At 42.3% G+C, this 230,379-nt stretch overlaps 6 protein-coding genes and 2 non-coding genes across 14 annotated transcripts; 3 read left to right on the top strand and 5 right to left on the bottom strand.

The window, feature by feature from the left end:
- Nucleotides 1-13,213: 13,213 nt before the first annotated feature.
- On the bottom strand, nucleotides 13,214-40,373 carry NUFIP1 (nuclear FMR1 interacting protein 1). The gene is made up of 10 exons (XM_054837097.1): nucleotides 39,785-40,373; nucleotides 39,436-39,524; nucleotides 38,164-38,268; nucleotides 37,453-37,515; nucleotides 37,035-37,111; nucleotides 29,569-29,661; nucleotides 25,409-25,671; nucleotides 21,252-21,383; nucleotides 19,259-19,491; nucleotides 13,214-15,480 (listed from the first exon to the last, which is right to left on the bottom strand). The coding sequence occupies exons 1-10, from the start codon at nucleotides 40,179-40,181 to the stop codon at nucleotides 15,145-15,147; spliced, it is 1,788 nt and encodes a 595-aa protein (XP_054693072.1). The 5' UTR covers nucleotides 40,182-40,373; the 3' UTR covers nucleotides 13,214-15,144.
- A 44-nt stretch (nucleotides 40,374-40,417) lies between these two features.
- Nucleotides 40,418-59,701, top strand: GPALPP1 (GPALPP motifs containing 1). Of its 2 annotated transcripts, XM_054837108.1 has the most exons (8): nucleotides 40,418-40,549; nucleotides 46,620-46,764; nucleotides 47,776-47,871; nucleotides 51,786-51,894; nucleotides 56,109-56,243; nucleotides 56,477-56,641; nucleotides 57,053-57,151; nucleotides 59,368-59,701. In XM_054837108.1, the coding sequence occupies exons 1-8, from the start codon at nucleotides 40,465-40,467 to the stop codon at nucleotides 59,584-59,586; spliced, it is 1,053 nt and encodes a 350-aa protein (XP_054693083.1). In that variant the 5' UTR covers nucleotides 40,418-40,464; the 3' UTR covers nucleotides 59,587-59,701. The 2 variants fall into 2 exon arrangements, with proteins under 2 accessions (XP_054693083.1, XP_054693092.1); XM_054837117.1 differs by lacking the exons at nucleotides 40,418-40,549; nucleotides 46,620-46,764; nucleotides 47,776-47,871 and adding an exon at nucleotides 48,841-49,943.
- A 22,380-nt stretch (nucleotides 59,702-82,081) lies between these two features.
- Nucleotides 82,082-178,492, top strand: GTF2F2 (general transcription factor IIF subunit 2). 2 transcript variants are annotated; one of them, XM_054837513.1, is made up of 9 exons: nucleotides 82,082-82,274; nucleotides 89,908-89,981; nucleotides 90,431-90,449; nucleotides 91,871-92,015; nucleotides 100,060-100,098; nucleotides 126,496-126,577; nucleotides 161,969-162,068; nucleotides 170,559-170,702; nucleotides 177,604-178,492. In XM_054837513.1, the coding sequence occupies exons 1-9, from the start codon at nucleotides 82,209-82,211 to the stop codon at nucleotides 177,721-177,723; spliced, it is 789 nt and encodes a 262-aa protein (XP_054693488.1). In that variant the 5' UTR covers nucleotides 82,082-82,208; the 3' UTR covers nucleotides 177,724-178,492. The 2 variants fall into 2 exon arrangements, with proteins under 2 accessions (XP_054693488.1, XP_054693479.1); XM_054837504.1 differs by lacking the exon at nucleotides 100,060-100,098 and having other exon boundaries at nucleotides 82,086-82,274.
- On the bottom strand, nucleotides 113,868-116,673 carry KCTD4 (potassium channel tetramerization domain containing 4). Its single transcript, XM_054837490.1, has one exon. The coding sequence runs from the start codon at nucleotides 116,515-116,517 to the stop codon at nucleotides 115,744-115,746; it is 774 nt and encodes a 257-aa protein (XP_054693465.1). The 5' UTR covers nucleotides 116,518-116,673; the 3' UTR covers nucleotides 113,868-115,743.
- An 8,942-nt stretch (nucleotides 178,493-187,434) lies between the features above and the next one.
- Nucleotides 187,435-187,570, bottom strand: LOC129201979 (small nucleolar RNA SNORA31). The gene has a single exon (XR_008575556.1). It is a non-coding gene; the product is annotated as a small nucleolar RNA SNORA31 (small nucleolar RNA).
- A 714-nt stretch (nucleotides 187,571-188,284) lies between these two features.
- TPT1 (tumor protein, translationally-controlled 1) lies at nucleotides 188,285-192,615 on the bottom strand. Its single transcript, XM_054812650.1, has 6 exons — nucleotides 192,458-192,615; nucleotides 192,006-192,079; nucleotides 191,374-191,564; nucleotides 190,542-190,647; nucleotides 189,948-190,064; nucleotides 188,285-188,514 (listed from the first exon to the last, which is right to left on the bottom strand). Exons 1-6 carry the CDS (start codon nucleotides 192,483-192,485, stop codon nucleotides 188,512-188,514), a joined length of 519 nt encoding a protein of 172 aa, XP_054668625.1. The 5' UTR covers nucleotides 192,486-192,615; the 3' UTR covers nucleotides 188,285-188,511.
- On the bottom strand, nucleotides 188,580-188,709 carry LOC129201978 (small nucleolar RNA SNORA31). The gene has a single exon (XR_008575555.1). It is a non-coding gene; the product is annotated as a small nucleolar RNA SNORA31 (small nucleolar RNA).
- Nucleotides 192,616-216,292: 23,677 nt separating the features above from the next.
- On the top strand, nucleotides 216,293-229,219 carry SLC25A30 (solute carrier family 25 member 30). 5 transcript variants are annotated; one of them, XM_054805899.1, is made up of 11 exons: nucleotides 216,320-216,414; nucleotides 216,590-216,762; nucleotides 219,874-219,952; nucleotides 221,386-221,533; nucleotides 222,248-222,342; nucleotides 222,613-222,698; nucleotides 224,044-224,143; nucleotides 224,986-225,106; nucleotides 225,628-225,766; nucleotides 226,776-226,856; nucleotides 227,631-229,219. In XM_054805899.1, exons 3-11 carry the CDS (start codon nucleotides 219,889-219,891, stop codon nucleotides 227,670-227,672), a joined length of 876 nt encoding a protein of 291 aa, XP_054661874.1. In that variant the 5' UTR covers nucleotides 216,320-216,414; nucleotides 216,590-216,762; nucleotides 219,874-219,888; the 3' UTR covers nucleotides 227,673-229,219. The 5 variants fall into 5 exon arrangements, with proteins under 5 accessions (XP_054661866.1, XP_054661884.1, XP_054661874.1 ...); XM_054805919.1 differs by having other exon boundaries at nucleotides 216,393-216,414; nucleotides 216,649-216,762; XM_054805891.1 differs by lacking the exon at nucleotides 216,590-216,762 and having other exon boundaries at nucleotides 216,293-216,414.
- The last annotated feature ends 1,160 nt before the right edge of the window (nucleotides 229,220-230,379 follow it).

The raw sequence follows: 230,379 nt of genomic DNA on the forward strand, positions 1-230,379 counted from the left end.
CGGTAGGGCTCGGCAGGGGATGCGCAAAACTGTCCAGCGTGAAATTTAGGTCAAATCTTGAGTCTCTGCTGTTTCACCTGGTTCGATTTTTAGTTGAAAGACCCTTATTTTAATATATCAGTAAAAGCACATCAGATAACATTCATCATTGTTACTTCTACAGGATTAAAGCATGGGTGCCTTTTGCTATTTCAGATTTTTCCTTACATTAAAATTTGCACAGCTTATCCATTTCTCCTTGGCAATAAGGTCCAAGTAAGATAGAGGCAGGCATTAGCAAGACATGCCAGGAGCAAACTTACTCAGGAGCATTCCTGTGGGCAAAGCTTCACCTAAGCGCCTCCTTTTCTTTTAATAAATGTGTCTTAGAGACATTTTGACGTGTGGAAAAACCCGTCTCTTGCCCTCTTAGGTTCCACTGGTCCCGTTCATTTCTCACATGGAGCCATAATCCTTTCCAGTGGTAACTAGTTGGGATGTCACAAACAAAGGATTATACCTTCAGGTGAGGCAGAGCTTCTTATGAGCTTACTGCTTAGCTATTATAGATCCTGTTCTCATGCAGAAATTACATGCACATACGGACGTTTGCATTATTTAAGATGGAGCAGCAAGACTGCAGATGGGTGGATTTTCTAGCTCAGGAAAGCAGGAATACTGATTATTGTTCCTCCCGTGTAGCCATCCAATGCTGAGGTGGGGAAAATGATGCATGGGGCGTTATTTGATCTTTCAGATATACTTTTAAAACACACTATTCAGCAGGGGAAAAAAGTTGTTATCAAGATGTGTTTCTTATAGTCAAGTGATCAATGCTCTATCTGAGTTGATGTTTTGACAGGCTGCAGTTCTCAACCCCACAGTCAGGTTATTCCATTTGGATATTTCTGACCTTGTGCTAAAGTTTCAAGAAGAAAGTGCACTCACTTACATTTTTAATGCGCATCCTGCTGACACACCACCTTTCCCTGTGGGAGAAGCAGTGCTTGAGAAGGGAAGAGTAAGGAAGATAAGAAATTCCTCTCAGTTGGATAAACTCATTGATTTCATGTGCACAAGATTAAAAAAAAAAAAAATTATCATCGTATGGCATTTATTATTTCAGTGTGGGGCAAAATGTAATTTCTAAAAATAATATCAGCCTACCATGGGAAGCCGCATAATTTTTATTGGGATAATTGATAAATCAGACCTCTATCTAATGTTTCTCTTCATAGAAAATTACAGACTTGGAGAGGAACACATTATTCCAGAGAAAGTCAAAGTGAACGCTGAAGAGCTGATAGCCCTGGCTGGAGACAGAGGTTGCTTTTCACGGATAACTCAATGTTTTAGCAGTGCTAAACTGATTTGGACCATACGGCAATCAAAGTAACAACATTTATGGAGCTTAATCTGCTGTAAGACCCACAGTGGCACAAGACAGACTGCCCTTTCACTGCCCTTATCATTGAAACATGTAATACATTTCAAAAAACAGAAACTTGAAGTAAGTCTCCAACTATCATGTGTTTTCCATTATTTTTCCCCGGAGAAGAAGGATCTGCCACTCTGGCACCAGATGAACCCGTTCCCGGGACCTGTTTTCTAGCATCGCCCGGGCAGAAAGCCGGCTGCAACAGCAAGCGCTTGGAGCGGCCGCTCTGCAACCGCTTCCGATGGCCGCGGTCATGGCTCCCGTCTTCCATTTCCTCTTCTCAAAAAGGGAAGCCAGACAGATGTTTGGGAAGCTTTGAAAAAAATCTTGTCAAGAATTTAAAAGGAGACAGTGTGAGAGTGTGTGTGTGTCTCCAGGTTTTGTCCCGTCCCCAGCTGGCTGACGGTATGGCGCTAGCTTTCGTCTTTGTTTCCAAGCTGCAAAATAACCATAAAAACAGAAACCTAAGTAAAGTATTAATGACTTGCTTAATTTCACTTTTTTCTGTGTATTCTGGTACTCCAGAGATGCTTTGCTGTGCAACTATAAATAAAGGCAGGGGGGAATGGCCCGCCAGGCAGTTTCCAACTGTGGGAAAGGAGAGCGGAGCTGGTGTGAGTTCACCAACAGTGAACTGCCGTTTCACACCTACAGCTTGCAAAAAAATAAAGGAGACGTTTCAGTTCAGGGAGAATTAAGTGCTCTCTGAAATTTTCCCTGAGTGCCTGAGAGCATAATAAAATGCCAAGAAGCATTTCCAGGAACGCCTGAGAAGATGGGTACATGCTGCCATGGATTCCCAAGGAAACTCCTGTTCCTTTGGGGCGCTGGTTGCTGCGCAGTGGCAGAAGAGCTGGATTTGTACTGCTCCTGCTGACCCTGGGATGGTCGCCCTGAAGGCAAGGCCTGCTTTTTAGAAACTCTTAAGAAAACAAGTCCCCAGGAAAGGCAATAGGAAATAGTTTTTGTTTTGCTTCATTGCTTAGCTGAATTGTGGTTAATATTTTTTAAAAAATTCAATCCTGAATCACTCAAAATTAATGTTGTTAGTCAGATCTTCATAAGCCAGCACAAATGTTATGTCTTGCCCTTGACCTGTCACTTTGTAAATTCCCCATAAATTTACAAAACTAGACTAAATTTAATTTAGCTGATGTCTTAGCTCTATGTCCAGCAGTACACATACGAGCACGCACGCACCCTTTCAGTATCTGCATTGCAAAATGCGCACACCATTTTGAGTGACACAAGAAGCCACCAGCATGATTGTGGTAGACACTACAGACAAATATCTTTTAATGATGCTTTTATTTCTTCTGCTTGCAAGTGATCATTTCTCATGGTGCTTTCCCCAAATACTACTCATTTTCTGTCACCGAGCTGCAGGAAATCATCTGTTGTCTTTTAGAAGAGATCAGCAAAGACAGACAACCAGAATGCCAATGCTAGTCCTTCTACGTGTCGGGTTAAGAAAGTGGGCTTTGACGTAGCCTACTGCCCAGCTGTACTTTATACCCCACTTTTATTGGTCGTGAAATATCTATGCAAAGCCTGAGGGCCCTCCTAAACACTGTATTTGCTTTGCTGTGAGTTCTTTATGCTGCAGAAGACCAAATTAAGAGCAATGCTAGATAAACTACCCAGTCTTTCGCAAGACGTACCACTAGCGTGTTCAGCTTCAGAGTCCACAAGAGCAGCATGATGCCCTTGCCTTTTAATTAGCTTAAACCAGGGGGAGAAAAGACCTGAGCCCTCGGGCTGTACCAGAGAGACAGAGTGCTGGAGAGCTGAGGCAGAGCTGCTGCCACCCGCCGTACGCCACCCTCTGCCATCAGTGGGTGAAATCAGAGCCCTCGTGCAATTTCTGTCAACAATTACCTGATCACCCTATTTTTGTGCAGGTCTGATGACTGCAGCACAGCGTCTCTGTCAGGGGACAGGTGAGAGGCTGGATGGGATCAATCTATCGCTTAAAAACAGAATGTGACAGCTAGGAGAAGAAGTGCATGTTTTGCAGAGCTTTTTTATTCACGTACTAAAATTGTTTCGTATTAAACAAGCTAGGCTAAGAGATGTGACAAATTAAATGCTAAGTCAAGCCTGCCTTGGCCCGCTGCTGCAGCTGTTAATCTGATTTTTGAAGCCACCAGCTTTCTGGGCAGTACGAACACCGTTTGCTGGATGCTCTCATGGCTGGTGGTGCAATGTAAGCACAGCACTTGGAATACAATCTACCAGTGTCCCCACGCCAGATCCCATAACCTACTTCCTAGGCCTGCTGCCAGTGTTGTGCTATGAGTCACGAAGAGAAACAAACACAAGGAATGTCAAATTAAATAGGACACAACGCTTTCGCGGCATTTAAAAGCGGAGCAATTGTGCTGCAGCCTACAAACCTCCCTGGACTCCTCTTGGATTGCTTCTCATCTTGGTAATAAGAAACATCCCTTTAATTAGTTCCACCTAATGAAATTCATAAGCCAGGGAGTGGGATTTTGCTCCTGGGTAGAAACTGGAAACTTCACTCAATCTGCCCGTTTTCTGCAGCAGTCATTAGCAAATTTTATCAAATCTCTGCATTAAACAGTAACAACTATTGTTCACCCAGAACACAAGTCCATTTATGAGCTGCAATACGACACATCTTGGAAACCCCAGACTGAAAGCCACTTCTAAAAAAAAAAAAAATAGGACTGGCAAGAAAAAGTAGTTTCAAATTGTCGAGAACAAATGATAGACAAACTTCTACCTGATCTTTCTGGCTGCTGAGATCAGAGAGATTCCTTTACCTTTCTGGGTTTGAGCAAAATAATTTACAAAATTTATTCCATCTTTCCCTACAGTTAAGGGTCATCCATTATTTCTCCAGCTGAATCTCTGGGTGCTTCATGCTCCTTGCATCAGGGACAAGTAAAATAATTCTAGGAAGCCTCAAGATGTGCATTTGCTCCTATGGAAATACTGACCCACGAGGGTCTGTTTAAATCCATTTTGGTTATGTGTATCTCAAGACAAAGCGATATCCATGGCAACAAACAATTTAACTGCAGAAGAGACAGCACATCCAGAAAGAGCATGTAATCACTCTGTTTATCAATGACTAAAAGCCTGAAAGTCTGAACTCTGAGACACAACATCAGTGCTCTGCAGAATACACTTTTGTAAATGTCCGTCATAGAGGACGGAGAGGGAAATGGAAGCCTTGCCCGCTGTTTGCATTTCCAAACTCTTTTGCAAAGAGATGCGGCTCACTGTGTGGTTGCGGTTGCCCTTTGAGAAGGTAACAGAGGAGGGTGAGGAGGAGGGAGCTGATTCTCAGCTACGTTTGGAGACAGCAAGAGCACAAATCACCACTAAGACAAACTGTGAGGCCGATCAGGATTTCAGCATGAACCGTTTTCAGCACCTACCGGGGCCCCTCGGTGTACATGCATGGTTTCCTCAAAGTGGCTGCTGACCAATATGCTCATCCTGTTATTCCACATTGGGTCCCGTAATTACAGAGCCTGATCTACAGGGTTGGTTATAGCTGCTATTACGGGAAGCTACGAGGCTGGACGCAGCTGCAGTGCTGATGGGGGAAGGAGGGAGGAAGATCGCACGTGGCAGCTCTCGCATGAACGCTTGCCGCACTGGGCAGTGTTAACAGAGGGAAAGGAGGAGGAAGCCACAGTCCCCCAAGGGTCTTCCCAAGGCTCCTTCCCGCTTACCAAGCCATCTTTGACTTGGGCTGTGAGGAGCAATTTTCTAATTTAGCACTAGGGTGAGTTTTTCACAGCTTTCAGTAATAGCCCGGGACCTGCTAGAGGAAGGTACTGGCGCAGAGTACGTCTCGCTGTGGTCCCACTGGAGCTGAAGGACTGCATTTTAACCCAAGAGTGCCTTACCTTGCCCTGAATCCCCTTCCCCTCCAAACCTTGCTGCCTGCTAGCATTTGCTCTGCTCTCCAACCTCCGTGCTCTGGTCTCCACTCTGCTGAGATAAAAGGTTCCCCACAGCATTGCTCAAGACCTCCAAGACAATTTCCTGAGCTGTTGGGATCCTTCTACCTGCAAATCAGACCCAACACTCACTTTTAGCCTTGAAGATCTGTGGAGGATGTGTATGGGGTTGCCAGACAGACAGACAGTGCTGTAGAGGGAACACAAGAGAGACCCAATGCTAAATTTTTCAAGCAGTGTTTTGGTGCCATGACCTGTCTAAACGCTACACAGCCATTTGCAAATGATGTGATTGATTACAAATGACATCAACACAACCCCATTGGACCTTCTTGCCTGCAATGGTGCTGACAGAGCACCCGTCAGCTTCATTTCTGAGAATTCATAAATGCAAGAACTATAAGGTCATCACCCTTGCAGACAAAAGAAGGGACCCTTGTTTTGAAAGCCAGAGCACCTCTATTAGGAATTTGAGGTCAAGGTACTCAAAGGGGCATATGCTATCCCCTAAAGATGTACCCAGGATGAGCACACCTCCCACAGAAAACACAAAGTGCAAGATGATTGCTTTGTCAGGGAGAAAGACCAGGGTAATGGTTTCTTTCAGGGGTTTGGCTTCTTATATTGGTGCTTCCTGTCCCAGAGGGGATTCTGGAGGCCAAAGCTTATCCGTTGAGCAGAGCAAATTTTTTGAACATTAATACTGAGTTTAGCATCTCTAGTTGAGATCAGGAGGTGATTTCAGGGATTAGACTCACCTGAGTGAAAAAAACCAGAGACACTGTCTCCCTCACGTATGCGCTTGCAAGGGCCCACACCCCCCCCCCCCCCGTACCTACCTCACCCCACCACCATCCATCTGAGAAACCCCACCTCTGTTACTGCAGGGGTTTCCATTTCAGCTGCAATAGCGGGTGGCCTCTCGCTCTGCAGCGGCGGTGATATATTACCCACCCAGGTACTGACCAGGCTCCGCACATCAGCTTATCTGCCAAGGTCTACTCCCATGACCCTTTGTCCCCGTTAGCCTGCTGAATTTATGCTCCTTCTCTGATATATGCTACATAAAGCTGAAGGCAATGCTGAAGTTTTTCCTGGTGGTGCAGTTAAAACCATTAAGAAAAAAAGAAAACCACAACCCATGAGCAAAACTGTCCCACTTTACCAAGAGATCAGGTGGGATGGAAACTTACTGTCTCGTTTGAAACATAGCAAATATCAGTTGATCAAAATGGCTTTAGGAAGATCATTTTAAATACATATTTGAAAGAGCTGTAAGAAAAAGTCAGTGCAGTCTTGAGGGGGAATGCTGGCCTGAATTTAGAGACCTTCAAGCTCAACTACATGGGTCAGAGTGAAAACCTTTACTTCAGTGATTCTCAGTGAAAAGACACAATGCCAAGCTAGGTTTTTATTATAGTTAACCCTTTTGATCCTTACTGCTGCTGGAGTTACGGATTTAGATGTATATTTAAATACTGTCATTGGCTGCTGGTCAGCATCTTCTTGAATCCAGAAACCAATGGCTGGTTGCCCATCTGTCTCTTGGGTCTTTTCTCCCAAGAAACTGTGGGTATTTATGAGTCAGCACCCTCTCATTTGCTTGCCCTTAATAGGGCAATGCATTCCCAAAGCCATCTATCAGAGCTGGGCTGGCTACGGAGCCTGAACCGTCTCCTACTCTTCCCTCCCCTCCTCTCCCACACCATGCCCCATAATGCCTCCCTTACTGGTGGCCAAGATCCTGCTGAAGCAGACCAAATTTCAGGCTACTCAGCAATCCCAGCTCTCAGGGCAGCACGAGACAGAGGCTGGAGAAGCCTTTTCTATCATTACTTCCTGGAGCCATTAACAGCCAAGAAGTGGTTTTCCCGGATCTCAGCTCTTCTCCGATTACATCCCCACCACTCATGACCCTAAGCAGAAATCCCAGGCTTATAAAATTAAACAGGCCATTCCCACGAGCCACCCTGGGACTCCATGCTTGGACGGGACCAGGGGAAAGAGCAGAGGCACGTCTGCTCCCGGAGTAGTGCAGCATAAGCGGTGTACAAACGCAGGCTCCAAGATCCCTTGGCCCTGGTTTTCTCATAGCTGCAAGTCAAACCGGACACGGATGTAGCACAGTAACCTATTGAACCAGATCTTGTTAGCTAACTACAGAGAAGTCTAGCAGACCATTAAAAATTAAGCTAAATTTAGGCACACATCAGAAAAACAGTATTTCTAAAGCTCTGAGCCTAACTCATCAGGGAGCAGAAAATTGTAACGCATGGGATGTTCTTCAGACGATACAACTGCAGCTCTAGTGAGCCGGAAAGCTTTAACCAGATCTCCCCAGAACCACAGGGAGGAATGCTGTGCCTCTGCTCCACTGCCAAAAAAACCCAGCCTCCTGCACGCCTGGTTATTTTCCACGCTCAGACATGCGCGAGCTCACACCGCAACCCAGGGCTGTGCTACCCTTCCCAGCCTCCTGCGGCTCGCTCCTGCTTTCAAGGCTCACTTGGTAGCCCAGAGGACAGCGCAGGTCGTGTTTCCCTTAGGACCAGGGGTGTTGGTGGCAATCAGTCATGAGTGGGACCTGCAGCCTTAAACAGATTTTAAGCAGCCAATGTTGCTGGGACAACCTCCTGGTCCAACCCTGCAAAGCCACTGCTGTCTCTCTTGCGTTTGGCTCACGCCTTGGGCAGGAAGGACACCCAACTAACAGTGCTGGGTGTCAAGTGCAAAGAAAGCATCTTTTAATTGAGAGACGGGTGTTGCGCAGCGATCTAAGCACAAGGCTTGGCGGCAAGAGCCAAGGAACTCCCTACCTTCAGCCTTCAGGTTTTACCAGGCTCTCATGGAGGCAGAATGAGCGAAGCAGACCGAGAAGAGACCCTACCAGATATAAAACAGGACCTTCACGGTGGTCCCATGAGGTTAAATTAGTTCGTGCGAAGACTTTGGGTTTACAAGTAATCTGGTTCAAACCTCCAATGTTATGTGAAACACCGTCCGTTGATAAGGGCTGAATTACTCTAGGAAACTTCAAAGCCATCGGAGAATTTGTGCTCAGTGACGTTTGCGTGCAGCACTTGAGTGAGTTTTCTCTGCTTTTCCTAGTCACCACACAACAGTCAATTAAAAAGCGCTGCTCTCTTTGTAGCCTTTGCTGCAGTACGAGGTTTATTGTCCTATTTATCACCGTTGAACTGCCTCAGGCTGAATTATTTATAGCGCTGGAGAAGAAGAATTAAGTGGTAAATTCAAAGTGGGTCACAGGGATGTCGCCTTGGCCTTGCGACCCAGACATGTCAGTGGGCTGATGCCTTGGCTTCCCTTTGTGAACAGGATGGAGCATCACCGTCCGCACTCACACCGAAACCTCGAGCCTGCCTGCACCCCGCCAGTGCTCCCCTCCCTTGGGCCAGAGGGGTACCGGCACCCCGTGTTATCCTCCACAGGTGACTTGCCCCCACCTTTTTGTCTGTGCATACTCTGGTATTTCAATTAAGGAGATCATTGCAGCACCCTCAGCAAGAAACCCCACTACAGAGCTGCTGCATTTCTAGCACATGGCACGCCAGTACATCGAACTGCTGGTGAGCCAAAACGCCCCAAAAATTCAGAAAGCGGCCCACCAGCCTGAGATTTTTAGTTTTTAGCATAGGAACAAACCAGCTACTTAAGCACAGGGTTTTTAAAAGGAAATCCTGCGTGCATTTCCATCCCTAAATCCCAACTGAATCTCATAATCCTCCACCGAGAACAGCCTGTGCTCCACACTGTCTCTAACTTCGAGGACGACAATGATTCAGTTGTTTCCAAAAGAGGAGAGTCACTTTTCACATTATTGCTTTTCTTACGCCACGTCTGACTGCGTAGCATAGGCTCCAGCAAGATGCCTACGCAGAGGGTACCCCGAATACTTTCCATGCCAGAAGGTGGAGAGCCCTCCCACAGGTGAAGGGGATGGGGTACCTGCCTGGCACGGCCCCAGAACCACCAATATGAGGATATTAATTTCATAAATATTGGATATTTACCTTATTTTACCAATATCTGTGTTCAAATATAATGCTCAAGCATTTTAAAAATCCACTTTAAAAATAAACACATACATGAAGCGAAACGCTGCTCCCTCCACACCACCTTTGTTCCTTGGAAAGCACCAGAAGCGTTGATTCTGGTCATCTCGGGGTTTTCTCAGAGGGTGTCACAGGAGCTCAGACGCCAGCTATAAGCTGCTGTGGGTGGATGGAGGTCCCAGGCTAACAGATACCAGGTTCTCAGCAAGGGTCATATGAAACTGAGATGGAAAACGTGCTCCTGGCCATGAAACCAAAGGGCAATAAAAAAAAAAATAATTTTTTTTCGTATGATATTGGTATTTTCTCTCCATGGTGCAAGGGCAGACAAATTTCATTCTCTCTTGTGAGAAAATCTGTGTCAACAGTATCACCTAATAGCACAAAAGACAAGACAGGCACCAAAATGCAGAATGAATTGGCTTTAATAGAAAGGTTGGGAAACAGCCTCCACTTTTGGAAAGCTGCAATAATATTTTGTCGCTATATGATGCAATCATCTTCCCTCCAACGTTGCCTGGTACAATACTGACATCTTGCCCTCAAAAGTCAAAAATCTCTTGGCTAAGAGACCAAACAAAAATAAAGAAGAGGGTTTAGATTTAAGTACAGCAGGATGAAGAGTTTTAGCAACAGCGAACTTCCTGAGGAATGTGGTTTAAGTAATCCCACTGCTATTTTCAAATTCAGGTTGAATTTACTTAATAGCTCCAGCGGACGAGAGAGCGTGGACCAGACTCCCCAGCCCGGGCAGAGGAGGAAGCAGACAGCTTTAATTAGCAAGGCGAGTCAGCGAAAGCATTTGCTCAGGAAGGGATTACCCCAAGGATGCGGACCCCTGCGTCTCCCTGCACAGGAACACTCCAAGCATCACATTTCCTCTCTCCAGCATCTTCTGGATTTTGTTTTGTTTTTAATTCCACTTTGCAGAGGTCCAGCCTCCCAGGTGAGAGATGCAGCTTGCTTCTTCCTGCACCAGGAGGGAAGCCGCTTTGGGCCAAGCGGAGTCACAGGGAGGCAAGAGATGGGGCTGTCTGGCCCCGCACACCCCAAGGGCGCCGCTCCGAGTGCCCCTCTCTTGGGAGCCTGGGGATGGGGGTCACCTTCTCCCACGCTGAGGAGGATCTGCTCTGGCTTCCGTGCTTCTATTAAAACAGAAATAAAATGCCTTTGTCCCATGTCAAAATAAAAGTTTCGCCAATCTGCAACTCATGGCTCAAAAATTTTATACTATGGTCAGACATGACAAAGAAGTCTCTGAAATAATTACAAACCGGCATACCTGAGGATTTTTCAGGCCATCTCTTGAACTGAAAAAGAAAAAATAAAATCCCACTTGCCCAGATCCATCCAGAAGTCAATCCAATAGGAAATCTGGTTATTTCGCCCCAACTGTTTGCCGAGGAAGCAGAGTTTAAAAGGCGCCCTGGCCTGAACAAGACACTTGCTGGTCATGAGAGCAGCGGATCAGCACAGGCAAACGTTGATGGTGGCAATTCTCTTCCAGCCCCACCAAAGCCAAGGTTACACTTCCGCTATTCAGGCAGATCCCCCCGTGTTTAGAAAGTAAAGTGGTGCGAGTGGAGCGGGGGAAGCAGGTTTAACAGCTGGGTACCTGGCTTGCTGTGACAAACAGAAAACAAATTTGCTGTTTTCCTCTGACTACATACTGCATTTGTTCCAATTTCTTGCCTCATTTTCCACAAGTACCCAGATCAGTGTCTTCATGATGATGTTAGTTAACCTGAAAGAAAATGTTCAGCTAAAAGCTGTACTGGATTTCCCCTCACCCAAACCAACAACCGCTCCTGTAACCACTTCGGAGTTTCGATGTGTCAGATACTCCTCAATGCAAGCTTTATTTTACGGAGCTGGTATTGCTTTTATACAAGAGGCCATGCCCGTTACAGAGCCTATACAGCTTCCTTTACATATACAATAAAGATGGAAAAATTATATCATGCCAAAAGAGCTGTCTTACCAAACAAGAGCCGCCGCCTGAAGGGTGTATTTAGGAATTAGAGGACAATTTAGGAAGAATCACACAACATAAGCCAGAAGAGTAATGAAAAATAGGGAGAGTGAGAGTCTCTTTCAGGTATTGAGCACTCCCAGACTACATCAGTGAATGCCCAGACCGACACAACTCCTTTTCACCTCACCAAGTAACAGCAAAACCCAACAGTTACGTAGCATTTTTCATTCACCCGTCTCAAATTGCATCACAAGGAGAGTTAAAGCATTTGATTTAGCATCCTTCTCTGTGCGACCTTGAACTTCAGCTCCGCGCATCAGTTTGCAAAGGCAAACACTAGGGATAAACGTAAACCACAGAGTCGTGTCCGTTGTCGTGGACGCTGAGTTTGGACCTTCTCTTCAATCCTGGAAGCAGCCTGCGGGGTTTGCCTGCTCTGTCATTTCAGTAGGGTCTGAGCTTCCAAAGCAGGTGTCTTACACCAAGAAGTAATTTTGAGCAGCGCATCCCCTTCAGCCCGCGGAGTCCCAGCGCTGCTGAGGCTGGTGGGCACCTCTGGAGATCATCCAGTCCAACTCTCGCTCGCAGCAGGGTCATTCACAGCAGGCTGCTCAGGGCTGCGTCCCGTCAGGTTCTGCATATCCCCAAGGATCGAGATGCCACAACCTCTCTGGGCAACCTGTGCCAGTGTTTGACTCCCCATCACTGTAAAAACATTTCTTCATGTATTTACAAGAAATTTCCAGTATTTTGGTTATTGTCCCTAATCATACAGATTAGAAATGCACAACACTTGTTTCCCTCACCCTCCCTCATCTCAGGAATAGCTGTGCCGTAGCGTAAGTGATTTTGTCCACAGTAAAGCCCAGATTGCCTAAGCTACACTACCACAAGTGAGTAAAGTCTGATTTTACTTTTTTTCCCCTTCTCTCAACTGTTCTAGCTCAGTAGGCGAGATGGATTTAAAACAAACAAAAAAACCACCAAAGCCCAAGGGTACTGAATTTAAACTAAACACCCACAATTACACTTTCAGTAGCTAAGGTATAAAAGAAGAAAGATAAAAATAAAATTTCAGAAGTGTGAAGGTTGTCACTGGAATATTTTTATCTAAAGTGAGTCACCAAGCCTGAGAAGTAGGATTTTTTTTTTTTCCTAATAACACTGGGGAAAAAAAAACCTCAAAAAAAAATTCAACACAAACCACCACCCCACACCAAAACAATGAGAAAGTTAAGCTACACAAAGCTTAATGGAGACGCTGCAGGAACCAGTACGTCAGAAGCAACAAGTTCTTCTTAACACAGCCACAGAGAGGCATCTTATTAGAATGGGGTAAACAAAACCCACTCCTCTTAACCCAGAACAGGCAAGTTGCAGGGACTGGGGAAGCCTATAGGCATTTGATGGTACCAGAAAAGGTCATTATGGCAGCTTTCCTATCCAAAGCACTAAAAGCACATTCTTGAATAGCAGGAAGGGGTACGTGGAGTCTGAACGCGGCCTGGAAGAACAGCAAAGGTAAAGTGAGGGAGAGGAAGGGACAGAAACCTTCTCTCTTTGGCCACGACTGCAATTTAGGGTTAACATCACTGCAGTGTTATCTCTCCACATATCTGCTCTATGAGTGGGCAGAAATGGTTCGCTACGAGAACAATAGCAGTTCTGCACGTATGCAACAAGTCCTAGGTTAAAACTCCCGATTTATGCTGTGTACAGATCTCCCACAAAAGAAACCTACGGCTTCCTATCTACACGAAATAGACTTTAAAAAGATTTTCTTCTGACAAAGTTTTTTGTTTTATGTGAAAGTTTAATATACAGCCATAATGACAACAGTATAAAGAATTCAGATTAAAGGTTTTTTGGTTTGGTTTTTTTTAAACACAAGTTCAGAGTGTACAGTCAAAGAAAAGCTCTGCCATCAACTCGACAGGGACAGAAGCATGTTAAGGGTTGTTTAAAGTGCAATTTAGTAGCAATCCTAAGACATCCATTTCTTTTCCTGCAGCTGTTACCCATGCTTTCAACAGCACTGGTACCACTTCACTCTCAAATCAGGTTCTGCCCGAGTGCCAGATCTCCGTGGCTTAGCGTCCTTTGCTGGTATTTTCATCGCAGTAAAACTGTGAGAGCCATAAGCAAGTCAGTGAGATTGAGATGGCAAGTGGGATCATCATGGGAAGAATGAATCATCTGCCTTGCAAATATAAATGTTTATGATCACTGCTTCTATTCTGCACATATATTCTTGAGACACACAACTTTTACAAGGGTGTTGATATTTATATAATTCCATAAATTTAGACAGTGCATTAGAAACACAATATGCAGTCGTAGCTATAAATAGCTGAGCAGTGGGACACAATTTTCAACTATTTCTTGTTTTCTATGCACCACAAATGAGATGTATGGCACAAGTTAAGGAACTAGAGGGAAGAAAATACAGTTATTAGGCAACAAAAAAAACCCCATGTGAGCCTCTGTAAATGGTGGAATGGAAAGCTAGACTTCTACCAAAGAACAAAAAAATAAAATCAGTCCCTGAGATTTAACTCCAACATTTAAACATGACTAAAAGAGCAGATTCTGAAGTGGAGGTTTTGATAATAGATTATTTTCATGGCATGTTTCCAGTGTCAATGTGACAAACTAACACCTGCCCTTGACAAGAACGGATTCTGACAGACAAATGCACAATGTAATCAAAAGACTACACTTGTTTCTAAACCTTGGCTGATGCTTTTTTAGTGCTCACAACACTATGGATGTGTGCACAAACCTATGGAAAAAAATTAAAAAAAAAATCAATGGATGCTGTAGGAGCATCGTAACAATGTACCAAGGAAGAATTTCTCCCAGGTCAACTAATAAATTCCCAATGCATATTAAAAAGGGACAAACCAGTAACTCTTGGTAAGCTTTCCAAACTTTGACAATATTCCTAATACTAAGAGTTTGCATCAAAACTTAAATTTGTCAGGGATTGACTGTAACAGCAATTAAGGCCTAAGGCTTAATATTGAGTACCTGAGGTCAACCAGCAACCTAGCACTGACGCAAGCACTTAGCAGTCATTGTATCTTTATTTTTCAAAAAGGCTTCTTGCATCAGTCTGCACCCTCGCTTCCATTTCTCTGCTCAGTTAAATTAAATTGTTCAGAGAGAAGGAGACTCCTGGTGCAAGCAGTACTTTTAGAGCCAGGTCAATTATATCTTCCATTTCATTTCTTCATTTTATACTGGACATATTACATTTTTATTGGATATATCAGTAACAGCTGGGGAAAAAAGTCTACTGGATTACCATTTCAAAAGTACACTGAAATGCTTCTAAAGACACCCAGGTACTCCCAGACACGCCCGACCATGACTTCACATGAGGAAGATCCATCCTACTACAACACTACTTGGTTCTGGTGATGGACTGACACATACTTCATAACAAGGTAAAACATTCATAGCTCTGAAGCTCAAAAGTGGGGATCCACACCTACTCTGGGGAAGGTCATATTCTGTGCCACTGCTGCCTTTCTGCCATGGGGGAACGCAATTACTCAACGCAGATGCCTTTTTCTCAAGGAAACGGCCACCTCGGGCAGAACGGAACAGAAAAGTGGTTTTAACAACTCTCAGTATGTATTTTAATGATTATTTTGTTATACTGATGTCTTTCAAAAAGCATCAGTCAGGTAGAAAATGCAAGCCTTTGCTTTTATTGTCCAGAACAGACATCCTCTACAGTGCTTCTTCACACTGAATTGACGGGGTTTCCCACGTGTCCTCATCTGCCAAGTGAGCCATCTGTGAAGTCTGATCCACGGGTGCTTTCTCACCCTGGGCTATTAATAATGCATCTTCTCCTCCTGCTAACTGAAGGTCAGAGCTACAAGAACAATTAGATTCATTGAGTGTGTCCGTCAAAGACTCTGCCGTAGTTGTAGAGGACTGTTCAGTCTCTGTTTCAGCTTGTGGTTCTGTCTTAAAATGAAGTCCAAACACGTTATTTTGGATGAGGTATCGAACACACTGCAAAATCACATTCCTTTCATGTCGGATGTCCTGGGCCAGTAACTGGAAAGAAAGAAGAGAAAATGATGCACATTTCCCTCTATTGCTGTGTAGCTGATACAAGCCTAGCAAGATGCACAGCTCTACTCAGTAATTTTGAGCACCTCTGAATTTAAATAGTTGGCTCCCTCATACAAGTCCTGGATACATGGAGCAGGAAACTGCCTTACCAGGCAGAGCACGGGAAAGCCACGTATTCCCACGCTCGGTGCTTTCCCACCAACTGACTGGAGCTTTGGCAGAGCCAGTGAGCGTGTTTGACAGCATTACTGCGCAGCTTGCTGGGCTGGGGGATCTAAGGGCTTGCTGTTCCCTCCTTCATGCCAGCTTGCGCTGATCAGACCCCTTACTGCATCAGTTCAACTCACCAGCCAGGAAAAAACAAACCTGACAATTAGCAACAAGTAGTGAGGTGTTCTGGGTTTTTTTTATGGTTTGAGGTGGGTTTTTTTAAGGGTTGTGCATGTCAAAAACTGAACGGGGTCAGCAAAAGGCCCAGCATAGCAGAGAAGAGGAGGTGGGACCAGGCATCCAGAGAGGAGGCAGCAGGGAGGGAGCTGCCCTTCCGAGCAGCAGCAGCAGGCTGCTAAAGCAGCACAGGTTGATGGTCAAACACCACTTCTAGCGATAGAGGCTCATAACGGCCACAATTCACTATGGTACTGGCACATGACTGCATCACTAAAAAGGACGAAAAATACTCACGTGCCCAAAGCACACACATTTAAGCACCGCTCATTTAGCACTGTTAATGCACTAGGGCAGGTAGAACAAACTGACAAATCTGATGGTATCTTTGGATGAAGCTGACAGGTTCAGTTTGCTCAGGTGGCAGAGAACATCACTGAAGACACCTAAATACTAGGAATTTCCCCCCAATTATCTGACTGTAGACCCAGATGACAATGTTCTCATATCATGGACTATAATACCAGGCCATGCATTCCAGTACATCAGGATACCAAGTCTACTAGCATCTTCTACACTCTCCAGGTTATACTCTACCTGTAATCTAATATCTCATGTATTTTTTAGTAGAAAACCCCTAAGAGTAAAAAATACTTATAAATACAAGGAAAGGGCATGTTTCATCAGATACCAGACTGTGGATTTAAATAGCAGTAACTGGTTTGGGCTATAACCCACCAACTTAAGTCTAGTTGCTTAATCAAAGTGCTAGAGGTCTCCCTCATCAGCTTTAACCTCTCTGAAGTTTTCATCTTAAAAAAAAAAAATCAGCCAGAAGGCTGAAGAACCTTTTTTCTTTGCAAGCGTCAGCAGAACTAGTACTCTGAACAACCACCACATTTAAAGCAAGTGGCTAAATCTGTAACTACCTGATCATTTGCAGGAGATCTGTGTTACACATTGCAGGAGATCTAGCTAAATTTGTAAGGTGACAGAAAAGCTTTTTTGTTTGTTGCCATAAGTTTCAACAGTGGTTTAACCAGCCACTTTACAGTGTGCATATTTCTACAGACTAGTTACTAAGAGGTGTTACAAGCAGCTGACACCTAAAATGGGCCTTCAGAAACCTCCTGTCTGAACTAAGAGATGCACATGAGGGCAGAGAAGGGACAGCCTAGTGATGTTCTCTTTGCCAGACTGGGACAAACTGCTGAAATGGCCAAATAAAGGCACAAATGGGATGCACCATCACCATGTCAAAGACTGTATCTTTGTATTACATTTTTTAATACGGGGATGGGTATCAGTGGAATGATGCTACACAAGCTTTTTATTTTCTCAGCATACAGAATGGCTAAACGCACATTACTGTTTGCATGGCTACAATAAACACGTTTTAGCAGCGCCCAAGCTCACTGCCGAATGACTGCCAATAGACATCTGCAGCTCTTCTCCTACCTCCCCTTTATATTTATTTTTTTTTAAAGCACCATTTCACTGATATATCCTTTTCTTAGCAATTCCACTTTCTCACTCTTCAGATAAATTCTCAGCAGTGACTCATTGTAACATTTCAACCTTGCTTCCTCAAGATTTTTATATACTGAGCATTTCTAACAGCGGAAGCCCACCTATGAATCTCAGGCACTCTTCTGTGATTCACAGCCACAGTACACATCCTTTAACAACAGTTCTGAGCAACATCAAAAGGCAAAAAACCCCAGCAAAATGCAATTTTAAAAATGGACTCCACTGGCATGCTACAATTCAGACTTCCAGTGTTCTGCCAGCCTCTCTCAGCATGTGGGACTTCATCTGACTTTTTTCCAGAGTCCTCACTGCTTTGATCACCAACAACTTTGAAGAGCAAGAGATAAAGACAACTGCACGCTTAGGGAGCTACACAAAGGGCAAACACTTCCTTTTCAGTCACTAGGAGCTTTAATTCTTGGCAGCAATGGTAGTATGTGCTAAAAGGACTATCAAGGGATTTCTCCCACATCTGCAGCTTGGGATGTGCCTTATCAGGTATCTCTTCCCTAAACATCCTGTGCTGTTTCAGAGCCCTGATGTCAGTGGCACCCTGCTTTCTCCTGTGTTCTGCCCAGAGCAAGTTTTCCCTTGATGGAGGAGCTCTATGCTGGCTGTTTACAGAATCATCAGGGTAGTCTACCTATCTGATACTGCTTTTCAATACCAAATGCAATAGAAGTTTTGTTTATACTAAAGAAAGCCACCAAGCTTCCAAACAAGATGCTTTGCACTGTTACTGGGAACAGAATCGTTAACACCTTGGATACCTTGTTGGAGTGAATCCAGAGGAGGGCCACAAAGATGGTCAGAGGGCTGGAGCACCTCTCCTGTGAGGACAGGCTGAGAGAGTTGGGGTTCTTCAGCCTGGAGAAGAGAAGGCTTCAGGGAGACCTTACAGCAGCCTTCCAGTACCTGAAGGGGCCTACAGGAAAGCTGGTGAGGGACTGTTTATCAGGGAGTGTAGTGACAGGACAAGGGGTAATGGCTTTAAGGTGAAAGAGGGTAGTTTTAGATGGGATAGAATGAAGAAATTCTTTACTGTGAGGGTGGTGAGGCACTGGCACAGGCTGCCCAGAGAAGCTGTGTCTGCCCCCTCCCTGGAAGTGTTCAAGGCCAGGTTGGATGGGGCTTTGGGCAACATGGTGTAGTGGAGGGTGTCCCTGCCCATGGCAGGGGGATTGGAACTAGATGACTTTTGAAGATCCCTTCCAACCCAAATCATTCTATGATTCTATGACTCACCCATACAAACCTCTTTTTACCCTTCTGAGACACCAACCTGCTCTTCAAGGTACCAGTACTGTCACTTCCTCAGATTGATCTAAACACACCTACAGAGAAGAAACCCATGCACGTGCAGGTTGCAGCTCAACATCACTCTACAGTTTAAGTCACCAACACCCTTAATAAGATCCCTTTGACTGCATCTGAAAAAATTGTGTGCTCAGAGGAAGGCAGCTGAAGAGCAAAGCCAGGAGCAAAGGGAAGAAGATCAGAATAAGGCTGATGGGATCACACACAAACAAACCCTACTGGATCCTATCACAGGGAGGGGAAAGGAAGGAATAAAGGTTTTGTCCTTTGTGCAGCTCATTTTAGGCACATGATTAAGCTGTCATCTCTTGCTTACCAAAGTCAGTTGTTCTGAATGTACACTGGGGTATTTCTATTTGTGTGTTTAAGCATCTACACCTTCTCTGAGTGAAACGCTTGCTTCACTATTTTTAAGACAGGACCTTTGCTAACAGACTGCTCTGACTTCCCACAGGGAAGAGGAGAATTGCTCACAAATAAGGCTACTCTTGTACAGGAGGCATTACTTTAGCACTAAGATTGTTACCATTTCCAGCAGAGTTGGACGGCGCTTCGGAAGGAGAGGTAATGTTTTCTTGCCCCAGTTATCAGGCCCTCTGGGGGGACGTGCATTTGAATTCGAGTTTCTTAACATCGTGCCTGCATATTCTGGACGTTTTTGATTCGGGTTTCGACTCCGAGGAACATGAGTAGTTTGAGGCGTATTTCTGAGCGCAGCCTGGTTTTTCTCAGCTTTTGTTGCAGTCTTGACAGGGATTTCTTAAAGAAAAAGAACACACTTTCATCTCAAACTTAAAAGCCTCTTTAACATTCTTATATCCCCATACACTGGCAGTTCGTTAGTGCTATTCTTGCTCACATAACCTGATGTGAAGATGTTCAAGGTTTACCTGGAGGAAGGGTTTTATTTGGTTTGGGCTTTCTTTTAAAATGCAAATAATAATCTCTGAACATTCACAGAAAGGAAAACAAGATATTTACTTCTGTTTTTCTTTTTGTATTGCAGAATTTTAGCAAGAGCTGAAAGATTTTCAAACTTCTGCCTTGTTATCACTTAGAAAGTACATTGCTTCTGCTTTACAATACAGCTTGCTGCAAATTTGGCTGCTGAGAAAACCATGATACAGTTAGGGCACAGGATGCCCAGATTCAAGTCCCTGCCCGCTACATGGTCTCTGTAACTCTGGGTAGGCCATCAAGGGCAAGTAAGGCATAGTTACTATCTGCAAAAACAAGAAGCAGCAGCAGCAGTTCTACTGATGCATACACTCAAAGCACAAAATCCAAGTACTAGAGAGTTCAAGTCTGACTGCAACACGCAGCAGCCTTCTATGGAAAAAACCCCTTAAGGACATGGAAATTAGTTCACAGGGTGAGCATAACAGCTTTTTCCTGGCACTATTCAAACATGATTTGAAGCAAGACTGAAGACAGGCTGCTTTTTTTTCCCCAACTAGGGGAAAAAAGGCTTGAGAAATTTGATGACACACCCTCTAACCAAAGACATTTTATTCCCTCCCTTCAACCCAGGACATGCTGCTGAGAAAAGGCAAGCAAAGGGGGAAGGAGGGGAAACCCACCCAGTCTTTCAGAAAACTCTGAGGCTTTTTTAAAGTACACTGTAGGGCTACAGGGAAGAAGAAAAAAAAAAAAAAAAGGGCATTAGATGCGGCATGGGCCATGTGGACAAGGACATCCCTGTGCACCAGCTGTTTGCACAAGTGCTGTGTTCCATCCAGGTGCTCCTCTGAGACTGGGAGCTATCACCATACCGGGAAGAAGTAATGGCTCACCCAGTAACCCTGGTTAGTGCTCAAAATTGGGAGGAGGGAGAAATGAGGAAACAAGAGGAGCAGAATAACAGCATATCCTTTTACTCCTTCCAGCCTGTCTTTATGCATGGCTTACACCAGTACTAGCATGCAGTGTCATGGGAAGGATCTGTACACAGACCACAAAAACATCCCTGGGCATAACCTCTAACAAGCTTCTCTCTTTACGGGTAGAAGCCTAGAAATCAACAGGTACAAGACAGCTCTGAATTACAGCATTTGTAGACAGGCCAGAAATCAAAAGGCATTTCCACAGCCAAGTGCTTTGGAGATACAGCCACTGAACTGCCTTTACTTTAACATCTTTGCTAAATGTAAGCCACAGCTTACATGTTGTATTTTCTTCTGCAACACCTTTGATTTCCCTTAAAAGTTTTTTCTCAAGAAATTATTAGTACTATACAGGTTCTGACTCATAACGTGCAGCTTTCAGCAGTTGGGGATGCAGCTGTAAAGACCTACCACTGGGTTACTGCACTCATAAGTGCTGTTATTTATCAATACACAGGGGCTGGACAATGGGATGGGAGATGGCAAAGGACCAAACACAGGAGAGGTGAAGCCCCTCCATCCTTCCCAAAGAAGGGTAATTTGTGATCAGGTTTTATCATTGCTTGCAGTGCACACCATGCAGCGACGGAGGGTAGAAGGGGAGAGCAGAAGGGCAGAGGACATGCTCCTACGCACCTTCAGGCTCGCTGTCGGACGCGCTGCCATAGTTGGCCGACAACGAACTCAGGGCGGAGGTGACCTGCTTGGGAACAACAGTCAATCCCAGCCTCCTGTCTTCGGCGGCGGCTGCTTCATCCTTGTCAGATTCTGCAGGGAGAGAAAAGGCAAGATGGATTTTTCCCAATGCTCCTGCATGCCATCAGCCAGCCTTACTGCTAAATCCCCATCTCACTACTGCACAAGCCTGTCGTTGGGCACCATCGTTCAACACAGACTGATCACAAACCCTCATGTTTGCCTACCCTCTACAAACATTTGGTGGCAAATTCATCTCACCACTGGTTTACAGTCCTCCCAGCAAAGCTACAGGAGCAAAAAGTTTCCTGAACAAGAGCTTGGGCTTTCTGGTTCTTTCTTCGCATACCAAACATAATTATAGGTTTTATTATCAAGTGTAGGTAAAAAGAGAGAGGATTTCATAATATGTTTTGAAGTCTTGCTGGATTTAATCCTGCAGAGGCAGGGGGTGGGGGAGAAGGATTTAAAGGCCAGTCAGGGGGTGGGGGGAAAGGAAAATTGGGCTCATTCACAGTGAGAATTTAAGAGCAAAGAAGTTTTTGGATAGTGAAAAAAGTTCATAAGGGGCATTGAGAACCAAGGCTACAAAATAGATGATCAGTTTTTCAGCAGTACTTCAGACTGTTTGATACTTAAATCCCCGCAGAGCATTATGGACATGCACGAGTAAGTGAGAAAGAATACTGGTAAGATAGGAGGCAAGCAGACCAAAGATGCTGAAATTAAGGATACTAGGAAAACAAAGCCTTACCAGAAAAAGATTCCTAAAAATAAACCTGCAAAATTGTTATGGCTTTAGTTTGAAACAAAGGATCCACATGCATTAAAATCTTGGAAAGACTCTCAGGTGAACAGTGATAGGGTTAGCAGGAAAACTAGGAAATGCTTTTCAGTAATACACTTGCATACAAATTTCATATATATATATATATATATACACACACACACACACACACCCCCCTCACTACTATAAACATTTTGAGAAACTAGCCTGTTGAGGCATCTAGAAAAAAACTGGTTGCAACCTTATTTTCACAAAGAAAAAGAGTTCTATCCCCTGTCTAAGCCTGCCCCACACTCTTAAGATCTTACTGAAATAAACACTTCTGAGATCTTTATTTTGAAATCACAAATGTTTCTCTATTCTCTTCTAATATATCATTCACAATTGGCAATTTGATTTATTGGAGCTCATGCCATTCGGTAAAATAACTTTTAGATAAATACAGAGGTATTAATCTAAACTTACCTGCCTCTTTTTACTTTGAGCTCTTTTTGAGAAATGTTGATTCTCACTGATTTAGCAATCATGCCAATTTGTATTTACATTGGAAGCTCATGATAAATACAGTGCATTTTTCTAATGGAAAACACATCGCACCTGCATATACTTAAGAAATTACAAAAATAGCATTTACTTCAAGTTATTTTGATTCAGTACTGCTTTTTTTATCTTATCTAAAACGTTGAGTGCATACGGTGGTTGGGTGCCTTATTTTCTTTAAATTTTAAAGAATTATTCTTACTTTGCTTTTTAGCAAATTAGGAAAACAGATTTACTAGAATACATTTTCTCTTTGAGAGTAACACATTTGGAGGAAGTGTTATGCACTACTGAATACAGCTGACTGTTTCTGGTCTGTACATCCCTCAAAATTTTACACCTGACAGACTCATCATCTTACCTTGTTTCTGCTTACAAATCAAGAGGAAAATTCTGTTTTCTCATCTCCCATTCAATTTCTTGGCTTTGAAGGAACTAGCCACTAAACAGAACTTAAGTAAATGCATTATGAAAAAAAATACATTCCTTCTAGAGAAAGGGCTGCTGTTGTTAGAAAGGTTTAAATACTCCAACAACATATACCTATAGAGTAAAATCATGGACTTTGGTTGTGTGATTTTTTTTTTTTTAAATTCTACTTAGTTACATTGTGTTTGTTAGTATTTGTTATGACTATATTGCTCAATAGTATAAAAAACTGCAACTGGCTTTAATAATGTGCAATAAGCAAGTATCACATTCCTTTTCTACCTATTATAACAGAAGTTACTAGCCATACTTTGGTATAATTAGACTTTTTATCATTAAGTAAAACATAGATGCTGCGGGCAAATACAGTTATATTTAAGCATACTTAAGTTTCCCAACACACAGAGATTAGTGGAATAAACAAATTGCATAGGGATGCTGAGTTCTTGTTCCCACTAATTGAAGATTATGTTTTCAAGAGGAAAAACTCAGCATCAGGTGTCTTTCCAGGGGATGCATTCTAGCCTTGTTGCTAAAAATAGCTACAGTATAAGTCAGCTTACATGCCATATTCTAAGAGTACTGCATCACTGCTGACTATATTATAAATAGTTATAGCTGGAGAGTTTATATTGCTGCCAGCATGTGGAAACAAGACATGCTCACCAAAAAAATCTAAGCATCAATACTTCAGAGAACACACACATATGGAGAGTATCAAGAGTAAATTAGATAATACAGCAAAACCCAGAATTAAAAGGAAAATGCTGACATTTTAAGTAATTCACTTAACTCATACAAGGAAATCCATTTGTTTTCACATTCTAAATACTGTTATTTTCAAAACCACAAAGGGATATTTAATAGCCTTTAAAAAATAATTTGATTGTCAAAGTACTTTCTTCTTCTGGCTTTATACAGATTTTCTTATTTTACACATTAGTTTAGCAACCCAAGTTGGTGCATGTCCTTTAGACTACTGTACAGTATTTACGTCAGAACGTGTAATACTGCACACAAACTTTACGCTAGCACTTCCAAAACGCTGACCAGCAAGCAAAACTTTCAGCATCTAAACTTAAAACAACTCAGATACTGTTTCTTTTCTTCTCCTTCCTAAAGCTACCGCAGCATCACTTACCTATGACCTGAACCACTTTCCCTTTGCTGCCTCTCCCAGCTGTGTTTTGGATAAAAAAGCATTCCTAATCAGGAGATTACAGGTAAAATAAGATTATTATGATACAAGTACTTGTTAAAACAAAGATAGAATTGAGGTGTGCCATTAAAAGTGCAGAAATCCTCTTCAGTTTGTTAGCTAAATATTGATTTAGAGCTAGTAATGTATTTTAAAACATACGAAGCCGCGATTATTGATTATTATTTTTCAAATCCAAGACACACCTACATCCTGTCTCCCAACATCTTCTCCCCTTCAGATTAAGCATTTTTGGTGCTACAGAATAAAATTTAATGCTTCCTAATTCTCACAGAAAAATCAGAATGGCGTAAGAGTAATTTGTTAGATTTTCCCTGTGTGTTTATAATACAATCAGCTTGGCTTGCAAGCAAACTTATATGAAAGTGCTTAATGCTGGTAGTATCTTAAACATTGTTGTGTCAGGCTTTCCAAATCAGAATTTTTCTTCCTCTTCAATGACTTTGTATTTCAGCTTCTTTCCAAATTGTATCTCAGCCAAGTCTAGTAGTTTTAGCTCCTCCTGCAGCACATGTGGACATGAATTCAGTCAGACACACACACATGTATCTCAAAGACCTCCAGACTATTGAGATAGTTTCCTCCATAACAGGCCAAGTCTACTAGGGCAGAAGCTCCCTGAATTGCAAGATTTACCCCATTTTCTTTATGTAAAAGCACTGACCCACTCTTTCACAATAATCATACTGGGAATTTTCTTAGAAGACCATGTCCTGAATCAGGATATCTCTCCATGGAAATTTCCATTTAAAAGGAAGTTCTAAGTGCAAGTTTTAGGCACAGGGATGTTGGACTACCTTCAAGCTTAGGACCTTGTTGGCCCTGGCACTATTCTAGTCACAATACAGCAATCCTGGGCTTTTTTGTCAATAACAATGAGAAAATAAGTATGACAGACTTCCCAGTATTCTTCTCCAAGAATACTGTAAAACCTTGCATCAACCTTCTACTAAGAGAGAGTTTTCCCATTTCAAACATACACAGTTAGCCCTCTTTCAATCAAGGACAGAGTTTACATGTTTTTGGAAATCCCTAGCTCTCCCCAGAAGTTGCTAGGTATGCAAAAGGTCAGTAATCCCTTCAGCAGTACTACTTAAAGTTCTCCAAGTTCCTTCATCTTACCAACATCACTGTTTGCCAGAAGACCAAGAGGGTCCATGTCCTTCACATGTGGCTGAGCCACCAAAGCACGCTGGTTTTCGTGTTCCTTTTCACATGTGCCGTTTTCTGGTCCGTTGGCTTCATTTTGAGTTCTATGTACATTATCATCACCACCATTTTTCCTAAATTTCTTCCAGAATGGGCGCCTTTGTCTTCTCTTCTGTCTTCCTTGCTGCCCAAGCCTCTCTTCATTTTCTGGCGGTTTCCACATCCCCTTCATTTTGCTAGAAAATAGAAACGCAAAGCTCATACAAATGACAAGCTATAAGAATAAAACCAATTGACGTAACCAAATGGCTCAGGCCCACATTTAAGATTCAGCAACACAGCACGATGCAGGATTTAGTCCAGCTCAGCTAATGTGGTGACAGACCAGACAGGCAGTCCCAGCTCATCTCATTGGCAGGGCAATGTTACAAAGCTGGAACTTAAATGGAGAGTTTGAAGTTCATGACTTTTATCTTTTAACAAGGCAAAGGGCACATGGGCTAAGCAAATCCCTTGATCATCTACAGTGTGAGGACGTAGTGTTTTCATTTCACATTACGAAGTCAACAAATATTCCTTCACTTAAGCAATTAAGTCATTCAAAACAGGGAGAACGTGGAATTAATAGGGAAGCATCTACTATAAGCATACTTCCACTGCTGAAGTCTCCTTTTTCCAGTTACAGCTCAGAGAAGGATCTTGCTGCACTAAATCCATTTAGCCATCTGACACCATCAGTGGCAATAACTACCTACTCCTGCCTCCAACTAACATGCCATTCATCTTCTCTCTGATGGAAAAGGAATAAAAGAAACTTCTATGAGGACAATGGATTTTTAAAAACCTGAAAAAAGATAACAAGTCCTAAAATATGGGAAGAGCACAGCATGCTGGTTCCACTTATATTCCATGGTTCCATAATCTTCCAGGTTATCTTCTAAACACAAAACATGTTTATATGAAGGTACCTGGAGAGCTTAATAAACTCTCATCAAAGTCTATAGATACAAGAACAGGTGTGATGTAGACAGAAAAGTAAATAACAGAAGGGACAACCTAAGCTTCCTGAAAACACTTATTTTCAAGCAACAGAAACTTAATTCAGAAATACAAGACTGCAACTAATCATCGGCACATTACGACCACAAAAGACAAAGATCTACTGTCCTGGTTCGTTCTGCTCAGTACTCTCTCCCTCAGCCTCTCTACAGCATGGCAGAGGTAGTTTAACCTAGTTGACTAGGTTATCCCTAGTCAACAGTAAATACCATACTTGGGCAAGAGCTTCTTCCTGAAACTCCTCCCTGGGTCTAGAGTCACACATCTGCGAGCAGAGTCTCATAGGTGTATTTCTAACCTGGTACCTTGTCACTGATAAGCAGCCAGTGGAACATGTGAGGAAAGAAAAAAGACCATAAAAGCAGGGTGAATAGTCACCTTTCTCCTCACCTACTTTTCGGTGGTGTTCCACTTAGAAACCCTCTCTGACTAGAGATGGTCTCAAAACACTGTTGGTTTTGTGTCTCATACTGTGGGATGCTGTGTGAATGTCTGGCATCTCTGAAATCTTCCAGCAAGGTGTTAATATTTTGTGAAAAAGGACTTCTTTTGGTTTGTCTTCATTCTGATGTCTAAAGTGGTCATTTGGTATCCCCATCCTTCTCGAGTTACAAGAAACAGCATATAACCGCATTCTATTCACCTCTTCCCACCTACACAATTTTTCTAGACCTCTATCACACAGCCCTTCCAAGCCACCCGCTTCTTTGCTTGTACAGAAACACTTCCATTACCAACATTCCTCTCTTCCATACCTTTCCAGCCTAATTAAGCCCTTCTTGAGAGAAGGGGGCCTGCCACAGCATTCAAAATGGCTTTACATCACAACAAAACGTATTTCATTTTATTCTCCAATCATTTCACGACCGCATCTAACACTGATTGCTCAGCCCTGATAGCGTCATCCACCACAGTGCTCCTGTGGCACAAGAGGCAAGTCACCACCTTCCTGTGCATCAGTCTCATCCACAAAAGGAGGCTAATATTAGCTCCCATAATTCAACTCTATCTAGACAGAGAACTGCATTTCTGAATTTGTACAACAGGCTCTAAATTCAGGATGTTGTTGTATAATCTAGAAGTTATTGAGAAGATAGGCTCATTTAGAGGTGTTGTCCTTGACCAAGGGTTAAAAACAACATTCTGATTTCCCTGGGTCCTCAAACACCCAGAAAGAAACCCCAAGGTCACAAACACATCCCAACAAATGTCAGCCTGGCATCTGCCTTCTACCTTCCCCTCGTGAAAGATATACCACTCTTCACTTCCCGTTCAAAGGGAATGAAGAGCCACGCGCTATTAATCAGCTGTTGCAAGACACCAGACAGACTACCAAAGTGGTCCTTCCGCATCTCTAATCTCACACGCGGGGATGCTGAGAATTAGCAGTTGTAAAGCACTTCAGAGAACCACAAATGGAAAGCGCCGTAGAAGTGTTAAGTATCTAATCCTTTCTAAATCTTACTTAGCTATTTGCTTTAGTAGTACAGCTTGCAGAGAACAAGCTGTATTCTATTTTTGCCTCATGCATCAGTAAATTTGCCAGATAAGCACCAATTCCACAATCTTTACTGTTGATACACAATGTAGAAACGACAGCTTTTTGGACAGCTCAAGTCTATAGTGCTAGCAGCTCAGGGAAGGGAAGGGAAATAAGAAGAGATGTCTAAAATCAACCAGAGTTAAAGGTCACTAAGTGAAAGCAAACAACCTATAATTTTGAGCGCTTTTTTCCAAACAATTTTCCAGATATAAAGTTACTAACAAATGTAATAGTATGGAATTGCTGATGGACATTTAAGACTACAAAATGCATCTCACTCACAGCCACAAGAGTTACCAAATAAACCTGCAGACACCAAACAGTTACTGTGACAAGCAAAACTCATCTTTGCTCATAAGAATCTCCAAACATATTATTACATACGTTTGGGTCCAAAGCACTTCTGCAAATTTATATCCTCTGAAGGAAGTTTTACTGCAGTCTTTTATAAACCTTTCCTTCCAAAGTCATGAAAGGGAACCGGTTGGAGGAAGTGCATAAGTGTTGGGTCTTCTGAAGCACATGCTGCACCAAGGTAATTTGCACTGTCACCATTTAGCAATCAACACTAGCCTGACGTGAACCCTGTTCTGCACTAGTTCAACTGCTTTACCACGGTACAAGTTTTATTTTGTTTGGTGTCATCACCTACAAAAAAAATCCCACACAACTAGGCAAGCACCAGCTTCACTTCCATGCAGCAGCAAATGGTACTTAGCAAGAGGCCCTTAGAAGTGAGTTCTGCTTTCCAGCTCAGTCGTTCTAGTTTAAACAAGTAATATTCTAGGAGCATAGGTCACTGAAACATTTTTTTAAAAAGTCATCCCACATGCCCTAAAGTAGGGCTAATGAAGTTAGCTGGTTCCACATAACACTGACACTGAGGGGAAGAGAAAAGACTAAAGACTGTACTGGAAAGTAATTCACAATATGAGGGAGAGAACAGATAAAAATCCAAGAGGAGTAAGTATTAAGCTGAGAACAAAGGTAGCAGATAGATAAAGATGATGGAAGGTAGAAGTAGCAGCGCTACTTAAGCTATGAAAAAAAGAAAGTTAAATCTTCCACTCCTCTTCACTTGATTATTGATTTATCACCTGAAAGGAGAGCGTAAGAAGCCAAATCCGCTTATAAAATCTCTTGGCCATTTTCAGGCATTAAAGGATTAGACCATGTGGATTCATTATGTTGCATGACTTCCATCCCCATTATTTCTTTTTCAGAGACCAAGGTTACGCTGATCGAATGAATGGCCACTAGAATGTGGTATTCTCAAACAAGCCAGAGCGCAGAATTCAGCAAGAACATCAGATTTCTAATACAATTCTTGTTTAATTTAACTGAAGTGGACTACGAAGCACTGTAAACAAAAGAACATTACATCTGCAGTTTGTCAAATGGCCTGTCCTCTGTTAAAGGGCAGCTAGATCATGTGTACAGTGGAATCAGTAAGTGCTGGGAGACCACAGTAAGAGAGTGTACTTCTGAACTCATTAGGAGGAAAGACAGAAGCTTGTTTCAAAACGCTTACCCAAACTGTTGGGTCATCAGCACTTCTCCCCTTTCTTCCTTCTGGATCTGCATCGCCTTCTTCTTTTCAATGTTTGCCAATGTAGGAAAATTTCTAGAAGAAAAAAAAATTCACTGGCTCTTAAATGATTCACTGTGCTTTGTCATTTCCTCCTTTACCAAACCAGCATCCTTTATAAATGTAATAGATTTTTAAAATGTTTCCTAGAAGTTTAACAGACTGTTTCCTTCTTAAAAAGACACTGTCGAGGAAAAGAAATCATACTCAGATTAAAAAAAAAAAACACCTACCAAATTGGCATGATTATATTTACCAAACAAGCTACAGACAAACAGTTCAGTTAAGCTTATGGACCCTCTGTCTGCCCCTACACACAACAGCACAATTTAGTCCTGCAATTTTATTTTTACAGTGTTTCAGTTGGAGTATTTGAATGATCTTAAATGGTACAATATGCCTTTAGCAAACCAACTGCTGAGTTCTTGTAATATCAAAAAAAAAAAAAAGAGGTTATCTTCTGTGTGCACAAGATTCCTTTAATGTGCCAGGGAAAAGCACGCAAGTTTCCTCTCGAGCAATTTTCAGTATTGTGCTTGCACACTGACCTCTAGTTCACCAAAATTACTGCCTCTTTTTAATTCCAGCTTCAAGAAAAATTGCTAAGTCATGCAGATCAAAACAAATCCACTGTTATAACCATCTCCCAAACCATCCCTCTCTTCCAATCCCCACTTCCCTCCCCATCCCTCCCTACAGATGAACGCCACGCTGGTTCTAACATGCAAAGCCTGCTGCAAATTACCGTCAAAGCCCAAAAAAGGCTACACTAGCTGCTCTGTAAACATTAGTTAGCTAAATCCCAGTGCTTTGAGATAAAGGTGGTGAGAAACACAATGCGCACCCCCACCAGCTTCTGGATAGAAACGCAAAGTATAAATATTTAATAAGGCTATTAAAATGCAGTAACAAGAAACTTAGAACAGCTATATATAGATATCAAAAAGGACATGTATCTTTCTTTAAATATTTAATCTTATCACATGCATCTTCCCCATTTTACAACATGAACATTAAACATCACACTGATGCAAGGCAGCTTCAACCACATACCGAAGGAAAAAGATGAGAAGCATTTCCTACGAGACACACCTCAACACGTTACAGAACTTGTCTCCTTTAAAAAGATTTGAACATGAGCCGTCAACATCTATTTTCATTGGATTTATCCCAGAAATCTGCCATACAGCTCAAGCGAGCATAGGGATGTAATGTTTTATCTCCACTCTTCCCTGTTAGCTACATTTGTTCATCCCTGGTATAACACTCCCAGCATGCAGCAAGCATGCAATGAATTATTTAACTTCAATAGCTTTGCGTTGACAAAGACCCCTGCACTTGGCACCTCTCCACGGTTTTAGAATAAGGTGCTTTCCTTCACATGAGTAAGGCTCACAGGAAGAGAACGAGCCATAAAATAAGTAGTTATGCTCAAAAGAGCCCCAAGCTTGTCTTAGAAATTGGTTTTGGGTTTTTGGTGGTTTTTTTTGGTTTTTTTTTTTTTTAAAGACATAAGGGAAGACCCTTAATCCTTGAGCAAAGGAGTATTCAAAGTGCTCCTGTAGTTATGCTGATTAAGGACATATTCAGACACGCTTTCACAACATGATTTGAGATGTGACTGCCTCCCACTTTCATTCCTATGAGTTACCACGCCCTCCACCAAGCCACCATAATGGACTCCATGGATGCTTTCAGTTCGATTCACTGCCAAGACAGACAGATTTCTCCTAAACCACCCTTCCAGTTGACACAGGCAGTAACTAACAGCTAAAGAGAGCTCAAGTCGTAAGGCCAACCATGCCTGCAAAAGCACATCTGAAAGCACCTGTAGTGGCTTTATTTTCTCCAGTTCTTCTCAAATGTTAAATAGCATTTTACTCACTGCCTTTACCTTGTGCAGAAAATGTACCTATTTTGACAGCACACATCCAGTGTTTCATTTCATTCACAATGAGCAAGTGAGCATCTGCTAGTTTATCCTTCTATCTAAGGACTTGGTGGGCAGTAAGCTCTAGATGTTCAAGTCCACAGATCACCAGCTTTGGTACAAGATAGACTGGGTTCATTCCTCCCCAGATTCCTCCCTCTGCTGTGCAATGATGAAGCTGGGCTAAGCCTAGCAGCAGGTCCTGTTTGGACCTGGCCAAGTCAACCCCAGTTGCCCCTGCAAGAAGCAAGTGGACCAAAGAGCTATGGACCAAAGTTACCCACGCACCTCAATGTAACAGCTCCAGTGCAACTCCTCAACTCGTCAGGTACCACAGCTCCAGCACAAAGAGGTCTGTGCACCTCCTAGCATCAGCTAGATCTACCCATGGAGGCAGCAAAACTCATCTGGACCCTAAGTGGAGGCAAATGCCTACAATGGAAACATTATGGTCTCGAGGCACAACTCTATGGCAGACTTTGCAAACTTCACTATCTAAGGACAGCCACAACATACTCAAGAGGTCAAAAATCAAAGAGAGGAATTTAATTTTTTTTTTATAGAGAGAATTCTTATTCAGGAAGGCTAAAGACTGCTCCTGAACAGAGGTGTGACAGTGCAGAATGAAGAGCCTATACTGAATCTCTCCACATAAAAGGCCACGTCTTAAAATCCAATGAGCTGACTTGGGTTCAAATGCTTCTCAGAAGGCATGCCCTCCTCCTCCCCTAACAAAATGAGGTTCTTAAAACGTTACCTACAAACACCACTGAAATAGGAGTAGCCCAGCACTTAGGTCCTGGGAACAACTTGTCAGAGCTTGAATACAGCCAGCTTCATCAGCCACCAAAAAGGCTTTAGGAACCTAAGTAATTTATTGGAAAAGAGGGAGTTAAACCAGGATGCAATGGTCTAGCACAGTAGATTTCATGAAGGATAGTACTGCCCAAGAAGATAGCCTCATTTCATAGCAGCTGCAGTTTCCAAACATAGACGCTTCTATAATCCAAACTGGAAGTTTTTTTAGTATAAATTGCCAGGATAACACCAGAAAACTGGTTTTCAAGCTAAAATGAGTATATTACATATACACCAACAAAGTGACATGCAGGTAAAGGATACCCTAAGCTTCCAGAGACAGGGAATGGTGACGCTGAGCATAATCACTAACATGCGTGCCTTAGTCAATAGATTTTCTTTTTCCCCAATAAATGAGTGCACTAGCCAGAGTCATACATGTTTTATAGGCCAGCATACTCTATCTTGCTCACATAAACATCAGAGTAAACTAGCTCTTAGCAAGCAGTGGAAAAACAGAGCTTTGCCAATGTCTAACAGAAGAGAAACCTCTTTCTATAGCAGTTTACACAATGAATTTCTGAGCTGAGAGCTATACAAGTTTATCATCTTTATAGGAACAGCACTGTGATTAAATTGCCTCAATAATTTCTTATGCTGATCTTGATTGCATACACACAACCAACAGCAAAGGGGACGTGGAGAGCCCAAAGAGAACAAAGATGGCGCAACAGAGAGCTGATAAAATCTTGGTTTAAGACTCCCAGGCATTTTATCAAGCATTGCATCTCTAGTGCTATTTCCCATATGTTAGCTGAAACAGTTTTACTCCTAATCCATCCCCAACCGTTCAAAGAAAACTTTATTGTGTCTATGTTTACTTTGATCTACCAAAACATTCTTTCTACTTTGCTTTGTCTTCTTGACTTTTACCAGGTGATAAGAAATTATTTTCCTTATTACATATTTCACTACTATAAATGCAACACCAGGGAGGATTCCAAGCTACTCCAGGATTATCATTATTCAACTAGAGAGCCACAAATTAAAAGTGGTGTGGTTGACAGTACTGGCCTTCATTCATTAAGCACGTGCTCCGCCTGTGAGATGTATTGCAAGGAAATACAGCAGTCAATCCCTAACCGAACCAAAAAACCCCAACAAATTAAAGAAAGGGTAGGGGAAGAGGGGAAGAATTTACAAGCAACACAGAAGATCAAGAAAATCTTCCAGTGTTATATTAGGACCTAAGCAAAAGTAAGCTTAACGATTCACTTCAATGCCAGAGCAGCCTTGCCACATTCTAACAACCTTTGCTCAAGAAGAATTAGTTAGAAGCAGATGGGCTTGTAGGACCCTTCTTTCCAAGTGAAACCTGGGAAGACAGCAATACCTCACTTTGACACATTAAGAAAATGCACTGTAGGTAGTTTCCTTTAAACTTGTGTTAAAAAAAAATATGCTGGAAACATCACATTTGTCAACACTTGGAAGGGACAGGACAAAACCAAAACAAGAACAGTAATTGTAGTCACCAAAGTTGATGTCAGACTTCACAACCATCTGTCTGCAAAACTAAAGGAAACCCTGAGATCCCTTAGATCTTCATCTTTATCACTGTTCACTTAACTTCAGATTGCCCGGCTCAGCAGGTCCAACGGGCCACAAACCATTAAAGAGTCTTTTAGGTAAGCAGAGACATGAAGGCTGCAGTGATGAACAGGGCACTGCACAGAATCCGAGACAGGAAAACAGCATTCTGACCCGCCATACTTAATGCAGAGATACTCACTCCTTACCAGCTCCCCCTCTTCCCTCTACATGAGTAAGGCTGCACTTTAAACACAGGCTCTTTCTGAAAGATTTTCAGCAGGATACACAACTGAGCAACACAGAAGTTAATTAAGAAGAAAAATTTCAACTCTAAGTAATTATTTGTAACAGCTGAAAGAACAAGCAAGACAGGAACATTGGGGATGCAGCATGGAAATACACACATTAAATCATTGCAACCTAATTAGAAACAAACTACTAATGACCTAAAAAGAGTCATCCTTAGCTCTGACTGGAGCTTCTAGAAAGAAAAAGGCTTTTTCCTGTCACCATAAACCACAACTGCCTAATAGCTCAGACTCCCTCTGGTGTTCTTTTTTTCTATACAATGCAAAGTTTACTATGAGTCAACAACAGACCTTCAGTACTAAACTGATGCTTTGCTGGAGACCCTATTAATGCTTCACAAAAGTTTCAGCTGGGTTTCTCTCTTTTTTTTTTTTTTTTTTAATTAAAAAAGAAGGATGTTAGTACAGCTTCCTTGCTGTACAAAGAGTAACAAAAGCCACCCAGGTAGTCATTCTACACCCATGCATTATAGCTGAACAAGATGCCCACAGAAGGACTGAAGTACCAAAATAAACCACAGCACTACTCCATCTAGTGGCCTTGGCTTAGAAGGTCCCAATCCCATATTGCCTTTTTTGTCTGGTGGTCCTGACTACAAGACTTCATTACCATTTATTTCACTGTGACGCAGTGAACAGGCTTTCAGCAATGAGGTACCACAGCCAAATTATTTTAATCTGTAAGAAGACAACAGTATCTTCTAGGAGATTCTCTAGAAATGCAACAAAAACGAATCTCAGGCGGGTATCATCTTTACAATTAACTGTATATAAACATTGCTTTGAGTCACAGCACCCAGTTCCCAAGCAAACAGCATCTAAACATGATTGTACATTCAATTCCTGCTTACCTAATGTTCTAGTATACAGTAGAGTGTGTACTGACATACACACCTTAAACATTATTTCAATACTTAAACCTTAGCATCGGCTACTAGACAGGAACTCTCCCAAACACCTCCCAAAATAGAAAAGTGTCTTCACTATTCATTTGCAACTCTGCATACTTGACACACAAGTATTGATATTTTTCATTGGAGCTACTGTTAGAAAATTAAGTGTAGGCCACCAGACAGACAAATCTAAGGATATTTTGGGTTTTGCTAACTCTGTGCAAACACTTTGTATTGTAAGTAATAAAGACTCGGTAAGTATCACGCGGTGGGGTGGGAGGGAAGACAAGACAGCAATGTGTAGAGTGAAAGCAAGTAAAAAAACCAAAGCCTCAAATATCTTCTGAATAAAATGAAACCTTGGAACCAAAACTAATCTAACACCAAACTTGTAGTTGCACAGATCACAAGCAATTTTTGTCTAGTTAACTACAGCATTTTAAACATGGGCCAAAAGAAATTTTTGGTATTAAAAAAAAACCAACCCACATCAAAAAACCCCAAAAGCACTGTTTAAAAAACAAAACCACACATACCAGGAACTATAGATTATCTTTGTTTGTAAAAAATGAACAGCAGGTGCAACAGTTGACTGCTACAATGTGCTGACAAACTGAATGACTTCCCTTTGTGTTTCTGAAATTCACAGAAAAAGCTGAAACCATGTCCAAAAGAACATTAAACTTGCAGGGATTTGCTCCTTCCCGTTGTTTAGAAAATTTTGCGTCTCATAACAGCAAAAAGTGATGGGAAGCAATAAAAAAAAATCTCCTACCATACATTTCAGTCATTTTGCCTTTATTTACAAAGCCATTGTGTAAAAACACAAAGTCAGGTTCAAAACAAGAATGCATTAACATTGCTTTCTGACATAAATGCAAGCTGTATTCATCAGTAAGACTACATCAGACTACTGGGTTTATTTTAAATTAAAAAAAACCCAAACCCACAAGTGACTAGTGTATTGCCCAAGCTCATCACCAATGATCTTGAAATTAAATTTGTATTACTACCCACTTTGCATATAGGACTCTTGCTCACGGAAACAAAACCTGCGTACTGATCACTTGCAAGACTATATTCCAAGTCTGGAATAGAAGTGAAGAAAGCCTACAGCATCTTTCACCTGCTGGAGAAGGGTAGATTTTAATCTGTTCAACTTAGGAGGGCAGGGGGGAAACACAAACATCAGTGGGATAAGATCTATAGAAGTCCAGTGTGAATTTTTAAACACTTAAATCCTAATAGGTAATAGGAAAGAAGTTGTACCACCTCACAGAATGAGAAGTACTGCTTACATGTGAACTTTACCTTGTATCATGGGTACAACGCGAGTTAGACTATGTGAGAAAGCATCATTCATGGATTCCCTTCTCTTCCAGTAGAAAAGTGTCAAGCAGTGCAGAAACTTCTTAAAAATTAGGAAAACTCCCTGTTGGGGGTCTACTGGGACAACTTAGACCACGGAAATTTGCACACAGCAGGATGTACTACAATTACAGTCGGTACAAGAGTTCCAGATTTCTTAGCTATTAAAAAACCCACCAAGCAAACACACACACACAAAAAATAATTCTGACCTAAAATGTCTCACTAAAAGGAATGAGTTGTTCACCTAACCTGGGGTACCAAATCAAACGTCGGGAAAGCTACCTCCTTCTCAGTTGGTATCTTGCCTTCTATTATAATTATCCAAACGATTATAGTTTCTGTATCTTGCACCCTCCTGGCTCAGGCATTCAGACACAGGCCACTACCGCAGAAGATCTGCAGAGTCAAAGGAACAGCAGCAGCAAGCTCGTGCTGCTACCGCCTTCCAGCTGTCATCTAACGACCACACAGGAAAAACACAGTAAAACAAATTCATAGGTCAAAAGTCTTACTCACTTTTTTCTTTCTTCTCTCCATCTAGCAATCTCTTCTGGACTATCTAATTTTATTCTTTTAGCACCAGGTGCATGTGCCTAAGGAAAAAGTATTTCATAGGTGTTTAAAAAGGGAAGGAAAAAACCCACAAGAAAAAAAAAAACCACAAACCAACAAATCATTCTGCCAACTATAGTAGTATCACATTGTTTTCATCTCCAAAAGTGGTAAGACTGCACACAGCGATTACAAAATTAATCCATTAAAAAACCCACATAGTATTCAACATATTTTCATCCACAGTATTGTCTTACAACAGATTCTACTCAGAAGGGATAAGTTTTCCTTCCAGAAGGATGAAACCAAGCCTCTGAAGAATGAGAAAAGAGACTACTGAAAGACTGCGCAGACTCCTAATTTGGGCCCAGAGGATACCTACATTCTTCCAGTGTATCTGAACTATCTTCTCATGTGCGCTGAAACTGCAACCTTCTTCTGTGCACTGCAAGATAAAGGAAAGGGGGTGAACTTAAAACACACCAAGTTATGCAAACAAATTATAATAAGCATTTGATTACACTTTAAACAAACTCGGTGCCAGATGTCTGTATAGTTAGTTACATAGAGCTTTTAAGCTGCCCAGTTTCAAAACAAGCGTGATTGTAAAAGTAGTAATAAGGGATACTGTACTTTCAAATTCCACTCGATTTTAAAATAACCAGTGAAGCCAACGTATCTGATAATTGGAGATAAGTGAGGTAACCTAAGAGAAAGATTTGCAAGACTCTCCAGTTTAAATTCATACTTCTTTGCAATAATGGAGTAGATTTTAAAAATACATTTTCCACATAAAGCCTTTTCACATGAAAAATTTTACATGTGATACTGATGTCAGTGAATTAATTCCTACCACTGGGATTACTTAGCAATACTTCACAAGACCAACAATCAAATTACTTTAGCAATAAAACCAAAAATGCAACTCAGAGCTCCCCTACACACAGCGTTCAGAAAAAAAACCCCTACTAACACTTTTTGTAGCTCTGGAATCTCTGGTAAGTCTTCCATTTAAAGAGTGACTACAGCTAACTACATATTATGCACAAAATTAAAAATCAAAGTGTAAATAACACAAGTCAAACTCATCAACCTGTTTATGTTGTGAAATATGTTCGTCATACTTCTCCTGGTTTTTATAGCCACGGTCACAGGTATCACAATAATGAGAGAAAACTGGCTCTTTCTTCTTTTTGGTCTGCAAAAGAAAAGAGAAGAAATCATTATTTCAAGATTGCAGTTAAAAAATTACAAAGTACTCCTATTTTTAATCAGGTGTGAAACACTTCCACGAGTATTTTTGTTAATGAAGCCATCAATTAAAACATCTTTCAGAAGTTTCAAAGATAAGCTAACATAACACAAAGTGAAGTTCACGTCACTCATCTTCCACACAAAGCACCCTGCAGTCAGCTCTTTCCACTACCACCATTCCATCAATTTTCGCTTCTGCAAACATACCAGGCTGGCACAGATTATTTATGAAGGGTTGGGAGGAGAGCTAGGCTACAGCCCTGAGTCTCTTCCCTGTCAAGTCAAACCATGTCTGTTCTCACAAGACATATAAGAACTCAGAGGGCAGCAGAGATCCTTCCTTCTCCCACGACACACATCACGGTGATCTGGCTGTCTGGCCCTGATAATATAACAGAGCGCTAATGTTATTTAGGCACTTAGGCATCACCATGGTAAGGGCTTCTCTAAAGTAAATCTGTGTTAAAATTTGGTTGAAATGTATCTTTCTTTCAACAGGCTCAAGATCTGCAGATTGATTGCCATACATTTGCTCTCTTCTAAGAGCAGGCACGTTAGACAAGAGTATGAGGTCTCTGTAGTACCACGGGGCAAGTCCCACACAACTGCCACCACAATAGAATTGTTTGGGTTGGAAGTGACCTTCAAAAGCCATCTAGTTCCAACCCCCCTGCCACGGGCAGGGACACCCTCCACTACACCAGGCTGCCAAAAGCCCCATCCAACCTGGCCCTGAACACTGCCAGGGAGGGGGCAGCCACAGCCTCTCTGGGCAACCTGTGCCAGTGCCTCACCACCCTCACAGTAAAGAATTTCTTCCTAATATCTAATCTAAACCTACCCTCCTTCAGCTTAAGGTCATTACCCCTTGTCCTGTCACTCCATGCCCTTGTCAACAGTCCCTCTCCAGCTTTCCTGTAGGCCCCTTCAGGTACTGGAAGGCTGCTGTAAGGTCTCCCTGGAGCCTTCTCTTCTCCAGGCTGAACAACTCTAACATGCTCAACCTTTCCTCATAGGAGAGGTGTTTGTCCTCTGGCCATTTTTGTGGCCCTCCTCTGGACCCACTTCAACAGCTCCATGTCTTTCTTGTGCTGGGGACCCCAGTCCATACCTTTGGCTTGTTATTTTCTTCTGGAAAACGTTTATTAAACCCAGGTACTTGCTCGCCTTGCTGTTTCTGGGAGAAATTGCCATTTCCACCTTAGAAACAAACAAAAAATAAGAGTCAGTTATACATACAGCTGGTAAAACACACCCCCTGCTACCTCAGTGGGCCCGCTGTGGTGGGGAAGAGCCTGGGGGAAAGATGAGCCAGGGCTGCATGGACAGCAGGACACATGCTTGGAAGCAGTGGTGGAAGTCCTCCACCCCCAAGGGTTCGGGACAGCCCCAGGGTCCCGGCCGGCGAGGGATGGGAAGGAGCCAATAGGCTCGAAAGAGCTCTCCCCTGCGGCCCTCACCAGCGTGTGGGCCCTGTGGCCGCTCTCTGTAGGCCGGCGGGTACCAGGCGGTGGGTGGTGCGTAGCCGTCAGGCGGCAGGTAGCTCTTGGCGGGCGGGTAGCTGTCGGGCTGCGAGTAGCTCTCGGCGGGCGGCGGGTAACTGTCGGGCTGCGGGTAATTCTCAGCAGGCGGGTAGCTCTCGGCGGGCTGCGAGTAGCTCTCGGCAGGCGGCGGGTAACTGTCGGGCTGCGAGTAGCTGTCGGTGGGCTGCGAGTAGGAGTTGGGCGGCGGGTAGCGCCCGGGTGGCGGGTAAGGCCCAGGGGGAGCCCAGAAGCTGGGCTCCCAGGGGGGCGGCGGGCAGAAGAAGGGCGGGGGGACCCCCGGCGGGGGCGGCGGGTACCAGGCGAAGGGGTTCATGTCAGGCCCCAAGCGGCCGCCCGGGCGCAGCCCCTGCTCCGCGATGTGCTACCGCCACCACGTGGGGCCACACCGGCGGCCGCTACAAAATACGTCACTTCCGGAGCTTAGCTGCTCGCCCAGGGGTTAAACCCTGGCTGCGTAGGTGGTTGCGTCATCCGGCAGCGCTGGAAGTACAGCGGAGGGGCGGGGAAGCGGAGTGGGGCGGGGGAGAGGGGCCGGGCTGCGCTCCCGGCGCCGAGCGCGAAGTCCTGTCGCGCATGCGCGCTGCGCCGGCCCCGCCATGGCCCGAGAGATCATCGGCCCCGCGCTGCCGCCCGGCTTCCCGCGCTGCCCCGAAGCGGACCCGGACGAGGACTTCAGCCAGGGTGAGGTGCCGGGCGGGGCTCGGGGGCGGCTCCCCGTTCGGAACGCGTGTGGCAGCCCCCCCGGGGGGGGTGGGGGAGTCCCCCGTGTTTCACCGCACCTCAGCGGTGCGTCAGGAAGCGCGGGGTGGGGTTTACCGTGACTTTTTCAGAAAAAAAAAATCACGTGATGGGATACCGCAGCTACGAAACGGCCTAAAACTTGATAAAAGAAATAAAATACTGCACTGATCTGTGTTATTTTCCTGCTCAAGTCCCCTAGTCGCTGTTAGGCCCGTGTTCTTTGGTAGCTCCGAGCGTGGAGTTCGTGGGCAGAAGGCGGCGGCGGGGGTTAGGTGTCTGCAGCGTGCTTTGCTTCGCCAGAGCCAGACGCCTCAGGAAACTGCCGTTCGTCCCTGGCGTTGCGAGCGGTCGCAGCAGAAGCGGGATCTGTCGGGGAGCGGCTGACTGCCAGGCTGTCTCTTCCGCAGCGGAGCAGAGCTCTTACCCGTTTTGTAGCGGTAGTATCTCTGGGAGGAGCAGTTTGAGCGGTAGTACTCCCTTAGTCCACGTTCAAGTCAATAGTATATAGATTCAATTTCCGGCGGCGTTTCAGTGGTCATTTGGTTATTCCGAGCAAAGCAGCTCCGATGGGAAAGGTTTGCTGTGCTCGTCTGCTCTTCTCGGTTTTTTAATCCAGAAGAGGGAGCAATCGGGAGAGAGAGCAAAGCTGCTGCCTGAGCTGACACCACAGAGCCACATCGAGCTCCGGGTCTGCAGCTCGGCTTTGTACTGAAGTCCTGACCACGCTTGTGTGAGCTGATGCAGCTTTTCCTGTTCGTATCGATGATCAGAGGGCCGGAGCACCTCTCCTATGAGGACAGGCTGAGAGAGTTGGGGTTGTTCAGCCTGGAGAAAAGAAGGCTCTGGGGAGACCTTACAGCAGCCACCCGGTACCTGAAGGGGCCTACAGGAAAGCTGGAGAGGGACTGTTGACAAGGGCATGGAGTGACAGGACAAGGGGTAATGGGTTTAAGCTGAAGGAGGGTAGGTTTAGATTAGATATAAGGAAGAAATTCTTTACTGTTAAGAGCGGTGAGACACTGGCACAGGTTGCCCAGAGAGGCTGTAGCTGCCCCCTCCCTGGAAGTGTTCAAGGCCAGGTTGGATGGGGCTTTTGGCAGCCTGGTGTAGTGGAGGGTGTCCCTGCCCATGGCACAGGGGTTGGAGCGAGATGATCTTTGAGGTCCCTTCAATCCAAACCATTCTGTGATTTGTGTTGATGGCTTATTCATTTTCCTTCTGTCAGCATACTGATACATGTTGCAAGAATCTATATTGTATATGCATCCACTGAGCAAAATAAAAAAAAACCAAATCATTGTGCTCTGGTTTCGTGATACACTGTAATACTTGCTGGGTCTTGAGACAGAATGGGCCTAGAAGTTGTTCTGTAACTATTTCCTTGTGTATTCTAGCTATTTTAAGAGAAACATCACCTTTTAAAGCTGAACAGCTTTTCCAATGCTTTCTTTCCTTGTGGTCTCACTGATACTTGAGCTGCTCTTTGCTTTTCTTTAAGGACAGTTTTGGGTTTTTTTATTCTACTTTCATAGTTTCTGCTTCCCAACAGCAACAAAGCAGGACTTTGAGCAGCCATTCTGAGAATTCTGTCAAAATAGGTCTCATTCAGAACTATAAGAGAATAGAACTATTTCAGTTGGAAGGGACCTACAATGGTCATCTAGTCCAACCACCTGACTGCTTCAGGGCTGACCAAAAGTTAAAGCCTGTTGTTAAGGGCATTGTCCAAATGCCTCTGAAACACTGACAGGCTTGGGGCATTGACCACCTCTCTAGGAAGCCTGTTGCAGTGTTTGACCACCTTGTCGGTAAAGAAATGCTTCCTAATGTCCAGTCTGAACCTCCCCTGGTGCAGCTTTGAACCATTCCCACGTGTCCCATCAGTGGGTACCAGGGAGAAGAGCTCAGCACCTCCCTCTCCACGTCCCCTCCTCAGGAAGCTGCACAGAGCCATGAGGTTGCCCCTCAGCCTCCTTCTCTCCAAACTAGACAAGCCCAAAGTCCTTAGCCACTCCTCATAGGACATTCCTTCCAGCCCTTTCACCAGCTTTGTTGCCCTCCTCTGAATGCATTCAGGGACCTTCACATCCTTCTTCAATTGTGGGGCCCAGAACTCAAGGTGAGGCTGCACCAACACTGAATACAGAGGGATAATCACCTGTGTTTGATGCACCCCAGGATGCTGTTTGCCCTCTTGGCTGCTAGATAAGCATTTGCCTTCCATCTGCGATATGACATTGCCACGCTAGATGTAGTGAACAAAATAAATGTCTGTTGAAACATTCTGAAATCTGCATTTCTTTCATCTTTATATGGATAACATAGAATCACAGAATGATTTGGGTTGGAAGGGACCTTTAAAGGTCATCTAGTTCCAACCCCTGGCATAACGGCTCTGTTAACAGTTGTTAACTTTTAGCGTGCAAATTCTTGCCTTTTTTAATGATGAAAACCTGAAGATGTAGTAATTGTAGCTTGTGTAATCACATTGATATTAACATGTGTTTCGCATTGTGAAATGTGAGCGGAGTTCAAAGGTTGGTTGTTCATTTCCTTGTGTATCCTTGCCTCAAAGATAAGGGAGTAACTGAGGTAAACCACCAGTTGCTGCTCTGCCTGTAGGTCAGCACAGGGGGAGCCAAAATGGACCTTGCCAGGAGATACCAATGTGCATTGGTGTCAAAGAACTGACGCTACTCAAACTCTGTGACCCTTAATCAGGACCAGGATGGGAGCAAACGGTAGTTAGGCTCAAAAGCTCATCCCTGGTAAATCCTTTACCTTTCCTTCTTCAGCTTGTCACTGCCCAACCCATGGGATGCACTCATCTCCTGATTTTTCATCTCGTGATGATTCTTCAAAGCTGGCCTCAATGTGCTCCTGCTGGAAGAATCATACTTCCTTTGGCCCCTTCATCTCTGCCTGTCTGCTGTCCTTGTACCAGCAGGAGAGAAATGCTAGGGAATGGCTAAAAATAATCAGAGATGCAGAAGGGTGTTTCATCTATTTCAGCCACATTTGTTCAAGTACAGATGCGTTGATGTGGTATGTCTGAGTTGATCTGTCACTGTTGCTGAAGCTGAAAGGCCCTACTCCTGTCTGTCCTTGAGAGGTTCCCAGTGCCTGTCTGATGGCATGATAGATTGCTTAGAATCACCAAATACAGCAGAAATTAACCAAGCGCAAATGAAACAAAACAAAAAGTAGTTTTTCATTTGGTTTCTGAATTGACTTAATTTTCAGGCAGATAGTCACCAGAGCCAGCTCAATGGAGAGAGCAAGTCAGAGCAACAATAGTAGGATGGCCACTTCTAGCAACTGTGAAACATTCACTTCAGTCTGACTTGAGACTTATCCTTGGCCCTGTTTCTCCCCTCTCCATCCCCAAAATTTTCTTCTCACACTTTCTTATCCCACTGTCCTGCTCCGAGCTGTTCTGAGTTCTGGTTACTTCCTCGCTTTCCCGTTGCTCTACCATTGCTACATCCATTTCTCCTCCTCACCTCATTGGTTTTAGTTTCCTGACACTGTGAGCTCTCCTCCATTCCTCCTTTGATCTGTGTCTTTCCACTTTTCCATGGCTTTCAGGGTATTTCATTCACAGACTTCTCATTAGATCTTGGCCTCCATCCTTACCCTTTCCTTTCTTTGCTTCCAGAATCAATCACAGAATGGTTTGGGTTGGAAGGGACCTCAGAGATCATCTAGTTCCAACCCCCCTGCCATGGGCAGGGACACCCTCCACTAGACTATCTATGCTTAGCAATTCCCATTCCTTCCTCTCTACTCTTTCCTGTGGCTCCCCACCCCAATCCATAGCCGTATCCTTGCCTATGCTGATTACTAGTCTCATGCAGTACCATGACCATACTAATTTTTAATCCTCATTCTCACAAAGCCTCTTTCTCCTCCACTTCTTTCACTGTGTCCAATGACTTTTCCTTCCCCAGGTTTTAAATACAATTTTCCCTTCATGAACTAGTCTCTGTCTCTCTTTTGTTTCTGGTTGTCCTACTTAGGCTGCAGTTCCATGAACAAACAGTTCTTTCAGGGGAGTGCTGGAGTTTGCAGTGTTATTTTTATGCCTCTTAAGTTCCTTGATCCAGTTTATTGCATACAATTATTTGTTTGCTGCACAAACAGTTGTGCCGGCATAACAGGTATGGAAAGCATGTATGTTAGCCTTGATGTTAGACAACTTGTCAGTGGGACCAGTCTCCTTCCTCAGATAGTTTTGGTTTTACTAGTTCTTTCCAGCTCACCAAGCCGCTCCCAATTTCTCTCTTCTTCTGCAGTATCAGACTCATCAAACTGCATATCAGTTTGCTCCTTTCACTCCATGTCCTTTCTCTTACTTGTCTGCACTCAGAGCAAATGAATTTCTGCTTTCATGATATCAGGGCACCAGGTGGCTGGAGAAAGCTGTTGTGTGGGTTTTGTCTGGTTTTTAAGTGCTTTTTATCCAGTGGTGCTTCTCATACCAAAATGGGAGACTTCTGATAGAAATCTTTATTCCTATTTATCACTCATCCGTTGGTTCCCTCTCATCCTGAGCTTACTTTACCTTTATAGGCTGGGGTGTTGTGGTTGGTTGGGTTTTTTTTTTCCTTCTTAGTGCTGAAATGGATTTGTATGTCCTGGTTAAAGTCTTTCCCATTAAAACAGAAAACAAAGTAAGTGGCAGATCTGTTTGGATGCTTTGTAACTAGTAGACTGTCCTTGTTGTGTGTCTTGTGCTAAAGACAAGTAAAAGCTTCATAAAGCTCCCTTGAAGGACTCTATTTCTGCCTAGCCTTTGTCAGCTAACAATGGAACCATAATCTGTATCAGGTTTTATTTTGCACCATCGAAAAGTCGTAGTTCTTTGACTAGAGATGTAATTTCCTGGTACCCTTCATTTATGTGGTTTTATTGAACCTCATCTTTTCATCTAACCCTCGACTATTCATAAAGCTAACAATATCTTTTTCCCCTCCAAAACATTTCTGTCCTGTCAGTCTTGGACTCAATGCTTGAAATATTAAAAGGAGGAATGGTGTCTGTGTTTCAGGATACTAAATCATCAGTAGCATCCAATCTCCATTGTATCAGATGGCTGTTCGTACTGTGCATGTAAACTGGCGCTGCCCTAGATCTGGGGACCATTGCTGGTCTTTGCTTGCTCTGGCTGGCTCTGTTGATTTAGCCTGTGAGGGTATCTGTGCTGTCTCGTTTGGGGGGCATTTGCTGTTAGGATCAGTGGCTAAGCTACTTCTGGACCCAGTGGACATGGTACTATGTCCAAAGAAGTCTATACAGAACTATGGCTGCTGGTGGGGACAGGGCCAGAAACAGCTCAGGTCTGTTAGCAGCATTAGTGTCTGAATTTTTTCTTTGCTGGGATATCCCCCTGCCCTCAATTACTCCAAAGAGTGAAGGGCTGACTGGAGCATGAGAGCTCCATCCACTTCTGACAGCAATGGTTCTTTGAAGTCTGAATGCCAAAATCATCCCTTTTTCAGCAGAGTACTTGACTCTTTGCCTGCTGTTCACGCTTAGCTGAACTGGGAATAACCTTAATTGTTAAACCATTCCTAAAGCAGGCTGGCAATTAAATTCCACTAATCTATGGTCTCCCGTTCTGTGTATGTACAAATGATGTGATTCTTCACTAGTAAGCTTCAGATGCTTTATTAAGGTGGTGGTTTCTTTTAAATATACCAGTTTATACCATATGCATTGTAAGTCAGTGGTTAGATAAGAACAGGGCTTTCTAGTCCTGTTCCAGTAGAGACTCATGTAGTAATGGATTAGTAATGTGCTAATTCAAATCAGGGAGCGGTTGTTCCTTGAAATATGGTGCTGAAAAAAGCGAGTTCTAGAAGTTTGTGCAGATATCTTCTCTAAATGCTAGACAGACCAATGATTGAATAAATTTAATTCCAGGCAGATATGTGTTTTGGGAATACCAAGACATGTTATACTCATTTGAAATGTTTAATAAGTACCCCAAATAACTCTGGATGTTCAGTTGCAGGACCAGCACTGCCTCCAGGCTATAAGAGCAGCTGTAGCTCAGAAACTCCTGACAGTGATGATGACTCAGAATCTCTTCCTCTACCCAGAGATGCAAACAGAGATTCTGAAGAGGAGACAGGAGGAGATCCAGCATCCAAGTGAGTATGTTCTTAGGTTATTTGTATATTTACATGGTATTGCAAGTGAAATGTGTCTGCATGAATTGTGATAAAGGATGGTATTATATAAATAAAAAGGTAAACTCTGTACCTGTGTAAAATTTGATGACATGTTCCGCATGTTGTTTGCGGTCAAGAATGTTCAGCTGACCTGTTTGACACCCTATGGTGGAATTAAGTTATTTAGGGCAATCAGATCTCTGTATGTTTTATTTTAGTTCTGCAGTTTAAATAATAAAATTCTTAATGTTTTGCTTAATGTTTATACTAAGGACAGACACTACTTATCATATATGTAGGTATTTGGTACTTGAGTTTTGCCCTGTTTCTGATATACTACCTCTCATTGAGAGGTCATAAGAACTATTTATGGGCATGAATTTATGCTTTGAATTAAGTCAATTCTAATGGAAAAACCCCCGAAATGTTTAGCAAATAACAGGAGTCTGCACATACTCTCATTTGGTGGGGTTGATTACTCACAATTACTGTGTTAAGAACTTGTGTGTGTTTGTACTAGGCCTTGTATAAGGGACTTGAAATGCATTATGCCATCTTAATGAGTGTTAGAGTAATTAGTACTTCTTTCTTGTTGTCTTATTCAACAAGTTTTCAGTTCATTAGAATTGAACTGGGAAAAATACCAGTCAAAACGCAGATAGTGTATAAAAATGAAATACGCTGAATTTAAAATTACTTTGTGACTAGAAAATGGTATTTGAACATTATACTACTCTTCTTTTTTACAGCAAAAGCATTCTTAATTTTTTTTTAAATGTCAGAGTGTTTTTGGAGTGAAGCTTATGCTCCCAATTTTTTAATTGCTTCAAATTATTTTGGATCCTTTTGCACTGTTTCCTTGGTAACAGCAGGATATTTAGTACATAAGACTGTCTGAAATAATTTTATGTATTTTTTTTTTCCTTTTTAAATGTAGATAATTGCTGTGTGTGTAAAGGTAATTATTAAGTGAAATCTTTGTATTTGCAGAAAGCCAAAAAGAATTCAGGAAGACGATGAAGATGATGGCTTTTTTGGGCCTGCTCTTCCTCCTGGATTTAAAAAACAGGATGATTCTCCAGAGAGGTAATTAAAATGGAATTATATTCAGACTCTTTTCCTTAAAACACAATTATTTTAGATAAAATATTTTGTGGCAGTGTTACAGAACGCTTCACTTGTGCACTTCAGATTGAGAACAGGAACAGCATTCCCTTGAAAGAGAACACATGGCCTTCCTAGTCCTGGTTGGAAGGTTGGAGAGAAAAAGAAAAACTGTGAATTGTCTGAGTTATATTTTAAATTGTTAAATTTCTTCCATTTCTTATCATAGTTTCAGATCAGTGCAGAAAAACCAAATGACCGGTACAAGGACCCATAGTTCTGTAGACCATTCTGGGCTGTGAGGGAGCAGGGCAGTTAGCTTTTGTGTGGTGCAATACAATGCAGATTATTCGAACTGTCATTTGCTAATGCATCAAGGATTATTGCTTATGTGTCTTCAGGTAGAAAACTACTCTGAACAGTGTAGCTTTCTAGAAAGCAAGATGTCAGGTCTAAGTGAATAAGCATTATTTATAGCCTCTGTCAGGAAGCTTTCCATTTGATTGCACGCAATTATAAAATACTTCCCAAAAAAAACTATTTATGGATTTTTCTATGCAGAACTTAACCATGTCTCACAGCCTTCTAGTCTTTACATCAATCTGTGCACTTCCTTCTATAATTTGAAATGACAGTCCATAGTGAAATCAGTACTTCGAAGGGGATGCTTATTGATGAAAGGTACAATGGAGTCCCTTGATCACTGTTCTCTTCCTCAGAGCAATAAGGAGCTGGTAGATAAAATAAATCAATACCTGCCTGTCAGGTATGAGTTTTCAGTTCTAGGAAAATGACTCAATTTTTTGCTGAGCTGTGTATGTAGTATATCACCTCAAAGGAAACTTCAAAGTTGAATTTTTTTTTATTTTGGATTTATTTTTATGATGCCTGGCAGCAGTTAGGAAAGCAAGAATTGATGTTAGTCCTCTTTGTATCTTTTTAGTTACACTATGCTGTAATAGACAAATTCTTTTGTAATTGTGGGCATCATGCTCAGTGAGCTCGTTTGGTGCTTCAATGGTCCCAAGAGTAACTAATAACTTTTCTTTTTCTTGCATTTCATATGCATGATGTGTTATTTTAATTATAAAATTTAGCAGGTCGCTAAAAATAATGTGATCACTGATAAAGCAAATAAATGCCTGTAGCTTTTAATATCAGCAGAGGTAGCTTTCTTGATTTTTGACATGAATAATTCTGTGGTAAAATGTTAGGAAAAGAGGAAGAAGAGGCAACTTGTAGTTTGCAGGTTAGAGAGATGAGCAATAACACAGGTGGTCACCCATCTTATAATCTTAGTCTTTTGTATGTTCACCCAACGTTTATTTCTACTTAGCGGTTTATTTCCAAAATGCCGAATAATTTGCATTTACATGCAGAGGGCAAGAGTCTGCTCTGCGTCTGTAAGTCTGAGAGATTAAAGCAGTAAACCTAGCACTTGCTAGGTTTGGGGTTTTTTTTTTTGTCCTGGCTCAGCGTACAACTGCTCCTAGCACACACTGAGAGAGCAGATTGAGCAGAGCTGTTTTGCACCCAGCCTGATTCCCTGAATAGGTGGGAAAGGTGTGATGTGTGGGAAGAGCCTTGTCTATCTTCCACCCCCGTACACCTGGCAGTCTAGTTGTGCTGACACGCTGAGGCATGTAAGCTGTGCAGGGTGTAGACACAATGCTGTTAACTGTCTCCCTGCTGCAGGGCCCCTAGCGTTGAGCAGATTGCCAGCTGACAATCTAGCCATGAATAATTGAAACAAATGCAGGCTGTTTGTTTCAATGTATGGACATACTGTTTATCAGCTCTGTGTGACATACTCATTCTTTTAGAAAAGATTTTGTTCTGTTACATCTTTTCCAGGCTTGTCAAAGCAACATATTCATGATAAGGAGCAGCTCATGTGGCAATTTGTAGCTTGTTAAAAATTGTTTGAATTATTCCAGCATGATATATATATGTATGAACAGATTTCCTTCAACTTTGGAAACGATATTGCTGTTTGACAATGTTAGACAGAAGTGGAGCGCTTGTAAATATTCCCAAGGTATTAACACATCAAGGTAAAGAGCCATTTGTTTATCTTAAAAAATTTCGTTATACATCAGAAGAATGCTGAAATGCCCATCTTGAAACACGCATTAGCAAGTCCAACAACAGGAAAGCGTTCTTTGCCATATATGAAATCCAATATACCGTAAATGAAAGCTTAATTCATTGTAAGTTTGGGGTGGTTTTTTGAATGTGTTTAGATAGGTACCAAAGTTGCCAGTAGCAGCAAAATGTGTTTAATAGAGTTTTATTTAGATTCACTTCACCTATTCAGAGACCCTTTGGACATCCAGAAAACTGTCAAGAATCATGTTGGCTGTGTGCTGCTGAGGAAAGACCTAAGCAACAGGGTTATTCATGTGGAGGGGAAAAAAAAATACATGGAAATGGAAAGTGTGGGAGGGATGAATATGGGAACCATTTTTCTATTCCTTGGAAGAGCCTTTGAGCTGTGACAGGAGCAAGGCAGAGTATTTGAGATCTGTTCTTTTTCACAAGTTGCACAGATACAGCCCACAACATAGATGTTCTTATATATTTTAGTAGAAAGCTTTTTTTATAGTTTGGTTTAACTGTCTCTCCATGCAAAATAAAGGTACTTGTGTACTAAAATAAAAGAATATTTTGGCTGTGTCTGTACAGATTTAAATTCAATCTCTGTAAAATGTATTTGGAATATAAAATATGGTCTTAACAAGAAAGCAGTCAGAAAGGAACAGAGGAAAATAAAAGCTGTTTCTTTTTTGCAGCAGCTAGGTGGGAGTGGAACTTCAAATTTAACCCAGACCGCTTGCCTGGGTTTGAAACCTCACCAGTGCCCTTATCCTGGCCTGAGCTCACATTTATTGCTTGTGTCTGTCTATCTGTGGTTGGCTTTCTGGCAGGACTTCCTCCTTTTTATTTCCCCTCTTCAAATCCTGACAATAATATCACTACAGCAGGGCTGTACTGATTAGATTATACGGGATTTAGTAGAAGACTGTAATTAGCATAATTCAATTCATGTTGTGTTACATTTGATCGCCCTAAACCTCAGAAACTGAAGATCATAATAAGCAAAGTCTCTGCTGGTACGTTCTGGGGATACTGTCACTTGGATATTTCTTCAGGTGATAATTGTTTGGGGTTTTAATTACCTTTAAAGAATACAATGGTGGATTATTAAGAGGAACTCATATACAAAAGTCTTTTCAGTACTGCAGGCACAGTTTGTAGTATGCTTTGAACTGTTTTCACCATTGAAAAACAGATTCTCACCTTTCTGTGTTCCTGGAGACAAAAGAATTTTACTGCTTGCAGAGCTACTGTGTAAAAACAAATCAGTGAATTTATCTGGGATCACAAAACTTTTCTTCTTTCGCCCCCACTCCAAGGGAAAATAAAATCAGAGCAGTTCACTGATTCTGTTTATTGAAGAACAGTGAAACTGTCGTGCAAGGCAAGAATGAACAAAATTGGCTTTGTTCCTAGAGAAAGAGTAGTGTATATTTGAGCTCCAGCCTTTCATTGCTCTTGAATCTGCTGAAGGAAGCTAGGGAGCACAAAAGTGGATTTCCTTGACTATGTGCTGCAACTTTCCTGTTTTTCTTACATCCCAGCTATCTGCAGAGGTCCTCCTGGGAAACGGAGAAACTCTTCTTATTCAGTTATTTCTATGGGGGCACACTTGGCATGGGGAGGAAGGAGAATCACACTTCTCATCAACATTTTATTTTTACATTAATCTGTTACATTTTCTTCCTGCAGCAAATGCTGGAAGGCTGTCATTTATTGTACTGTGTTGGTTATGCTACTTCCCTTTTTTTTCCCCCTCAAATGAAAACCAAGATTTTCTCTTTTTTTTTCCCCTCAAGGCCCATTATAGGTCCTGCATTACCGCCTGGCTTTAGGAAACCTTCGCAGGACACTGGGAATAGCAGAAGTGCCATAGGACCGTCTGTTCCATCAGAATTCCATACCCAGGTTTGTGAAAACAGAAGTCTTTTGTTTTAGCACAAGCTATCTGAAATCCTTAAACAAGCAGGAGCCTGAAAAAGTCTACTAGACATACTTTTCAGCATGACAGTTTAATTTTAGACCAGAAAGTGTCTGGCATATTTTTGCCTGAGTCAAATACTGAAGCATAAATAAGCCTTAAAAAAAGAAGAAGGCTGGTCTAGTTTCTTGTGATTTTGATGTTAGATGGGTGATGCACTCACTGAACACAAGAGATCTAGGCATCCTAAACTGCAGTCACAGTAATTCTTCGTAATGTTTTTCCATTCTTTCTTTTGGTGTGATGTCCTTCACAAGTGAACCTTTTAGCAAAGTTCAAATTTTTAAAGACATTAAAGTAAGTAACACAACCTGTTAGAATGAAAATATTTCCCTATAATTCTAGCTTTTACCTCTTTGCTGATAGGGGAGCAAAATGGTTGAATATTTCTTATATCTTCACCTCCTTAAAAATATTAATTAGTGGATGCATTAAATAAGTTTATCCAAAAGAATGCAATCAAGAATGACGCTACGGTGTCACTAATTTTTCTTATCAATAGCAAGATGATACCTGTAACTGGGAGTAAGGTGGAGCACGACAGTGACACTGACACAATTTTTTGGTTCGTGGGTTTTGACTGTTCTCGTCAGGTTAGGTAAAAACTAGGGAGAAGCCCTGTAGTCTAATCCCTAGCTGCAAAATAATGCATGTGCTACTAAAGAACATTCAGGAATCAGATAAGGGATAAAATACAGCTGGAAGTATAGGGAAGATTCAGCTCCCTAAACATGGGCCTCTAGTACTGTTCTGAGGGATCTGAATTGCCTGCAGCGGGCTGGCAGATCCGGAGTAGCACCTTAGGGAAGCTTGCATCCTTCTTGAGCAGCACCTCCTAAGCCAGGCAGGATGCCGTAAGACATCAAGAATGGTGGTGGATGCCAGTGTTTAGGCAATTGAATCTCTCTCATGCTATGATAAACTAAATATTAATTCCTTGTGAGTTCCTTGTGAGAATTAACAGTTACTCTGTTTATGTCTAAAATACTTCATTTTTAAGTTTAACTCGCAGACACCATGGGACATGCTAGACATGTGTTGTGGTTTAACCCCAGCTGGCAACTAAGCACCACGCAGCTGCTCACTCACTCCCGCGCACACACACACACACACACACACACACCCCCACCAAGGGGATGGGGGAGACAATCGGAAGAGTGAAAGTGAGAAAACCCGTGGGTTGAGATAAAGACAGTTTAATAGGTAAAGCAAAAATTGCATGCACAAGCAGAGCAGAACAAATAATTCATTCACCAGTTCCCATGGGCAGGCAGGTGTTCAGCCATCTCCAGGAAAGCAGGAGATGTCATGTGTAATGGTTACTTGGGAAGACAAACGCCATCGCTCCAAAAGTCCCCCTCTTTCTTCTTCTTCCCCTAGTTTTATATGCTGAGCATGACGTCATACAGTATGGAATATCTCTTTGGTCAATTGGGGTCAGCTGTCCCAGCTGTGTCCCCTCCCAGCTCCTTGTGCACCCCCAGCCCACTCGCTGGTGGGGTGGTGTGAGGAGCAGAAGAGGCCTTGGCTCTGTGCAAGCACTGCTCAGCAATAATGAAAACATCCCTGTGTTATCAACACTGTTTTGGTCACAAATCCAAAACACAGCCCCATACTAGCTACTATGAAGAAAATTAACTCTATCCCAGCCAAAACCAGCACAACATGCTAGGAAGGAATGAGGCAAAGGCTGCTCTGGAACTTCACTTTTTTTATTAGTAGTTGCAAAGTATATAATTCTCCAGCCTTCTACAATGAGTGTTGCCATAATCCTTCATGAAGAATCATTGTCTGACATTTTTAATATACTCATCGTCTTATAACTCCAAATAACGATTAAGCAATTTATCATAATGACAAATCTCTTGAGGCAGAGATGTCAAAACTGGTCTGCTTATATATTTTACAAACAAAAAAGTCTCTTCTCCTAAATAGATCTTCTAGCATCAGCTTTTTTACAGCTGTTACAGAACTTAGCTTATTTTATTTTTTTCCTCTTCCTAATAATATTCTTTTTTTATCTTTGAATATGATGAGTAATTTTTTTTGTTTATTTTGTTTTAATTAATTATTTTGTATTCTAGTACATCTTTAGAGGCAGCTTATTGCATGCTGACTCTTCACTCTATATTGATTTTTCCCTTCAAACTTGAAGGCAGTATTTTTTTAATGTTTGTTTAATTTCATCTTGTTTGAGGCAGGTGGTAATGGAGTGAATTGAACTTAAGACGAATGAGAAAGGAAATGAGACAAACTTTTTCAATTAAAACTCAGTGTGGAATTTGTCTTTCATCCTCAACTACTTTACAATTTATTATAAAGTCTTATATCTTTGTGATTTTTATTTGTTTGTACACAGAGAGGGAAGTATTCTACTACCTTGGTTTCTCAAGATGGTTATTCCTCTTCCCCACCAGCTCCTTCTTTAAAAAATTAGCGAGAGAGAAAATGCAGTCACCCCATTCTCTAAAAGTTGAAGCAGTATCACAGTGGCAGATAATTAGTGAAAGCTTGACTATTAAATGTTTTTGAGAAATATGCCAAGAGAAATCGGTGTTACCACCTTGCATTGATGGTGTTTATAAATGACCGGCTATTTCTCATCCTCCTCAGTCTTTCAGATCCATTTCATGCAACTGGTCATACAGCCATTAAATTTGCTAAGCCTCGTCTTGCACCTTGTGGTCCACAGCCATACGTAGCTGTGTCTCTTGCTACCTGAAGCTTGCCTTCCCCATCCTTCATACCTTTGCTGACTCCGAAAGGCAGATGGGGCCAACAGGCTTGGCTAGCTTGGAGCACATGGCACCACAGGTAGGAGTAAAGTGGCTTGTTTCACACCTGCTGTCTGTCTTAGCCCAAATCCTTCTGCAGCAGTGGGATGCTAGCTATGAGCAGCATGAAGTATTAGGCTTGAACTCAGAGTAGCAGGATACCTTTCCTGCTCTCCTCCTTTCAGTCATCCTCCATTCCCCATGCTCCCATTAGGTGAGTCTTCTAGTAAGGTTCTGTACTCCAGTCTTGTGTTCTCCACTGAGTCACCTCTGTCTTGGGTGTCTTATTTTATATAGAAGCCTCCTGATACTGCTTTTCCACTGCTCATCGCTCTTGAGCTCTTATCTTCCCTGGTGGTGTCATATCTTGGTTCTAGGATGTCCACCTGGTAACCAAAGTTTGGCATGTCGAAAACAAGCTATTCCCCCCACCGCCTTCATCCTTCATTTGAAACTTCTTTGCCATCACCTTATATTTTCAAGTCACGCTCTGTGCTTCCTGAGTATACAGCCTTGTCATCCTGCTCCCATTGCTTTATCACCCACATTCAGGCTGTAGCTAAATCTTTTTGCTTTTGTGTATATTGGGCACCTTTGCTTTGGTTCCAGGGCACTGTGGCATCAGCAGTTTCTGTCCAGTTCTGCCTCTGTCCACATCTGCACTGTTTTAACTTGGAGGGACCTGTGAGCTTTCTGTACAACCCCTGGCATCCACAAAGATTCTTATTAACATCCAGTGCCTTTCAAACTTGTTTTTTTTGAGCTGTTCTCCAAAAAATTGCTTAGAATGCAATGTCAGAATGGACTGAAGAAGTCAATGAGAGAACCAAGAGAATAGATGGTCAGATACTATGCACCCAGGGGTGTAGTACCATGCATGCCACTGTACCCCAGCTTGCATGTTAATCTTTCTAGCATCCTTAGAGAATCTGAGCTTGAGACAGTTCTCCTTGCAGTGTGAAATTGCCATCCTTATTACAGAGATGCATCCAAATGTTGCAAGTGACAGTAAAGCCCAAAGTATCCAAGATGTATGCGTGTGTGTTTCAAACTTATCTATGGCCGCAGAGGCTACATGGCTGCGTGCAGAGCAATGTAAAGTAGCAGGACTTTGTGTATTGCCCCTGTGTTTACTAGCAGTTTTGCCTCAGGCAAGAGATGATGCTTTTTAATACGGATACTCAGTCTCCGTGTTTCCAAGTGCTAGAACAGGTCTGATCTGGATTTGTAATCCAAGTTTTTGTTGTCTGACTGGCAGATGCGTTGTGTTAGGTTTATAAGCTCTTTTAGACGGAATCATCCTAATCCTATGAAGCTTCTAGATGGTCGTAGCACCGTGGTTGAGAGAAATGTTTTATTTTTGAAAGGTAACAGATAGTAGCGAGGAAGAAGACGATCTTATAGGCCCAATGCCTGCAAAAGGACCAGTGGAGTCTGATGTGACGGAAGAATTTGAACGCAGAGCTCAGAGAATGAAGGAAAAACTTACTTCAGCAGACAGTGTAAGCTGGATTTCTTAATTTCTAATATTTTGTTGCTGGAGTGTATTTGTGTTTTTCTTTGTTTATTTCTGTGTGAACCCAGTTGCAGTTCTGCTTGGGATACTGAGTGTTTGCAATCGTCAAGATGAAGAAAAATACATGATTTCTGCTGGAAACAAAGAGATTCAGACAGCAATTTTTGCTTATCCTTTTTTCACTCTTCCGCTGCCCTCCTGCCCATTTCTTTTCTAAAGGATGAACCCAAGCAAGTTACAAGGGAATCATGGATGACAGAACTTCCACCTGAATTGAAAAGCTTTGGATTTGGCCCGAGAACATTCAAGAGAAGAGCTAATGACAAATCAGGCGATAGATCTATTTGGACAGATACTCCAGCTGACAGAGAGAGAAAAGCCAAGGTGAGCGTTTATTCATCCTCATACACGTGCAGGCAGTATGTAAGTTGTTGATAGGCTGTGAAAACAAAGTAAAGATACCCTGAGATGTTCAATGAACATTTTTTTTCCAGATTTTTCTTTGTTATCAAAACTTATTAATTCAGCCTTAAAGGTAAAGACAAGGGAATAACGGTGATAGTAACATTGATATTTATTTATTTATTCCCTCTGCCTTCTGCAGTAGTTGCGTAATCTGTATCAGCTCACTGAATTTCCAATTACAGTGTGTCCAGTTTCTTCTTTTATCAAACTGAGCAAAAAGTATCTGGTAGCCTCTATCCTTCAGATTTAATTAAAGTAAACATAGATTTCCTTGCTTTTTACTTCCGATATTCTGATTACTATAGCGTGTGATTTGCTTCTACTCATCAGGAAAGAGAAGAGGCAAAAAAGTCAACCAGTAAGGATAATGAAGAAATTGTATTATCTGGGAGAGACAAGAGGCTTGTTGAGCAGGTGACTTCATACAATGTAAGTATAATAGCAAAATACTTCCTTTTCCTGTCTTTCCTTTAATTCTTCACTCTTTTCCTCTGGTTCTCATTTCTAGCACTGCTGGTTTCCATGGTGATGCCACTACAGTCTTCCCTTTTAGTGCCCAAACCTACTGCTGTTTAAGTCATTAGAACATTTGCCATTGACTTCAACAAGAGCAGGACTGGGTCCTCAAGCCGCTGCCGAAAACAGCGTGACAGAATTGGCGTTTGTGTATATTGTCTCTGGTTTAGGTGGTGTTTTCCTTAAATCATCCTCATATCAGGATGTGGTTGCTGGGAGCAGACAACCTTAATTCAAATATTAGCTTGCTTCACCGAATTACGAACATCCTAAGAATAAAACAATAGTAAAGGCTTAACTTTTAGAAGAAAATATGCATTCACCCAAAAGAAGCTTGATAGGCTAAGCAGATCAATGCATTAATTACGCTATGTAATTAATTACATTAACTGCTCATTACAACAGCATTATTACATGAAGTTTTTCTCAATCTCTGCAGAGGCAGACAATTTTCTCAGACAGATGCTGATTGCCAGAAATCTGAACTCCATGTCAAATTCCCTCTCACTTTTCTGTCTGCCAACCCTGTCCACCAGAGTACGTGGACTATTGCGTGCCTTGCAGCTGTTCGTTCCAGTTCTTCCCTGATTTACGGCCTGAAGTCTTATGAAAGGCAATCTGATCTCTTGAGAGTATAATTAACTTGAGAATCGCAGCCTTGGCTTATATTACATGATTGAAGTTTGTCTGGCACTTTTAATAATTTATTTGTCGTTCATTAAATCACATGTCCCTCTTGACTTAGAGGCTTGCAAATCCAGAGCTATTAGCATACTGTCTTAAATTTCTTCCTATTGTCTGTTTCTACCGTAATTATGAGTATAGTACAATAATTTTCATGTAAAAGTACAGGTTTTGCTCTGTACCATTGCCAGAATAAAACATACATAGGCCTTTACTGTTTCTAAGGTTAATCGAGTTCTCTCAAAAAAACCAGTAAATTGAAGAAGGCATCTTGTTTAGGAACAGTGTTTCTTGGGTTGTTCTGTTGTGTCAGATTTTTTTTTAAATCAGCTCTTTTCTGATGTTCAGGTGGTTGCGTTTTTTTTTTTCTTTTAAAGTTTTTTCCTCTATTCTTTCCTATTTCTTTCTTTCTCCACTGACCTTTATCAAGGATACTTTCATGGAACAGGAGCTTCAATTCTCAAAATAGTTTCTTACAGTTAATTCTTTGAGCGCTGATGCCATATACATTCTCTGGTGCAATTCTGTAAACACTGGCACAGTTACACCATGAATAAGTATCATCCATTTTCTATTTTCCACAAAAATAATTTTTTATGTCATGTATGAAATTATTATATTTACGTGCGATGAAGTAGGTGTTTGCACAGGGGAGTGAAGGAAAATGAACCTTTGGAATAAAGATGTTGTGTTCCTAGACATGAGAAAACAGAGCTGCTCACTTTTTGCTCTTTCTGATGAGAGAATTGGTTTTGACTAATGTTTTAGCTGGTTTGTAATGATTTGAGAGTCTGAGAAATTGACTGCTTGGGGATACACAAATACACTTTACCTGAGTAAAGGAGCGGCCACATAGTCTTGTGAGAACTCATCCTGCTCCTGTGTGAAATCAGCAAAAGTTTTATGTGGTATTTGGGATGGATCATGCTCTTTAATAAATGAAACTAAAGTCCTTGACTTGGCAAAACACGTTTTAGCTCAAACAGATGATTCAAATACTGAGAAGTTAAGAGCACATGTTAAAAACACAATGGTGTATGAGAGTAAGATGGAAAGGGTATCTAGCTTGTTCCTGCCCCTAGCAGTGACCAAAACCAGAGGCTTAGGGGAAGCCTATAAGAAATTGGGCTTGTACTTTGAGATACTTCTCTTGACATGTTGCCTTCATTTGTCCTGCTGTTGCTCTGCAGAGCACCTTTTATATTTCTTTTGTGTTATTTTTATAATTTATTTCTACTGTCTGCAGAGATTCAACAATATTAAGGGTACCTTTAATGTCAGTGAATTATTAGTATTTTATTTATCATTCTGTTTTCCAGTTACTAAGCTGTCTTCTTTTTCTGGAATTTTTAACCTTCTAATTCCAGTCTTTCCATTTGAATTTTCTGTAAGTTGTTGAAATTTTGTAATACGTTATTTCCTCTTCCTTGTTCCCATTTTTCCAGGAGTCAAAGAGGTCAGAATCACTTATGGACATACATCAGAAAAAGCTAAAGAGCAAAGCGTCCGAAGAAAAGAACAAACCTCAAGAAAGAAGGCCATTTGACCGAGACCAGGATCTCAAAGTCAATCGATTTGATGAAGCACAAAAGAAAGCTCTTATAAGAAAATCCAGAGATCTGAATACTAAATTTGAGCACAGTAAAGGCAATATGTTTTTATAACATAAAAGCATGAACCTTTTTTTGAAGTCAAGTCAATTAAGCTTTGAACACTTAATTTTTTAAGTATTTTTCTGTAAATATTTGTATGCAAAATAAATATCCTGATGTTTAACTATATTTCCTTGTCTGTAAATACTCTGTTAGGGAGGATAATTTGTACTAAAACTAAGCTGGTAAAGGAAAATCCTGGCATAAAAAAAGATAATGTAAATTTGCTACTTTAAAACATTGACGTATATATATTTCATTAAAATAATTTCAATAAAAATAATTAATTAAAATAGGTATTATTTTAAGGAGCTCTAGATTTGATCTTGCCATGGAGTTGGCAGTTTTGCCCTTTCTCTGCCACACTTAAAATATTCTTGTGGAGCCTGACCTGAAGGCCATGAAAAAAATCCCCTTTAGGTTTGTGGGCAGGACATTGCTTGACTGGAGTTCCTGCTGGGGAGTATAATCTCAAATGGCAGCTTTTATGTCTGCTCAGTGCTTTTATTTCTATGATTCTGTGTCTGTACATAAATACAGGTTTATATGTATGCAGTATAATTTCTGTAGTGTAGTAGGAAGAGCTAGTGGTAGCAGAAGTAATAAAACGTCAAGATTTGCAGATTTAATTATAAAATGGTAGTATACAATAAGAGAAAATCTAATTTGAATTTCAATTTGTGGGACTTAGCATCAGAAAATCCATCTTTTTTTCAAGCAAATACAATGTGAAAATCAAACCAAAATCTTAGTTTGTCAGTTAATTTGCAGAGCAGAACAACTGTTTGGTATCAAAAAGGAGATAAATCTGACATTTAAAAAAAATCTATGTCCATGCTTAGAGTTCTTCAGCTCAGTGTGTGCAGGACAGCTGAAGGGAGAGTTGTGTTACTTAAAATAAGACTTGTACTTTCATCCTTTTCCTCTCAAATAATGTTTGGGATCCTTTTTGAGGAGTTACTGAAAGTATCTATGCATGAAAATAATTTTATATGTGAGATGCTGACAACTTGTATGGAAGTGTGACACATTTTGCATATTAAATACCATGGGGTTCACTATCATTTGAAAAAAGGCTACCGTGACAGATGCTGTCTGGGTCGGTTAATGTTAACGGAGCAGTGACGCAACAAGCCCCAGAAACGAATTCCTAAAAACTTGGTCTTATTGCACGTGTGCGTGAGCCCAAGGCACAGCCTCCGCATGCTGAGAAGTTGGAGAATTTTTGATGTTGCAAATGAATGCTTGCATACAATATATTTAGATACTGCTTGGGTTTTTTAATAGAAAATTTATTTTGCTGTCTGAAAAACCTGCTACCTTCAGGAGTAAGAGGGACTGGTTTTGCATTGTGTTTGGTTTTTCTTTAATCACTTTTGAGTTTCTGAGCCTTTTTGTTTTGAGGCAAGAGGAGGGTTTAGAAAAGGACCATTTATTTTTTCTCCTCTAAACCAGACTTCTCTTTTTTTGCCTGGGCAAACAAGATCTCACTAGGTTTCTACCTTCTGAGTTGTCTCCTTCCCCTTTTTGGGGAGCTCCTCTGCAGCTGGGGCTTAAATAACATCTCTCTCGCAATTCAACAAATGCAGATATTTCTTAACTGGAAAGGCAGTATTAGGAATGTTTGGGGGGAGGGGTTTAGGCAACTAAAGCAATGACAGGGTGATCATTGCATGACCAGCTAAATCTTCATGGTTGACAAGAAATGATCCTCATGCCTGCTTTTGGAAACCCTACTGCCTTGAGAAGTAATTTATTATCAGGTGTTAATCATAAAATCATAGAATGGTTTAGGTTGGAAGGGACCTTAAAGGTCATCCTCCACTAGGGATGACACCCTCCACCAGACCAGGTTGCCCAAAGCCCCATCCAACCTGGCCTTGAACACTTCCAGGGAGGGGGCATCCACAGCCTCTCTGGGCAACCTCTGCCAGTGCCTCACTGCTCTTAACAGTAAAGAATTTCTTTCTAACATCTCATCTAAATCAACCCTCCTTCAGTTTAAAGCCATTACCCCTTGTCCTATCACTCCATGCCCTTGTCAACAGTCCCTCTCCAGCTTTCCTGTAGGCCCCTTCAGGTACTAGAAGGCCACAATTAGATCTCCCTGGAGCCTTCTCTTCTCCAGGCTGAACAAGCCCAACTCTCTCAGCCTGTCCTCATAGGAGAGGTGCTCCAGCCCTCTGATCAACTTTGTGGCCCTCCTGTGGACCTGCTCCAACAGCTCCATGTTCTTCTTGTGCTGGGGCCCCCAGAGCTGGATGCAGTACTGCAGGTGGGGTCTCACAAGAGCAGAGTAGAGGGGCAAGGGGCAGGATCACCTCCCTCGACCTGCTGGTCACACTGCTTTTGATGCAGCACAGGACACGGTTGGCTTTCTGGGCTGCAAGCGCACACTGCTGGCTCACGTTGAGCTTCTCATCCACCAACACCTTATGCTGAAAGAGCTGGTTTCATGAGCACATTGTGCAGTCCTCATTCAGGCAAGCCTCTAGCAGGGACGAGGGCTTATTGTATTGAGATTTTGTTGTTGTTATGTGCTTTGTTTTCATTTTTGCTCTTTGGTCCCTACTCCTCCAAACTGAGGACCAGTCATCAGATGTCACAGATGTATCCCTGCCGTTTGCTCGCTGCCCTCCCTGGCCCCATCGCGGTCTCCTGCCCTCTCCAAGGACGTGTTTGAGTAGAGGCTCCGTGGTGTTGCTCAAGAACAAAGCTCTTGTAACGGGAGCGCAGGCAGCCCCTTCGCGGTCGTGCAGCAGTGCTTTACACCTCCATATGTGGGACGTGCGGTTCTAATTAGCAAAGCCTTGATGCGAGTTGGGAACGTGTTTTCTCTCATCTACTTAATCTTTTTTTTTTTCCCCACTCTGAAGCCGCCTCTCAAAGGCTCGATGAAATCTGTGTTACGAACTCGAAATAGGGGGAAAGAGCAATTGTTGAGAGTTCAAATTAAGCTTTTCATTACTTTTGTGTAAATTGAGTGAACTTTTGAATTGCATTAACACACAAACTAATCTCCTCTTACCAATGCCAAACCATTCCCTCGAAGAGTCATTAGAACAAGCAGTAACTCAGTAAATTACAAGCTCTGTAAGCTTTTGTGGGAAAAGATGAGCTGTCCTCTACAATTTGGACAAGCTGTAAAGCATTTGTGCAGAAATGTTAGTGGGTGATTTTTCAGAATCTCATTTGAAAAAAACAAAATTTATTTCAAAGAAAAACCTCACCATAATTACTATGTAACATTTCTGGTAACCGGCTCCCAACTCAGATTTAATGGATTCTATCGCTAGTCTGGCTGCCAGCCTGTGTCGCAGCCTATCGACTCCAGGCACATCAGGAAACTTTGTTTTGTAAAAAAAAAATGTCAGGGAGGTTTTCTTGGATGTGAAAACTCTATCAGCCTAGATTTTAAAGGGCTTGCCTTTGTTTTGTGCTGGCATAGACATCCTTTATTAATACTGATGTTAAAAATTTCTGCTCAAGAGTAAGGTCCCCTCCTTCTGAAATGTCAAATAGGTGTGGAAGTCAATAAAAAAGAAGGCTTTTGTGGTAGGTGTATGATAAATTGGATGTTTAAAAGGAGTTTAAAGGAATATTAAATGTTACTAACAAAAAAAAACCACACAAAACCTGTTGAGTTTTGCTGTTACCAAGGAACTATTACAAAAAATAAAGACATTTCAAGAAAACGTACTGATTTCTTTGTACATATCTTCAGGAAAAATTATTGGGCTACCATGCTGTTTGATCTGGAAGATTTTGTTAGAATGTGGTGTAGCAATACTGTCACCTGATGAAAATCTCTGCTCTTCTGATTTAAACACTTATTTATGGAGAGTTATTTTTTTGCTTTTGCTGTTGCAGTCAGTGGATGCACTGTGCATGTTGGCTTTTCTGGATGAAGTACATTTCCCAAATAATAAACAACAATAGAAATGTATTTTAGGGCTTTGATGGTGTCATGTTGATAGCACAAAAGTGGCATTGTTGAAATAGCTTTCTTCTTGAAAGAAACATGAAGATGAAACATTGATATGTTTCTGTTCAGTAGGAGAGGGGATTTTCTTCATAAAAGAAGTTTCAAAATGCTCCAGAGGGCTCCAGGTCTACTCGTGCTTGGGGACTTGTTTTGCTTCTGAAATGTTATTTCTGTCCAGCCAATTATCAACTGCATGTTGATTTAAGCGTAATATAGCATTAAAAATCAGAATCTGTGAAAACTTTCTGTACGTACACCCTTAACTTCAGCCACCCCACCTGCATACAGTGCATATAGTTTCTAATTGCATGATTACCTAATTCTCAAATAACACACATGCATGTGATTTTCTGCCCTTGTGAATTGCATGCAGAGTTTTATATGCTAAAAAAAAAAAAAGCTATGTAGTGTCTTTCAGCCAACAGCTTTTGATTTTTTCTCATGTGCTCGCTAATGAAGATGGTGTCTTCTTGTCTGAAGTCAGCGAGAAATGCAAGTGTCAGCCCCGGTTGGTGCACACCTACAAAACGCATCTTCCTGATGCTTCCGGGTCTGGCAGCCCAATGGGAAGTGGTGACCCTCAACAATAACTCACCCAAATGCAGCATTTGTTTTCTTTTCAGTCATGACATGAAGACTGAGGTATTACCCACGCAGAGCTGATCTTTTCACAGCAGCCACTTCTGGGTCCTCCCACAGTGGCCATCACCGCAACAGGCAAAAGCCCTTTTTTCCATCATCCCGTCTTCGATTCTTGTGGTTCTGATCATCTGCTTTCTTACACTGGTCTTTAAATCAGTAATAAATCCCATTGCTCTTTGAAATTATACCCATTTTGAATCAGTGTGGCAAATCAAGCCTTATTTAAAAAAAAAAAAAAAGTCTTTCTTTTAGCGTGGGAACTTAAAGTCTCTAGGAGACAGCAGCACAGACTGTTTGTCACTTCAGCAGGAGCAGCTGCAGCTGTGACTTCTTCCAAATAAGCAATCCAAACATAAATATTCAAAAGCAATTCTCATAAGCAGACTTTATAGGGAGAAAGAAAAAAAAAAATAGTGGCTAGCCCAGGCTCTCAGTTGCTCAACACTGATATCGCTTGCTTCACTTCAAAGGATTGTAGCCACTTGTGCTTGCACGTGTACTCCTGACCAGGAGTTTGACAACTTCCCAGCCTCGGGGCAAGTTACATATTCTCTCTGTCCTTTCCTGACTGTCTCTCTCAAGGAGCCTTGCTTTCTATGCTTGTGAGTACGTGAGCTGCTACAAAACACTTGATGTACATCAACAAATAGTTTTTGCTACGTCTTAACTTTTGTGAGCCCTGGGAGAGCCACTGCAGCTCTCCCCATCGGTCCTCCTGGTGGCCTAGCTCTAGGAACCAGCCAACTGCAGAGTTTTGTGGCTATTCCTTCATGTTTCCTAGGATCCACCCTTAGATCTTGCTGGCCTGTGTGGGGTTGCCACCCATCACCAGGTTAGGGTCACGAAGGAATTTGCCTGAGTCCAGCCACAATGGGGAGAGGACAAGTGTTGAGTTATTACATCATCCTCAGCTCATGGAAGAGAAGACTCTCTTTTTTCCCATACTTGCTCCTTCCCAATCCACCTTGATCCCTTCCTTTCCCCACTTTTAATCCATCCCCCAACATCCTGAACTAAGTCTTGCACATTCCCACAAGCCTCCTAAAAACATCCCAAAATAAGTTGTAGACGATCCCAAAAAAGTTTTCCCGCTGCATTCCATAATGAGTCTTATATCCAACATCTTGTCCTGAATACCTTTAGGTGTTTCTCCATGACCCACAGGAAGGTCATGTGCATGCTCTGCAGAGGCCCACACACCATGTTCTGCTTCTTGTCGGAGCTCTGCTGCTGCTGGGTCTTTCTTCTCCCTCCAGCATAGAAGGTTTTCTGGGGAGAGGGTTGCCCACAGACACAAGAGAGATGTTAGGTGTGGGAGCTCCTGAATGCCATTCATCATTCAGAAGGGGACTCCTGCGGTGTAATTTTAAGGAGCTAAATATAAGCTTGGGAGTGGGGTCTCCAGGACCCCAGTAGAGGCTGGTGTTGGAAAAGGAGCCAGACTCCTTGTAAGAAACAGTTTTCATAGGAGAGGACAGGGTGGCGTTTCCCTTCCTGGCTCTTCCATACTCCAAGTGGCCCATTACTGTGCTTTTGAGTTGTGTTTCTCGGCATCTTCCTCTTCTGCCTGCCTTTCCCCTCCTTCCGTTGCACAGTGCATGAGGGAGTTGTAGATGATGCACTGGCCTCGATGGCCCTTCAGGCAGGCACAACTGACAAGAAGGACACAACGGGTTGAGCCAGCCATACGCCAAGCCGGGGAGGCATGAGCAGGTCCCTTCCCGCTGCCTGCTGCAGCAGTGGGCAGGCTGGCCCCATCTCACTGGCAGTCAGGGACAGCCATGGCACGGCCATGGGGACTGGGTCCACTCCACCTCGCACAGGCTGATCGGACCATGCTAAATGCAGGAGTCCTGGAGAACATTTACACTGAGGCCATGGAAGACTAATGATCCTTTCCACAGCCTGGGGTTTGCTTTTTTCTGTTCTTCCCAGTGCAGTGCCCTGCGGTGCCTGATGCCCCCAGAGCACCAGGAGATGGTAAGTCAAAGCGGTTGGTTCTCATCTGGGAAGAAGAGGCACAATGGAAACCCAGCAGCTTCAGGAAAAGGAGACTGGCTGGCTGCTGACGTGCACAAAACCCTCAGCCTGGGGGAAGCTGTCTAGAAACCATCAAGGGCTTGCTGCGGTTTCCAAGGTAACTTCCATCTTCTGCGACCCAGGTGAGGCTCAGCCTTTACGAGCACATGGGCAGAATACAAATAGTGGGTCTGAGGTGGAAAATGAAATGCACAAAAAATGCCATGTGTTACTCCAGCTGCTCTGCCAGTGGCTGCTTGCCTTCTGCCCTTCCACATCTGCCCACCAAGGCAAAGTGCCAGGAACGAGGAATTTGGCCACCATGGCTGAGCCTTCACAACTCACTCCCTGCCAGAGGGAAGCCAGGTAATTCAAAATTACCATAGGTGGCTTTCCAGCTGGAGTCCTCACTCGAGAGCCCAGGGACCCCATTAATGTGCAGCTCCTTGGCGCCCACACCGCATGACTCTGACCTTCCCTGCGTGGTCACCTGAGAGCATCCACCAGTCCACTCGCCAGCATCGGCACCACCTGGGCTCAGCTGTTGCCTCAAGGCTGTTGTCCTGGGATCTTCTGGGGAAATAAAGGAGTCAAGGCTTCCCAAACTTCATCTCTGTGGCAACCATGGAGAGCTGGGCTGCTGTCACAGGAGAACCAGGTAGCTATTCACGTGTGGGGTCACACAAGTCAGGTGCTGTTCACCTCTGGACTGCCTGCCACAAAAGCCACGGGGTTTTAATTGCCTCTTCAAAACCAGCATGAGTGAGGAAAACAAGAGCAGTGAGAGGATGCACTCAGTCACGTACTGAATGCAATACCTTAATTCTTTGATGTACGCATTATTCTCCACAAAAAAGAAAATTTCCAAGAGCAGAGAAACCAAGGCCATCACCAAAGGCTTTGTGCAGTTCCTCCTGTTGCTATCATGCATAGGCAGGGAGCCAGCCCCAAAAATGCCAGCTTCCTGCAGAGCTCATGGACACACACCCAGGTCATGGCACTCCTGCTGCCCCTGGTCCAGTGTCTTCTCCCCATCCCCTTCACACAACCCAGGCCTCGGCTGGGAGAGGGGGACAAGTGCCAGGCTGAGCCTGTTAGGGCAGAAGCTAGCACAAGACCACCACCACAGTGCTGAGGGATATGGGTGATGCTCTTGAGGAGGTTTCTGCACAGTACTGATGCTCTGTCAGGAACCAGTGCATGGCCAGCAACCAGAAGGGGACCTGGCAGTGACACCTGCCGCAAACGTTGTCTGAAAAACTTGGCATCAAGAGGCCCTCCTTTCCAGATATTTGTGGCTTTCCTGAAATATTCTGTCAGCTGGCATTACCTACCCCAGGTGTCAGCTCTGATCCACCCACAATACTCCACATCGCTTTTCTTTTCCAAGTATTTCAGAGCACAAACTCTGGTAGTATTGCTGATATTGAAGAGTTCCTAGCTCCGTGTTGCTGAGAAGCTCTGGTTTGGAATAAGTGGTTCAATTTGGGAGAGGAAAATTTGGGAGTCTGACTAGCATTAGGAAGATTTTTTTAAAATTTTTTACCAAATCTACCCTCATCTACAAGCCTTGGACCCTCTCAGGTCACAAATGCTGAGAAGAGACTGGTTGGAGTCTGAGGAGCAGCTCCCTGAGACCTGCTCTGGTGATGCTGTACCCCCTGGCAAGGGGCTGGCTGAGATCTCCTTCCTCAGGCAGGCAGGAGCTGCAGTAATGCCAGGCTGAGCAGATCTGTGAGCAGGAAGCTGGTCCACCCCACAGGACCAGTCTTCTCCCTCTATGTGGCTGGGCTGGCCTGCAGGAACCTCATGGCCCGCTCTCTTGAAGGACATGGAGAGATGCGCTTCGCCTTGTCCATTCCTGGGATAAAATGATGTCTCGCCATCAGCTGAGGCAAACAGTGAAATTTCTCTCCCATCCCCATGTGTCAAATCCTGCTTATCAAGGTCCTGGAAAACTGAGGGTGGAAGGAGCTGCCTGGCCACCAGTTGGTGGTGATCTTCACTAGCACTCGGAGATGGGCACAGCCCAGCAGGCTGATACCTTCTGGGACATGGACCTCAGGCTTCATCCTTTGACGTTTCCTGTATCCCTGCTGTCCTAAGGAGGAAACGTTGCCCAATAGTGGACTTGGAACCTCTCGGCTGGCTTTAGGCACACAGAAAAGGCAGGGACCCCCACCAGCATCCGAATATCAACAGCGAGTGAGATGAGACACGATGCAGACAGCTGAGGCATCATCCTATTTTGACTGCTACACACTCCTCAATTAGCAGCTGAGCAGTTTTGGTTGCAAAGTCACATTAAAAACTCTTGACAGGGAGGAATTCTTGGTTTAGCAGCTAAGCTGAGACAGCGAAGATCTGCCAAATGCTTGGGAGTTTGAAATGCAATAGGCACAACTGTGCAAAGGCAAAAGAAAGCTTTTTTCTCAGCCTGTCAAAAGTTACAATCTTCAACTCTTCATACGATTCAGCTGGGATGAAGTGCTTCCAATAGGCAACATTTCTTACAGTGTAGTCGTTCCACCTCTGATCTCCCAGCCCTGATTCTCAAAGAAAACCTACAAAACCTTCCCTAGGTAAATCTGGGAATTGTATCTCATCATTTTTCTGAATACCAACGTTTTAGCGCACGTTACCATCCTTCTCTTTTCACCATTCCCACTAATCTCAGCGCTCTACATTGTGCTACTATTATTCTACAGATTACCTGCCTCTCTTTTCCCCTTAGGAGATAACCACCAATATTGTCTTTATATTCCACGGGTGCTGTCAGATGTCTAGCTCAGACACAGGTCTAATTAAGCCCAGAACAATTGTTCCCCATGTGCGGTTAGGTTTGAAATTCACTGCATTTTGAAATTCACAACGTCTGAGAAGCATGCATGCCCCGAACCTTAGTTGCTTTCTCCAGCTATATTAGCTGGCTTCATAAAAGCTATTACACCTACCTAAAAATCTTTACCTTTAAACCTTTGGCTCTAACAATACTGCCACGCCAAAAGGCTGCATACACTGAAAATAGAAGGGGCAGCATGCAACTGGGTCTGGTTTATGAAAAATAGAGGTGCAACAGTATGACATGCTTCACAGAAGATCTTAAATTCTGTTTCACAGGACACGATGGTGCCTGAGCACTGGTTTACAATCAGTGTTCATCTTTGACTAGCACCACTGATCCATGGCTACAAGCCTCGGTGCAGCCTAGCCTCCCCTTCGCTCCTTCAGCCCCTGCCTGGAAGAAACACCTCTTCACTTCTTTCTCCAGCAGGTTCCTCTCCAGAAGGGAAGCAGCCTCTGAGCTGCCCTTCCACTGAGCCTCAGTTTCCCATCTGTAGAATACGGAGGTAATGGTCTCCCTCAGTCCTGGGAAGACAGCTCCAGGCTTAGCCACTCCAGCCTGCTCTCATGCCCACTGCTTATCCATCGCTGCTCGTGTTTGCTCCTGACCACGGCCAGTCTCTCTGCAGGGAGCCACCCGCACTGCTCTCCTCCAGGAATTGGTACAGCATCTGACTGTCACCTTACTGCATGAGTAGGACAGTGCGTCCTACCAATACCTCCCAGGGCACCTGCATAATATCCCTACTGCGCATTTCCACAGCGGGAGAGGACCTGAATGTCTTCTCCTTGAAGCCAGGTATCCTCACTGGGAGCTTCTGAAGATGGCTTACCAAGTGTCTGCGCAGCCCTCACATGCCACAGCAGCAGCTGCCGTAGAAGATCCCATGGAGAAGGAGCATTGCTCGTGGAAGGCAGCGTGTAGGGCAGAGGATGCGGGACTCCCCACAGGGTGGGCTAAGCCAACGCTGTAGCAATGTCCCCATGGGAAGTGCTGACCACATGGGGCTGGGCTGTGCAGAAGAGCGAGGAGCTCTGGGACCAGCCTGCAGAGTGACCTGCTGAAGGAGTATCACCGCAATATTGATTTATCCCATTCAGAGAACCAACAGAGGAGGTAAACCTTGACTGTGGCCAAGTGTTTAATAAAACATGGAGACCAGATGAGGCTTTCTCATACCTGAAGTATTTTTAGCATCTCCTCCCTCAGGTTGCTTCTCTAGGTGTCTAGTAAGGGCTGGGTTCACGCTGCCGTCTCTCACTGGATCTCTAGCAGGACCTCTTTCCTCAATTGAACCTCCAATTTCCATAGTTTTATGGCAGCATAGTATCTTTGAGATTTGGTTGAAACTGATTGATGGTTTCAAAAGCTAGGGAGGGGATAACTGTCAAGCAGACATACACCTACACAGACAGCATGACCACAAGGGCCTACTTCTCATAGGAAAACAAGGTAAATGCTATGTTATCATGACATTCAAGGCTCTATTATAATGCAGAAACATAGATGTACACAAATAATGCTGTGTGGGCAGCCTAAATTTTGGCCTTTTTTGAGCTTTGGCTACTTGACTTTGCAATTTTAATAACTCTTTCTAGGAAGCGTTTTTATATGCAATGCAGTACCTCGTGCGATGGCACGTTAACTTTGATGGAGTGTGTTTAGGTGGAGGAAGATGCCTTTTAATTTTGTGTTGATTTTCACCTTTTTTTTACATTCTTCCCACACACACTCTCCCCCGCTAAGAGTGATTCACGTGCACAAGTACGCAGGGGGTCGGCAATGCAAAAGCCATCCCCATCTCTGTCCCCGTGCCACAGATGAGGGGAGGCCGATGAGTCTGATCCACAGACAGGCTTATTGAACTTGACAGCACCACTTGTGTGCAGAGAGATGACTCACTCGAGCAGAGGCTGTGGGATCGGCCCCCAGTTGTGGAGCCACTTTCTTCATAGCAAATATTAGCTGTTCAAACAACACTCATGTTTCTATTTTGGGTCACTGTTTACAAGTACAGACTAACAACAGTGAAAGAACGGGAATCTGCTACCAGCCAGCGCTCTCCCGGCACTCTCCAAAGCAGATTACAGAAGCTACATTCCTGGAGAGGGTCACAATGGACACTTGCTGTAAATATGTTAAAAAGGATGTTATTAGCTGCCAGAGATTTCACATTTCCTAAGAGGAAGGTGAATATCTGGCACTTTGTCTAGTGGGTTAGAAGAGTAATTATTAGTGCGGAGACTTGGATGCCGACTCTTATCTTTGACAGGTTGTCAATGATTTCTGAGGTACTAGGGAAGTATCACAATGTTTTCAAAATACCAGCAAATTTTCTAGTGAAGAGCTGCACGGTTTCGGGTGCTTAACTGAAGCACTTCTGAAAGGCTGTCAGAAATAATTCTCACCGTCGCTCAGCAGAGGCAACGGATGGTTTAATATCCAGGCCTTTTGTTATGCACAGACATGTCAGATAAGTACACATCTGGCCCCAAGGAAATTGCTACTCATTCTTCTTACATTTGCTTCTCTCCGTGCGAATTCGCCTGCCACTACAACAGCCACTTCAAAGTCCCTCATCAAAACCATAATTATGGTTCAAACAATAACGTTTTACAAGAGGGAAAATGCCTTGACCCACAAGCGCTCCAAATGGAGATCATGCCAAACCTACAGCTCATCGAGATGTGAGGACACTTAGCGCGACCTGCCTTGATTTTCAAAAGCTGAGTTTTATTGAGCAGTCATCTGGATGCTTTCCTGTTGTCCACATTTCTAAGATAGCAGTGGGCTCTCCTCTGTAAACAGACTGCATATGCCTAGAAAGCCCACGATGGGTTGGCAGGCAACAAGGGACTTTCTATGTCTGGGTTTTCTTCAGCAGAAGCATGGTTCTATGTCACTGAGATCAGAAGAAAAGGGCAAGGAAGGCAAGTCCCAGAAATTTAATCTCAGCTCTGCCACTCACCTTTCCACATGATAAGAAAATCCTTAAATCTTTCCCTTTTTCAATTTTAATGTTCTACATGTTGAAAACTAACATATAGCTGTTAATGTAGTATTAATATTTAAGATTTAAAGATGGAGGAAAAGCCTGACTGAACCAAAGGAAGGACTCAAAGTCAGTCAAGCAAGAGACACAAGCAGATAAGAAATCAGACTTCATTATTCCTAGCACTGCCAGAACGATGCCTTCTCTCTCACCCCAGAAGATCTCCATGAGAACAAAGAAAGTTGAGGCGATTTAACCATCATGCTCTTAGGAGAAGTTGTTGTCTGGCGTAACATGCCAGAAAATGAGATATAGCCTACGGCTGGCTTCAAGTCATCGCTATCTCAACTCCTGATCAAAAGCGTTAGGATCTTCAGCGACGGCCAGGGGCCACTGGAGGTGCTGGTGATGCACAGCAGGGACGGCGAGATGAGCGAGAAACTCAGCTGGGGCCAGCGTTGTTCTTTGGTGTTTATTTGCCAGACGGCTGAGTCAGAGTCGGCAATGATAGCAAATCTTTAACAGCAAATCAGTAAATTAGAGGCAGAGATGTTGAAGGTAGGAGACATGTTGTGGCTCATGTCGGGGTGTACCTAAAAGGATTATGTTCCATTTGTTCTCTAAGAAATAACTAGATAATGTGCCGTGCAGGCATGAACCAGATCCGCGGGGCAAGGCAAGGCAAGGTAGGCAGAGGGGGAATACTCTTTCTCAAAGAACAGTGTAGAAAAGCAAGACGCTGCTAATTTGCTGAGGGGCTCTGAGCCCCAGACCGAGGAAGGACAGATTAGGCAAATGCTCTGCTATTCTTACCAGAATACTGAAAGGATAATGTTATACGTGATTGATGTAGCACTGGTGCTGCGCGAGACGGGGGTTTTAAGAAGGTGTATGCATAAGAATAAGAATATAATGGTAAAGTCTTGAAAAAGCTGTAACGATCAGGAAGGTTAGTTAAGTGAGGACAGCTGTGCGTGTTAAAAAGGGGTGCAATTAAGTAATGTGATAAAATGAGGGTCAAGAGCTTGAATTCACAGAACAGCAATGAGAGCCACCGTAAGCCAGAGGGTGAAAGGAGGAAAGGTCCTGCGAGCCTCAGGGCAGGGAGAAGTAATTGGAGGAGGTTTGCAAAGCTAGTGAAAATATCTGCAGGCTCTGAAGGGAAATGTCATTGCAGTCAGAAATGGCTTTTTGTTATTTATGTTTTGTTTTTTTTCTTCTGGTAACTTTAAGAAAGAAGTTAACATTCAGCTTTGTTAGATAAAGCTTCAGTGATTCATCCTTAAGAGTATATGAAGCGAAAAGTTGAACTCCCAATTGCGTTGGGTCTTCAGAAATGACAAGCGTATGTGAAACAGGGTGTGAGCTTCTGGAGGGAGGTGGATGTATCCTGCAAGCTGCAAGTGCTGATTTGAGGGCTGCTGCTGGCAAACGCCCGGTCTCCAGGAGAAATTGTTCTCAGTGATAAGCCTGCAAGAAGCAGACTATGAGGAAGTAGCCTCTGATAACAAATAATCCCAGAATCATTATATTTCTTTCCCCCAGCCCCATGTGCCATTTGCTAGAAGATAAAACGAAGACACATGAGGCTGTCAGGGTTAGCCGTGGTGCCTGCCCCTCTCAGCACCCTTTGGCACCCATGTTCTCATCGGATCTTCTTGTCCTCACTGGTTTTATTTCTGTTCTCTGTTTCTGTTTCTCTTCTGCTTATTTTCCTCCCACTGACTGAAATGCCATTTCTGTTCTTCTTTCATGTTTAACTCATAATAATTAACTAGAAGGCAAAATTTCAGACCTTATTTAACCTCATCCATGATCAGAAATCTGGTAAATTTTGATCCAGTTGTAAGTCTGTAACACTTTCTACTCATTACAGTTTATTCATTTCAGTTTAGTGGGAAAGCCATTCTTTGTGGCAAAGAGAACGTATTTTGCTCTGGTCTGTAGTAGCATTGTTAGCTTATGTGGTGAGGAGACAAACCACTTCTGTATAATCACGTTTATTAGATCATTAGCACTGTTTTAGAGAAGTGCCAACAATCAGCACTTAGGGGAAAAAGGGAGCTGGCAGTAAAGGCCATTAGGTGGAAAGGCTTTGGAGGGAACCTGCAGGCAGTTCGCAGCAGTAATGAAGCAGACGTGTCTGATGTCTCCAGTTAATTATCTCATTGAGAGCTTGTTGAGAGGCGCTGCTGTGGCTGAGCTGCCACCAGGTGCAAGGGTGGCATACAAGGTTGGATGTATATGCACATGGTTCAGTTCCTTTAATGCCAGCACTTAAATATGTGGCATTGCAGGGTGCCGGAGTGATCATTTCCGAAGCAGTGGCACCCACAAACTAGATGCCTTTATCGCATTTATATATATAGAATCACAGAATGGTTTGGGTTGGAAGGGACATCAAAGCCCATCTAGTTCCAACCCCCCTGCCATGGGCAGGGACACCCTCCACCAGACCTGGTTGCCCAAAGCCCCATCCAACCTGGCCTTGAACACTTCCAGGGAGGGGGCAGCCACAGCTTCTCTGGGCAACCTGTGCCAGTGCCTCACCACCCTCACAGTAAAGAATTTCTTCCTTATATCTCATCTAAATCTACTCTCTTTTATCTTAAAGCCATTACCCCTTGTCCTATCACTCCATGGCCTTGTCAACAGTCCCTCTCCAGCTTTCCTGTAGGCCCCTTCAGGTACTGGAAGGCTGCTGTAAGGTCTCCTCAGAGCCTTCTCTTCTCCAGGCTGAACAACCCCAACTCTCTCAGCCTGTCCTCATGGGAGAGGTGCTCCAGCCCTCTGACCATTTTCATGTCCCTCCCGTGGACCTGCTCCAACAGCTCCATGTCTTTCTTGTACTGGGGCCCCCAGAGCTGGATGCAGTACTCCAGGTGGGGTCTCACGAGAGCAGAGTAGAGGGGCAGAATCACCTCCCTCGACCTGCTGGTCACACTGCTTTTGACGCAACCCAGGATATGGTTGGCTCTCTGGGCTGCAAGTGCACATTGCCAGCTCATGTACAATCTCAGAAATTGTATATACCTGCCTATGTTTTCAATCGTGGGCAGCCACAGCAGGTTGTCAGCCAGTCCTGTACATGTTCAAACAGTGCAAACCCTACACAACAGGCTGGCTGGCTCCCCAACAGGAGCGTCCTGGTTTTCTTTAGCAGCCTTCTAGATTTGTTCTTCTGGTCACTAATGTTGTTTTAGCTCAACTTAGTCACACAGTCTTCTCCTAGGGTCATTGGAAAGCTCCCTTTGCAAAGCAATAATCCATTAGGAGATAATTTATGTATCAATAACACACCTTGGCAACTGTGCATTGTCTATACCTATGTAATTATGGCAATGTCACTGGCATATAATCACGTTTGTTTAATTATAACACAAGGGAAATAAATCCATTGAGAACATACTTTTTTTTTGGTAGCTGAACAGAAAATGTCTCGCCTTTCACCAAGTCATTAGTGGAAAGTCCAGGAGATGAGTGACTGTAGGTACCGCTGACCTTTTGTGCTGAGGTAGTACATCACCAGAGAAAACTCAAGGATCTGGAAAAAGGAAAAGGAGTGGAGTACTGGAGAATGGGTAGCACTGAGTTCTATGTAAGATCTTCTACTCACCTACAATGAAAAGAAGTGCTTTAGAAAGCAACAAGCTGCTCAGAGCTCACATTGCCTTTGTACTATTACTGGGTTAAAAATGTTGCATGCTTAAAACCCCTTCTTGCGGGACACGGATGAAAAATGCCAGCTAATGCCTTTTTATGCCAGAGAGAGGCAAAAGGAACCTTGAGCTAAAGAGATAATGCCAATTTTATGGTCACTTTTTAAGAAATGATGTTAAATTAGGTTCAGATCAAGTATCTTTGAAATTCTCTGCCAAGTGTCTTCTTTCATTATTAAAAAAAAAAAAAAAAATTCAGGTGCATCTTTAAATTCTTTTTTTTTCCCCCATTCCTTGATATGGTGAAAATCCAAACAAACAAGAGGCCAGGGTGCCTACAGTCAAACTCCCTGCACGTTGTTAATGTGACGGAAGACATAGTATGGGTGAAACTGTAAGCACAGCTGCTATTCCACTAACCTGAAAACTAGGTGTTCTCCAATGCATAGCGTACATCAAAATGTGTGGCTGTAAACATACAGAAATAATTTAAAAGGATTCATTAATGAATGAAGATTACCTTCTGATCAGAACTGGGGTTTTGAGTTGTGTTTTCAGGCAGAAGTGTGATGTTTAAGTTTTCATACTGCCTAGCATTATACTGAAATGGGAGCTCTGCCGTGAGCTTGATGCTTTTGCACTCTCTGACACACAACAGCTTGGGGTGAACAAGTCTGTTATTAATGTACTGCTCAAAGGCAGTCTGAAAACACAATGGCTGCAACATATATTTTGGCCTTAAAGAGGCACACTGAGAATCCTTTGCGGCCGGAGGAAAAAGATATGCAGCTTGATGGCCCATGCTCTGTTTCAGGAATAAGCTACACAGACTTTCTTCTCTCTTATTCCAAAATAAATGAACATACTCTGCCCAGATGCTTTTTGCCTCTTTGTAGATTTTTTCCTCTCTTTTTTTCCAGGTTACATAGACCATCTGCAGTGCAGGCAAGAGAATGATGCATTGCAGTTGAGGATGGCAAAGGTTTGCCATCTGCTTGCCCTGGCAGTTCAAGCATTAATAGTAGTTTTGAAATTTAATTCTTGCACCCTTGTGAAGCCATGGGTTCTTTGCTGGCTGAAAAATCAGATATTCAGTCTATAGGAGAGACCCTCGCTGGCCAGCGGAGCTCTGCTGATGCTGTGCAGTACTTGTAACAGAGTAGGACAAGCAGCTCTGTAACAAACTCATTCCATTAGTTTTCCTCGTCCAAAATTAGTGCTCTGCTCACCTTGATTTGTTAATGAGGAGGTTGGCTGACAGGAATGAATGAAGTCAGAGCATTAGCTGTTGGTGGAATAGTCTCCTTCCTGTTTCAATGCTCCCAAGAGAAAGTCAGCTTCTGCAGGAGCTTCCCTTCATGCCCGGGAAGGCAGATCTCCCTGGGAACCAAGAGATGAGGAAACATACCAAACCTACCAGGAATCACTTGCAGATGGCAAGGGCTCCCATCAAATATGACGTATGACTCAAGGAGGTGGTAGTCCTTCAATGTGCTCAGCACCAGCAGCCAGAAAAGGAGACGCGTGCTCCAGCCATCCCCAAGGAGACCTGCCATGAGGAGGAGTGAGAAATCACCAAAACAATGTCTTCTAGCTGCATGAATCTAAGTGAATGCTTTGGTCTTAGATACCCAAGCCTCTGGGCTCCGAGATGACCAAGCCGCATCTGGCCACAGGAAGGAGGTCATGGCCTCTGCCTTTTAGGGCTGCCCAGCTCTCGGGCCAGCCAGGTGGCCAGCACAACCTGGGCATGGTGTCTCTCAACGTTTCCCACCCCTACACATCCCCAGCCACGTGAGCATTGTGACGGGATGGGGACTTGCTGGCCATGCCCTAGTGCCTTCCATGGGAAGGGGAGCCTGTGGCCCAGTGACGTGGTTTATCTTGCAGGGAGTGCACACGGTTGGACCCCTTTGGCACATCTGGGCCGTAAGTCCCAGAGCAGCAAAGTCACTGCAGCAGTTCAGGTAGGAAGGGGCTTTCAAGTGCTTAATGTGATTTCACAGGACTATAGCCAGGAGCTACAGTCCCTCTCCTCCTCACCTTGTGCCAGATGATAGACACTTTTCCTCTACAACCACCACGTGGAAAGTAATAAAGACAGGGGGTCTGCAAACTCATTGCTGGCAAATCAGCGAAAAAGAGCCAGAGACGGCTATGACTCCCATTTTCTGTCACTCAAAGCAATGATCTTCTCTGTTGTCACACACCTGGAGTAGGGAAATTTTGTTCCTCTTGTTAAAATTCCACACATGCGCTCTGCCTTGTTCATAAACTGAAACACAAGTTGAGATTCACCTGCTTAATATAATTCAGTGCTTGCAGTTTAGTGTGATTATGGCTGATTTGTTTGATCTAGTGTATGAAAACTGTTTGTCATCTGCTACTTTACCTGGTGTGGAAGGTTTGGGGACATCTGCACAGAGAGCAATATAGATCTCTGTGTTGTATTAGCTCATAATACACTAATTATCATGTGCTCTACTTTATTTCCTTTCTACACAGCCTGCCTGCCTTCCCCAGGGGTTTCTGTGCACCAGGAAAAAAACAGAAAAAAAAATGTAGTTTTCATCAAGAGTTCTGATGTTTCTAAAACAATGTTATCCCATGACTGCTTCCTGCCAGGCAGGGAATAAGAGCTACGTTGAATCATCTTGCAACTAGAACAGGTGTTGCTGGGGCAAGGGAATCCTGACATCTTCAAGAGCTGTGTTGTGGGGCTTCCTCTGTTTGATGCCATTAGAGGGGCTCAGGAAAAGAAAGCACATGGCCTCCCGGTTCGCTGGCCAGTTCTCTGCCTGCATGTCCAGGTGTCCTTCTCTCTGGTGGGAACCAGTGAGTCACGAAGCAGTGACCAGCACGTGCATGAGTGCTGTCCCTGGGGGAACCCTCGGGGAGATGTACACAACGTGTCAGGAGCTGAAGAGTCTTCCCAGGCATCACTCTTTAGTGCTACCCAACAATAAAGCAGGTTTTCCCCACAGCTGAGTGGTTCAAGCACTCTCATGTGCAATTTACTTTGCCAGTAGGTCTTTTCCCCCTAAAAAAAACTCCATTTGATTCCTGAGAAGTGTTTTCAGTGAAACTTGACCGATGGTGTCCATCACTGACATCTTGGGTGGGACCACTACCAGCTCCCAGGGGCACATCTCCCCTCATCCTCGCTGGGCTTTGAGGGAAGCACGTGAGTTCCTGATGGCAAAAGTCCCGTTAGCTTCAACAGGACAGCATCAGGCCTTTTGCATCTTCTGCTGTGCTGGTTTTCAACCGGTACCATCAGGCTGCAGCAATCAGCCCGTTCCTAAAACCAATTAAGAGAAACTGTATGTGATTGCCAATGACATTGCAGCCTCTTCGTCTCACCTAGTTGGATGGAGGGGGAAAAGAAAAAAAGAAAAAAAGGTTGTGCAAGTCCAAAATTGGCCACCTATCTCCTCAGACACAACATCTGTTTCCATGCAAGCAAGAAGAAAATGGGTGACTAACAGACAGCTCCGCTGCTCGGCAGCTGGTCTCTGGATCCTCCTCCATGGTGCTAAATGCGTCCCTGGCAAACAGAAGGTTGAGATTTTAAATAAGGCATTAATGAAAATGCACTCTTTTCCTGCTTGTTGTCCCTTTAAATTCAGTTTCCATGGAAACAGGTCTGGAGAGGCTGCCTGGAGGGAGCCAGGAGAGATCTCTGCCTGGCCGCCTTCCCCTCCGGGTTGCCAGCTGAGCCACCCCAATTGCCAGGCTTTTACAGAGGTTTTCACTATTGTCATTTACGCCTGGAATAGGAGTGATGGCTCCTCACAGATTCCTTCCCTAAGGAGTCCCGCGGTGGTCAGCCATGCTGCTGTCGCCTGCAGCTGAGCTGCTTGCAAGCAGAGCTCCTCTCCTTCTATCACCGGTCCGGCAGAGCGTGGGCTTGTCCGAACCCGCCGTGACACAGCCTCGCTGAAAATGTCATTCTTCTTAGAAACAGCAATTCCACTGCTTTCTTCTTTATTAAAAGAGGTGGCAGGTGTGATCCGAGCATGCAGACTGAGCTGGCAGCTGTGCCAGGGGGACAACTTTGTCATTACTTCACTGTTTATCCTAGGGGAAAATCTGAGACCCCACCTGCAGTACTGCGTCCAGCCCTGGTGTCCCCAGCACAAGAGAGACATGGAGCTGTTGGAGCAGGTCCACAGGAGGGACATGAAAATGGTCAGAGGGCTGGAGCACCTCTCCTATGAGGACAGGCTGAGAGAGTTGGGGTTGTTCAGCCTGGAGAAGAGAAGGCTCCAGGGAGACCTTACAGCAGCCTTCCAGTACCTGAAGGGGCCTACAGGAAAGCTGGAGAGGGACTGTTGACAAGGCCATGGAGTGATAGGACAAGGGGTAATGGCTTTAAACTGAAAGAGGGTAGGTTTAGGTAGGACATAAGGAAGAAATTTTTTTAGGATGAAGGTGGTGAGGCACTGGCACAGGTTGCCCAGAGAGGTTGTGGCTGCCCCCCTGGAAGTGTTCAAGGCCAAGTTGGATGGGGCTTTGGGCAACCTGATCTGGTGAAAGATGTCCCTCCCCACGGCAGGGCAGTTGGACTAGATGATCTTTGAAGGTTCCTTCCAAACGAAACCATTCTGTGATTCTAGGAAAATCTTATCACTGACCCCTCATTTTTGCCAGACCCATCACCAAGTTGTTTTACAGCAGGGTGTGGAACAGCACATATCCTGCAAAATGGCCTTAGAGCTTTTGGCTGCGGTCGAGGGCGTAGTGTTTCTTGGAGTTGCCAGAGGACCGTGCTGGGTACAGAGAGCAAGGCAGGATACGGCTGCATCCATACCTTCTTGGATATCCACCTGTGCCTCTGGGTTTCTCTTAGAGGGTATTCACTGGCCTGTTCTCAAAGAGACCCCAGGAACAAACTTTCCGATTCACAGCACAGAGAATTAGTGGAGTAGGACCCCAAAGCAAACTGTAAAGTGATGGTGTTTGTCTGTGTAGATCCACCTTTTTTCTAGGTGAACAAAATGTCTTAGACCTATAATATTTGGAGGTTGCACATTCCCACGAATGGTGCCTGTTTTTACCGCTGTTGAGATGTATCTGCTTCCATTTTTGTTAGCATTCGAGGAGATGCCCCTGGTGTGTCTGTGAAAGGTTGTCTCAATGAAATCTGAATGTTTAGTGGAAGCTGACTAACAGTGTAAGCTTCATCCACCCTCCCAGCTGAGTTCTGCAGACACGTACAGTTCCAATGTAAAAGCAAAAGTAATTTTTAAATGTAATTAATCCTAATCAGAATAGTTCAATGTTAGCTGTTGTTGCTTCAGACGTGCATAAAAGTATTGTCCTCCTTGGTTACCTAGATGCTTGCCTACAATTAGAAAGACAGAAAGACATCTGAGATGTAATACTGAGATCATTTTCTGCAAGCCAGATGAGCAATGTCTTGCATATAGTATCAGAAATATTCTCTGCTTGCTGCTGGTGTGGTCTCAGATGGAGTATGACCTTCACTCTTGTGCAGCTGGACTTCAAGGAGGATGTAAACCTGTACCAGGGAGAATTCAGAGAGCAACGGGCACGACCAGAGGTCTAGAAAATATGACCTATGAGACAAAATTGAACAAACTGAGGTTGTTTAGTAGAAGCGGAGACAAACCAAAGGGATACATCTCAGTGAAGGGATAAAGTAAAACTGCAGAGAGGAAGGTAATAAAATGCTTTCCATGCCCACAATGCATAGAAGAGAAATAATGAGCTTAAATGGCAACAAGGGAAACAGTCTAGATGTTAGGAAAACTTCCCCAGCGATAGGGACAGAGTCATAAAATAGGGACATCGCGAGGTTATCTAAGCCCAATACCCCCGTCTCAAAGCAGAACTGGCAGACACTTGTTCTTTTCTGAGTTAAGACATTTTCAGTGTCTGAGATGCCATCCCATCGTCGGACATCCTGATCCAACACTTCACCATGAGTGCTCTTTGTGGAAAGCTAAGCCTAATTCTTCACTTTTTATCCACGGTAGATGATTCACCTATTTTTTCTCACTTTTGTGACATTTGGGCACACTGAGATGCTTTGACCCCTTTCCCCAGAGCTGCTCCCCAGCCTGCTGCTTCCTGCCCACATGGGAGAGCAGAGTCATGGTGGCATCTCCTTCTCTCTCCAGACCGCTCCTCCATTTTCTCTAGATCATTTTGCATGCTCTTGCCGTTCTCCAGCGTGCTGGGAGAGAATAATTTCCCCGGCTGCCATGTTGCGGGTTCCCCGCGGCCGCGCCGGGGAGGGGACCCGAACCCGCGTATCCGCCTCAGCGAGGGCTCCCCGTCCCGCCCTTCCCCCACCGCACTCCGCGAACGGAGGAGGTTTGTCTGCCGCGGGCCACCGTCTGTCGGAGGTGCTCTGCTGTGCGGGTCCGGGCGGGTACAGCGGCCGCGGAAGCAGGAAGAGCCGCTCGCGTGCGCCTTCTGTCCGTCCGTCCCGTCCTCCGCCTCGGCCCGGCCACCTGCCCCGCCATGAGCGAGAAGGGCGAGCTGGACCTCACCGGGGCCAAGCAGAACACGGGCATGTGGCTGGTGAAGGTGAGAAGCCGCCGGTGCTCCCCCGGGCCCGGCCCGACGCGGGCTGTGGCGGCCAGGCCTCCCCTTCCGTCCCCGCCCCGCCGTGCCCGGGGTGGCGGGAGGGGGGGGGGGGGGGGGGAATCCCGCGAAGAGGCCGGTTGGCAGCGGGGAGCAGGGCCGTGCCTGGGGCGCGGGGGGAGCCCCCGTCAGGCTTGGCCGGTGCCCCCGGGCAGCGGTTGCCCTCGTTTCCCTTCTCGTGTGTGCGGGGGCTGGGAGAGTAGCCACGCGTGGCGTCTGCCCGGGTAGCTGCTGGGAAAATGGCACAAAACCGGGAAAACTGGGTTACCTGGGAGCCGTCCTTGGCTCAGGCGTTATTAGGGCTAACAAACGTGGTAGTGAAACTTTTATTTTCCCAAAACTCTGAGAGCCCGAGAAAGTTTGAGCACTTTGAGATTCACGTCACTGTTAAAAAAACAAACAAACAAAAAAAATACCAAACCAAACCTCAACAAACTAAAACACTAAGGAAAATGAAGTGTCTTGTCACTACAGCTCACCTTAGTGCTAGAGTAGTACAGCTGCAACAAAGGCACTATGAAAAGCCATAAAGCTCATCAAATCAAACCCAAGCACCTGCCTGGTGTGGGGCCACGCTCACATCTGCTGGTGCTGCTAACTGGGCCCCCACTGTCACTTCCGCAGCTGTCTTCTGTCAAGATGGCTTGGCTGCTTCTGCTGGCAGCAACAAGGATTGGCTCAGGAAGGAGACTCATAGCCCTGGCCCCCTTCTAGCCCCCTGTGGACGTGCCCCTGTTTTTCTAGACTTGTATTTGTTCTGTCTGGGAAGAAACAGTAGGTGCTGCGTCTTCCCCCTTTGGGGAGGGAGGAAACGGGCTCAGACTATCAACTTTAAAGAACATGTGGAGACAGGGTAGTACCCAAATACTGGTCTTGGTTGGTGAGGGGGTGTCACACCATCATACTTCGACTGTCAAAACATCTTATTGTAGCCCTTTGAAATGATGAGGAATTTCAGACTTTGCTGTGCAGAATTTCTGGTGGTGGGTAAGTCGCTGCATCTGGCTTCCTCTTTTCTACTGACACCTGAACATCTGGTTTCATGAAACCATAATGAACACTGCATAGTGCTCTAATTGTAATAGCTTATCCGGGACAGTGAATGTGAAAGCTGACAGTAGAAAGCTGCAGAAGCATATCATGATACTAAGTGACAGGATGATAAAATGGCAGATGAAATGCACGTGCATAGAGAAAAACTATCCTAATACACAGCAATTTGGTCTCTGCTGGTTGTTGTCATTAGAAAGGAGGTTTAGTTTCACAGTAGATGTGGATAACTGTGACAATGTCATGTCAAAAGCAGATTCAACATTGGGCGTGATTACAAAAGACACAGAGAACAAAAGAGAAAATATTATTATGCCATTGTATTCCCTGTATCCTGAATACTGTGTGTAGTTCTGGTCTCATCCTCCATCATGGAAAGTATACAGTAGACCCAAAACAGAACAGAGAAGGGGACCAGAGATGATCTGGGGCACAAGGAGTGGTGGCTGTGGAGGGAACTCCTAAATGTGTTATTACCTATCAGGCTGGCAAGATGATTGATTTGGAAATCTTACAGAGTTCTGTAAAGGAACAAGTAGCATCACAGGTTGATAGGGAAGAGATGAGTAAGGAAGAGTCAGTTCTAACACAAGAATTAAGGGTGTGTCAAATTAATTCATCTGATGGGGCTCAGAGCAAACAAAACAGGTACCATTTTGCACAATATGTAGTTAAGTTTTGGAACTTGTTGCAATAGGAAGTTGTGAATGTCAAATCTTCACAGAAGCTTAAAAAGCCATTAGAGAAAATCAGGCAAGAAAATCAGATTGAGATATTAGAAATGAACATACTCCCATACCTCAAGGCTGCTGAGTCAAAGATCACAGCAATTGGAGTAGCATGCTGGGGAAATACCTCCTCTTCTTACATGCTCCTGCTCTTCTGTAACTACTGCTGTTGGCGGCACTTGGAGACAGGACACTGAACTTGCTTGTCCTTTAGTCTGATACAGTTTGATGGTTCTTGAAGCAAGCCAGGAATTTTCAGGCACGTCTGTGCTTCTGGTTGATGCCACTCTGTGAGCACAGGGTGCTGCCTGGTTTAATGAGACAACTAGAGTGAGAGGAACGCTCCTCAAGTAAGTGTTAATGTAATCCTTCATGCATGCACTCTGAATTTATAATTTGTCTCTCTTCTCATATAATAAAAAATACAAAGTTGCTAACATGGATAGACCATAGCAAAGGATGTGCAAGATTCTATCTATCCTTTGAATTCCTTTAGACCTGAACTTGGAAACAACCATCCTTGTTACTAGGACCTTCAGTGCACTCAGAGACATGATGGTGTGTAGCACCTGAACTTTTTATCTTCATTAGCCAGGATAACGAGGCTGAATTTATCCTTCCTTTGAGGGAGAGAGCAATCACTTCTGCTGGAATAAAAAAACTTGGCTTATTTAATTTCCTTTTAGCATGTGGTATGCTACCACAGGAAGTATTCCAGAGAGACTACTTAACAGGCAATAAAAAAATGTAGTGATGAGTACTTTAGAAGCATGAGCAGTAAGAGGAGGTACCAGAAATCGAGTGAGTCGCTTTAGTACAAACCCAGAAAGCAACTGGAATATTTTTTTTCTGTGTTTTCAGTGAAACCTAAGATAGGGAAATATTATAAGAACTGTTGGTTATATACTTGTGGTAAAGTGATGCCCATTTAGTGTTAGCCATTAGAATTGTTAATTTCTTGTTCCCTGTCTGATGGTTTGTTTTGTTCATTTAGTCTGCTGCACTGATATATATTTAGAACAATGATATCTTTATGTAATTTCTTTTTTTGTATGTTCAAAGGAAGATGGAAACATAGAACCTGGCATCAGCCTTACTCCATTTCTGCTATAGCAATCTGTATGCAGTATGTACATAGAGAAAGGGCTAATTTAATTTCATACAGAAAATGGGAAGTGGTTTATTACAGACAGGGGCTGCTTGTGTCTTTTGTTCTAAAGGCAGATAGGAAGCTGTGAATAAGCTGAAAGATGCGTGTAGCAGGGCCCTCACGTTGTACACTACCTGCAGGGTGCCTGGGTGTTTGTGTGATGTGAATAGCAAGAAGAAAACAGCAGTGTAAACAGGTCTTGGAGTGATGCTACTCAGTATGACAGATTTCTTCTCGTGATTAAATTGTATGGATTTTTTGAGTGAAGAGTGTTCTTAGCTATGAATCTCAGAGTAAAGGCTGCTGGTCTTGAAAACGTTCAGTATCCTTTCCGTATGGTAGGTACTCTGTCCACAAGTCGGTCTTTCTGTGGGTGTGTATTTTTCAAAATCCTGCTGTGGGATCTTTGAAAATTCTTTCTGCTCCGTAAAAGCAGGTCACTTGTTTTTTGTATGTTCTTTCAAGGAGTGTTAAGAGTTTGAAAACTGAGTGTTCTCTGTAAGTTAAATTTTTATCAAGTTAAAAGAAAGTGGCAAATTAAGATGTCTGTAGTGTGTGAGACTTTATTTAATTTTTCCATGATTGTTAACACCATTAGCATGGAGCTACAGAGTTTAGCATGTGGTTTTGAGAGTGCCATCTGGTTTTAGCTGAAGTAACTGTATAGCTAGAAGTCATCCTTTGATCATAGTCCTTCATAACCGTTTTTCTTTCTCTGCATAGCTGTTGACTGCAGATAGGCCAGCAGAAAGATGATTAATTCCACTATTTGAGACTGTTTCCCATGGAGATGAAAGAAGTATGATTGATCTGCAAGGTCTTAATCTGAATAAATTTCCTGTCTGATTATATTATATAGCAAGTCAGTGATTTTAACAGCATGAGAGTCCTTCACTCCTTGTCCACTCATATTGAATGTGTGTCTACCTTATTACGTGGCGATATAAATTAGATACAGATTAGGTGCGAACACATAATAATATTTCTATTGAGTCAGGTGGGGCACATGTCATAGCATTTATCTTGGCTTTAGAAAGGAAATGATATCTGATCTGGCATGAAGTCCGCTGTAGAGAATTACCACTTTGAAAACTGTAGAAAGAATGTATATCAATAGATTGTGCCAATTCATGGCTTTCTGTTATGCATTTGTGGCATTTTTGACCCAGTGTTTGGACTTTATGGAAACCTGGACTGACATTTAGTTTGGCTGAGCAATTGGAGGACATCTGGATTTTCTAGCTATTCCACAGTACTGCATGGGGTGCCGTGAGACTAAAGGAAAGCGCTAAACACCAGTACCAAGGTGTTTCCTGGCTTTTTTTTTTGAAGAACAGGTAAATGCAAGGTTAGTGTTAAATTCATTTGAGCTTTAAGAAGTTAGCAGGTTGCTGTTTGTCCGCAAGTTCCTGGAACAGGCTCTTCGCCGCCTCGGCTGTGCAGTGAAACTTCGCTTAGTTTTATTCTGTTCAGGCAAAAATCAGATTACAAAGTGCATCTTTGCTGCTTGAAACAGAAAATACCACAGGCAGAGCTTAGTAGGTTTCTCTTTCTCACTGGCTATGTTTCACACCATTTTTCTATGTGGGCACAGATGTTTTCAGTAGCTGTGGACTGTGTGAGCCAGAATAAACTTTGCTGTACCAGTAGAGAACACTGCTGTAAAATTAAAGAATGTAGACTTGTCCTGAGTGTATGAAAAAAAAGATACAAAATTTCTGCATCAGAATACTTCTTTAGTATGTGGCGTTGGAACAGTAAATGATTTTCCCTTTAACAAGTCGCTGTTTTGCTAGACACTGAGACTACTGTAGGTCTTTAAGATGATGTTCTCCCAGCAACTGCTACATCCTTACTAGAAAGAAAGGGGTTTATAGGAAGTAGTAGCTTCTATTCGACTGCTTTCAGCTATTTCCTTTTGAAAAAAAAATCTGTAATTTCCATATCACTTGAACGTTTTATAGTTCATTTTAAATAGTCAGATGTGAGATTGTCCTTATTGCCTCAGGTCTGTATTCCATCTCCTGATGTGCCACAGTACTTCTACATCTAATAGCTTGTGTGTAGGGGGGAAATTGCTCCAATCTCACATTTGTTGTACTAATGTGTCATGTTCAGTCTTTATAAAAAGCCATCACAGAAAAGATAGTCATAACTGCTGAGTGGTGGGGAAAAACCTGTGATCTGCAAATCTATGTGATCTGCAAAACATTACACTCTGCGTTGATAACCAATTGAGCTGGCTTCTTGCAAGGAAAGGTAGACATGGCTAGCACTGATGCCATGCAGCGGAGCAGAGAAGATAGAGAAGTTCCTCATTCCTCTGGGGCTAAACTGAGAAGCTTGAAGTGCCTCACCAGAGCTGGACGCACGGACAGATGGGCTGAGCTGGGAGCTCCTCTCTGGGGCAGTGTGGTGGCGACCACCAGCCCAGGCCACCTTTTGAAGTCCTGGGGAACTGTGCCCTTGTACAAGTGCTCAGATTTATAGGCATTCATCAGCAATAGCACCGTATATTGAAACAAACAACCTTTAGATTTCACAGAATAAATGTTGTTTGTCATCTTTAAGTTTGCCTGGTCTTTAAGGAGAACTGGGGTAACTGCTGAGCACTGGACACCTTCTGCCAGCATTACTGTCCCAGAAAAAAGTGCTGTTGTTGCTGCTGCACGCAGGCGTGCGTGCGTCGTCATGTCTGGGATGCGTCTGGGAGTCTGAGGAGTGTGGGCGTGCGCCATGGAAGAGCCAGCTGTTGGGGTCTAGTTTGCCTGGCTGTAGTTAGCTGGTACTTTTTTGGCCAGAAAGTGGAGAGAGGGAGGCTGTGATTTCAGCTAGCACTACTTTGATGGGAAAAGAGGAAAAATGGGTCGGCTTGGAAAGCCAGCTTCCAGCTTGTTGGTTGGTTAAGTAGGCACTTTTGCTGTCCATCATGAGCCCAAGACACCTGATGCTGCAGATACCAAAACCTTCGTAATTGAAGGAGTTTGTGTGTAGGTGAGTCAACATCACTGGAGCAGCTTTTATTCCTTGGATGTATCGGGTTAAGCAGGACTGCTTGTTCCTGTCCCTGCATTGACCTCTGCTTTGTGTAGCTGCTCAGGGAAATGGATTGGGGAGCTGCTTTGGTTGTTCCACCTGCTAAATATAAAATCAGCACAGCTAAACACATAGAAGTCCCCCACACCTCCCAGCCAGATCTGTCTGCTCTTTCTACATACTGACCAGCTGCACAAAGGCTTTTCCCAATACAGTGGAGGGGTGGGAATGAGTGATGGGAGGCAGATCTGCCTAGGGTACTTCTGCTCTTGGAGAAGTGGACATCTGGTGGGAGTAGGGCTGTGGTTCACTGCTCAATGTGTCTGAGGTTCCCAAACTGTAAGCCTTCCCTTCACAGCACCTTTTGGTCTCTGAGTTGTAATTGCCTAACTTCTCATTGGTTTGGTTGTTTTCTTTTTTCCAGAGAGATGATAATTTCTAATGAAATTTTAGAAGTATAGTTTTACCTGATAAAATTATTGGGACTCCTCAGTTTAAGAAAATGATGCTGATCTTTTCTTGCCTTTCATGATTAGATACTAGTATTCGAGATTCAAGGCATTATAAGATTTTTCCCACATTTGGGAAATTTAGGACTCTACATCGGCCTTACTTTTGTGCTACATTGTTCTCTTTGCTCTCCCTAACAGAAAACATATATAACAGCTTGAGAAGTGGGCCCATGTGAACCTCATGAGGTTCAACAAAGCCAAGTGCAAGGTCCTGCACCTGGGTCAGGTCAACACCTGGTGTCAATACAGGCTGGGGGATGAATGGATTGAGAGCAGCCTTGAGGAGAAGGGCTTGGGGGTATTGGTGGATGAAAAGCTGTACGTGACCTAGCAATGTGCTCTTCCAGCCCAGAAAGCCAACCGTGTCCTAGGCTGCATGAAAAGCAACGTGACCAGCAGGTTGAGGCACCTGATTCTGCCCCTCTCCTCTGCTCTCATGAGACCCCACCTGGAGTTCTGTGTCCAGCTCTGGGATCCCCAGTACAAGAAAGACATGGAGCTGTTGGAGAGAGTCCAGAGGAGAGCCATGAAGATGATGAGAGGGCTGGAGCCCCTCTCCTATGAGGACAGGCTGAGAGAGTTGGTCTTGTTCAGCCTGGAGAAGAGAAGGCTCCGGGGAGACCTTGTTGTGGCCTTCCAGTACCTGAAGGGGCCTACAGGAAAGCTGGAGAGGGACTGTTGGCAAGGGCATGGAGTGATAGGACAAGGGGTAATGGCTTTAAACTAAAATAGGGTTGATTTAGATTAGATGTTAGAAAGAAATTCTTCAAAATTCTTTACTGTTAGAGTGGTGAGGCACTGGCACAGAGAAGTTGTGGCTGCCCCCTCCCTGGAAGTGTGTGCAAGGCCAGGTTGGATGGGGCTTTGGGCAACCTGGTGTAGTGGAGGGTGTCCCTGCCCATGGCAGGGGGGTTGGAACTAGATGATCTTTGAAGGTCCCTTCCAACCCAAACCATTCTGTGATTCTGTATTGTCTACTGCATTTAGCTCATACTGTATTCTGAAGTGGTCAGGGTAAAAGCATTTAAAATACATACACATTCACAATTTATGTACAGTTTTAAAATCTGCTTTTCTTGAAATCTGTCTTCTTTTCTTAGGTCCCCAAATACTTGTCACAGCAGTGGAATAAAGCTTCAGGAAGAGGTGAAGTGGGAAAACTAAGGATTGCCAAGTAAGCCTTTACTGTAACTTTATTGGTTGCAATTCTTAGAAGTAGTTACCTGAAGTAAAATAGATTGTTGCACCTCTGTTTCTTGCAAACACTGTGCGTATTTCTCTGATACCTGAATTGTACTTGCTTATGTAGTGATTGTGAATATGAAATTATACTGGAGAGTTGCTGTATCCAATCACATGATGTTTTGATTTCTTAAACCCAAGAAATATGCACATCTAACTGGAGAATGTTCTTCAACTTAGGTGTGCTATTTTGCTGCTTCTGTTCTCACCTGCTGACTTTTCCCATTTATTCTTGGGCATCAGCATAACAAAAAAAAATTGAGCAGCTCAGGAGTGAAAATGAGTAACAAAACTAGAATTTGAATTTGCTTTTTTATCAGGGAAGGTAAACTTGTGGAATTAGATTATGGAAACTAAAACATTAAATATTTTCTTTTGCAGAAATCAAGGAAGAACAGAAGTAAGTAATTACTAAATACAAAGGCTGTGAATGTGTTATATTTTGAATTCTAACAATTGTTTAGAACATGCTGGATTCTAATGTCGCATATTTTTTGTTACACCTGTAATGAAGCACTTTACCACACAATTAGGAGGAGAGAATTCTGTTTGTAGCTCTGCCCATAGATTTTCTGTGGGACTTTCATCAGGTCTCTGTTTCCTAAGTTTGTTTACTCATCTGTAAGCAGCAATCATAGCAGTGACCTCCTCTTTAAACGTTTTGAGATGTGTTAGTGCAAAAAGCTGTCTGAGAACTAAGGAGGATTATAAAGCAAAAAAAGTTGGAGATGGTGGGTATCGATTTCAGAAAGTATTCTGTCTTGTTTGGAATTTGGTCCTACTAAATATAAAGCAACTTGAAGGTTTTTCTGCATGCAAAGGTAAGTGCTTTTGTTAGCAGCCTCAGTGAATTATAGTAACTTCCTGTATCTTTTACAGGAAATAAGGAAAGTTGCATTAGTTAGCATTACTTCAAATACCACGTATATCTGTCACTGAACTGGAAGAAACTGTGGACAAAAAAAATGGCAGAGAAGCAAGATGCATTTGCCATTTGATAACCTGGCCAAACTCCTTTTAGAGTAAGTGGAGGGAGTTCTACTGGAGGTTTGGATGTTTGATTGTACTCTTCTAGGCTGGAACACAAGCCAACCTCCCTAATTTTGTGAGCCCCACACCAAAATCTTGATTTGATGAGAGCCACAAAGCGCATTTTGCAGTCTGTGTAGAGCCAAGCGGTGAGGAACGCCATGAGAACAGGTGGCTTCCCGGGGACCCTGTTGCCGCACGGCAGAGTGAGGCTGAGCTGGACATACAGGAAAAGCACACAGTGCTGGTCTGAAATGTCCCTCGTCAGGCTTCTTGCTGTGTCCTGCGGCTAGGGATTCTGGTTACCCAGACCCCTCAGCTCCTGTATTGGGCATACAATGTACACATAGCAAAGGAGTTGTATTTGAACTCTTCCTGAGCTGCATATAATTCAGGAGTTCCCAGGCTAATAACACTTGTCGTGGTACATTAGCACTTTTTCTGGAACTCAGCTGGCTGTGTGAACCATTTTAAAGCACTCATAGTGAACAATATCTGAAAACCTATTATGTCTTATATTTTAATAACTAAAAATCAAATTGTTCTCTGACTTCAGGAGGAAGTAATTTACAATTTTTTAAAAAGATGAGTAAATTTTATTCAGTACTTGAAAGCTTTTAATTCTGTATTTCGACAAGAGATCAATGTAGTAAAACTCTTATCCCACTCTTAATGTTTTTGAAATGGAAATGTGCTATGCTACTTGTGTTTTTTCTCTTTTTGTTTCCCCATAACTTGTAAAGCTGTGTAATTGAGTCTGTTTAGTAACACTGTGGTAATTGTGACTGTTAGGTGTCATTTACTTTGAATGAAGAGCTTGCAAGCATCAATGATATTGGAGGAAAACCTGCTTCAGTCAGTGCACCAAGGGAACATCCATTTCTTTTGCAAAGTGTGGGAGGACAGACCTTAACAGTGTTCACAGAAAGTTCAGTAGGTAAGTTAGAATTAAAGTTATTTGTTACGGTTCCAGTGTACATGATTTCAAAACTGAACACTGTAAAGGCCAGAAGACTCGGAAGTCAGATTTTGACTCTGTTTTGTTGTTATCTGCATACATAACTCTGTTGTACTTCTTTTGTGTGTGTCTCTTTTCTTCATGTGATTTAGCAACTAATTTAAATTCTCCACATAAGGTTATCATATACATTTCAGCTGTGGGTCTGCTGAAGAGAACAGAGAGAGCATGGAGTGCATTACATTGTGTATTCCCCTTTAGGGTTTTCACTGGAAAAACTGTTTTTGTGTTCCCATCTGCTTTTGGGATCAACTAATATTATTTCTTTTCTCCTTGAATTGGACTCTGCTGTGAATATAGTTTTGTAAGAATGCTGTTTCTTCCTCTGTCCAGTTGAACAGATCCATTTTAGCAATAAACACATCTGTTCACCACATTTTCTTGGAGTATATATGTATATATACGGTTTAAGTGTGTTAAAGCTTAATAAGGTCATAATACCAAACAGTGCAGTAGTAAGGTTATAATTTTTCTCATTGGATTTCAACTGTTTGGCCTGCTTTAAGTTCAGCTCAGTAGCTGTATGCGTGATTAGGATATTAAGATCATATGTCCTAAATTGCATATTAGACTTTATGGGACACGGTAGTGTTACACTGTACAAGAAGTTCAGCAGACTGCCTCCCGTGTAACTCCCGTGCGCTCCAAGGTTTTCTACTGAAATTACATGGTTGTGTTCTGGATATTAGAAAGAGAGGGAAGGTGTCTGCAGAAGGTATCTCAGTTTCAGTCACTTAGGTTTTGGCGTCCCCAGAAGACAAATAGTAATATTTTTTTGATAGCTCTGCCTTCTGTGGGGTAGAAAACTACAGTGTGACCAGCTTCTGATATTCTGATGTTCATAGGCTGGCAAGTAATTGCTCTGATGGCAGTGTGGTGCTTTATCGAGTACATGAGGGTGGCAGAATTGTAACTCACAGGACAGAGAGTACTTAGTAAGTTTGATCACCTCCTTTTTAAAATCTACTTAAAGATTTAATGGCTGAGCATTGAGATATTGACTGTCATGGTTGTGTTTAGAAATACAAGCTCTTACAGTACAACTCGGTCACTTTTCAGTTATTACCCCTTTTCCTGAAATGAATGTAGTCATGTTATTGGTTTTTCACTTAAAAAAATCTATTATACTTTCATGTGTGTGACTTGCAACACTTTAAAAATACTGTTTTTTATAATCCATAGATTGCAAATGTGTAAAGAGATAGGGAGCAAATTTTAAAGAATATTGTAAGCATTGTAGTAGTGCCTCATCCTTTTTCGTTTCTCTGTGTGCCAACCTCAGAATGCTTGACAGAAGAGAGAGATTTCAGATGTGAAGATGTGTTTAGAATATACGTTCAGTGATTTTTGCATGTTTGCTGCAAATCCTGTGGGATTTTGCTTCCCAATACACCTTTTAATTCAAAATAATTGCTTCAGAAACCTCTTACAGAAACTTAAGCTGCAGTGAGTGCAGATGCTTAACTTGAATGTGGAGTATTTGTCATCAGTTAGAATGGAAGTCATTAGCGTGTGATAGCTAGAGGATGCCCATTTATTTCTGTTTTACCATCTGTAATACCAGTGTCTTGAAACCTTTAGGTACTTAGAAGCTGTCCTGTTTCTATTTAATCAACTAAAAATTTGGCATTTCTTAGCAACTGCAATTCAAGGGCCATGGATCTATTGAGTAGAAGTTATTATATTAATCGGGAGCAAAGGGTAGTTAGTGAAATGAGAAATGTTTGGAGTGAAGCACTGAATAAGCGTAGACTCTGTCAAAATTGTTTTTGCTTGAGATTAGCAAGCATAACATGCAGTCAGTTTTCATGAAAACTCTCTTAAATGCAAAATGGCTAAAATGTGTTGCTGTTGTGTTAAAGCTGGCATTGGCAGTACAATCAAAAATAAACTTTAATGTGCTTTCCTTGCGTGACTTTTTTTGGTTATAAAGATGAATGTGACACAGATATTCCAAATTCCAGCCAGATTTCTTACAGACACCATGTTCCTGCAGCCACGCTCTTGTGTTTAAATGCATATCGCCAATATGTTTTGAGCTCCATGGCCAATTTCAACAAATTTTGTAGTGAATTATGGCTACTATGAAAACAGGTGTCTGAAGAGTGGAATAAAACTATATGGATATCCCAACTGAAAGAAAGGCTGCTACCCTATTTGATGCCAGAAAGTCCACGTGGAAAAAAACACTGTAATTATATCAACCATGGACAAAGACTCAACAGGAACTTACACATCTTTGTACATCAGTCAATCCGCAGTAAGACTCACAGGAAATTGAAATTCGTTCTTTCTTATGTTCACACACCAATATTTGTCTTCAAATTATGATTAACATATTTTTGTGAAAAGTATTGGTGATCTTGTTCCTTTTTCTTTTGTAAGTGTAACGTAACAGAATCAATACACCAATTTGAACCATGGGCCAAAGATTAGGCTAGTGATGGAACTGCAGATGGCATTGCTAATGTTGCATCAGGAAGGATGCATTTGAGGAATTACGCAAATGAAATATGGATAAAAAAATGCTTCATGCACTGTTGATCTCAGTCAATACCCTTCTTGAGGACTGAGTTTACATAAAATAGAGCAAATGGCATAAAACAGTTGAGTTTCTTTTGTAAAGGGTGGGGTTTTTTTGTTGGTGGGTTTGTTGGTTTGGGGCTTTTTCCCATTTTTTGGAGCACATTTAAAGCCATATGATCTATTCTGTGTGCTGTCCTGTAATCCTAGGATGCTTATGTTGTAGTGACCATCTTTTTGATGGTCTTTCAGAAAATTAATGAGGGATGACAAAGCTGCTTCTGAAATATTTTGTAACCTTGGAAGATGCTGCAAGGACTTGACATATACTGGAGAATTCAGCACTTCACATTGACTTATCAGGTTACTTAGAGCAAGCAAAAGAGATCGAACTTGACAAGTAATTTAATATTTTCTGCATGATGTAATTTCTAGACTTCTGAATGGATTTTCTGTGGTTTTCATTTTGTCTTAAACTTGCTTCTAATACTGGTCGTAGTTGGAAGACATCCTTTAGTTATTACATTGTAAACCTTTGCATCTCTGGTGGTCCTATATCAGTTACAGGACAGCAGTAGGCTCTTCTGAGGTGCCAGGTGTTATGTCCAAAGTCTAATGAATTGCAGTTTCTTGGTGTTTTGCAGTGTGTGTACTAGATTTGAGCTAATGTAAAACTGGATAAAGTGGGTCCCATCCCAGCTACTATTAAAAATCTGGTCTATGCTGGCTTTCACACATGGTGCACTTTCTGTTTAGACTAACTCCAGGGTTTCTCTTGTTTCTTTTCCTATTTCTGTATTTTGAAATAGCTGTAATGAATAACACAGAGTAGTACAATGCACTCTGAAAGTACTAGTTGAAAAATACCTCCCTACTTCCTTTGTAAAGCTGTTTGCATGTGTGAGACATTGCGTCGTCTTCATTGCTGGGCAAATCACTAAGACCTGCGGTGGTGTTCTTGAACATCAGTTTAGTAAAGCTGGCGGGAAGCGTGGCTTCTGTGGTGACTGCAGAGGGATCCAAAGCACAGTTGTCTCTTGCTGTCTAGGTCTTGCTGTCTAGGCTGGTTTCAGTATTATTTCTGCGTTGAATATGAACTACATTCTGTTCCATAAACATCACCATATGTACATCAACAGTTGCTATGCAACAATGCTATTTGTGCTTCCCGTCATTTTATCTTATCTTTGTCATCAGCTATCATAGCTGTAATTTTTGGGGCGGGAGGAAAGGAGAGCGTTTTGCATATATTTCAATGTGTTGTATTGAAAAAACCAAATTTTTCATATGCGTGTGTAGCTAAGAACTATCTAGGGGCAATTCATGGGCCTGATACAGGGTATGTTTGGTTAAAATTGTTTTTTTCTGAGCTTCCTACTGGCAGACACCCTGGCATAAGGAAGTGCTATAATTTGACAGTTTCTTTCTTGGTTGAAGTAATAAGAACATGCTTTTGTTAAACATTTAATAGCAAACTTTTCTGATCGTGATTATAAATGAATTCCCATACTGCTTTAATTGCTTGTTGCTTAATTTTTGTGCCAGCGGGTAGCTGAGGATTACTAGCTCTAAATATAAGTAAAAATGCAGCTACATTACAGATAATGATAAAAGTTTCTTACTGAGCTAGTTCTTAGAAAAATGTGCTACTAATGTGACTTGAGAAAACAGAGACCTTGGCAGGCAATTACATCCCTAACTGTAAAGGACTGATGGGTGGAGAGGAAGGTTTTACACTGTAGACACAAATAAAGTATGAGATATTTCTGTAAAGTTGAGTGAGATGACTCATTTTATTGAAATTTTGAATATATCTTCTCAACTCCCCCTTCATAAGTGGGATTGCCTTAATGCCTATTTTAGTCACTTTAAATTCCTTCATGCTCGTTCCATCTTACTGAAAGTAAAAAAGTGTTTAGAGAATTCCATTGACGGGATGACTACCAGACCTTTGTTTCTGAGCAGCATTCAGGCATGAATTGTTTCACTGTTTCATGTTTTGCAGAAGATTGCTGGCTCTTAACATTGCGTTCTTCTCCAGTTTTCTAAGTCTTCTTTCAGAATCTCCATTCATTAAATTCAATTTTTTTGTATTACTTTTCAATAATATACATAACTCTGCTATATACCTTAGAACAACTCCTTTATTCCCATACCCCTTGTATATTCTCCTCTTGTTTGGTTGCTTGGTTTTTGGTTTTTTTTTTCCTTTATACAGCTTCTTATATATGGAAGGACCTTTTCTGAGTTTGTACATGAATCACACCTACTATATAACTTAAAATACGCAATTGTATTCCAGTGAAAATGAATATTCAGAGGTTTATATTCTGTAATTTGTATATTTGTATTTTGAAATATCAGATATATCCAACCATTTAAAGAAACGTGAAGGGAAGAAACACTAATAAAAATCCTGGAAAGATGTTTCTTTCATTAAAGCAGTTACTCCTTTAATTACATTTAATTATTTCCAGTAAAATACATAGTGCTCAGAATCTTGATGCCTTGTGAAAGTTTGACTTCTCAGATTTCTTATCAAACTGTTATTTGGGAAATAAACGCCCTCCCTCATCGTTCTGCTGTCTTAGCTCTGCCTGCTGAGGAGTTTTGACATGTACCTGTCTACTTTAACAGTACTTTCCAATTGTCTCTATTTGTTCAGGCTGTCACTTAACCACACATTCCAGTTTCCAAAATGCTTTGGGGTCTTACTTAATGCTTCTTTGTTCCTTCATGTACTTCAGTCTTTTATGGACTGCTGTTAGCAGAAGAGGAAAACCTATCAGGAGCCTCATGATCAAAAGAAATAGAAGCAACAGCAGCCTTTTAGATCTCTGGCATTTATGCAAATTTCCAAATATCTGTGAGGATCATAAAGAGAGTGCAACCCATGATCAGAAAAACAGAGTATGTGACTCAAGATAGTCTAATTACAGATAGCATTTTGATGGGTCAAGATTTCATATGTATTATTGTGACATAGGGTCCATTTGGAAAATGTGACTGCTTACATCATCTCTCTTCTCCATCTCTCAAAAATGGAAATTATATTTATTTACTTACTTCATATGAGTGTTGTGAGGATTAACAAATTACTGTAAAATGGATTCAGCTGACTGGCAGGGGTAAGCTCATAATTTTCTTTTCATTTTTGTTATTAAAACTGTAGACTGTTTGTTAATTCCTGTACAAATTTAAACAATTGAGGATATAACGCACAAAATATATGGTATGTTAGAATGGGCTCAGTGTGATGGGAATAGAATTCGCTTTCTGCTTACTTCGGTGGCTTTAAATTTCTTGGGTTTTTCTGAGTCTCACTGATGTATGTGTATACCTCCTTCCCTCTGCCAGAAAAAAGACCCCAACCAACAGCCCCAACCTGTTGACATTTATTTGTGAATCTTGCATGTTGTGGAGGAGGCTGAGCAGCTGTAGTCTGCATTGATAAAATGTACTAAGTAAACATAGTACAACTTCCTTTACCTTCTTCATGATATTAGTACTGAGAAAAGTTTTAAAGCAGAGACCTGTGACCTAATCACAACAAAAATAAATTGCCTAACGATGAGAAAAAAAAACCCTATTACTTTTTTGCAAGTCTTGAATTTTGTCTGGTTTTTTGTCTCTGTTGTTGAGGGCAGATTCTGTTGATACATATAAGCAAACACACACACACTGCCCCCCCCCCGCGCCCCCCCACATGATACATATTTATTATTATTTCAATCAGAGGTGCTACTAACAATTTTTAAGTGCGATGTCTTATGCAGGAGTTTTGGCTAGGTAGTCAGTCTTTCATTGAAACAGAGTTAAAAAGAAACAGTTTTAAATCCAGCTGCTTCTTGCATCTTAGTCCAGGCAGGGGTTGGTATCTTAGTATTCTTTGTTACATCCTTGTTGGTTCTTGTGTGTGTGTACTGAATGTTTCCTTAATTAAGTTATAACTGAATTAGAGTATTGGTTGGGTAATAGCATTATACTGTAAATGTGCTAAATGCATACAAAAAATAATGTCAATGAGAAAATACATGTTTTTCTGGAAGCAGGCTATCCTGCATGTATATCTGAAAGTTGGCAGGGATCTTAACTCACTTTGTGAATGCTCATGGGTGGGAAGAGGCCATATAATGGTGTTTTCTCAGTGAGAAAGCACATGCCTTCAGCTGCTAATATTAACAACAGCCACTGGTAAAGAAAGAAGGATCTGTGAGATATTGCTTTTTCCATTTGCATTAGTCCTCAGGCTGTCAGCCGTCTCAATGAGAAATCAGAGCCATCAGCCATGAAAGCCAGCAAGAATCAGTGGCAAGAAAAAGGTTTTGTAAAATATTTCATGTTCTGAGCTCTGTTAATACCCAGCCTGTAAATGGCAGAAATGATCAAACTAACTGAGCTCAACAATTACTCTTCCGAGTTAGAGCAGTAATTCACTCTCGCCTGTAAGTAAATAGCCTGTAATGATAGCTGTGACATGTCTGAGTTGAAAGCTAAGGACAAGTATATTTTACCATTTTTAACTGTATTTTAGATAAGTGAAAATGTTCTTTTTATTCTCTACCTTAGAAGATGCGTAAAAAGGAGAAATATAGGAGGAGCAGTCAAATTTCAGGCTGACAAATTTATGTAGGGATTTAATTTCATAGGACTTGGTAAGTGTTAGAACTCAGTTTATCAAAATACATCCACCAGCTGCCATCTCTTGAAATGCTGGATTGGAATTTCATGCAGAAAGCTGTTTCTGAATCTGACTCTGCCATTCCCCTGAGTGATAATTTTTTGGCAAGTCGCTTTGCAGCACTTGTGGCTAGGTTTTTCCTTCATACGTGCTTTGATTCTCTGCTCTGTGGAACAGGAAACGTTTCTGATTATGTGTATTTTTTGTACCTAATGAGTTGGGCTATAGTACCATTTGAGGGCCACTGATCAGAAAGAGAAAAGATTGAAGAAAGAAATCCTTGTGTGATCTGCAGAAAGGTTAGAGAAGTTGTTGATCAAATTAAAAATTTGACCTAATGCCGATTAAGAGCATTCTTTTCAGAACCTTGATTTCTTTTTAAATATACAGTAATAATATTCATTTGTCTAGAGTGACTAGTGGGATAAATGGATACTATTCATTGCTTAAGTGTAATTCTACTACTGATTTTATATAAATGTGTAACTTCATGCCTACAGAGCTCTATCAGAGGTGTAATGGAGTTCTCTCATTTCAGCTGTGAGTTTGGGCACTAAAGGAGATATTTTTTGTTGCTACCCATCCATGGCAAATTATTCTTCAGAAAGTAAATTTATAAACATTGCACAAACCCAGTGATTGTGATTTTTATCATAATTTATCATTCTTTGCTTTGCAACCCACTTTCTAGATGTAATTTCAAATAATCAACACAGAAACATTACGTTTCCTTTTTTGTTCATTTGTTTTTTTTTCCAGAAAGCCAACCAGAAGAAAAATCTGAAAGCAGCAGCACTGGTGAGTGTGGACACTTTCTTTGAAGCACTTAAGAAATTACTTATTACTGCAGCTTTTCAGTTTTACCTTTCAAGAAATTGGTAGATTAAAAAAAGGAGTCTCTCTCTGTTATATTTCTAGGGTAGAACATCATAAAATTGAAAAATGACTTCATAAGCCGATTGTCTGCTGTGACCAAAAGCATAAATTATTAATATTCTTTATTTAAATGAAAAGGGATAAAATGATGAGGCAGATCTTTAGAAATGTAATGTTCTTTAGAATGTTTTTAGATTTTTTCGGTTTTTTAGGTTCATTGTCTGTATCTTTTAGTTTGAATTCTTTTCTCTTGATTGGAAAGCTTGTAACGAATTTCCAAATCTTTAGTTATTTGATTTTTCATTGCATAGACTAAATAGTCAGGAAAATAGTGTTCTAGTATTGTACTTTATTCGATTTTTCTTTCTTGTGACAGATTTATAGATTCTTTGGAAAGAGTCAAAAATGGTTAGTTCATTGATATTATCTATCAGTTACATATTAGTCAGTCCAACAATGTCTTAAGTACAGTTAAAAATTCTAAGGGTTCTTCTCAAACTGCAATTGCTGTAGTAAAAGTGGGTTTTTTACACAGTTCAAAGTAGTAAATAAAACTATTGCCCTTCAATTACTATTTTTTTGTGAAATGAGAAATATAGAATCATAGTATCACAGAATCATTTAGGTTGGAAAAGACCTTTAAGATCATTGAGTCCAACTGTTAACCTAGCACTGCCAACTCCACCACTAAACCATGTCCCTAAGCACCACATCTACATGTCTTTTAAATACCTCCAGGGATGGTGACTCAACCACTTCCCTGGGCAGCCTGTTCCAATGCTTGACAACCCTTTTGGTGAAGAATTTTTATTCTTTTTTTTCCATCAAGCTCTAGACAATCAAAACACTCCCTAACATAACAGGGCTACCCCACCACCTCTCCTTCCTTGCCTGTCCCTCCTGAAGAGTTTATAGCATCCATTGCAGCACTCCAGTTATGCGAGTCATCTCACCATGTTTCCGTGATGGCAGCTAAATCACAGTTGTCCCACTGCACAATGGCTTTCAGCTCCTCCTGTTTGTTGCCCATGCTGGGTGCATTGGTGTAGAGGCACTTCAGTCCCACCACCTTTATTGGTTCCTATGTGACCATTCTCAGGCACTTCCATGGTTTATAACACATCAATAACCTTTACGTCTTTGCTGCCATGTGGATCTCCATCAGACAGCAGACCAAAGGACCTCACTAGCACACTGTCCCTCAAACATTGGCATGCCGCCCCGAGCCTTATCTCTAGCAAGCCTGGCTTTATTCCTTTCCCCCTTCAAATCTAGTTTAAAAGTCTTTCAATGAGCCCTGCTAACCGCTGTGCAAAGATCTTTTTCCCTCTTTGAGGCAGGCGTACCCTGTCTGTCACCAGCAGGCCTGGTGTCGTGTAGACCAACCCATGATCAAAAAAACGAAAATTTTGCTGGTGACACCAGACTCGGAGCCAAGTATTGATCTGCTGTCTCTTCCTGTTTGTTCTGTCATCCTTCCCTGCAACTGGAAGGATAGAGGAGAACACTACTTGTGTTCCTGATCCTTTAACCTGTCATCCCAACATGCTTATATCAGGTAGCCCTAGGAATCTAAAAATTTTATTTCAGGTCTGAGCTAGGCTGTGCAGGCTTCCTTTACGGCCACTGAAGGAGACAGTTCCAGAGTGTCTTATTCTAACATAGGTGTGTGTGAGTGCAATTCCCCAGCAGCTTGAGCAGAGCTCTCTTGAGGCTGTGTGGTCCTAGCTTGCTTCCTTCTCTTCTGCTAAATCCTTTGGGCTTGCATTACTGAAATTGCCAGAAAGGTACATGACAGCATGAGAATCTTAGTGTCAAGTAGTGTTTAATAAAAATCCTCTTTTCTGCTTTTATTAAAGAGATGTTTCAAAAATATCATTAACGTTCTAGTGCAAATAAGTGCCAATGTTAGCAAGAGCTTGTGAACCTGGGAAACTAGACACAGCTAATACAAAATATATAGACAAATCTCAGTCTTGTTAGTAGAAGGATTACCTCTGATGCACACGGATTAAATAGTGCTGGGACTGGGCTGGCACTCGTGAGTGGTAGTGGCAGAGATAGTAGATGGACTGGAAAGAGTCTCACGCCCCTGCCTTTCTTAAAAAGCAATTCCTAAACATAAGACTAATGCTCGTGGGTTTTCAAAATGTCTCCTTGAAAGTAATTTTTCAGATACTTTAACATGGATATGTCTATTTTTTCTAATATTTGAATTTTATTTGAATTGCATTTCATCATCAGATATTGTCAAAAATGTATACTTTGTGTCTGGCTAGGTTTGGATTTTGGTTTTTGTAGAAGGGAAGTCTTTGTAATATTGAGATGCTTTTTATTACACGGGCTTAAGCATGTCAAAAGACTAGTGTTAGAAGTGTTACAGTCTGTAGACTTGTACTGAATCCAAGGTGTGGTTTATAGCTTGCAGTTTTTCTCAGTTACTTGTTAAAACCTGTTCATTCTGATTATATGTTAATTGTGGTGCTACTTTTTAGAGATTAGTATTTTATGCCACTTGAAAACCGAGGCTCACTGCTGAGGGATGTTTCACATAAAGTAGATCTTAAGAGTTTAACTGCTAAAATGAATCAGAATTTTGATACTTACATTGCATTTCTCTAATGTTCTTTAGATGTGGGGATGCACCCTTGGTTTTGCTTGGCTTTGGGGTTTTTTATTCTGTTTCAGTTTGTGTTTGAATGATTGAATTGTCTGCTCTTCAGTCTTGGCGTCTCCTTCTTGTTCTCCAAATGTTGTGTAAGACGGCCACGTGTTTAGTTGTTTGTATTTTTGCTTCAGTCAGAAGAATGAATTACTGTATGCTGTGGGCTGTTTAAATACGCTGACAAGAAGAAGTACTAAACTCATTTGTTAGAACCAAGATGGCTGTGGATTCAGTTTCTGAGCGATGATGGTTGGTTACACTGGGACATTTAAAGGAGGACTCTCAGCCATCACTTGTGCTTATTTGCTTTTTTTTCTCAAAATCATTGTGGAACTCTGATGACCTTTTCCAAACTACCTCTCAAGTAATTCAGGTTGAGTGCTCCATTTTGCTGTTGATCTACTTTGTCTTGGCCTACAATAAGTACTTTTGAGACAAAGATAATGTCTTTTATGTATTTATGTAGCATTTTAGCATAACAAGACTGTAGTGACTGCTTTTAGGTGTTACTGTAATAAAAATAATTAAGATTTATTTGTAGTTAGAAAGTAGATAAATGAGGTGAATGAGATAAATAACAGTCAGAAATCCTTTGATTTACATCCTTAAAAAGTTCCCCCACTTTTTTACATTGGGAGGGTACTGTCAACCTTCAGAATTTCTTATGTTGTAAATCATTAGTATTATGCATGACATTTTAAATCACATTTATTGTTGGGCTGGTTGTCAACCACTTATCAAAAGGCAAGATATTACCAGTGGTATTACTCTGCTTGATACCATTTGGAGACAGACAACACGATACTGGGTCAGACCAAAGATCATGTAGCTGGTATCCTGTCCCCAGTGGTGGGCAATAGCAGATGCCTTGAGAAGAGTGTAAAAACAATGCAGAAGCATAGTGATACCTCCCCAAAATACTTCTTCCAGCCTTTGATGAACCACAGCTCAGAGAGATCCAAAGCCAGGGCTGTGATTTTACTTAACAGGCCCTCGTGGATTTTCCTTCTACAAAACAAGTTTACCTAAACTAAATTTGAGCTCCTTTTGCATATGCAATTTGATAATTCTAGAACACTTTTTCTGTACAGAAATCCTATTTGATTATTGCATGTGATAAACAGTGCTTGGTGATTCAACCAGTGATGTTTAGTGCCTGAAGGCTGGTTTATGTTAAATGTGAGTGTAGCAAATTACACGCTTAGCTAAAGGAAAAGAGAAATGAGAATTGGCTCTGCTTGTTTCTATATGATGCTGAACAAGTGATTTAACCCAAATATGCATATGTATCTCCTGTTTGCTTACGGCTTTGCTTGCACCTAAGTGTAAGTGCTGTCAGTGGTTGTAGAAGCTGTGAAAACCAAACATTTTCTGCCACTTAAAGTGTGACCTGACCCCTCTCTCCCAAATACAAACACCCAGAAGCTGCTGCCCTGAGCCTGTGTTGTCTGTTGAGAATGATACGGTAAAGAAATACATTCTCATATAAGAGCAAATGTACTTGTGTACTGTCCTTGTGGAAGAGTGCTAAATGAAATTTGCATGGGCAGCAATTGATTATAATGTTACCTAAGCTTTGAGAATGTAGTTTTGAAAGCATATTATTTCTTTTGGGGGGCAGAGGGGTATCAGCTCTGTACACAAACTACAGATGCACCTTTTTCTTCAAGAATGTGTACACCGAGGAGTGTTATGTGCAACCTAGTTGAAATTCCTGAACCTATTTCAAGCCAGTTGAACTCCTATTATATCCAAATTTCATCTCTTAAAGTCTTTTGATGTAAGCTTATAGTTTTCAGTACTTAACATGCTTTTGGACAAGGTGTTAGTCATGTCTTTCCCTGCCAGTGAGTAATACAAATGCCTTCTAGTGAAGGGAAGAGGAACCATTGGGACCATTTCTGATTTGACATTGGGTAAGAGGAATAAATTGTCTGCAGCAGCTCAGTTAATGTAGTGTGAACCTAGTATTAAAATTTTGCCAATTGTGAATCATGGAATCATTTAAGTTGGAAAACACCTTTAAGATCATAGAGTCCAACACTGCCACGTCCACCACTAAACCATGTTGCTAAGCACCCCATCTACACATCTCCAGGGACAGTGACTCCACCACTTCCCTGGGCAGCGTGTTCCAGTGATTGACAACCCTTTCAGTGAAGACATTTTTCCTAATATCCAATCTAAACCTCTCCTGGCGCAACGTGAGGCCGTTTCCTCTCGTCTTGTTACTTGGCAGAAGAGACCAACACCCACCTGGCTACAACCTCCTTTCAGGTAGTTGTAGACAGCAATAAGGTCTCCCCTCAGCCTCCTCTTCTCCAGGCTAAACAACCCCAGTTCCCTCAGCTGCTCCTCATCAGACTTGTGCTCTAGACCCTTCACCAGCTTCATTGCCCTTCTCTGGACGCGCTCCAGCACCTCAATGTCCTTCTTGTAGTGAGGGGCCCAAAACTGAACACAGTACTCGAGGTGTGGCCTCACCAGTACCGAGTACAGGGGGACGATCACTTCCCTAGTCCTGCTGGCCACACTCTTGCTGATACAAGCCAGGATGCTGTTGGCCTTCTTGGCCACCTGGGCACACTGCTGGCTCATATTCAGCTGGCTGTCGACCAACACCCCCAGGTCCTTTTCTGCCAGGCAGCTTTCCAGCCACTCTTCCCAAGCCTGTAGTGTTGCATGGGGTTGTTGTGACCCAAGTGCAGGACCCGGCACTGAGCCTTGTTGAACCTCATACAGTTGGCCTTGGCCCATTGATCCAGCGTGTCCAGACCCCTCTGTAGAGCCTTCCTGCCCTCCAGCAGATCAACACTCACACCCAACTTGGTGTGGTCTGCGAACTGACTGAGGGTGCACTCGATCCCCTCATCCAGATCATTGATAGAGATATTAAAGAGAACTGACCCCAGTATTGAGCCCTGGGGAACAGCACTTGTGACCGGCCACCAACTGGATGTAACTCCATTCACCACAACTCTTTGGGCCTGGCCATCCAGCCAGTTTTTTACCCAGCGAAGAATACACCCATCCAAGCCATGAGCAGCCAGTTTCTCCAGGTGAATGCTGTGGGAAATGGTGTCAAAGGCTTTACTAAAGTCCAAGCAGACAACATCCACAGCCTTTCCTTCATCCACTAAGCGGGTCACCTTGTCGTAGAATGAGGTAGGAAGGCAGGACCTGCCTTTCATAAACCCATGCTGGCTGAGCCTGATTGCCTGGTTGTCCTCTACATGCCGCATGATGGCACTCAAGATGCGTACATAACCTTCCCTGGCATTGAGGTCAGACTGACAGGCCTCTAGTTCCCTGGATTCTCCTTCCAGCCCTTCCTGTAGATGGATGTCACATTGGTTAACCTCCAGCCAACTGGGACCTCCCCGGTTAGCCAGGACTGGTGATAAATGATGGAAAGTGGCATGGTGAGCACTTGTGCCAGCTCCCTCGGTACCCTTGGGCGGATCCCATCTGGCCCTGTAGACTTGTGTGTGTCTAAGTGGTGTAGCAGGTCACTAACTATTTCCCCTTGGATTATGGTGGCTTCTTTCTTCTCCCCGTCCCTGTCTTCCAGCTCAGGGGGCCAGGTACCCAGAGAGCAACTGGTGTTACTATTAAAGACTGAGACAAAGACGACGTTCGGTACCTCAGCCTTGTCTTTATCCTTTGTCACTAAGTTTCCCACCCTCAACCAATAAAGGATGGAGGTTCTCCTTAGCCCTCGTTTTGTTGCTAATGTATTTATAGAATTTTTTTATTGTCTTTTATGGCAGTAGCTGTAATTTACATGTTTGACTAGGCGCACTGGTATACAACACTTGGATTGTCTGTAGATCACACTTGATTCATTTTTGATATTGCACTAAAAAATTCAGGCATTGATGATAGTTGTGTTGGAATATTTGAAATTCAGTGTAAGCACTTTGATTCACTGAACTACATGGAGGAAAATCAGTAATTTTTGTTAAAGACACAGAGTTTTTCCATTATGACGCAGAACTGCATAAAGCTGCTAAATGCACCTTTGATTTCATCCGCTTTAGAGCAATTAACTTATTGCCATTTTCAAGCCACAGAAACTGTTTTTGTCTTGGAAAAACTTAAAATATGAGCTTCCCAGTAGTTTTCCAGGAGCCATAATCATTAATGAGACCCCATTTGTAGCTGTTAAAACACAAAAAGAAGCAACTATTCCTGCTATCAGGTATTTGTAGTGAAAGTCTATTATACTGATTAGAATAAATTTTGTGGAGAATCAGGGAAGGTGCGCTGGTAGAACAGCAGAAAGGACATGGATTTAATGTAGGTCAATGTTAACTGGAGTTAAATTTTTTAAGAACTTGCATAAATGGCCTTAGCATCCTTAGAGTCTGGCTATTTATTTTAGTATACTGTATGAATATTTTAATATTTATGTTTGCCTGAGCTGTACCAATGTATTTATTGTCATGCAGTCTCTATTCTGAGAACAGAACCTGATACAAAGCAGTGGGAGTTAATCCTATGAGCCTGTACTGTTTTTCAGCAATGTTCGCGTCCAGCTTGTCGAAGTACCGTGCTAAGCAGAAGCAGGCTTTTGGCTCATTTCAGAGTTCTTGGTCTTCCCTTCTGACTCTCAAGAAATTCTAGGAATTTCAGCCGTGCCTGGCATTGCAGATCGTGACTCCACAAATTGTGTTTGTCTTCTGTGAGAGATTTTGCTGATTATTGCAGTTCACCCACCTACCAGCATGATCATATTTGATGGGTTCAGACCTTTGCAGTATTGCAAATTAGAGCCTCGAATGATGGATCAAAGGGGCAGAGAGAGATCAAATGCTTGCTGCCTTGGCCAGCACAAGACTAGCATGTAGCAGATGTAAAGCTAGCAGGAGGCAGTTTCAAAGTAAATAAGAAGAGGTGCTTCTACACTCAGAATGTAGTTGAGCTATTAAATATGTAGATGTGAAGGTGGTGTTTGCTAAAGGCTTGCATGACCTTGGAGGCCAAAGAGGTATGTGAAAGAACATCCACCAAAGGGTACTAAGATTGAGAGGACATCTGGTTTAAGGGACCTCAAGCCACAAAAGCCTGGTGGACACTGGGATGCATACCCAGTAGGAGAATCAAGCATGACTGTTCTGTCCTTAGGCTTCTTCATGGATACCCGCTTTTGGCCACTGTGATGGAGTTACAATGCTGAGCAAAGCAGACCTTTAGTATCACCCAGTACTGTTAATCTCAGGCTCTGTTAGTTTGGGTTTTTTTTCCTATTTTTTCCCCCAATTCTGTACCATTGTTACATAGCTTGTATCAGGGATAGTTGAAGTTTCTTCTTCTTAACCATGGAAGTAACTTTTGAGGGGGAAGGCAATGAAGGCAAAGGCAAGAACAGCTCTTCTAAGGTTATGTGTAGTCATTTACTTCTGCCTTTGCCAACCGCGGCTGCCAGAGTACTAGAGGCTGCAGCACAGTAGGACCCAAGCTTTCTGTGTGCTTGAGTCTGGAAACATTTTAGCAGAGCTCATTTGGTGCTTTTCCTGAGCTATAAGGCTTTTCCAGCCCCAGCACCTTGCCAACAGCTGTGCTGATACAGGAGCAGGAACAGCATGTAGCTGTGCTACAGCATATTGTCTTACTCATGCAGGTTGTCTTAGGGATTTCTGCACTGTGCTCTGTAGGCAAGCCATAAAATCATCATCTGTGCACAGCAGAAAAGTCTTAGAGAGGTGGACTTTTATCATCATATGAGAAGACATAAAATAGCCTACATGTTAAATTTCTGCCATATTGGGAAAGAACATGATTTGCTGTTCATTTTAGAAAAATGTGTTGGAAATATGACAAGACCTGGCAATGCTGCAGGCCTTAGATAAAGTTAGTACTGAGAAGACTCCTAACCTGAGAGTACCTTTATTCTCTGTTTAGCTGATTCTTGTCAGCCTGGCTTGCCAGGACCTTTGATTTGTCTCCTCTGAGATCACCAGTTTCAGCATTGAGAAGATGCACTGCTTTATTCCTAATACTTGCCAAAGGCTTTATTTAAGTAGTAGAGAGGCAATAAATGATTTGGTTTGGTGTTACAGTTGCTTCTTCTGTTTATATTTTTTGATGCTTAGCCTGTTCATTGCTAGTTTGTTTGCTTAATTTTTTCTTCCTAATTGAGAGAGTCTGTACCCACCTCTGACCTGTTCTTTTTTTCTTCATCTGTTCACTATGGTACGAAATCAGGAACCTTCTTTGAGATAACAAGCAGCTTTCTGTGGAGCTGCAGCAGTAGATCTGCAGCTTGAGGTTTTCTATTAACAAATTTTTTAAAAAGTGAATTCCTCTGACCTCTGCTGCAAAAAAGAAAATTGCCTTTCTGAAACCTGACATATGAAAAGCCAAAGGAGATTCTTTCTTTATTTATTTATTTAATCATTTCAGGATAATTAGATGTTACTTGTGTTATACAACCTTGGTGTTGCACTATGTGGGTATCTGCCTCTTCCATAAACCCAAGGCCCCCAGATGACGGTCACTAACACGGAGTCCCTCTGCCTTCCTCTTCATCTCCTAGTGCTCAGGTATTGTAGGCTGTCTCACCACACTGCTCTCCCCATCCTCACTGCTCAGGGAGTCTGGCACCGCAAGCTTCCCTGAGCAAGCCCCTTGGATCCTCATTGTCCTGAGGCATTACCCTGGAAAGCAGCCTTGGGCTTTTAAATCTGAATTCTCTTCTCCTTGGTGTGCTGCTGCGACTGGTGAAGTGCCACCCCCTTACACAGGACACCAAATCTCCCTTTAGGAGATGTGAGCAAGAAAACCTGCCGCCTCCTTTTGGCCAGGCTTTCCATACCTGGAACAGAGCTGCTGTTGAAAGCTTGGGGTGGGGTGGTGTCAAAGGCACAAAAAGGTGTATCCTGGAAAAGTGCAGACATCTAGTTTTTCAGGTAACTAAAATAATGCTTGGGGTGGAACTAGTGGAATCCCCCTTTAATGTCCAGAAAGATGGTGGGGTTTATGAACTCCCAATAAACAAGGTTCTGTCCCCCCCAAGTCACACCACCAGTAAGCAAGGCAATACTGTAGTAATTTTTAGCATTATCAGAAGTTTACAGACCTTCAGAATGGGTCAATTTGCAACAGTCATCTTCTAACTACTTAGTTTTGAAAACTTAACGTGTTGAACTTGCATGTCATCGTGTCCTAATAGTGTTTTAAATGAGTAGCTGCTGTTTACAGCTATAATTATTGTACCAGCTTTGTGAACAGTTTTGTTTCTGAAGTGGCAGAGCGGTATTCTTTTCTGAAGCTTAAAATGAACAAACGTGGTGTTAAATGATAATGGCAATGATGTTAAACTGTTACCAGCGGAGATAGAAACAGCTTTTTGGGAGACTTGCTTTAGCTGTGTGTGGTACTCCTACTACACACATTTTTAGGAAAAGAAATCAACTGTCTAGTTCTACAGGATATTATGCAATTTCTTTCAGAAAGAAAGGCAACTGCGCTTTCTTTTTTCTGAGTGCTTGCTCATCCGCATTCCTCAGGTGTCATCATACATCGCCCTCCTACCTTCCCCAGCTCTTGCCACGCTTCTCGTTTTCTGGCATTTTATTGTGAATGATGATGATTTATAGAGGCAGTGTTTTGAGATGATGTTCTGTGTGATATACTGGTACACAGGACTTACAGAATGTCTATTTCAAAAGTAATTAAAAACCATAATGATAATTTTCTGATCTTAAATGTCTCATGCCTTATTGACTGCTTTTGTTTCAACCTAGTAAATTATGCAAGCCTATCTCTTCATATGAAAATACCTTCAGGTTTTTAACTAGTAATCATTTTCCTGTCAGTCGAAGGATTTCTGCCCTGTGTTGCAGGACAGGAGACAAAATTAGGGTTATATGATAGTTATTTAGCAAAGATGAAATAATTCTAGCCTAAGAAAATAATCTTTATTTCGTCATAGGCCCAAGTTAACTCATCCCCTTCATCCCCAGTCCTGATTCATTAGTAACAGAATTAGGGCAACATGACCCATCTAGCCAAATAAATTCATGGATAAGGCACTGCCATTATTAAATTGTAATATTTGTTGCCTGCCCTTATTCTGCTTGTGTACTCATGGGGAGAGAAGGGGGAAGATATTTTTCGTAAGCTGTTTTCATCTTATTGAATGGAAACCCTGTAATGTAAAGTAAGAGGTGAAAATAACAATGCCATTGATTGCTGCAAATCATGATGTAATTTTTCCTCTTTAGGATCTAGAGAAATATTAACTACTGTAAAAAAGAAGTGACCAATTGTCACTTAGACAGTTATAATAGGTAGAAATGCAAAACCACAATTAAAAATAAGACATGAGTGTTTGAAAATGTCAGTAGTGCAATTACAATGGTGTGAAACACCGGTTACTGGATGAGCAGGTACTGGAGACGTGGAGTTGGAGCTGTAATTTGATCATGTTGCACAGCCCGGGTATTCCACAGCATCAAGGCTACCTCCAAGAAACCACATCTCACTCTAGAAGTCATTGGGCAGTAAATGGCTGGAGACTGAGGGAGTACTTCAAGAGACCATCATCATGTACAGTTTTTTTCTGGTTCTTATATTCTTTCCTAGGCATCTGCTTTTGGCCACTGTATTCACTGATTTCTCCTCGAGTCAGGCTGCTGCCCAGCCCTAACAAAGCCCTACAGCCCTCCTGGTGAAAGGGAGGGGTACAGTGAAAGGAAAATGAAAAGTAGTTGTGTGATGTGGGGGAGGAGACAAGGTAAGGGGAAGGATGTGAGAGTCAAAGGATCAAAAGTAGGGATTGTGCCCAGAGATGTTGAGGCCCAAAGGATGGAAACAGTTCACAGTCACCAGAGGACATTGGGCTAGACAGACCTTAGTCTGACGTAGTGCAGCCACTCTTAGGTTTTGTCCTTATGTAGAAATAAACCAAATAATTGGTACCTATGCCAGTGTACTGCCAAGTGTATTAAAAGAGCCCTTGGTTTCTTCTCCAAGCAGCTACATATATTTTTTCATGAGCAGTCATTCAAGGAATTCATAGGGGCAAGGATATTCTTTTTGTAGTGTATAGGGGTCAGTCCTGCTTTCAACTCCCTCTGTCCTTTCTGCTCGGTGGCCCCTTTTCTCACCCAATAAAATGGGCAGGGAGGCAAGAGGAGCTGACTGAGCCTGGGAGCATGTTAAGTGCCTCCTTGGGGAAGGGAAATTCCTTTTTACTCCTACCCAAGCAATTGAAAGTTATTAGGGAAGTTAGGGAAGTTGCCATTCCTTCCTGATACTTGTAAGACTGTTTCAGTAAGTTCATTGTGATCCAACTCTTAATGAGAGAAAGATGACTAGAAACACTTTGCATCCACGTCATATTCAAAGTAACGTTGTTAGAACAACTGTTGGTATTTCTGACTTAAGTACTTGATTTTGCAGCTTTCTCATTGTCATAGTAGTATTAAATATGCAATTTCCAACCTTAATGAAAAGACAGAAAACGTAACTGATGCATAACTGGGTACCTTTTCTGGCACACCCTATAGTGGTGGAACATAAGTATCCACCTGAGTGACTGAATATAAGAAAAATGTTATATTTAGTATATTTATGGAGTAAAAGGGAAACATTATTCATAGTATGGAGGTTTTATGTAGTCATTTTGTTCATATACCAAAGCAAGATACCCCCCCACCCCCCCCGGTTTGAAAAATTATTCAAGTTTATAACTAGTTTGAGGTGTCTGATTGTAGCTCATATGGTGTGATTCAATATAGTTGTGGATTTGTTCAATGTGAACAGGGAAGAGAATGAATTTTTTACCCCATCTTCCTTCTGTTTCTGGTGTGTGAATCAAACAGCTGAGTGAGGTGCCTTTGATTAGAGATGGCATGTAAAAATTTCAAACCCTGACACTTGTAGAAATGCATGAGTGCTCATGAAAATGGGAAAAGAAGGAAAGATTGAAGTTAGTTTTACAGCAGATGACTTTACATGTAAGCCATACATGCCAGTGTTACACAGAAATAAAAAAATACTCAGTGAAAAGTCTTTAACGTAATGAATCATTGAGTTTTAAGTTAAAACCACACAGGAATTTATTTTTACTAATGATTAAAGATGTACATTTTTCACTTTAAAAAAAAAAAGGAGTTTCAAGTGCTCTTTCTTTTCCAAAGTTTAAGAGGGAAGTAGGTACTCTGAACTAAAGGCCTGGCAAATAAAAGCTTTCCAGTAAATCTTTTAAGAATAGCTATAGAATATTCTTAGAAGATATTTCAGATGGTTTGAATTTTACCTGTGATTACCAGCTTGTGAACAGCTTATATTCCAAAAGTATTTTCTATAATAAATGCTGAGCCATCAAATTCTCTACTGCTTTTTCATGAGTGAAGTCATGCTACGATGAAAAACTGGTACTGCTTTCCGATACTAAAGTGCTAACGATTCCTTGATGTTTGGCATCCTCAGAGCCCAACTGAAACGCAAGCAACCAGAGTATACTTTAATTACCATACAGGTATATTAATTGTTTGAAATAAAGATTGATTTTTGCTATTTTTCTTTTCAATTGGAATGACATTTTAAATCTCAATCAAAGTTCCATTACAAGTGAAGGTTATAACCAAAAGCGTTTAAGCGAAAATGGATGATTTGACATCCTAGGAGCAGCAGCCTCCTCCAGAGTTTGTGCTTATGCAGGCTGTGTATTTGACAGCACCAAGAGCATGCTGCTTTAAAACTTGTGGATTAGTTATGGAGCTTTTTTAGATTGTCTTGTCACTTTTTCTTGCTCATATCAAGAATTGTGTCCACAAAGGGCTTTTCATGCAATTATTCTGTGTGATGGTGTTCCTAGTTCTTGTCCAAGAAGATCAGCAGGATTTTGGATTTTTTTTTTAGGGGAGCTCTCACATTTACTTGTCACAGAAGTCCTAGAGATTCTTGTATGTACAAGATCAGTGGTTAATGAGGATTTTTTTGAGGATATCAATTTGAAAATAACTTGGGGAGGGGGAGAGAAGGTGACACCCAGTGATGGAGTTCTGGCTGGGATGGCCTAGGAGTGTAAAAGAAATAAAGAATTGTATTTTACTATATATCTGTTGTTTGTAGATATTTAATGCATTTGGACAAACTCGGAGAAGTTTTGGGATACATGAACAGTTCTTCAGCTTGTATGCCTGAAATGTAGAGTTATCTGATTTCTAAACAGTTCAGTTTTGAAAAGTTCCACTTACAACCACATCTTTTATGATCCATAAGTCTGTGACATGACTGGACAGAGAAGTTCATCGTTTCTAGACAGAGGGTTCATTCTGATGGAGTATTCTGGAGAGGCTGGATTTCTGATTTGATAAAATGATATTGGTATGTGTTTCAGTCACTGCTGCCTGGTCTGGAGATGTAGAGTCCCCCTCTTAATTCATCTCTGGCGAGGGACCCAGTTAACAACACCTGTTGTATGTTACCAAGTGAAATAGAATTTCATGATGAAGGATAAGTAGCCCTTGCATTTAATTTGTATTCCCAGTACTACTAAGGATGGATTTGTTCCTTCTAAAATCTGAAAGAAAACTGTTCTCAGCCTGTCGTGTGTTAGCTGTTTTCCTCGGTTGTCACTTCTAATATGGATTGTACCGCATTTTGTTGACATTCTTAGTATTTTTTTTTCTATACAAAATCAATGTTTTGGGAAAGTTGAGAAACTACTTGGTTGCTTTTTCGTTCTTTAATAGCATTTTACTTGAATTTTGGGTTCACTTGAGCTGTGAATGATGGTTGGGTTCAATGATGGACAAAGCTTAAACAGAGTTAGTGCAGCTTCTTTTTGCCTTTTGTGATGATTTTTCAGTCTGCTTTTGTGGAGTGACTGGTTTGTAATGCTTGTGGTTAAATTAGTTACAGTTATTCCATAGAAGCTATTAAAACTTTATTTAAAATATAAATGAAAAGATTTGATAAATAGTGGAGATGAGGAAAAAGAAGGTATTTATTCTATTACTTAGAGTGATGCATCTTAAATGCCAGCAGGTGGTCTATTCAAAACTAATAGTACTAGTTGCTTTTAGTAAGCCATTGTGCAAAGCAAGAGCTCTGTTAATAGCCTGCCCTTACAAGCACAAATGATTAGTAGGAAATAGTGTCTGTGGTGTTGTCAGATGTCATTACTGGAAACCTGTTACATGAAACTTTGTCAGATATTTTTATTAGCCATGTGATATGTATATATAATTAGAAAATGTAACATTCTGTGCAGATTCAACTCATTTCCTGTAACAGAACTAATCCCCCCCAGCATTATTTTCTTGGTTTACATGGTTTTGGCAATTGTTATTAATGTAGTAATACAGCTATAAATTTAAGTGAGTTGAGAAATCATTTAACTCTAAAATCAAGTTGATTAATTTTAAACCCTCTTGCAATCTTGTTTTTTTGCAATTTCAGTACAATACATTAGCAGAAACACTAATGAACATTCAAAATCATTTATTCCAGTTAAAATCCATTCTGAATTTGTTATAAGCAAAACATATTTTAAGCCTGCTTGTTATACGAAAATACTCTCACTGCTGTTCAGCAGAGCAGTTAGGTGTATGCGCGTTAGTCATACAAGTACACAAAAATTCAGCTAGACTCTCTGGTTGAAAGACAGCATTGAGAAAACATATTACAAATAGCATAAAGCATTCAATCTGTGTTTACAATGTTTAGCAGATAATTTTTATTAAATTCAGGCATCAAATTTTCATTTAGCTTAAGTAAGCCAGAGATGGATATCATTATGAGATTTACATACCATTAGCTCACATCAATTGATTAGCCGCCGAGCTCTGTGGTACAAGGCTAGTTAAATACATTATTTGTGATGCCAGGAGGCTGCAGGTCAAGGAGGTTTACTGACTGCATGCTCATTTCCTTTGCCTTTGTGATTACTTGATAAAATGAAGTGCATCGCTGTGAACAATTGACCCTTTCGAACAATCCAGACTGGTCAGCAGTCTAAATCCACATTTTAAAGCCGTCATGATAGCCTCAAACTTAAGAGTTTCCAGGGTGCAGACAAAGGTGTTGTCCTCCTTCAGTACCAGTCGTGTACCGTTTTCGGACTTTATGAAGTACTTGAATTGAATAATATTTGAAGATACCGAAAACTCCTCCGGAAATCCGTCCAGCCTGCTTTTGGACACCAGTACAATTCTGGATTTTATTTTTGCAATGAAATCGGGAGCATTACAAAAGATTCTAAGTCCTTGTGAACGGTCGTGGCTGTCAGTTATTTCCAGGAAAGTAGTCTCTCGAGATGCTAGCTGTTCCTTCTCCCACCTTGATTTCACTGCATCCGAGAGTACCTTAAGCTGGAAAAAATCTGCTTCTTGTGCCAAAAGTTGATTTTCTCGAAACCCTTCTGGTAGAAGAAGTTCTCCATTTCGTAGGAAGTTGAGAATGTGCCTGAAAAGGAGTCCATCTCTGTCTATGAAGTAATGACCGTCTGCATCGCATGGGCACATTATTTTTCCATTTATGATCCCTTCCAGAAAAGAATCTGGATACTTGGTTAGTGTCTGTTTTTGTGTGATATACAGATAGCCACCAACATTCAGAGTAATCAGAGACGTTTTATAGTCCTTGTCTTGCTCAGAGCCTTCGGAGTTGCTGTGTTTTTCTTCACATTCCTTTTCTCTTCTGTTTATTTTTCTCTCCATTATTGAAGCTAGGACAAAAAGCCAGCTATCTTGCTTTGTTCTTGTCAGCTTGCAGAGAGATTTTTTTTTTTTTTTTTTAAAAAAAGCACCTTTATTCAGCTCCGGCACGATGTTGGAATGGAAATGCTGCTAGCATTGCTCCGACTGTCAGCTCGGGTTTGCAGTAGGTGGCGTATCAGCTGTGTATGCAGGGAGATATCAGGAATATGACTGTAAAGGAGAATTTGCATTTAACTGTATAAGGGAAGAAGGGTATAACAACTGTTTGTCTCTTTCTTTCCTTTAAGGCTAAGAAGTTTACATAGTTTTGGGGGTTATTCACAGAAATGCATACTACTATTCTAAATGACATCTTGATTTTAATACTTTAAGATGTATTTGTAGTATCAGCTGGCCAAATCATGTTTAGTGCTTATGGGGTTAAACAGATAGCTTCATTTATGTTTCAAGGATTTTAGTTTTCACAAAGCCTCTTTTCACATGTTTTTGGTACCAATTACAGCACCTGATGCAGAACCACACTGAAAGGAAAGGTGTCCCTGTCTGTGCAAGGAGCAGGGGGGGATGTCATCTGTGGAGTGTGTGCACATATATATTCCTCATTTATTGGACACGTGCACAGTGGTAAGATGTTTTCACAGAGGATAGTCTGGAAGCGATGCTGAGGACTTGTTGGTCTGACTGTTTTAAGTTTGTGGTGAAAGCTTCCATTTGCAGTCAATGGGAGTATCCACACCAACACAAGAACTGTAGCCTGATGAGGTTTCACTTTTTACCTTTCTCTGTGCCATAGATAAAAACTGTTTCAGAGAGGGAATTTACTGTTTATATTGGTGATGGTTTTTAAGCCACCAAGGCTATCTAGGATCAGTTTGCTCTTTCTTGATAGAAACAACTCAGCTGCCCTGTGGAACAAAGGGTTAGTGTGCCTACAGATAGCTTTGAACATCACATAACATTATAGCTTAGCAACACTTGGGCACGGGGAGGTGGGAAACATCGGCAGAGCGCACTGGAATCAAATGGCTGTCTTCTCTCCGTCAGTCTGTGCTTTGAGGCTTGCTCTCAGTTGCCTCTTAGAAAAAGATTTCCCCTTTAAACGTTTGCAGCTTGGAGCAGGAAAGGGAAAGCTCTCCGTACATCTCTGTGTGCATTTCCTTGGGGAGCGGGCGGGAGCTGAAGCATGCATTCCCCGGCACAGTGGGAGCGAGCACTTACCTTGGGCTGGACCTGGAGAGGAGGTCCCATCTTTTTCAAGATGTATTTTTCACTTTACAGGTAGATGTTTTGCCCAATTAGCAGTGAAAAGTCAGATTATTTTTCTGTAAATTCTTTTGCTCTATTTCTAAATATTTTATTCCTACTGCTCCCTCTGTCTCTAAGGCTGTTTATCAATACTGTAGAGTCATCACTGTAATATCGTATTAATTAATAACTGAATCTAGTAGAAATAAATGCACTTTTTATTACTTGCTATTCCTTGCCAGTGTATCCCTAGCACTGATATACTAAATTTTTCTACTGCTGTATGTGATATATTGAGCAGATATTATTTATTAGATTTGATTTATCAGGAATTAGTCATGGTTTTAATTTTAACTCTTTGATGCCATTTGATTTAGCATAACTTCAGTCAAAGAGATTTCAATCAGTTTCTAATTTTTAAACATTTGGACTTTTTTCAAAATTAACTCCTTCACAATTATTGAGTGAATAATTGAGAAAATGAAAGAGCCAGTCAGTTTCAAGTATGATTTCTTTTTTTGGCCATTACAGGAGGCATCCGTTCAAATTTATTTTATTGTCAAGAGATGGAAAATTCAGTTAAAGTGCTTAGATCATGCATAGCTACAGTGCTGAACCATCTTAGCGGCTGTTAAACCCGCAGAGAATGACTTCTGTGGTGCTTTCATCTTACACAGTGATCTTGAAATACTTTGAAGCTGAACTAGGAATGTCCTGGCACAAGTAAGTAGGGATTTCCAAAGAGAGCTGGAATTTGTAAAAGATATGAAATTTTTCATGGCCAGCTAAACTGTCTACATTTTAAGAGCCAGCAGTTACAGAACAGTATCTGCTCACTTAGTTTTTCATGTTCATCACTTTCTCAATGTTCTAACACTTGCAGTTGAAATTTTCCACTTTTGTGAACAAGTATTCTTTGAAAGATCATGCAAAATCATTTTAGTGGTTTGTATGATAAAATATTCAAAATCGATTTGATGTGGAAGATATACTCTGTGGAGATCATGAATATTTACATTTAAACCTTTGAGATTTGAAAAATGTAGAGCTGCTGTAAAATTTTCATCACCACAAACCCATGTAACTTTACTGTAGCTGACAGTCATCTGTAACACAAAATTAAAGGCTGGCATATCTCTGTGAAAATTTTCTGTGCCATACTACAAGACAACGTTTCCAAAGAACTCTCGTTCCTGTGCACTCGGTAATAAATATGGCATTGCAGCGTATGTAGTTTTAGTGAGGTAGTTTCATATAGCTCAGTTTTCTGAAGGTGTAGCTGTGCCTAGGAAAAAATTTTTTTTTTTTTTTCCCCCTGTCCTTTTGTCTGTGCACTGGAAGATCATCCATAAATTCATTTTGGTAAAGGTATGCAAGTATTTCTTGCAATCATGTTAAAGACTTTGACCATTCCTGTGCACTGAGAGTTTTTGTGTTATGCACCAGGTGTGTGATAGCTGAGATGTGCCGAGTGCATCCCAGATTTTCGTGCTTCCCACTTGGATTGAGACAGAGCAACTTGCTGCTGTGTGCTCTCCCATGCCGTGACTGAACTGTTTCTGCCCTATCCAGCTGAAGTATCCTACTTGCCGATGTTGGTAGCTAGCAATCCTGAAGTGACTGCTGCTTCACAAATTGTTAGTGTCACCTGTATGCTGGGATTGGCTATTAAAGTAAGGAATAGTGCTGGAATCCAGCAACTGAAAGGATATCGTTTTGGTTGCAGATTAAGTCAGAAAATACACTGAGCAGTCTTGCACACACTGAAGAGAGTGGCTGTAGTAGTAGTGCTCCATTACCAAGTTACTCACCCTTTGGGCTGCATCAAGAGGGCAATCCATAGAGCTTTCCAGTTTCTTTTTGGTCAGACAAGCTGTCCTGGAGACAGTGGAAATGCAGTGCTGGCGTCTGTCAACTACACAGGAAAACAAATCCAAGGACGAAAGGCTAGACATCTGCCCCTCATTCTGTCCTACATATTTTCCTTTTGGAAAATAACCTCACTTCTCAACTTCCATGCTCCTCCTGAACCTCCTGGTCTGGAAGCTTGAGCTGAGGATTCAGGACTGGAGCACGCCACAGGAAAGTTGGTGCTTTACCAGTGGTTCAGCTCACGTGTCTGAACAGCATCAGCTTCACTGACAGTCTGCCGACAGTGAAAATGACCTGGGTTACAGAAAACAGCTACTTTTATTCATTACAGTACAAAAGGATATGAGGAGAAATCTCAGCTATAAGAGGTAGAGAATTTTTGAAGTGTATTAAGACGCTGTGCTAATGAAATCTGTTTGGGTTATCGAGGCAGTTTGCTAGTCATTTAATGTCATAACACAGAAAATTGGCCAGGTTGTTGGACAATTAGACCATTCAATAGCTACTATCTCACAATGTTGGTAGTGTAGACATTTTCATTCCCATAATAACTCCAGGATGTTGATTAACAGCTATTGAAGACAAGCTCTACACACTAATTAAAATTGAAGGTTTTCAAATCAGCAAGTCTGAACAATTTGCATTCAAGAATTTTAGAAGAGCTGTCTAAGAAGCTCTATCAACAGTTGCTGTTGATATTTTTAATAATATTTGAGCACTGCAGTTCTACAAGCCTGAAAAAGCAAATGCTGTGCCTGTATTGGAAAGGTGAATTGGATGGCCCAGGTATTTAAAAACAAAAAAGGACTGTACAAAAACCAATAAAAGATCTTACTTGGAAATCAATCAGTTAAAAATTAAGGAAGAGTAATATGATACTAATCAATGATCTCTCTAGATGATCCTGCTTTAACAGAGGGGTTGGATTAGATGATCTCCAGAGGTCCCTTCCAACCCCTACCATTCTGTGATTCTGTGAATGTGAGTGGAGGGAAAATGGATTGTGCCAAAATTTTTTCCCCTTTTTTTGATTACAATTTGTTCAGCAAAGCAGGTGATGCTTTTTTCTGTTAAATCTTTGATTATGTCTCGTTTGTCATTTTGAATTAGAATATGTATTGTATTACTTTCTCTTTCATTTAAAAATTACCTGCAGGCTTCAAACTGGCAAATGTTAAGCAGACAGTTACCACTAAAATGTTGCTGTGATTTGGTTCTCGGTCCTATTTATTTTTAGTCAGTGATCAAGGAGGAGATAGTTAGTGATGAAGTTTGGAGATGATACAGGCTGAGAATGTAATCAATAAGGGGATACATTGCTGAGGCAGAACCATTTGGATAGTTGGTTAGGATAACATTTTAATATGACCAGATATGAAGTTTATATGCCCAGGAATACGCTGTATATGTGGCTTGCAGTGTATATGTTTGTGGGAGGGCTAGGGCCGAGGCTCTGTCCTATGTATTGACATCATCATTGACAACTGAACATGAGGGCATCGTTCTGTGTGGTGGTCAGTAAAACAAAGGTAGTATGTCTCTCCGGATGCTTAAGGGGGTCCCAAGTGAAGCCTGGGTGATCCTGTTCTCTAGCTGTGTAGCTACCAGGGAAGGGTAGTCTGAGAAGGGCACCAGCTTTGAGGCTGCCCTTTGAATGGAGGAGAGGTGCCACAAAATGCCTCTGGTCTGGAAGAGCAGAGCTGAGGTCTAGTGTAGGAGGGGGCTGCTGCTTGTCCAGCCATCACATGCAATAGCCTAGGAAGCTGCACAGTGGTATAAATGGGCAGCAGGAACTACTGGGGCTTCTGACTTGGACACTGGACACCCAACTTCTACCTGCTGAGGAGCTGGAGGCACACATGTCCATAGCATGTCCTTACTGCACTTTCTTCCACTTTTTTCCTGCTGACTACGATTCATGCATCCTCAGTGAGATCTTCATCTCCTCCTTCCCTGACACCACTCACAAAGAGCAGGAGCTGGTAAACTCCAGATCCTGTCCCACATGCTGTCAAGTCTGGCTGTGAGAGACAATGTCTCAGGAGAGACATCGATGAACTGAGCTTTCTCAGGCCAATAAGAATGATTAAGAAGCTGAAAAATAGCCCTAATGGAAGATTTGAGAAAACATGATTTATTTTTGTTAGGCTTGATAAAGGTGGAGACTACGTAAGTGCTTGGACAGGCAGAAATCCTTTCATAGCAGGCTCTTCAACTTAGCAGTCAATGGTCTAACAAGGCCCAGTGCCTGGAATTGGAGCTGGGTGCAGTCAGGCTAGAAAACTAACACATTAAAATCTCCAAGCCAGTCCATCTCTCTCAAAAAAAAAAAACAAACAAACAACCCAAAACCAACCCATATCAGATGATCTTCTGCACAATTCCAGTTAATTTCCCTAGTGCCTGTTTATAAAGATTGCCTTAAGCGTTTTAACCACCTTCTGTTCATTTGATGGTGATTGTCAGCAGGATTTGAAGCTGGAATCTGCATCTCCCCAGCATATCCCCTGTCGTCTCACTGAAAGACTCAACAGTTGAAATTCCTTTATGAATTGGCACCAGGATGTTGAGGCAGGGAGGTTGGGGTGAGTGTGCATTTAGCAGCTAATGATGAAGCTATGGGTTACGTAGCCTAGCCTGTCTGGAGCTGCACTCACAGTGTGCTTGTACCTACCACTCCACATAGGGCAACTAAGAGCATAAGACAGTTGGGAAAATGTCTGTTTTCCCTTCTAATCACTGGTCTTAGCTAGTCTTCCAGACCTATTCATTTATCTTGTATCAGGAATTGTGTGCTTGTATCAGGAATAGTGTGGCCAGCAGGAGTAGGGAAAGTGATTGTGCCCCTGTACTCGGCACTGGTGAGGCCACACCTCGAGTACTATGTTCAGTTTTGGGCCCCTCACTGCAAGAAGGACATTGAGGAGCGTGTCCAGAGAAGGGCAACGAAGCTGGTGAAGGATCTAGAGCACAAGTCTGATGAGGAGCGGCTGAGGGAACTGGGGTTGTTTAGCCTGGAGAAAAGGAGGCTGAGGGGAGACCTTATTGCTGTCTACAACTGCCTGAAAGGAGGTTGTAGCCAGGTGGGTGTTGGTCTCTTCTCCCAAGTAACTAGTGACAGGACAAGAGGAAATGGCCTCAAGTTGTGCCAGGTGAGGTTTAGATTAGTTATTAGGAAAAATTTCTTTACCGAAAGAGTGGTCAGGCATTGGAACAGGCTGCCCAGAGAGATGGTGGAGTCACCATCCCTGGAGGTGTTCAAAAAATGTGTAGACATGGCACTTTGGGACATGGTTTAGTAGACATAGTGGTGTTAGGTTGACGGTTGGACTTGATGATCTTAGAGGTCTTTTCCAGCATTTAAGATTCTGTGATTCTATGATCTTGTACTATCTGCTTTATTTCGAATAGGTATTTTTAACAGGGAATTGCCACTTTCATGTCTTAGTCATCCTTTGGCTTCTAGGCTGACGTGACTATGGAAATATCAAGGCAGATGTGTAGCACTTTGGATGTCTTTTCATTGCAGCTTTGGTCCTGCAACAAGTGAAGACAGACCCAAGTCTCTGAACTTGAATTTGGTGAATGAGGGCTAATTAGACTGTGAAGGGAGTAAGAACTGTGTTCCCCACTACAGTCTTGCATCCGGAGGTTTGCATGCATCTCTGCAGCTTTATTCTGCTGGACTCTTGGGATGTGTTAAAATCCCCAAGAGGGTCCGGGGAAAGTGGGACATAAACCTTGGCTTTTGGACAGTGGATAAGCTTTGACAGCAGGCTAGCTCAGCTGCAAGGTGATGTTCTTGGAGACTGCAGACAGCCTTGTACTGTGAAGCGACTGGAACGTTAGAAGCCAAATCCGGATCAGTGGTAATTACAAGAGGGTATTAGCCAAGACATCAAAGATGAGCTATTACTAAGAATAAGCAGGTTTAATTGGCAGGTTCATTTCTTAAATAGTTGGTGTGGGGGAGTTATCTGGTTCATTGATCCTGATTCTTAAAACTTAAGAATAATTTGAAAATTGTGAGATTGACAGTGGCATGTCTGTGTTAAGACAGCTGGGCTGGATGACTCAGATGAGTATCGGCTAGTTAGCCTTGAACCTGTACCATAGAAACCAGTGGAAAAATTGTCATGGAGTTCAAGAGGTACAAAAGATCAGAAATATAATGAATGCTACCGAACATGGCTTTATGTAAAGGTTTTCTGGTCAAACAAACCTCATTTTGTTTATTTTGGAGATTGTGAGTTTAAAGTAACAGCATGTTTGCAGCCTGCTTAGCGTTTCATATTGAGCATAATTTAGAATCTTTTGACATTCTGATTTATGTCTAAAAAAGAAATGAATAAATAGCAAGCCCAGAACACGATTAAAAATCTGGCTGACAGTTATCAGAAAGTAATTATCAGTAGGAAGCCACTCGGGTTGTAGTTCGAAGGGCTTCCTCCAGGATTAGCAAGAGGGACAGTAGTAAGTGACAATTGCTGCTTATAAAATTTGTCACAATTGACACAAACGATGGTCAGGCAGTGAATAACTATGACAGGACTGTCACGGTGTGACCAGGATCACTTAATTCACAGAATCTGTTTAAAGACAATGCATTTTAACCAAGCCAAAGGCAATTTTACACCTAAGAACATGGGATGCAGAGCACAATAGTAAAATGTGAGGCTTAGAAAAGACTCAAAATAGATGTATTAGTGATATAATAGCCAGTCAGCTCCATCAATCCCCAGAGCTTGATTTTTAGAGACAAATTGCTCTTAACCCAGTTTTAGCCATCTAAACATGAAGCATGGTAATGGGACACAGACACAGCCCCGCAAAAACAAAACAAAACACCAAAACCACCAATCAAACAAACCCACGAAAACCCCACCAGCATGGGGCAGATAATTGAATCCTAAAAGAGATGGGACCAATTTTCTTCTGAAAGTCTCCCTTCCTCCCTCTCTCAGCTGAATTCAGAGATTCTGCTGAATAACCTTGAGATGGCTGAAGTGAGGTGAGAGAAATTCCAGCTCCTGTATCTGTTATTTTACCTCCACATATGGTTTTGGTAAGACCAGCACAATAGTATTATGTCTATATTCTGGTCTCCGTATTCTTAAAACATCATTGCAAGATTGAACAAGGTGCACATAAAAGACCCAAAACTCATTTAAGCATGGTGTAAATGCCTTGTGGTGAAATAATGCATGAGCTTGAATTACTTCATTTATTAAAAAGATGATTGAGAAGTGACTTGATTACAATGTATAAATCCTTTCAAAGGAAGAAAACACCAGGTAGTAAAAGGCTCTTTAGCATAGTATAGAAAGTCATAAGAAGAACCAGCTGCTAGAAGCTGAAGGCAAATTCGTATTAGACATTAAGCAGCAATATTAGTACCACTTTAGCCACAAATAAGTTACTAGGTTCTGTACAGAAGACAGAGGATAAAATTTATCTGTCTGTGATAACACAGGAGGTCAGGCAAATTTGCCAAGTTGTCTCTCCTAATGTTAAACCTTAGCAATCTGTAAAACCAGAGTGTTTTAATACAAATTTTCTTTGTTTGTTCAAAACTACCTGGAAAAGTATGGTATTCTTATTCCTTTGAAGGATTTAGTTTAAATCAAATCACATAATTTTAAAATACACTTTAAAAAACATGGTGTCAAAGTAATGCTCTCTGCATTATTCAGGGAGAGCAGACTTAGATTTCCAGATGTGATAATATTTCAGTCCACAAGGCAATGGAAAAATTAGAGGTGTCTCAGAGCGCCTTGTGTTACTTGGCATCAATAGTTGTGTTTCTGTTATCTTCTGTGACATTGCCAGCTGAAGGTGACGGTGTAGTACCCCACACCAATAGCAAGCCAAGACTCTCTGTTGGAAGGACATTTTAAATAGTGAGAGCTAATCAAGCCATTAAAGCTCATCCTTTCTTGCTATGCAAGGCTGTTCCAGAGGTGTTTATTTTACATGTATTGCACTGGCTATGCCCAAAAGGCGTGGATAAATTGCCACACACACACACTATGCGCTAGCACATCGTAGGTAGAGAAGCGAATGTTTGCCCACCATCACTTCTCTCTTCCTTTCTCCATCAAATTGCTTTTAATTTTTAGGCTTTTCTACCTTTACGGAGTATGGTGCTATTGCACTGCTGTGAGTCGTTGCTTCAGGCAGAGATGTTCAGGTTGGATTACAGAGTGACTGTGTTACAGAGGTGAATGTACAGAGAGCAGTATTAACTAAAACTTAGTATGTGATCTCCTAGATTACTAGCTGCAAGTTTCTATTTCTTTTCCCTGAGTGTTCTCATATGTAGTATTATAACTTTATTGCATTATATTCCTTTAGTGAACAGGGGTTTTTTAATTGTAATAAGATGAAAATAGGTTATTATTATTATGAGGATAGGAATAAAATTAGATCTCGTTTTATCTTCCACTAATTTTGGATACTTTGATGATCGGGTTCTCTCTGTAGATTATTTTTTTTCGTGGTCAGTGGCTGTATTGAATGCACAGTTCCAGAAAACAGTCCTATATAAGCTGAATGCAACAGTCTAGAGAAAGGAGGACCACACAGTTACTATCTCTAATTTAAAATTTGGTCTTTGTGAGTCATTCTTAATACATAAGACATCTGATGGCAAAATAAGGAAGTCTAGGGGAGACGCTGTGCGAGCATGTTTTTTTGCTTCTTTTTCGATGTCTAAATAGCAGAGATTTTAGAACTTGATTTGAGAACTTATAATTACATTATATTTACTAGATGCTTAATTGGTGAAAAGTAATTCAAATGTTGACCCTGTTGGTGATTCTTATTTTCATGTCCACTTCTGCTTTGTTTTTTTCATTGTAGATAAACTTTCATTGGAAGGAATAGTGGTGCAACGTGCTGAATGCAGACCTGCAGCTAGCGAAAATTATATGAAACTGAAAAGGTAGGAGTACTCTGTTACAAATGGTTATGTGATACCTGCCTTTGATGCTTTTATTATTGCCTTACTAGGGATGGATGACTGCAGTATTTTCATGGTCTTACATAGGATTTATACAGGATCGGAACTGTTCTTGCTTTTGGGGTGGATTTAGGGAAGGAATGAAGGCTGATGCGGGGCTTGTATCTCCCTCTGGAATTGTCTGGTGGGATGATGTAGACTACTGCGTTTCATCAGCAGCAAAACTCTTACTAGAGCACACATTGTGCCTCTTCATACCTGAATGTATGAATGTATGGCTATATTCAAATGTGATTAAAGCTGAATTTCCTGAGGACTTGAAGGTTTACTTGAAGGTCAGGACAAGCTTCTTGCGTATGGGTTTCTGTGTCGATCATCCAAATTTAATTCCACTTAATGCTGTGCACCTCTGAAAAGAGATTTAAAATGCCCAAAATAGGAAAGAGTTCAGGGAGAAGTTCCCTGAACTAGCGTGCTTGCTAGAAAAGGTGATGGCTGAAAATGTCAGAAGTGGCCTGGAAACCACAAGACATAAATTTATAACAGAATCAGTTAGTGACTTTTGAAAATTTAATCTGCTACATCTAGAATTTACCATTTACCATGTGATTCATATATCATATGGATAACTAACTCGATGACGTTCTCTAGTAATAAATCAGATTTTGAATTGAATTGTGCATTATATGAAATACATACTTATATATTTTAAGCATGTGGATTTTATTTAAATCACCCTTTTATATTGTGAGTTTGTTGTAGAGAAATGCAAAGCAGGAAATTTCGGGAAGAGAATTGTCTATGACTAGTTTTAGAATCGTCAAAAGAACTGCAGAAAAGGCAAAGTGATGTTTTTCCCCGAATCCTGATCTGTTTTCTGTGTATCATATACTACATTTACAGTATCTCATGTTTTATTAACCTTCTCTGCCATCTAAACTGCTCCAGGATTTCCTTATTGTGTTCATTAAATTTTGAGACTTTATGTTCTAGCCGTTGGCAATTCAGTACCATAAGTTTACTCATGTACAGTGAACTACTTAATTTCAGACTGTGTTCTGTGATTGCTATCATGATTTTTGTCATCAGTGTGAAATGGAGTATGAAGCAAATATGATGTTACTAGAAAAGGACTCATTTCAATCTGGCAATTTTAAATATATACAAATATAGTGTGTGGGATGTATTTGCTTCATAATTGTTTTAATCACAGGTTGCCTGATCTAAGTGCTTTTTTACATTTTGTACGCAGTCTTCTATTAGATAATCAGATAAGCTTCTTCTGGTAAGGCCGCAGCAGGAGACCAAAATAAAACTGATAGCTTTAATGACATACTACCCAAACTTTGACTTTTTCAGCATTCTACTTTGTCATGCACACATGCATGCAGCCCCTCCTGGTCTTTGATTTTGTTGTGTTCAACTCCTTTAAGAGCAACAAAGATACAAACACAAAGGCAGGTTTTGTGTTTGGAAGCACTGGCAGCTGAAAACTGACAGTATTCTTGTTTTTTCTTTACTGTAGAAAAATTGTCAGGCTATGTATGCCCAGTTTCTAACTTTCCATGTAGTTAAAGATTTTTTGCCTTTTACCAAAAAGTAAGGGAAAAAAATCTTATCTGGTGGGAGTCAGCATGAGATTTAGCAGATCTAGCAGTCAGAAGAAATTGGTTTATGTCCAAATATCATCTCTGGTATTTGAGTAGTAGGATCTAACTTTTCACTCCCTTTACTCTCTCCCACCCTCAACATGCTGCAGTCTGTATTTGTGCTTTAAAAAAGTTATAGCATCAAAGATAAACCACATAAGTTATAAAACTGTGTATATTAAACCATTTTTATTCACTTTTCTATTTACTATTGTGCTTTACATGAGACTCGCCAAAGGTGGAATTGATAATATTGATAAAACAGCAAGTCTGTTGTGTAGGCTTTAAGTGCTACAGTAGTAAATTGAGTCGGGAAGGAAATAAAATTAAAAGATAAATGTAGTTGCTTCAAACTTTGAAGATCTAGAAAATGAAGTTAAGCTGCACACTCCAATAACTGTAATAATTTGTTTTCTGAGAGCTGGCAGTGACCAAAAGGGATTATCTGCCTCCCCAGTACTAAATGCAGATACAGATCCCCTCTATTTTACTCTCTGTATCTGGCTGAAGGGAATGGGCTGCTGGTGCGTGGTGTGGTGTGGCATTTGGTTTCCATGCTGCTCTGTAGAGTTTCAGTGAGAGGACAAAGTGAGGGTCTTGTGATGGGGCTGCCAGCAGTTAGGCGGGAGATATGTGTGACGTGTGAATTTAAGGATGGGTAAGGAAAGCACAGAATTCGATGACACGTATGGGTGAAAGCGTTGGCAGACGTAGCAGATGGAAGGAAGGCTTTTCTCCCGAGGAGCAACGTTTGATTTGATTACGGGAAGGATGTAGATAGCTGGTTTTCAGAACACTTTGAATACAAGGTACAAATGTGTGTCTAGGGATAACTAGTCAGAAAGGTAAAACAAAGGATGTGTGACCTTCGCTGGGTATTTTCCACTTTGGAAGTTCTGTTGTTGACAGATTTTTTTTTTTTTCCATTTTCCTGAGCAGAAAGGGAACAAATACCATGAAACACCTTCTGTCTTGCACTAGTAAAGCTTCATGCTATTGGATTTCCTAGAAATTTTTTATTAACAATGTATTTGTTCATTGTAAGGCTTTAACGATTAGTTATACATCTGCAGTAACTGCTGATGATGCTGTTGCGGCTAGCTGGAAAATAATATGTGGTTTCCAAGCACCTGTCCTAGTTTCTGTCTTGTGGGAGTGTATCTCATGGTCGCACTTAAAAATATTTGGACTGTGTGGTGAAAAAAACCGAGCTGACTCTCTTCCAGTTTTACTGTGTGGTAGTCACAGGAGATACCGTCCCTACGCTGCTCCTGTCTTTACTCTTTCTGGTTGATACTTCTCTTCTTGTCTCGTCAAGGCTGTAGGACATCAGAAGATGGTGGCATGTTAACTGTTGCAGCAGAGGCTGTGTAACACAGATGGGGTTGCATGCAAGGTGCAACGTATGGCACACAGTATATTTGCACCGTTCTTGTGCCCTCACCATGCATGTCACCTTAGGTAGGTGGCCTTTTCCTTCTGCCAGGCTGCCATAGGTTAGCTCCACATCCACCCCAGATGGTCCCACTCAAACTAGATTATTTTCTTCATCTCATTGTAGTCAGCTTTCCACCATAAAGAGGCATTATCTGTCCCTTAATTTCGTCTTTCTGAGTCTCAAGAATTTTTTATTTCTATTACGTTTGTTCCATGGTCCCAGTGCTTAATTGCCTTGGGGTTAATGACTCCCCAAAGAGAGAGGTCCTCCAAGAGGTTAGTTTGCACTTGGAAGGACAGGACTCAGAGAGAGAGGAATCCCCCAAATATTCAGGATCCCCTCAGGCTCCAGATGACTTGAAAGGAGATGAGAATAAGATTTTGATACTCCTAAGAGGCTTTTGCTATGCACAAAATTGAGAAAATGGGGGACTGGCATGCACCCCATCTCATATTCTCTCTGCCAAATTACCTGTTTCTATCCTTGCACTGGTCTTCACAGCTCTTCTGTTCCTCCCCCTGACCACAGTGAACCTTCTTCTTCCTCAGTTCTTTCTCAGTCCTCCTCTCCCATTTCTGTTTACTTCTCTTTCTCCATTTCCTCACAGAAAACATTTTTTATTATTATTTATTTTTTCAAAAATAATTTGAACACATCTCAAACTACGTTTCTTTTTGCCCAAGAGTTGAGAAGAAAAAACATAATCTCTGGGACATTAATCTCCCTTCTGCAAAGCTCCAATTCAAACTGACATTGTCAAGCTGAGTAGCTACAAAGGGTCTCCAGGACTGCTGAAGTCTTTTGCAACAGTGACTGGACACTGGGCTCGCAGTTTTGGAGGCACATGCAAAGTGCATCTCAAGCGGTTGTTGAATGAATGCAGCGTTTGATAGTACTTCTCCAACAGTAGCGCGTGGCTGGTAAAAACTGGGATAAAATCAGAGTCCTTGTTTCATTCTCAAATGTGGTGGTGAAGTGCTGGTTGCCTTGCAAAATGGATTTTAGGAGACTCTGACTCAACTATACGTAAACTGAATTACTGAACTCCCCCAAACTGTACACCAAATTAAAAAAAAGGAGTCACAGAATTACAGAAAGCCTAGAAGAGCTGACATTTAACACTGCAGTGAGGCTGGTAATCCCTATAATTCTTTTAAGTAACTTAAAAATACATCTTGAAGTATCATTAGTAAAAATGGTAGTTGCCAACATGGCAGCTTGTAAAAAGGCTGCAAGAATTTTGCATATCTTCTTGCTTTTTCTTTTAAGAATTTTCTACAGAGAGTGTGATGAAAGTCCTTAGAAAAAGCTGCTGGAAGAAACATGCATGATAGGTTTTTAGGAGAAATGGGTTGCAAAACGTTTTAGAATAATTAATAAGCTTCCATGTTTGAAAAGTCACATTTCTTTTACAGCCATATTACAGAGGCCACTAGAAGTCCTGACACTTGGTGGTCTAGGCCAAGCAAGTGAAATTTAATTAGTGCAGACGAGTTGCTCATCTTCTCTACAATACTGTGAGAGTATTGACTGACTGACAGTTCAGTTTATTGCTGAAAATGAGCATTATACTAGTTTTTTTTTCCCCAAATACCCCCTACTAGCAAAAGAAAATGAATAATTTGACCAGCATGCCACTTTATATATATTCTTGAGATATGCTTAGTTGGCTGTGAATTTCCTTTCAAAATAAATATGTATGAATACATTTGTGCATTTTCCACAAAAGCTGACATGCTGCACAAATGCTGTTCGGTTTGTTTGAAGTGGGAGGCCGTTTTTAGACAAAGCTGAGATTGCATCTGCCTGTCAGTCAATGCAACCTTGATTTTTTCAAGTACCGACGATCAATTTCTTTGTCTTGAAGTAAAATTCAGCATAATACAGAAAGACATTCCCTAGGATGCTTTGAGTAACTCATCATTAAGTACAAACAATACTTTTTTTTTTCTCCATGTGCTAAAATATTTCCAATCCTAATTTTTCCTGGAGAATAATTTTCTACAAATTGCACATTATCTAATAATCATGTTCATAAGGGTTAAGCTGTACTGTTGAGAGATGTATTTTATATTTCCCTTATGTTCTTGGACACCCACCAGTTTTTACAAATCAAGCAAATACCATTCTGCTTGTGAACAATTGGACTGCAAAGTAGCAGGCACACTAGTACTTCAGTTTCTTTGTCCGTTTTTGGTCCATTTTTCACATTTTTTGAATAGAGTAATGGAGAGGAGCAAGTAAGAAAAATAAGGTTAAAGTTAGATGAGTTCAGCAGCACGGACTAGTGTTTATTCCTCATTTCAGAGGTTGGGATAGTTGCTTTGCCACTTGGTTTGCTACGTATTTCTTTGTGATATTAGACTCTTTTCTCTGTCTCTTGTCCTTTCCATTTTGTCTGTCGTCTTTTACTGTTCTTCAAAGTGCTGTTCTGAGACTGGATTTTAATAGGTCTTTTATATTGCCATGCTTTTTTATTCAGTGATATGAAAAAGACCTAATTTTGGTCACTGCTTCCAGCCATTATAATAATGCTAGTAAATAAGGAAGAACCTATTGTTCGTAATGCAGCAGACATTTTATAATGTTACCTTACCCTTTTTTGCCCCATTGTTGTCTTCACCTTCTAGTGGCCAGGTATATTGGACTAATTTAGGGGGGTAGGAAAAAAAAAAAGAATTAAAAAAAAAAAGAGGCATGAAACGTTCCTTTTTTTTTTTTTTGTAATATACTTTCTAGTATATGAATCATATTAGTTATGGAAAACTGATACTTTATCAAATTTTGGGAGCAATCGTTGATCTGATTGTTTGATGTCAGTATCCTTCCTTTTGCAAATGCCTGGAGACAGAAGATGAAAAAAAGTAGGATTCCTTGCTGGCTGACTTACCATTTTCTTTTTTTTTTTGTTAGTGTGGCATGAAATTTGCCTTTGTGGTGGGTTGACCCTGGCTGGGGGCCAGGTGCCCACCAGAGCCGCTCTGTCACTCCCCTCGTTCACTAGACAGGGGAGAAAAAATACAACGAAAAGCTTGTGGGTCGAGATAAGGACAGGGGGAGATCATTCACTAGTTATCGTCACGAGCAAAACAGACTGAACTTGGAGAGGGAATTCATCTAATTTATTACTAAGCAAAACAGAGTAGAGGAATGAGAAATAAAATCAACTCTTAAAACACCTCCCCCCACCCCTTCCATCTTCCCGGGCTCAACTTCACTCCCGGCTTCAACCTTCCCCCCCTCAGCGGCACAGGGGGACGGGGAGTGGGGGTTACAGTCAGTTCATCACACAGTGTTTCTGCCGCTTCTTCATCCTCAGGGGGAGGATTCCTCTCATCGTTCCCCTGCTCCAGCATGGAGTCCCTCTCACAGGAGACAGTCCTTCATGAACTTCTCCAACGTGAGTCTCTCCCACGGGCTACAGTCCTTCACGAACTGCTCCAGCGTGGGTCTCTCCCACGGGGTGCAGACCTTCAGGAGCAAACTGCTCCAGTGTGGGGTCCCCCACGGGGTCACAAGTCCTGCCAGCAAACCTGCTCTGGCGTGGGCTCCTCTCTCCACGGGTCCACAGGTCCTACCAGGAGCTTGCTCCGGCGTGGGCTTCCCATGGGGTCGCAGCCTCCTTCAGGTGCCTCCACCTGCTCCGGCGTGGGGTCCTCCACGGGCTGCAGGTGGAATCGCTACACCACCTCATCCTTCCTCCATGGGCTGCAGGGGGACAGCCTGCTTCACCATGGCCTTCACCACGGGCTGCAGGGGGATCTCTGCTCCGGCGCCTGGAGCTCCTCCTCCCCCTCCTTCTTCACTGACCTTGGTGTCTGCAGAGTTTCTTACATCTTCTCACTCCTCTCTCCGGCTGCAAAAGCTCTCTCTAACTGTGGGTTTTTTTCCTTCTTAAATTTTATCACAGAGGCGCTGATTGCCTTGGCCAGCGGCGGGCCCGTCTTGGAGCCGGCTGGCATTGGCTCTATCAGACACAGGGGAAGCTTCTAGCAGCTTCTCACAGAAGCCACCCCTGTAGCCCCCCCGCTACCAAAACCTTGCCACGCAAACCCAACACAGCCTTCTTTCCGTCTTTTAAATATCATCATTTCCAGGTGAACAAGCACAGAATCACAGAATGGTTGAGGTAGCAAGGGACCTCTAGAGGTCATCTGGTCCAACCCTCCTGCTCAAGCAGGGCCACCTAGAGCTGGTTGGCCAAGACTGTGTCCAGACACCCTTGCATTTCTCTGGAATTGAAATCATGTGATAAGATGCTGCTAGGATGCTCTCGTGCTTCTTAATCGTGGCATACTGAATGCCTTTTGGAAAGGCATGTTGTTGAGAGGAGTCTAGCATGAAGATCATTTTCAGAAAGGAGAGAGATGCTTAAGGATGCATATTTAAGAAGAGTTTACAGCAAATATTGCATGGATTTTTCCTTATATCCTGGGGAAGGAAATTAATAGTTGTAATTGGAGAGTTCTCGTTGTCCTGTTTCTTTAACATGGAGTTCATGAAACAGTATTCCTCTCTGCTGGTTACACTGCTCCTTTTCCCCTGCTATCAGAGGCGTTGCATTTAAGAACATATCTAGTTTGCCTTTGTGGTAATTAGCCAAAAAGCATCCATTTCCTTTTTATCTGCTGAAAGGGGCGAGGCTAAAAATAGTCACCCTGGAATATGTTCAGGCTTTAGTTGCAGCCAGCTTCTTCAGGCTGAAAAAAGCTTTATTCAGTACCAGTGTTCAGCACCAGAAGTTCTGGGTACTTGTATTTCCAGTAAACATAAATGTCAGTGGCACAGATTCCTCTTGAAACCAAAGTTTTTGGTGTCATACAGTGCTGGAGGTCTTTATACTTTACTGCTACCAGGGCTACAATAATTACAAGGATGTATCTTCTGCTAAGGTGCTTTTCAGATTTCAATGAGAAACTTCAGTACTGGCTGTGGTTACCAGTCAGGGACATCCTTCGTGTTCCCAGGGCAGCACCAATTCCTTCTTTACATCTTCTTTTCCATCTGTAGTGTGAAAGTCACACTATAATGGGTGAAAATCTCTGAAAGAGAGTGCAGTTTTAACGATCATGACTTATCCTGTGTTACTAGACAAACTAACCTTCTGTTCCTTTTGTTTACCATCATGCTTGACCCTGTCAGGGAAGGTGGGATAGCTAGCTGGTATAAAAAAAGGCCATTTCTACATTGGTGTCAGAGTTAGGATATAAATCTTCATCTTCTCTGTTGCAGAGCAGAGCTCACTGAAGCTCATCGATCTCTTCTAGCCACCATGCCAGATGCTGTAGTCATGCTGAATACTGCTGGTGTTCTGGGTTCTGCAAAACTGCTTTGGCAACTACCAGACTGACAAGCTCAAATTTACACAATATGTAGAATGTCAGCACCACAGCACATTTTCTATTTTTAAGCAACTTTGTTCACATACTACTGATGATATTTGCAATTTGTGAGAGATCAGTAGACTAGTATCATCCAACAGTTACCCTGCTGCCAAGGAGCTCCAAAAATTATATGATATCACTGAGTACTGTAAGTTATCCTTGTGCAAAATCAGAAATTAGAATCACCAAGTGGCAAGCCCTGTTAGTGACGTAGTGATTCCTTGGCTTATCAAAATATTTCTGAAATTCTTGACACTGCAACAAGACACTAAAACAGCGGCCTGAGGGGTGACAGGGTACATGTGTGTCAATCCAAATAGCACTTGTTACTTGGGATGTCGCCAAATTCAAACAAGTTGACAAACCATCCATCCTCTATTTCTGCTGCTTTTCTGTGGGAGTGTCTGTCTGTAGGGCTCCAATGCTTCTCAAACTGGGGTTCCCTGAGATCAGTGCTTGATTTAATTCCTCAAAACACGGCAAAATTCCAGCAGGAGCTTAACTCCTAGAGTGCCACAGGGCCAGCTACACCATGGGGGAAGCAAACAGAGGTATCTCCTGTGCTCCTCAAAGACTCTGTGGGTGGAAAAGATCCCAGCTTTACAAATTAATCACAGCATTACATTTTATGGGAGAATCTTTCATTCTCTAAATACCTCTGACATTCATACAAGATACCGAAGCACTGCAGCCATTGTTCCTACTCAGACACAACCCTGAAATGTTTTCCGTAAGATAGATTATTGTGCGGTCACCTGCCAATACTCGAGTCTAGGACATTTTTAAAATGGCTTGAGAGTTGAATTCAAATGAACACCATAAAATGAAAAAGAATAGTAAGTTGTTTTGGGGTTTTTTTAAGAGAGATATAATGTAAAATCTTTTGAATTTCAGTCATCTAGAATACTTAAACTCACTTTTTTTTCCCCTTGAATTATCTGGATACAGAAAATGAGACTGCCAGTATCAGAGGCCAACAAATTATACTAAGTTGCAGATACAGTGAAGGAACTTTAAAATCCTAGGGGTTTTATTTACATTTCAAATCAAGTGCAAAGCATTTTCAGTAATATTTTTCACAAAAACTCTTCCACAGAATGTTACTTTGAACAGCTTGAAAGTAGCAGAAATGAATACAAAGGACCACTGTCTAAAATATTTCTTACGTACGTTCATGTGCATGTACAAATTTAGAATACTATAAAAACGATGGTTTTCAAATTCTTTGTATTTGCCATGCCTGCATTTAAATACAGACACATCTGCTTATGGCCTTAAATCAGAAATAGTGTGGCCAGCAGGACCAGGGAAGTGACTGTCCCCCTGTACTCGGCACTGGTGAGGCCGCACCTCGAGTGCTGTGTTCAGTTTTGGGCCCCTCACTACAGGAAGGACATTGAGGTGCTGGAGCGTGTCCAGAGAAGGGCAGTGAAGCTGGTGAAGGGTCTGGAGCACAAGTCTGACAAGGAGCGGCTGAGGGAACTGGGGTTGTTTAGCCTGGAGAAAAGGAGGCTGAGGGGAGACCTTATTGCTGTCTACAACTACCTGAAAGGAGGTTGTAGCCAGGTGGGTGTTGGTCTCTTCTGCCAAGTAACAAGTGACAGGATGAGAGGAAATGGCCTCACGTTGCGCCAGGAGAGGTTTAGATTGGGTATTAGGAAAAATGTCTTCACTGAAAGGGTTGTCAATTATTGGAACAGACCGCCCAGGGAAGTGGTTGAGTCACCATCCCTGGAGGTATTTAAAAGACGCGTAGATGTGGTGCTTAGGGACCTGGTTTAATGGTGGACTTGGCAGTGCTAGGTTAATGGTTGGACTCAATGTTCTTAAAGGTCTTTTCCAACCTAAATGATTCTATGAAATATATGCTGCTATTTTAATTCTGCTACCATCACAAGACCAACACAGCTGTGAGAGAACAAGATGGTTTCTCTTTGAAATGGTATTTTATCAACAGAATATGACTTAAATGTCAGTGCTAGTGATGTGCAAATCATGAAAGTATTACTTTCTTTTGAGTCTACATTGAGTTTGAAATTTGCAAGTGGCTTTGTGCTTTTTAATGAAACCTCATAAGCAATAGTGATAAAATGCCTGTGGTTTCTGATCATGATCTATTATGATGTTTCAGCTAAGGTGTTGTCTCCTTTGTTTGCAGTTAGTGGTTTTGCCTGGGATTTAATCATTGTAATTTCAGTATCTGTGATGCTTCATTTAAAATTTTGTACTATACAAAGCCAGTAACATCAGCAGGACCTAATACACATGCATCTGCACTGGTAGAGGGAGTATTACAAATCCAGCTGTAAATATGTTTGTTGAATACTACAGCATCCATGTGAAGCTGTTGTAGGGCTGATGTGCTTTATCCATACCTGAGGTTGGAATGAGAAGGTTTTTCTGAGCTACCCTTGTACCCTGAATGTTGTGATATACCCTGACAGCAAAGCATGAGTGTGCTGGGGACTTGCCACCGCTCAGTTCCTTCCTTTCCTGCTGCCCATGGAAGAAAGCTGGAACTGAGCAGTTTTCTGCCGGCTACCTGTAATCATTAAGGTTTAGGATCAGTCTTACTTTAGATTACTTTTTTTTTTAAATTTGTTCTTGTATCATATGGTTGTCTTCTGTAGCATGCATATACATATATATATAATAATGTGCAACGTCCTGCACCTGAGTCAGGGCAATCTCCAGAATCCGTACAGACTGGGTGATGAATGGATTGAGAGCAGCCCTGCAGAGAAGGACTCAGGGATATTGGTAGATGAAAAATTGGACATGAGCCACAATATATGCCTGCAGCCCAGAAAGCCAATCATATCCTGGGCTGCCTAAAAAGAAGCATGGCCAGCAGGTCAGGGGAGATGATTCTTTCCCTCTATTCCACACTGTTGATACCCCACCTGGAGTACTGCATCCAGCTCTGGGGTACCCAGACATGGAGCTGTGTGAGCGAGTCCAGAGGAGGGCCATGAAGCTGATCAGAGGGCTGGAGCACCTCTCCTGTGAGGACAGGCTGAGAGAGTTGGGGTTGTTCAGCCTGGAGAAGAGAAGGCTCCGGGGATACCTCATTGCGACCTTTCAATATATAAAGGAGGCTTATAAGAAGGATGAAGAGAGACTTTTTCCCAGGGCCTGTAGTGACAGGACAAGGGACAATGGTTTTAAACTGAAAGAGGGTAGGTTTAGATTGGTCACGAGGAAGAAATTTATTACAGTGAGAGTGGAGAGACACTGGCACAAGGTCCCCAGAGAGGTTGTGGATGCCCCTTCCCTGGAAGTGTTCAAGGCCAGGTTGGATGGGGCTTTGGGCAACCTGTCCCAATGAAAGATGTCCCTCCCCACAGCAGGGGAGTTGGACTAGGTGATCTTTAAAGGTCCCTTCCAACCCAAACCATTCTGTGATTCCATGAAAGTAATACATGGACATAACACTGGACAATCAGTTTCATGCCTAAGGTAAGGAACTGACTCCTGCCTGTGCCGTATTGCACAGCCATTGGAAAGATCTTTTTTGCCTTGGAGGTGACTATTCCTGGTGACTGATCTGTGCTTTCCCAACACCTCACAAAAACAGCCTGAAGTGTCCAAATATAAAGTTAAAATGGATGGTGCAGCACCTGAGAGTTGTCAGCTCTTTGTGTTTCAGGTGCTTGCAAGCCGCAAGTTTGGAAGCAAGATACAGTATAAAGAGAAACTGAGAGAGATGATATGCTGGTATTTGAAATTAATTTACCATAGAGTGTAATTAATATAGCAAAGCCACCACATGGAAATAACAATTAAAAAAAGAGAAGTGTTCCCATCTTCACCGAAGTTTCTGACACACCTAAACACTGATAACGTTCTGCACTAAAAGTGATTCTGCACAACTGAATTAATATCCTATTGATATCCATGTATATCATATGAATATATATTGATATCTGTCACCTGCCCTATCAAAATTCTTTAATTTTTTTCTCTTTGGGATCTATTGTCTTTACTAAGGTGTTGTAACATAGCTATCTAAAGCCATTCCTAGTTGAGCCATCTCGGAACAATTGAGAAACCACTGTGTGAACAGACCAGAACTTACACATACAAGGTGGAGGAAGGCAGTAGTGAAACCTGTGACGGGAGACTGACTGACTGAAGTTGGGATGTTCTGGAGGAGAGACTGATTTTTTTTCCCCTTGCTCACTCTCTAGCAGTGTCTCTTCCATCCCCCATTTTTCCTTTCCTTCTCTCAACCACCACACTTATTTCACTCAAATTTTAAGTATGCCAGACGCTCCTAGTGTTGCCAAGAACAGTCAAAGATTTGCTGATAGGTGCTTAGGGTGACCCTTTCTGACTCAAATGAAATTGCATATGAGGTTATCCAGGGGTCATCTTCATCAGCAGTTTTAAAATAGAAAGCAATTTAATTCTATGCCCAACTCATACAATGTATTCTATTGACAATTTACGTTTGATTTTACAAATAACTAATCCCAGAGATAGCAAACTTCCAACTATCTCACAAGTCCTGGACACACTGAAACAGTAACTGAGAGAAGTGTGAACAGACTGGATCCTAACCAGTTAAACCTAAAATTAATGCCAATGAAGTATCTACGTTAGGTCTTTGAATACTTTTTTTTTCAGGAATCTCTGGCTAACCCCTTTTATAATGGTAGTGGCAGAATCAGGAGGAACTGTACCCTGCAACTTGTAATACAAATTTGAATTACTGTCCTGCTGTTCCCTCAGATTGTGTATATGCGCTTGAGTGCTGACTGAGACCTTGCCAAGGAGGAAGATAAAGAAGAAATAGTAATGAGTTAGGAAAAGAAACAGCTCACCAAAGAGCTTTCCTCTGCTCCTTCTGCTCTTGGACTGTATTCAATTCTGCAGCTTTGAGCAGCGCTCCCATTAACAGGCATAGGGAAGTTTAGGATTTTACAGGGTTCGTTCCTGTGAATAACAGAAGGCTCTGGCTTCATGGTTCCAGTCTGCAGACGGTGGAGACACATGGGCTTCTGTCCTTCTACAGAATCAGTTGAACCGTGTTAGCTCAGGTTAGAATAAGGTAGGAATGTGTCAACAGCTTTAAGATGAAAAATCTAAATGTTAAAAAATAGGCTAACAACACGAGTGCTTAACTTCTCATGAACCCAAGCGCTTGTTAATCCTTAGACCATCACGACCATGACAATGCAACCACTTCAGATTTAAAAGCAGAGGGAGGTGAAAAAAATCATTTGCAAAATCATTTTGATAAAAAAACCCGCAAGCGTTTAGTTTTGGCTAGAAGCAATGAGACGCATTCTGGCTGCTAAGCTTGTTTTTAAAAGTTCCTGTGTTATATCTGAAAGAAGGAAAAGACGATCCTAGTTCTCCGACAGTGTTAACTATAGCTGTTTCTGAGGTTAAAAAAAGCCCTATATTCAAAACCTGTTACAAGGCTGAGCATTGTCTGTATCGTAGTTCACGCCACTTTTCTGACTGGAAAACAGACAGGAGAAACAGGAACACAAAAATACTCATGGCCAGATTTCTTTGTGTAAAAAAAGGGAAGAAAATCTCAGCTTTCTGGAATATATTTTGAATTGAGAAGTCATCTTGAAAGAGAAATTTCAGTGTACGTGTGTGTAGGAGGGAGTATAAAAACGTGTGATAAAAATAGCAAACTACATGGAAATCAACACTGATATGTGGATGCATACCTGAAAATGTTACTTGATAAATACCTGAGACAGAAGTATGCATTAGGTCTATATTTCTGTAATTCTTTTCAAAATGGAAAAAAACCACCTTATATAATTTTCAAATTGTATTTCAAGTAATTGCTTTATTTTGAATTATAATTTCAACTCAAACATTGGCTCCCATTCTCACCTTTGGGAACTACTTGGAAAAACCAAGATCATTTAGCTACTTTGCAATCCATGGCATATGTAGAAAAGGGACTTTTTCAACAAAAAGTACCTACTTTTTGGGGAATTTCTCAGAAATAAAATGCAGGGAATAAGTACTACATCCTGAAAGTCTGGAACTATGATCAAAATGCTGGGAGCGCTAAGAAACAGCTATATTGCAGGAAAGACCTTTTAGTTGACAAGAGGTTAATTGATCAAAATCATGATTTTTCAAAACGTATTTTTGTAGACTCTTGTAAAGCACAACTATGGGCACAGCAAACTGAGAATTTTCATATGCAGTCTTTTTAGTATCAGAAGCAAAAAATACATTTTGTAGATTGGTGAAATGTATAACTTCATGAGGTTAATTTGTTCATACTGTATAAAATAAACTGCCCTTCAAGTGGGAATTGGTAAACCAACTGGGAAAACCATTGGTACTTTTATTCAGCACTATTTAGTCATTCTCTTACTGTACCTAATGTCTTCAGAAAAACACATTTCAGATGTGCTCTTAAGTGTCAGTTGGTCTTTGTTATTATCAGCATGATGCAGTTGCAGCATCTGTCTATGGGAATGCAATTTATGATAAAATACAGCTAATTAAATCCCTGGAGGATTAATATTCACGCATGCTGTGAAACTGAATCATACAAATATTTCCTATTAAATTGTAGCAGAATTAAATTGTCTGTTTTAATTTCTAACTGTGTGCACCTAAACCTTTTTTCCCTGTCTTTCTACCACAAATGTAAAGTAATGTGAAATACACTTTATTACTGCAGTATCGACCAGGAGAGATACTCTGGTAACTTGGAGAGAAACACCTACAGCATAGTTACACTGCCGCATAATGGAGTAGGAGTAATGGTGTAGGTTTTATAAGTTGACACCTAAGTCACCCGATCCGAGTAGATTATTAAAACTGGTTTTATTGCTATTTCATTTTTTTTAACTCTTTTTAGCTTTTTTTATGTTAGTAGACAACTATACAATGTAGTATCCACTCTGGGGGGAAGGTGTTTCCCACAAGCTGTACCAGCTTGTAGAACCTTAGCAAGGGCAAAGCCAGCAAATAGTTCTTTCAGATTTAAGCCATTTTATTACAATCATACACAGATTTTTTTTTTCCCCTTCTCTCTCCTGAACTCTTAGAGTTGCTGGATGTGGCACAGAAAGAATTATCAATTAATATATTAATTTGCTGTTTTGTTTGTTTTTTTTAATAAAAGTAACTTTGAACGTATCTTGGATATTAGTTTGTATTCTGCAGAGGATGTTTATTTAGAATTATTTTTTATTTCATTAAACTGTATGTAAGTAAAATGCTAGGCTAGTAAGTGATATATGTTAGCTGTAGCGTACATATGTTGATTTTTATTCCTGAGCATGCCTAAGAACCAATGTTTGTGGAAAATGAGCTGCGGTTTTGTGTATTCAATGAAGTCCATTAGTTACTGCATAGCCTGTGCCTATGTAGTCAAATTTGTCAGAACATAGATTGGAATATGGGAATTATTTGGTTTAATTACTTCATAGGCTTTTATAATCTAGAAGTTATTTTCTATTACACTTTACTTCGTGTTTATAAATGTGCGTAGTACAACTGAGAGGTTTCACATGCTTTTATTGCCTAAGCACGTCATTAGTAGAAGTCTAGAAAGTGGCAAAATGGAGGATAAGGTAAAGTTTTGGGGAAATAAATAGGATTGTATTTTTATGTTATGTGTATATACTGGGACTTCAGCTGCATGAAGGAAAGTCGGGTTTGTGAATGCTGCTTGAAAAGCAACTGCTTGACCTAAGCAGGGTGCAGTCGTTCATCTAAAATTAATGAGAGAAAAGCAAATGAATCATAAACTGATCTACTGATACTATTTTCCAACAACAATTTCCAGCTTCAAACAGATAAAATATACATCTCTTTTAATACAATTTAAAAACAGTATTGTAAAACAGTATGTAAGGAATCGCAGGTAAAGTGTTACCAGCTCTAGTGAATCCAAGCTGGTATGTTTTAGCTGTAGACAGACAGGTTAGGAACTAAAATGGCATACATATTTTACTTGTGGTTTTATTTCTCTGAAAGGGTCAGTAAATTCAAATGAGTTTATACACCTCAGGGACTTCTTGGTCCCTGAACATCTGGGTGATGAGGCTGGAACAAGGCCTTTGAAAACAATATCCTCTCTTGTAGAGGAATACAACCAAATTAAACGTATGTAATTAGTGATGTGTTCCAATCTGTACATGGGCAGCTGTATGATTGGTGCTGTGTAAATATTACAGAGATAAACATGAGTAATGAAAATCAGGAAGCGCCTAATTATGCATGAAGTAATTTGGAGTTACATAGATTACAGGCAGATCAATTTCAGAAACTAATGAGTGAAGCACAAGTGTCCTATGTATCATCCAGAGATGATGAAGAAGATTTATAACCATATTTGCCCAAATGTCCCATATGCCATTATTTTAATAAAAGAATAAACATAGAGTTCAAGTTGGGGATTTAGGAAACCTGATAAGTGCAAAGTAGAAGTAATACTTGGTAGAGATGTGCAAAACTTGCTAGAAATGCCCAAAACTTGCTAGAAAGCAAGCACATGAGCTCTTACTAAGTTCAGAAAGACCCATGTCCTTTTTGGAAGCAAGGGAAACATCTTGTTACACGGTCAGCTTTGATGTTTATATAGGCCTTTTGATGTATTTGTGTGTCTACATAAAAAGCGTCTGATGTAAGAGACATTTATTTGGTTAAATTTAAAAGGCAAAAATTAAACGATGTTTTGAATTCATGACTTGCTACATAAACCAAGTGGTTATTAGGAGGTAAATCCTATCAAATCAAGGAGGAGGACTTCGATCGGGTGCAGCAAGTATTAAATCCAGCCCTTTAATGCTGGTGCAGAATCCTGTCTTAGCTATATTTTGTGGTCGTATAATACTTGGTTTGCTTTTTAAATTATTTTTGTTTGCCTTTCTCACTGGTCTGTCTCTACTATGTAAGCAAAGAAAATACTGTTATAAAGGTGGGGTTTTTTCCTGAAACAAAATGCAAGGTGGAAGCCTCCCATTCTGGAATGCTGCCTTCAGAATGATTAAGCTTGCTTTGTCACCCAAGTGCTCTTCGGATAACCTGGCTTTTCACACTGGCTTGACAGTTGCATCTCTTCATTAATCACTGTGAACATAAGCAAGGTCCCTGGACTCAGTTACTGTCTGAATAAAATAAATTGAACCTGGCTTTGTCTTCAGTTTTGAGTGTGAAATGTGAAGTCCCCTGTGAAAGGAATTGAGACTAAAAAGGATCATCTGCTCTGAGCTGTCAGGGACCAGGCAATTAGCACACACTTCCTTTTTGCCTTCTATTAAGATAAATCAGTGGTTTTCATTCAAAGTATAGGCATCTTCCTTACTTTAAAAAATAGTGTTTTGCTTTGGTTTTGTTCAGAATGTTTTGGCAAGATGCAGAATTACTTCCAGTTCATGGCAATATTAATAAAGAAGGGAGAGAAAAGTCAGGTTTAGAGGATTTAAAGCTATACAAAAGCCAGCTGACAAGAGAATCGTCTTGTTCAGACATAGCTTCTGGCTGCAGTAGATAGGAGCCCTTTGGAAACAACTCCGTCAAAGTAAATGACTCAAAACAAGCAGCTAGTAGCCCATCTCCAAGGAAAATGAAGTTACAGACTTTTTTTTTAAATAAATAAGATTATGAGAAAGAAATACTTGACTCCATCAACAGTTTATGTTCCTCATTGAAATAGCCTCGAGGATGCCCTCTTTTGAATTCTGCATAGAGATTAAAGCTTCACTATCTCCACCTACAAATGAATGTGTTTTGCCTAAGATCCCCCAGTATATGAGGAAGAAATCTGTCTGATGTCCCTAATCTCCTATGTGAAGTACAGAAAATTAGTAGCTTACGATGGCTGGCTGTTGGCCTCTCTCTTCTATTTGTTGGTTATCTTTTTTCCTCTGTTTTGTGCCTTTACTCCTTTTTAGAAGAAATTCTCTTTTATTTATGTAATTGTGGCTTCTGGGTTATTTAAAAAACCTCTCATTTTTCTGTAACATGTTTCTGTCTACATTTGCATTCTTCATTTTCTTTAGCTTTGGGAGATGGGCCTATCTGAAGCTACATGAATATCTGTACAGATGCATAGGGTTCCCTGCTTGAGACTGTCCTCATCAGGTCACGAGTATGTTACTTTATCCTACTTAAATGTAGCAACCCCCAAACTTTCTTTTTTATTTCGTTTTAGTTCTATCCTATCAGAGTGTAAATACCCAGCTTTGTTGTGGATGTCCATTTTGAGTGAGTAATTTAATTTCTCTGCTGTTTCATTGGCCAGCAGGAGTAAATGTTTCACTTTTTTTCCTCTGCTGTCTCTTTTTGGCTTAACTTTTTAGCCTTCATGTTATTCCAAAGTGGTACCTCTGTCTATGTGCATGTTCAGGGCATGGCCCGGTGGGAGTCGTTAATACCCTGTGTGATATGTCTGTATCCCAGGGTCATGAAAGACATTGCATTTTAGATGGTCAATTTTATGCCGTGTTTTCTGGTGGGGAAATAAATGTATGAAGAAGCCAACCACTCCAGATTTGGAGAGTGAACCGATGGTGTTCCTCTGCATGTCCTGCCAGAAATTCTGTGGCACAGTCACTTCCCAGCTTCAGGCAAAATCCAGGTTCATCTTACTTTCCTTTGTCTGTATGGGTCACATGAGATTCTTCTTCCCTCCAAGACTCTAAAGTTGAAAGCCTTGTTTTTGAAATAATACTTACTCAACCCAGAAAGTCTTCCTTTCAGTTTTTCTTCTATCTTTTAGACTTATTTCCAACAACAGGATTGCAACAATACATGCCTTTGTGTCCTTGTATTGGATCCCATCCTTCTGTTAAGAGGTACCTTTGAGCAGAAGCTAATTAAATCTACCACACATTTGGAATGACATTAAAATTCTTTTTTTCTTTTCTTTCTCATCTACTGTAGCTGTTTATGACATTTGATTACTGGCCCAGTAATTAACATTTCTCAGGACTGTCATTTCAAGTGAGTGAGAAGAAATCACAACAATGTCTGATATGTTTTCTCTTTCTGGATTGTCAGTTTTACTGAGCTGGAGTGAGCGCTTAGCACATCCAACTCTTCATCTGTTTCTTACAGACTTACTGTAGTTAAAAAGGCGAGACTCTGCTGTGGCTGCTCCCTTTTGATATGCCCTGGAGGACATACCTTACATCCTCACACTGCTCAAGGAAAAGGGAGAGTACAGAGACTCTGCAGTTTTCCTGTTAAATCCAGCTTGTTATGCTTGTCCTGTGATACACATAGTATTATATCAGATGCATATAACATATTTTATGCCTGAATTTAAGACTGTCTGTGCCAGGTCAGAGCAAAAGCCATAGCGCCAGATATCACAGTTACCAGGAATGGGTGGCTTAGAGAAGACTATTAGAACCGGCCAAGCACCTGCTGATAGTTCCTCTGCACAGTCTTTGACTCTCCAGCAGCTCGTACCTCGAGGACTGTTGAGTTGCCCTGGTGTTTAACAGCCACCAATACAGTTATCTTTCAGGAATTTATCCTTTTGAACCTATACACGCTTTTAGCATCCATAATATCCTGCAGCATGAAGTTCCATCATTTATTTACAAGTTGAGTGAAAACCTGCTTTCCTTGAATTTCCCTGTTTTATGAATGTAATGCTTACTAGTTCTGGTATTCAAATCATACAGTTGTTCCCTATTTACACTCTTCCTGGACCAAATAATTTTTTAGACCTCAGTCATACCTTCATGTTTCATTTTTCTCTTTTCCAGCCCTGAAGAGTCCTACTGTACTTTGTTTTCTCTTACAACATAACTTGTTCCATACCTCTGTGAATTTATATTGGGGCATGACAGTGTTTTGTTCTTGTTTCCTTTACTGGCCTTACAAAGAAGAGAGGACTGCCATATGTAATGAAATATTGTTTCATTAATTGCAGGATCTTACTGGCCTGGAAATAATTATCCTCACTACTGAGGATACGTGGGTGCATAGAATAATAATGCTGAAATCTCACCGTGGCTTCTCAAGCATTTAGCTCAGGTTCATTTCTGTGATGTCGGTGTATCAGATGAGCATTTAACCGATGTATCAGCCTGGCTTTTCAGCTGCTTATAAGAAGGGGTCTTATGTGTGAAATGACAGCATTTCTGAAGTCATCTGGCAGGTTGCCCTGACGGTGGGTGGGTGGCATGGGGAGCTGGCCGGCCTGGGAGCACCTGGGCTCTGGCATTCCCAAGCAGCTCACACAGCTGGACTGCCAGAGACGAGGCACCGTGGATGCCCTGGCAGCCCCTGGGCTGGGGTTGAAGGTAATTTTTTTCAGTTTTGTCAGCACAGCAAGCTGTGGTAGTTGTGAAATGACAGGGAGTGCATTAATTCCAGTCAGCAGCTGCTGAGGATACTGGGAAAGCATATTTTGTTGTGGGAACATCATGTTTGGGTTTCCAAAACAAAATTTTGAAGGATTTCTCTTCCATGAAAACTTTAAATGTTGGCTTACCTCCTGATTCAGTTTTTTTTTTGTTGAAAGCACAAAAAACGTGTAATAAAATTCAGATTTCCAGCCAGCTCTACTTAGGCTTTGGTTGGAAGATTATTTCTGTTTTCTTACACAAGTTATTAGTAAGAAACTTTATTACATCTACGCTTTTTGCATTTGTATTTCTCTCATCACTGCAATGACTGTTAGTGTCCCAGTGTGCCGCTTAAATTTTCCTTTGCCTAATTTCGTTTCATTACTTCATTGCGCAGCCTTCAAATAACTTAAGTGCTTTTTTGTTTACACCCTTGACATCCACAAATGATGATGCTTTTCAGTCGTTCTGTGGCTAAGCTATACCTATTTGTCTCGTAGTCTTCCTATTACAGAGTAAATATGCAGCTATGGAAAATACACATTCTCTAATGTATATTAGTAGAAGCAGATGGTGCAATCTGTTCATTGATGGAATTCGGTTTCTAAAACTGATTTAATCTGGTTTGCAGCAAATACCACTCCAGTACCGTCTGTCGTGGAACATGTGCAAAGGGAGAAGTTCCATTTCGGGTTGTTTGTATTTCATTACAGTAAGGTGTTTATTTCATGTGTTAGCCTGGATAGTGCATACCAGAACACCTATTGTAAAGGCATGGTGTTTAAAACCACATTCTTTGTAATTTGGTGTTTTCATATATTATTATTTTTCATTACTTTTTTTTATTATTATTATTTAAAGCTGTGTACTGCTGGTCCCTTTTGCAAACCTAGTTTTCATGCAGCCATTAATAGAGTTTGCACTTGAGAAGAAATGATGGCAAATTATTTTCTTAATTTGTGAAGTGGAGAGGAATTTCAAATTAATTATAGCAGTGTTTCGCATACATTGGCATTTTTCCCATTGTGAAAAAGAAGTTGCTTTTTTTCTTCAGAATGAAGGATTTTCCAAAATTATCAAGGCCAGAAAAGCTGTTTGTGTTCTGTTTCTGCTAAGCCAAATGCGGGAAAGAATACAGTGCATAGTAGCTGTTTCCTTCAGCTCAGACAATCCTGTAACCTCTAAAGCAGGAACTACTTAGGCTGAAATGATGAATTGCCATAGGAGTCTTGAGTGTCTGTATAGCTGAAGAAACCTGCTAGCAGACACAGCTTTCTTCTCCCCACTTACCACAAACACAAAAGGTTTGCAGCTCTAGGTACAGATGCTGCAAGCAATAAAGATGGGAAAGTGATAGGTAATTTATGTTCCATTTCCTTGCACACTGAAGAGTGTGGGAATCCTCCAAAATCTTGGGGAGTTAATAAAATTAAAGTATGTGGTGGAGTAGAGCAAGTAATCTGAAAAATATTGCAGAAATAACATGATACAAAACTATCCCTTTGGAAGAAACCTGTGAGGCTTCTTAAATTTCTGAGTAATTGCTCAACTGTTCTCTGCATTTTGAGAATTAAATATTTCCTACAACTGTTTCTTTCTTTTAAGTGATTCTGTTTCCCAGCTCTTCTCTCTAGAGCGTCCTTAGCTCCTCTGGACTTAGGGCTAGAATTTAAAAATCGATCTCCCACACAATTTCAACACTGACCACCAGCTCCAAAGCTGTCAAATGTCGTAATTTCACAAAAGATTGTTTGTTTCCTGCTTCCCCTAGAGCTGGTCTTAACTTTATTTTTTTACAAAGCCAGTAGTTAATATGCGAAGAAAATTAATACTCGTACTTTAAGGTGATAGGATTTTGTAAAAAGAAAGGAACCTATTAAGAGACATATGAGTGGTGAAAATAAAAGCTGCCTTTTTGTAAAGTAGTAAGTATATGTGATATACTTTGATTATTCCTAAAAATATACCATGTATGCCACTGGAGAGAGCAGATACCTGGCAGTACACATTGTTCCGGGCTGACCTATATTTACTGCTGTGTATCCTCTGGAGACAGCGGTATGTGCATTGCTTAGTACAGAGTACTTCCCACATCAGTGTTAAATGTTTTTTAAAAAAATTTCAGCTTTCAAAGTCTCTAATCCCAAGGTAACTTTTTGTAAAAAGTAACAAATTTATTAGCATTTCCAAGGGGTGGGTTGACCTTGACTGGCCACCAGACAGCCACCCAGCTGCTTTCTCACCTCCTCTCTCCTCAGCAGGACGGGGGGAGAAAATAAGATCAAAAAGCTTATTGCTGAGCACAATGTCATATGGCATGGGACATCCCTTTGGTCAGTTGGGGTCAGCGCTCCCTGTTGTGTGCCCTCCCAACCTCTTGCCCCCCCCCAGCATCCCGGCCCTTGGGGGTGTTGGAGGGACAGCCTTGTCCTGTGCGGGTGCTGCTCAGCAGCAGCCAACGCATGGATGCCTTACCAACACCGCCACGGCCACTGTATGGGCTGCTACAGGGAAAGTTAACCCCATCCCAGCCAGGCCCAGTACACCAAGATATGCTGTTTTACACTGCCACTTGATACAGGGATGCATGCTGAATTAAAAATTGTAGAAGTTTTTGGAAAACCATACTCTTTTCTCAATAATAATAGTTTCACAGTATATTATATTTCATGTTTGGGTTACTGACTGCTAAATTCAGTTCCATGCAGGTTTATGACAAACCAATGAAACTTGCGTGGAGCATTTCTTCTTGCATACATTTATTTTTTTTTATTGTAGCCTTAGGTAGAATCATAGAATCACAGAATGGTTTGCGTTGGGAAGGACCTTAAAGATCATCTAGTTCCAACCCCCCTGCCGTGGGCAGGGACACCCTCCACTAGACCAGGTTCCACTAGGTATAATTAAGAAAAACTATGCAGAGCACTTTAAAATATAATGGTCCTGAAGCTTCTTTCAAGACTTTTTTTTTCCTGTGGAGGATGTACTCAACCAAATTACACATGCATGGAGTCTGCTTTCACACAGATCTTATGCACAAATCCAATTATCCAGCTTCTATTAGGGAAGCTAGACAACGTTTGTGCTTCAGCCATTAACTGGTTTTGGAATTTGTCATGCCAGACGAATCTATAATCAAATCTTTGAATTTTTTTATTTAATAACAGAATAGGTACGGCTTCACAAAGTCTGGGTGAGTTTCTTCATGTTCACAAATAACAGACACTCTTCTGAAAATCTCTAATTAAGAGGAGAATACTAACGGAGCAGAGCTCAGAAGTGCATGGAGCTAAGTTTATTTCTTAACAAATAAGCTCTCTAGGGAGTGTTCAAAAGACAGTGTTCTGAGCTACCAAGCTTACATTGTTGTTTTTTTCCCCCAAACAAAGGCAAAGTTAGTTTAATTTTTTTTTTTAAATGCAAAATGAAATCTTATGCTTTCTGGGCTCAGTTGCCTCAAAACCTAGCCATGTCCTTGCTGTGCCTTGTGGTCATTGGTGTGTTTTTAAAAGAAAGTATTGGAAAGACTTTTTTGAAATAACTTTGAGAATTGTTGGTTTAAAGTTGTAGCAGAGCTTGAAGCTGAGTCTTGAGCCACAGCCTCCTGATCCTGAAGGTGTTCTCAAAATACTGAGCTCTTATGCAGGGGCTAATGGCGATACAGCTGTGGCTGTGATGAGTACTGTATGCCCCAGTGATGATTAACAGGAGCCAAGTAAGGCTTTTTAAGAACATAATGCTCACGTTTGCCCTCTGCAGCCAGATTTCAAAGAGCAGACCTCAGGGAGGGCGACTTGAGCCAGGCTGAATGATGCAGGGCTGGTGTAAAGCCATCCTTCACACCGGGCAGCCCCACGGTGGCTCTGCTCACCCCATTGCCATCACCTTCCAGCCAGAGAGCAGCCCAGCAGCTCCCACCCCTATTCCTGCTCGCTGGGCTCCCTCCGCACGGCTGGTTTCTGCGTCTGGCTTTGCCGCAGCCACGTACCCCCTTGCTCTGCTTGTGAGAGCACGAACAACAGCTGAGGGATGTCGTAGCAGCGATTTTCAAGCGGAGGTGGGCAGGTATGTAATGTATCAGGAGAGGGAGCTGAGGAAGCATTTGTTTTGCAAAATAGGAGGGAGGTAAAATGTAATTAAAGTATTTGAACAAATGCAGCAGAGCAGCGGTGTTATACGATTGGCAAAGGAAATACAGTTGGCTGAAAGAATGATGATCAAACTTTAAAAAAAAAAAAATCTAGTTTCTGCTTTAACCGATACATGTTTGTGTCTGCTCTTCGGTTTGCTGTGTTACTTTTCTTTTTTTTTTTTTCTTCTGTGGCTTGCAGGAGAAACTGGTAAGTTTTCCAGTTGGAGGATAAGCAACACTGCTTTTTCACATAAACTAAGGAGAAATACAGGTTTCTTTCCCTTCCTGTGTTTGCTCTGTTGTTCATAGCGTAGAGTTCCTAGCGTTGCTAAGCCTACTCAGCTTTTCTTTTTAACTTAATGCTGCTTCTTTTTTTTTTTTTTTTTGGATTAAGAGTGTTTCCAGAGTTCAATTTACAACAATTTAGTTCTCTTTGCTTGCAGGGAAGAGTGTTGGGTGGGTTAATTCAGCAGGTCAGTGTAAGCTAATTCAGCGGTTTAGTGCAAGCATATGGTTAAGCTGTTTAACAGTAGCCAGATTACCTTTTAAGCTATGGATGGCAGTCTGTAGTCATTGACACATTAACACATAGGCATGCGCAGTGCATTCTCCCAGCAGTTTCGTTTCAGTGCCCTTTGCAGCAGTACCTCACTGGTTGTTTCCAAGTTTATTTTAACAGAAAGGAGGTGGATGTCCTCAAAAAGGCATTCTGCTATCTAGTATTTTAGGTCTGCAAGCTAAGGAACAGGCAGAGAAAAACCTCGAGGATTTGAGCCAGCTAGGTTTTCTAGGGAAGCAATCCAAATGTTTCCCAGATTGCCACAAACTGTTAAATTGTTTACAGTAAATTTTAACTGGAACATCCCCAACGGAGCCAGATGCCGTGGCTGTTTGCAAAGCTATCGGGGGAGTGGTGAGGTATCTGGGAAGTGGAGTTTTAGAGATGGGAGCGCGTAGTCGGAGGCAGAGTGCTGGCAGCTGTAACTCCCTAAAGACATTTTGCAGAAGGGGAGGAGAAGCAGACTGAGGAGAGTTAGCTGAGATGCTGTAGGGTTGTTTTGGGTTTTGGTTTTTTTTTTTCATTTGAGGACTTGTAGCCAACAGTCTGCCTCTTTCTTTCCAGCTTCTCTTTAGCTGTGAGTGGTTTCATTGCAGAGTGAATTGGCTGAGCTTGTAAATCATCCACCTTTTTACCAGTAATTCAAGACTTGGGCCTTTCAGGGTATGATAAAGATGTACCTTTCTGTCTAACAGAGTTCTTCCTAAAATTCTCCTTTCTTGTTCCCATTAGCAAATGTTACACACTTTCTGGATCTGCAGGCACCGACAGAAGTGTTTGGCTTTGTGTTGCCTGGACTTACAATTCTCCATTATTTATGCCATTGGTTTCAAAGCAACAACAAGCACTGCAGATTAGTTTTGGCAGGAAAATGAACATTATGTGCTTTTGAGACAAGTCTATTTATTTTACTTTTAGAAATAATAAATAATTGAGAATTTAAAATTCCTCTTCTAAAATCTAAATTGAAATAGCATCTAACAAATCTATTTGTTACAGAGAAATTTGGGAACTGAGGAAAATGGGAGCAGGAAAGGAAACTGCATCTTTGGAAGTGGGAATGGAGACTTTATCTTTAAAAACATGGTAAAAAGGCATAGACATATGGTGATTCTTCTTCATTTCTGTTTTTTCGAATCATGACAGAATGTTTTTCTATAAATGTTGTAGCGTAGTGAAATTGAAATTATAAGCCTGAGGTATTACTGGATACTCTTCAGTCAGTAGTACACAGGAGAAAAATTTAGATTATCATTTCATGATTATAATGGTCATTTCTGTCTTTAAAATACATAAATACCTGAAGGTAACTTCATTTTTAAAGATCTGTTTTGTCTTGGTTTTTGCATTAGGATCTCAGATTTTTTTCTTCCCTCTTATCTCCTCAGGCATCCAAGTATAATATTGGCAGTAATTGGTTTATGATAGCAAAGTTTTTCTTAAACAGGAAACAATTTATAGCTGCAAGTTCTTGAGTTCAGGCGCACACGCTTTCAACCATGTTGTTTGTTCATATCAGTGGGAGAGTGGGCAACCCAGGGTAGTCAGGATGGACCTAAAATATAGAACCAATATAGGTCCCCAAAGGTGGGATAAGAATAGGACTCCAAACTGCATAATTTTCAGAAAGGTGTACAAGGCAGAACAGGGTGCTGAGCTAGAAACAGGGCTTGACTTTAAATGTGTTATCCCAGGTTCCTGTTCAAAAATCTCAGGGGCACAGACATCATCTGTCACCTAGATCAAAACTCAAAGTGCTCAGCGCTTACAGGGTTTAACCCTTTCACCCATGCTGTTGTTTTTAGCAGTCTGCATTTTGTCAGTGCTATTTCAAATACTTTATTTCTCAGCTGGTTTTGGTTTTGTTTGTTGACAATTTAGAATAAAACTCCCTTTTAGTAAGAGGCAAGAGATTTCCAAACATCTGGCTGCAAAGCAAGAAGAAGTCTTGAGTGAGCAACAGGGGAGATAAAACTATTCCTTACACTTTTGCCTTAAAAATAAAATAAGTACACTTAGTATCTTTTTGCATGTATTTAAGCTCATTTGTACATTTTCAAGAAGTCTGACCCCTCCCAAAAACCATACAGTCTTTATTTTCTTTTCCAGCTTACCTTCTAAACCATCTGGTAGCATAAAAAAAGGAAGAAGTGACATTGTATAGTCATTTCCTAAAGGATCTTTTTTGATAGGAAAGACTAAAATATGTGTGCACGCGTAGTTGAAATTATATGTGATCCTTTTGAAAGGAATACATCTGGCTTTAATTCAGGAGGATAATCCTCATGTTAAAATTGAAGGGCTGGGTTTTTTCTATTCTGCTTAGATTGCTAATGCTTTTCCTAGATCTCCACTCTTCGCCTTCTGTAGTATTAGTACTGGGCTTGTGAGATCCCTGGTGCTGCCCCCGAAGCAAGGAACGGCTTTCACTGGTTATTCATTCCTACCCATATTCAGGACACAAACATCTGCGTGTGTTGTACAGACTGCTGTACAGACAATGTCGGATGGTTAGCTCAGAGGTAGAGGTCTGTAGATCCTCTGTGCATGTCCCAAAGGGAAACTAACACTTTTTAACCTACTTTTTCCCCTTACTTGCTGTTTTTCTGGAGTATTTCAGCAGACTCCTCTTCCTATCAGGATGTTCCCATTGTGTCATGCTTCTCTTCCAGTCTCTGTGTTGCCTCCCTCTCTTTTTTCATGTGGGACCTATGTGTATCACGTACACCTGCATGGCTCTTCAGAGCTCTCTGTGAAATTTCACCTGCATTCCCATTTCTTCTGGCATGCAGCCTAATTTCTTCTGCTCAGCATACCTTGCCACTCTGCCAGTCTTATGCCTCCTCTCATGCCTGTGCTCAAGGTACCCCACATGCTCTGGGCAATGCAAAAGGACATCCAGATTTTACTTCACCCTAGTTTTAGACCTTTCTGTCACTGGAATAAGCCACATGTATAAGTACCTTGGTATAAAAATGTACTGTCGCGTGTAGTTTTATCCACTTAGAAACTATGATGAGGTGCCACATATAGAGATGCAACATGTAATGGAGCGTGCATGGATGCATTTGCACCCTGGCTTAGTCCTTGGAGAAGACTGTCCCCTCTAGCTCTGCTTTTGTTTGTTATTGAACTTGACCTTCTAGTTTGTGTTGGGATTTGTGTTGGGCTGAAAACTGGGCAGAACAGAGACGTTCGTGGTGTGTGAATTAAGAAAATGTTGAAAGCACGGTAGGAACCAATAATGGAGGGTTTGTTTCCCTTCTGGGCACTAATTGCTTGAATATGATGACCATAGGATGGAAAGAACTGCAAAATCCTGACATTTGCAACAACTACAGAGCTGCAGACTTCTCTGCTCTTCCAGAGTACGTGAATTGTAATAAGGAAATGTTCATTTCTTTGCAATAAGTGAAAGGACAAGAGGAAACAGCCTCAAGCTGTGCCGGGGGAGGTTTAGATTGGATATTAGAAAAAATTTCAACCAAAAGGGTTGTCAATCACTGGAACAAGCTGCCCAGGGACATGGTTGAGTCACCATCCCTGGAGGTACTTAAAAGACATGTAGATGTGGCACTTGGGGACATGGTTTAGTGGTGGACTTGGCACTGTTAGGTTAACAGTTGGACCTGATGATCTTAAAGGTCTTTTCCAACCTAAATGATTCTATGGTTCTGTGATTGATTGTGCAAAGCCTTTCCATCGATCTACAGCATGACAGCGGTGGAAGAGCTTTTTCATCTGGCAAGAAGGCGATGCTGGGATGACCCAAGTCCTCGTGGAAGAGCAAGGAGGGTGCAGAGGCTGCCCTGCTTTGCAAGGGTGAAGGGGCATCTGTGCCCTTAAGAGTAGCTGGTCAAGGACCCCTTTTGGTGCAAAAAGGGGTGTTGGCTAAAGGGAGGAAGCAACAAACAAAACAGAGACACAAACCTGGACAGACAAGCTTAACGGAGGCAAAGACAAGAAACAAACTTCATCAGCCACACTAATGGATGGGCTACTTACAACCTCACTTAGCAGTCACATTGCATAGAAGATACCTCTGAGCTGTGATTTCTTTTTAAGCTTAGCCTCAGATAACACTCTTCCACTGTGTCCCCAGTATGGACCAGGCACTACCAGAGCCTGACTTCATCAGGACACTTCTAGAGGAAGTATCCATAGACACATCTGAGCTTGATTAAAAATATCTGTGATGTCAAGCAGATCTTATAATTTTCTTCATGGTAGTTGCATTAGGGCATGACTTAAAATGTTTAAACTTGGGCATCAAATAATAAAGTTACTCAAATATATCACTCCTAGAATGCTAAAGTCTGTCTTATTTTATCTTTACATTATTTATCCTCACAACGTCGGCCTAGAAGATTTTTAATCATTTGAAATAGTAAACTCAGAGATGAAAAATTGGAGCTTAGTGGTTTTAATAAATTGTTCCCATTTTATCAAATCAGAAAATAAAATGCATAAGAAATTGTTATTTATTATTGAATTGCCATTCATATCATCTTGTGTTCTATACCGGAGAAAGATATGTAGAATTGGAGTCTTCAGTTATGACTGTGGTGCCTGTCTCAATATTAGACATGAAATTATCTTATATTCATATGATTCATTGCTCAGCCTTCAACATATATAGTTGAAGATGTCAACTTCAGAAAAGCCTAATAGGTTTCCTGAACTTAGAATAATTGCAGCACTTTTCTTGAAATGCCAGGATTTCAGGACTTAAAATTAGTTATAAATCATATTCTATATTAATAATCTGAAACATTTCATTATTTAACGCTGGCAAATGCATTTCCTAATGCCATTTCCATTCAGCTTATCCTTTTCTCTGCCTGCCTGTCTAGTCTTTATAAATGGGGATGAACTCACTTTGCTTTGACTGAGTGTGTGAGCTGGAGTAACACTCAGCATCTGAAGGAGAATAGTAGATTCATCCATGCAGCGGGCTGCAGAGCTGGAGAGTTTGTGGTTCTTCCCCTCCAAAGCTTTGGGCAGCAGGACAGGTCTTTTTCAGTGCATCTCCATCAGGTGATATTGCAGATAGAGAAGCAAACTAATCTGTCCTTTTTTGCAACAGTTGAGGTTGGCTCCTTACTTACCGGTGCCCTGGGTAAATACAGCCAAGCACAAAAATGTATTGAAACTTTTCAGTTGGGTCCTTGCAATGATTTCTTTAGAAATGTCAAGAATTCGAGCCCTAACAGTGTTTCTGATTAATACCTTCTAATCTTTGAAATATTTGTTTTGTGGCAGAAGATTAATCAGAGGAAATAATCTATTCTAAAGGTTTTTGGTTTATTTTTTATTGCTGGAAGATACATGTATTTCAAAGCCGTTGAGCATCTCCTCCTAGGAATGTACATACTTCCTTCATCTGTCTCGATTTATGAGCCTGCTGCATGTTGATAAGTCCTAAATAATTATTTCCAGCCTGTTCAAATGTATTTTCCCCTTACTCAACTCTAGGCACAACGACAAATCAGAGTTGCAGTATAAAATGTATTTTGCTGGGAGATGACTGTGGTGAATTCAATGCCATGCTGGTTAGTTGCTGTATTTCAAGGCAGAAGAGCTATATTTGATCTTGGGGGTGGAAGACAAAACCACAGTGTGAAGGCTGGTGGCTGCTCCATCGCTAATTTATTGGCAGATTTGGGAAAAAAAATCTCTGCATTCTCTTTTTATTTTTTAGGCCAGATATTAGCATGAATTATGGCGCTAGCTATTTCAACGAGAGTCAAGTGGAAAATTTAACTCCTTGGAGAGTTGTGTGTAGTTCTGTGCCATAACTAAGGCTTTTAACTGTCACACTCCTGCAAATCATAATAAAGAGTAATAGGTAAAAAGCCACTGCTCCTTTAAATCAGTGTCACCAGTGACTCAGAATATCTATTGATTTTTTTTTTAATTCCTACCACAGTTTCAATTAAGATTCAGCTGATCCACTCTGAGAAAACCCTGTATAAACTGCCTCATAATATTTTGGTTTAATACTGCTTTTTAAATTCTGTTTAAGAAATGAGCATTGAGAAGTAATAATATCTGTAACACATTAAAACATTGGTCTAAAAGGCTAATGTAATGCCTAATTCATAGTTTTTGTTATAAATTTTTGAGTGTATAATTACTAGAACATATAAATATGTATTTCATCAATCTTTTTTTTTCAAACAACAGCTATACAAATATAAAAAGTCAAATATATTCACCCAGACATACTACTTTCTGAATATAGGAGAATTATGGCATGGTTTTGAAAAAAAAAATTAATAAAACAAACCACCATATTTTCCCTGCAAATAGTGTCTGCACCAGTAAATCATCTGGACAAAATTATTACAGGCTATTTGTCTTCACCCTTTGTAATGCACTAAGCCAATTTTAGTGCTTCATCTACACAATGAATCATTTGCTAATTTGGGGTTTATAGCACATTTGTCTTGCTCTTTACCTGTATTTGTGCATTTTGGGGAGGCTAACTCCAGATGTGCACCAGCTGTTGTTCTGCATTTGTGACCATATTCCGCATGGAAGCCCAGTTGAAGGAAGGGACCATGAGACTCTGTCATTCTCCAGGAGATCGTGAAAACTGCAGAAAAAGAAATGAGAGGGGCAGCCATTAGGGAGAAGAGCAAGATGCATGTGTAGAATAAATGCATATTAATAAAAAGGTTTGCCTCCTGGGTCACCGTGCTTCCCATTTAGATTTCCATACTGGCACGTGGCAGCTTCTGCAATTGCTTGCATTAAAAAGTAGTACCAGGGATGTAATATATTTTTAGTTCTCACTACAGAAATTTATCAGCTAGGAATGGGGAGAAAAAGATAGCACTGTACTGATAGCCAGTTTTCTAAAGACCATCAAAGATCTATGTGTCGTAATTTGGAAACCTTTGGCAAGAAGCCTCGAAGTACAACAGGGATATCTCTGAAATTTCCTTCAGAGACATGGACATTTGTAGCTGATACATTTGTTAGTTGGTACATGTAGATCTTTCTGAAATCTTCTATCATTTCACAAACCAACTTAGATTTTCCATTTTCACTTGGTAGGCTTTCATCCTGTTTCCTAAGCAGGCAAGACGTTTTTCTTTGCTTTCCAGATTGTTTGCTGGGGAACTTCACATGTTAAATGTAACTTCACTGCCATCAACTTTTGGAGGCCTCTAAGAAGTGCATTAGCTCTCCTACACATTTAGTTTTCTACTGATTTGGAAATTAGCAGGTTAAAATAAAAAAAATGAAATGCATATCCTGCATGGCAAGTGAAAAATGTTAAGAAAAATTGCTAATGTTCTTTTATGTAAAGAAGGATTAATTTATGGAAGCTGCACTGAAGTGGGTGATGAAATTTCCTGTATTGTAATTTTAAAATGCCAGAACAGGAAGAGACCTTCAACATTGAGTGGTTTCCAAAGTTGATGACAGGCTCTAGGCTAAAGAGCTATCAATTGTTTGCATGCTTAAATACCTAATTATTAAGAAACTGGAGGGTGGTTGGCATCACCATTCTAAAGCTTTTCCTTCTGAGGACAGTCTGAGGTGTTCAATCTGTATTTTCAGTGTTCTGCCATTTCATCATTGAAGGGCTAATGTTCTTTGGCTATTTTCTTGAAGAAATGGAGGATATTGTAAATTTACATTGTTAAGAGTAATGGATATAAAGACCCGCGCAAGGAGAGTTTAATCATGGAGAAATGGCACTGTTGAAAAGTCTAGCACTCCCCGAAAACACGAGACCATCTGATGTATTTTAATATTGTTAGGAACCTTCTCTATCCGTTACCTGTGCTGCAACTGTAATGAGAAGGAAGAATAACATCGCAAATCAAATATCTAAATCTGAAGATAGTAAGAAGGGGGTGGTGCAGTGGCCTGAAGGGGAAAGGAGAAACAAGAATTCCCATTTCATCTCCAGGAGCTCCTGTCTCATGAACAGCAGCAATATCAGTAAACAGGTTGAACAGGAAATCTCCTTTATGGAAAGGAAAAATGTGAGAGGGAAGAAGTGAGATGAAAAATACCTACAATGGGGGAGAGGGAGGACTGAAAAACTCCTCAGGTCAAAAGAATAGGAAAAGTGGCGAAGAACTACAAGAAAAGATTTTTTACAAAAATAAAGCCAAACTATTTAAAAATAAAAAAGTCATTGAGACAAAAAAAAAAAAAGCAGCAATGAAGAAATGGAGAAAAAGACAGATTTGGAGAAAAGGTATTGATTTAGTTTTAGCCTGTGCCTCTTTGTGAAACGTTGAATTTAGAAGACCTTTGGTAACCAGATCAATAAAATCTTTAAAATCATTTAATTAGATTGAAAGCCAAAAGATTAACTCTTGTGATAAAAACTTCTACCTTTATTTGCCAGAACACAAGTAAAAAGCGTTCATTGCTCATTTACCTTCCGATTGATTTTCCATCAAGCCAAGAAAAAATATGCTGCATTTGGACAGAAGGCAGCACTGATGTACCTTCCAATTTAGAAATGTAGACTACAAGACAATGGTTGCTTAAGGGTAATTAAAAATATAGAACAAATGACAAGTCTACAAAGATTCAAGAGGAAGCAAGTTTATAACTGTGTATGAGACACAACTGGCGGCAATTACTGTCCAGCAATACTAGCTATGAAGGATGATTGATTTCACTTCCAGTTGCTACAGCTAGAGAATTTATTTCTTAATTTAATGCTTACGTCAAATGTAATTTATTTAGGTTGTTCAGGTGTTAAATCAGAAGCATACATGCTGAATTCAAATTTACCTTTTTGGGTGTATATTATAGTTTTACGAAAAGAAATCTGTGATCTCAAACATTTACAGTGTTTTTTAAAGTACTGTCTGTTTTATCACTTTTGTGTTTTACATTAGTAAACATGTAGTTATTATTTGCATTAACGTCACCATATTAATTTTTCTTCAGAAAGAAGCAAACATCCCTGTACACTTATTGGTCTAAAAGTCTTATATTGTGTTTAGTGAAAATTGACTCTTCTGCCTATAAGATACACCTTTGGAAGCAAAATAACTTCACTGATGATAATTTAGTTTTATTTTAATTATATAAATTATAGCTATTAAGCTATTTTCTCTGAAGGGATGTTATCCTGCACCTGTCTAAAGCTTGGTTTCACGCATCTTCATTTCAAGTAGTAATTCTTGAGTGCTAAACCTGAAGTAAATGAAGCACTCCTACACCATCATACATAAGCTTTAAGTTACGTAGGGATGAGCTTGACAATATACGCTCAACCTCTGACCTTCTCGGAGTCTTTCCCGAAGAGTACTGAAGGTCACCTTTCGTTAACCGTATGATTGAGACTTGATTGTACATTGGTTTGAACCTGGCTGGATTTCTCTGTCATCATGTTTTTAAAAGTACTCATAAAACAGTTATTTGTGCTCTGATACGTCATGGAGATTTATATTTTTACATTAAAATAGCTAAGAGAAGGTTGTGGAGTCTGATCTTAGCTGTGCTCTGGGAGTCAGCAGAGATGGATCAAAAGCTTTTTCAGCCCTCAGTTGAGTAAGCTGGGAGATTCTGGGTTCGTTTGGGTTGGTTTTGATCTTTGTTTAAGAGTGAGGGCTTTTCTTCCACCTGAGTGTCAGGCTTTTGGAATGACATTTTTGTTCAGACATGGTTTTTAGTGTCTTCCCTTCACAGTTGCTTGGTTTTCCGTATTTCAGTATCTTCTGTAGCATACAGTGTCCTAATAATTCACAGTATCCTCAAGCAAAAAAAGAGTAGGAAAAACTTAATTCAGAAGAGTGCCTCTGTTTTGCTTTATGATTTGTTTGCAGCTCTCCTTTGATAAGGGCTGGTTCACACTCGCAGATTTTTAGAATTCATTTTGAGTGTGTGCTTGTCTGAACTTTTTATTAATTCTCTTTTCTTTTGCAGATTACAGATAGAAGAATCTTCTAAACCTGTAAGGCTATCACAGCAGTTGGACAAAGCCGTAACCACGAACTATAAACCGGTGGCTAATCATCAATATAATGTAAGTAGCTTTCAGTATTTTCCCTTCTTCTCTTCTTCAGGAGGAGTCTGGCTCAGGACTCCAGAATCGCTCTGCTGCTGTCGTGCAGCCCTTTCGCTTGCAGTTGGCCACTGTCTTTGGAAACATTCCATGTTGTCTGGTTTCTCCCTGATTTTGTCTTCTGGGGATCTTCTTTCTGTCTCAAGACCAATATCATCCTTGGGGCTAAGGTCTGCCAACTCTAACTCTCTCGTATTGCCTGATGGAGGGCAGACTGCCTTTTACCCAAGCCTTTTCTAGTGTCTTTATTACATTCTTCCTCTAGTCTTTTTTTTGAAATGTAATTTTGAAGTTTGGGGATAAAAGGCAGTTCTGGTTTTGTGCTATGAGATGTAGAAGCACTCCTTTGAGCCAAATAAAATATCATATGGAGGTGGGTAAGAGACTTGAAAAGAATCATTAGTTTCCAGTCCTTTGCAGGAACTGACAAGAAGTAGAAAAGAATAACAGCTGATAATTTTTCACAGTTTCATACCTTCATAGTACGTGTTATTTGCATCATTAGCTTTGTCAATATTACACCCACACTGCTGTTCCAGATCGGTTGATGTACATACAAACTATAATGTCCTTTTTCTTAAAGATCCTCTTTGAGTAATTTGTGTGTATGCATATATAATCGCTGCTACTGTTGAATGTGAGAAATGTTAAGTCATACTGAAAATGAGTCACTCTGTTAGTCATTTAAACTTTTACACTTTTTATTAAGATTTTATTTACATAAAACAAATGACAATATACTGGATGATATTTAAGCATTATTCTGAAAAGCAGTCTATTTCCACAGAACCAAAAATAATCGTTTCTCTCTCATGGGACTGTTTTGTAGTAGTTAGTGTTCAAAGTCTGAGCTATACATAGATAATCATACCAATATAACCACTTGAGCTAAAGGAATGACATTTAACCAAAATAGTCACGCTGGTATATCCTGCTATTTAAATGCAGTTTTGTATGAGTATATTGTTTTATGATGCTACTGTGATGTACAGCTTCTCTTTTTAGTGGGATTCTGTGCCATTTCCCTGACACGAGCATAATTACAACAGTATGACTTCAACCCAGAGACAATCTTTGAACCTTTATTCCAGTTGCATACTGCTGTTGTGGTATCACTGCAGAAATTTAAACCTTGTGTGAGATACAGGGAGTATAACAAGGATGTAACCAGGCTTCTTAAAAGCGATGATGCTCTCATGTCCTAAATGTGATGTTTTTATTGGTTACATAGCTGTCCCTGCTAATGGCAATCCATTGGCAGTGTTTACTTGTCATATCTACTTTAAAGGTGTTCTGATGGAAAAATCTAGTAGGACATACTTACACTTGAGTCACTCTTGGCCGTGCCTTGACTCTAAAGGCCCAGGCACGACTACTTTCTACACCATCTTTCTTTTCACTAAGTCTTTTATTAAGATGCAGGTTAGATGGCTGAAAGGATGTACAACTGGGAGCACAAGTCCATGAACTTTTTAAACCTCTTGGTTAATTTTTTCTGCTGTTTTCAAGCAGCAGTTGCTTTCTTAAAACTTGCTGCATTGCTTGTGATTGTATGACAGCCCTGTTGGGGACAAAGCTTTTCACAAGAAAGAACAAAAAGAATGTACGTGCTTATGCATTCAGTCATCTTCCAGGGAGTTTCTGAGGAAAGAATGAGGATCTACTAAATAAGAAAGAAAGGGGTAACATTTCCTGAAGGAACAGATGATAGACTATTAAATGGAGCTTAAGTGTGGCTGCTCCGTGAACCCCTAAATGAAATACAAGAGGAAGGAGGAGGGAAGGAAATTACGTGTGGATTGGAAATAGCAATAGCTTGTTTGAATAGCAATTTTGCCTTTATTAAGGACAGAGAAAGTGCTAGTGATTTTTTTTTCCAAACCAATTATATTAAGCCCACCTTTTTATGAGAAGAAATTGCAATTCTATTACAATATATGCCGTGATTTTAATTCAGCTTTTCTTCTCTGGGAAAGGGACCTTAACTTTCTGTATATCTGTAAATATTACGCATGTTTACAAGGTTGCAATGTTAATGTTCTTGCAGCTGGAATCTGTCTGTCACTTAATTATTTTTTGTAATACAACAGAGAAATTCTCTAGTGGTCGTGGTTACCCCTTCAGAGGTTTCTTTCCTCTCATCCTGCTCTCCCGTACTACAGAGGTTGAAACCCATGTTTCAAGGGGATGGGAAAACCTTTAAGACTTCTTTCAAACATCTTCAGATGAAACTTGAAGATTTAGTCTCACTTCTCTATCACCTTTGTATTAGCTGTCTGCTGAAGCAGAGAAATACATCAGCTTCAGTATTAATGACACCTTCAAGAAGGCAATTTTGGCAGCCTTTCAGCAAGCTTAGCAACATACTGGGAAGGTAAACAAAGAGAAATTGATTTCTGTATGAAGTCTTGCAGGGATAAACTCACAACTTCTACACTTGACAGCTTGTTCTAAAATGGTCCTTCCTTGAAATCAAATCGTATTTTAATGCTTTTTAAATTTAAAAACCATACAGTTTTAAAGAAATCTAATTAGTTTACAGTGTACATCCATTCTGTAATGGGACTCTCAAAAAGTCCTTTAAGCCTAGTGTATAAAGCATCCTGTCTGCAAAGCAAACAGGAAGGAAAAAAAAAAAGAAAGGCTGCATTGTAGCTTGCTATGAGCAGCGTATTCACAAGACAAAAAGAAGAAAACAGCAACAGATATTATGTTGGTATTTTTTTTTTTTTAAATAGCAATTCACAATGCGCTCGGTGTTTTCAGACAACAGTGGGAGCTGTTGCTGAAGTTGGAGGGAAATGCTGGAGTGTTGCTAATTAAAATGTGGGCAACTGGGATGCCAGCTGCAAATAACTTTTCAACAAAGGGAGGGTTTGATACTCAGTTTTCTGTGTGAGTTGTTTTTATACATTAATGAATTAAGAATATTAGAATATTCACATTGCATTTGTATAGGAAATACAAACACTCTTCCTTGATTTATTTGACCTCATTCAGAGAATGTAAAATAGAAGCTTCTACTGGGGAGAGTGTACTGAGGCACTAAAATAATAGAGAACGAAGAATGCTGGGCATTACAATTTACTAGCAAAAAAAAAGATTGTGCTTTGGTTAAAAAGACTACTTGGTGTTATTTTCCAGGAGACCGTTATTTGTATAATTAGGATTTTATACCAAATCATGAAACAGTCCTGTCAGAGACCTAACATCAATGAAGATAATGTTGAGAATTTCCTTATTGTTACTTTGTTCCTTTGTGTAGGAAGCATCAATTTTAAAGCAAGTATTTTTTTTTCTCCACATGGAGAGAGAGAGAGTTGTAGCTAGTTGCTAGCTAAGCACATTTTCGCTGTATGTCATTTGAAGAGGTACAAGCAGTACCATGGATTTTTTGTTGTTGTTCTCATAGATTGTCTTGAGAGTCCCAGTAGCTTTTCCCATTACGCCCATGTTACTTACCCATTATTCCTGTAGCTCTGCCACGTACAGAAGGAATAACCTCAGTGCCTCGCTCTTGTTCTTGCTCCTTAAAAACAAAACAAAAACCAGAAAAGGAGGAGATGGGTTTCTTCCATCACTTCAGCTTGACCTTCCACCTGAGGAGGTTGCAATTTGTTTCTGTTTTTCTTCTTGTTCATTTTGCTTTTGTTGTTTGGGGAGGTAGAAAATGGCAGAAGGGTTGGTAAGAGCAGGCATAATAGCTGCTGCAATGGCAGAGTCATGCTGCCTGTAACTGGCTGTCTTTATCTTTCACAAAAAGAAAAGTTTTCAAAGAAAAGTTGCTAACCTCAAAACCAAATGCAGAGGTCTTTACACTGAAAAGTTACCTCAGGTGTATGCAGGAATCCAGAAGTCAGTCAAGCATTGCAAATGGAGACACCTTCATCTCTCCTACCATCTTCTGGACTTGACCCCTAAAATATCGGAGGCTTTTCTGGCAACATATTAAAACTGGATAATCCATCTCCTCCTACTGCAAAATGTTGACGTGTGCATATATTCAAAACGTTTTTAATGTTCCCAGTCCTAGTGTCCCACAAGCCAGTGTCTCAAATGTAATAGGGCTCTACTAAAAATCCTGTAGAGTGTTGTTTACCAGTATCAGCCATGACCTGAACAGCAACTGCACAGAGAAACTGGAGAATTCTGTGAATCCCTAAGTCAAAAAAGGCTGAAAATTCAGGCTCAAGAAAGCCCACTGCAAATGATTGCAGTGGCTAATTAGAAAACTCTGTTTCCAGGAATATACTGTGTCAATGTATAAACACCTGGGTAAAAAACTGGCTGGATGGCCGGGCCCAAAGAGTTGTGGTGAATGGAGTTAACTTCCAGTTGGTGGCTGGTCACAAGTGGTGCTCCCCAGGGCTCAGTACTGGGGCCAGTTCTCTTTAATATCTCTATCAATGATCGCACGAGGGGATCGAGTACACCCTCAGTAAGTTTGCAGACCACACCAAGTTGGGTGGGAGTGTTGATCTGCTTGAGGGCAGGAAGGCTCTACAGGGGGGTCTGGACAGGCTGGATCAATGGGCCAAGGCCAACTGTATGAGGTTCAACAAGGCTCAGTGCCGGGTCCTGCACTTCGTCACAACAACCCCATGCAACACTACAGGCTTGGGGAAGAGTGGCTGGAAAGCTGCCTGGCAGAAGAGGACCTGGGGGTGTTGGTCGACAGCCAGCTGAATATGAGCCAGCAGTGTGCCCAGGTGGCCAAGAAGGCCAACAGCATCCTGGCTTGTATCAGCAAGAGTGTGGCCAGCAGGACTAAGGAAGTGATCGTCCCCCTGTACTCGGCACTGGTGAGGCCACACCTCGAGTACTGTGTTCAGTTTTGGGTCCCTCACTGCAAGAAGGACATTGAGGTGCTGGAGCGCGTCCAGAGAAGGGCAATGAAGCTGGTGAAGGGTCTGGAGCACAAGTCTGATGAGGAGCAGCTGAGGGAACTGGGGTTGTTTAGCCTGGAGAAGAGGAGGCTGAGGGGAGACCTTATTGCTGTCTACAACTACCTGAAAGGAGGTTGTAGTGATGTGGGTGTTGGTCTCTTCTGCCAAGTAACAAGTGACAGGACGAGAGGAAATGGCCTCACGTTGCGCCAGAGGAGGTTTAGATTGGGTATTAGGAAAAATGTCTTCACTGAAAGGGTTGTCAATTATTGGAACAGACCGCCCAGGGAAGTGGTTGAGTCACCATCCCTGGAGGTATTTAAAAGACGTGTAGATGTGGTGCTTAGGGACCTGGTTTAATGGTGGACTTGGCAGTGCTAGGTTAACAGTTGGACTCAATGATCTCAAAGGTCTTTTCCAACCTAAATTATTCCATGATGTCTTGATTTTTGAAGTTGTACTTGTGCTTTCCTTCCCATGTGGTACATATATCTTACAGGACAGTAATTCCTGTGTTTGACCATGAACTACCAAAGGGAAAGAATCTGGAGCAGTTTTCAAACAGGAACAAAAATATTTGTTGTACCTAACTAGATTAGATTATTTTTAATAATGTTTGGGTTGCTGTTGTTTACAATTTTCTTCTGAAAACACAATGTAACATGGCACTGTCTGCAACTTTGTGGATGCCAGGTATTTTCTCTGTCTTGGTTTCATTCCATATAAAATGATGATACTGACATACTTCATTATGATCTTACTCATTCGTTTATTTGAAGTACTGTCAGTCTCATTACGTATATGACAGTGTGTTTTCCCTTTGACTCTCTCCAGCTTACAAAGCAAAGAAGCAGTTTTCAAATACAAATGATATTAGAAAATAGAAACCAAAATTGTTCTTGTGGATGGAAATGAGACTTCCAAAATATACAGTGCAATGGGATTCTGATCATAACAGATGCTTTTCAATGCTCGTGTGAAGTTTAAGCTTTAGACTGAGATGTGACAAATTCATGTATTTTTGAAGACCAAAGGGACAGCTTCATACTAAAAAAAAATTTAAATGTTTGTTTTAAACCCTGCATACTTCATTGTCCTCACAATGCACCTGTGTCCTTACAGCAAGTCCATACACCATTGCACTGAGTTAGAACATGGCAGTGGTAGTAGATTATTGCTCTGGAGAGATGGATTCTCTGGCAGGAAAAATGTAAGTGCTAATCATACATGTTAGGAAATTCTGACTTAAGCCAGGTGTAAATTAAAAGCATTTTTAATGCTGCAAACTGACTAGCATCAGATCAGTTGAAGATCAGATGCAAAGACTTTTTTGGCAATCAAACAGTTGATTTAGTGTATTGCTTATCTTGCAGGTAGCACTCTCGCCCATCTCCTATTTCATCCTACGTTTAATGCAGCAAAGGGCCAATGTCTTACTCCCCACTCTTTGTATCATTTCTTTGGTGCTTCATACAGAAACCCTTGCTCACCTACCAGGACATGAGTAGTGCTGTAGGTCATAGTAGACTTTTAGATTAATGAGATTTTCCCAGTTTCTCCAATACCTGTAAAACTATGTGAATATACCCAGCGGAGAACTGGCCAACTGCTTGGTTGGTGGAGGTGCAAGGCAGATAACCCTGAGCACACCCTGGCCATGCTGCTTGGTAAAGAGTTCAGCTTACAACCACAGGAATGGTGTCATATTATACCCTTTAGCTGTGTAGTAATTTTCTATTATATTAATGGATCCCATATGTATTTTGGGTTTTGAAGTGTCTCAACTGAGTAGACTTGTTCTTATGTATCTCAATGTCATTGCAGTTCTACTTTATGCATTTATGACTAGATGCAGTCTACTTGCTTTATCCTGTATAGTGAGACCATACTGGTAGAGAAACAGAAGTGGAATCCCCAGCAGGGCTTCCAAAGCTTACAATTAAAACCTTTTCAAGTTCAACAATTAAAACCTATTCAAGCTCCTAATGAATTGTCTGTTGTACTTTCAGAAGAAGCAAATATTTTGACACACTATTGTTAATAGCAAGGCCAATGTCCTAGATCTATGTTCCTACTCTAGTTTCTGTGGCATAACAATTTTGCTGTAGATCATGGCAACCAACATGTTGCAGTGTGAAGCTCTTTTACTTGCTGCTCCAGTTTGCTATTGTTACAAAGCTATTACTGGTTTTAATATTATTTTTTTAAATGCAGAAGCTAAAGAGTTAAATAATTATATCAAAGTGTATTAGTGGATAAAAATCAATTGTATGGGTTTGCGTGGAGAGGTTGTATCTTTTATAACACTAACATGCAGTTGGAAGAGCAGACAAGTATTTGGATGCCCAAGTCCGTCTTAGGTTTTAAGCAGAAGCAACAAGCTTCAAGCTACGGGTTGGGAACAATTGCCCTGCGTTCAATTTAATGATATACATCTGTTTCAGGAGTTGAAAGAGAGTTGGCTCACCAGAGACCTGTAAGCAACAGCAAAGGTGGTAATAGTCTTTAGCCACTTTGGGACAGATGCCAAGAGACAGGCTATTTTCACCCAGAGAGTAGGAGGGAGTTAGCTGGCAAGGAAACATAGGAAAAAATAAATTGTGCCTTAAAACTAATCTCTCTTCTTAAAAATAAGATTTGTACTATCCAGTAGAACTATGAATTTTCATTTCTAGGCTTCTTCTCTGAAGGTCTTCCTTTTGAGGATCAGGTTTGAGACATCAGAGGCAGAACGACTCCCATACTGATTGGGGTTTCTTTGCGATGTGCTGGTCTGTGCAAATCTTGCTTCTGATGATGACTCTGAGGAAATGCAGGAAGTATTTTTGGATAAAAGTTTGTGCAAAAATATACAGTCATCTTGTGCAGATTATAATAGTTAAGTACTTTTTAATATGCATTCTGAAATAGGATGATGTGTGGCAACAAGGGGCCTCTACTTGCTTGGAAAGTTTTTCTTTGCACAACCATAACTTTGTGTGTGCTACTCAGGTTTCTCCTGAAGAGATACCCTCCACGTCCTCGAAGTGTGGAGTGGTACCACAGAGTGGTTGCCTTGAATGCTGTTTCTGGAGCAGATGGGGCAGTGTCCAAGGGCCATTTGAGCATCCTTTGGGCAGCTGATTATTATGATTGTGGATGTAGCCATGTTGGTCCGTGGATTCTCCTGAGTATGGCAATTTGTAGGTTGTTTGATACTGTCGTTATACTTGAGAAGCTGGTATCAACAGAGGTGGAGTGAAAGTATCATTTTAGCTTGGATTTCTGTACTAATATGAATTCTCTCTCCAGGTTTGGGCATATCATGCAGGCTCTGTTTCTGGGAGTTTTACTGGTTAAAGCAGAGATAGATATCTGAAAAGCTTATTGTGCTGAGGACAAACTGCTTAGTTTATGTTCATAAAAGAACATTTGAGTGCTCAAAAGAAATTTTTCCAGATGAAAAGCACTGAGTCATTGAACAGTGTTTTATTAAATAGAAGGGGGTTTATTTCATAATGTTCAGCACTGACAATTACACAGCATTACATATGAATGTCTTTAAAACGTGTTTTGTATCTGATAGATTGAATATGAGAAGAAGAAGAAAGAAGATGGAAAACGGGCTCGAGCTGATAAACAACAAGTGCTGGACATGCTTTTTTCAGCCTTTGAGAAACATCAGTATTACAACATTAAAGACCTGGTGGACATAACCAAACAGCCGGTGGTACGTACTAGTAGTCTTGTAATATAACCATTTTCAGTAGTTACTATTGTGTATATTTTCCATATCCAGAATATAGTTTAATATATGCTGTATGCCTTTGAAACACCTCTCTAAATGTCTTTATACAACAAACGACAATCATCAGGTTTTAAGTTCACTATCGCAGAACCGTGTAGTTTCTTGGCAGAGGTGATTTAAGTAGCCTAAATGGTCTCTTTCTTATTTAGGTTCTTCTCTTTAATACTAGAAACCAAATTATATAATGCTCTGATGTGTCCCATGCTACTCCTGTCCTCGCTGAAGTAATAGCCTAGTTCTGTTGCAGTCGGCAGTAGAGAGCTTGTGTAAGTGGGTGGTCAGCCCTTCCTTCAGCTTCTGAACTTTATCGTGGCATAGCAACAGGGGTTACTCTTTCTCTGTGGGTCTAGAAAATTGTGTTTCATGGAATTAGTATTAAATGCACACATTATCCATGTTAGGAACTCAGACATCATGTCAATATCCCCAAACCCACTTGATTTCCTTTACAAATAGAATAATTTTTAGAGTAGGAGTTTGGTGGTTTGATATTTGGGGTTCGTTTTGATTAGGTTTTTTTAAGCTGTTTTGATACACAAACAAGAAAAGCACAAAGACATGTGCTCACACGATGGTTGTGTTATCCTGCAGTGTCTGCCAGCTCCTTCATCTACGATCCCTAACTTTCCAGTTCTTTCCCTTCTTCCCCTGTCCAAGCTTTCCTCGAGCAGACCAAGCGGGAGCAGGGGGAGACAATGACATGTGAAGTATCTTTGGTGCTTTTGATGTTTTTCACTGCTGACTTTGGTATCTATCCTCAACCCAGCTGCACTTTTCAGAAAACTTAAAGGGACTTAATTATGTTTGAGTCTAAATGGAGCAACAATTTCAAAAGTTGTTAGAGCTAAGGCAGAAGAAGGAACAGCTGGATTATGGAAAAAATATTCGTCTGTAAAAGAGGGGGAAAATGGAGATGCTTAACAGTTTTGCTCAGTTCACATTTAGAATTAAGTGGATCTTTATCAGAGGATTTGTATAATATGAGGTGTGCAATCTGTTCGGTTAAGAAGCTGCACGAAGATGTTACCCAAGTCAAATACATGTAGGTTCATGGTGTTCTAGTACCTTGGAAGAAACTAGCTGGCTAATGTATTCATGTCTTCTATTCCATTCATTTATCTAATGAGTCAACTCCTTATCTGCGTGGCAGAGAAGATGTGTGGATCATGGGAGCTGAGAAGGAGGAAGGACTGGGAGAAAGATATGGTGGGAGTGGCAAGAAAATGTTAAGATTTTTTCTTTTTTTGTAAGAGATAGGTGTGACAGTCACTAGCTTGATCACTTTGAATGTAAGTAGATCTAGATATATCCTGTCTAACATGACTTCAGGTAGAAATAGTCACCTACAACTCCCACTTACGCCATCAGAGAACAAAAGTTTTCTTCCTCCTGTGATGTGATTTGCCTCTTGAATGTACCTGTCTCTCTGCACCAGCTCAAAGGAGCCTGGAATAGCTCTGCTTCTGACACAACATTTCTTCATTAAGCACCAAAAGTTGGGCAAGATTAATCCAATTTTTGTCTTAGTCGCTGCCCTAAGGATTAGATGTATAGGGTAGTTTTGTACTCTGTGTTTGCAAAATACCTCACATTAATACTTTTATTATATTTATGATAAATTTCTATGCCTGTCTATATATCTCTGCTGTCATCATATGCTCCTGAATATATTCTGCCCATAGCACAGTGGATCTATGCTGTGTACTTTCATCTCAGCAAATATAGCCTTTTGATTTTTTAACTATTGTAGTAATACAGACACATTAAAAGGAAGTCATGAACTAATTTGACCCAACATCACATGTTATTTGGACTACATCTTTGCATCTGTGTTTCTTATTTGAGTCTCTACCGATGGCTAAAAGTCTCTCAGGGCTCCTGAGATGAGTCAAACTGTTAAACCCTCTTCCCCGGCATGGGCTGTGTGATCTCCATTTCGAGCTGTGTATCAGAATTAGGGGTTTTGTGTTCATTTCCGGCTGGGGTTTTGCCGTAGGTGTTGGTGCCCATCCAGCCTCCTCACACCCAGACATCCTGAGAAAATAAATGACCAAATCCCTCTTCCTGATGCCTCTCTTCATTTGCTGGGTAGCCAGTATGGTGATAAATTCAAAACTTATCTTTCAGTATGTCATCTACCCCTTCATCTAAAGCTATCCTAATTTCCTATTTGGGTTCGCATTAAAAACTTCTAACGGCATCCATTTCCATTTAAAAACACTACCCCTTGGTTCCTGCTGCTCAGCCGGTGTTGGCTCCACGTGCGGCCATCCCTGGTGCCGCAGACTTCAACCTCTGGTGTGCAACTTTTGAGGTTTTTTCTGCAGATAAAGTATCTGTTCCTAATGCTCACTGTGACTTCATTGTTCGCAGAGCAGCTATACGTGACAAAAAAAAATGTAAAATGCCAACAGGTGAATAGGCATGCTTTCCCCGTGCTGTACAGAGGCTGGCTGCTAATTAATCTCTGCTGAGTGTTCGCTGCTTTATTTTCTGTCATAGTGTCTAAGATTGTCTGGGTATGTAATTTCTCCTCTGAGTTTCTAAATGTTGAGGTTATTTTCAGACGTGAGGAAAAAAATGCTGCTGCTGTCTCCTCAGCTCCTGTTAAAATGAAGTTCTAGGTGCTTACATCACTGGCTAATAATATTTAAAACACATTTGTCTAAGGGAATCAACATCTTTTTTAGTGAAGTAACAAATAAATGAGGGTCTTTTTCTTACGTAATGGTAAATGTAAATAGTAAATTAAATCCTTGCCACAGAATATGTTGCATGTTACACAGGAAGTTGCTGCCATGTCTATTCTTTAATCACAAAGCAAGTCTCTTCTGAATGCAAACTGCCGTTATATTAGGGAAACCTGGGTTTATTTGTTTTCCTTTTTAATGAAAAATAACAATTTGCAGTAATAGGCAAATCTGTTGCCACTTACCCAGATATAAATACCAAGTTCTCCCTGGAAATATTGCAGTAATTCTAGATTTGGACTTAATGGTTGAGAACATGGTATGCTTTTTATGTGAGCAATCAAATATTTGTGAAGAATGGAACCGGTATGGAACCAGTGATGTAATATGAACTGTTGGGGTCTTTTTCAAAATGGGGTAGATTCTTTGCAATTTTTTTCTTTTATTTCAGCTTTAAGCAATGGTTATCCTAAGTGCTGTGGGGTTTTTTTCCCCCTCAAAGTTTTGAAAGGGTTTTCAGAGCTTGGAAGTTAACTCCTCTCTCAGCTTTTCAGATTTTTTTTATCCCATAATTCACTCTTTATGGAAAAAATCATGAGGGAAGATGTAACAGAGGATGCCTTAAATGTATAAACAGATTACCCGCAGATTAGCTTCTGTGTTCTAATATGTATATGAACGTGCCAAATCCCTTTTTGAGAAGAAATTGTTGGCTCCTGATTAGTGCTCACCAGGCTCTAAAATTCAGTATTTGGCACCACTGGAGGAAGTGAGGGGTTTCTCTTGATGGTGTCGTATCAGACTGAGTAGTATGCTTCCAGACATATAGGCCAACCTGCACAGCGCAGACCCAGGTGGAAGGTCCTGGTTTCTGGAAGAAGTGATCCTGCAGGAAAAATCATAACATCTCCTGAACTCATCTAGTCAAACTCCTTGTTTCCCCCTGCAGCAGAGATGGCAAATGGGAATACCTTGCAATATTCCCATCCCATAACTCAGTTGCTGCAGTTCACAGTCCCAGCTTGAAGTGTCCTTACTTGTGGCACAGATGTTACCTTGCTATTCAGTTTGGGTTGGTTTTGTTCTGTTTTGTTATGCCATTAAATCGAAACTCTTGGAAGTTTTTCCCAGAGAGAAGCCAAACTGCTTGGGAAATTGGGTCTGAAAATGAGTTGAAATGAAAAGTAATCATTTAACTGGGTGGGTGGTTTGGAGGGCTGAGCAAGTAGTGAAAGGCATCATGCAAAAAGTCACCCAAAGGTACTGCCACCAAACAGCAGCGAGCTGCTGGGAGCCATGGACCACGCAGCTGTAGCGGTTTTCTTCTGCCTGAGCCCTGCGGCATCCTCATGCCTTGTGACCTGGCTTCCCGGATGCAGACTAGGTCTCTCAGCCCAGGAACTACATATAGATGTACTTTGTGGGACGAGATGCAATTATATTTTTTTTCCAATTCTCACTAATCTGTGTGGTCTAGAGCAGAATTTAACCTTGAATCTGAGTGTTTCTTCCACCCACTCTGCCATCTTTTGAAGTGTGTCTATCAGTGACACCACTGAAAGCTCCCTCGCATGCATGTAGAAGGACTGCAAGCAAAGCAGTGGATATGCAGGTAGACACATCTACACGTACTTACATAGAAATCACTTTTTCACCTGCTTTCATCACCTTTTAAAAAAATGCATTGCGCAACAGCAGTGTCGTCGTACAAAAACATTTGTGCGTTGATTGCTGTTGGAGTGATTGCGTTGGTCTTAGGTACCTGGCTCTCAAATAAATGCCAGCATCTCTGCAATAGATGAGATGTGAAAGGTGTGCGAAGGGATGTATGTTGATCTCCTGCTGCCACCTGCTGGGGTTTGCATCAGGCACCCTTGAAGACTGAAGAGCTGTCACCGCAGTGCAAAAGGAACCCCCTGCCCCCCCCAAAGACCCTAAGAAACTGGTTTGTATATGCAATCTGTTATGGTCATCTTTCTTACTTGTCAGGCAAAGTGATCTTTTAAACAGCCCTTGTTGCTTCGAGAGAGGTTTTTAAGAATCACTTCGCTGCATGAGTCCACATGAAGTATCATTGTTAGTGTGGGATCTGAATTTTTTTGCTTTCTAAATTTTTGATGTGTGCCTAGAGAGACAGAAACAATCGGTTTCTCTAAAAGAGACTTTTTTACTGACTGAGAACATACTTCCCATTTATTTCCCAACTTTTCCATTTAGGAAAAAATGGGAAGAGTGTGAGGAGGAGACTGGGCAAACAGCTTTGCTTTTTTTCCTATGTCATCAACAAATATTTGCTTTTTTTATGAGTTGGAGTATGTTGATATTTTTGCTTAGTGGAACTGTGGAAACAGAAAACACAAGGGTTCCAGTAACTCCAGTTCAATATATGCACTCTAAGAGGACTAAATTGCTCCAACTAAAGCAATTATGAATTTAATGTGGGGATTCTTAAACTGTGATCTACGGTTGCCATGGCAATCCACTTAAGTCAGTCTGGATTAATATTTAAACAAACAAGTAGGTAAACGGCTCTTTAAAAAAATGAAAGAAGTTACTGGTGTTTACTCTAAAGAGTAAAGGAGGGTGATATTAGTGAGGTGTCTTGCATTGAAGATTATAGTACTGGTTATCATAGCTTTGCTTTTTTTTCTTCTTTCTCCTTAATTTCTCTTCCTTTAATATTGGAATATATTGGAAAATGCTCTGGTACCTACTCAGCTCTCCTCTAAACATGAGGCCATAATAAAATGGTTCAAGCTTTCCAAAAATGCATGAAAAGCAACAGCTTGGGGCTTTGATGGGGCCCGAATAAGGCGCGCAGTTTCAAGATAATCCCAGCCCAAGGAAGCCTCTCCTGGTTTTGGCTGGAATAGACTTAATTTTCTTTCTAGTAGCGGATATAGTCCTGTGTTTGGATTTAGGATAAGGATAATATTGATAACACACCAATGGTTTTAGTTGTTGCCAAGTAGTTGTTGTGTTTACACTAAGTCAAGGACTTTTCAGCTTCTCTTAGTGGCCTGCCAGTGAGAAGGGTGGAGATGCACAGGATGCTTGGAGGGGACACAGCCAGGACAGCTGATCCAAACTGGCCAAAGGGATATTCCATACCATATGACATCATGCTTTTTATATAACTGGGGGGTTGGCTTGGCGGTTCAGCTTGGGAACTAGCTGAGCATTGGTTCCAGGTGGTACGCAAATGTGCCGTGCATCACTTGTTTTGTATATTATTAATTATTATTATTAATAATAATGATAATCTTCCTTTTCTGTCCTATTAAACTGTCTTTATCTCAACCCACGAGTTTTACCTTTTTTTCCTTTTCGATTCTCTCCCCCATCCCACCAAGGAGGGGCAGGAGTGAGCCAAACAACCGTGTGGTTGTTTTACCTGCCAGATGGGTTAAAACCACAACAAAGCCGAAAAGCCAAGAGCTTTTAGCTCAGGTGGAGAAATCCCAGGAGGAGGAAGACGCGTGAGATAACGGTGCGGTGCAGACCTGCACAGCGGGAGCCCCTGGCGCACAGCGCCCACCCGCACGGCTCGCTGGCTTGTGGCGGCAGCGAGCTCCCAGGGCAGAAAGCCCGCCCGTGTCCCCAGAGAAACGTAACAGCGCACAGATTTTTAGACCAGCTGTGCGTCTAACACTGAGGGTATGTCGGGCATCTCTCAGCCTTTGGATTTTGCAAGCACACCATCCTGAGATGGGAGCTGGGGAGCGTCTCGGCCAGCTCACCCGTGGGTGGGTGCTGCTGCTGCAGGTCTTGCAGTCACCTCGGCATCGCCTTCCCAGAGGCGCTGGGAGCTCCGTTTCGGCAGCCCACAGAGCATCTCTCGAGCCAGTATCTGTTGCTTTGCCGCCCAGCAGGGCTGCGCAAGGCCAGCCCGGGAGTTGTCACCCCTGGGGATCGGGTGCTGCACCCCGGTGGTGCAAATGCCTGTTGGAGCCTGGGGGGTCGAGGTCTATCGCAGAGTCGTTATCGCACGAGTTAGTGCCAATCAGCCAAGCTTGCTGTCTGCCAGGTCGTTTTTATGAACCTAGTCGATGTGATTGAGCAGATCATGTGACATCGTGTAGGAACTGTGGCAATTGCCTGCTTGTATAATTTGAATTTTTGTTTTCTTTCAGATATACTTGAAAGAAATTTTAAGAGAAATAGGCATCTACAACGTGAAGGGGACCCACAAAAACACATGGGAGCTGAAGCCAGAATACAGACACTACCAAGGAGAAGACAAGAGTGATTAACAAAAGTGTTTACGAAGAGAGAATTACAGTGATTGCACTGAGGGAACCATAGTGGGTTTACAGACAGGACTAAGCACAGCGCCATTCTGCAAGGTTCAAGTTAAATTAAAGCAGCTGATGCTTTGTAATTTTCTGTAGCTTCTTTTTTTTTTCCCCAAGGAATATTTCTTGTACGTTTCTATAAGTGTTTTGTCTTTTGACAGGAAAAAAATATTTATAGAATAAACTTGCGTTAGATTTATCTTTATTGGAAATATTTTGAATTCTGATCTTACTTTTTCTTGATAGCTTTGTGGCTTTTCCAAGCCTCGATGACTTTGAAGGAAAACGTGTCCTAGAGGATCCCGTAACTTTGTGGGTTTGCATTCCCGTAGAACTGGGTTAATATGCTCGCTTCTGCTGGGATCTGTCAGGACTTTGTCTGGAAGACTGCAAAAATGCACAACCCTTTGTGCAGTGTTTGGGTGGAACGGACGTGATGCTGCTCTTGGGATCAGGCTTTAGGGAAAACAGCCACAGCCACGGTGCTCATCACCGTCCTTAGACTCCATGGGAACAAATCAACACAGTTAAGAACCCCTAAAGCAAAGGCTGTTGGATACACAGACCAGTGGGAAGAAGACAATCCCCCTCCAGGTGATTACTGAGGAAAAAAAAATTAAATGTCTGTTAGGTATATCAAGGAATAGATTTATCTTTTGTTTGGTTTTTATTATGTTACCTATGTTTTATGTTTATGTTTAATCAATAAAAGCGTTGCTTTAATTTGTACCATGCAGTGTTCTACATTCTTGACTGAAAACACGTTGTGATTTAGCATAAGTATGAAGGTTTTTTTCAAACCATGGTTTTATTGCTGGCTTTGCCACTAGGTTTCTGCATCTTTTGGGGAAGATTGCTTAATGTGTCCATGTCTCTCTTCCCCCAGTTTTGAAATGCACGTTGCAAGGGGTTGTCTATTCATAGAATCATAGAATCACAGAATGGTTTGGGTTGGAAGGGACCTCAAAGCCCATCTAGTTCCAACCCCCCTGCCATGGGCAGGGACACCCTCCACTAGACCAGGTTGCCCAAAGCCCCATCCAACCTGGCCTTGAACACTTCCAGGGAGGGGGCAGCCACAGCTTCTCTGGGCAACCTGTTCCAGTGCCTCACCACCCTCACAGTAAAGAATTTCTTTCTAACATCTAATCTAAACCTACCCTCCTTCAGCTTAAAGCCATTACCCCTTGTCCTATCACTCCATGCCCTTGGTCAACAGTCCCTCTCCAGCTTTCCTGTAGGCCCCCTTCAGGTACTGGAAGGCTGCTGTAAGGTCTCCCCCGAGCCTTCTCTTCTCCAGGCTGAACAACCCCAACTCTCTCAGCCTGTCCTCCTAGGAGAGGTGCTCCAGCCCTCTGATCAGCTTCGTGGCCCTCCTCTGGACTCGCTCCAACAGCTCCATGTCTCTCCTGTACTGGGGCCCCCAGAGCTGGATGCAGTACTCCAGGTGGGGTCTCACAAGAGCAGAGTAGAGGGGCAGGATCACCTCCCTCGACCTGCTGGTCACACCTCTTTTGATGCAGCCCAGCATCCTTTTTGGGAGAGCAATGGGATGGGACTATTTAATTATATTCTCAAAGCTTTTATGTTAAAAAAAGAGCAAAAAAAACAGTGGGGAAAAAAAAACAAAAACAAAAACAACCCCCCCCAAAAAAAAAAAACCTCGTTAGTGTACCTGTAAATGAAGCAGAAGGTGAGATTTTTTTTTGGTTTTTTTTTTTTTTATAGCACAACTTTCACATTCCCTCAGGTCCTTCAGATGTGTGCATAATTTTGCACACACTAATAAAATAATAGGTCTGCGCGAAAAGCAAACATTCCATTACTGGTCCACTTGGAAGCAGTGGAAGGTTTGGAGGGAGGTCAAATGCCTTCGGAGGTTTGTAAAACAACTCTTACCCTTTATGCATATGTCACGCATTTTAATTTTGCTCAGTTCATTTTTTTTTCTAGAATTGTTTGTGCAGGTGTCTCTCTACAGATATGCTTCCTGATGGTGTTCAGCTTTCTGTGGCATGAAGTGTCCAGTTCCTAGGAGGTAGACTAGACGAGGTGGACTACTGAGAGGTTTTGAAGAGCACATTATGTTCCAGGGATGCATGTGTACTTTCATAAATATTGCCATTAACTCGTGTCTCCTCAGGCTCTACGAGCAGGACCCAGCTTGCTCATGGCTGCAGGAGATACCTGAGGATGCTGAGAGGGACCCAGGAAATCAGCCTTGGCGTCTTCCTGCGCTACACGATGTGCTCCCCAGCACGAGCCAGAGCCTGCACGCGTTGCCGTCCTCGTGCTGTTCCAGTCCTCCGGAGAATTGCGTTCCCAACCACGTGGAATGAGAACTTCCATGAGCTGGGCTCCTCTGTTGGATTCATGTCCTGTTTGAACAGCTGAGGTACCTAGAAAGTCTGGGTCAACTTCTGCCTTGTGCTTCTAAAATGGTGCAGGGGGATGCCGTGCAATCCTGATTTAGTAGCCTTGTAATTCAGTGCCACAGGTAAAAACGATCATGGTGTTTCAGAGGGAAAAGGTTACCTTTGGTGGGATCCCCAGCAGGACTAGCTTAGCAGGAAAGTATTTTGGATCTGCTTTTATTTTTGGTTTCATGTGAGTATACTGCTTCACAATTTGTCTTTGGTTGAGAGGGACATAATGAGCCAGCATGAAATGCCAGAAGATCTAAGTAAAGAAGATATTTTATTGATCTGCAGAGTGCCTTTGGACAAGGTAAACAGGCTCTACTTAGGAGTAATGGAAAGTATACCGACCACACCATTTTTTAATGGGTTTTATGGGTTTTTTTTTAAAAAAAAAAGGTCTTTATGGGCATCATTAAAAACATGGAGTGCCAGAAGTAAACAAGCAGTGGAGTTTTCAACCAACGAGTAACAGAAAGGTTGAGGAAAGCCAAGGTGCCCTGCTTCACTTCTCTGGAGTAGCGCCAGTTTTCAAGGCAAAAATGGGGAACAGGAGAGTGAGGAAACTCCATTTCAAAATGGAACTAGGAAATGCTACACCAGGATAAACTAAGAAAATAATGGGCAGTCCAGAAGCCAGGCAGCTCATGAAGCACTTTTTTACCTGCTTCCTGCATGATTTTGAAGGCGTTTTAGCTTTTTAGGGTGCAACTGGAATTTTAGCCCCAGGAGCAGCCACGCAATGTGCGTGGCTTGAGAGGTGGGCACAGCAGGCCCACGGGGGTGCTGACCTAGAGGAGGAAGGATGCTCTCCTGTGCCAATGCCAGGACCCGGGCCATGCATTCCGGGGCTCTGCTGGCTCCTGCCCCGTGGGAGCACACAGGAAAGATGGAGGTGGTGGCGTGAGGTGCTGGTGGTGGGTCATCATCCAGCCTGCAGCCAAGCCACGGCATCTTGCAGCACATCCCACCCTAAAGACAGAAGCAGTGGGGTAGACACGCTGCTACAGGCCCCACGTTCTCCCTTCTGCAGTAACGCAAGGCACCGCAGGACTGTGTCTAACTTCATGTGATAACGATTGAGCGTGTGGGGCAACTTCATTTGGATCCAGCATGTAATAACCAGCAAAAACTCTCCAGCTCTGCTCCACTTGTTCTGCAAGGGAACCTTACGCAAGTGCTGTTAGCAGGATTGCCATCTGCTGCAAGAGAAGAGGAGGAGGCCCGTAGGCGTTCAAGTCTGATTCCCCAGCCCCCACGTTTGGATTAACTTAAACTCTGAACTCGCGGCAGTGATAAAACACCGATTCCTGCTGGTCTTCCCATGTGCTGCTGTCTCTGCACACGCAGATGTTCTTGACTATCAGGCCATGAGCGGGTCCCATAGGCACTGGCACAAGTATCAATGCTCTAAATGCCATTAAATGAAATTAAAAGCACTTCTTGTCTAACATTACCTCTCCCAAATGACCAGTTCTTTGAGTCATGAGAAATTTTGCACTCCGCAAGCACAGTTGGTACAGGCACGGGCCTGAGCCGACGCAGCTGCCCCAGCAGAGACATCCCCGTGCCAGTGGGCTGGGAGAGCCTGGACCCTGCCACTGCCACAGGGGGAACAGGGGGTGGGTTTGAGCCCAACATGGGACAGGCTGGTCCCAGTGCTGCCCTGCTTCCTTCACCGCCAGCTCACAGCTCTAAACATCTGCTTGTCCCCACTGCTGCCTGCCTGCAGCCAGCCCGGAGGCTGCTGTGGGACAGGAAGGACGCACAAGGAACGGGAGTGGGAATATTAGCCATGGGCCAGCAGAAAGTTACGTGACTCCGAGATGTCTGCTGCTGACATCACATCTTTGACACAGAGCTTAGAGCGGGATCAGAGCTCGCTAGCTGCTGCGATTCCAGTGGATGCTCCCTAAGTCGACTGTGCTTTGAGTCAGCTACACCTTGTCTTCACCAGCTGCTTGGAGCTGGCTCTAGCTGAACGTAGCTCCAGCGTGTGTCAGCCTTGCCCACCCACGTTTACGCATCCCTGTCGCCAGGATGGCATTTTTCATTACTCACTGTATTTATTGACTCCTAAAAAATCATTTTTCTTGCTAATGCATATCAGATCCAAGCTGCTGCTCCAGGATCACCTAGAAGATAGCTCCGCTTCTCCAGCTTTTCAAAGAGCTGTGGCTGTGTACAACTTGCCCCATTTCTCATACCGGTGGCAGGACCGGAGGACTCTTTCCTGGCTCTCCTAACCAAGACTCTGTGTGGCTACCAGGCCGCGGGGTCAGCCTTTCTCTGGGAATGTTTAATTATTTGCACAAGAATGACAAACTCCAACAGAAAAAGTTAAAAAAGGTCCCTTCCAGAAGAGCTCGGCACCCAGTGCTACAGCAGGCATCTTAAGGTTCAAATCCCTTGTCTGCCTCAAGCAGGTCAAACTCTTCCACCTTCAACTGTCAAACACAAAAATTTTGGAGTTTGTGGCATTTTGGAATAGAGAATTAGTAAATATCTTTGGATGGGGAGCATGGGACACCCATAAGCCAGAGGGGTCGATGAACACAGGTGCCACTGAGCATCGCTTCAGCTAACCACACCTAGGGCAAGATCTGAGCACCAGCAGCTGAACTTACAGCCACCCTGTTCTCCTTCCCAGCGCAAGGAGCTGCCTGGTACTGGTCATACTGGTCATAGAAGTACCTCACCCAAACTGTGTCCCTTGGAGGAGTGCAGTCAGCTGAGAGGGGATTTCTGCTCCTGATGGCGTCACATGGGGGTTTGGGCTTGTGCAGCTGGTGTGTTTGCAATTAATAGGCAAATAAATGGGAGAAGCTGCAGTATTTGGCTTTCAATCTTGAAAGGAAGGGAACAACTGTCTCTTTTCACCTCTACTCCATTAACTAGTTTTACCTCTGGAGCTCGTTCCTGAGAGCGGACTGAGCACCTCCAGGAGGCAGGGAAGGCTTTCAGCAGCTGCCAGACGGACAACCAAGCACCAGAGGAACAGGCAAGGGCAAAGCCTTGCTTAAAAGCGATAAGGGAAGCAATGGAGAGCCCTTCCTCAGCCACCTGGGTCTGCACCTGCACGCGTCCAGCTGCCCCCACCACCCTGCGTCGGAAGGGTCAATAGCACTGGCAGGAGGTGGATGAGCCCGACCCGCCCCGGGCCTCGCACATCTAATTTAAGGCCTTTTTCCAGAGAGGCTCACATAAAACCCAGCGTGGATTCCTGGAGAGCCTCCCTCCGCTGCCTGGCCCAGTCCAGCCCCGGGAGAGGCTATTTATACCCCAGCAATGGGAGAGGCGGCAGGCAGCGACAGCCGCGTCCATGCAGGGTCCACCAGCCCAGGCAGCCCCAGCCGCGGGATTTTTCCATCTGCGTGGCCTTCCCAAAGCTGCCTGGCCCGCAGTAAGCAAGGCGGCTATAAACACATAACCCTTCTACTCATGGGCAGCTGCCATCTTGCCCTTTCTGCTTAAAAATCAGGTGGCTTTAGAGGGGTCAAAGCACCCTTAGCTCCATTGCCATGAGTGAAGCAGATGGCACGTGCGGCCAGGCAGTGGCTGCTGGGCCGGGGCAGCCAAAGCCGATGGCTGAGGGGCTGCACCAACCTCCTGAAACACCTTTCCATGGGCAGCTTGACCAGGCACCAGCAGCTGCCAGGATAACGGGAGGGCTGCAGAGAAACAACCGCTCATCATTTTTCTCTCCACATTCAGCCGCCGCCTCATTGGCAAGGTTGGGATCACACACCAAAATAGTCTAAAAAGACCTCGTAGGGTGTTTGGCCCCTTTCTGCCAGAAGTGGAAGGTGATGAACACAGCTCTGATGGCTGCAAACATCCAGCCAGCTACGCGCATCCTCAACAACATCCTGCCATGCTTCCAGGGTCACCAGCATTTGTCAGCACCCAAAAAAAGCTTCCCCAGGCCCCCAGCCCTGGCCACAGCTGCTTGGCTGTGATCTTTACACAACAGCTTCCAGCTGCAGCTCCAACCAAAGGCAGCCAAGGCACAGGGACCACAAACCAGCACAGTTGCGCTCCTGGCAATGCATTTTGGGCTTTTTATGGCAAAGAATTTCAGGCTTTTTCTCCTCAAAACTAAACAAACACGGTGTATTGCTGCTGCTGTCCCGCTGTGAGCTAGCAGCAACACAAAGATTGACTTGCCGGCTGGTGCAGGGTGAAACATCCCCGTTTACAACTGCAGCCCAATCCCAGGGAAGCAGCTGCAGAGCTGAAGTGCAGCCAGAGGGCCATGGGAGTGGAGGGAGGCATCTCACCTGCTCCAAGCCAGCAGCAGCACGTGAGAAAGCAGAGGTATCTTGATGCAGATACTATTGCTGTTTAATAAAAGCATCCTCCCTAGACAGCTGCCGCTGAAAGCGCTGCCAGGGCTGCAGTGGGCTGGCCTGAAACAGCCAGACCCTTGCTAAGGGAAGGAAGCAAGTTTCAGCTTTTTTTTTTTTTTTTTTCAATAATCTAATTTTACTTCTCTGACAACAACCATGTCCTAAGCTTATGGTAAGTCCCTCCTGGCCTTGAGCTAAACCAAGTGAGAAAGAAAAAAAAAAAAAACCAAATCAAACCAAACCCCACTCTGTTCCCTACATGCATTGATTTAAAGTTTTCCCTTTGCAGGCTCTCCCTCCTCTTGCCAAAGCAGAGGGCTGCATGAGGCTCCAGGACCATTGCCCACCTGGGCTCTGGCATACACCCCCCCACCCACACTGAGTGGGCAAAGCCAAGGGACCCAGCCAGGCTGGCTCAGCTGGGTACCTAAGAGGGGGCAATGGGGGTATGCAGCTCCCCATGGCCCCACCTGTGCCTCCCCCAGCACACCAGGTGCTCCCTCCGCTGCATGAACATCCCCAAACCTGCACCCTTTCTCCTCAAACCAGGTGGCCAAGGAGCAACATGCTGCTGCAGCAGCGTTCGGATGTTAACAGCACAGTTCACTGGCCCGCAGGAGGTGGGATATTTTTTTGCCAGCACTTGGCTGAACCCTTGCACAGGGCTGTGGGCTGGAGACACAGCAGAGATGCTTTGGGAGGGCAAAAAGGGGTGGATTTGTAGATGGGGTGAGACCCAGCTGGGGCAGCAAAACTGTGAGACAGAGCAGGCATTGAGGGGGAGCAGTGGGGCAGGAGGGCAAAAGGCCAAGGGGACCGTGGGACATGCACCCAGCACAGTAGTCACTCCCTTAACCACAAAAGTACAAAACTAAAGAGGGAGGAGTTCTTACCCCATCTCTATAACAATCAGCCTTCCCCCCCTGCCAGCACCTGGCTGGTGGTGGGTGCAAGAGCACCCTCCCACCCCACGCAGGGCTGGGACCCAACCCTGGTTTCTACCCAGCCACTTCACCCACTCCACAAGGCTCAGGGGAAAAGTTATTTGGATCCTTCCCAGCTCCACAGCCCTCCCAGCCACAGAAAACATCTTCCCAGGAATGGGAGATACAAGCCTGATAAGCACATGTTTTAAAACAAGATGGGGATAGGTTTTAAAGCTGTCCTTCAGTTCAGGCTGTGTTTAAACAGCACCAGGGTAATTTGTTATGTATGATGAGGCATTTTTATCAATTTAGTAACTCCGAAGCTGTAGTATTACAACAGTGTGAAGCCTTGCCTTCTCAAATCACTTTTGCTTTTGAGCCTGAGAAAACAGCTGCTTGAAATGAAGAGGGACCGGAAGAGGAAGAATTGGGTTACAAGGAAATACATGACTTCACTTCCAACTCAGAGTTGCATCACACTGTTGACAACTGCCTTAACCAGCCACGGGCCTCCCACTTAATAGCACATAGCAACTCCCACAGCAAAGAGCTAGATCCTGACTTCCCATCGCCCTGCTTCTGCTGCAGGTAGCTACCACAGCAGCGCAGCTGCGACCGCTGCTTCTCACTGCCACAGCCTTCCTTGCCATGGCACCCAGTTTGACCTCTCCTCCCTTGCAGGCTTGACACCACAGAGCTACAAGACTTGCCCTTTTCCCCGAGAAACTGAAGGCAGCAATGTATTTTTGGCAGTACAACCAGGAACAAAAACACTTCCCTTGGAGCTCGCTGGAGATACAAACAGAACAAAATCCTGCATCTTTGAACTGACACTTTCCTACAACAGGCTGAAGGCAGACTTCCCATCAGACGCTCCGTCATGCAGAAAAGCAGACGAGATTGATAGGAGGATGCAACCAACTAGTGAGGCATATTTGCACACACCAATTAAATATCCCAGTTAGCCTGGAATAGACAGGATGGCACATAATTTCCCTAAGCCATCCAACACAAGAGCAAGGCTGCGCTCACCGTGCTTTTAAGGTGCTGCTTTTCGAAACGGCACCTTGTCATTTGCACAGCAGCTGCCACACAGCAGCTCCAGGCTCGTGCCCAGGGCTCCCAGCCTCAGCATGATTCGCTGAGCAGCCAGGCAGGGGGAAGAGCTGCTTCCACTCCCACATCCCAGTTCCACTCAGTTTTAAACACTTGTGACTCCCTGGAAGTGGGAGCTGGGGGAATTAGGGGCTGCATGGCCATGCAAGCACTGCCCTGCCCATGCTGAACTTACTCCACTGAGAAGCAAAAGGCTCAAGCTAAGGAAGTGGTTACTCTCCCCTTCCTTTAAGGCTCCCAGTTTAACAAAGATGCAAGGGGAAGGGCAAGGTAACATCCTCACCTGGCCCATTAAATCTACTTCAAGGAGAGGGAGAACTGGCTCACAGTGATTTTATTTAGGCTTTGAACCTGCCTCCCTGACCCATTGGGTGAAGGCAGAGGAGCATTAATTTACACTGCTTAGATTACACCAAAGCTGTACCTCAGCCAGAAGCACAGCTGACTCAAGACTTCCTTGGGAACACTAAAGAAAATATGCACATGAAGTTCCCACAGAACTAAAATAGGGTGTTTAAACCAGACAAGAGCCTCCAAGATAACTGGGGCACACTCCGCTCCCGCCTCCACAGACAGCATCTCACTCCTCCCAGCCTGCTGCACCTATCTCAGCCCTGCAGAAGCCTTCCTCCACCTCAGCCCTCTGGCACCAGGGGCCAAACCCCAACACAAGATGGGGAGGATGCCAAAACTCTGTGGAAGCTGAGGCCTGAGGCCTCACAGATCAACAGCGAGCAAGTGGGTGATGCCCTCCCCTCCCAGGGACCTTAACCTCCTGTGCCTTGGACTGAAGTCACTAGCAGTTCTAGGTAACATCCCTGGGTCAGGCACACGGCCATGCTGTCAGCAGGAGCATACAGTGTTTGTGTTCCTTCATTCAATCCAGACTGCCACGAGGTCAGACAGGTAGAAAGCGCAAGGAACCTATTACTGTTGCATCTCAGCAAGAACCAGAGAAGCAATGGCTGTTTGCTCCAGGTCTGTCAAACAGATGCACTTCCTAACAAGGAACACAGCAGGAACAGAAGATAATACTCAGGTAAGTCTCAAGCCAAGACATCCATCTGCCTTAGGATGGGACCAGACCATTCCAACACTTCTCTCCCCAAGAAGGCAAGTACAGAAAAACCTGAAATCCTTCAACTTAGACTGAGTTCTCGTTAATCTCCTCCTGAATAGCTGTCAAATACAGAGGTAGTACCACAGCCAGGCTGTGTTGGAAAACGTAGTAATTTCACCCCCCACTCCAATGTTCTCACTCCCTGGGCTCAGAGCACTGGTGTTTAGTGCTCCATCCCTCCATCCTCCTACCTTCAACTTGAAGTGACACTACAGCTGAGGAGACTCCTCGTCTGACAAAGCAGCTCAGCCAGCACTCAATTTGAGTAGCACATATTCCATTCTGTGGGGTTTTTTTAATTAACTTTGGTATCTTCCAGAGATCGAAGTCTCTGTGCAATCATGAAAGATGAAGGTCCAACTCCGCTACGATGACACTTCTTGACCTTTGCCTTATTCCCCTCAGCCTGCTCCTGGACTCCAGTGACACAGGTAGAAACCATGTGAGGTCTGTCTGGAGACAGTCAAGTTGTAGCACACTAGGACCAGGCTATACTACTTATAGTACCAAATCCTTCAACAACCATCTTGCTGCAACCTCTCCTGCAAGTCACCCTAAGAAACACACTAGACCAAAAGGCATCACCTAGAATGGGTTTAAATGAGTTTTATTTTAGACAACCTACATGACAGATGTTTGTTTTTTCCTTTTTTTAAAACAATGCCTCCACTCCAAATCAGGGTCAAAATAAGTGAATAAAGCTCAAGATGACATCAGTCCAGTTGTTAGACATTGCCAATTCCTGGTGTTGTGCCGATGAAGAAGAAACAGCAGCCAGCTATGAAGACAGGTGATCCAAAACCATACTGTTTGATTTGTTACTGAAACAAGAGTATCAAGTGTTAGTTCAAGGTCATGACAGTCAGGAGAAGTTTCTGTAATTTATTTGTGTATTCCCTAATTCAATCTGAGCTGCCACAGTCAGGCAGACAGAAAGCGCAAGGAAGTTATTATTGCATCTTAGTGCAAACCAGAGAGCAACAGGACAAGTGCTCATGGTCTATCAGAGGATGCTGAGCATTTCTACCATCATACAGAGCAACTGCCATCACTTGCTGAGCAAGCCAGACAAGATCCTCACAGCCGTTTTGTTTGACACACCAAGTTTCACATTTCCTCTCAAACAGGAGCACATCCTAAACAAGTACTAAACTTACAATGTATGTGCTGTCTCTTACAAGAGCTGTACCAAGAAGCTAGAACAGGGGTTTTTTTGCCCACTGGAACGTCTCACTACTATTCTTTTACCCCATCTCGAAGTAGATGGGGTTATGTGAATGACAGATCCAGAAGGTCTGCCCAAGTAGGGGAGGTGCACAGGAGCTTCTGCTTAGAGGAGGTACCTTCCAGGTGACTGCCTGTTCCAGGGTCCAGGACAGACACATTGCCTCCAGTCAAGCTGCAGGAGGTGGTGTCTGGGCCAGAGTTCCTTTAGTGAGGCTACTGCCTCACGCTACAACTTGGTTCATCTTTACATGAGTTGCATACCAGAAAGCCTGTAAGAGGCTTTAGTAGATAAATTTAGCTGGCTATAAACAGGCTTCATCAGTCTGCAATGACTGGGCAAAGCAATTGGTGATCCCACACCACCAGTCTGCAGTGAATTCCCTGGCTCTCCAAATAACCCAAAACATTCAAGTGTTGGGATCCAAAGACTGTTTTCCTGCAATCACATTCCAACACAGAGTAAAGATAAAGCAGACCACAGGAGCTGCCTGAGCTCAGGCAGTTGGAGATTCAGATAGAATAAGGTTAAGTACTTGGTCAAGTACTACCATGTTCCCAAATTTAGGGCAATATTTAAACAGACAGTTCTTGCATAACAAAATAAGGGCATCAGATTAAGTTAAAGAAGACAGAACATGAACATGTAACTACTTCAGAATTAACCACCCTAGAGGGATCCAAAGTAGAGGTGCTCCATTTCAGAGGACACTGTCTTTAATAGTTTAAAACCATTACCAGTTACACACATCTCACCAAGGCAATTCCTTCTGCATTTTTTAGCCATTAAGTCACCATGAATCATTGCCATGAAACAATGTCCCCTTTTAGTGTAATTGAATAGTATACAAGGGAACTTTCAGCCACTTTGTATAATACAAAGCAGCAATTAGGCTACACTTAGATGGACTTTTAAGTTTTTAAACTGGCAGCTACTGTTCAACTTTAACAAGGATAGGACAGAACAAGTGATGCACTGAGAGCTAATCAGGTAGTTAGGCACATCCACCCAATTCAGGTCAGTACTTACACATTTCTCAATCTCTAAGCCGTCCTTAAAGAAAATCATATATGGGGTCACGCCATCCTCACGGAAGTCCAGGAGAGCCACCATACCATCTGGATTCATGTTCTCTCCTACAAAGAACTTCAGAGAAATGTGTTACTGAGACATTTAATGAGCTATTACTTTTTAGACAAGAAAGTTGTAACATCTCCTAGTTCAGTTTAGAAGTCTCCCCAACCAGCTGCAGGGATTTTGCTTTCTGCAGCGTGTCCATTTTAGTACCACATAGCTTTACCACACTCATATGAACAGCAGAGTAAGACACAGCAGGGGCCAAAGTGACCCATCTTTTAAGTCTTTAACTCCACTGCTCCTAAATGGTTGTAGCTACAAACGTAGTTAACAGCAAGCGCTGCAAGCCAAAATGAGATCCCCAAATAGTTAAGAGTCTTTCACTATCTCTCCTCCCTCTCAGAGCACCTAATACTTTCAGAGAAGGGCAAGTTAGACATCCGCAGAACGGAGCCCTCAAAACTCTCCACAAGCTAGTTCAGCAGATGAACCAATTGCAGCTTACATCTCCTTACAGCAGTACTGCAGTGATACACATTTAATTACCTGGTAGTTTTTGAAGTTAGCAAGGATGTGTTTGATTTGTTCTGCAGCCCCTGTCATGAAAGGCTTTACTCTCTCTGGCTTGTGTTCCTCAAGTCTGGCTTTGATTCTGGAAGAGGAAAAAAGCTCTGAAAACATGTTCTAGACTAAAAACTTCACTGTGCAGCATCACATCATAACAGCAGTCAGACCATTTGATTTTGCTGCCTTTCCCCCTTTCCCTCTCAAAGACCCCAAATTGTAACTTAACTTTGGTAGTGAATTAGCAGAACAGTGCCCAACACTCATATCAAGCTCATTTTACTTCTAGGATAGCAGTAGACAAAAATGGTAGCAAGCCATTTCCACAGCACCAAGAGCACAATCTATCAGTATCACAAAGCATTGTCACCTTTAATACTAACCCCCACTGAACACTGAGCAACAGAAATTATACCTTGAATTAGCAAAACATTCCATTCACACATATTATTTTTGGACATTTAAACTGTCAAGTTAGAAAAGCTTCCTGAAGCTTTTTTTTACCACTTCACCCCTGTCCACATGCACATTTGGCATAGAGGAATCCAAAAGAAAACAGCAAGGTTACAAATAATATCCAAAGCACGTGATCAGGTCCTCTACCTCAGCCAAGATAAACTTAGATATTCCAGTATCAAATCTTTACAGCTCAAGTTTTACCAAGTATTAAGACACTACTGAAGCTCACAGCCAGTATGGCAACCTGTATCAGAACTAACACCTACTAAGAATAAAGTTCAACACTGCTTTTAAAAATCTCAGCAACCTAAAAATTTCGCAATCCCATTTAAAGAAAAAGCCTTCCAATACTCACGCTTTCATGTAGTCCTTGATGTACTTCTTGTAGGATTCTTTTGTAAAGCTGGTTTCCTGAAGGTGGTGGTTTATTACTATATCAACACCAGTTATGACCGTGGCTTCTGTTCCATCTCCCTCAGGACCTTCAGCAGAGGCATTGCCACCAATTAGAGAGTCATCAATTTGACCCTCTGTCCTGGTGACCATCTAGATTTAGAGACATCAAAAAACTTAACGGCTCTGCAAAAATCTTAATGCTACCGCTCTTACACATCTATGACCTGACAGCAGGGCATGACTTCAGAGCCACAGTTAAGTGCAAGGAACCTGACTGCAGCCCCATCACAGATTTCTTAAGCCAGGCTCCTCTCCCCTTTGCTGCCTGACCAAAGCTTCATCACACCGCCGGCGCTGCAGTCCAGCTTAGCTGCCCCGGGCCCTCTCACACACCACTTGTGGCAGCAGCCAGCCCTACCCCGGCCACAGGCACCAGGCCGTGGGGGGTCTCCCCACCTCGCAGGGAAGCCAGCCCCCTCTCCCCAAACCTCCGCCACCGGCTCGGCTCCACGTAGCGGCCAGGCCCTGAGTCACAGCAGCGAGGCCTGCCTGCCTCCCCCCAACCTTCCTCAGGGCGGGCGGGCCACTCACCTTCCCCTCCACTTCCAGGCACAGGCCGTTCGCCACCTCCCGGATCTTGTAGATGTCGGAGAACATCTCGTCCTCTGCGGGGGACAGACACATAGAGGCGGGCGCCGCCGCGTCAGCCTCCGCCCTCCGCCTCCCCGCAGCCGGGCCGGCCCGCAGCCACCTTCTCCTCACCGCCCTTCCAGGCCGCGCTCCGCTCCAGCTTCCCGTTGCCCTCAAGCCCCCCCCCCCCGCCCCCCGCCGCTCCAGCCCGGGCCCCGCGGCCTCGGCCCAGGCGGTCCGTGGCCCCCCCCGTTCACTCCCCGCCCCCCCCGCCGCGGCCTCCCGCACATGCGCAGCACCGCCAGGCCCAGCGGCCGGGCCCAGGCCGCGGCTAGCCGCTTCCCCCGACCGAGCAACCGATCGCCCGCCCGTTCCTCCCGGCCCCCTTCCCCGTGCGGTGCCACCACCCTTACGGCTGATGCAGTCCCGGTAGATGATCATGGTGGCGGCGGGGGGCGGCGGCGCGGGTCTCTGCGCAGCGACCCGAGAGCGGGCGGGAGCGAGGCGGAAAGGGCCGAGTCAGCGCCTGCCGGAGCTCATATAGCGGGCACGTCCCGGCGCGTCATCGCGCACGCGCGCCCTCCTCCCTCCCTCCTCCTCCTCCTCCTCCCCCCCGCCCCCGCCCCGCCCGGCGCCCCCGCGCGGCGGTCGGTCGGTCGGTCGGTCAGTCTGCCTGTCTGCCTGTCGGCCTGTCGGCGGTGGTGGTTGGCGGGGGCCGTTAGGGCGGCCTTGGGCGGGGGGGTGAGGTTTCTGCAGCACAAACCGCCTCCCCGCACACGCCAGGAGAGCCGTGCCGGCGGGGGGGCGGCGGCATGCCTGCGCTGAGGCGGAGGAAGTGCGGTGGAAGGCCGGCCCTCCTTGCCCTCAGCCGAGGGCAGGGGGTGAGCGCGGTCTGTCGCTGTGATGGGCTTCGCTGTGCTTTGACTGGCAGGTGTGCCCAGCGGCTGTTGCCTTCTTCCTCTTCCTTCCTCTTTCACTGACCTGGGCGTGAATCTTACTCTTCAGCTCCGGCACAAGCTCAGTTTTCAAGGAGAAATGCTCCCGGGCATCTCGAGGAAACGCTGCTGCCCATCTCCCACCGCGGTCAGGGGCGCCACCACGTCACTTGCTGTGCTCACTCCATTAACAGCCTGATAAGGCGTGTATCTGCTGCCCTGACCCCCTCCGGCTGCTGCCATCTCATCTGCGGGGTGTCTCGCTATGGTCTCCATCGTCGCTCGCTGCCGAGGAGCTCCTGACACCATGCAAGGGCCGTGACACATATTCACGTGTGCTGTGCCTTCTCCAAATAAATTATGGGTTTTTTTAATGAACAAATAATTAAGAAGCTGTTAGACTCTTCCTGTTATTACTCCCTCAGATAAATCGAGTTGGGTATGTTCAGACACACCACTTCTTGCACTTGTGAAAGGACTGGTTTAGGCAGGTATATTTTTCTTTTTTTTTCCACAGATCAGTGAGATTGAGTCCAGCAGTCAGGGTCGAGATGAAAGGCAGAAGGACAGTAACACCTGGGCCTCTTTTTTCCCCCTTGCACATATGTTTCTGCAGCAGCCTGTCACAGTTAAAATAAAGGTAGACCTCCCTTGAACCCTGATTCTTAGGAGACATCGACAAAATACCTTCAAAAGACATCATGGGACCTACAATGCTTAATACTGCCAACCATCCCGCACTTGGCAGAGACACCAGGGCAGGGAACACAATTCCCTGTCCCTCACCCTCCTCAGGCAGTAAATTACTCATTGCTTTCTTTGTGTGTGCCAGAGGAGCTCGGGTTTTATCTCCTCCTCCCCTGCTATCCCTTCCTTTGCTCCAGATATCAGCGCCCTTTCCCCCCCCCCCAGATTGTCTAGCTGCTTACATAATCTAATTTAATTTATAAGTAATTTTTTGCTGTTTTTCACTTTCAGGTCTACTGCTGCTCTTTCGGACCTGAAAAGGGGGCTCCTGCCCAAAAGCTTATCTGTTTTTTTTCTAAGAGGCAGCTGGCCTGATAAAAGATAGCCCCTCTTTTTACAAAGCACAGTGGAATAAGAGCAACTTACATCTTTAGCAGTGGGCTGAGTGACAGGGGAACATTTGGCTCCTTCTCCATAGTGTAATACACAGCTAAAAACATCCAGTTAGTAGGTGTGTTTCAATTTGGTTTTATTTTTAAGAGATTGTTCTAGAAAAATTAGTATTTCTGTAGTATTATTGAAACCTCTTACAAATTCAGCAGTTGACTCAGTTTACTGGAGTCAGGGTAGAAACCGTTTGGCACAACTGCTAAGGTAGATGGACCTTCGGGTCGCTTTGCTATACTCAGAGTTGCAGCTGTGAAATGGGAGATAGTACTTAAAAATGTGTTGGTTAAATAGGTCAAGGCTCCTGTGTGAACACCAGTTTGATGTGGAGTTAAACTAAATCAATATCAAGTTGAAAAAGCTTTAAATGAGACTAGGAGTGCTGACATGACAAGGTTTTGCATCCTTTTAACTTGAGTTGCTTTTAAAACTAATTTAAACTCAGATAACACTGAATAAATCCCAGGACTAAGTTAGTGGTATTTTAATTGGTGTAGGCTTTGTGAGAAGCACTTCACTGAGGTAGCAGTGCTGAAAATTTCCTGTGATGCCATATAAACAGATAATTATGTCATGTGCTGAATTAGATTAGAAAATGCACTATTTTTAGGGTTGGTTGTCCGTCCGTCCATGTGTCTGTGTCGTCCCCCCGCAAAAACCCGCATTGTTTGAAGAAAACCTTTGTGTTCTTCACCTGCTTTATGTGCAAGCAGCCCCTTCAAGCACCTCTCACATCTAGCCAGGGTTAATACAGTCCAGAGTGGTAGGTTAAAAAGGTGGTCCCTTCACAGCAGGGTCTTTTTAGATGCTGACTGACATCTACAATGATGTGACAAGGTTTCCTGATGGTGCACCTCATCTTTGGAGATGTATAAATTCCCAAGGACTGGTGGAAGCCCTGTGTTTTTATAGATGAGGCTTTTAATATCATTTGAGGAGGATTTTCCAGGCAGGTGTCTGCAAAGCCTCCCAAGAAGCCTTTCTCATGGAAGACACATCTCAGCCAGTCGTGAATTATTGCAGTGTTACTCACTTCCATCAAATATTAGCATCTGGATATGAGTGTGCTCAGCTAATTGTGTCTTGGATTAAAATGGCAGACGACAGCTGATTCCTCACCATTCTTCTTCTAATTAAACAGTACAGTTTTCAGCCCATTGTGGCAACTCCCATTGAGCTGTATGAAAAGAGAGGAGATCCTGCCTGCAGCTAAGTCTTGTGCCAGGTGCAGTATATGGAAATAAGTGAGAGGTGAGGCTGGAGGACAGAGGTGAAGCTGGGCTGTGAAGGGATGGGACCAGTGTGTTCTAACCTTTAAGGAGACTGTGAAAGTCACGTAGTAGTGATGATATTTTACATCATTTACTGGATGTGGGGGAGAGGGTCTTAAATATATATATATGTATGTATATGTATATAACCTGGTAGAGAGAAACTGAAAAATTGAAGACTAAACAACTGAGCGGCACCAGGCGGTGGAGAGAGGCCTGGCAGGGCAGTCTGTGCCTAGTGCCTCCTTCCCCAGCGTGTCTCCTGGCACGAAGGCTCTTGCACTGGGAGAGAGGGTGCATGACAAGCCCGTGATGCAAGATCAGCTTGTGTCTTCACAAATCGGGCTGGAATTTAGGACTGAAACAGGAGCTGCGACTTTGTAGCTCCTCATTCTATCCACCCAGATGGCAACTGTAGCTCTGGTTTTGTTCAAGTTCTTTCCCCGGGGAGTTTCAGAGCAATAAAGATTTGATCTCTAGGTGCTAAACCTTCTCATTAATTGGGAATTGACTGCAGAAAACCAGGCCATCCATCAGTTTGACTCTTTCAGATGTGCTTAGGTTACGCAATATAGCCAGCCTTTCAGTCCCTGGCAATCCTTGGAGCCTTTTGGATCTTGAGCCAAAATTTGTAATTTAGCTCTCCATTGGCAGTGTACTAAGCCAGAATCCCAGATCCCAAGATTGGCACTTGAAACAGTTGATCTTTCATCATCAGCGTAGCTTATCAGGTCTGACGTATTCACAAATAATAGAATACGTTAGACTGGATTAGATAGATGCAGATATCCCAGACAAAGGCATCACTTTTTAGAATACAAGAAAGGTCTTCAGTTCAGCAACAACCCATCCTGCACTCAGAAGAAATGTAGGTGTTGTCACCCTGACGTTTGCAGTATTTACAATTCTTCCTGTTGCAGCTGGGTCCCTGAAAATCCTCTGCACCTCCCTTGGCTGCACACCCACAGCTCTGCTTTGCTTGATGGCTGGCTGCACTTCTTCAAAGAGACAGAGAGGTCACTGCACAGCAACAAAAAGCCTTTTTAGCTGTGACAGTGCAGCTCACCTAAAACCCTCCCGGGGAGGGAGGAAGAGGGAGGGCGGGATGTGTGAGGGTGCCAGGCTGCACTGCAACTCCTGCGTTTTCAGGAAAAACAGAACCGGAATTGCCAAGATGAGAGCTTTGAAGCAAGGTGCTGCCCACAGCTGCAGCCACATTTTACACTTAGTAACCTTATAAACATCCATGTGACTAAAAGAACTACGGTAGAAAGGCCTGCTCCTGTCTTGGGTCTGCTACCATTCAATGTTTCACTGGTGTGCCCGATGCTGGAATAAAGGGTGCATTCATTAAAGGTGCAGACAGCATTAGGTTGGGAAGGACCACAGGCGTATTGGAGATTGAGATTAGAATTAAAAAATGATCTTGAGACATTGGACAAATGGCCTCAATCATTAGAAGGCACTTGGACAAGGCCAGTGGGTCAATGAGCAGTCAAACAAATTTACTAAAGGAAAATCTAAGGCTTTTACACACAAAGATGCAACACGAGGTTCAAGCAAGCTCTGAGCCATACACTGCTAGAAGCTGAGAGGGAGTATGGGGGAAGTGCTGCCTGATACTGGCCGTGGTCCTCTTCCCTGGGCTTCTGTTGCTGGCAAATGCCAGGGAACGCTGAGCTAATGCTACATGCCATATGGCTGCTCTGATGTCATGCTCTTGAGTGCAGAGCAGAAATGATCAGCTACAGACCAGGGACAGAGAACAGGGCACCAGTTCTGCAGAAAAGATCTGGGGAATTGGCAGATCCAAAGCTGAACCAGAATCATAGTGTCACAGGATCGTTTAGGCTGGAAAAGACCTTTAAGATCATCAAGTCCAACCATTAACCTAGCACTGCCAAGTCCACCACTAAACCATGTCCCTAAGCACCACATCTACACGTCTTTTAAATACCTCCAGGGATGGTGACTCAACCACTTCCCTGGGCAGCCTGTTCCAGTGCTTGACAACCCTTTCAGTGAAGAAATTTTCCCTATAATCATGTCTTACGTGTTTTAAGAAAAGTCCACATCATACTGGAACACATAAGTGGTGATGTTATGTGTAAGAAACTTCTGCTGTCTTAAAGATGTGAGGGGCTGAGCTCTGTTCAGTGCTGCTAATACCTTCTGGAGCACTGGTTCCAGCTTTAGCAACGCACTTTGAAAAAGGTGTAGACTCATCAGCAAGGGTTCAGAAGAGCAGTGGGAATGAGTAGATGAATATGAGTTGTTTTATTTTGCTGCAAGGGAATTTTAGATTAGGCATTGGAAATGCTTTCCAGTACTGTCAATAGGGAAGCAAGGAATAGGCTGTCTACCAAGTTCTCTGCTGCTGTGGGCTTTTGAGAATGGAGTAGAAACCTGCTCCAGTGAGATGAGAAGGCAGGTTAGATTCACCGTGAATGAGACAGATAATAGCTGATCCTGCCCCACAACAGAGGGACAGACTGCCTCAGGTCCTTTCGAGCCCTGTTCTGGGTCACCCAATGATTCTCGGATGAACTATGTGCTGTCACTTACACCAATTTAGACTGGTTACACAAACTGGAATAAAAATAATATGCTCCTATCCCTATTCAGAATGGACAAGAGGGTTTGGAAAAATCATGTTGTCAGAGGGAAAAGGAATGTTGTCAGAGAGGAATGTGTGTGTTGTCCTCCATGGCAAGATGGGTCTGCATGGAAATCACATGTGCGCAGAGGGAGAAGCATTCCGGTTCTGCAGTGCCCGGAGCTTTAATCCTGGTATGAGTCCCTACTTCCCTCCTATTTAAATGCAATGTGGTACAGTCCTTTGACTCAGATTAGATATGCTGCAGAAAGGGCCCCTCCCATGCCAAACCTCAGGGAAAGGTGAGCAGGGTTTTAACTGCTTCTGCTTGCCGTGATCTGACTCTGCTTAATCCGCAGGCAGTGAGCCTGGATCTCTCTGCAGAGAGATCTGCTCTTACAGCAGAGTAGAAAATTTATAAATTCATCCACAAAAAAAGAAGTAAAAAAAAAAATCAGTGCATGCCTGCCTGGTTCAATTGCTTTGCAAAGAATGAGGGTGGAATTCATCCTATTTAAGCTCCACAGTAGACATGGCTCACCACTAGATCCCTTTGTTAAGTGAGCTGACTCCAACGTCTCATGGAGCAGCAGGGCCTGCTTGTGTTGGGTTTGCGTGGCAAGGTTTTGGTAGCGGGGGGGCTACAGGGGTGGCTTCTGTGAGAAGCTGCTAGAAGCTCCCCCTGTGTCTGATAGAGCCAATGCCAGCCGGCTCTAAGACGGGCCCGCTGCTGGCCAAGGCCAAGCCAGTCAGCGCCTCTGTGATAACATATTTAAGAAGAAGAAAAACACTTAGAGAGAGAGAGCTTTTGCAGCCAGAGAGAGGAGTGAGAAGATGTAAGAAACTCTGCAGACACCAAGGTCAGTGCAGAAGGAGGGGCAGGAGGAGCTCCAGGCGCCAGAGCAGAGATCCCCCTGCAGCCCGTGGTGAAGGCCATGGTGAAGCAGGCTGTCCCCCTGCAGCCCATGGAGGAAGGATGAGGGGGTGTAGCGATTCCACCTGCAGCCCGTGGAGGACCCCACGCCGGAGCAGGTGGAGGCACCTGAAGGAGGCTGCGGCCCGTGGGAAGCCCACGCTGGAGCAAGTTCCTGGCAGGACCTGTGGACCCGTGAAGAGGGGAGCCCACGCCAGGGCAAGTTTGCTGGCAGGACTTGTGACCCCATGGGGGACCCCACGCTGGAGCAGTTTGCTCCTGAAGGTCTGCACCCCGTGAGAGGGACTCCATGCTGGAGCAGGGGAACGATGAGAGGAGTCCTCCCCCTGAGGAGGAAGAGGCGGCAGAAACACCATGAGATGAACTGACCATAACCCCCATTCCCCGTCCCCCTGTGCCGCTGAGGGGGGGAAGGTTGAAGCTGGGAGTGAAGTTGAGCCTGGGAAGATGGGAGGGGTAGGGGAAAGTGTTTTAAGAGTTGATTTTATTTTCTCATTCCTCTACTCTGTTTTGCCTAGTAATAAATTAGATGAATTCCCTCTCTAAGTTTGGTCTGTTTTGCTTGTGACGATAATTAGTGAGTGATCTCTCCCTGTCCTTATCTCGACCTACAAGCATTTCGTTATGCCTTTTCTCCCCTGTTTAGTGAATGAGGGGAGTGAGAGAGCGGCTCTGGTGGGCACCTGGCCTCCAGCCAGGGTCAACCCACCACACTGCTACATAAGGGAAGAGGAGCCAGGAGAGTGGGAGGCAGGCAGGGGCAGTGTGCTCCCCAGCAAGGGCGCAGTCCCATGGTGCCCCAACATGGCCAGTGGAGTGGGACCAAAGCCCATAGTCAAGCCGGAGCTGGGATGCACAAGATATTCTACTCCGCTCTTGCGAGACCCCACCTGCAGTACTGCATCCAGCTCTGAGGCCCCCAACATAAGAGGGACATGGAGCTGTTGGAGCGAATCCGGAGGAGGGCCACGAAGCTGATCAGAGGGCTGGGGCACCTCTCCTATGAGGACAGGCTGAGAGAGTTGGGGTTGTTCAGCCTGGAGAAGAGAAGGCTCCAGGGAGACCTTACAGCAGCCTTCCAGTACCTGAAGAGGCCTACAGGAAAGCTGGAGAGGGGCTGTTGACAAGGGCATGGAGTGACAGGACAAGGGGTAATGACCTTAAGCTGAAGGAGGGTAGGTTTAGATTAGATATAAGGAAAAAATTCTTTACTGCTAGGGTTGTGAGCACTGGAACAGGTTGCCCAGAGAAGCTGTGGCTGCCCCCTCCCTGGAAGTGTTCAAGGCCAGGCTGGATGGGGCTTTGGGCAACCTGGTCTGGTGGAGGGTGTCTTTGGCTGGAACTAGATGATCTTTGATGTCCCTTCCAACCCAAACCATTCTGTGATTCTATGATACAGGGCCAGGCCCACCCATGGCTGCAGCCTAATGCAGGCGGGGAGTGACGGAAGGGCCTGAGCACAAACGCAGCTGCTGAGCCCTGGGGGAAGAGGATCCCAGCGAGGCTGCTCATGGCTCTGTCCCACACTGTGGCTGGTTTTACTGCAACTTGAGGCAAGGTTACAACTTCTATCACAGACACCTCTCTAAAGTTGAACAGCTTTTTTCTAAGGCCAGCTAACCTCTTTGCCTAATTTTTCTCCCCGAAGACATTGCGCTGAAATGTATCCTCAATAAACTTAGAGATCCCCATAGAGAAGACTCAAAGAAGACTTCCCCTCGCTATATCTCTGTGTTCACCCTCCAGATATAAGGTTTTCTGCTTATTCGGGTGCCTGTGACATACGGAGACACTCCACTAGATGGCGGGACAGGAGCCGGTGGGTGGCAAGCAGAGCTCTACTCACCTTAGCAGGGGGCCAGAGATTTTTCCACTGGTGTTGGTGTCATTCCCATATCACCTGGAATGCCCCAGGACCAGCAAAAGAAAAATTCGATCTTGGACTTGTAAATGAGCTCTCTGGGCTCCTGGCCAGTTGGATGCTGCATACAAATACCATTCTCTCCAGATAATTACCATCCCCATGTGATGAGCTAGGGTCTACTGAGTTTTTAACCATTAGAGGGACTAATCCTGCTGTGCTAAACTCACTCAGTTGCCATTTTTCAAAACAGCATTTGCTTCACAAATGTTTTGAAGCCTGAAATTAAGTTCTGCCATTTTAATCCATTGCTGCGTGCTTTTTAGTTCATTGTTATGCGGTGTGAGCTCTCGATCTTGTCAACAGAGAAATAATCATCAGAGCACACAATGTGTTAATGGTGTTATTCCTAAAATTCTGGCACTGGATTTTCCAGCAGGTAATAAATAAGGAACACACTCAGTTACATTTAGAAAGCAAACCTTGCTGCAGATGCTCCAGGAAAATGGCAGGAATAAAGGTGGCATTGTAGGGAAATGGGTAGATCAACCTTTTGGTCTCCCAGTTGTGCAAAGCATCACTTTAAAATACTGTAGGGGAAAGCAGACAACAGGACTAAAACACTGCAGTTTGGAAAACAACTTTCTAAACAGCAATCCAGTAACTTGAGTTCATAACACTTGTCAGCTGCAAATACAAGCCTGCTGTTATTTTCAAAGATCCCAAGACAGGTTTGCCATTTATTATTTTCTGATAAGGATTTTGTGTCTACTATATTCCCCCTTTCTGTGAAAATCAAAAAGGGACCTGAGTGACAAAGGATATGTTGGAGGGTTAGGAGATACCACCGAGCTTCTGTATGATTTTGAACTGCTCTGGTTTATATTGTTTTAGAAAGATCTGGCAGTACTGTAGGAACCATTATGAAATGCAGAATTTTACCGGAAGGATGGTAGAAGAAGCTCTTTGCAAATTGTCCCCCACAAATGTGCTCTGAGAAAATAAGGGCTGATCTGTTTATCTTTCTGTGAGATGGCTGATAATCTGTGAGATGGCTGATAATCTTAGGCACTTTAAGATTAGGATAGGAAAGGACCTTGAGAGGTTAACCAGCCGGTCTTCTTGCATCAGGGGGATTAGTTAGACATACACCACTCTGGGGACATGTTTGTCTACCTTGTTTTTCAGATCTCCTGATGATGGAGATTTCCATCTTCCTCTGCAGAACAAACATTTACTGAAAAAGGGGCTGGGTGCTGTGTCCTCCCATCGCCTGTGAGTGTTGTAAATATAGGATGGATCATAACCTGTATTAAAGTAGATTTAGGGGTCTGTCTGATGCTCAGATTCTGCCTCATTCTACATGGACACCTGGCTGCACAGTTTCCATATTTATCTGAAAAATCACTGTATTAGTTGTCAGTGCTTTCACACAGGCTGAACCACAATGTTCCTCACTGTTTGGTTCTTCCCTGGGCCAGTGGGCACATGGAAGTCTACCTGCAGGGCCGTCATACTGTAGGTAGAGAGGAGAAAGGGAGGAACCAGCCCATCTTGTGTATTTTTACCAAGAAGCTTTACATACAAAAAGCAGTTTAGGTAATGAATACAATTGAGGGCAGAATTGCCTGAAGTGATAATAGATACTTCTGTGAAAACGTAAGAGCAGTTCTCAGTGCTGATCAGAAGACTTAGCTGTTAACAAAATTTTAAGAAAGAAATAGAGATTAAAACCAGAAACATCCCTGCCATATATATGTCTGTACACACACACACAGACTAAATATCTACATATACATATACATTTTGTATATAACTGTTGTATGCCCAAATGTCAAATGCCATGTGCAGTTCTGGCCTCCCTATGTCAAAAGGGTACGATAAAACTAGTAACAGTACTGAGAAGAGAGGCAAGGAGCAAAATAATAGACTGGAATAGGACACACCAGCTTTAAAAAGAGATATCCGAGGTAGTGGGTATGATGGCGGTCTTTGAAATTAACACTGGCATTGAGAAAGTAAAATAGGTCAATTATTCACTGCCTGTCAGCATACAGGAACTATGGGAACATCAAGAAAATGATGAGGTGACAGGTTCAGAAGAGACAAAAAGAAGCTCCTTTTAACACCCTGGGTGTAGTTATACTGTGGAACTTACAGTTCCAGGATGTGGATGCCAAAAGTTTAGATTATCACAAAAGCAATTAGAAAGAGTCATGGAAGAAATGCAGAAAGGGCTATTAAGCACTTCTGGCTCAGGAAGAAGCCCTTCAGCCAAGGACTCCTGGAGGCCAGGGGATTTAACACTGAAATGTTGCTATAAGATTGCCATATTCTATTTTTATTTTTTTGCCTTTATGTGTCTGATGTAGGACACTGTCTGAGGCAGGAGAATGCATTAAGATGAACATTTGGTCCCATCCAGGATGGCTGTTCCATGTACAGTAGGGAGTGGAGCCTACAGAGACCACTGAATTATGGTCTGCAAGAATCCTTGTAAATGCTACCGCTGCGTAAATAAGCCACAAAGAGCAGCTGCTGCAGTCATAGCAGTCACACATGAGGCTAACAACACACCTTCCTCTGCACAGACCTGTAGGTTTTGCGGCATAAAGGGTTTGGAAGAGATTTCCTGTTTCCTTGAATCCCCTTTATTAACTTCGCAGTCATGTGCAGTCTCAGGGAGGGACATTTCTAGGAAGGAAGAGGGAGCAAGAAGGTGGCGAGCAGGCTAAGGAATCATCTCTGGCTGTTTCTCTGACCTGGAATAACCCTGCGGGGCCATGCTGAGGTGAGGGAGGACCGCTGCCCTCTCTGCCTCACCAGCTCCCAGCTATGCTAATTGCATTAGCTGCCACCCTGAGGATTTTTCCTGGTCTAATTTTGCTGTCTCATAGCTCTGACCTGGTTTTGACATTTGAAAGAGCAAGTAAAACCCTCACATGTGTCAGGCGGTTTAGCTGCCATCAGCTTCCTTACTGTTTAATGACGGTGCCCAAGTGCCCAGCCAAGGCAGTGTTGGATATCCCTGGGTAAGCGGAGGATTACAGAGGTGCTGCGGGGTCAGGCTGCTTTGTTTCAGCCATGCCAAGAAATCCCATCCAGCCTCCGCAGTCTTTTGGGCAGCCGCAGGCCCCCTCCATCTGTCTTGTTTCTGCGTTGCTCTGTAATGTAGTCTAACCCTATATTCCTCTACCTGTGGCTCACCAAGCATTAAATGACAGCAAATTTTCCATCTGGGACATCCTGACATACGTGCACACCTCAACCCACAAACATTTACACATCTGCGAGCAAGCAAAGTGTGCCGGGGGGGTAGAAAAGACATCTATGCACATCCAAAGTTGGGTATACATATTTTTCCTCTGTAAATGAAAAACCACTGTGGCCACGATGCACACAGTGCCTGTTAGGTTTGAGTTTGTTCTTTTTTCCCTAAAAGGTTATGCTGTCTTTCAATTTTGAAAAGCTTCCATGGCATGGGCAGGAGTACAGTACGCACCTGGGAGGCAACAAAGAAATTCCTGTGTGCCAAAACTAGTGTTTATCGCCACTCTTCTCTGTGACGGCAGTCGGTGCATAACCCTCCTGTCTCAGATTCTCCATGCATGGAATGAGGCTAGTTGTGTTTATCACCTGCTGTGAGGGTTGATAGAACAAATAACGATTACTCTATGGGGATAGGAAACCAGGAAGAAATCCCATTTAAATAATTAATACATACAGGAGCAAGTGAACGCGAAGAAAAGGAGGAGGCTCGGGGGCGTATGCTCTTATAGCACAAAGCAAACGATTTTCCACTGAGAACAGCATGAATATGGAAACCGTGCAACAGATGCGCTCTGCTGAATATCAAATGTATGTAAATTATTCTGCTCGTCTTTTTGGTGCATTTCCTCACCATTCACAAATGGTTTTGTGCTGAACATCCAAGCGGGAAGCTGAGGAGTTGGTTTTGGTTACAGTGGGCGTTGCAGATGCACAGTGACAGCATGCAGGGTACGGTGTGCTGGTGCTGCCAGAGCCATCCTCACCCCCCGAGGAGCAGGAAATTGGCCTCTGCTTTCAAACTCCTCTGTGGCAAGGCAAAGGGGGCGAGCCCCAGCCAGGCGCTTGAGTGATGCCATGGAGATTGGGGACAGTTTTTCTTTCTTCCTATTAATCTGAGTTTATCATCTACTGCTTTGGATGTCTCTGCTGGCTGCTAGTGCTATGTAAAGACTTGGCTTTTATCCAAAGTCCGCAATCACAGGCTTCATATACGAAATACAGTCAGTAAAAAAAACAAATCCTCCATTGGTTCATTGAACTGTTCTGCTGCTGCTGAACACAAAAGGCACCGTTTGGGTTTCCGCATGCAGTCCTGACTTACAAGCAAGCTGCTTCCCTGAGGGCCAGCTTTGCCAGAGGAACAACCTGACCACTTGTAGGTGTAACGTCTCTGTACTAATTGGAGTCTCACCTAGGCAGACAGAGGCTCAACGCGCTGTGATTTCTACTTGCAATTCTTTTTTTTTTTTTTTTGAGGATTTCACATGAAAAGTGCAAACATAAAGGCTGGATCTTGTGATTGTTGTGGCCCACTGAAAATGAAGGGCCATGAAGATTCTTCTTCATCATTTCCTTGATTTTTGCTGGTATTCTCTATTCCTGAAAACAACTGTGACAGTTGGTAGCTATACCGACCAAATGTGTTTATTCATTAATACCTTCTGTTTTGATTTAATGCAGTTGTGACAAATTATTACATTTTTCCATAGGTAGGGAAACAAAACTATGGAGATCGTGGATATTCAAGAAAGACAGCAAGAACCTGAGATCCTGCCATGATAAAATATTTCAGTGGTGCTGATGTAGGAGTTTGGTCTTCAGAGCGCTGCACAGTTTGTTTTCAATGTGGCATTTGGTCTTACAAAATGTTAACCCTGAAAGAGAAGTATGAAAAAGGGCTGAGTTTTGGACCGACAGCTGGGAAGTCCCACATCCCAGCCCTGCTGGAGCAGTGCCACTTTCTAGGGTGTTCAGGTCTAAGCTGGTAAATCTGCATTTAGAAATCAAAGTAATTTTCTTCTGATTCTCAGAGGAGGTCAGAGCTTCCTGTGATGCTCAGGTCTTGTTCTTGACACTCAATTTGGGCTTCCATCTTTGGGTTTCAGTCCCTTTATTCATAACATGTGCCTGTGGGCAGTAACTCTGACCACACAGAAGTACCCCAGAGACTCATTACTAACAGCTCAGCAGCACAGAATATGGGATGAGATCATTTTAAAGCCTCGAGGAAGAAGGCTGAGTATTACTAAGCATGTAAGAATTGCAGGCCCTTGCTTGAGCCCAGCTGCAGAGACGTGAACAGCAGCAGGCACTGCTCCAGCCTCTTTTAACTATCAGTGCGATTTCAGCCGTGTTCAGAATTTTGAAGTCCTTTACTTGGCTCTTTACACGGTTAATATGAAGGACCCACTAGCTTAAAAACCGTAACCAGGAATAGCTATGAATTTACCAGGAGGCGCAAAGGGGAGAAAGACAGATTTGTGCTATCCCCCCAATAATTCAACAATACTGTTATCATCCATATATCTATCTCAAAGAATCAAAAAATTAACACATATACAGTTTTAACTGCTGTTAGCTAATAAATAATTTTTAATATGAAAAATACGAAAGCTACAGACTGCATATACTGTATGCATGGACTTGCATATATAACTCATGGAGAATGTACTGGTGATCAGTCAACTTTAGTCTTTCAATGCAAATGTGCAGTAGAAATCCGAGAGGTAAAGACTGATGAGTGTATATGTTCAGGTTTTGTCTGGGGTGTGATACAGTAGTAATATTAAAATGACTGTAGTTGTTACAATTTTTAATCATGTAGTTTGCAAGGCAAGAGCTGTGATTCACAATACAAAGTTTTATTTTACATGTTCTGGCAAGCATCGCCATGGCTTTATTTTGAGGTAGTTCATACACAAATTCTTATGTTACTAGTATATAGTAGCAGGGAATGAAGCCAAATAATGAAGATTTGCAAAATTTTGGGTACAATTCTTTTATGATTTCCCACTTGTTTTTCAGTGCTTGCTCTGCGAGGAAGTGCATTTGAGCATTTTTAAACTAAGAAAGAGGATGGTCTGAATTATTACTGTGTTTGAACACAGTCGGCATAATATTTTAGCTGATGCATCATCATTATTGCCACTGTTATTAATTAACATGTTGAATGTCTTGAATGTATTAAGGCATAGTAAATTTGTATTCCATAGACAGGGTTTATGTTAACAAATGTTTGTGATTAATTTACAGTTGCTATAAAATACAGCACTATATTACCAAAAGTCATGATGCATTTGCCACAGGATCTTACGCATTTTCCACAAATATATAAACAGCTTTAATTTGCACTACTTTTCCTAGTTTTTTGTGATCACACATTTATTTTATAAGTGCTGTATTTTTTTTCTCTTTGTAGTGCTTGCAGTAACTCAGACATGAATCCATTAATGCAATTACAGAAGTGTAAAGCCGAAAGCAAAAGACTTATTTTTTAATACACTGGCGCAGAGTGACCCCATGGTAAGGTCACGCTGTTTGCACTGGCTCCTGTCCTTGGTCAGGAGAGGTCTCTGGGAGCCGGTTTTGGAACCTGGCACAAACTCACTCTGTCATGTGCCACTTGGGGAAAAGTTCAGACATTCAAATCTGGGCTCAAAACACAGGCAGCAAGAGCTGAGATGCGGTTCTGAGAGAAGAGATTTATTGTATATTTTTACCTGTCCCACAGAGCTCCTGACTACCCTTTTGACTGCCCTTTTAAAGTTCGTGTTTGCAAGCACCTCTTCAAGTATGAAGTAAGGTTGGGAGCAGGGTGGAGAGTATCTATATCTGAGTATGTGGTGTTCAGTGATGGCAAACATTTCAGTCTGTGCTTAGGAAGATTTTGAAATTGAGACATACCTGAGCCAAGCTGGACCAATGTGTTAGTATGAATAAACCAGCCAGTCTCCATCATCAAAAATTCGAAGTGACTCCTATTATGCCTTGCCACCTTTGACTCCTCACCCCAGTGGCCACAGTCAACTAGAATCAACACAGCAAAGCCTACATGAGCTCTGAGCAACGTTTGAACATACATCTCTGTATTTACAGTGCAATACGTAATGTCAGTGTCATGGCATGCCTTTAGGTTTAATGTACATTAGAGAGGACCATCTGCTCTATAAATGCAGCTGCACCTTTTGCAGCAGCAACTTAAACACTAGTGCATGTGAAGTATTTTAACATTACTGTGTGTAGCCTAATATTTGAAGATGTGAGGTGAGACACTCTGTTTAGGATGAGTAGTTGTTAGCATCCTGACAAAAATCTGGGGGACATATTTTGCTCTTTTTTTCCCATTTTTGCCTCCAAAACTCATGCCCTGAGAACTTTACAAAATAATAATCAGCTTCCCACCACAGCCCTCTGAAATCAAAGCTTTTGCTTTCCAAGCATTTTCGCAGTACACTCACAAGGCTGAGAGATCAGCTAAAACTTGGAGGCCAAACTAGGTCCATTTAATGAGCCTATCATTCATTAACATTTACATTGACAATTATTTCAGTGCATTTGAAGTAAATAAAATGGGGAAAATAAAGGAGAAATAAGCGATTGTCAGTCAGGGTCTAGGGCCTGATGCCATTGCCGCTAGTCAGCAAACAGCAAATACCTCCAAAACTGGCAAATGCACTCCAGGGTTGCTGAAACTGTTGGGAGAGAGCACTGGATGGGAGGAAAAATGTTGTGGTTTGTCTGAACAATTGTTTTCCAGAGAACTGATGTATTTTGCAGTGGATTTAGAAGAATTAAGAAGAAAAAAAGCTGTTCAGCTGAGCTTTCTCGGTAAACTGATTTTGACCAAGAATGTTATTTATGAAAATGCAAAAATACTCTCATTGTTTCTAATGCAAAATAGCAAAATAAAAAATCTATGGCACAGGCAGAACAGCTTTAGTCACAAGAGTCCTGATTTCTCCCACTACGAGAAGTGCTGCATGTGTGACAGTGTGCCAAGTACTCTGTTCCTAATGTTGTCTTCCTGCAACGTGTAAAGGAAGTTTTGAAGGTCTCACTGCTGCTGCAGCTCTGTCTCGGATCGCCATTGGTTGGGGATCACAGCACAGCGCAGAGCTGCTGGAGAGGCCACCTGGGCTTAAGTAAACTCTGAGAACCATTTCTGGGCAAGTATCCAGAAGGCAGTGTCTGGCTAAGCTTAAAGGGCTTTTCAGACACAACTAATCTGACACTTGACACCCTTTAATTTAGGTGTGTTAACATTTAGATCGAAAAGACTGACACATAGCTATGTGTTCACATGGTCAGATGAGAGGGCAGCTCAGTTTGGGAGCTATACCCTTCTGCAGTGGTGACACAAGTAGTGGTTAAACTAAAATCGTTTTTGCTGATTAGAGACTTGCTGAGCTAATTGTATGAGCTCCATTCAGATAAACCAGATGGAGCTGCAGGAGTCTGCACACCACTGTGATTCTTCCCCACCTAGTCTTTAACCACACCATTTAAATGCCTCTACCATATGCCAGATAGTATGGAGAGAGTAAGATCTTCTATATTGTACACTTCATTGCTCACTCTTTGCACCTCTCCCATTCCTTTCAGATGCTGTACACTTACTGATCAAAAGCCATGTTCTGGGGTTCCCCTGCTTCTGTACTCCAAGGTTTTAGAAATACAGAGCATCCTGTTTATAATCTCCAAAATTCAGCATTACAATGGAGTCTGCATTGAACAATCAACATCAGAAAAAGTGCTGTCATCTGCATATTATTGAGAAACATTTGAAAAAAAAAAGTTGTGTAGCCTCTATAGTTACTGCATTTTCATACACATACAATTACATCCATTATATAGAAGCCTTTCAGGTAGGGACTGTAGTTTAAGATATTAAAAAAAATAACTGTAGATGTACGTCTTTTGGAACCATATAAAATCCAGCATATGTCAGAGCTACAAGAGCTGGGCTAGTTTCCCATAAAATTTACAGATACTACAAACCCGCAAGTTTAACTCTGTCCAGGGGGAAGTATATAATCTATTGTTAAGTCCTGCTCTGCCAGCAGCCTGAGGGATGGCCATGCTGGGTCTCCTCAGGTGTGACTGCATAGTGCTGTGGCCTTCCAAGGTCCCTGAAGACCTCCTCCAGGAAATTCAACTCAGCCTCCAGTCACTTTCCTTGGAACATTTTGGCTCTCAGACTGCTGAAAGTGTCAGAAGTAGCTTTCGCCACTAGCACTTTCCTCTGGAACAAGCTACCTAAATGCCTTAATCCTCACATCAACTATTACAGGACTGGCAGATCATTTGTTTTCAAAAGATCACTTATTCTTTCCACTTACAAAAAACTTCTTGTCATTTCAGGCAGTCTTGTGCCAGTAAAAATGTCTGCACAATTTATACATGCCTGTTCTCCTCATGTCTCTTGTCTCAGCCTTCATTTGCACTATCTTCTCTTGTTCATCTATGTCACTCTTAATTGCCTTTTTGTCTCTCTTCTCCCTGTCTTCTTGCTGGCTTCGCATTTGAAATGAAAAGCAATGACATTTGTAGGCTGGTTCTTTGATTCCACAGGACTAGATTCCCCACAGCCTTAGAGCTGAAACAAGGCCAACCCATCTCCTGCGTGAATTAAGACTCTTCATTTTTAGCTGTGCTGTAGGAGTCCATCCAAAGTCCTTAGATGAGGTTTTACACATGGTCCAGCTGGCAGCCTGCAGGCTGCAACATGGCCCTGCCTTGTTTGCAGTCTCTGCTCTCCTACCTTGAAGAAGGTTGGAAAAAGTTGTTAGCACACTGCGTGAAGTCTGGTGGTTAATGCCACCCCCTGCTCACACTGCAAGCCAGACAGGGGGGGCAGAGGTATTAGGATGTGGCATTAAGGGCAGGATGCATACTGCAACCCCTCAAATGTTTTTGCTGTGCTGGGTACTTATGGCTAAGTCCTGTAAGAGGTTGAGTCATTCTAATAGTTTGATGCTTCCAAAAAGGCTGAACCCACTGCAAGTCATGCAGTCCTGCTGCTTCTGTTATGCTGGTGCTGGTGCTGATGTAAAGCCAGTTCAGTTCCATCAGCTGGCAAGAGCCTAGGTTTTGTAAACTGTAAACTTAGTGAGTTGAACCTGCTCACAAGTCAGAGAAGACCTATCACCGGCATGAGCAAAGGGCTAGAACTGTGTCTGGGAATGGGAGGGGGATGTGGGAAGGTAAGGGAGCATCCTCCTTGTTGGCGATGAGCTGCTACATCAGTGCTGCCATGTTGCAGAATACCCTTGTTGCAGCTGCGAGGCACATCGCTGCGCTCACTGGTGCTGTCACCTAAGGCATGAGTGAGTCCAAGAGACGGCATCCACTGAACGCTGTGTAGGGAAGGACAGCTATGGAAAATGGAGGGACATGTTTGAACACATCAGCTATGTGTTTCACCAGAAGCCCATGGTGTCTATCACTACAGTCTGTTCAGCCCCTGGAAGACCACTGACCACTGCTTTCCCACTCTGGCAGGTTTTGTTACTGGAAACGTGTGGAGATGTGAATTCCTATCTGTGGCTGCTGCTTTGCAGCATTGCAAGGAATCCCACTGCACACTAAAGATCCTGAGTGATTTGTCCAAGATGTGTTTTTCGTAGCAGATGACTGCCATAAGGGCAAAATCCTACAGCTGTTTTCCCCTGCTGTGCAGAATAACCCGTCTTGCTTAAGGTTAACAGCAATCAGCTCATCTTGGCCAAACACAGTGTTAGTTCCAGGACCCTGGTGTTGTCATGCTGTGAATGAGCAGGCCTGTGAAACAAGAAAGTACTTCTTCAGCATCCTGTCTTTTCAAAACCTTTAAATTTAAAAGGTTAATTTAAAAAAAAAAGTTACTTTAATGCTGAATTTTACAAAATTTTGTAAAGTACATTTTCAAATTTAAAAAGAAGGAAATGGTATTCAAATTCTGATAGGAAAAGCTGGGGTCTCCAAAGCCAGACTGTGGTAAGCAGAAGAAAAAATGGATTGTTTGGGTAATGATTTCATGCAAAGTATTCTATAGACACTATGGGAAAATGATCAAAACTTGGGAATCAGGAAAGAGAATAGTGAGGTTCCTTTAAAAAGTAACAGCACTGAAAGTGTGAAATTTTCCTACATAAGCATTTTGGTGTTTTGATCAGCCAAAATCCTGTACTGTGAAGGACATGGCTTGGGGTCACCTGCTGCCACATCTCACTGTCTGTTGTCTTGTATGAGTCACATTTCTGTTAATGTAGAACTACTTCAACTGTAACACTGTTTTCACAGGATAGTCAAGTGCAAATATGTATTTCCCCCAGCAGATGCTTCCTACTATCCCTGGATATCGAGTACTACCAAGTCAGGGGTGTACTTAAAGTGGTAGAAAACATACTGTATGTGCCATGTTCTTTGGTGTCACACCGTCCTCTCTGTCCTTTGTTCAACATTGAATCATCTCCTCTTGTGGAAAAGGTTATGCCACATCTTACACCACGTGCTGCCTGGTTTTTAGTAGGGCATAGAAACATGTTTGCTTTTCTTTGTGTTGCATCTACTAGTGCTCAAATTGGCATCGTTTCTTCCAGCTGCTACTTGTTTAGCTGCAGTGCCATGTTGGACAAAAGCCTCTGTGAAGCAATTGTGACATCTTTATTTGGCAAGCGGTCAGAGGACAACAGGCTACTTCTCAGATCGTCTGTTGAGGTTGGAAAGTATTGTATAGTAGTGAAAAGCCTTCTGTAGTGCCTTCCTATCTGAGAATCTTTAACAGCTTTTCATTTGCTCATTCAAATAACATCAAATCTAACACCATGACATACATAGGAATTATTATCCCTGCAGGGAGTCTCAGAAATGAAGAGAAATCAATTTCCCAGGACCTGTTGGACAATTGCAACACTTTCAGAAAATTTTGTCTGGATTACAGGTTTACATTTACTAGAATTGCCTTGCTGGGAACTCATGCTGTATGACTCATCCACTCAAAGCCCGGAATATCCTCAGTTCCTTCACCCTCAAAGCCTGCAACTGTCCTCAGTTCCTTCACCCTCTATGCATTAAAAACAAATCACATGGTCCTTTTATATCCACAAAACTAGGATATGATAAAGACCTTTGGCTCTTGCCAATGCCAGAGGCCAAATCAGCTACCAAAAAAAAAAGAAAAAAATTACAAAAAGGATACAAAATAACATTTACTGTTGTTCCTGCTTTCACTTTCCTTTATCCTTGAACTCTGCACAGCAGAGTCTGTTACTAAGTTAGAAACTGTAAGATGTGTTGTCATTGTATGCCTATATGTCATATGCTAGAAGCTGGAGCAGGAAATACCATTGAAAAATTAGAGAAAAGAGGGCTGGAAAGTTCCTTGAGAGTCCATTCCGATGCTTGGGCTGGATCATCCAGACTGAAGCTATTCCTGAGAAGCAGCTGCTTAACAACTTTTAAAAGCTTGTGATGATGAAGGCACTGCAAGCTCCCCAGTAAGCCTTATCTAGCACTGTCCATACCACTAGAAAGTCTGATGTAACATCTAGTACAAGTGGTAGAGAACAGATAATTCCTTTCTTCTGCATGGCCACCTTTCAGTCTTGAAGATTATGCTATCCTCAATCTTTTTTAAAATAAACAAGTCTACTTGTTTCAATCTCTCCTTGCAGATCATGTTTTTGTATCCCTAGCCTTATTCTCCTAACTCCTCTCTACAGCCCTCCTGAAATATATGACACGTAGCTGGACATGGTGCTCCATCTGAGGCTTTGCCCCTGGCAAACACAATAGAGGGACTATTTAATATGTCTCATATTTTTACACATGCCAATAGCATGTTGGGTGTTTATTTTTTTCCAACAAAGTCATCTGTTGTATGACTGAGGGTCAGATTAACTCCTTCTCAGAGAGAAAGTGCAAAGACCAAAGATGGGAAGGCTGTGCCAGGGCAGGAGGTGGCTGACTCCCGTGTGACAGACTTGCTTTCATCATGCAGCCAAGGAGATGTGAACAAAGCAAATGAATTATGTGACTAATAATTATGAAAGTTTCCAAAGGACAAAGGAGACTCTCCAGTGGTTACAACTAGGGACAAACTGACAAGGCAGTTGGAATAATGCCCATAACCATCTGGGTCACTTCACTAACCATTCATTTAAGCAGTAGGACACTAGACAAAACTGTCTTCACCACTGCAGAGACCAGAAGAGAAAGTTTTTCCATTGGAAGTAGCAGTGGAAACAGTGAAACAAGAATCAATGCGCAAAAAGCAGAGCACTCTGGTAGAATTGTTTGAGGGTGGCCCTCTTTTGTTTAAAAAAGAAACACAAAAAATGTGTGAGGAAACTTGGGAGTGGTAAGGTTAGGGGTCTGGGAACTAAATAATTAAACCATAGCCCTATGCAGTCCAGCAGGAAAGAACTGGCTTTTGGACAAAATTGTTGTAAGACTGTGTAACCAGAAGCACACGGATTGTTCAGAGACATGTGAAAAGATACTGAGCACCAAAGTCAACTGCTGATACGGCACTGATGTCAGGCTCGAGGCAGCTTGCCAAAAACAGTCCATTGGCAGTTGATAAAAGCATTACGTATGTCATCATACGAATCGGGTTGAAAATACAAGAAAAGAGGTTATTCAGAGGATCCATCCAAAAGTCACTAGAAGTAACAAAAGTTAGCCTGAATTTCTCTTTATTCAGAAGTACGTGGTTGAGTACTAACAAGTACTTAAGAAATCCGATCAGGTGCAAGCTGTAATGTGTGAGCAGGAACCGGTTTGCATCAGAGATAATAAAAACCGGCTGCCTGCGGAAGGAGCTGGCCAAATTTCAGGGACAACTTAAGGTCAAACTGAAACTAAAGTCCTTCTTAAAAGGAGACAGATTTGGGAAGTCGGAAAGCAGAAGTGTCTGTCCTGCAAAATCACTCAGCGTTAGAACCAGTCCAAATGATCTCTGCAAAAAGAAAGAAAGACAGGAGCTGTTCAAAGTTTACCTCAAATAAGATTCCCCTGCTGTAGATATAAAACCTGGAAAGTACGAGACAGTTACTAGGAGTTTCCGGAGGGGGTGTAAACATGAGTACTAAATTTGAGGCATGAGCTTGTACATAGCTTCCGAGAGGCCCATCTGCAAAGACAACTTTGCAACACTGCAAGTTGTAGAGAACCATTTTCACTGTATGAAGCATTTACAGCACACTGGCACCCTAATTTTGAATTCCTTATGTTTTATTGACAGATTCATATAAGACCACAGCCAGCTTCTTAATGAGAGCTGAATGGGCATTATCCCCTTCCTCTACCAGCTGGTAAGCTTAAATAGAGTTTCTCAGCTGCCAGCCTTGTCCTGAGATTAGTAAGGGGGGCAATACCACAGGAATTTTTGACCTTTCAGGGGTAAGGCATGCCATCCACTTGCGAGGCAGCAGAGTGACAGCGGCAGCAGGGCTGCACCACAGGAGTAGATCCTACAAGCATGTCTGGCAGCTCTTCAGTCAGAAAGGGAAAGCGCTGAGTTGCTAGAACAGGCTGCCTTTAAGGGCAGAAAAAAAAGCTAATTTCAACTATTTCACAGGGAGTCCTGGGCTCTGAACCAAGGGAACAGACTAGTCTCTGGTTCTCTTCCAGTCTTTGTGGGCTGGTCACTGCCACCTGCATAGCAGCCCTTTTGAACAGCCCCCATGTTCCTCCTCTGGCTGGGCAGCGGTGTGGTGGCCACAGCCCATGTCCTGTGATCCTTCTGGGAGGGCACTGGATATGCATTTACGAAGCAATGTAAAGCTTGCATACTGAGTGCATAATTTCAGCATTGGTAATGCAAAGAAACATAGTTAGAATTGCACAAAGCTGCATAATAATAATAAAAGTAATCTGTGGAACTATTTTGTCAAAAATATTTAATGGGGTATTTTAAAGAACAAAGTAGCTACTTAAACCCACCCTGCCCCCTTCTATTCCTCCACAGAGCAGGTATCTACGGTTCCTGTAGCGATTTAAGGAAGCTTAACCCAGATATCGCTGTCGTCTCGCTAGGCAGCAGAGGCGGCCGTGCAACTGTAAACCGAGGAACAAAATCAATGTCGTTATAGTTAATGATGAGGAGAAACCCTGAGGGGGTGAGCGACCTGTTCATTAACCGAGGAGCACTGAAATACCCGACATACCTGTTCCAGTCTCCCGGGGCGAGATTGCTAGTGGAAAATAACACACTACCCTGCCAAGCCCATAAGTCTCCCAAGGCCAGCAGCGAAAGGAAGACTTCTGACCGAAAGGACAGGGTAATTATGTTTTTTCCCCTGGTTTATTACAGATCGGCTCAGTGTCCCCCTCGACCCAAACCTCCCCTCACGGCCGCGGCTCCTTTAAATCCACCCCCTTCCATACACACATACACTGGTCCCCACCGGCTCGTCTCCTCAGGCGAGCCCGCCCTTTCCAGCCCTCCCAACGGGGGAGAGGGGCGGGGCTCCGCGCACCTCAACGGCCGCCCCGGCTGAGGGGGAGAGGGGCAGGGCTTTATAACCGGCGGTGCAGCGGCGGGCTGGCGGCTTAGCCTGGCGGTGGTTGGTACGAGAGGACGCGGGGGTCGAGGAGGCTTCGGTGGTGAGTGGGGTGGTAGGTGTTAGCCCCTCAGACTGGGGGAGGGGGGAGGTGGGAGGTGGGTGTCACCTCTCACTCGGCCGGCGAGGCGGCGGAGGGGCCGGCGAGGCCCATTTGGGCCTCGCCGGCCCCTCCGCCGCCTCGCCGGCCCCTCCGCTGCCTCACCGGCCGGGTGCAGATATTTCTCTGTGAGCTTCACCGAGTGCTGCTTCTGAAGGAGGACGGCGATTTTCTCAGCTTTGCTCAGCATCCTCCAGAGCCCTCCACCCCCGAGCAGGGACATGCCGCTTCCTCCTCTTCGTTGTTTTTCCTCTCCCGATACTCTTCATCTCAAGGCGAAGCCGGAGGGAGGTGTGCAGTCATTGTTGCCTCTCTTTACCCCTTAACAGGTGTTGCTGTGTCCTTCTCGGCTGTTTAGACTGGTAGTGCTGCTCAGGGAAGGTTTGCTGCAGGCAATCCTTTTTCATTTCGGAGAGGAGGGGCTTTCACTGGCCTCATGCTTGTAGGGCGGCTGGTATTTTGCAAGAACTTGCCACAATGGTTGCTAGCTTTAACCCTGGTTTGTTTTTTTTTTTAATTTATTTCTGATGATGCTTCACTGCTTGAATACAGAGCTGTGTGTCTGCAGTGTAATCCATGCAGTTAGTATTGTTTGGATAACTATCTTATACATGTATGCTTATATTACAGGTAATAACTTTTTAGGACTAGTAACTCATTTAGCAAAAGCCTTCTGTAACACTCCAGGGTCAAATTAATTTTAAATAGCTAAACCTACTGTAAGCTGGAGTATGCTGTGTGTGTAGTATACTAGCAATATTAACCGATAAAGAATTTGATATGTGACTTTTAAAGTCTGTTCTCTAACTGGGAAATATCTAAATATTTAAGTGATGCATTTCTGTATGGAACCTGGGCTTTTGATTTTATTTCAGTCATGTTGCCAATTAAAATTAATCAAACTTGTTTCTGACTTTTGCAAAGAGCGTGTGGATGAATTGCTGTATTAATCTAACCCAGTATCTGTTAAGAGTAGTATCACTTCTGTCATCTTACTGATGTTCAGGGAACAACAATGTATATTTGATAAGGATACTTTCTTTCTAGTAAAATTGGAGACCTCATTTTACTCTATAGTGAGGGCTGAACTCTGTTTTTCAGTAGTTTGCCAATTTAATTGCCAATTTAATTCTTCTAAGGAGATGCTTACTACTTTTATCAGTGTATGGAATAATTTCTGAGTAAGAAGCAAGAATTCAGAAAATGAGACAGCTGAGGTGAAAGGGCAAAGTTGCTTGCTAGTGTGGGGTTTTTTTATTATTTATTTTTTTAAATAAGCTGTGCTACTCTGCCTGAATTTCTTCCTGTAAGTATGGAAAGCTAGCAGAAGGGATGCAAGGTAGAAATAAGTGGAAAGACTGAGATGGCTTGGCCTAAATGGTGGGAAAGGAGACTAGTAAGCCTTTCAGAAGTACAAACATTGACAGTGCTATGTAAGGCCTTTACCTTGGGATATGTCAAAGGAACAGTATGCTATCAAATTTCTACTTTAGGATATCTTATACATATATCAAAACTTCAGCTAATATTAAAAAAAATCTGTGTATAAATTTAAAACTTTATTTGGCTGTGCTTGCATACTTCTACATTGTGTCTGTGCCCCAGAATTACATAGAAAAACTGAGTAGGCTTCACTGCCTAGGCAGGGTGAAATACAAACCAAACAAAAGCACAGATATATTTTAGTTTTTTCAGTATTATGGTATTTGTGATAGATGAAAAATTTGTTTTAATGTGAGGGGAGAAAAGTTAACTATATTTTCAATTCTAACAAGTTTCTCAAAAGCAAAGACCATATGTGTAGCTGATAATGGGGAAACTGAGCTTGGCTTTGTCTCCTTTAATTAAATAATCTGCTATTAATCATGGTAGGACAGGAATTTGAAGAACTTGGAGTGGGAAGTGACCTCCCTCTGGCACAGTGTCATAACCGATACGGCTCTGCAGCTTTCATATTGAAAAGCTGGCATAGTTTATGCCCATGGCTCCTGATCTCTGTGCTGCATTCTTTTTGGCAATATAGTGGGTGCCCTTACTTGCCTTTTCTTTGTGGGTTTTTTACATCAGTTGTGTTCTCTGCAGTGGCCTAAAGAGTAAGATGGATTTCTGTGGACTTGGCTGTTAAGTATTTGAGATTGTGTGCTTTGAGCTCCTATGGGGTTTTTTAATTGTATTGACTGTTGGAAGACTGAAGACCCAGGTACCTCCTTGTGAAGTAAAGATGACAAAAGGAAAACTAGGGCCACTGTAACTATTCAGGCATGCTCAGTGTCTGCAACTTCTGTTAGCTTCATTTGAATGCTGCATTATTGGCACTTCTAGAGGAAGTGACCAAAGAAGGTTCATCCTTACAGAAGGGGTGCTAAATAACTGGTGTGTTTGTGGTATTTTCCAGCTGGGCAATACTGGTGAAGAAACAACGTAACAGGGAATGTATGTGCCAAGGGAAATAGTTACAAGTACAATCATTCCACAAAATTAGATAACTGTAGAATCTGATGTTTAGGAGGATATTATAGAAAATGGGGAATGGAAAGTATTTATATTATGAGGAAGGGGAAAGATAAGCTGTGGAGAGACCTACTTGGTTTTGGGAAGTGCAATCTTGTATGGGCTGGACTAATCTGGTTTTGCAGTTCTTATCTCTTTTCTAAGATATTTGGATTACTTTAGCATTTTGCAAAGCATATGCCATAGCTAATTATGATTTGTGGTCACTGTCAAATTCAATTGACTTCTAAGTTAGAGCAGTCTTTTTTTACTGTGAAAAGCTTTATGCACCTGATTTTTGCCATTTTCGTATAACGTTCACAAGAATGAATATTGTGAACACTGGTAGCAGAAATAGGCCTTAGTGCAGGCAAAATGTTGTATGTGCCTCTGTTTTCTGTTCAAGTGTACCAGCTCATGTTAATGTTGATACCAGGAAAAAAAAGGAACAGGAGTTTGGTAATGACTGTCTCAAAGTTCCATTTGATTGCAGGATGTAGTCAAACTAATTCAGCTTGGTAAGGAATTGTTGGAGGTTATTCAATGCAGTGCTCCTTAAGATCACGGTTGTACTTGATGGTTGGACTTGATGATCTTAGAGATCTTTTCCAACCTTAAGATTCTGTAATTCTATGATTCTATCATGCTTGGGAGACAAACTATTTTAACCTTTCATGGTGAGGATAGTGGTGGCCCAAATACATAGTAGAGACATTGATTCGAACCCAGATGCCTTTGTGCAGCATTACTGACTGACTTCTGATTGTCAAAGGTATTAAATGTTTTTACCCTTAGTATGTTTGGAAGGTCCATCTTCAGTGGACAAGGCACAAAGTTTTATTAAATGTTAGTGTATGTATTTATATAACAGCTGTACTTATAGAAGCATTAAATCATTGTCTTATTTCACAGAAAGAAGAATCGATAATGTCAGCACTAAACTGGAAGCCCTTTATTTATGGAGGTTTAGCATCAATCACTGCAGAATGTGGTAAGCTTTTCCTTTGCTCAGTCCCTTTTAAAACAAACTTGTTTCCATGCCATCAGTGACACAGTAGTAGCATATGGTGGGCTACGGCACAAGAGTTTTTTTCTTTAATGCTGACTGAAGAGTTGGTCAGAACTTTGTTACAGTGTCAGAACATTTCTGCCTGTAAACTTATGTCCCATGTGAGACTTGTTTTTATACAAACTTTCCATTTGGATTCTGTTATTTGGTGTTTGTTGATCTGTTCGTAGATAGTGGTCATAAGTATACACAGCTTTTATTTTGCAAGGGTAGACAAGTTAAACTCTTAACTTGTAACATTTTTCTCTTGGCTTTTCTGAGTAGCTATGTTGCAGTTTAGATTTCCTCTTCTTGAATGTGAGTGGCTGATCAGATTTGAATACTTAAATTCGGTAGTGTGCAACACAGAATAGTTGCTATAGTGAGACAGTGCATCTGATGTCTTAGTGCCTACTCTAAAGACAAACCTAAAATATTAACATCCTTTTAAAAATCTTACCTGAAATGCATGTATGTGAAAATAAAAGGAATCTGGGTTCTCACAGTGGCAGAACATAGTCTGCTATATGGTGAGCTGCATGTGAAGTTTGTCTAATAAAGTAGATATAGTATAAAATTATACTTAAAACTACTATTTTGTTTTCCTTTTCTACCTTCTCTTATGAATTCTATTCCAACTTGAGTTTGAAACCTTTCTTATTCGACTTGACTGCATGTGGCCAATAATGCCAAAAGCTTTGTGAGGAAAACAAGCAATTCATAAAAGCCTTGCTTGCCTGGTAAACCTCATTAGACTAATGTAGTTAATCCTCACTCCTATTAGTGTTTAGATGAGTAGTGAATGTTGAGGTGGTCCCTTTCATAAAGATAAACTCTGGAAGAATATGCTTTCTAAGCCTTTTCATAAAGGGAGCATGGAGAGTATGAACTTGACATAGCAGTAAGCTACAGGAAAACAATAACAGAAATGGGTACTGCTGCTTCTGCTTTTTTAGATTCTAGACTAGAATCTGTATAGCTTGTCCTACGGAATTTATTTCTTTGCCTTCAATTAAATGCTCTTCAAAGATGATGGTAGAACACACACAAAAACTCTGTACTTGATTGTGAACGCAGAGTCCTATTCAGTGTGGCTGTCTACAACCAGGCAAGACCATGTTGCCTGAAAACACGGTGAATGTGAAATGCAAACATGGGAAGTAGATAGGGCCTCTGTCAAGCTTTTAGAAGAAACAATGTGACATAAAATGAACCACTTGTTTAAAAGAAAGTCTTGGTAAGACAGACTTCTTTTCCCCAGGAGTATTTTTATATATTTTAGTATATAATAAAGCCTGCTGTTTCCTGTATCATGTTCTTCGTTGTCTTTGGCTAGCTAAGTACTTGATTAATTTTGTCTCTGATTTTTCTTTAAGGTACTTTTCCCATTGATCTGACCAAAACACGTCTGCAGGTTCAAGGTCAAGTTAATGATGCCAAATATAAAGAGATCCGCTATCGTGGAATGGTGCATGCACTAGTCAGAATATGCAGAGAGGAAGGATTGAAAGCCTTATACTCTGGGTAAAATTAACTGATTTTCGGTGATGGTTTATGAACTGTATATTGCTAAGTATAAGCCCATAGTGTGAGAATTCTTGGGTTTCAGATTTACAAGGTATTTGTTTAGCCTCAATCAATCTAGAAGGTGAAAGCCCAAGCTCAGATTGCTTCAATCTTTGCACTCTGGGTTTTTTTTTTTTAACAGGAAATGCTATTGCAAACACAACAACAACAAACAAACACCAAAAACCAAAACCTTGATGGTAAAAAAAAAAAAAAAAGCGAAGCATGAAGTTATTCTATACAAAGCTGCTCTGGCTGTTCCATCTCTCAGAAGAAAAGTTGAATTAACCTTTGTGTATAAACGGGCATACTTTTCTTTAAAACATGCAAGATGGTGGGGGAAAGAGGTAATCTGCAGCTTACATTTCAGACCAGCTTGCCAGTTATTTTATAGATTGCAAGTTGAGGCATGCTCTAATAGTAATCCTTCCACAGTTCATTCATGTTCTTGCAGGCTTTATTTAAAAAAAAACAACCAAACAAAAAAAAAACCCAAACAAAAACACAACTGCAAAACCTTGTTTTGCCTATAGTGAGTTTAGATTCTTGATTTAAATGAACAAACCTTTCTCTGGTAGATATCTTGTGTTCAGTGTCTCCTGCTTTAAAAAGTATTGCTAATCAGTCTTTTGCAATTTTGAGCACAAATATTATCACTTCCTATTTTTACAGGATTGCACCTGCAATGCTACGGCAAGCTTCATATGGAACTATAAAAATAGGCACTTACCAGAGCTTAAAAAGAATGTTTGTTGAGCATCCAGAAGGTGAGTGGGTTTGCTCAATTTAAGTGAGGACTGCTTTGCTTGAAGCGGGTTGTTTCTATTTGGTATCTTACTGTATTGGTTTGAACAAGTCTACTGAGAAGACATTCCTTGTACCAATTACAAAGTGAGTCAGCGAGGAAAACTTGTCAGAGCAGTTTTTAAGGCTTCTGTAATCAGCACTCTCTCTGGAGGAGTGGCATCATCCTGCCCTTATGCATCTTAAACTTTCTAAATCTACAGCTAAACTCTTTTTCTTTGTTTATGGAATAGATGAAACCCTGATAATCAATGTTCTATGTGGCATTCTTTCGGGAGTAATCTCATCGTCCATTGCTAACCCTACAGACGTCTTAAAGGTAATTATGTTTTATGTGGAGTTTGGTCTTAGTTTTTGTCCTCTCCTTGAGGAAATGCTGAATCTCCTGATGAATATAGGATTTATTGTTTTGTAACGCTATCTATTCTCATCTCTTAACTTCTAAAAATCAGTAACATCCTGAATTCTTGAAACCTTCTTCTGGTCTGTACTAATTATTTGGAAGTATGCACCAGGAAACTGATGGCTGGGGAGACAGTTGGATCCATGTAACTTTTTTCCAAGGGTGGGGAGAGAATAATTTTAAGATGACACTTTCATGCTATAGGGTTTGTGTGGAAGCCACACTGCATATTTCGTCTATACTTCTTGGTAAGACTTATACTAGATGTTTCTTGAGCTTAAAATAGGTGAAGGTCAAGTCAGATGCAAGAGTTTCAGTGAGTGCTACTTGTACTGTATGCATTGTTAATCCTGTAGAGAGACTTTGCAATCCAGTGTCCCATGGAAATAGTGTTCCAGCATCATCATTTAAAGAGAATTGGTGAAACTATCACCTCTTTAAGAATCTGTTAGCTTAATGATAGTCAATCACCTCTTTTTCCAGTTACTTAAAAGGGTTGATGGTATTTAACTTACAAAACTGTAGCATTTGACTTACGTGGCTGCCTCTAATGAAAAATTCAAGAAAACTCTTTCTATTCTTCTAAAACTACTAAAAAATTAATCCTTCATAGGGCTAGTGTGGTTATGCAGAGGCATTTCAAACATAAGCTTCTATTTCAAATGTGGCTTAGGGACATGGTTTAGTGGTTGGACTTGGCAATGCTAGGTTAATGGTTGGACTTGATGAACTTAAGTCTTTTCCAACCTAAATGATTCTATGATTCAATTGGTTATTTCCCAAAATTATGTCCATGTACCAACTTGCTTGTCACCAAACTTGTATTTGGTAGCTGCCATTGCAGGTTCCCAAGGACATTCTTAGAAATCAACAGAGTCAAAGACCATGGTTCTCGCTAGCTGAAACCTTAATCTTTTTAACCTTTCATTTTAATGTGTTCATGTGAGAACGCTGTAAAGGACATCCTGCAGAACCCATCTGTCAGTTTAATCTAAATGGAGTAGTGTACAAGTACAGAAATAGAAGTGACTTAATGCAGTTAAGAACTACACCACGTACTCATTCAAAATTAGCAGCTGCATTTGGATAGTTAAGGCACTTCAACAGATTGCATCATGGTTATGATAATGTCAGCTATTAATTTGTATTCAAAGAGAATTTGACTTTACAAAAAAGATTGTAACTTAAAGTGTTTATGAAACTGTGTTAAACTATTATATGTTTGAAAAGTATTTATCTTCTATCTTCAAATGAATCTTAGATCAGAATGCAAGCCCAAGGTAGTGTGATTCAAGGAGGAATGATGGGCAACTTCATACAGATCTACCAAAGGGAAGGCACTAAAGGATTGTGGAAGGCAAGTTTTTTGATCTATATCCTACATTTTAAGTACGTGTTCTTGCTCAACTGAATTTCATGTACTTCTATAGCGTTCTCAGTCAAAATATGGAGAAGTCAGTAGCTAATGTGTATGTAATTTGTCATGACTGCTTTGCTGCTGGTGTCTTGGTGCATTTTGACAAAGGGTTACTGCCAGTCTTGTCTACCAGGATTAGCCACTTCTTAAAAAAGGGAGGCAAATGGAGGCTTAAATTAGGGTGACTGGCTCTAGTTCAACAACCCTTTGCAAGACACCTCTCAATTTGTATGCTCTGTTCTTCTTAAACCATATACTAAAGAATGTTCAGAAGTAAAGGTACTAATGAACATACCCTCCAGCTCAGGAATTCTTGTACTCAGTCTTATAGGTTGTCTGTTATGCCACTTATAGTCAGTGACTTTACAAAACTGAAGACCAAGCATGGACAATTGTTCTGAAAAAGCTGGAAAATAGAAATATTAGTGTGCTTTTATCTGCAAAGTTTCTTGATCTCCAATTTTCTGTTTATCTTCCTTTTCCAGTTAGCAGTGAGGGGAGCCAGTATCACCTGGTTGTTGAGGTTTTAGCTAACTGTTGACGTAAGAATTCAGATGTTAAGCAGAGATGGAGTAGCATAAAGGAACTGAAATTGCTATTCAGTGTGGAAAAGTGATTTATCTATTAATTTGAATTTGCAGACTTGTGCTAATTAGCATTATTTGAATTCACAGTGTTCTTAACACGTTCATGGTGTGTTGCTTTGTATTATAAAAGCTAGGTTTTTCTCATGGTGCACAAAGGTTAATTTCAAACTTCAAATATATACTTTCTTTTGCCAGGGAGTGTCATTGACAGCACAGAGAGCTGCTGTTGTTGTTGGAGTGGAACTGCCGGTGTATGACCTTACCAAGAAGCACATAATAATGTCTGGATTTATGGGAGATACAGTATATACTCATTTCCTGTAAGTTTGTATAACAGTTTGCATAGCTTATCATTGGTTACTGCCTATTACGGGGGATGAATTTTTTGATTTTTCTGTCATCAGTCTAGATCTAAATACACTTCTGATGTGTTTATACTTTTTAATGCAATAGCATCTCAAATGGTAGCACATAGCATGGAAGCTAATTTTATTTAGGATATGGATTTAACTTTCTTCTGAAGATGGAATTTTGTTTTGTGGATGGTCTGAATCATTCAGCTTTGAGTTGAGGTTAGAGCAAAGTCCCAATCAAATATTTGCTATTCTCAGAGTCACAAATGTCTGTTCAAGTACACAGAAGCTGTATACGAGGGCTGTATATCAAATCTTCAAAATGATGCTTTACAGTAAATAGCAAATAATTTTTCACATCTATTAGTTGACGTAATTTTTAACTAAAAGCATTAAGCATTCATATTACTACGTTTTCTGCAGAGGGGGAATTCTTGTGCATCTTTAAATGTGGTAGGTCAAATTTCATTAAACGTTTATTTTATTAGCTCAAGCTTTACTTGTGGGCTAGCTGGAGCCCTTGCATCCAACCCAATTGATGTTGTGAGAACACGCATGATGAATCAGAGAAGCCAACAACATGGAGGACACTCAAACTACAAGGGTACTTTGGATTGCTTGTTACAAGTAAGTAGTTCATGTATGAACATAAGTAGAAACTGGTGCCATGAAGCAATTATTTCGGTGTAGAACTTGAAATTGTTCTAAGTTTCCCTAGAAATTAATCCAAGTAACTTAAATATGCTTTTTGCTCTTATGCTCAAAAGGACTGTACTGCCAATAATGAACGTGGTGTGAAAATTATCTACTGTCTTGACAGAAGGGCAGGAAGAAAGTTAGTATGTACTACAGGCACTTACTTCCTTTTGGTACTTGGATGAGTAGACTAAATTTCTGAGCAGCACTGTCTCTTACTTAACTTTATATGATGTTAGGATATTGATAGGAAATTATCATTTCATAGGTCAGTTCTTGAAGAACAACATCATCTGGGGCGCAGATGGTTTTCTGTGTTGCTTACTGCATAATGGAAAGCCTAGTACAGCCAAAGGCAATGTCAATCTCTGATTTTTATTATTTTGGTTTAGTTTCTTCAACCCCTAAATGGGGTATGAGGCTTGAGCCTGATGGTCTCATATAGAGTGGATAGAAAGCTGTTGGTGTCCCAACTGTTGACTGAACACTTGAATCTGTATAACAGGCCAAGTCACACTGTCCAGTGGAGTTTTGTGAAGTTCATAAAACAAACTGAAAAGTTTCAAGGGTGCACCTAATGTGACAGCATGTTCACATGCAACAAATTTTAAGGGGGTGCCAAATATGAGCTGCAGGTTTACATGCAACTCTGTGCAAGGTTTTGGAAAAACAAGTCCAGGAATGCAATTTGGACAAATCTAGGTTAAGCACTAAATGACATAGACTCCATCTTTACCTGCCAGGCGATGCTGCAGACATTGCTAATCTTGGCTTTATCTAGTGAAATGTTTCCTTGTCCCATCATACAATATATTTAAATCAAGGTTACAGCACTAACTCATCTCTTTCAGTGCTATAGAATCTTGTTAGCTGAGATGCTATCTAGATTTCTTGCTAATAAGGAATTAGCTAAGTGTGTTCTTGCTGTGTTTTTTTCTAGACATGGAAGAATGAAGGCTTTTTCGCTCTGTATAAAGGGTTTTGGCCAAACTGGTTAAGACTTGGTCCTTGGAATATCATTGTATCCTTTTTCAAAGGTGTGCAAAACCATTAAGCTAGCTGTATGACAGCAAGTATTAACACAGCTTCACAGAGTGCTCTGTGTGGACAGTGTCATATCAGTATAAATATTCCTTTATGAATGGAACACTTTAGTTGACTGTTTTCTTAGTCAACTGCTGCTGGTCACACTGAATTTGATTCATACAGTGTGCATATTAGAATGTGTTCTTGCAAAGCATTTTTCTATTCCTCCAATTTCATACCTGTATATTTCCTTAGTCTGGAGCCTAGTTTTAAATAAAATTGACCAGATCAGTTAGGAATGGGGGCTATTTCTAGAACTGAGGAAACTGTTGGCAGTTAGCCATGAAATCTTTTTGTATTTATCTTAGTCTCACACAACTTGGTTTGTGTTTCAAGAGCCAGCTGTCTGGAACCCTGGGAAGTGGGTTGGTAGTAATTTTTTTTACCATGAGCAAACCTACTTTAGGTTGTCAAAGCTAAGTGAGTAAAGTCTCTAAGGGTTTTCATAGTGCTCTCCTGCCTCCTCAGTCCTGTGGTTAAGATCCTGAGGAACAGGGATGGGAAAACAGTTGGCATCACCAGCCTTAAAGCTTTTGATGTTCAGAAGTGCCCTGAAGCAAGTTTTATTGTTCTGCATAACAAAAATGGTCAACCAGCACCATTACATAGGAGGGAACTAAGAGAAGAGCAAAGTTTCACACAGACACTTCTGTCCTTTAGTAGTGAAGTCACCAAACAGGAAACAGTTTTCCTTAATCAGCTCTTCCAGTTCTTTCTGACCTATGAACAGCTGAAGAAATTAGACTTCTGACATGTGGAACTGTATGCTGGATTCTGTCAATGTACTGTTTGAGTTTAGAGCGACCTGTAAGTTATCCTGAGTATCTGCTCTTATTGCCTGAGATGCTGGTCAAAGGAAGAGGTCACTACAAGACTGTTGTGGATGAGAGCAACCTGGAAGTGATTTCAAGGCAAACTGGCTCCTGTGTGGCTTGCTCACGTCATTTGGTGGATGATGTGCACTATTTTCTGGACTGAACCAAACTTCTGTGAACTATTTAAGTGTTCTTGAATGTGATGATCTGTAATGCAACTTTATGCTGTTGAGACTCAGATGCACAGTGTTTTGTAGGTGTAAGAGGTAAATAACAATCTTTCTCTCAAAGGAAGATAGGTAGTACCAAGGAGCTGGGCTTTTCCTGTTTTCAGAAGTGTATACAATTTGACTGCAATAGTTTATAGTTTGCAATGAACTGAAAGTGTCATGAGACATCATTGCAGGCCTTCGGTTCAGTAAAATACCTGCTGTGATACAAAATCTGCTCTGGTTTTAGAGATTTCCTGTGTTCTCAGTCCTTAGATGTCTGCATAATTTGCTGGGAATAATCCAGCTTCATTTGAAAGTGTGGTTGCTACAGCTGTCAGTTTTGCACAGCTTGAGGAAAGTTGTAGTGGTGGAGTTTTTTTCGATGTATCATTCTTGGTTTTCAGCACAAGTGATTCTTCAATACATTCACATGTAAATTATAAGTAGGAATGGAGTTCAGGCAAGTCCATGCTCATCTGCCAGTCTTGCAGAGAAACTTTCCATGCTTCTTCCCTTGTTGGGAAGAACTAGGTGTAATGGTTACCGGCTGTTCTGTATCATCTGAAAGACAAAGCTTTATGCCAAGCAGTTCAGGCTGTCACCTGAACATAGGTGTCTATGTAAAAAGAAGCAAATGCCTCCAAAGGTAAGTCTGCTATACAGACTGCTTTCCTTCATTTAAAAAGACACCCAAAACCCCACTGAGCGCTTTCCTATAGCGAACAGGCCCAAGTTGCTGTTACATGCAAGTAAACACACATGTAGAAAACAACTGCAACTTCCCTGAAGCGTTACCTTTTGGGTTAAACATATATCAAAACTGCAGAGCCATTAACTAAACAGTTATGTCAAGGTTCTTACAAATGCTGCTGTTAATTCCAAGAAAGGAAATGTGTGAGGTGCAAGTTGTACAGTCGTTCCTCCTGTGCACGCAGAGGGTAGCAAAGCAGGATGCACAGCTTTGGATTTTTGTGGCACTGTATTAATCTCTTAAATGTTTTTGGTTAATCATACATTCCACTTAAAGAAATTTCTATAATCACTTAAAAGTAATAATTTTGAATTCATAAATGGATTTTTAAATGCACAAGGCACTTTCTTTCCTAAGGTATAATGTTTTTCTATGTATATGGATATGCTTATGTGAAGTGTTTTTTCCTTACAGCTGTTTCTATGCTTTAATAGAAATATTTGTAAATATTTTTGTACACTGTGTAAACTAAGCATATGTTTTACATTTTTAAGCTTATTAAAAGTTTTAAAATCATCACGTAATGACTCTGAACTGCTTCCAGTTTCTAAGTTTCAAATGGCGGGGGAGATGGGTGAGTTTAGAAACACTGCAGGTGATTAGGAAAGGAAAGCTGTTGGTGGCATTGAACTGTTTGATGTTACTGGTTACTTAGCCAAGGCAGACTAAAGTTGCTGTATTTAAAAGCTTATGTTCCTGTAATTTACTGCCTGAATAACATGCATTAACCAGATGTTTTCACTGTTCTTTGGCACATCTCAAACTGCAAGACCATTTCGCACTCTGATCTGTTCCAGACCAAGCAGTTTTTATAATAATCAGCTTAGTTTTGAGTAGCAGCAAAAGTAACTGGCTAGACTGAGATAATCGTAGAATCACAGAATGGTTTGGGTTGGAAGGGACCTCAAAGATCATCTAGTTCCAACCCCCCTGTCATGGGCAGGGACACCCTCCACTACACCAGGTTGCCCAAAGCCCCATCCAACCTGGCCTTGAACACTTCCAGGGAGGGGGCAGCCACAACCTCTCTGGGCAACCTGTGCCAGTACCTCACCACTCTCACAGTAAAGAATTTCTTCCTAATATCTAGTCTAAAACCACCCTCCTTCAGTTTAAAGCCATTACCCCTTGTCCTATCACTCCATGCCCTTGTCAACAGTCCCTCTCCAGCTTTTCTGTAGGCCCCTTCAGGTACTGGAAGGCTGCTGCAAGGTCTCCCTGGAGCCTTCTCCAGGCTGAACAACCCCAAATCTCTCAGCCTGTCCTCACAGAGAGGTGCTCCGGCCTTCTCATCTTTGTGGCCCTTTGGACTTGCTCCAACAGTTCCATGTCCATCTTGTACTGGGGCCCCCTGAGCTAGATGCAGTACTATACTGCACTTGTAACTGGTGTGGGTTTCTGGGGTTGAGGTGTGGTAGCACAAGTCCAACAGTTGCAGCTCTGAGGGGATGAGGACCCTGCTGGTTTGGAGTGATGAGGTGGGAGTACACTGCACCAGTTACTCTGTGGGGAAGCTGGAGAGGGACAGATGGACACAATGGACTGAAATGAACTGCTGAGCGCCAAAGGTATTGGAACAGGGGCATGGGGGTCAAGGGTCTTGGCTGGAGGTGACTGCTGCAACAAATGCCATCAGCTTTTTGATTCAGACATGCTTTAGGATTTATTTGAATGTGTAAT

The sequence above is a fragment of the Grus americana genome, chromosome 1 (assembly GCF_028858705.1).
Source record: "Grus americana isolate bGruAme1 chromosome 1, bGruAme1.mat, whole genome shotgun sequence".
Taxonomy (NCBI): Eukaryota; Metazoa; Chordata; class Aves; order Gruiformes; family Gruidae; genus Grus; species Grus americana.

Excerpts from the sequence above, each read along its gene's own strand:
- TPT1 (XM_054812650.1), bottom strand. The coding sequence starts at position 192,485 with ATGATCATCTACCGGGACTGCATCAGCC. Across the intron at positions 190,648-191,373 it reads ATCAAGGACTACATGAAAGC|AATCAAAGCCAGACTTGAGG; the intron begins GTGAGTATTGGA and ends TTCCTCTTCCAG. Across the intron at positions 190,065-190,541 it reads CTAACTTCAAAAACTACCAG|TTCTTTGTAGGAGAGAACAT; the intron begins GTAATTAAATGT and ends ATTTCTCTGAAG.
- GPALPP1 (XM_054837108.1), top strand. The coding sequence starts at position 40,465 with ATGGCCCGAGAGATCATCGGCCCCGCGCTGCCGCCCGGCTTCCCGCGC. Across the intron at positions 56,642-57,052 it reads ACAGAGAGAGAAAAGCCAAG|GAAAGAGAAGAGGCAAAAAA; the intron begins GTGAGCGTTTAT and ends TCTACTCATCAG. Across the intron at positions 57,152-59,367 it reads AGCAGGTGACTTCATACAAT|GAGTCAAAGAGGTCAGAATC; the intron begins GTAAGTATAATA and ends CCATTTTTCCAG.
- SLC25A30 (XM_054805891.1), top strand. The coding sequence starts at position 219,889 with ATGTCAGCACTAAACTGGAAGCCCTTTATTTATGGAGGTTTAGCATCA. Across the intron at positions 224,144-224,985 it reads TAAAGGATTGTGGAAGGCAA|TGTCATTGACAGCACAGAGA; the intron begins GTTTTTTGATCT and ends TTTGCCAGGGAG. Across the intron at positions 225,767-226,775 it reads CTTTGGATTGCTTGTTACAA|ACATGGAAGAATGAAGGCTT; the intron begins GTAAGTAGTTCA and ends GTTTTTTTCTAG.
- GTF2F2 (XM_054837513.1), top strand. The coding sequence starts at position 82,209 with ATGAGCGAGAAGGGCGAGCTGGACCTCACCGGGGCCAAGCAGAACACG. Across the intron at positions 126,578-161,968 it reads AATTATATGAAACTGAAAAG|ATTACAGATAGAAGAATCTT; the intron begins GTAGGAGTACTC and ends TTTCTTTTGCAG. Across the intron at positions 162,069-170,558 it reads TGGCTAATCATCAATATAAT|ATTGAATATGAGAAGAAGAA; the intron begins GTAAGTAGCTTT and ends TGTATCTGATAG.
- NUFIP1 (XM_054837097.1), bottom strand. The coding sequence starts at position 40,181 with ATGAACCCCTTCGCCTGGTACCCGCCGCCCCCGCCGGGGGTCCCCCCG. Across the intron at positions 29,662-37,034 it reads TGGAGAGAAGAAAGAAAAAA|AAATTTTCCTACATTGGCAA; the intron begins GTGAGTAAGACT and ends TTTTTCTTCTAG. Across the intron at positions 25,672-29,568 it reads CTGATGACCCAACAGTTTGG|CAAAATGAAGGGGATGTGGA; the intron begins GTAAGCGTTTTG and ends TCTATTTTCTAG.
- KCTD4 (XM_054837490.1), bottom strand. The coding sequence starts at position 116,517 with ATGGAGAGAAAAATAAACAGAAGAGAAAAGGAATGTGAAGAAAAACAC.